Source organism: Danio aesculapii, chromosome 2, assembly GCF_903798145.1.
Source record: "Danio aesculapii chromosome 2, fDanAes4.1, whole genome shotgun sequence".
NCBI classification, from domain to species: domain Eukaryota; kingdom Metazoa; phylum Chordata; class Actinopteri; order Cypriniformes; family Danionidae; genus Danio; species Danio aesculapii.
Genome location: NC_079436.1, coordinates 21,680,984 through 21,887,302, shown reverse-complemented (window position 1 = coordinate 21,887,302; position 206,319 = coordinate 21,680,984). Strand labels below are relative to the sequence as shown.

Here is a 206,319-nt window from a genome sequence, read left to right as displayed (position 1 = left end):
ATAATATAATATAATATAATATAATATAATATAATATAATATAATATAATATAATAAATTGGCAGATGAAAGATGTTATTATGTCATATAAGTTATCTTATGTTATAATAATCAATAATAATAACAATATAATAATAGTATTTTAATAATCATAATATTTGTTATAACATTACAACCCATTTTTAACCTACATTCCATTTTTGTATTAGAAAAAAATATGTAAATACACTGTAAAAATATACATATTTATATACATACAATTTACATATTTATTTTACATTAGGATTGTGTATGTGTATGTATATATATATCTCATATATTTGCTGGCATACAACAGTGAAATAAGTTTAAATCTTAATAATTAATATAATATTACCACAGACATATAGCACTCAGAACAACCCATCATTATATACAATACAGCTATAAAGGAGCTTCTGTTTTTAACATACAGCAACATCAGAGCCCCCCTGCGCTCTCTAACTAGAGCTGAAGTTTGTCACCGGTTCATTAGTTCTTATTAGAGAGTGCACATTATCAGCCATCGCTCTCCCCGGTAGTTCCTTATTCATATACGTGTATTCATAAAAGCCCCGAATATGTCGACACAACCAAGCTAATTTGGAATTCCTGCATGTGATTTATCTTCTATTCTAAAGATATCTGCCAATGAAAAGACAATGAAAGTATGCATGAGGTGTGTGGGTTCAGTATTGATGTATTATGGCCAGTGTTTGAGTTATACGGCGAGGGGGAAGGGAAACGCGAACCCTCATCAGCAGTTTGTTCCACTGGGTTTCATTCCAGTCTCCACACACTGATTTGACCCCATTGTCACAAACACACACACACCAAAAATATCAGACCACAGCTCATACAGCATGCACACACTGAGTGAAATAATTACACATATGTATACACACAAAACATGCTGCACACAAACACAAACACCACAAAATTCAGACCATAGCTCGTACGGCATACACACTGAGTGAAATCATTGTACTACACACATGTAGACACAAATAAATGAACATGCTACACACACACTCAACGCTTGAGCGCTCTAACACAATGACACAATGAGATTGATTCAGCCTCTTAAAGCGGGCACATCATCATTAAATTAAATAATGTCACAGGGACTCATGGAAAATAGATTCTCTCTGGCATCTTCTCTTCATCATTCACAGTCTCAGACCAAACACATTCCTTCTCTCTCCTCTTCTGCACACAGCTCAGATGTGAAAATACATCCAGAAAAGGCCTTTTTTAACTAAGGTGAAGACATTTTAAAACAGATTTCAGCACTCTGTTATTAAAACGTGGCAACGAATTGATTTGTGTCATCTCAAGATAAATATATCCATTGTTATATAAGCTAAGATGATTTTTTTGAAGGTTATATGGCTTGTGGGATGAGGGGAGGATATGTATTGTTTAATTTGACAGGAGAAGCCTTGTGTTTAAACAAAGAGCTAGCCACAAATGAGACCAGTAGTATAAAACTTCAACACTCTTTAACTGTAATCTCAATTGATTGCACATGGTGCATAGATATGTTGGCAATAGACAAAAACAGAGTAAATTTCCTACTTATAAATATCTCAAAATGTAATTTTTGATAAATAATAAGCATTCGACTTGACTTTGACTTTATTAATCCCCAAAGGGAACTTCACATGTCACAGCAGAGCTCTCCATACTAAAAATAAATAAGCCACATATATATAAAAACAATAATAAAATTACATTTCATACTGCACACCTTAGTTCCAGAAACAACGAGTAAACACTTGTCCATATCTAATATCTAATTCAGTTCAGCACAATTTATCTGGTATGACTTTAGTTATACAATCTGATTACTGTTGGAAAAAAAGACTTCCTGTATCTTTCTCTGTAACACCGGGGTTGAATTAATCTTGTACTAAAAGAGCTTGCACACGCTTGGACTGTATCAAAAAGGAGATGACTCTCATGGTTCATTATACTGACAAATTTGTCCAGCATTCGATCATCAGCATTCGATCATGTGCAATCTCTTCTATGGTAGGTATGGTTCGTTGCCTTGTACTTGTACATGTGTAATGACAATAAAATTGAATCTAATCTAATCTAATCTAGTGCACACCCCACAACAGAACCTGCCCTTTTTATAAGCTTATTTAATTTGTTTTTCTCCTTTTCCATTCATTCATTCATTTTCCTACAGCTTAGTCTTTTTATTAATCCGGGGTTGCCACATCGGAATGAACTACCAACTTATCCAGCATATGTTTTACACAACAAATGCCCTTCCAGCTGCAACCTAGTACTGGGAAACATTCATACACTCACACACTCATACAATACGGTCAATTTAGTGTATTCAATGCACCTATAGCACATGTCTTTAGACTGTGGGGGAAACCAAAGCACCCGGAGGAAACCGAAGCACCCGGAGGAAATCCACGCAAACACTGGGAGAACATGCAAACTCCACACAGAAATGCCAACTAATCCAGCCGAGACTTGAACAAGCAACCTTCTTGCTGTGAGGCGACACTGAGCCACTGTGTCGCATAATAGGCATTGCTTAGAACTTAATTTGAAAGCTGATTTTGTCAGTGATTTATATTGTTTTGAATACTCAGATTTCATGTTCAGGTAGTTGCATCTCATCCAAATATTGTCCTTTCCTAATGGACCCTTTATACATTTCTGGGTTTCTCAACAGCGGAAATCACCATAGTAGTGTAAACTAAGTATTAAAAATGTGAATACTAAGTTTACTTACTTAGTTGCTAAGATGGTAAGTATGCTAAATTGTGCACATCCTATTTGTTCAAATAATAATAAAAAACCTCAACCATAAGGTTATCAAATCTTTCCAAAAAAAAAAAAAAAAACGGCAGCCAGAAAAGACAACAACATTAAATTTGCTGATGCAGCAGGGTTCCACATAATTCATTCATGTTGTCCCAACACAAATTGATTAAGTTAACACTTTTAACAACGTTATGTGGATTGAACATAAAAAAACTAAGTTGTCCCAATGAAATCTCAAGAGTTGTGTTGTTTCAGCTCAATTTAAATAAAAAGCTAAAAGTTTTTTTGAGTGCGTAATTATGTTCTATTTAAATGTAGATGCCTATTTAAAAAACTCAATATTAAAAGCTTTTGAAGATTTACTGTAAGATGCTGATGACTGCTAAACGCATCATAACACTTTTGTTAATAAACCACACATCAATGAAAGCTAACTGTTTTCACTTTGAGATAATACATAAAGCTCAATTTCTTTGATTTTTTATTTATTTATTTATTTATTTATTTATTTATTTATTTATTTATTTATTTATTTATTTATTTGTGGTCCAAATATCTGAGATATTTCCATTTGATGCTATCAAGAACTGTACAGTCTGAAAGTTCAGCCATTATCAGTTTCATCTCAGTAACACTTTTAACCCATTCAATCTAACTAATTAGTTAGTTAGTTAGTTAGTTAGTTAGTTAGTTAGTTAGTTAGTTAGTTAGTTAGTTAGTTAGTTAGTTTATTTTCAAATCACCCCTTGCAGAGACTCACTGGCATTTGATTGGATGACAAATGTCCAGTTTCATGAACTGCAGGCATTAAATTGTGTCAAATGCTCCAGAAGCAACGAAACATGGACCGACATGCACAACAACAAAAAGGTAGCAGATTATTAACATTCATTCTAGCATAATTTACCACCAACAATATATTGTTTGAATTTTTTTTTTTATATCCAAAGATGTCATTCTGTTGACCTTCAAAATTAAAAGCTGTCGGAGCAGAGGTCAAGGTCATATAACACAAAATTAAAAGAAGAAATAAACAAAAAAAACATGCACAAATTACAAGGCATAAGAAAATGAAATCATATTATTATTAAAGAGTATTCACACTGATGATTATCTTTTTTAGAAGCAAATATATAAAAATGAGACCATGTGCATGCTCTATATTCTATGTCCTGCTGGTATTTAACAGGGTTTGGTGAAAAACAAGCTTAAATGTAATATATTTGACTGTTTTTTTCATGCACTAGTGTGTGTTCATGGAACTCTATTAGCACTGCAGTTCACTCAAACAAGATTAATAACATGAAACACAATTCCCCTCATAAAAGAGTTCTTGCAGTTCGTTTGCTAAATATCTTGGGCTGTCAGATGACAGTCAGAATGACAGTTGACAGATGAGCACTGTTGAAACGAATAGATCTATTTTCTTCAAAAAAGATCTTGAGTTAGATATCTGTTTATCTTGATCTCTTGGTGAGTTGGAGTGAACGTTCAGGCTAATAAATGCGCAGTCATGCAAACAGTCAAGGTCAGATTTTGTTAAATAATACATTAAGCTTCACTATGTTTTTCCACCAAACCCTAATGTATACCAGAACACTCAGAAAATATGGCATGGATCACTTTGCATAATTCTGTAATATTTTTTTGCATGTACTACCAATAATTCTTCTTTTTATATGAAACATTAGAATATGGCGTGGATACAGAATGACTAAGTTTTCAGTTTTATGTGAAACACCCCTTTAAAAACCTACTTTTTAATTATCTTTGGTTTACTTTTTATTGTCACAATCGCCAGCAATCTAGCCTGTGTAGATCGCTGGAGAACTACACATATGCCACTGATAATAACTACAAATCCCATGATGCACCGTACACACACCAGTTCGAGATCTCTCCCTGACTGCACTCATGGAAGCTCATGATGGACTAATCAGATAGACCATATTAGCAGCACATACACACACACAGACTTTGCTGAGACTTGTTCACCCGTAACTTTACGAAGCGTTATTCCATTCCATTGTCTTGTTTTTATGTTGTTTGCTGTTGTCTGTACTGATCTCTTCGCTTGTGACCCCAACAATTTTTTTTGCATTACCTGCATGCTTCTGTTTGTTCCTTGCCTGCCTGACTAAGCTGAGATTAAACTGTGTTTGAACCCTCAACGCTGTTGTACCCTGACTCATCAGTTACAATTATCATTACCTGGTTTTAATTATCATTGGTTTACACTACATTATTTTAAAGGTCCCGTGAAGTGCTTTGAAATATGCATTTTTATTTGATGTTTAACGTAATCTCAACCGAAACACAAAGAGAAGATGGGACATAGTGTAGCTCCTCCCCTTTAAAAAACAGCCAGTAGCGTTTTGTTTTATCACCACTTTGCCAGTGAGAGTGGTTGAGCTTAAGCGCATCAAATGAAAAGCAAATAAGAAGCCTCTTGAAGGGGGCGGGGCATGTCAGGTACTAGAGAGCATTTGATTGGTTATGATTGGATGAGAAACTGAAGCATGAGGTCACGTGAATAAAACCATAGATCCATTTAAACCAAAGATCCATTTGTCACTGTTTTGGAGCACACGAGCTTATGGATACTTTAAAAACTAACAATACTGATACTAACATTTTAAAAAACTTCATGGGAAAACTTCATGGGACCTTTAGAAGAGTTGGCATTTTACGATCCCCATTAAAAAACATGAAAAAAAGATAAAAGGATTTCTTGTAAATCTACTTCTTGAGACAATGTGATTTCAACAGATAATTTTTTTAACTAATAGATGTAGTTAACTTAAGAGAGAAATGTTTCGTGTGAAATGTTTTGCCTGTACTGCATATGTTAGAGTTTGTATCATTATTCACTGTTTATGTTTTACAGATATGTATATGAATAACACAGATGGCTCCAGTTAGAATTGCCTTCAGAATGAGATCATTCAATGCATCTCAGCATTTCAAAACTACTCCACAAGCCTTTAAGTTGATGTAGAGATCAAATTTTACGTACAGTTGAAGTCAGAATTATTAGCCCCCCTGAATTATTAGCCCCCCAGTTTATTTTTCCCCCAATTTCTGTTTAACAGAGAGATTTTTTCAACACATTTCTAAACATAATAATTTTAATAACTCATTTCTAATAACTGATTTATTTTATGTTTGCCATGATGACAGTAAAGAATTTTTAAGGCTTTACTGGGTTAATTAGTTTAACTAGGCAGATTAGGGTTATTAGGCAAGTTATTGTATAATGATGGTTTGTTCTGTAGACTATTGGAAAAAATAGCTTAAAGGGGCTAATAATTTTGACCTTAAAATGGGTTTCAAAAATTAAAAATTGCTTTTATTCTAGCCGAAATAAAACAAAGTAGACTTTCTCCGGAAGAAAAAATATTATCAGACATACTGTGAACATTTCCTTGCACTGTTAAACATCATTTGGGAAATATTTTAGAAAGAAAAAAAATTAAGGGGGGCTAATAATTCTGACCTCAACTGCACATGTTAGATGGCAGTCATGTAAGGTCATTTTTTTGTAGTGTAGGGCAAATGTTATTTAAAAGACCCACAGTACAGTATTCTAATCTCAGTTCATCAGCTATAGATCTGTAATAAAACAAATAAAGGCATTTCCTAATAAGGTAAAATCCTTTTAGTAATTAGATCCATCAAGCTTTGATAATGGATGATGTGGCCATGGAGACGACAATTAAATAAATAAGTACTTGATTATGATGCCATACACACATCCATCTGGTCTTAAAATAACGCAATGAATGACAGATTGCACCATTTTATGAAATCCAAATATAGGGTGAAATGGGGTATTTCAGTTGAATATCAGCATTTGTAAGATTTGGGTTTTTCAGGTTAATTGATTAAATCTCATGTTTATCCAACAAGGTTTATGTTCATGTGTTAAATATAATTTGTACACTGAAAAAAATGGTTCATTTGACTTAATTTTTTAAGTTAAGTGGTTGTAAACAATTTATTTGGGCTGAATTTAAAAAAACAAACTCAATTTAGTTTGAACAACTTAATTTGTTTGTTTAAATGCAGCTTATATCAATTGTTTGCAACAATATTCAATGAACCATTTTTTTTTCAGTGTATAATTAATGGGTTTACTTTCTAGTATTTCCATGAATTAAACATTTCTGCATTTCATTAAAGCTTGCAGATTATTTGAGATAAATCATCATTTGATTAGTATTCTTAGTAATGCTTTTATTAGAGGTATCTTTAATGAAAAATGAAATGTATAAATATTCCTATTCCTACTGTTTATATACAGTTAAAGTCAGAATTATTCGCCCCCCTGAATTATTAGCCCCCCTGTTTATTTTTTTCCCCAATTTCTGTTTCAGGGAAAGAAGATTTTTCCAACACATTTCTAAACATAATAGTTTTAATAACTCATTTCTTATAACTGATTTATTTTATCTTTGCCATGATGACAGTAAATAATATTTTATTAAATATTTTCAAGACACTTCTATACAGCTTAAAGTGACATTTAAAGGCTGAACTAGGTTAATTAGGTTAACTAGGCAGGTTAGGGTAATTAGGCAAGTTATTGAATAACGATGGTTTGTTCTGTAGACTATTCAAAAATATATAGCTTAAAGGGGCTAATAATTTTGACCTTAAAATGGTTCAGAAAAAAGTTAAAAACTTTTTTATTCAAGCTGAAAAAAACTAAGAAAACTTTCTCCACAAGAAAAAATATTATCAGACATACTGTGTAAATTTCCTTGCTCTGTTAAACATCATTTGGGAAATATTTAAAAAAGAAAAAAAAAACTCAAAGGGGGGCTAATAATTCTGACTTCAACTGTATAAACGGCAGGGGCTTTTTCCCAAGATGTAAAGCCATTTTTTTATATTTTGTCTTTATTATACTACAATGGCTGACTGCAAAATGTATAACTAAATCTGTTACAATTAAATGTACATTTTTCTTAAGGGGGGCATCTTCCCCATTTTACATCAATTGACATAACAAATAATTCTAATTAACATCAAAGTAAAGTAACTCATATCACAGTGCACAGAAATACAATGCAGAATGTGGAATATATGGACAAAACATGATGCTACGAGTAAAGGAAACCTTAAACATGCACATACACAAGATTTCACCAAAAACAAGAGAGTAACAACACCCCGTCCACACAGGGGCATGTTTAGCATACAGTAATCTATATTTCAGATGGAACCAGTGTTTTTGATAGAGTGAAACTGCTTTTTTTTACTAGGTCCCAGAGTGTATAAATCTAAAAATGACACCAGAGCATTTTCATGTAAATACCCAATCTACATTTTGTGAAATGATGATGTCATCGGGGCGGCACTGTGGCTAATTGGTTAGCACTGTCGCCACACAGCAAGACGGTTGCTAGTTCGAGTCCCAGTTGAGCCAGTTGGCATTTCTATGTGGAGTTTGCATGTTCTCCCGTGTTCGTGTGGGTTTCCTCCGTGTGCCCCGGTTTCCCCCACAGTCCAAAGACATGCGATATAGCTGAATTGAAGAAAGTAAATTGGCCGTGGTGAATGAGTGTGTGTGAATGAGTGTGTATGAATGTTTCCCAGTACTGGGTTGCAGCTAGAAGGGCATCCACTGCGTAAAACATGCTGGAATAGTTGCCGGTTCATTCCGCTGTGGTGACCTCTGAAACAGAGACGAAGCCAAAGAAAAATGAATGAATGAATGATGTCATCAGCACATATCCCAAACCTATCTCAGACACCAGGTTTCCATCACCCTGTGTTAAAGTATATTTTGAAGTATAATAAGTGATGGAAACCGAAAGAGATGGTTATGGCAAAGTTACTGCGAATAATTGGAGATAGAACCGCATTTGCCTAATAAACTTTAACAAATATAGTGAACATTACACCCACTTGACGTAATCAGCATTTTCCATTATGCTTTCCTAGTTTACTGTTGGCTAGGTTACCACTACTTTAGTCAGCAACTTGATGGAAACACACGTAATATGCATGTGTGGGGGGGTTTTTTATTTCTTGACAAACCTTAAAAAGATTTGCTTCATGTTAAGATGGAAACCCAGCTAGCGGCAACAACAACAATGATGACAGAGTACATGTGAGTGCTTGTGTTGCAGAGCAATTCTACGCAAATACCAACCTTGAAATTGCAAAAATACAAGTTTTACCAAAATAGTAAACCCTTTTCTAAGTTGTTTTGGCTTGCAAATATACAAAAATGTCTCTATCAAGGTTTTCAAACAACTATTTGATTTTCACATTTGCCACATCCATAACGGAGAGATGTCACATCGATAACAAAGTTTTTTCCTCATAAATGCAAAAATGTAAAATAAAATAAAGATTTTTTTGTTCCATATAGAGCCAACTCTTATCAATTTGATTGGTATTATTTCTTTTATACTGTGCAGTTTAATTCACAGAATTTCGACAAAGTGTTGCATACTGTAAATTTGCATGCTTTTTATGGTCACATCCATAACACACCTTATTTCCCACATTCAAAATATAAAACTCGTTCACAGATTGATATTTTTCTGATCACTTAACTCTGCGGTTAGCTGTTTTGAAAAATACAAATGTTTCAATATACTGTTAACATATACTGCACATTCTCTGTAATTTTATTTTACTGCAGATGTAACATCCATAACACTGAAATTGCTAAGAAGCTCAGTAAGCTTTTACCAACAGCATTCGGCATGTTCATTTTGTGTTGGTTTGTATACAGCGCACAAAGCTGAAAGCTGCGTTCCAAATGGCACACTATACACTATGCACTTGTGCACTATGTACTTATGCACTTACACACTCAACAGATCATGCTACAAGTCCTCTTCTTCTCTGTTTTTGTGCATCTATGTAAAAATTACAGTGCCACATACAGGTCTGGCACCCATAATTCATGGTTTTAGTTAGTAGGGTAAGCTCTGGCTTTGTGTCGATGTAGCCTAAGTAAACGTAACAAGTAACATCTGTAACCAATACCTGAAGCCATCAAGCCATACAGCTCATTGACTTAATGACCTCTGAAGTTGAACTGGAGAATCTGTTGAATTTAGCCCAGGGCTCCAGAAGCCAATCTCTCGCCATAACAAGACCTGCCTGTAGGCCAAAGACAAGCTGGGTGGTCACGAATGATGCTGTTAAAAGTGACTAGAATATCTGGGTCACATGATCTTTACTACTGTGGTCAGTTTGATGTGACATTTCTTGTGTATGGACAAAAATATAGGGTCATGGACAACTGCAGTCAAAGATGTACACTAAATGGAAAGTCCATTTATTAAAAATTTAGACATTTTCAACTAAAATGTAAAACTTTCTATATGTTTCATTCATTTCGACCACAACCCGGTTCATATCCAGCTATGAGGTCAGAGAGGTCTGGACCTCTGTAAAACTTTCATGTTCAAAAAAAAATGGAAAATGGAAAAGTTTTATGAATGGAAAATTGTGTCGCTGAATAAATTCAAGTCCCTGACTTAAGCTCTTATTTGGTACAATTCTTTTCAGGTTGGATGGTTTTATTTCTGTCCTAATAATATCTGGCAACACTGACAAGCCTTACAAAAGAAGAGGAGAGGAAACCACATTCAATAAGACAAATGCAATTTGATATTATCTGTATTAAACTGGGTCAAATGCTTTCAATAACATAATAATCCTTGTGCAACACATCTGTAGAACAACAGAAATTAAAACACTGGCCAGGACATAGGCCATGCTATTTCATTAAGTTTAGCTAACCATTTACAGTTGAAGTAACACTCTGCAGAGTATAAGTTACCACTCATCATTCATATTCTTTTTTAATATCTCACTTGTTTTCATACCTTGGTTATGGCATGACCACAAAAGCATTATTTTTAAAAGGACCAAATATTATGTGCAAGCTGCTTATTGCAATATTAGTTGTTTTAAAGTAAAGTAAGCACCCTCTTAAATGCTGAGAGTGTTGTGATATTCATGTTCTCAAATTACATTTGATCAGCATTACCAATCAAAACGCAGAGTTGTTACAGCAAAATATGCAGTCTTTACCCACTATTTTCTAATTCAGGAAGCTTACTTTTGTCCATTTATGCTCATTGTGTGTGTTTTTCCTTAAAACAAGCTAAATAATCTGTCAGTGGGGTAAGCTAAATAACCTTATGTCAAAATGAAAAACACAATTATTTTGCTTGTTTTAAGGAAAAACAGGCATGTGACGATAAACGGTTTCAAGGGTTACCACAGTTTGGAAAAGTCAAGGTTTTAAAACTGCCAAAGTTTTCTGTTATACCGTTCCTATGGTATGTGTAAGTTGTTGTTTTTTTTTTTACATGTTTTTCACAACTATTTTATTTAGTTTTTTAGGGTAAAAGTATCTGCAACAGAAAATAAACCTCTACTTCAAAAGCTACTGGTCCAAAATATTTTAAATGTTTCTTAAAATAAAGTATATTGTGTTCAATAGGGAAAAAGTTTTTACCCAGACATTTAAAAACAACTTATTTTGCAGCAGAAATCACAATACCGTGATACAGTGATATTTTTATCCAAAGTTATCATACTGTCAGGATCTTATACTGGCACATGCCTACTTACCCCTTGGGTAGATTATTTTGCTTATTTTAAGGAAAAATCATATTTTAGAGTTATTTTGACATATTATTTCTTAAAACAAGACAATTTTTGCTTGTCTAGAAAATGCTTACTGATTTAAGAATTTTACATATTTGGACTACACTAAAAAAAAACACTTTTGCTATTTGTTCAAACTATTTATTTAAAATGAGTTGAAACAACACAATTCTTGCATTTTTTTTGGGACAACTTAATTGTTTTATGTTCAGTCCACTTTGATCGTGTAAAAACAATTAAGTTAACTTAATTTGTGTTGGGACAGCATGAAGGAATTGTGTGGAACGCACCCAGCATTTTTACAGTGTAGAAACCAGACTAAAACTATATGTGAGGAATTTTACAGTGTATGTTCAGGTGCATGCAGTCCAGAGTTAATTACATACCAGGATTAAACCTCCAAGTTGAGAAAGAACATTTATATCAAGCGTTGTGCAAGCAATACAAACTTATTTTAACCAGGTTAAATTGTTTTAGCTATATCAACCAAATCTGCAACCCGGACTTTGTTCAGCTCATTTGTGCTACTGGCCTGGCATGCTTTAGAAATGCTAAGGATGTTTTTGGTAATTGCTTACTTAAAAAAATACACTAAAAATTCAAGTCCACAGCTGGTTTCATAATTCTTGGAGTAAGAATGGAGTGTGCAGATTTTTTGCAATATAGTTGTATTTACAGGTATGAGACTGCTACAATGATCGTAAAAGGAAAAACATTATACCGGATTTGTTTTAAAGAGTTCAAAAGAGTTTTGTTTAGCCACTTATGCAACTCTGTGATACCAAACAATAAGCAGAAACGAGATCAAGGCAAAGTTAAGATAAAAGATGCAATTATGCTTAAAACAAAAAAAAAGGCTCCCTGATGCAGCGATAACACATAAAACAAACAGCGCGAAGACTAAAGCAATAAAGCATAACAAGAAACAGGTGTGGCCAAAACCACAAATAATGGCAATATAACTAATTTCAGTTTAGATGAGCATACTTTTGCCTGCACATGTTTTATTTTCCACTCACCAAAAGTATGTATATAATTATGAAGTAAAATCTCATATTTAAGTGCATAGAATCATATTTCAGCAGACTAGCTACTCTGTTCTTAGTGGTTTCCAAGTCTTGGTGCTAAAACATTATCTTAGTTAAACTCTGAACCATGACTTATTTTAGTCGTACTGCACATAAGGTCTTCATTAAGATCGTTTCACTTTCCTTCTTAAAGAACAAAGTTGAGCGGTTGAGAATTATATTCAGAGCACTACTGTAACTTTAATGAACTTTACAATTTATTTTATTTTACAGCCAGATGAGAGACTTTTTGGTGGAGATTCTTGATAGTCTCTCAAATCCATTTTAGAAATGCATGTCTCAACACTTTTTTTCTTGTATTTTGTCATGAATGTTTAAAGAACTGAGCTTTATCATTCCTTGAGTGTAGAAAAAAACAATTGCCTCATGTCTGAGGAATGCACAAATGCACTCTGTGGCCCCATTGACAATGCAAAGAAAATACGCCATGAAAATTACATCAGCCGAAGCACTGCATTTTCTGCATTGCACATAGAATATAAACACATAGGTGTTAGTTTTTTTGGGGGTGGCTTAATAGTAGATACCGAAGAATCTCATTCTGGTCTCCTAGTGTACAAATGGCACATTTGCATAAGAAAGAAGTCAACTTTTATCTGTGCACCATCAAAACGTTACTCTGGTGTGTGTAAAATCATTACTTGACTCAAAAATGGAAATGCATTGTCCATGCTAGTGTTCATGTGTCACTAACATAACCAATTGTGATACAACAACTTTTGAAAGCAAAATTTCAAAATCTCTGTCCACAATAGCGCATTACACTGCAAAAAAAACAAACAACAAAACATTCTTACTTAGATTTACATAGTTTCTATTCCAAATATCCCCAAAAAAAGTTTACTCAAGAAACATTTTCTAGACATGCAAAACATTGTCAAAATTATTGTTTTGTTTTAAGAAAAAAATGTCAAAATTAAGTGAGTTTTTTCTTAAAATAAGCCAAGAAATCTGCCGATGGGATAATCTTATGTCAAAAGGAAAAAAAATAACATTTTGCTTACCCCGCTGGCAAATAAATTTGCTTATTTTAAGTAAAAATGTAACTTCATTCATTCCTTTATTTTCCTTTGGCTTAGTCCCTGATTTATCAGGGGTTGCCACAGCAGAATGAACCACCAACTATTCCAGCTTATGTTTTACATAGCGGATGCCCTTCCAACCGCAACTAGGTACTAGGAAACACCCACTCTCACATTCACACACACACACACACACACAGACACAGACACACACACACACACACACACACACACACACACACACACACATACATTACGGCCAATTTAGTTTATTAAATTTATCTGTACCACATGTTTTTGGACTGTGTAGGAAACCGGAGCACCCGGGAAACCCTCACCAACACGGGGAGAACATGCAAACTCCACACAGAAATGCCAACTGGCCCAGCCAGGACTCAAACCAACAACCTTCTTGCTGTGAGGCAACAGTGCTAACCACAGAGCCACCGTGCCCCTGTTGAAAACCAAAGTACTTTACTATTTATTTACAATAGCATGCTGTGACATTTATGAAGTAGTGTAAATACTATAATATATACAGTGCAATACACTTTACTATAGTATGGTTCAAAAACACCATAATATTTATCATAAATGATTAATGAGTGTTTAATAATGAGATTTTTTTTCATATGGGTGTGGCTTACTTGCATGGTCACTGTATTGATTTGCATGTAACATGTTACACAACGTATAATTCTACTAAACTGGTGTACATGTAAAACTTGCTCACTCCTGTCATGTAAACAAACCCTTAAAAGTGGACAGGAAGGTCAAAACATACAGAAAAAGCTTGTTTCTTATTGAATCAGCAAATCCGTTATTAAAATCCTCAGTTTCTCGCTGTTCCTCCCCAAAATGGTGTAAGAAGGCTTGAAATGTGCCATATGGGCTACTTTATGGTGCCTGTTATGTTTTTAATTGCCGCATAGCAGCATATGTCCAATGCTCACGTGCTCGTTGAATTATACATTCAATACAAAATTCAAACCCAACCCAAACTGAAGACTTTTTGAGGAAGACGTCTTTCAAATTGGCCTCCATTTAAGGTTTGCTTCTAAAACACAACGAATATATACACAAAAATGACGGTATGATACCGTCATGACACTGAAAGAAGCATCTGCTCTTTTATATCTCAGCTCTCGCACTTCACACAACAAGTGCGTATCTAATTACTGTACGACTCGCAAAGTTCCAGAAGCACACTTACAAATAACTAATTCTAGCATGCCACCACTACGTAACCCTATTTCAAGCTGATCAGATTTTCATTACGGAGAGGAATGGAGTTTTATTGGTGAAGAATAACCGGCTGCTGAATTATTGTCAGAGTAATTGGGTGTCACACTTTTAACATTGTTGGTGAACAAATAGTGGCAACTCATTCTGCGACTGTTATTTTCGTTTCTGCCCAAAAGCCCAATCTCGCTGACATTTATGTGTGACCTGGATGCTAATAGACAGCAAAATTGTTTACCCAGGATGCAACTGGAAAATGTGTTTGAGAAAGATGAATCCATTGATGTTTGTTTTATACCCAAAGAGTATGTAAACAGAAAATGTGGCATGTTATTAAGCAGGAGAACTTGGTTATTTCCTTTGCAACAACATCTCATAAACTATTCTGACAGACTAATAAACTATATGAAGCTGCTGCGGAGACGAAAAAAAAGAGGGGAAAAAAACAGCACAGGCTTTGAATCTTACAGCCATACAAAGGGGAGAACGCAAAAGAAAACATCAATCATGGGGATTATTATTTCAGTTGCCATGGAAACATCCCTCCAAACCCAATATCTCCATGTCTCTGCTGCTTATTATCATCTGGTTTGATTGTACATCATTGAAACTATAGTGATTACACTCTTAGGATGAAAAAATGCGCGCTGTCATGGCAGCACAGTACAGTGTTCTTAATCATTTCACCTCCTCAATCTGAAATGTAATAGGCTGTCAGCCGTAATGGTTTGTGAAGGATGCTTCTGTGAAATGGTTATCTTCTTAACTATCTTGCAAAATTATTCCTCCTGTCCTGGAGACGGCAAAGACACTACAGGGCAGCTTTTATATCTGCCGTGCCTCTCCATATCTCTGACTATTCATTTTATTGCTAATAGTTCTTTATGCTCAGTGTGTTCCAGATGGACTAGATGGTCATGTGTTTTACTTCTAACTAAACCATAATCAGGGATTGTATTCTCTTAAATTAAAATATTAATACAAAAACATTTCCTTACAATTTTATTATTTTTGATTTCTGGGGCATTTTATGTTTTATGTATTTTAATTCAATTCATGTTTATTCTATAGCGCTTTTACAATGTAGATTGTGTCAAAGCTGCTTAACAGAAGTTTTAGTAAAGTTTCAGAGTTGAAATTAAGTTTAGTTCAGTTCAGTGTGGTTTAAATTTCATGGCTGAAGGTTCAAACACTGAAGAGCAAATCCATCGGTGTGCAGCTCCACAAGTTCCAAACCAAGCAAGCCAGTGGCAACAGTGGCAAGGAAAAAACTTCACCAACTGAAGTAAACATAACAAACAAAAATCACACAATGGAAGAAAAAAATCTGGTAAAAACAGTAGAGTAGAGCAGGGACAAAAGTAACGTGGGACAAAAGTAACAAAACGATTTTCTGGAAGCCCTGACAACATTTACTTTCCACGCTACAACAGCACATTCAGCATGCAACCCTTGATGGAGCTGCCAAATATCAGCTGATTTCAGGACAGTGTCCCGCAGTTAGCTCCAAATTTCAGTTTTAAAGTGCAAAAATTTAATTATTGTAGTGGTTCTTTTTTTCTTAACAGAAGTTGTGTTTTTTTTTCCATCAGCACTGAAAAAAGTGTTGCATTTGTGTTGAATTTAAACAAACAAATTAAATTGAGCAATGTTCAACTTAATTTGTTTGTTTAAATTCAGCCCAAATAAATTGTTTACAACAAATTAATGTCAAAAAAATTGAGTAAATACAAGGAATCATCTTTGAATAATATTTTTCAGTGAGTGGTGGAAAGAATACTGAAAAAATCATATTCAAGTAAAAGTACGTGTTGCTATTTTCAGACCAATGCAACCCTAGTTTTCCCATTTTGTGTCAGGTTGTTTAAATAGCAAACCCATTTGTGCCATTTTGTAGACTCACAGTCAACAGACTGTGCAGAGCAAGTTAGTTTCGTGCCTTAAACACTTTGCTTAATACACACAGGATGTACAACAATTCGCAAATATCTTTATATATAAAAAAGAAATAAAGGATTAAAAAAATTACAAAAATTATTAGGAGTTACAAAAATTATTATTTTCTACATAAATATAAAAAGCACTGCCTACATGCCTTCATCATCTCGGGGGGACAACTTGATTTTGTATAAAGTTATTATTAGTAATAGTAGTATTTATTATATGCATATTTATATTTGTTTTATTAAAAACAAGCTTAGATTTGTCCACCTGTCAGGTTTTGGACCATCTGGGGCATAGGACGTTTGTTTGGATATAACTTTTTTTGACCACACTTTGTTATTATTGTTCATTTATTCGTTTGCTGGAAATTAGAACCGAATTTAGAAATCGTTTTGAAAGAGAGAAAGAGAAAGTAAAGAGGCCGATTAGCAGAGGCTCATTCTTTATTCTCGCTGCAGATGGTCTGTTTAACTGTTTTCTCACTAGTGAAGCGTTCCGTTTTTCCACTAACAAAGTCCACCATCTGACTCTTAAAGGGAATGGGAGAAGAGACTCTGAAGCTTAAAATAGCAAAAATCGATTCGGACACACCCTTAATGCTTTTTCACCATGACTTTAGACTTTGCGCCTAGATCGTTAAAATAGAGCCCGCTGTTCTAAATATTACTCAAAGTATGAGTAAAAAGTAGTCCTTTTAAAAGTACTCAAGAATAGCGAGTAGTAAGCATTACACTGTGAAAGGTTGATGTGTTTACAGGCAGTTTGTGAATGTGTGTAGACGTAACATTCTGTAGTGCATTTAGTTATTGTTTAAGGCCATTTCAGTCATCATACAGTAAAGATCTGTCATCTTCTCATGAGTGACATTGAGTCTAAACAGTCTCTGGGTCATTGCGTGTAAAGTATATTCTTGGACTCTTTTAATGCTTCCAAACAGTTTGCTGCATGTCTTAAGGTAGATCAGTATGATGCGATTTCCTTTCTATGTGCAATTTGACAGGCCAGGACAGGAATTGTAGGACTGATTTTTCTAATCCCCATAGACAGGAAGTAATAAAGTAGTGACTGCAGGTTGAAGGAAAGTGGTGGAGTAAAAGTACCAATATAGCACTAAAATTTACTCAAGGGAAAGTAAAAGTACACATTTTTAAAACTACTTAGTAAAGAACAATTCCTGAGAAAAACTCCTCAATTACAGTAATTTGAGTAATTTTAATTTGATACTTTACACCACTGCTTTTCATGTGTCACCACACCAATGATCTACAAGTTATTTAGTGCAATAACACATCCTTGAGTTTGACATGTCTGAGATATTCATTTTAAAAGTAAATCAGGTTTAAATGGCAAGAGTTCCAGTTGGGATGCAAGTAACACTGTTATTTATGTCCCACTGCTATTAGACAAACCTTATATTTCACTTCTACATTAGAGTATTCAGTGTTTGGATTCAGATGTTTAATAAAATTAATGCATATTGCTAATAATAGTAAACAGTATTCAAATATTGTCAAAAAATTTTACATTTTGCATTGTTGGACTGCTTTTGAAACATTTGATGGAAGTGAAATTTTAAATAAAAAATATTAATATTAATATATATTAATAAGGACAAAACATGTTTGAAGTTAACAATAACAAGGTCATGGTCAGATTTGTTGGATGTTTCTACTCAGCCCCCCTAAAACTTTTGCTATTAGCTCATAAACTGTACACTAAATTATCGTGTCAGTCCCCTTTAAATTTGATATGAAAACAGCGGAAGAATTCGGCTCCTCCCTGTCTTTTGTTTATCATTTGATCAGCAAACTACAGCTGTGCAGAGTGAGAGAACAAGGTGTGTGTTTATCGATAGATTCTTATAATATCTGCTTATTTGCAGTTCTTTGCTATAGATACACTTGTATCACTTGTTAATTTAAAAAATTATCTACCAATATAAAACAGGTTTTGTGTTAGTGCATGTGGCATTAACTATACCATATAGTCCTGCACAGAAAGCATTAAAAACAGTGACAGAAACACTTAATGAACTCATTTTAACTGTCAGAGTCACTGACAGAGATAGAAACATCATGTGCTGTCTTGTATTAAAACAAATCATATTTATTGATTCAGATCATGAAATATGTGAATTACTCTGTAGGTTTAAAAATATACATTTAAATTTACCGTTTAATTAGAAAAGTGCAGTTTTATTTATTTAATACATGGAAACAAAAAATGTACTTGAATATAGAAAGTGTTTTTTTACTACGGCAAACAGGTGTGTTCATTCAGAACTCAACTGGCTATCTTTGTTTTTGCAGTACTGTGGAATACAGCTAGTTTAGCATACAACCCTACTATATTAAACATTTTAACTTTTATTAATTTCTTACCATTAAATTACTACTTATAAATGTATTATTAAGCTTATATATATATATATATGTATATACTATTTTTATTTTTTTTTTATTTACCTCAGGAGCTGAACCCCCCTTAAAATGAAAATCCTAAAATCGCCCCTGCCCACATGTGTGTTTTTTTCGGCCCTGGTCACGGGGTCAAAAGTAGCAATGTGCAACTTTTGTTTAAAGTGACGTAATATTGAAGTTGTTCTACATTGATACAAAATAACACCAGATTTTGATACAGCACTCTTATGAATTATTAACCACAGCAAAAATATATTTCTGCTAAAAACTTTGTATTTTAAAATTAGGTTATTAAAAATGTTACTTTCATCCCCGTTCTCCCCTAACATTTTAACAGCGTAACTACTCACACATTACAAAAAGAACAACACATAAAACTAACTGAACTGATACCGTATCTGTATTCAACTATTTAACCCTTTTCAAAAATACTATAAATATTTTATAAACAGCCTTGTCATTTTTAGAGATTTATTTAAATAAATTGTGCTGTTATGAAACTCAAACAATAAAGAATGACACAATTTCAAGATTAAAAATGTATAATTTCCCAGCAAAATGACCATGCTTAAACCAATAAAAACACACACAGTTGGTGCTTTTTGTAATGTATAAATGTAAATAATCTCAGAGGTTATTGCAGAATGTGATATTACACAAGCTTAAGATGTATTATTTTTCATTTTGAGCCTGTGGAGCTGTCAATAAGCATGACACTGCACCCCTAGAACATCATAAACATAACAAATATTTATATTATTTTAGAGGATCAAAACCTTCAGGCATGTTCATGACCCTAAATGAGAAAGAGTCATGAATTTAAGTTACTGAGTCTAACTAAACAGCAACATAAGGGTTTGAATGTGCACTCATATAAAATAATAACATCCAAAATAACAAAATAAGGGCGCAGTGGGTAGCGCTGTTGCCTCACAGCAAGAAGGTCTCTAGTTCGAGCCTTGGCTGGGTCAGTTGGCATTTCTGTGTGGACTTTGAATGTTCTCCTCGTGTTGGCGTAGGTTTCTTCCGGGTGCTCCGGTTTCCCCCACAAGTCCAAAAACATGCCGTAAAGGTAAATTGGGTAAGCTAAATTGTCCGTAGTGTATGTGCGTGAATGAGAGTGTATGGGGGTTTCCCAGTGATGGGTTGCAGCTGAAAGGGCATCCGCTGTGTAAAACATATGCTGGATAAGTTGGCAGTTCATTCCGCTGTGGCAACCCCTGATTAATAAAGGAACTAAGCTGAAAAGAAAATGAATGAACGAATAACAAAATAAATATCTACACCAAGTCCAGTACAAGTTGACATGAACAAAAAAAAAGACATTGTGTACATTAGTGATAAGAGCTCTACTGTACTTGAACATAGTCATGCTTAAGTGTTTTTTAGTAGCCATTTATATTTTATATAGACAATTAAAATATGAACGCAGTGTTTCAAAGCAGTTCATAATTGAAAACAATTAGGTCCGATAATTAGGTCCAAAAAGGGCCTTATTCTGTGTGCTTTTCTCCAAAGTTAACATGTAATTAGCATAGACTGATAAAGCTGTCCGCCATCACTTGCATAAATGCATAAATGTAAATGAAAACAGCATTAGAGGCTAGATAAGCAATTAACATGAGAAAACACATACATTTTTGATGGTCCAATATCCATATATCATATCTATATTAATCCTTAATTAAACTCAAAAGTAATCCACATGACCACAGTCAGAAAAAAGAAACCTCTTAAACAAAAATGAACATAAGTTAAAGTCCTTTACATTTCGGATGACAGGAGCAAGCGGCAACCTCCCGCTCTCCCTCGTGAAGCAAACACGGAAGTAACTGAAACTGCAATTTATCGTAGTTCCACTAGTCCTTGCTCCATAATAGAGTACATTTCTATTGAGCAGCAGAAAAAAAGGTGTTTACAGCCTGGTACAAAGAACGATTTTGGTTCATACAGCTATTATTACCCTTTATGACAACTGTAAGGGGTTTTTTTTATAACTCATTTTTATAACTCATCCGTTTCATTTATATTAAGTTATATTAAGTCTGTATAATTAAGGGTATGGCCACTTGAGTGACAGCTAGGTCTCGCTTGTTGCCGTCACTTCACCTCAGCTGATTAGCTGCTGATCTCGGCATATTCATCGTATTTTTGTTTTGTTTTATGTGGCTTTACACAGTCAGTTGCTTTTTGGAATTATTACAATTATCAGATAATATGGCGTGCAGTGTGCACTTAATTGTGCTCACAAACCATTCACATGGCCTCCATTACCCATTACCATCTCCATAAATGTATTTGTTTTATTTAAGATAATTATCATTTATAATTTTCTTTAGACCTGTAAAACACTCCAGAATCTAACAGATTGATTAGCTGTAGGCTCTAGAACAGTCATCTGAAACGCTGTCATACACTTTTATATCTGGTATTTCATGAATAGCCTTGCATTTACTAACACACACTATATTTGTGAAGTGTTTGGAAGTAATTTGCGTTTTCCTCCTGTAGAAAAACGGCATAAGAACAATTTTTAGTGGCTCAATGTATTACAACAGTGTTTTTAAAAGACTTTTAAACACTTTATTGATATAGTATACAGTCAAGCACACGTGGTCAGAACACAAACAAGTCGCAGGTAATGAAGTATTAAGCGTTTCTCCCAAAGAAAACCGTCTAAGCAAAATGCTAGCAGGCATCTGTAGCATGCATAAACAAAATGGCGAGGGTTGGCCAAGTTAATAACCCATAACTGGGCCGGATATGTTGGTGTGTCACAACTGCAATAATTTTGATTAAGCATTTCGCTTCATGGCCTTTATGGTTGAATTTTTTCTTCACTCAAAAATAATTTAAATGTATTTAAAAAGTGGGTCAGGATCGGCCAAACTTACATGGTCCACATTTAATTTTTTAACATCTCGTCCAAATACTACATTCGATATCTGGCCTGTCTTGTGTGCCGCCTTATAGACGGTGCCACCTCTGCCAATCTCGGGCCATGTGTGGCCTACATGATGTATGCCAGTGCCGGACGAACAGCTTTGTACTAAATCTGGGCCAGAATTCTTTGCTACCTGGTAGTTACTATGTCACGTATTTTAGCACCGAAGAAAAACATGAACATCACAACATTCAGGACTAGAACTTTCCATTTATATGAAAAAAGCAACCTAAAGTGGGCCGAAACTAAGCTTTAACAAATGTCAACACATGCAAGAAACTGCAGTCATACAGTCGCTGGTAACAGAACAACTGGACATTAATAGCCAATATGATGAATTGCAGTCGAGGTGTGCTGAGAACTATTTTCTCATCAATAGGGCAGCCACATGCTCTCGCTTTTATTGACCATCTAAACAAACACACAGGTTCATGTGATGCACTTTGTTTTTATTGCGAGAGGTCGATATTTATTTATATTTCTCATAACAAAAAGAGGCAATTCTGCTTGTATAAATTGTCTAGCTCCGGGCTCCTGAAGTTGAGATGAATCTACTAGAGAAGAGAAGAGAAGAGAAGAGAAGAGAAGAGAAGAGAAGAGAAGAGAAGAGAAGAGAAGAGAAGAGAAGAGAAGAGAAGAGAAGAGAAGAGAAGAGAAGAGACATCAGGAGTTGTGTTTTTAAATAATGAAAGAGCTCCATCACAAACCTGTGCATTATAAATAAATCATTAACACTTAAATTACCATATCGCTGTTTTTGGAGAAGTGTAAAAACAGAAATGCAAGACATTTACAATTTTTAATAAGTTCAGGAGCTATATTTTCATCATTAACAGATCTAGTGAGAAATGTTTCCCTCGGGATACACAGGAGATGTTCTGTTTACTTAGTGACATGCATTAGAAATGAGTTAAACACCATAAAATATATCTCTCTGAAGCTTTTTTCTCCCTCCCTGTAACATTATGAGAGTCTAACTAACACCAACTGATAATGCTTTGTTACGTTGTTGTGCTAGTGTGGTGACAAATACTAAATTTGGTTTGAAACTTGTTTTATGATTATTATAAAAAAACTTGATGATCTGAGTATTTCTTCCCAGTAAGCTTTTTGTGTGTAAACATAGATGTCTTAATAGATGGCTAAATTTGGGTTGTCTGTGAAAATCTACTGGATGGCTAACAACAGTCCAAATATAGACAAGTCATCAAATAAACAGGAATTAATGACTATACTTGTGAAGAGTTCAGATGCAAAATCTTCATTGTGTTGTTTAAAATGTCTTCTAAAATTAGCTTTTTTCTCAGCCCCCAATGTTTATGTTGAGCTATTTCACTTTAAAGGCAATGGAAATAACATATTAACTGCCATGAAGTGAAATTACTGAACCTACACAAAAGGGAAAAATGCTAATCTTACTATTTGATGAATAGTCTATTTTTGGACTATTGTTAGATGTTCATTAAATTTCGGATGACTGCTCAAATTACACCTTGTTTTAGCTAAGATGTCTGTTAAGCTGCTTTGACACATTCTACATTGTAAAAGCACTCTAGAAATACAGATGAATTGAACTGAATGTGTATGTTTATGTCTATTAAACATCAATTGCTTGGAGGGTTGTCAACTGTTTCAAGAATTCAAGCATACAGCTAGTATACATTTCCCAGTGTTGGGTTGCAGCTGGAAGGGCATCCGCTGCGTAAAAACATTTGCTGGATAAGTTAGTGGTTCATGCCGCTGTGGCGACCCCTGATTAATAAAGGGAATAAGCCGAAAAAAAACGAGGTGGGTAAGCTAAATTGTCTGTAGTGTATGTGTGTGAATGGGAATGTATGGGTGCTTGCCGGTGATGGGTTGCAGCTGGAAGGGCATTCGCTGTGTAAAACCTATGCTGGATAAGTTGGCAGTTCATTCCACTCTGGCGACCCCAGATTAATAAAGGGACCAAGCCGAAAAAGAAAATGAATGAATGAATGATTTTGGAGCACTTAGCGTTATGCAGTTTTCATGCACTTATTTCATGCAATCTGATTGGTGGAATGTTCTGTATAGCATCGTGGGTAATGTCGTTTTCCACTATAAAACTTGACAGTTTAAAAAAAAAGTTGTAATACTGCAACAAGATAGTTTTAACTAATGTATATGTTACCAGCAATGTGTGAAATCCTAGTATTGGATAGAATGACTAGGAAATGTATATAGAATGTCTGATGATTTTAGGGAAAGTATAAAATATTAGTTTTTGTAAAGATTTTGCATACTTTTCCTAGGCATTCGACTATACAATTAGGCATTATATAGAATGACAAGTATCATAGGCAAAGTGTCAGAAGATCATTACGTATTGTAAAGTGGAAGCAATACTGATTGAAGCTTTTGTTACAGTAGGTAAGACTGGAATGGCACTTATAATTGTAATTGATTTTCTTCTTTCACACAAAAACACTATATATTTTGGCACTTTGCTCTTGCACATCCATATTTCACAAATTAGTGAAGAACCTCAGCCGGGTAATATACACTGACTTCGTGAGAAGAATTATGGCAATATTGTCTGTGATGTGGTAGTGGAACCTTGTACCGGCAATACAGAATAACGTTCAACACTCACAAGCTTCGATCACCGTCATCAAACAACAACCAAAGCGCCACCGCCAATATCAGTGGTGGGAAAACGGTGGGGGTAGGCCAGTTACATAGATTCTATAGAATGCCTAGGCAATGTGTATAGTAGCAATCATTTCATACTTTTGATGTTTGATTTTAGGCATTCTATACATTTCCTAAGTAGTCTATAGAATGCCAGATAGGGATGTGCATTGCGATTAGCTAATTGCAAGAGGCTGCGATATGGAATATATATGTATTATTTAATTACCCCCGCCCAGAGCAAATGTGTGACTACCATCTCTGTGTGATAGGCTTAGAGGTGAGCGGGGCACAAAGTAACACTTTTTGGTTTTGGGCAAATAATGAACAAAGTAATGGGGTTAGACAAACCATTTTTTTACCAGCAACACAAAAGCCTCTCCTACAAATAAGCACTGAAAGTATGACAGCCGGATCTACGGTTTCTGTGCTGTATTGCCAAAAGTGCCAGGAGTAAAAATGTAACTTTTTACCCCACCTGCGGGGCAAGTTGTAACAGACAGAGGGTTAGTTGTCAGACGCGATTATAAAGGCAGATTGTACACAATTAATTTAAATTCACTTTACTTTAAATAGTACATTTCCTCAGTACTTCACTCATTTTTTTATTCTACATCGCACAGCATGTTTTTTATCTGTTGGATAAACACATTTGGATTTATTTGCAGTATTATCAATTATTATACAATGCATTTATTTGCACTATTAGCAATAAAAAAAAAATTCTTTAAAAAATATTTTCTATTAAAAAACATTTTTTATTTAAAAAGTTGTCAGCACTACACTCAAAATTCAAAAATGATTTTGTTTATTTGGTGTCCAACAGTGTGTGGCTTAATTTTAACACTGTTACAACTAACCCTGCTGTGTCTTGTTTTACCCAAAAGTGGCTAGCAGTAACTGTGTGTTTTTACACCTTTCAAAATGGTTCCATCTTTTAGCCTACAAGACAGTAATCACAACAATATAAGATTTTATTTACATACTAAAATAAAAAATATAGAGTATAATAAAAAATACTTTTATGCTGCAAAAAATGGTTTCTCCAGTGCTTCTCATCCAAATTTCGCCGAACTTTTACAACAATTGGCGGGAAAATGTCTGCCGACACTGTGGTGAAAACCCCGGAAGCATGCCATGGTCAACCCTGAGCAAATACCATAAAGCTCCGTGTTACATTTTACCCCGCGTTACTTTGTGCCCTGCGCTCCCCAACTAGCTAATTGAGTGAGCATCCTTTCGTTCTTTCGTTTGTATAATAAGCTACATTATCTCCCTAAATTGAGTTGAACTTTTTCACAGAAAGGTACTGTATATGTGTATTTACGGTTTGCTCTAGAGAAAAATTTGTTTAATTTCTGAATATTTAAAAACAAATCTGAACAAATGTTGGAGTAAGTTTATATGTTTTCAGTTTCTTTTTTTAATTAACACTCACTGCATTTTAGAAGTAAAAAGCTACAATACAGTTTATTGAGCTGAAGCTTGACTACAAAATTCTATCGCAAATCAAATCACAACATCTGTCAAAAAAATTACAATTAGATTTTGCCCAAATCGCACAGCCCTAATGCCAGAAACATACAGTTGCAGTCAGAATTATTCGCCCCCCTGTTTACTTTTTCCCCCAATTTCTGTTTAACGGAGAGAAGATTTTTGCAACACATTTGTAAACATAATAGTTTTAATAACTCATTTCTAATAACTGATTTATTTTATCTTTGCCATGATGACAGTAAATAATATTTGACTAGATATTTTTCAAGACACTTCTATACAGCTTAAAGTGACATTTAAAGACTTAATTAGGTTAATTAGGTTAACTAGGCAGGTTAGGGTAATTAGGCAAGTTATTGTATAACAATGGTTTGTTCTGTAGACAGTCGGAAAAACAAGTAGCTTGAAGGGGCTAATAATATTAACCTTAAAATGGTTCATAAAAAATTAAAAACTGCTTTTATTCTAACCGAAATAAAACAAAGACTTTCTCCAGAAGAAAAATATTATCAGAGATACTGTGAACATTTCCATGCTCAGTTATACATCATTTGGGAAATAAAATAAGTAAATAAATCAAAGGGGGGCTAATAATTCTGACTTCAACTGTATATACTATTTTGGTCATTACAGCTCTTGGAGAGAATTAGTATGGAAATGAATATGTACATGCCAAAGTTGATGTGTTTGGTCTTCTTTTGAGATCTGCTGTTGCTTTGATTATTAGTGTAGATAAATTACTGACACTTGCTACTGGCAGTATATTCATAGGTATGCAGTCTTAAAATATAACACTGCTTCTGCTAACATTACAAACATTTAACCCCTGTAGCAGATCTACGCAGGTAAAGCTCATTGACTACTGAGGTGACAGCAACCAATCCGCACCATGTTGTTGATGACATACAGTAGTAGAAGGAAATTAGACAGATGTACTGTATAAGCCTGCTGCCCGATAGATTGTCATTACACTTATTTATTTTTATCTTTGTCCCTTTAATATTCATTCATTAATTCATACATTTTCATCCGCTTTTCCGGGGTTGGGTCACAGGGCCAGCAGTCTTAGGAGAGAACCCCAGACTTCCTTCTCCCCAGACACTACCTCCAGCTCCTCCGGGGGGATCCCGAGGCGTTCCCAAGACAGCCAAGAGACATAGTGCCTCCAGCATGTCCTGGGTCTTCCCTGAGGCCTCCTTCCAGTGGGACATGCCTGAAACACCTCCCTAGTTAGGCGTCCAGGAGGCATCCGAAACAGATGCCCGAGCCACCTCAGCTGGCTTCTCTCGATGTGGAGGAGCAGCGACTCTACTCTGAGCTCCTCCCGAGTGACAGAGCTCCTCACCCTGTCTATAAGGGTGCGCCCTGCCGCCATGCGAAGGATACTCATTCCGGCCGCTTGTATCTGAGATCTTGTCCTTTCGGTCATGACTCAAAGCTCATGACCATAGGTGAGAGTATGAACGTAGATTGACCGGTAAATGTTGTCTTAATTTGTATGTAAAATACTTTGAGAAAGTAACTTCTAAAGGCACTATTAGTATTAGTAGTATTTACTATTATTACTATCATTATTATTACTATCATTATTGTTATTATTATTATTATTATTATTATTATTATTATTATTATTATTATTATTATTATTATTATTATTATGAAAATTATCATGACAGAATTTTGTATTGATTAAAAAAACTCAGATTTTTTTTTGTTTGTTTCCCTTTTAAAGATCTATTTTTTCTATAGAGGGGTTCCAGAACCAGACTATTAGCTGCTGAGATCATATGAAAGGTAATGTGATATGAATACCTGCGTCACATTATATATTTATAGGTAATAAAACAGAATTAATGTGGTGAAAATAAGTAGGCAACGAAATTAGCATTAATAATCAATCTGTTGAAGACTTATCTAAACTAAATTCAAACAGTTAAGCTGGATTAGGAGCAGGAAAAACAGCTGATGTTTTCTCCATAATTGGTATTGACGTTATGTGAGGAAATGTCATAAAGTCAAGCTTAAAAAGGACATCGCACTCACACTGCTGTGATCATGTGTGGAAGCTACTTAGTTAATGGCCTTTTACATTTTATCGCTTAATGTGTTTTATTACTGATATATCTCCAGTACTTCCAACACACAAAGTTCCAATACATTTAAAACATTTTGGGTTTCAGCATATTCACTCCGCCAGTAATACTTCCATTAAACACTGCTTTTATTGAAAGAGAACAAATAAAAGACAAGGGGAAAATCTAAAATGGTGACTTCATGTGAATATAATATGTTTAAAGAGGAAGAAGAACATCAGCAGTATAATCAATAGCACATGAATGGAGCGTCCTCATAATCCAAATGGCAATCATCCACATTCCCTCTTCAAAACTCCACCACAAAATTGGATTTGAGAAATTCACGAATGGTCGGTTCATTACTTCAGCAGGATTTATTTTGGCAATGTATTTTGCTTTTTAATTGATTTCTGCCTTGATGGTGTGCTGCGTATAACCATGAAATGGCTTTTTTTCTCTATTTAAATTATTCCGGTAAACATCAAGGAGTTATTTTAAACTCTCCAAGCTCTTGAAAAAGCTACAGGATATGTTTATATCTCTGTGGGTCTCGAGCTCCTGCTTGTTTCACCATTACAAATGTTAAAGGAACCTAGCCTTGATGGTACCAGTCATTTTTTATAGGTTACAGTGGTGGACAGTAAGGCAGAATATTTATTTCACTGCACTTAAGTGCATTTCTGTAATTTATGGGAGCATTTGGTTTTTAAAACCTCCTATTCCTGAACAAAATATGGTCCTTTTTACTCCACAACTGTACATATCACAAAAGCATGGCTGCAAAATTACACAGTGTACTGTTCTGCTATACAGTAGGTGTGACAAAATAATAATGTCTTAATATGAGTGCTGAATATGGTCCAGATCTCATTTATTCTATATATAGAATTCAGGATACTTTTTCTAGTGATTGTGATTTCACTATTTATTCGAAATACATACCTCAAGATTGTCAATTTGGAAACTATAAAAAAAATTTCAGTTAACCTTTATGCTAATTACATCGAACAATTCAATTGTGAAATAAACTAATCTGACTGCATATAGTATGTCAGTAGAGTATATTGAACCACTTTCCCTGAACACAATATTTCAGGCTTATTTTAGCCCCGCAGAACTAGTACCATACTAAAAGGGCACAAAATCAATTGGTGGACATTTACCTTTAATGTTTCATCCTGGTGGAATGACTTGCCTATAAATCTACACAAGCATCTGGGATTCTGGACATTTTTGAGAAACCGATAAAATTGCATTTGTTTCGTCAGCACTTAATTCTTAATAATAATAATAATAATAATAATAATAATAATAATAATAATAATAATACCTTTTATTTATAGGTTTCACAGCACTCAATGACACCTTAAAGTATATAGCGAGAACATTATAAAAACACAAGCAGTGAAAAGCAACAGGGAGCATATTAAGCCAACAAATCAGTAAAGGCTATCCTGAACAAATTTCATCTGAAATTTAAAATTAAAAATAGTGTCCACCTGGATAGTGTCCACCTGTCCAACTGTGCACCTAATTCTTCAACAATAGCACAGCTTATTTATTCTTTATCTATATCTGAATGTCCAGTTTGTTTGTTTGTTTTTTTGTTAAAATATAAGCTAATACAAAATTACACTAACTAATTGTTTCTGCATTTATACATTTTTGTTCTTCCTTCTGGTGATTTGAAGTGCTTCTATTTTAAAACTGGTCAGAACGGGTCTCCATCAAACTATTGACTGCATCTCTCCATTTATCTATTCTCTGATTGAAATAATCCGGTCAGGGTGAGTCTCTAGTTAATGATTCACTGATTCAAATGAAGCGGTCAGAACAAGTCTCCAGTAAACAATTTAATTATTATTATTATCTATTATTATTTAATCATTATTATTATTTTATTGAATCATTTAACTATTCTCTGATTGAAATGATCTGTTCAGAGCAAGTCTCCAGTTACCCATTCACTGATTCAAATGAACCAGTCAGAACGAGTCTCTATTAAACAATTGACTGCAAGTCTCCATTTAAAGATTTACTGATTCAAATGATCCGTTCAGAGCGAGTCTCTAGTAATTAGGCTCGTTTGAGAAGGCCAAAATCTGTGCAGAATCGATCACAGGTGAACCCAAGATGCATGCCGGTTAGAAATGTGTCCGAGTTGCCTTCGCCTAGCTCTGATGTCACGCTGGCGTGCGCCAAAAAACTCTCGCGACGGCTAGGCGGGTACTTCGAATTAAGCCGTCGGCAGCAGTTGCTCTCCAAAGACGGCACTCATCAAAAGCATGATGGGAAACGACTGGCTGACGACACAGCTGAATGCTTATTGGATGAGACTGATAAACTACAATTTATTCTCCATCTTGTTTTTACTAAGGTTTATACCTGGCTTTGTGAATACCTTTTTTGTATTTTCGTTGACAATTAAAAAAAGTCATTACATATGGTTATTTATTTAGATTAACACGCAAACAAAAACAAAAGACATCTTTGAAAAAACATAACGTGACCTAATAAAACTAAATGTTACTAATAAATCATTAGGATGTGCATGTGCTGTATTTTAGTTCTCTCTTAGTTTAAAGTCCTGTTTGTTGTCATTTTCACTTTTTTGTATGTTTGTGTGAATTTTGTATTGTATTTTTTATTTAGCATGTTTCACGATTGTGTGTCAACCCTCATTTACACAAACTCAGTTTTTAGCATTTTTATAATAGCTATGAAGTGGTACATTCTGTTATCCAGTTTAATTATTAGCAGTACTGGCTTAAGTAAGTTTGGTGGTCAAACAAAATCTTTACTTGCAAATAAAACATTGATAGTCAATACTTTTAGCTACTTTATTTTTAACTATTAATAATAGTATGAGAATTTTTGTTTGCCTACTTTCACTTAAGCAAAATTAAAAAGGAGTGCTAATGCTTTTATTGGAGTAATATTGTACTACTTACTTAACTCATGTACTTCATCCACCATTGTTTACATTGTCCACAGCATTTACCTCAACATTCAAGGCCATATTTGCTAATAACCTTCAACAAATCAACAACAATACTCCTGTTTTGTGCTTATTGTTGCCTGTATTGATTGTGATTTAGAAATAAGGTTCATGAGAGACTCACAGTAGCTTCTAAATGCTATTCCTGTGTATCGCCGCTGTTATCTTTCTGCTTTATTCTGGATCAGCCTTACAAGAAGAGAATGAGAAGCTAGGATGAACCGCAAAACTCATCCTCCTCTCAATCTATTCCATCTGTCAGTACCAATGAATTGTAGTTGGAATTTTCATGTTGGCAGCAGTCATGTCATTACAGAGAGCCCTGAATTGCTGAACGCCCTGGGCGAAATTTCACGGCTGTTAAAACGAGTCTGCGTATTAACCCTCATTTACTGAAGTCACCACTTTCAACTTACAGTGAATCTTCAAAGAATTATGAGGAATAACGCAACGCTGAGATCTTACGCTGGCTTCTGCTTTGATTGGGAGAGATGGAGAACAATAAAAACAGAAGAAGCCGAGTGGATCTGTGCTTCTCGACGACCTGTTGTCGACAGGCTAATTTCGGTTTCTCATTCGTTTTTTTTTTTCATCTCTGGTTCTTCCCTCTCAGACAACACATTTAGATAAAAAAAATTGAGATAGATGTTTCCTGTGCGGGGTGTCTGTGCGCTTGAACCCCAGACAGGGATGTTATTTGAACGATCCACCTTCATCAGTGCATATATATTGTTTGCTGAGTCTTGGGTTAAGATTGGGCTCCTCAGTTTGTTGTGTCGTGTTTTTTGGAGAGGAACGGCTGTAATGCAGTCCTTGTCCCTGAAATAGGATACACTGGCTGTACGTGTCAGAGATTTCACATTCACGAATCGGTTTGTTCTTTGATCAATGACGCTAACCTCCCTGTGCAGCCTCCAGGTGTGTTCAAATGAGGTGCATTCCACCCCGCTTCTCTGAATAAAAAAGCAATCCTCCCTGTCACTCTTTTTCATTAGAGTGCATTGTGGCACTAAAAGAGAATATTCTGAGTCTGGTGGAAGATGTAAGGAATAAAGATGACTACATTGCAAAGAGTTGATGTTTTATTAATACCACCCTCTCGATATGATAAAAATTCAGCTTTTTTTTCCTCGCTTGAAAAGGAAGGGTCATGTGAAGTTAGAATCTGCATTGATAAATAATTAATTGCATTTAGAGGTAATGAGGATGCGCACTCACTTCTGCTTTCGCTCTTCCTCTTTGGAAGGGCTAAACTGGCAGCATATTCGGCTTGCACACATGCTACTGCCAGTCATGGTGCAGATTAGCTTTTTAAGCCCATATGAACACAGCTTAACATTAATGTTGTGAAAGCAGTTTTTAGCAACATCTGTTGGCAATGCAAGTCATGAAAGATGCAACCGAAGGAAATATAAAGCTCATTTATATAATATTTATTATAATATAACATTTGGTAACGCTGTGGTGCAGTAGGTAGTGCTTTCGCCTCACAGCAAGAAGGTTGCTGGTTCGAGCCTCGGCTGGGTCAGTTGGCGTTTCTGTGTGGAGTTTGCATGTTCTCCCTGCGTTCGCAGGGGGTGCTCCGGTTTCCCCCTAAAGTCCAAAGAGATGTTGTACAGGTGAATTGGGTAGGCTAAATTGTCCATAGTGTATGAGTGTGTGTGGATGTTATCTAGAGATGGGTTGCAGCTGGAAGGGCATCCGCTGCGTAAAAACATGCTGGATAAGTTGGTGGTTCATTCCCCTGTGGCGACCCCAGGTTAATAAATGGACTAAGCCGAAAAGAAAATGAATGAATAATATAACATTTATGTAATATAATATTTTAAACTAAATTCGTGGCAAGTTTATATTTTAACAATTAAAAATGTGTTAGTAGCTAGGCATGGGACTTTAACCGTTTTCAAGGTATACTGTGGTTTGGAAAAGTTAAGGTTTTAAAACCGTCAAAATGTTCTGCAATACCATTCCTATAGATACGTGTGCGATTTTTATTTATGTTTTTATTTTTAGTTTTTAGGACGACAGTGTCTCCAGCAGAAAAGATGTCGTTTTAAATTGTAAAAAAATCAGTGTTTGTGAAACAGATGAAGACAGCAGAAGTCAATGATTCATTTAGGTTGACATGTTTACTGTTCCAAAATATTTTAAGTTTCTCAAAATAAAATATACTGACTTCAAAAGGGAAAAAAGTTTTAGTTCTTTACCCAGACATTTTAAAAGAATATATTTTAGAGCAGTCATCACAATACCGTGAAACCATGATATTTTTATCCAAGGTTATCATACCGTCAGAATCTTTTACCAGCCCATGCCTATTAGTTGCTATATAGTTATATTGACCAAGCACCATTTGTGACTTTGAGTCTATGACAGCTTAGAACCTTTTTTTTTTGCAGCACGTCTGTTTTGGAGTCTCTGACCCAAACCCTATAGTGCCACCAACTGTCCACATTTACACTCACATTTCTGTTTGTAACTCTTGAACCAGAAAAGCATGAAGCAAAATTACAATTTGACTTTGTGGGAAATCTACATTTTCAAACTTCCAGTAAACTGCCTGATTTTCACGATGAGACTCAATCAGATTAGAAATGAACATCAACCATGTCGGCCATTTTGAATGTTGGCCACTTTTGCAGTACAATCCTAATTTTACAAATGTATTATCCTTTTATTACAAAACTCCATAGATGGCTTTGGCATTATGTCCTAAGTTATTCAAAAAGATCCAAAGCTACAATGAAATTGTTCTAAAAAATACTAATGTATCTGTTTTTAATCATTTTATGATTTGTTTTTTATTTTCCTATACTTGTCTTTTTTATTCTTGTTTATGTAAAGCACTTTGAATTGCCACTGTGTATGAAATATGCCATATAAATAAACTTGCCTTGCAAACTTGCCTAATGGTAATGTGGCTGGTCTTTACAGATATCATAAGCATGCAGAGAAGATTGATGACAATTATTGTAAGCCATAAATGGATAAACTTCTCTTTATTATTATTATTAATTGCACTTAAGATCAAGTTGACAGATGAAAGAGCTTTCATTTACCGCATCTGCAAAACTGAAAAAAACCTGCATCAAAACTATGTATCTTTGTAAAACTATGACTCATTTACAATTATGGTTCAAATTATGTAAATTAAAACTGCGAACAGAAAATATGCCTCATGACAATTCTGAAAAAGCTCTCACATGTTGGAAAACATAGTTCTCCCTTATTTGATCACTACGAGTTTATTTTAAGTTGATCGACTAGGAGATTTGCCAGTTCATCAACTCGACATAAAAATCTCTGTTTTCCTCCTTTGGGGAGCGAGGGTTTTCGTATGTTCGTGTGTACTCAGAAAGTATATTTTGCAATAATTCTTCACATTGACAGCTCAACTCATATACATAAAAGTTATATGATAATTCTTAAAAGAAAAACGGTTCCTTTGTGGAAATCTACTTGGTGTCAGACTATAGATGCCAAATTTTATGCATTTCATGGTCCCACTTTACTGTACATTAAGTGGCCTTAACTAATATATTCTTACACTGAAATTAATCAATTGTTACAATATAAATATTGTGTAAATACATGTTTTTACATTGTACTTTTGATTGATTGAATACCTGCATGTCGAGTCCCCAACCCTGCCTGTATCCCACCTAAAGAGCGCCAAAAGTAATCTGCAAAACATTATGAGCACAGTAAGTACATTGTAATTATTTTTTGATGTAAGTACCTAGTAGTTAAGGCCGCTTAATATAAAGTGGGACCCATTTCACTTGCACCTCAATTTAACATCTTATTTTTATGCGCATTAGGAATATTGCATAAACAATGCTTAATGGAAATGCCAAAAAAATGCATACATTTTGAAAATGTGCATAAAAAACATGACGCACATTTGAGTAGCATAAACCTTTCATTCGTTAAAATAAAAGCAATCAACTACGATGAAATCACATTTGCTGAATAAATTCCAACATTTGCATCAGAGAAAGTCATGTGATTTTTTTTAACAGATCATGTGATAACAAAATAGGTGCAATGGAACAGGATTAATGAACAAACCAGTGCGCTGACCACATTGCACAACATCTGAAATGTTTTGGTCTTTCTAAAATCCCTTAGCCAAAATCCGTCATCAAAACGATCTGGTAGTATTACCAAACATTAATTTGACTCATTAATCATGTGCTCTAAAAGCTGGTTATGACTGAATTCATTGTGTCTCATCTTCTGAAGCACAAATCATTTATTATATAATAAAAAAAGGTCCAAAGTGGCTTCTCCTACCACAGCAAATTCCATTTTTCTTTTTGCTATTTGGCGCTTAAATATCAGGAAGTGATGATTTTATTCTCTTTGACACATTGGATTAAAACAGTTCTTTATTCACAAATGTTTTATGCAATAGTCCAGTTTTTGTGTATAAGTCTGATTTGCATCTTTGGATGGAAACATAGCTAGTGCTATCAGGCTAACGTTAGCATTTTTCAGTCAAAAGTGATAAACCATCAAATTACTAGCATTTACTACACTGTAAAAAAGTATATGTCATGATAACATATATTTTTGTTCATTGTAACTTATTAAACTAAGTTATCATGTTCTAACTTAATTTTATAAGTTAAGCAAGCTGTTTTAGGTCAGTTTAACATGATATAAGTTCAATGGACTCATACAGTTAATTTGATTAAGCTTAAAAATTTAAGGCAACCAGGATTTTTGTACAGTGTGCTTTTACTTAAATCATTGTATGCCTTTATTTTAAACTCATTCTTCTTATGTTGGCCCCTTAACTGTTGCTTAAGACAATAGTATTCAGCATATATTTGTATTGTTATGTTTCCATACTAACAATGTAATTATGTTCGGCTGCAAAATAGCTATAAAAATCCTGTAATACAATACCGTTTAGATAGATTCATGAACTGATTACATTAATTAATCCCATACATCCCATATACTGTATATTTATGCATTCATCTCAGAAATACATAGCCCAGTATGTCTTTTTACAAACAGTCAAAGCACTGGAGAACCAGCACAGGAGGAGAGGAAATATACTGTCCAAACACACTCTTGCAGATCAGCTTGAAATATCTGGGCTCTATATTTATGTTGAAAGGCCTTCACAGTTTTTCAAATACCTTGTACCTTTCCAATCACAGAGTTGTAATCCTAATTCTTTCTCCTTTTAAAACAGACAGAAAGAGAAAGTGTGTGGTTTCGCATTCCTCCAGGATTTCTAATAGCACACTGCTCTGCCAAACCCAAAATTGGTGCTTTACTTACATGCCATTGGGTTCAGCTCAAATGATGTCCAAAGGCTGTCCTATATACCTCACTGTATCCTGCAATTACCAAAGATTAATATATGACTTCATTTTCCTCTTTTCTTTCTGGGTAATTCTGGGACCAGAGCCAGCAGCACAGTTTCCTTTTGACTCAAAGACATCATTCAGTCTCTGTTTACACTTGTTTTATAAGGGGGAAAAAAACCTTCTCAAAGCAGCCATCTCTCTCTCTGCATTTTTCCCTGCTCTCTAACATAATTAATAGAAAATTGCCTCTATCTATCATTTGAATGTAATCGCATTCATGGGGGAATTTTTATGAAGATAAATACAGAAATAATTCACAGTTGATCTCAAGGTCAGTCAAAATGACTTGGAGGAAACTTTGCAGGCAGGTGAAATTGGCCTTAATTTGCTGTTGTGCGTTGAGGGCTTTGTCTCGTGGTCATTTTCAGTAGCCACACATGTGATATTACTACAGTGGACAGAAACATTATGGCCATGGAGACCTGTAATTGTATACGGCAGGGTGTGTTTGTAACACAAGCTTACTTTGCATTAGCCGGAATCAAAGCAGACAGCTAAAGGTGACTCATTTGCAAACAGTGAGACACAGACTGTCACTGACTACTGAATACAACACCTTTTTATGATAATAATTGGGTACATGTGTGTGGGGGATCACAATTTTTTTTCCATTACTAATAATGTACACACACTGACAACTGTTTGAGTAGGCAAAAAGGAAAGATAACTTCAACTGCTAATATTAATGATGCAACAGAAAACAAAAGATTAACCACTAAACAATTGTCCTGTGTCCTTGCTACAGATTCCATATATATATATATATATATATATATATATATATATATATATATATATATATATATATATATATATATATATATATATATATATATATATATACACACACACTCAGTTGAAGTCAGAATTATTAGCCCTCTTGTTTATTTTTTTCCCAATTTCTGTTTAACAGAGAGAAGATTTTTTTCCAACACATTTCTAATCATAATAGTTTTAATAACTCATTTCTAATAACTGATTTATTTTATCTTTGCCATAATGACAGTAAATAATATTTTACTAAATATTTTTCAAGACACTTCTATACAGCTTAAACTGACATTTAAAGGCTTAACTAGATTAATTAGGTTAACTAGGCAGGTTAGGGTAATTAGGCAAGTTACTGTATAACGATGGTTTGTTCTGTAGACTATCCAAAAATATATAGCTTTAAGGGGCTAATAATTTTGACCTTAAAATGCCTTTTAAAAAATAAAAAAATGCTTTTATTCTAGCCGAAATAAAACAAATCAGACTTTCTCCAGAAGAAAAAATATTATTAGACATACTGTGAAAATTTCCTTGCTCTGTTAAACATCATTTGGGAAATATTTAAAAAAGGGGAAAAAAAAAAAATCAAAGAAGGGCTAATAATTCTGACTTCAACTGTATATACTTTCAACTTCAAATTGACTTGCACAGTATTGCCAAAGAAATTATACAATACATAGAACAAGAATACATCAGTAATATGTGCTAAATGTTTTGTCAAGTGCAGCTGTTAATTTTATGTAATTAATATGTTAATATTTATTAAATTTTATGCTTTATATGATTTATTGAATTATATTTATTTAATTATCAGTCCCAAGAATTAAATTAAGCATTTGCCCTACAAGGCTTAATATCAAATTCAAAGACTTTAAAAGAAAACAGACATTAAGTAAATGAGTTTAATAAACACTGAAAAATATTTCACTGACTATATATACACAAATAAAAATATTTCACATTTAATATGTTGTTTTTTTAATAAGTTTTTTTTTCAACACTAAAAATTCAACATTTCATCTCAATGTCAAAAAAATACTTCTAAATCATCACATTTACAAACTTTTTCAGTTTCAGGTTTCTTCTCAATTTTGTGTGATGCTGTATTTATTAGTCGACTCTGATTTTGTGTTTCTTTCTGGTCTTTCCTGCTGTCAATGGAGCAGTCCGGCGGAATGACAAATGAAGCTGGTCCTGATTGGTCCTCGTGCGTGCATTTGAAATGCTAATTAGCTTAAGGAAAGGACCCTATAGAGCCAAACAAGAGTTTGACTTCGTAGATAAAACCTTTTTTGTTTTTTAAATAAAAAGACTTAAAATGTAAAAAACTCATAAAAAACATCACATAATGTAAATAAGTTTTCATTTAATAAGAATGTGAATAACTCAATTTTTGACAAAAAAGTCAGATTATAATTCTAAGGTGACGATGTGGTATTGTTTATTTTTAGTTCATGTAAACTTAACCTATCAAAACTTTTACAAATTTTATTACTTTTATGTTAGTCTATATTGAGAGAAAAATGTATTTATAAAAATATATTAAAAGTCAGTGTTTTCTTGATTTTATCATTTAATATTAATTTTAATACAATAAAAATATATATCTGCGCAAACAACAAACAACCTTTTCTTTGTAAGGCCTTTTTTATGAAGAATATAAAGCTGCCTTTATGTTTTATGAAGGAGCCCGTCCTATGGGGACTAAAACCCCCTGGAGTAACACACTGCAGAGACCACCGTTACCATGGTTTTCCTTCAAAAGGCTGCAACTCTACCTGTACTTCAGAATTAATTGTGCGGTGCAAGAAATCAATTTGCAGATGTGCAGGTTTCATTGTGCTTTCATTTCATCTGTAGTTCATCAGCATCAGCAAAAACACTTAAAGACTCATTCTGATCAAACTTCCAAGGACAAAAAAAGCTAAATGTTGTGTCGCTCTTTCATTAAAGGTAAAATTAGTTTCATAGGACAAGAATAAAAGGCTCTTTTTTATAACATGGGATAGGCAGAATGTATAGTCAAGCAGTTTCTGAATGAGCTGCAGAAAATGAAAGGTCATGTGCATGTCACCGATTCATTCAAAACGTCTATTTTTATTTGCCAGCTCTTATATGGGCCTTTATTAGCTGATCATATTGGGAATTATCTAGAATGATGAAGTGCAAATTATAAATCAGCACTATCTCTGTCACAATAACCAATATATTGGTCCATTGTACATGAGCTCTGCCTGCAGTAAATGATGACTGCGTTTACTGAATCAAATGTAGTTTTACTTTGATGAGTAATAGGCGTCTTCAGACACAATTTTTATTATGCTAGTTTAAATTCTCCTCTCATCCTGATAGCAATCATTAAATAAGTGATCTAAATATATTTCTATGCATGTTTTATACATATATGAACAAATAACGATGATATATTTTTTCGGGCATATATGTGTACATACTGGTAAAGTCAGATTTATTAGCCTCCTGAATTATTAGACCCCCTTCCCCCCCTCTTTCCCCCGTTTTAACGTTTAAAAGGAACATTGCTAAATGTAATAGTTTGTTCTGTATGCAATCAAAAAAAAAATTGCATAAGGATGCTAATAGACTGACCATAAAATGTTTATTATTATTAAAACTGCTTTCATTCTAGCTGAAATAAAACAAATGATGCTTTATCCAGAAGAACAGATATTATAGGAAGTACTGTGGAAAAAAAGTCTTGCTCTGCTAAATATCATTTGGGAAATGTTTGAAAAAGCAAAAAATAAAAATAAAAAATAAATAAATATCACAGGAGGGGTAATAATTTTGACTTCAACTTTGTTTTATACATATATGCAAGTATATGTTTCTGGTATATTCAATTCAATTCACCTTTATTTGTATAGCGCTTCACATAAAAGGTCATAGTTAAACTGGAACAGCGTAGTTCAGTGTTTAGTGTTTAAGTTCAGTTCAGTTTAGCTCAGTTCAGTGTGGTTTAAAAATCACTACTGAGAGTCCAAACACTGAAGAGCAAATCCAACAATGCGCAGCTCTAAAAATCCCAAACCATGCAAGCCAGTAGCGATACACATGTACACATTTTATACTATATGGACATAAACGTTTTATACATATACACTACCTGACAAAAGTCTTGTCGTCGATCCCTAAGAGCAACAAATAATAACTTGACTTTTAGTTGATCATTTAGAAAAGTGGCAGAAGGTAGATTTTTCTAATGAATCATCTGTTGAACTGCATCTTAATCATCACAAATACTGCAGAAGATCTATCGAAACCCGCATGGATTCAAGATTCTGACAGAAATCAGTCAAGTTTGGTAGTGGAAAATCATAGTTTGGGGTTATGTTCAGTATGGGGGTGTGCGAGAGATCTGCAGAGTGGATGGCAACATTAACAGCCTGAGGTATCAAGACATTTGTGCTGCCCATTACATTACAAACCATAGGAGAGGGCAAATTTTTCACCAGGATGGTGCTCCTTCTCATACTTCAGCCTCCACATCAAAGTACTTAAAAACCAAAGCAAAGAAGGTCAAGGTGCTCCAGGATTGGCCATCCCAGTCACCAGACATGAACATTATTGAGCATGTCCAGGGTAAGATGAAGGAGGAGGCATTAAAGACGAATCCAAAGAATCTTTCTTGCCATTCCAGATGACTTTATTAGGTTATTTGAGTCATTGAATATATTTACGGAAGCAGTCCTCCAAGCTATACAGTACATTATTTATATAAGTGACAAGACTTTTGTCTAATCAAAGTCAAACCTTACTGTCCTTATTAAATAATTAAAAATAAAAGCATAATCATATTTTATTTTGGTAAAATAAAATTCTTCTGATACCAACTGAAAAGCTAGAAGTCAAGTTATTATTTGTTGTTCCTAAAACTTGGATAGACGACAAGACTTTTGTCAGATTACCAGCATATATGTGTTCATACATGTTTTATACGCATATATTGCATATGTTTGAACATATATTTTAATGGCATTTATGTGCATATTTTAATATTCTACTCAAGTGTAGAACCAAGAAAAGTTCATTCAATCATAATATTCAGTCTAAATATTACAATAGGCTGTTCTAACTGCCATAACTGTTTTTTATTTTATACCCCATGGACCCTGTTCTTGCAGAAAGGATCATCGGCACGTTCATGGATACGGTTCAGACAGAGAATTGCAGGTAAACATCAATAGCCTACCTTCTTTTTTAAAGTTTGGTATTTTAATTACAAACAGTACTATAAAGTTTTATCTCTGGTGAATGTTACGTGATGTACTGACGGTTTCTAACGCACGTTTATGTGTTCAAGAGACAAGGCTTTGAATAGCAATTTGCAGGATGGGACAGAGGTTTTCATTAGTTCTGTTTCCATCCACTTATTTTTGTAATATTGCATAAACAAATACTTAATTCAAATGCAGAGATGCTAAATGTGCATTAAAAAAATGTATGCACACAACTGAGTAGAATTTCAGATGAGAAAAAATGTGCATAAACTATGATGGAAACAAATTTATTAAATAAATTCCAAACATGCACATCAAAGAAGTCATGTGGTTTAAATAGATCATGTGATAAAAACTGGTATAATGGGATGGCCTTTAAGCACAAACCAGCAGACTTGGCTCATTGTAAAATATATTATATTTTGTTTTGGTCATTCTAAAAATCTCTTTAAAAAAGATAATTCAAGATTATTTTAAAAATGATAAAGCCTACAGTATATCTATTAATTGAAACCAACAGGATTCTCCCCAGTTCTTGGCTTTGGAACTGCTGTGATCAGCCTGATTTAAAATCCTAGATATCAAACATGTTTGATATGATCGGGGAGGCTCTGATACTTGTTCTAGATTAGAAGATAGCAAGGTGCGAGATTCTATCGTTAAATTGCTCACATTACCTGATCATCTGCGCCAAAAATCGTAACTGGTCAAAGTCCTCGACAAGATTTCATCTCCGATTCTCAGGAGGTGAATATCGGGCATAAATCGGGCTTAAACTCCTGTAGTCGGAGCCCAGCTTTAGCCACTTTAAGTCTGTCCTCAAAGTGGTTTGGTTCTGTTACTTTCTTAAGCAGATACGCTAAAGGGCACAAGTCATTTTTTATATAAGAAAAAAAAGCGCCACAATGGCTTCTTCTAGCACAGCAAATTCCCTTTTTTTATTTGGGTCCAGTTTATCAGGATATGATGATTTTATTCTGTTTGACTGGATAGAAAGGTGCTTTATTCACAAAGGTTTTATGCTATATTCCAGTTTTGCACATAAATCGAATTTGAATCTTTGGCTGGAAACATAGCTAGTGCTATCAGGCTAACATTAGCATTTTTCAAGATCTTCTACTGCACTTTTAACAATATACTCAGACTCTGACTCAGTTTGTTTGTTGTTCAGTGAAAAATTAATGAGTTCAGACTGTGATTCCAACTAAAAAATTGTTTTAGCGTTACAAAAATCCAGCATTTATTGCATGCGGTCAAATGTCTTATTTTTACAGTTCTCTTCTCAACCTTTCTGGGAAAAGTACTGCGCACGTACATGCATATATCATCTCAGTGTTTGAATAGACTTAGTCAGAAATGGAAATGAGTGAGTCAGCATTGTGCAAGAAGCTGTTTTTCTGCCAGAGCTTTTTGAATATCAGTGAAGAGCGATATAAAGAAAATTAGCATGTTGAGGGAACATTGCATCTCGTCTGAACAGACTGTATCTCTTGGAAACAGGGAAGGACATGCTGAAATGCGGCTGGGTCATTGCTGTTATAGAGCATATTCTGAGCTCTGCAACTTTTACGAAAATAAATACACTTGTGCTATGATGTAGAGAAGTAGCCGTATATAAAAGACTTAATGTGCCAGACTTTCAAAAGCTCTGGTCAAACTCCATGGCCTAGATTTTATTCATTATAACTTATTTACTCAGTGGCGAGATGGCAAGAAAAGGAGTGGGATGTCTTTCAGGCTGGATGTTAACATGATATAAAGAGCTAAAGTTAGCCATCGCGCACTGGGGGATAAGGCGTTAGCTTACATGAGGATGTCAAGTTCATTTTTGATATTTTTAAACCATCTTTGGAAATGACTGGAAACATTTCATTTGACATTTTTTGTTGAATATTCCATGTACTTATAGTAAGAAGAACTTTAGTACTTAGGTACCAATTGGTGGTATATTACCTGCCTATTAAGATGGTAACACTCTGCAATAACAGTACATGAATAATGATGTATAAATATGTAAAATAAACATTACTTTATTATGAGTTAAGGCACATGCTAATCATGAACTAACTTTAACTACAACATGAGTCACAAGAGTTCATGAGTGAATAAGGGCTACCTTAGCTACTTAGCTAATTGTTTGTTAATTAATGTATTAATTATCACATAAGTTTATGATTAATTTAACCATCATGAACTCATGATATGTTAAAGTATAATTATATCACGTTTTTACTTAGAGGGGCACGTAATCGTTAACCCATTCTTAACTACTTATGAAGTCCTGCACATTCGTCTAGTGGGTCTACACTGAATAACAATAGAAAAGTGTTCTGTCAACATCAGCATGAACAGAAGTTCATGAGTAGTTAAGGATGAGTTATTGGTGATGTGCCCCTTTAAGTGAAATCATGACATAATTATACATTAACAGCTTATGAGCTCATGTTCATGAGTTCAATTAATTTAAATGTTAATTAAAACATTAACATTTGAATAAAAAATTATTCATGTACTGTTATTGTAAAGTGTTACCATTAAGATATTGGCTGTTTATTAGTACTTTAATAAATAAATTAAATATTCTGCATGATCTTATTCTATATCTCTAACCCAATATCTAAACCATTTATGCTTACTACCTTAATAATTATTAATAAGCAGCAAATTAGGAGTTTGAGGCAAAAGTCATAGTTAATAGTTTATTAATAGCGAGAATTGTACCCTAAAATAAATTGTGTACATACAGGAGTTTTCATTCATTCATTCATTCATTCATTTTCTTTTCGGCTTTGTTCCTTTATTAATCTGGGGTCACCACAGCAGAATAAACCGCCAACGTATCCAGCATATGTTTTATGCAGCGGATGCCCTTCCAGCCGCAACCCATCTCTGGGAAACAAACATACACACTCATTCGCACTCATACACTACAGACAATTTAGCCTACCCAATTCACCTGTACCGCATGTCTTTGGACTGTGGGGAAAACCGGAGCACCTGGAAACCCACGTAAACGCAGGGAGAACATGCAAAATCCATACAGAAACGCCAACTGACCCAGCCGAGGCTCGAACCAGCGACCTTCTTGCTGTGAGGTGACAGAATTACCTACTGCGCCACTGCATCGCCTCATTCAGGAGTTTTACTATAGAAAATTTGAAATCCTTATCCTGACTATTACCATACAGCTAGTATATGCAGTTCATTAATATTACTCATTGCTCACATGTATAGTTACAGTGTAATAAGGATTGTTAAACAAATGGTTTACAGTACAGAAGACAATCCTACTAAATCTTACTAAATATCATTAGAGCCATAAAACTACTTACTCATATTTGTGCTGTTTTTAAATAAAACTATGAAATAAAATTTAGATAACCAGAAGGTCAATCAAACATCAAGAGTAACACAAAAATATCAAATTTAGTTAACTTTGTTAACGTTTGTTTTTAAATGGGTTGTCTTTCTATTCCTAAAGATGTTTAATGACAAAACTCTTATTTTACTGGATAAAACTGTTTAATAAACTATTTTGTTTAAATGCACCAAAAACTACAGGCTATATTTGACAGAGAAATGGATCAAAATATACATTTTCAAAACGGGGTGTACTCTTTTATGCTGAGCATTACACTCTCAGAAATAAAGGTAGGCGAGCTGTCACTGGGGCAGTACCTTCTCAGAAGGTACACGTTTGTACTTAAAGTGATCATATTGATACCTCTAAAGTATATATTAGTACCTAACAATTTTAAGAGGAACACATTTGTACTTTTTAGGTACTAATATGTACCCTTGAGGTACCTTTGAGGTACAAATTTGTCCCTTTTGAAAAGGTACCACCCCAGTGACAGCTCGCGTATCTTGATTTCTGAGAGTGTATGTACTTATGCATTGTAAAAGGAATTTAGTAAGGAACAAAACAGAAAGGAACATAGCAAAAAAAAAACAGATTAATTATCTGTCAGCATATGTTACGTTTTTTACTCCTGGCAGTGAGCTAGACAGTAAGAGTGGGCCAAAATTGCCCAGAGGATGTTTGCATGTGCTTGCAAGGAACAGAAACCCGAGCATATGAACAAAAGTAAACAGCGTAGTTAGTTCAGTATGTCTGCTTTCTGTCTGTCAGTAAGGCTCTTAGCTCTCACTGTATTGTGAAGTGCAGGTGCTGCTGGCCATCTTGCAGTATAGCCCATTAGCATGTTGTAGAAATTGGATAATACATAAGAAAAATCGTGCAGTTTTGAAATTTACTAAAGACCATAAATGTTTTGTTATACTGTATATAGAGATCAAAAGCCAGGGAGGTTTAGAGAGTTTTCATTGGAAAACATGTTACCATAACAGTTTTGGTGGAAAGTCTTTGTTTGTTTGTTTGTTTGTAATGAAAAGTGACCTTCCAAATATCATATATATATATGTATAATCATACAAGAGGTTGTGAATGTGTATCATAGATCTGGACCAAAGTCTGCTGGAGCTGTACTTCAAAGCTTCCTAAATTTGGATTTTGAACCATCAAAAAGGGTCTTCATCAATGGTTCTCTAAGCGTGTGGCCAAAAAAATTGCATGACAACAGCATTCCAGAGTATGATTGCTGACTTTTTATGAAGTAGAACACAATGCCAATTCCTCTAACTTCGCTTTATCTGAACAAGTGACATGTAGAAGATTGTCTTACCTAAAAGACTTCTGTTTGGCAGATAATGACAGTGAGTATTAAAACCAATCACAACACATTTTTGTTAAGTCTACAAAACATAGTGACTATGGCTCATCAGATGCATTAAACTTGCTTGGTGGACTCTTTACAACATGTATAGGGTGGGGTTTATGCTAATAGTGTCCATCAACATTCATGGGCAGTGCCAGTTCAATGTGACATCACATTTTGCTGATTGAGCAAACAGCTTGCTCTGAGATAATGTTTGCGATGATGGGGATTTATATGGTGACGAAGAGAGTGCAAAAAAAAAAAAAAAACACATGAAAATTGAAACATTAATTGAGAAAACATTAATTCCTTCATTTTTCTTCGACTGAGTCCCTTATTTATCAGGGGTCACCACAGCGGAATGAACCACCAACTATTCCGGCCTAAGTTTTATGCAGCAGATGCCCTTCCATCCACAACTCAGTACTGGGAAACACTCATACACACTGATATTCACACACACACTCATACACTACAGCCAATTTAGTTCATACAATTCACCTATTCCGCATGTCTTTGGACTGTGGGGGAAACTGGAACACCTGGAGAAAACCCAAGAAGAACAACTCAACACAGAAATGCCAACTGGCCCAGGCAGGACTCGAACCAGCGACCTTCTTGCTGTGAGGCAACATTAGTATCCACTGCCCCACCGTGCAGTCACATTGAGAAAACATTAATTTGATAACACACAATTCACAGAAACACATGCAAATACAGAAATGTGCTGTCATTCCACATCCATGTACAATACAGATGAAATTAGTAATTTAAAGGAAAAAAACTCATGACATACCATTAAAACTCATGACATACCATTAAAGCAATGGGCTAGTCAAGCACTCTTCATAATGCCTCTAAACCACAGCCATAGACAGCGAGAAAACGAGATGTGTGTTTGTTGATAAATTGTTATAACATCTGTTTATTTGCAGTTCTTTGATATAGATAATCTTGAATCACCTGTATTTCAATGTATTTCAAGCAGTCAGGTTTTCTCCTCATCAGCACAGCTGTTTCCTCCAGTGAAAAATGTAACTCTTAACGAACATGTTGCTATTTTTATTTCAAAATGAACTACCAATGATAAACATTTTACAGCTTTCGTGCCATTAACTAAACCATACAGACTTGCACAGAAAGGATTAAACAGTGACAGAACCACTTAGAGAATGTACTCGTTATAACTGTCACTGACAGATAGAAACATCGTGTTGTCTAGTATCAAAAGCCTATAAGTTTAAAAATATATATTTATTTGTATATGCCATTTAATTAGAAAAGTGGCAGTTTATTTATTTAATACATGAAAGAAAAAATGCACTTGAAAATAAAAAGTGGTTTTAACTACAGTAAACAGGTGGGTTGAGCCTGTTTGGCTATGGCTATGCCTGTCAATGTAATACAGTGGAATACTAGTATACAACCCATAATAAACAAACATTTTTAAGTGTGTTGAAGATGGCTGTTATATGGAACTATTATAGTGGAGCTGTTATATTTATAGTGGCTTAGGAATCGTCTGATTGCGGAATCATAAATTGGATAATGCGGGACCAGCCGCAAGCAATCATAAGCGCGTGATCCTCTCGAAATTAGCTTATAAACTTCACTAAAACTGATAAAGACATTTTCACAATGTCTTAACGTTTTTATATTTGCCTATGTTTTCTCAACTTGCAGCTTTTACAGCTTTAGGCCTTGTCCACATGACATGAGTCATTTCAAAGTGTACTGTGGTATTTACAAAATTGCAGCTTCTTCAATGGCAGTTTGGCCATTTGTTCACACATACAGCAATTGCAGAATCAGGTCACTGCAACCAAAACTACTGTATATGTGCAGATGTTCTGAAATTTTGGTGGCAGTTTTGTTGTATAATTGGTGAAACTGAAGATTCCGGCTTGTAAAGTCAGTGTGCACTCTGTTTGATGTCAATGATTGGCCAATGTGGCTTTATGGCAAGGGTTTTATCAGCACTTGCCGGTTTGGTATGCTCTTGGCAGCACTTCACCATTACATGGTTGCATTTTCATGTGGAAACAATAAAAATGAATAATGAGAGGAAAAAGAGTAGATGTGGGTGGATTTTTATCATTATAGAATGGTTGTGTACACAAATTACCACACACATTTTCAGTTATTTACTTGAATGAACCTGGCATTGCTTCAAAAATTATATTTACCTCTAGTTTTAGTTATGTTCATTTTCATTGTTATTTTCTACATCTGTTATTTACTTTTAGTGTTAACATTTTTTTGTTTTGTTCAATACTTAACGTTTTCTATCGTTTAAGTGAAATTGTTTGTCAGTCTGAGGTTGGGGCACTATTTGGGGCACCAGATTTTTCAAAGATTTAGAAGGGGGCACATTCAGAAAAGTCTGTTCTACACTGAGCCGATTGTGTCAGAGTTGATGTTCATGTTCTTCAGCATGATTTGAGAAAGACTCAAAGAGCATCTTGTGCTTCAATAGACTCAAGAACATCTGACCTTTTGAGTTCACATCGGTTGACGTCAGTGTCACAAATTTGCTTAAATTTGCTTATTGACCTAGAAATAAAAACCTTTATCATTTGACGTCATCGTGTTTCTCTCTTTGTTTTGACTATACACATTGTTTGTTTCTCATTTTACATTGGGAAAAAAATCCAACAATGTGCTCTCAAACTACTTTTAAGGGATATTTGTAAATCCATGTCCATGGCTATAGAGCCGTGTCACTAGAACGCTGTGAAATGATGAGATCATGCCAAATGACCTATATTGTGTTGCTGGCTTAGCTTGTACCACATTCGTTTAGCTGATATCCATCCTCTTAAAGCTCTGGGGAATCAAATCCACAGCCTCACCTTATTAGAAGTGTTGCATGCACGGCATCTGTACTGGAATCTGCTTTAAAAAATGAAGTTGGTTGAGTGCTGAGCTGACGGCGCTGCAAATCTGTAAACACCAATGTAAATCAATTACAACAGGAAAAACACAGTCCCATGTATAATTTGATCTGATTATGCTGTTGACAGCAGCGGCGTAATGATTACTTCCACACAACAGAAGCAAGGCACGTTACAGGCTCCGAGATGTGAATGTATTGTATTATCAGGCCAGAAAATCTTTGATTTGATTTGTCAAGTTGTTAGGGCACCACTAGAAATTCAATTTGATATTAATTAAAGGGAAATGGAGAAGGACAATAAAATGAATGTGGTAATAGCCTGTGACGACTTCAGAAAAAGAGTTCAGGTGCGTGTGCTTTTTTTATGTTGGAGATCAATATTAGTGTGCTCGTTTTGATGAGAAGAAACAGTGTGATTTGATCAGTGTAGACCTCAATCTCTTCAGCTCTTTATTGCTTCTGGAGTGATTGCACTCCCACTCCACCTGGGCTCACTCTGCCCATGCATCTGATATCCTCTTTTCAGAATCTTATAGAGCAAACAATGTAAGATGAGTTTTTGGATTTCAATTTTTACCTCTTTTTTCTGTGTGTGTGCGTGTTTGTGATGGATGGGATGGGGTGGGGTGCTGTTGCCATGCAGAGCGCTTGTATAATAGAAAATGAGTAAAGATGACAGGCTAAATTTTGATGAAGGAATGATTAGCTGGGATGGTGTGGTGCTCTACTTTTTATACTTATTAAAAGTGAGAATATTATATAATAGAAAAAAACCTTTGTCGGATAGATATATAATAAATTTATGGGTACAAATATGCAGTATAAATGTTTACTTTTTAAAACAATCTATACGATAAAATAGATATTTATGGTTTGAAGTATGATGTTTTAGACCATATACTTTAAGAAGTCTCTAATTTTATCAGTTATTTTAGTTTTGCTTTATAATTATAATACCTTAAAGGTAGGGCTGGGTGATAATTGGATATTGATAATTATCACGATAATAATTTTTTTCGATAAACCGATAATGACAGTTCGATAATATTTACGCACTATGCATAACGCTGCGTAGCCATTTTGCAGCCTGCCCTTCAGGATGGCGCATGCAGTACAAGTGTACAGCCATACAGTGTTAGTTGCACTTGGAGGGGTAAGAAAAAATAAGGTAAAGAATGTCACAGACAAAGATATTGTTGACAAGAAACGTCACTAAACATCAGTAGTCTGGAGCTACTTATTTTTGCAATCCGACACAAAACAGGGCAACGTGCACTGCAAACTGCGCAGACGACTCGTGTCATCAAAAGCAGGCAACACCACAAACCTGTTTCTTCATTTAAAACAATACCACCCTTATGAAGATGCTAATAAATTTACAGACCCAAACAAGTGTTGGTAAACCAGCGCAACTACTCAGCAGAGTTTTATGTCATCATTTTCTCGTGCCTTACGAGAAAAAAAACCCGAAACGACAGACGAAAGATATGACAGAGAACACAATCTCAAACACATCTCAGTGAACACTAGATGCTTGCTATTAACTATAAGCTGCATTATATAAGGGCATTGTTATGACATTGATAGGATATTGTCAAGCTTATGTATCCTTTTTAATATTAAGATATATTCTTTGGAATTTTTAATACATGTTGTCCCTCATCGAAGGTAAAAGAACCAGCCTTTATGAAGGATATAATCACCGAGGAGAAATGCTCAAGACATAATCTTTAAAATAATGACATATTAAAAATGTAGCAAATATATGACAGACGTTTACAACAACAGTGGATCATTAATTAAATCCTCATTTTCCATGGAGCGAAGCATCATCCACCTGCAGTTGTTTAAGGCGAGCACGAACTAAAAATATACACTTAAAATATTTTTCTTTGAAAATGTATCCTTTTGCAACGAATTTTGTTATGCATAATGTGTAACTTAATTTTAATGTACAAGAATGAATAACATCTGAGGTGAGGTGGAGGTGGACAGTCTTTACAAGCTATTTGCAGCACTGATAGTATTCTTAGGTTACCTCGAAGGAATAAACTCGGTCTGAAGGATGAGAGAGCTCAGAAACCCGTTGAGTGAATGGAGAGGCTACCCGCATGTCTCGCCGGGATGCACGATTTATAAAATGAGAGTCTGCATAGGCCTATTCGTGCCAGACTGTGAGGTAAAACTAAAACACCCCCGGATATAACGGATATTTGCGCATTTTTTATGCGTCCCGCAATATGCGATGTTAAGAGAGTAACTAAGGTGAACTGCACACACTTGATGATGTAATGCATGGACTCGTCTCACAGCGCAAATCATAACTAAACTTTTAAATGTCCGTGCTTAATCAGTCATCATTAACGTCTATCGATTAAGGGATTATCGACAGTCAATCGATCATCAGATAATAGTTAGCATCCCTAAATAAAATATATATTAAAGGATATTTCACCATAAATTCAACACACTCACCGTTTAAAGGACAGTTCATCCAAAACTGAAAATTCTGTGACCTTTAACTCACTTTTACTTGTTCCAAACCTGTTTTATTTATATTTTTTATATTGAACAATAATATGCAATAACTTGTAGGGTAATGTCTTTTGGTTGTTGAACAGTAAATGCTGAATTAAGATTTTTCTTTTGTTTATTATTTTATTATTTATATTGTCAGACAGCTAAAACATTTCACAAAATGTGTTAAATCAGCTGCACAAAGCGATTGGCATGCTAAAAATCCTATAAAATTAATAGATATAAAGATTTGACATTTATCGTGATAATTATCAATATCGACTGATATGAAAAAAATTATCGTGATATTTCTTTTTTTTGCCATATCGCCCAGCCTTACTTAAAGGTCACTATTTTACCCCCTTTTCAAGATTTAAGATAGGTCTTTTGTGTCTCCAGGATGTGTCTGTAAAGTTTCAGCTCAAAAATCCCATCAGAATATTTATTATAGCCTTTATAACATTAAACTTTTCTGTTTTGAACACACTGTAGCTGTTTTTGTTGCCTGTGCCTTTAATACTAGTTCTCCCTGCCCATCATTAGGATTGGGTATCGTTTGGGGTTATTTCGATACCGGTGTTAAATCGATACTTTTAAAACGGTACCTGTGCCAAAACGGTGCCTGAACTGATACGTTTTGAGCCACAAAATTATTTTACAAAAAATATATATTTTAATCATTATAACTGAACAACATACATATATATTTATAATAAGTTTAAAGTAAACATCAAATCATATTTTATATATTTCAATTGCATTGATATATTTCTTTTGATCATTTGTTTGTTAGCATGAATGCAAGATTAATATGCTATTAACATTACATTACATTACATTAGCTTACCTGTGGAAAGGCTGTCATCAAAATCAGGGAACACCTTTTTTTCTGGGTTTGGGGCTTGTGACTACTTTTACATGGACATCAGTCATCTTATGATTTGCCTTAATCTGAATAAGACAATATGATTCAGGTGTTTACATGAGTTGCTTTTTGAATGTTACATTCATAATTCCCAGTTACATGTTATGGCATATAGATTCATTAACGTCATTGCGCCACCAGCCTATAAATGTTTCCGCAGTTTGTGTCTGTGGTCCTTTAAGATAATCAAAAACCATTGTTTACGTGGTAGACTCTTGAGAGTATTGTCTTAATAATATTAAAATCAGAGTACTGGTGTCCATGTAAACGTACTCACTGAAAGTGCCAGATGATGTCACAAGCTGTCAAAGACAGTCCATTCCTCATCCTTTAAGGAATTTTGATTCCATGAGCTCTCAAATTTCATAAATTTGACGTGTTTCCCCCCTTACACGCAACTTTTGTAAAGCATCTTGTTTGTGTGTCAGAATCCTTGCTTGTAAAATATAGCCATACATTTAGAATGCTCAGTTTAAGCAAATTAGATAAATGCAATCATGCGTGTTGATGAAGGTAGTCGCTCACCGCATGTGCCATACTGCAAGCTTTGCCTTCTATAAGCAACAAGAACAAATGCCTGACATCGCTGAAGGGATTGAAGCGCCAAGTACGCAAACATGTACTGTGATTATTGATGATCACAGCGAGCTGACCAGATCTTTTAATCCGGGTTTCTTTGTGCACATCCTGTCTTGTTGATATGATCATATGTGTTACTACCGAGACAATAAATGCAGCTGTCAATCAATTTGGTGGGAGGGGAAACCGCACTATGTTATGTTGCAGTGGACCTCAAAATGGGAGAGATTTGGATCCTATTTTAACATCAGAAATCTTTATTTAGTGTATATGAAATTATGAATGATATAGTTTTTTTGGTCACACAAAAGGACAACAAAACTTATAGTGGTTTCAGAAAAGTAAAATGTGAATAATTCTCTGAGAAAAACGTAACATGTGCATGTCTATGTAATTAGCATATAGTGTCACAGTGAGACTGTCACACCACACAGTTTTTGTAACGAGAAAAAAAAAAAATAATAATATAGTATATATATATATATATACACACACACATACATTTTCCCCCTTAAAATCCCATAGTTTTAACATTTAGATTTTGTTGTTTATTTGCACATTTAAACTAATTTGGAGTGCATTTATCTATTTTGACATCGACAAATTTTAATTGTTTGAAACAATATATTGTCTGGACAGTTTTTGTAAGTTACAGCTGAATATCTGGGTAATGAGCAGCCAGTACATTTTACAGTCTAAGCTTTTATTCTATTATACATACTGGGATTGCCTGCTGAGAGTGAGATATACAAGTCATAACCAACCATTTTTTCCTCCAAATCAACGGATTATAACTCTGAATAGACTACAATCATCTGCCACTTTTTAGGTACACATTACAAGTACAGGGTTGGACCCCTTTAGCCTTTAAAACTGCCTTAATCCTTCGTGGCATAGATTCAACAAGGTTCTGGAAATATTACTCAAAGATTTTGGTCCACATTGTCATGCCACAGCATCACACAGTTGCTGCAGATTTGTCGGCTGCACATCCATGATGTGAATCTTCAGTTTTACCACATACAAAAGGTGCTCTATTGGATTGAGAACTGGTGACTGTGGAGGTCATTTGTGTACAGTGAACTCACTGTCATGTTCAAGAAACCAGTCTGAGATGATTCACACTTTATGACATGGCGTGTTGTCCTGCTGGAAATAGCCATCAGAAGATGGGTACACTGTGGTCATAAAGGGATGGACACGGTCAGCAACAATACTCAGGTAGGCAGTGGCATTGAAATGATGCTCAATTGGTACTAATGGACCCAAAGCCTGCCAAGAAAATATCCCCAACACCATTACACCACCACCACCATCCTGAACCCTTGATACAAGGTAGGATGGATCCATGCATTCATTGCTAAATGCATTGAGTTGCTGTCATGTAACTGGATGATTATAAATTTGCGTTAAAAAGCAGTTGGACAGGTGTACCTAACAAAGTGGCCGGTAAGTGTGTTTCTACAATACAATGATTACTAAACAAGTCAGCATGCAAAACTGCCAATTGTTATTTTCAATAAAATGTTGTTGTTTTTAATCAAGATTTATGACATCTCTGATGATATGCTTTCTTGTGCAGGGGTGTGAAAACGTGTCAGTCCCAATGATTCACTAATAACAATGCAGAATCAGCCATGCAGAATCAAGTCCCGTTCTACATTTTTCTTGTTGGAGAAGCTGTTTGACTCAAACATACTGTATGTCACAGTAGGGAAGAAAAGACCATCACAACTTCCATTTGATGCCAACTCTCGCTGCGTTCCAAATGCGCTAAATCTTCATCTGAAGGGCACTTATGGATATAAGTCTTATTGAAGGGTCATTTTAAACTGAAGTGTTCAGAACTGACAACTACAAAGGGCCCTTTGAAAGTGGGTGAGTTTCATAAAAAATGGATTCAGAGGCAAGAGGCAGTTTCAGAACTATGATCTGAACATAAATCAAGTTGTTTGAATCTAGCAACAGTCTGAAAACTTTAATCATCGTTATTACCACTTTGATGATTCAACATTTAATTCTGTAGCATTCCATACAATTTGCATTTGAATGCAAGCTTACGCTACAGCTTGGAATGCTGAAGGCTGTGTTCCACTTCATTTTTAATGCCCTTCCTTCACTAAATAGCCACTGATAACTTGGCAAATGCTATAGTGGGTAAAATACATATTTTACCTGCTGAATATATTTCTAAAGGAGCTGTTGACATGAAATTGACCCAGATTTTGGTAAAAACAATCATAAATAAACAAAAAAACAATCCAAACTGAAATATTACTTATTTAATAACAATGGAATGACACAAGAAGAACATACTAAACTACTAAAATGTACTTAATAGTGTAAAGGTAGTATAAAGGCTTTTTTGTAATGAAAGCTTCAAGATGCCTCCTGTGGTTGCCCCAGGCATTGCTCAGATGTGATTTTCCCAAAACTTCAAAATCTTGATGGTTCTGTGGGTGTTTTTTACCAAATCTGATCTTTAGTTTCTTTTTCTTATATAGGATTCAGGTCAGATGATTGGCTGGGCCATTATAGCAGCTTTATTTTCTTCTTTTGAAATCAAATAAGAGTTTTCTTGGCTGTGTTTTGGATCATTGCCTTGCTGAAATGCCCACCCTGGATTCATCTTCATCATCTGGTATAATAGGTGTTAAGATTGAATTGGATTGCATTGTAACTACTTCTGTTTCAGTTGCTGTCTGGGCTTTCCATTCTTTTTAACACCTCCCTTTCTTCATGTGTTCAATACTTTTTCCATGTGTCATTTCATTGTATTTATTAGTTATGTTTTCTTTGTATTTAAGAATTACTTTGGTTGTTACTGACATTTTTACTGACAAACTTCAAGTCAACGGCACCATTAGAAATATGTTTTCTAGAGACTTCCGGTTAAGCATGTGAGTGGGTAGACACACTTGAAGTGAGTTCCCAAGCATTTTCATCTTTGATTATAGCTAGCTGGCTGCTTGAATCTTTTAACACACTTGGTGGTTTCTTATTTGTATCTCGCATCAAACGGTTATAGTTTGGAAGGATTTATGGCATCTGAAAGGCATAAAAAACGTAAAATGTCGGCGGCCACGACAGAGAGTCATGGCGACAGGCTGCAGCTGGAACTAGAAAATCTCCGTGCCACTCTGATCACCGAGCTAACTTCTACCATCGCGGAACAGGTGAAAGCAGCAATTGACGCTCCAGTTGTTGCATCTTTTGAGAGTTTTAAATCAAGCATCGAGGCACAAGGTCAACTCATTGGTGAACTTGATCAACACATGAATGGTTACAGCAACCGCATTGTAGCACTGGAACAGACGGTGCTAAAGTTGAATTCAGAAATATGTTTTCTGAGAATTTTTTTTACATGTTCAATATTTTTGTACCCACTGTAAACTCCACCACAGGATATGTCACATTCCATGCTTATATGTACACTTGGGCTATTTTAAAAATTGGCAAAATAATTCATTTATCAATGAACTGTTTTGAGGTGAAAGTAAACTAAACACCACCTGCAATGATGACATAATTGTGTTGTACTCTGGTATTTGGGAGCAGCGTGAAGTGAACATACTGTATGATACACACTGCATCCTATTCCGGTGTCCTAATCTCTTTTGAAGAAGTGACAGCTTGAGAGTGACAGCTTTAAAGGGGTTTGGGAATTGGGATGAGACCTTCCAAATGGAACACAGTGTAAAGGATCCCCGAGCAAAGGATCATGGGGGCCCAAAGTGTCCATCAGTTGTGCCCTTCATTCTGAAGGGCCCTTCCAAGTGGCCGGTTTTGAGCACTTTGACTTGGAACAACACTTCAAAATGGTGGCCTTGATTATTTTCACTCTGAAAGGGCCCCTCTGAGGGTGATATATCCCATCAGGAAGGCACTGATAAACTGACTCCATTTGTCAAAAGAATGAGCTATTCAGAATTGAACAGCTTATGGCTGCTTTTGTTTTCATGTTATTACATACCCACAAACACTAGGTGTCAGTATAAATTCAAGACAATGCCATAATGGTCACCGCGACATAAACAAAAACAATACTGAGGTTACATTTAAGCAAACTTTCTAAGAAATATATAGGCTGAATCCAGAATGGGATTCTAGCATACAGCTATTTCTGACATTTGGTGAAAAAAAATAGTAAGTGCAGTAAGCTAGTATGCTATTACAAATTTAGCCATGTTCTTGAGGCTTCCAAACCCAGACATGCCCATATCTGAACCATCTTTTCAACAGATGGACATCTAATTATGCGTTGTGGTCTTTTAACTTCTTTCAGATTTTCAGACTAAGAAGGAACATTGTTGAGCACACAGTAGTTTGACCAAACAATATAAACATTCCCTGAGCGGATTTGTTTTCATGAACTTCCTGACCTAGATTTTGCCAAATCGTATTTCCATCTCAAATATTTATCTTCGCTCAGTGGAACCGGCTTGTTGTGTTCACCGAAAACTTGCATTCTTGCATATCACTCACTTTTCGAAAGCTTTATGTTATTGTTACTGAAACATCAATGACATTTATAGACCGAGAGCGAGTGGAGAACAAGCAAACAGTGTAATTTTTGATAAATGGGGAACGTCATACGTAACCGTTTTTAATGATCATTATTTACTAGCGAACAGAGAGCCAAGGCTAAATCTAGCCTATGATGAATTGCTGATCAATACATTGATGACAAGCCAGCAGAGCCTCGGACTGTAATGGGAGATTGTGTCTGTTCTGAATATGTTCAATCAAGCTGTTGTCTTGCTGGAAATGTTACTACACAATGCATGTTATTTGACTTGGCGCAGCTAGCTCAGTGTGGCATGTGGTTTGCAAAACACAAGGAGGGTTTTATAAGGGGCAGCTGTGATTACATTCCTCTCTTCCATTCCTTCTCATTATGAATGTGAAACAGAATACAGACCAAGCATAACTTACAGCACTTACAAGAGGTGTGAAACTCCACTAAGGTACAAACCACACCAAATAAAATATACATAATGCTGGTGGAGTTTCATAGTCTGGCTCTCCCGTGTCTAAAGCACTTGTGCTGACTTTTCAAAATGAAAGGAGAGTCTGTTACTGTGAAGCCATGTAAATAAATACGAACATTTCACAAGACTGACTTTTTCGAGAAGCAGAAAGCTCCATGAAGGACATGATAGGATGTAGATACATGTGACCACAATCTATAATGTAAAATCATCATTTTTATAAAGCATGGAAGCCCATTTCCACCACATAAGGAAAAAGCATGCTTTGGCAAATCGTATGATGGTATAGAAAGTTGAAATTATAAGTCATAATTATAATATAAAAAGACGAAATGATGACATGAAAAGTTACGTGGAGAAGCCATAATTATGACATAAAAGGTCATAATTATGGCATAAATGGAAACAAGTCGATTATGTATTTTGGGTTCATACTTTCAACTTTTTTTGTCATAATTAGATTTTTTCTCTATGTGATTATAATGATTTACTATGATTTTTTTCTGATGTGGTTTCATAATAAGGAAATCGCCTGGAAATGGCAGCATTCTCAGCCAAATGACTCCTATGAGTTTTTTTTTTTAGTGAATCAAAAGCACATGAATAAATTTATGTCTCACTTATTTATTCTACCTTATTAATTTGATATACGACTAACATTATTATTGCAGGACTGTGAACAATGTTTACTATCAAAAACTTCAGTCAGTATTGTGGAGACATTTATTCCAGAGCAAGTTAAAGGGCACCTATTTTACCCCTTTTACAAGATGTAAGATAAGCTTTTGGTGTCTCCAGAATGTCTGTAAAGTTTCAGCTCAAAATACTTATCAGATTATTTATTATAGCCTCCAGAATCTGCCCATGTTGGTGTCTGAGTACAATGTGGCTGTTTTTGTAGCCTGTGGTTTTAAATCCAAATGATCTGCTTCTCCCCGCCCATCATTCCCACATGCGTGTCTGCTTCTTATCATCTGTTTCGTCAGATAAACAGCAGTCAGTGATAGAGACAGACTAGGATGAAGCTAAAATACAGCTCATTAGTCAAAAATACCAAGCAAGTTTATTTCATGTACATGTACATTTGTACACACAAATGCTGTTTGCAGTACACACACACACACACTTATTAGCATTTACTGACATTATGCGACATGATTATAGCTATTAAGCATTACATGGCAATTTTACTGTCTTTATTACAAACATAATCTGTTTTTAAAACGTTTTAAACTCATAAAACATTTAAAAAGAGTCGAAATAGATATTTCAATCACAGTTTATTTGCAAAAAAAATGTTCTGTGGATGTGTATCCATGTTATTATAGAAACATGGTGTCTGTCAATCAATTCGTGACTTCTACGTTGCTTTGCGGTGGGCCTCAAAATCATTGGGATTTGGATTTTATTTTAACGTCAGGAATATATAAAAAAAAAAAAAAAAGACTTGTGTACTATCACTCCAGAATGAATGTGGACACGCTATACCTACACACAGTTCTGTCCAAACAGCTTTCAAAAGTTGATGTTCATCATAGGTGCCCTTTAACATATTGAATCAATGCAGTCTATGGCACTTTGTATGGAAGTCATTACCTACGTTTCCATCCACCTATTTTTATGCGTATTTTGGATACGGAAACCGCAAGATGCGCATATATTTTAAAAATGCACAAAAAAAATGCGCATAACCGCTTTGAAAAATTTTCATAAACTATGATGGAAACATATTTACTGAACAAATTCCAGTATATACATTTAAAAAAGTCATGTGATTTTGTTATAAGAGATTATGTGATGATAAAATGTGTGTGAATGGACAAACCAGCAGCACACTGCAAAACATCTGAAATGTTGGTCATTCTAAAACGCTTTAATCCTCTATTAATATGTTATTATATTAATAATTACCTCCAGAATTAGGAGCGTTTGTGCTCCGGATCTCACTCCTTCAAAGACACTGTCATCTGAGGCGCAAGTCATTTATAAAATGAAAAAAAAAAAAAGATTCATGCAGCTTCTCGTACCGCAGCAAATACCATTTTGTACTGTTGATATTTGGTGCCAGGTAGTCAGGAAGTGACGTTTTCATTCTCATTGGATGGAAACGCTGCTTTATTCACGCGTTTTTTATGCAATACTCCAGTTTTCCGCATAAAGTTAATTCGCGTTTTTGGATGGAAACATAGCTAGTGAAATCATTCTGTAGGGATATTTGTTAGGAGCTACTGCTGAGCTAGTGGTTTCCGTGGATGAATGGACTGTTTTTAGGCACAGATCATCATTTGGCTTTAGCACTCTATTTTGTAACTTGAGTCCTGGTGGTCTGACAGTGGACTCCCGATCAGAGGTTGTTATGAGCTAATCAGTGGGTTCAGTGATGCTTGGTCGGTTCCGGAAGCTCAGCTTTAGCAGAAAGAACACGTAGTTCAGGGACGGTGGAGAATCTTATACCACTCTAATAGTCCTTTGATTCCACTGTCACAGCCCACTTGAGGGGCAACAGACCTAGTTTGCTCTGATGATCTCTTTCTGCTGGGTCATTGCCTCTGTTAGAGTACGGTTTGCAGTGACCCCCTTTAGCAGGGTCCTGTCAGGACCCCATCATTTTCCAGCACTCTATGTTCAGACATAAAGCTTTGATCTTCATTTTAAAATTTAATGCAACATATGTCTAGAAACATCAATTATTCCTGAGTGATGTTTAATCAATGCACTTCTAAAACAGTTGAAAAATCAATATTGATTATCCTCCAGTTGTACTTAAATGACCCTCATTGGGTTTAATTACGCCTGACTGTCTTTCAAATGCTCTTCCATAATGAGGTATGTTTGTTACTGCTGTCTTATGCCATTTATGCATAAAGGACTTTAATCTGTATGGGAACATTAGTTAACATGGAAACATGAGCGTAAGTAAGTTTATAGTCTGATGAAATTCCAAACTTGGGAGGCTCCACGGAGCAAATTCCATCGTTTCGAGTCTCTCTCTTTCACATTTCATCATCAACACTTGTGTCACATTCACCAATTGAATGGGACATTGTCCTCCCCTCAGAGCCCAGTCTCAATAACTGCCCATTTTCTGGGTCCCTGCCCTCACACAATCACGTATCAACTCCAATCTGTCCACATAATGCTCTGCTGCCTGCCTGGAATGGCTGCTAAAACCTAGTGCCACTCCATTTGCATCTACTGCTTCTGGCCAGGGTGCGATTCCCTGCAATAATAAACACCCCCTGTCGAGAAGGTGCAGGTTTGATAGATTTTGTCACCAGAAGAAACTTATATATGCAGCATTGCATGTCATTGTCAAACAATGTTTCCAGAGGCAGCAACTCAGAGAGTGACTCAAAAAGGATCATTATTATGGCTTATGTTTAATAATACAATTCTGTGAAATAGTGTTGTTTATAGTTTTGCTAATTAAGTGTGCAGAAGTCAACTCCCATATCTGAGCAACTCGGCATAACATTCTTAACTGCAGTTTTATATTCCAGAGACCTGACATTCTAGACAAGATAGTTAACATGACAAAAAGGCTTCAAATGCAACTTTAGATTTAAAGATTGATTGCAGATTAGTCAGCGATGACAAAAGAGGAAAGAAATCTGATCTGCTATTTGCTTAAAAAGGGTCTTATACTTGGTTTGTACTATATAGCAGTTAGGAATGTTGCTTGAATTTGATTGGTCGGCTATCTATCTGCTATATGCCGGAAAGCTTGAAATTTAAATTTATAATTTTCTTACTTTTATAAAACACATCCCTTTAAGTTGGACGGTAACACCTTATTTTGATAGTCCATTTGAGTATTAGTAGACTGTCTGCTTAATATCTGTTGATACTGCTCCTTCAGCAGACATTTAACTGTCTATAAGAAACTTTGCTATAAGAAAATATGTCAACTTATACTAACCCTAACCCCAACCTAACAGTCTACTTATAATCTAATGATAATGAGTTGGCATGTAGATGCAATGTAACCTAATTAAACAAACGGACCATCTAAATAAAGTGTGACCAGTTGGACTTTTGACCTATAAACTCATTCCTTTTTTTGAAGCATTTTTATCCACAAAGTTGCCTGAAGTGACCATCAGATGTGTGCACTGGCTCTCAGTTCTGAGAACGACAAGTTTGGAAAGCCTGTCCTTGCTCATTGTGGTCAAACAACTTGATTAAATGAATCAAAGTGAAACTAAAATGTAACGACTCATATAAATAATTTTGTCATTAACAAGGAAAACAGTTTAAAGTAGGCAACTGTTTTATTGTTGGTCATAAACATACGAATAAGTCATTATTTGAAAACGAGTATTCATTTTTATTTAACAAAACAACTTGCTTTTATTATGAGAGAGGAAGAGAGAATAAATAGGATGCACTTTGTAGCACAGTTTGTCTCGCAGATCTTGATTTTATTAATGTATGAGTTATTTAAATTAAAGATATTTTGTTTATAGGATTTAATGGATTATAGTAAATTATATTGGTCATTAAATCAAACTGAACAATCTATGTATTCAGTTAATGATCGTTTAATGAGCATCAGTTGTCATTCAAGTAACGAAATGAGCATCTTCAAATTTTTATCGAGGTGTGCACCCTGTGTGTATGCCACTAGATGTAAGATTGACTGGAAATCACTGAGCTCTAAATGTAACATTTCAATAAAATATTCCTATGTCCAACCAGTATTCAATTTGGGATTTGGCCACTGTGTTTATGACAACCATTCACAACAGATTCATTCAAATAAACATTGATTTAAAATAAATAATCACCTTCTGATTATCATTATTATCATTAATATTATTACTTCTACTTTTGTCATTTATTATTATCACTGCTCTGACTTGTCCTTCTCCTGTTATCTCCTCATTATCATCATTATTACTATTTCTACCATTGTCATTATTCAGGTTGTTGTTGTAGTAGTAGTTGTAGCAGTAACAGTAGTAATTGTGGTAATGGTGGTAGCAGTAGTAGTAGTAGACGCCATTGTAGTTGTGGTGACAGTAGTAGTAGTAATCGTGCATTCACATGGGGCTTCAGCGTCAATGCTTGCAAAGGGCGAGTCTGAAGTTGGGGCTGACGTGATCATCATAGCAGCATCAGCCAATGAAGTAAGTCCGCAAACGGCTACTGTCTGAGCTGGGGTATTTGCATAAAGCAATCTGATTGGCTGATGCTTCCATTGGCGCTTGAAAAGTTGAGAAATTCCCAACTTTTGCAGCGAGCAACGCCACTGAAGCAGCGCAAACGGACCCACAATTCTAAAATGGCAACGCTTGACGTCACTCATTCAAAGTGAATGAGAAGCATTGATGCTGACGTCCCGTGTGAATAGTAAGACGCCCCGGGGCGTAATAGTAGAACTAGTTGTTGCTGTAGTAGTCGTAGTAGTAGTAATAGTAGTAGTAGTTGATGCTGAAGTAATTGCTGAAGTAGTAGTAGCCGTTGTAGTTGTGGTGGTAGTAGTAGTTGTTGCTGTAGTAGTCGTAAAAATATAGTAGTAGTTGTTGCTGTAGTCGCTGCTGTAGTAGTCGTAGTAGTTGTAGTGGTCGTAGTAGTAATAGTAGTAGTAGTTGTTGCTGTAGTAGTCGCTGTAGTATTAGCATTAACCATTTTTGTTGTGGAAGTAGTAGTCGTAGTAGTGGTAATAGTAGTAGTAATTGTTGCTGTGGTGGTCACTGTAGTAGTAGTAGTAGCCGTTATAGTTGTGGAGGTAGTAGTAGCTGTTGCTGTAGTAGTCGTAGAAATATAGTAGTAGTTGTTGCTGTAGTAGTCGTAGTAGTTGTTGTGGTCGTAGTAGTAATAGTAGTAGTACTAGTAGTAGTAGCTGTAGTAGTAGCAGTAACCATTTTTGTTGTGGAAGTAGAAGTCGTAGTAGTGGTAAAAGTAGTAGTATTGTTGTTGTAATTGTTGCTGTGGTGGTCACTGTAGTAGTAGTAGTAGTAGCCGTTATAGTTGTGGAGGTAGTAGTCGTAGTAGTAGTATTGGTAGTAGTAGTTGTTGCAGTAGTAGTTGCTGTAGTAGTAGCAGTATTAGTAATTGCTGTAGTAGTTGGTGTAGTACTTGTTGTAATTCTTCTTCTTCTTATTATTATTATTATTGTTGTTGTCGTTATTATTACTGTTGTCCACTTTTGGTGTCATTATAACTATTATTTCATTACTACCATTGTTGTCACTCCTTTCCACAGATTGGTTTCTATCTGTTTTATTAATATCTGTTATTTGCTTCATTTATTGATATGTGCAACCTATAATAATTTTCTACTGTTATGCATGTTTTGTGTGTGCGCGTGGGTGTGTGTGTATATACATATCTTTTTTTTCTCTTATTTATGTACTCTCTCTCTCACTCACACACACACACACACACACACACACACACACACACACTGTTTGTTGTTTTTTCATCTGTTTTTTGTTTTTTCTTTTTCTTCTATTGTATGTGATCCCAAGATCTTAATAATTCACAGCTGCCTTGTTCCAAGGACAGATTTATTCAGTAAAGAATAAAATATCTTTCAAGTTCAGCATTTAATCATTAATTCAAATAATTGGATCAATAGCTACGTTTCCATCCACCTATTTTTATGCTCATTTTGGATATGCGCATAAAAAACGGTTGATGGAAATGCCAAGATGCGCATAAATTTTTAAAACGTGCATAAAAAACATGCACATAATGGAGTAGGAAAAACGTTTTACTCTTTAAGAAAAGATGCGCTTAAACTATGATGGAAACACTTTTACCGAACAAATTCCAGTATGAGCATTTTAAAAAGTCATGTGATTCTGTTATAAGAGATCATGTGATGATAAAATGTGTGTGAATTGACAAACCAGCAGGCTGAGCACACCGTAAAACATCTGAAATGTTGTTTCGGTCATTCTAAAATGCCTTAACCATTTCAGTATTAGTGTTATTATACAGTATTATTAATTACCTCCAGAATCAAGAGCTTCTGTGCTCTGCATCTCACACCTTCAAATGCCACCGCGCTTATTGCGTTTCTGCACTGTCTTCTGAGGCACAAGTTATTTATTAAATAAAGAAAAGATTCACGCAGCTTCCCCTAATGCAGCAAATTACATTTTTACTGTTGAAATTTGCCACCAGGTAGTCAGGAAGTGATGATTACGTTCTCTTTGACTCGTTGGATGGAAACACTGTTTTATTCACACGTCTTTTATATAATAATCCAGTTTTGCGCATAAATTTAATTCGCATTTTTGGATGGAAACATAGCTATTGACACTAATTCAGGAACTGAACAAGTCACTTTTAGAACCATTGAATAAATCACTCAACTACTTCGTTCATTTGGAATTATTTTCACCAATATAGTGAAAAATCAAAGAAGCTGACAAATGCTGCACCTAAAATCGAAGTTAATCCAAGTCATTTCTTAATAAACTACTGTACAAGAGCTGAATCTCAGCAGTAGTGTGAAACATTACACTAATAATTCTTTTATATCTCATCTGCCCAAAAACGCTCACTGATGTTCTCAACAGCCTCATTTGCAAACATATCCAATGGAGCCCGCAACTGTTACAAACATAAAACATTGTGTGAAAACATAACAGCGCTTTGTTTTTGTTTTGCCACGGCTAGATTTTGACAACTGTGCAAACTGCCCACACAATCTAATTGCAGAGCAAACGGCAAAAATGATTTGAATATTCTCTTAAACCCAATGTTGTTCTCTTCGGAGCCTGTGGGCAGAATTACAAGGCCATGTTCTTGTGCTCCCCAGTCCTGTGTTGTCAAGCACACTCAATTCCATTTGGCAGTGAGTGATCAATATCTCTCTCTCTCTCTCTCTCTCTTTCCCATCCCCCTCTCTTCTTCCATACTGCACATTTATATCTCCCTCATTGGCATAAAGATATGGACGTTATAGCAACCCACAGCTCATTGGTTAGAAATGGTAGTTATTTTTAGAGCAGCTTAATGGAACAATAGTCATTCCTCTCTCTCTCTCGCTCGCTCGCTCTCTCACTCTTTCTCTGCACACATTCTCTCTTTTGGGCACAAAGGTCATGGTGAAATGGATTAGATTTTGTTGTTTGATTTATATCTGTTGTTATTATGTCCCTTTCAGAATCCCATTCCAGTAAAATGCTGATCCGCAGCGCATATGAATTCTTTTCTGCTACAGAATGATGTGTCCACAAATAGAGCGCACTATGATTGTGATTTCTCCGTGTAGTCTTCGTTCTCATTAGAATACCCTATCATTAAATTCTTTTTCTGTAATACTTCTCCATCCGAGTGTCTGTGGAGGTGTAGTAGCCTGGGGCATTGGGGACCCTTGGGATTTACTACTCCATCCAAGGAATTTTCTCTCTCAGTTTTTTTTTTTTTTTTTCAACTATGGTCCTTCTCTATTCACATGTGAGAGGAAAAAAAGAAAGAAAGTAGTGATTTGATATCTGTGCTGAGGGAATGTAAAGGGACCCTCTGTCTCCATCGTGGCATACAGTATATTTTTGTTGCTAAAATGAGTAGTAATGCGGATGGGAATTGCACTCGGTTTACAAGGGCGTTGAGTTGTCCCTCGGCCCATGAAGCAACCATCTGTTTGGGCTTTAAGCTCTTTTGTATTAAAGCTGTAATAGCAAAAGGTCATTCCGGGAATGACATCAATAAACTTGTGAATTAATGCAAAACAAAAGGGGGAAGCGATACCTCTGTACTCGAGGGTACATCTGGGTGCACCTAATCTTCTGCTATGGAAACAAATCAATTAGAGCCACTGCAATTACGTCTGATGTGAACAATGCTGAGTTTTACATAGACATGTTTTAATGTTCCAGCACAATTAAAGGGATAGTTCATGCAAAAAAAAAAAAAGAAAATTGTCATCATTAATAAACCTTCACTTGTTCCAAACCTGTTTAAGCTTGATTCTTCTGTTGAACTTACAAAAAAGAGAGATATTTTGAAGGATGTTGGCAAACAGTACTGTTTACCAATAGTATTTTGTTGATACCATGCATGTCGATGGCTAACAAAATGGTAACCAACATACCTAAAGTTTCCAGCATTCTTCAAACTGTATTTTGTGTGTGTTCAGCTTAGGACCACCACTTGTGATGGTGAGTAAATGGAAATCATTTTGTTTTGGGGTGAACTATCCCTTAAACTGAAATAAATATGCATACAGCACGTTCCAAAGATTAAAATATGAATCTACACTATTTGTCTCAATTGTTTTGTCTCAAAACCTACTAAATGAATGAATCTTAATTAACCACATGCGAAATGCTAACTCTAGAGCTTTTGGCAAACAAAAAAACAACAACTAAACTATGCATGTGGATATTGAGAGGAGACTAATAGAAATGTCAAATGGAATAATGCTTTGTCACTGATATTTCCCCCTTGACCGAGAAAGGTCATGGCAGATCACTCAATTAGATGGCCTGTGGCCTGAAACCTTTCGATCTACCGTGCGTACAGAAATAATCGCATACTTAGAGCTCCCCCTGCTGTCTCTTTATCGCAGCTACAAGTGTGCCATCAGCCCCCTGGTGCCAAGATTCATGTCAGTATAAACAGCAAAATAAATTTGGATATTAGTTCTTGCTTAGCATGAAGCTTTTCAAACTGGGGTACTTGGAAATGTTTGAAGACAAAAAATAAGTAACGGATTAAAATAATATAATAATTGTAACGGCTCCAAAGTAATACATGCAAATATTTATAAATAAATAATTAACAAATAAATTATCATGAAATTTAATTTTAATCCATGAATATAAAGTGATACTAATACAAACATACAATCAATTTAAACAAAATACAAATTAGGTTAAAATTAATAATAATTTAAAAATAATAAAACAATGAGTTTTGTATTGGGCGTCATGGTGGCACAGTGGGTAGCACGATTGCGTCACAGCAAGAAGGTCGCTGGTTCGAGCCCTGGTTGGGTCAGTTGGAATTTCTGTGTGGAGTTTGCATGTTCTCCCCGTGTTGGTGTGGGTTTCCTCCGGGTGCTCCATTTTCCCCCAGTCCAAAGACATGCAGTATAGGTGAATTGAATAAGTTAAATTGGCCGTATTTGTATGCGTGTTAATGCAAGAGTGTATGGGTGTTTCCCAGTGATGGATTTCTAATTTCTTGGATTCATCTTAAAATTATAGCAAGTACCCTTGCACAAGTCTGATAAAGGTGACCCATACTGAACCATACGGTAACACCAATAATTGTTGAACAAACAAGGATCAGTTCGATGTTGAGTTTTGTCTGGGTTTTATACGTTTTGTTTTGTTTCCTGGAGTGTCAATGCTCCACCCTCACTCTAGCTCATTTACATTTAAAGAGATCTCGCAAAAACAGCATGAGTTTGCTGACACACAGGCCCCTGTCCACATGGCAATGTTTTAGCTCAATCCACAAAAGTTTAATATAATTTCAGCCTTTCGTCCACATAACGCACAGCGGTGCCCTCAAGCTACAAGTTCATTCATTCATTTTCCTCCTATTTTAGACCTCTCTATTCCTCTCTATTTTAGAGGTCACCACAGCGGAATGAACCACAAACTATTCCAGCATATGTTTTACGTAGCGGATTCCTTTCTAGCTACAACCCAGTATTGGGGAAAAAATTATTACAGAGTGGAAATTTTTGAAAATGCTACTGCTCACATCACTGAACAAAAATGATTCATTGGATTTACTCAATTTAATTTAAAAGTAACTGGTTGCAAACAATTTATATGGGCCAAATTTGAAGTAATTAGATTTAGTAATGTTCAACTTACTGTGTTTGTTTAAATTCAGACCATATAAATTGCAACCAGTTACCTTTAAAAAAATACAAATCCAATGAATCACTTTTTTAGTGTAGCCATATAGATAGACAAATTGCCACTGCCATCACACCATACGACCAGAAGAATTAGGAAGAATCCCACATGTAACAACAACAATGGAGGATTGCAGAGCTGTGTCCTGCAGGTGCTGCTAAGTGAATTAGCATAATTACAACAAAACCCGGTAATGCTATTGTAACCTGATGAACCTGAGAGTTCTCCCATTTCCATCTAGTCACAGCAATAGGGTATATGCCGAAGCATGCTAAAAAGACTTTGAATTTGCCAGTAACCTGGGTTAAGCGCTTCCGGTCAACAGTATGCCAATGCAAAAATCGCTGCATTTAAGGTCAGTTTTCTTTAAAATTCAGCGATCTCCACTGGCTGAGTGATGTCTGATATAAAGTGGGTCTTAGATTGTACAAGAAGCACTGCATTAAATTACATTTCCCTCACCATGTCTTTATAATGGGGTAAAATAAATGCTCATATTATATTCAATGGAGCTTCTACGCTAACCTGCCGATTCTGACAGGCACGTGCGAGTAAACAGCTTTTTGTCTCGTTTTACACTTGAACAACTAAATAAATGCCAAAGTTTACTTAACTGAATGTATTTTAATTACATTACAACATCGATGCTGTAAAAGGAACCGTATAAAATGGGAAAAAATTCACAATAACAGGTCATCAGAAGTTTATCAGTATGGGAAAAACACTAGCTCGGCATATACCCTACTGTATGGATGGTAAACGTTTATAATCTAACAAAGAAAAAAATTATTGAGGAATATTTTAAGCTAAAGCTTCACATTGAGCGGACACACCAGAGATTTACTGTACATCTTATGAAAAGGGGCATAATATATCCCCTTTACTCAACATTAAAAGTTGGTGACTACCTTGAAACTGGTAATGGTGTCACTCTTAACTCTGTTGTCCAGGTTTATTCCTCATGGGTAAAATGGCATAACAGTATCACTAGCTCACAGCGCCCTCTATTAGTGAAAACATTCACTACACAACTGCTCTGCCAGCCAGTAGGAATGTGTTTGCTGTGCACTTTGCAGAGTATTTGCTGGCTGTTTTGAACATGTCGTAAAACTGGAAACTTTTACTGGAGACACATTAACAAAAGCTGGGTCTGTGTCCAGAAAACAGGCACATTTTAAGGTTTTATGCACCATTTAAGGAGAACACATAATAGAGCAAGCAATGTCAAGCATCATTTGAGCTCTAGTTTATATCCGCTATGAGTATATGCTGATAAAAACTATTCAGATATTTGTTTTCCTGGATGGAAGCACAATGTTTGATTAAAACAGGTTTGGGCAGATTTGGGAAAGTGACATTCAGGGTGAAATGCAGTATGTGTGATCTCTTCGCATCCCCCTCTCTCTGTTCACAATCACTCTGTTTACTTACAGGTATATGCTGCACAAAAGAGCCCTGGACTATTCATACAAAGGGCAACTGTACAGAAGTATATTGGCAATCCATGTTTATTTAAAGCACGTCTTTGTGAAGCCACTAGAGTGAGTCAAGATTGTGTAGGATTGGTCAGACAGAGAAGTCTGTGTAAATATGTGTGTGTTGTCTTTAGGGATAAACTAATGGTAGCATTATGTTGTGGCTGATGAGAGATTTTATTGCTATAGTTTGAGGTTGAATATTTTATTATACATGCTCATTTACATTATTTTTACATTTGTATTATCATTGCTGTCTTATTTAAAATGTAATCTTTATAACTATGAATAATTTAACTGTTAAATGTGTGCAAGCATTTGTGATGAACATGAATTCCACACATTATGAATTACTGGTTGATTTGTTTTATTTTACCATTTAGATTATTTAGTTCTTTCATATAAACATATTCATTAAAACAATAGACTATGCAGTAAGGTTTAATTTTTAACAGCATTTATTGCTTAAATTAATATTCATATATTTATGGTTATTAAAAGAATTGTTAAGTGACATTTTGGAAAAAAAACGTATTTTATTTACCAGCTAATAACCTATCATTACATATAAAGTGAAGCTTCCGAACCTAATCAAGGGAGCCTGATGGAAAATGCTCATTTACAAGAAATGAGGTCTGATGGATTTAGAGGGTTTTGCATCTGAACTCTACATATATATATATATATATATATATATATATATATATATATATATATATATATATATATATATATATATATATATATGAAGAGTGTACCAGTAATTAAAAAAATAATCATTAAGCATTTGTTCAAATTTAAAAAACATACATTTTAACATTATTGATAGTTTTGTTAATAACAATGAAAAAATAAACCTGTCTTCAAGCAAAATAGCTTCAGCAGGGATACAAAATAATTAGCTCAATATAAAAACAATAACAAGTCGTGATATCAGGGCAGAAAAAAAACAAATGTGTCTGACGGTGTGTGAATGAATGCATGCTTATTGTTGCTCATGTTTGTTGTTCCATTTTAGATTGATAGGATTTGTGAATGATTGCTATAATCTACCCGTTTCAGGCCCGAGGGAGAGCTATTAACATATTAACATCTGTATCTTGTTTATTTGTCATGCTATAATTTCCCTCTAATCAAGTCTTAATAAGGACAAGAGGATTGAGGAATTAGCTGTCTGATGGGCATTGTGCAAATCTTCTTGCTGATTACCGGAGCGAAACACTTCATTTAGCGTGGCACACTAGGTTGACTAGCTCAATTAACCATTCAACGTGATGTCAGTGCATGAAGGTTTGCTCGTGAGTGTGTTTGAAGATGAAGGTCCCTCTTGTGCACTTTAAATGAGGGGCCCAGATAAATGTGCTCATCATCACAACACACATTTGATGATCCTGCTCTTATGTCGCATTACTATCTCCATCTCATATAATATAGTAATTTTAACATACAAATCACATTTTCTACTGACCTCGCTGGTGTGTTAGGCGTCGCGAACCTCGTGACGCGTTTTAATCGCGCTCATTTGTGTGTTTGCTGTCACTTCTTTCACAGACAGCAGAGGGCGCTATAGCGTCTTTTTATTTCGATACAGACGCCTTTATGGATGTGTTATGATAACAGACATCTAAAAGTCATAAAGTGATTTGATAACTGCATCTCTTTATACAGCCGTTACTATTGACAAAATGCAGCTAATGTGGTTCAAAGTCCAATCTGAATCTTATGGTAAAACACAACCAACAGACAGACATAAACTCAGTCACTCTAAAATGTTATGTTAGCCCCAATCCATGGAGAAAACCAACAGTTGGGTCTACATTTCTATTAAATCTTGACACAACTGTCAAGTTTGTTTATATTTTAATCTTGATTGTGTAAAACAAACTAGTAGTTTTAGAGTGACCCCTTGTAGTAACAGTATACTGTAAGCAAATAATGGTAAAATAAATGTTCTGGGGCCATATTCACAAAATCTTGAGGCTAGAAGTAGCTTGTTGATTTAGGAGAAAATCTTAAAAACTACAGGTGTGTCAGTGCTAAATTCAGGACTCATAAATTTCTGCTCTAAGAGTATGTTTTAGCACTAAAAGCTAAAAGGTAAATCAGTGAAATGTTAGGAGTAGTGAAGAGGACTCTTAAAGGGCACCTATGGTGAAAAATCTACTTTTAAAGCTGTTTGGACAGACATGTGTGTATATATAGCGTATAGACAGTCATATTGGGGTGATATAAACACACCCAATGCTTTTTTTTTTTTAATTTAACAACATAAAAATGGTGGACCAATTGGAGCGGTATTCAGACCAACCGCAACTTGACGTAGGAGTGCGGTCCCCCCCCCCCCCGCCCAAAAATATTGATTGACAGGCTCGCGTTAACATGTCTCCGTAGTAACCATAGCAGCAAACTCCGTAGCACAATCATATCAAGACCAGACGTGCGCAAAGCAACCAGGAATCAAAGGTCTGTTCAGTTTGTAGGATTATCAATCATCATCAAATGTGATCAAGAGTGAGTTTTACAAGTTTAAAATGTTTTTAAAACAGTGCATGTGCGTAATGAATGACAGCGATTTAGCTTAGCTTTACTTCATCAGCACAGCCGCGTGTCAGAACAATTATAAAGGAAGATGCTTCAATCCTGGTTTGTGGATGTTAAATCAGGTTTATTTTGTACATTAACATAACAGATATTCATACAGCAGTGAGGATTAACCTGTATCCTGTTACATATGCGTGCAAACAGAAGGCGAAGCTAAATGCGCGTGCTGTCTCTGTCTCTCTCTCTCTCTCTCTCTGTGTCTGTGCTATGTGTGTGTGCGCGTGAACTTTGTAACGACATTGTGTGTGACTCATGGTTGTAACTCACAAAAAATGCATCAAATACTGATTGGTAAAGTTCTTACTGTAGTATTTCTCACAAACGCAACTTGAGATCAGCTTCCTGAGGCAGCCGAGGGCGGCGATTGAGGCCTGTTGCTGACAGGCAAGTGGGAACGGTGGGCGGGGAGGACTAGCCTTAAAGGCCCAGTGCAAAAAAAAAAGCAACCAGGTTTTACCGGCTATAATACAGACACTTCAGACAGCTATAACAAATACTCTGATGGTTGTTTTGAGCAAAAACTTTACAGACACATTCTGGGGACACAAAAGACTTATCTTAAATCTGGAAAAAGGGGAAACCTAGGTGCCCTTTAAGTCACTAAAATTGTCCTAAAACTGTCCTAAAATAGCTGTTGCTGGCAATGAAAAGAAAACATTTCAAAAACATTTGACTCCAATAAGTGTAAGTAATTGGTCCAATTGCAATGTATAGCCATATGGTTAAATTGTGATTTAATCTTAAATGTACATCAATAGACATAAAAACAAAGCCAAAAATATATTTATGCAAAAAAATAAGCTTTGGACCTTTTTGTGACCTTTTTATAGTCCCATTTGTTAATGGTTGAGCTTTGATTTTTCTTCTTGTGTTGTTTTTTATATTTTATAAATGACCGTAACTGGCTAACTCTCTTGCTTATTTACAATAACTGACCATTTATTAATAAGCATTGTCCCATAAAACAAATAAATCATAGGGCTATCAACTGATGATTTTTTTGTGTTAATAATTACACAATGTTTCAATGAATTAATTGCTAATTAATCTCATATTAAATTTAACTTGTAAATCACCCTTCAATTGTTAATTGAACTAAATCCAAAAGCAATATTCACTAAAAGCTTAAGATATTAATATTTTGATTCTGCATAAAATTTCTTACACCTAAATTTCAACAAGCCAATGCAAAATCACATTCTGCACACATTACAAAGTCCTGGCTCCGGAGGAAAGGGATACAGGTACCTGACTGGCCTGTCTGCAGTCCTGACCTGTCTTGCCTATAATGGCAATATTTCGTTTTTTAATCTTTTCCCCAGAATATTTAATTTTGATAAATTATTATATTGATTTATTTAGATTTATTGCAGTTCCAAGACAGTTTGCAAAGTAAAGAAAGTCATACTGGTTTGAAATGACAAATTGGTGAGCATATTAGTACAATCACTTTATTTTATTTTACTATTAATTTCATTACGTACGCAGTTTTGTGTATGACAAAACGATTATGTCAGTGACAAGAAAAGAAAGGTCCCATTTTGAACTTGAAATTTTCAATGCAGTGACATGCGAAGCTTGTATTTCCAGTCTTTCTTATTCCAATGGGTATAAATGGAAGTGTATGGGCCAAAAAGTGCAGAGTGACCACAGCATTAGGAAACACTGAGAACACAACTGAGACATCTGAACTAAATGTACATACTAAACACTGAGGGAAAACATATAACAACAACACAAGCAACACAGAGAGTGACTCAGAGATCCTGGGAGCTTGGGCGATGCCTGTAGCACTTGGAAAAAAATGTTGACAGCATAAACTACATTTGTTTTTATATATCAAACGTATCATATAGGTTTGACGTGAAAATATTTAAACTTTTGATAAAGTACTTAATAAAACATATAATTCAACAATTCAAAAAAACAACAATATAAAGATGTAAATCACTCAAAAAAATAGTAAACAAGTTTTCATTCAGCAAAATATATAATAAGCTGTAAAATTGAACATAGCAGTCAAATCTATTTGCTCTGAAGCTATAATTACAGATAATTGCAAGCAAATATTGCCTTTAGGTACACCCAAAAGAAGTAACACAGTAGACCAATATGTACTGACTGTATAAATAAAATTCATATTTGCAATCTAAGTAATTAGATTCTCACCTTAAAAAAGACATCCTCTGCTTGGAACAGATAGAGCGATACACGAGTGAAAAGGCTGAAACAGTGCTGATACTAGTAGAATATCACATGGCTGCAAGCCAATCACATTTGAGAACCAAAAAGAACTGTTGTTTAAACACTGTTGTATACACTTATGCACTTATACATTCAACTGGCTTAAGTAGAAAGCTAACTTTTTTTTTACTAACTGAAATCAAAAACTATATACACACAGATGGTTTATTCATTATTATGAAGGGGAAAAAGTGCAATGGTCAATAGGGCCGCCACAACAAAGAAAATCCCAAAGGGGTTCAAGGGGCCTCACATCATTCTCTCATAGCAAACTAATGGTAAGAGTGGCATGGTTAAGGTTATTGATATAGACCTATACAGTTGCTATGAAAGCCCTAGGTTGATGTCAGCAGAAGCACTGCCACACCAAACGCCAAAGAAAATGGTCATGCAGACTTTGATTAAAGATTACCAAAACATTTAATTATTTTTCTTGCAGTTTTATTTTTCAACTGATTAGTTATGCACTTTAAGAATAACAATGAGAGCTAACAAAATAAACATTGTACATTTTGATTTCACATGGACTTGGATGCCAAATTAGTGAAATTAGTAAAATAAATAACCAAATTATCAATAAGTAAACCTTTGATGAGTACAACCGCTTTCACCATTCGGAGGCAGTGAAATCATCTTCATATGATTGCTTGCTCACTCCAAAAGAAATAACTCAAGATAAGTCGTCACTCTAGAATTATAAGGTTTTATCTGACATTTTTGTCAAAATTCAGTTATTGACATATTCTTAATAAATGACAACTTATTTACATTATGGGATGTCTTTTTTTTAATAAGTTGTTTACATTTTAAGATTTTTAATTTAAAAATCAAACGTTACACCCATACTGTTTGCTATATGGAATGCAAAAACTTTGAAGCTCAATATCTCAAAATCATTCAGAACACAGATTGAACCTTATAATTCCAAGGTCACGAAGTGCATGGGATGTTCAACAATCTACACAACATTCTTTTTAACAGTTGAATACGTACATCATCCACTTATTTAAAGTGCAATTGATTGTTGAATTTTCAGTCTGAATGCATAGTTCATAATTATGTAATTTGAGCTACATATGAAAATGTCTAGTAAACATCCAAGTATCATTAAATTAACTTTACCGAGATAAATTTTGAAAGTAGAATCTGAATTCAGAAAATTACGAAAATCTGAAAATTGATTTTATCATTAAACATCATGTTTTGGTACCTTTTATCTAAAAGAAATGAAGAGCCATAAAAAATAACAAAACCACAACATGTAGCCTATGTGTAGATGAATTTGGGCAATTTAATGTTTATTTATTTATTTATTTTTATTATAACTAGTTGCATAGTCATTTTTAATCATAGTCAACAACACAAAAAATGTTTAATCCATTAACAGCCCTAATTAAAAAATGAATGACACATAGCCTTTTAATATAACAAGGTGTAACATAAAATGCATTAAAAGCATTACCTTTAATTAAAATATAAACATAAGCATGTGACAACATGAGTACTGCTGCACAAAATATACAGTGGAAATCCCAGTGAGCAATGACAGTCTGATTTCTGTTGTAAATGCCAGGCTGCAGATCCTTGCCCTTAGATGTCAATCATTATCATGCAAAGGGGATTTCAAGGTACGCAACAGCAGTTCTTTTTATCTGAACGTGGTTTCCCATGAGAACTGCACAATCTGTGGCTCGTCATGTTAAAAAAAAAAGACATACAGACACACATATCTCTCAATGAATCATGTTTCCTTTTTTGCAGCTCTACAAATGGGCAACCTTTCTAAAACGTTGCATAAAGCAAGATAATTACAGAACAAAAGACCAGTGGAAATGCTGTGTGCCACCTTCTTAAATATGCAGATGTGAGCATAATAACTAGTACAGACTATCAGTGCAGATCTAAAGCTAACACTAACAGTGTCTAATACATACATGGTCCTTCATATTCTGTTCATTGTAGCACAGGTAAAGAAAATAAACTCATCAAAACAATGTTTGGAGCTTTAGTAAATCAGTAAATTCAACAGCATTAATTAATTTCAATTATAACATTTAAAAGCGTTCAATGCACAGACATGAAAACATCAGTAAACGGTATCTGTTCATGTAATATTAAGTTTGTCAGTAATGCCAACATCATGTGCCAGTTATTGTATGATATTCCTATAAAGCAGCATTTATAAGATTACACACATGCTACATGTTGTTAAATTCTAGCAACATTCTTCAAGCGTAAGTCCTTCTTCATACAAACGTATCACAGAGTGTTTCTTCATGCTCACTGGCTTTCTCCAGCTTCCAGTTTTAATGTGTTTCAAATGAAATGTAAAAGTAGCTTCTGCACACATTGGGCCGCACTCAGGACACTGAAATAGAAAAGGATGCCCAGCGCTAGAGGAAGTGATGAACTTTCACATAGCCAGGATGTTGTTCAGCCTTTATCTTGATTTCTTTGTCATGTCTAATAGCTGAAAGGTTAAACAAAAAAGTGTTTAGATCAGACTGCATGCATGTTCATTGTAATTGTCTGTTGTTAAAAAAAAAGAGGACACTATAGGCTGGCTATGACATATATGTTAAGAATAATTAGCAATTGTGGCTAAAACTAAACATTGAAAATGAAACATTAAAATTTTCATCGTATAGGCCTAAAAATTGCAGACTCAATCTGAAAATGTAGTCCTATATACAATTCTGGAGATGGCGAATAATGCAGCAGGAGGTACATATGGCTGCATTTCATCTTTAAAATGAATGCTACAGGGCGGTATGATGCTGTTCCTTTCTGTGCTTGCCGGCTTTCCTGTTGTTACCAGTTTGTCAGCTTGCCATGTACGTTGGCAGACTTGAGATGCAAAAAGGAGTTGACCACAATGACAGGGTTTGAGTCTGGTAAAGAACGGTTCCAGAAAGCGGGTAAGATAGAAATAAAATAAACAAGTAACTAACAGGGTGAGAATGTGGTAAAATCTGAAAACATGGTAAAAATCAGACGAGGACTTTTCTTTTTCTGGATTGCTTTTTAAAACTGTCGGCTGGGTTTAAGGAAGTGGGTGGGCAGGTCAATCGGTGCTTTTGACAACACTATCGGTTGGGTTTAGGGAAGGGGTGTGCTCTGGTCAATCAGGGCTTTTGAAAACACTATTGGTTGGGTTTGGGGAAGATGGAGGATGGGTTAGTTGATCGGTCAGTCAGTCAGTCATTCAGTCAGTCGAAAGTGGCCTCTGGTGAATTTACACAAGATCAGCAGGCGCAAATAGCACTCGCGAGATAAATTTGAGATCTGAAAAAGCATAAACAGCGGCCTCTGGTGGATTCGCAAAAATAAAAACTGCAAAATCCTCTCCAGAAATGTATATAGCAGTATATAGAAATGTATATATGTATATAGCAGTACGTCAGATAGAGCCTGGGTTGACAAATTGGCCAATAATGGCACACTTTAAAATAATGAGAACTAAAAGTGTGATATTTCGTTGATAAGTGTTTCATTAACTTACTTTAAACTCCTGTGTAATTTATTGGTGGGTGAGCAAGGATGCAAATGTGATATTGATATTGTTGATTAGTTCATCAAACAACAAGGTAATTATTACATCTGTATTGAGAATTAATGAGATGGAGATCCAAATGCAGTCAAGAGGGTTTATTGTGAAGTGCAGAAAATCCAGAATAAGTATGTTTACATGGATACCAATCAGATTTTAATATGATTAATACAATACTCTGATTAAGAGTCTATCTAGTAAACAGCAAGTTTTGATTAATTTACTCAGATTAAGGTTATAATTGAATTAAACAGAAATCAGATTAAGACATGTGGAGTATGCTGATTTTAGTTGTATTATTGAAGTGCAGTACAGACATGTAAACACCTTAGTCAAAATATTACCGTCTTGTAGGCTTTTCACCGCATTTTGCGACAGAATAGTCTATACACACACGGCTGTTTGACACTATTCTCTGCACCAATCGAGTCAGTGAAGAACCACAGACACCTGCATCGTGAAATGCGGAGTTTTTTTTCCCATACGGCGTGCGGTATCAAATTCCATTAAAACAACACTCTTCCAGCAGTTCATACTCACATCCAGTATCTCATTTGTCACTAGGGCAGGCATGAAAGTAAAAGTGCCAAACTGCAGTTAAAGTCGTCAAATTAAAAACAAAACACCCAAAGCTACATGAAACTCCGGAGTAAATGTGAATAGCGTGCTGACGCAATGACGTTAATCAATCAATGTGCTATAACATGTAAAACGGGATCATGAAAGGAACATTCAAAAAGCAACTCATGTAAACACCTTAATCATATTATTGTCATATTCAGATTAAGGCAAATAATTTGATTACTGATGTCAAGTGACGACAGGGTGAAAAAACATAGCAAACAAATGCAAGCTAAAGGATAACAAAGCCAAACCTGGGCACACACAGACATCACAGGGGTAACTAAGAAAACTACTGACCATGAAGGGCTAACAGAACCCATAAATACACAAAGAAACAATTAACTAAACAAGCTGACGGAGAAGTGAAGATAGTTGATAACTAAGACAACTAATAAAGAAGCCAGGAGAACTAACAAGAAGGGGTGTGACATGAAAAAATCAAACTAAAACAAAAACGCAGACAGAGTTATAATAATGTTGAGTAAGTTACAATCTAAACACAATAAACACAATAATCTAAACACAATAAACAATGCATTTGTGCGACCAAAATACAACCCTCTTAATGCCGCATATTGCTTTTATAAAACATTTTGGGTAGCATTTTACAATAACAGTACATGAATAATGATGTGTCAATATGCAAACTAAACATTACTTTATTATGAACTAATGATGAGTTATGAATGCATGTGCTAATCATGAACTAACTTAAACTACAACATGAGTCACATGAGTTCATGTGTGAATAAGGGCTACCTTAAACACTTTTTAGTAGGCCTACATGATTGTTTGTTATTTAATGAATAATTACCACATTAGTTTATGCTTAATTTAACCATCATTAACTCATGATATGCTAATGATATGCTAATTATTATCATGACTTTACTTGGAGGGACACATCATTATTAACCCTTTCTTAACTACTCGTGAATTCCTTATGCACATCCGTCTAGTGTGTTTACACAATGAATAACAATAGAAAAGTGTTCTCTCATTGTCAACAGTTTAAACACAGGAGTTCATAAGTAGTTAAGGATGAGTTATTGGTGATGTGCCCCTCCAAGTAAAGTCATGGCATAATTATACATAAAAAAAAGCTCATGAGTTAGATTTAGCTTAAACTTAAATGTTAATTAATACATTAATTAACAACATGTACTAACAAGTAATTGCGGTAGCCGCTATTTACACATGAACTCCTGTGACTCATGTTGTAGTTAAAGTTAGGTCATGATTAGCTCATCATTAATTCATAATAAAGCAATGTTTAGATTACATATTATTCATTCATTCATTGTCTTTTCGACTTAGTCCCTTTTTTAATCTGGGGTCGCCAAAGCGGAATGATCTACCAATTTATCCAGCATATGTTTTACATAGCAGCCGCAACCCATCACTGGGAAATAGTTTACATATTAATACATTATTATTCATGTACTGTTATTGTAAAGTGTTACTATATTTTGTCAGTGTCTGAGCAAATTTTTACATTTTATCAAGTTTATAAACGATTAAAATGCAGTAATGTAGATGTATATTACTTTAATTATATTAAAAAACTTTGAAAGCTTACACTTTATTTTGTGGTGTCCTTGTTTCTGTGTTATTACTGTATGTACGAAGTACCGAATGAAAATAATTAGGGTTAGGATGAGTGTTACAATTAACAAAAGGGTTACATTCTACTGTGCGGGATGGTGGGTTCAGCACGGTTTACTTTGCTTTGGTTCGGTTTACATTGTCGATGCAGTTTAGTTGCTGCCGCTTAATGTGGGAGGGGTTATTACTATAGTTTCAGTGTCTCTACTGTCATTGCATCATTGTCAAACATGACATAAACAATTGCGCAACACAAATGGACTCAGAGGCAGAGGTAATGGAGCATGTCATGATTTTGCCAAGTATGATGCGATCCTGGATCAACATCTATGTTGATCCTGGAACATCATTTTTGTTCAAAAATGTAATCCATATCTATTCCCTACTCCTAAACCCAACCATAACTAAATTATTCCCAAAATCATAGGGGAATAATAGATAACAATCATGTTGAAGTGCATAAACCTAACCGTAAGACTAAACTTAACACAAACTGTAAACATATCCCTTCATTTTGATTGGCTGATTGAAAAGTTGTTCCAGGATCAACATAGATGTTAATGCAGGAACATGTCATACTTGGTGAAATCAGGTTGGCAGATAACGGATCCAACAAACAGAGGTATGGAATAGTGTAAAAGCCTCAATAGTGAACCAAACCATAGCATGCACTGGAAAAATGCATTTAGTTTCATGTCATTTTGATAATATATTGTCACTATATGAAGTTAATGGAAAACATGCAACAAAGACACTGTAATATACGGGTAAGCAAGGCATGACTGATAACATGTTTCCATCTGTGTGTTGGTACTGTATTGTATGTGTACATTTGAGGGTGGATGAAGGGGATTATACGCTTTATATAATATAGCATAATTACATGGGGAAAGATAGTTCATACTTTTTTATATTTATATTATTGCTCAGTGTCATTTGTGTATTTTGGGGTATTTTACTGCTGTTGACTGTAAAGACCTAAGAATGAAACATAAAACTAATTTGTGATATGGGATTGTAATGAGGTCAAGACTTGCCTGGAACTACTTTAGCTCTGCATTTACTGGAGAACCTTGGAATGCTCCTCAACCAATCAAAATCAAGCATTTTACAACCCCACAACATAAACTAGAACAAAGATCTTATCTTCAGTATTTTAGCTTGGTTTGTGGTCATAACCACATTCATGGCAGACAATTTCAGGGGTCTTATGATAACAATGATACTTCTCTCATATCACTTCTTTGATCATTTAAACAGCCATCAATACTTAAATGAATAAACCTCATTGGCGCTAATTTTGAGATTTTTGAGAAATGCACTGAAATTGTGCCAAGGGCATCTGAGCAGAAAGTGATTTGATAACATGGTCCTGTTCTCATATAGAACAGTATTATAACGATGTCCTGCCAGATCACTTTTTATTTTTTGATTTTATATTATTTTAGTTTTTTATTATATTATTATTTTTTATTTCATTATTTATATTTGCTTAGACATTTTTAGAGTCGGCTATAAACTTGTAGACTACAACACAACCTCCCACACGTCCACACAGCAAATCCACGCACCGGAAGACTGCTAAAATAGAAAAACATTGTGCAGTGTGTGTGTGATACACAAACAAATGCATTCATAAATGCAACCTATAGGATTTAGTGGCTAACACATGTTGTTCATTACTACTGATATTATTTTAAAGCACTTATCCCTTTTAAAAGAATTACAATTCTTAAATTAATAAAATAAAACATAAATCAATGCAATGTTGTTAGATTATACATTTATAATCACTTTTCAATACTACATGACATGTAGTTAGCATTCATTACATGCTTGTGACATTTTTTTATTTTTTTGAGAGCTGAAAATGTGTTTAAAATGAGACTTGATTCAGTGTTTGGAAGAAGAAGATGGCATGGACCCTCAAATCTGATGCCGACGATACATTTGCAATTTGTGAGGCAGTCATGTGACCGTTGGATATCCATTACACCTGAACAATATCTCACTGTGTCTCCATCAGCCTGTCATGCATGTGCTCTCTGTTGCCTAGCACAGAGGAAGTAGTGTGTTCATTCTATGTGTGTGTGTGTCTGTGTGAGAGAGAGAGAGAGAGAGAGAGAGAGAGAGAGAGAGAGAGAGAGAGAGAGAGAGAGAGAGAGAGAGAGAGGGGGGGGGGGGGGGGGGGAGATGTGGTGTGGGGTTAAAGACAGGTAAGAGTGATGGAAAGTGTGTGTATGTATGATAATAATGTGAGCCAAAAATACATGTGGTGGAAAGGTTAGCAGTTTTAACATCATTAATTTGCTTAGTAATACCTATAGGAAATCCTTAAATTTCAACTAGTGAATAGAATAATTGCCTAATCTGTTGCCCAACATCAGTTTCACTGATTTATAGTGTATAGTACTGATCTAATTTGCATCCTGACTTTATACTGCTTTATTGGCAGTTTATGGTCATGTATGGTTTGAAGACAATTGTTCCTTGACCTAGTTGAGTAGGAAGTGTGAAATGATGCTTACTCCACTTTTGAAGGGGCTTTGTTTATTTTGGTGTTTGTACTTCCCGGCTTCATGTTCTATGAATCAAATCTGCATTCAAAAGTGATCAGTTGTATACAACATTTAACTCCTTATTTGTAGAGCAGATATTGACATTTAAAGGGACACCCAGAATGTAGAGAAAGTGACAAGAGTGGTTTAGATTAGCAATGTTGATTTCCAGCTAATTTAGTAAAATTTTGTCAATATTAATAATCATTTAAATAACTTTACTTAATGATCTGGACTACAAAACTTTGTGAGATTATTTTTGAATGCCTGTTGTGTGAAATTAGCTAAAAAGAAAAATAGATTTTTTAATTATCAGCCTGTATCTTAAAGGGGTGGTCCACAGTGTATTTTAAGGCTTGCTTGTGTGTTTAAGATGCAAAGCAATGTGTGCTCGTGCTTCATTTGTAGAAAATCACGTTATTTTTTCATATATCTTACTTTGATTATATACAGCTACTCAGCTAACAAAGGCCCGCCCTCAGGAGGCTATGATTGGTCAGCTAACATAATGTGCTGTAATTATGAAACGTTCACATATCTTTTGCGAGTTGGTTATTTGTGTTGTAGAACGCATGGATAGCGGTCGCATAGAGAGACACTGCAGCACTGCTGAAGATTGTGTATGTTTACAGCGGTTTGACTGATAAATATGAATTTGTAGCTAAATTGTTAGCAGTGCCAAAGAGCATTTCCTGTTGTTTACAAAACTTGTTTATATCCTCGCTACAACACACCATTAACGCTAGAAACTTTGCATTTAATTGATCAATTTTAACAAATAAAACACTTACAGGTTGTGGCTCACAATCCACAGCTTCCTCGATTGGAAGAGTTTTTGGTCGAATCCAGCACTGAACTGGGAGAGATTCTGGAAGTTCTCCTTTGTCAAATGTTAACTATATATTTATTATAATTCTCTGGAACATAATTAAAATTACATTGTAAGCACTTCTCTCTTGTGTCGTTTCTTTTGGAAGCCCAAATGCAGAAACAGAACAAGCTATGTGAAAGTAGCAGTGTTTGGAGGCATTTTAGCTTCTCTGCTTTAACATAACCGCGCCTCTGGCAGAGCCCCGTTGCTATGTGGAGTATATGTGTGTAGTGAATGCGCGTAACCTGAAGGGTTTATGATCTCATTAACCCGGATGTATTTTTTTGTTGTTGCCTTCAAATTTGTTTGCTGTAGGCTTTGCTAAGCTAACTCTGTAAAAGCCAATGTCTCCCTTTGCATTGAACTTAAAGAGTATTACATTCAGAGATGTTGTTTATGTTCACACAGCTATACATTACATTGCAGCATGATCTGACGAGGAAACGTAAGTATTTTACATTTTTTAAGTTTGATGGCTAATTCGTACGAATTCGTACGAGTTCAGTCGTACAAAAATGTACGATTTTAAAAAGGAGGCATGGCACCTAACCCCACCCCTAACCCCAACCGTCAGTGGGCGATAAGCAAATCGTACTAAATTGTTCGAATTAGATCGTACGAATTCATACGAATTAGCCACTAAATCAAAAAGTTACGAATTGCTGTGAGATTGTGTTAATTTAAGAGTGCATCACTCTTTTCTTTGGTGTTTGTGTGTGTGTGATGAGGCCCTGACATGAGCTGCAGAGCGGAGCTCATTAATATTTATGATCATTCCAAGTATGTTCAAAAAGACCTTTTCATAGGGACAATTTATGTGGTATAAATGAGTACAAAACCATATCTGGAGAATTTTAAACTTACTTAAGCCCCATAACTTCTATGTAGACATCAGAGAATTTAACAAATTGAATCAGTGTACAGTTAACTGAAGTGTAGTACAGAAACAGTAGTGCTAAAGTAACACTATTTAATTGCTCTGATGATGTCATAGGACTCTTTTAGGAGCACTGCATCATCATGGCCCAAATTAGCCAGCTCGAAGTGTCATTTCAAAATGAGTAATATGAAGGCAGACCCAGGTGTCCCCAGGAGAGTCCCTGAAATAGACAGATCTTTACACAATGCTGCCGAAAGTCCTAGATCAGTAGGAATTGGGTTACTGTTTTGCTGGAACCCTTGAGGCAGTCTTTTGTGTATTGATGCTAATGTTGCTAAGAAAGCTTGGCCTATTTCCATTAAGCTCCTACTGCATACTAAGCAAGAGATTTTTGTCAGAATAATGGTCATATAGCGAGGAAGTCTTGAAATTTAGTTCATTTTATGAGTACCGTTTTTAAATCTGGCTGGGCTCTGTACACAGCTCAGACAATGGGACACTCAATCAGCTAATGTGAGAAGCCTAATCTAGCTCCTGCTTCACAGAGATCAGCCAAAGCCAAACATAAGCCATCACATTATGCTCAAATAAGGCTGCTCCGCTTGAGTAAACAAAGACTCCTGTAAATTTACCCATGGCAGATTAAAATGGTCCCGCTGCGGAGGTGTTACTGGAAAGCTGCCCTGACCACCCTGTCGCTCAGTGGTTGGGTCGGTCTAAAGTTGTCCCCCAGCATCCCGTCATTGCCTTCTGGAAGCTCTGCTCCTTTAACATGCGACCTGAGACGACGAAACTCTTCAATCTAGGGCAACAAAAATGTGTTATGCTTTTAGCAGATGCATTCATCCAAAAACAAAGACAAAAGCAATGACAGCAATGAGGGTCTCTTATCAGACTGCATGTTTAAACAGAGCAGTGAGCAGGTTAAACTTTATGAGCATTCAAAATTCTATATTTTTTCCACTGTTGGCACTGACGAGTGAATTAAGTAAATTAACAAGCCATAAATATCACAAATTTGGAATCCATTTATTTAAAAAGAAAGATAACAAATTAAATAAAGGTGCTGTATGTAAGTTTGACACCCAGTCTTTGAACTAGGTATTGCACTCTTGATTCAAAACACATGCAAGCGCAGGTTGCCAGATTGACGACACCAACAGGAGTGTGCCTAACTATCGGGCCAAAAGTCTGATTTAAGGCTGATTTAAACTTAAGTGTTCTAAATAAAAGCAACGGCACACAACAGAAGGAATATTTTCCCTAATAAAAGGAGTCAACACCTGACATATACAATTGAAGTCAGAAATATTAGCCCCCTTGTTTATTTTTTCCCCAATTTCAGAGAAAAAACAGAGAGATTTTTTTTCAACACATTTCTAAACATTATAGTTTTAATAACTCATTTCTAATAACTGATTTATTTTATCTTTGCCATGATGACAGTAAATAATATTTGAATACATATTTTTCAAGACACTTACAGCTTAAAGTGACATTTAAAGGCTTAACTAGGCTAATTAGGTTAACTAGGCAGGTTAGGGTAATTAGGCAAGTTATTGTATAACGATGGTTTGTTCTGTAGACTATTGAAAAAAATATAGCTTAAAGGGGCTAATAATTTTGACCTTAAAATGGCTTTTAAAAAGTAAAAAGTGCTTTTATTCTAGCCGAAATAAAACAAATAAGACTTTCTCCAGAAGAAAAAATATTATCAGACACACTGTGAAAATTCCTTGCTCTGTTAAACATCATTTGGGAAATATTAAAAAAATAAATAAAAATTGAAAGGGGGGCTAATAATTTTGACTTCAACTGTATGTTATAGAAACGGCTTCTATTTCACAGAGGTGAACAACAGGACTAACTGACAATGATCGCCTCAGGTCAACCTCATGTGCTTTATTAAGTGTCAAATGCTATTAATGTGAGTTTGAATGTCATTTTACATTACATTTATTGCCATACTACTGAAAGCAGCATCACCTCAGATCTTGAAAATAAAATAAACCGTTTGAATTTGAAATTGAACTTTAGAACTGTGACTCAGTGCAAACCAACACACTTCAGTGATTCAGCATGTACACTTATTAACGTTAAAGAGGTTTCTTATGTAATAATTTGGTTATAAACCTTACCATTTCATGCAGTAAGTTCACTATTCTGTGTATCACTGCGTATCTCATCATGTTGTGTGTTGTTAGGACACGGGGTAACAATATAAGCTGCTCACCTAATGTTTAAGTTTGTAATATTTATATTATTTGCTAATTAATAACGACCTCGTGTGGAACTCTGAATCTGCGTCTCATTTCGGAGGCTGTTACTCTCTATCGGAGGTTGCATTTCGGTCACGGACGCACACTTTAAGACCCTTTCTCACTGAATGAATGAAATACAGGTTTTCCACAAAGAAAACCCGGGGTGCTGAAATATAACTGGGAATGGCATTCGAAGGGTTAAAGGTACCAAAACAAAGACAGATGATCTGGCACGTAACGCACATTTTCAAAGCAGAATAACTGACCCTAGCATTGTCTTTCAGATTAACAAGAAAATATTAAAATATTAAGAAAATTCTTAAATATCTGCAAACATTTTATGGTATTTTTGTGCTTTAGAAGTGTCAAAAACGTACATACAGCACCTTTAAAATATCAATAATAAATAAAGATATACAGATGTGTTAGTATATCCAACCTTAACTGAAGACTCTAAACTATATTGTCCAGTTTCATTTTTAAAAAAGGCATATAATACTTTGTATGCATATATTCTGCAGTTCAGTATATAAAGTTATATGTATAGACCTATGCTATTATTTACTTATTACACGGCTCTCTGGAATCCTTGATTCTGATAGGCCAATCACGATATTCAAAGATATGTTATTCCCAGATAACAACCGCTGAAACTAATTACAGTCCCACTCGGGTTCTACCAAGCATCTCGACCATTAGTGAATTACATATAGTACATAATGTTTGTTTAAAGAGTTAGTAAATGATAACATCTCAGATCAGGGTGTTGCATACTTGTTTACTTTTGTGGGAAGAAGTCATGTAATAAGTGGAAAAATGTATGATGTATGATAACGCTGTTAGACTCTGCATATGTATTCATATACTTGATAGTTTGATTGATTTTCATTTACAAATTGCTTTGAACAAAAGGGTCTGCCAAATAAATGTAAACTATATTATTGCTCAATATCCATATTATGTCTGTTAAATGGCAATAAAAGGCTTGAAAACATTACTGATATACAATTTTGGTCAAATGTTTGGGATCAGTAAGTTAATAAATAAAAAAATAAATAAATAAAAGAAGCTAATTCTGCTCACCAAAGCTAGAAATATTTGACCTTAAATACTGATAATATTGATAATACTGAAAAATAATATTTGAACATAAAAAAACATTTACATTACATTTAAAATGAATGTTTATTATTGAATGTAAATTATAACGTAATTAATCACAGCGATTCAAAGCTGATTTTTCAGACTCATTTTACTGTCACATGGGTCATATGGTCTCTTACTGTCACTGGTTCCAAATTTTTACAATATATAGGCCGTAACATCAGAGGCTGTCATCAAGAAATTCCTTATGTTTTATTTAGATACTTAAATGTCTATCATCTAAAAGTTTATATTTGTATACAACAAATAATCTGCAATTGTGTCTACATTTTTTATTTAAAAATTTAATAGAAGATGGATTGGTCTAAAATATACATGTCTCTGACATCAGCAAATCTATGACTATGTTTCATACTATTCAATGTAAATGATATATTAGGCATTGAGTAACTCTATTCAGTTTATTGAGCAGCCCTTAAGTTTTTTTTGTTTGTTTTTTCTGGTCAATTTTAGTGCGAGTGTTAAATTTGAACCCTGAGTGTGAGCTTTTCCAGAAACATGAGAAAACAAAATAATTGTATTATCTTTTCTTTCTCTACAATGCTATTATTACTCTGTAGTCTATTATTACAACTTCCTTTTTTTATAATAGTATTTTGATGTACTTGTTTTTAAAATCACAACATAAGCTGAGTCATATCAGTATTCTGGACAAATTCAATCTGGGAAAACCATGTCCATTAATCAAAGAAGGAACAATTTATATAGAAAATGTTATTACAGTCATCGAACACAGTCAAGACCCGGAACGGCTTTCATGTCTGACCTTTCCATAATATTCAATATATGACTGGCCTTTACTTGAAAGTATTGTGCTCTACCAGTCACTGAGATCAAAGATGCAGATAAATGCCATATATTGTTCTTTACCGTTACATTACTGTGGTAAACCCCATTCTGTTTAAGACACGTCAAAGTCGCTGTCTGATTTCCCCTTCTGTGTACTTGAAAGAACTACAGTAGTTTTCTAAGATAGGACTATAGGACCACCATATATATGCAGTGTGTATACTGAGAGAGAGAGAGAGAGAGAGAGAGAGAGAGAGAGAGAGAGAGAGAGAGAGAGAGAGAGAGAGAGAGAGAGAGAGAGAGAGAGAGAGAGAGAGAGAGAGAGAGAGACGTGTCCTCATGCCACAATATGAGAAAAAAAGGCTGAACCCCCTTATTAAAGCTCTCTGTCCTTTTCATTTATTATTATATAGTTTTATTAATCTTTTTAATTAACTTGTTTATTGTGACAACAGATATGTATAATATAACGATATATAAATGTGTTTGTTTATTATTACTTATTTTTCTTTTATCTATATGTATGTTCTGTGTTATGTTATTGCTTTGGCAACATTGTGATTTGTTTTATAGTCATGCCAATAAAGCTCTTTGAATCTGAATCTGATAGAGAGAGAGAGAGAGAGAGAGAGAGAGAGAGAGAGAGAGAGAGAGAGGGAGAGAGAGAGAGAGAGAGAGACAATTTAGCAGAGTCATAGACTTTTGGTGATGTCAGAGACACGTATGTTCAGATTAAACCATCTTCAATTAAGATTTACTAATAGAAAATGTAGACACAGATGCAGAATATTCATTGTATAACATTTAAGTAATATACATTTAACTTCCTGACCTAAAAGGATAAGCAAAATGTTGAGTGCCGACATACTATCATACTATGCATACTACCAGTCAAGTGTTTTGAATCAGTAAAAAGGATCATGTGACAGTGAAGAGTGGAGCAATGATGCTGATAAAATCAGCTTTGAATCTTGGTAATTGTTTAATTCTTAATTTACATTAAATACGATTTAATCATTTTAAATGTAATCATTTTTAAGAGGTTTTGCATTTTTTTCTGTATTTATGATCAAATAAATGCAGCCTTGCTGAGCAGAATAGGCCTGTTTTAAGACATTTTAGTTTTAAAGTACTGATCTGAAAAATTTAATTGACCGTTAATGTATATCATTTTCAGTTGCATTTAGAGAATTCAGTTTTCCCAATAATTTACAGTAGTTTATATTTATTTATTTAGCAGACCTTTTTGGCCAAAGTAATTTACAGATTTACAGCAATCAAAGTATTAAACATCATTGCAAAACACTATATATACATACATACATACATACATACATACATACATACATACATACATACATACATACATACATACATACATACATACATACATACATACATACATACAGTTAAAGTCAGAATTATTAAACCCCCTTTGGTTTTTCCTTTTTTAAATATTTCTTAAATTATGTTTAACAGAGCAAGGAAATTTTCACAGTATGTCTGATAATATTTTTTCTTCTGGAGAAAGTCTTTTTTGTTTTATTTCAGCTAGAATAAAAGCAGTTTTAAATTTTTTAAAAGCCATTTTAAGGTCAAAATTATTAGCCCCTTTAAGCAAATTTTTTCGATAGTCTAAAGAACAAACCATCGTTATACAATAACTTGCCTAATTACCTTAACCTGCCTAGTTAACCTAATTAACCTATTTAAGCCTTTAAATGTCACTTTAAGCTGTATAGAAGTGTCTTGAAAAATATATAGTCAAATATTATTTACTGTCATCATGGCAAAGATAAAATAGATCAGTTAGTAGAGATGAGTTATTAAAACTATTATCTTTAGAAATGTGTTGAGATATATATATATATATATATATATATATATATATATATATATATATATATATATATATATATATATATATATATATATATATATATATGTGTGTGTGTGTGTGTGCACCCAACCCGGTCTGAGCTGGCATCGAACCAGCGATTCTTTGCATGGGAGTCGGTTGCTCTAATATGGAGGCTATCTGTCTGTCGCTAAAGCACCTCTAGAGGTTAGAGGAGTGAGGTTTACCTGCATAGCCCTTCGCTAGCTGGCCTCCGTTACACTCACCCCCTAAACCTCACTCCCATCTCGGACGAGCCCTCACACCATGTGTAACCCACCAGTCCTACAGCTCCCAACCCAGTCTGAGTCACTAACTTCATAACTTTTTTTTTGCTTTATTTGTTACACTTTTACTGAATTGTATCTTAAATATCCGATATGGTGTGACATAGCAAAACTGAAGAAAAACAACTCTTCATAATAGACAAATAGCATGAGCATGACTTATCTTTATTGTTGGACACTTTTCTACATATAGTGCTATTTATTTTACATGAAATTAGCAATAATATTTTTTCTCCGTGACATGATGGACTTGTTAGATTGCTTTTAGTAAAAGTTTTAGTCACACAAAAGGACAAAAAAAACATTTAACTTTTTAAACTATTGTATAGTGGTTCCAAAAAGGTAAACATGTGACAAATTCTGAGACAAACACTTAACATGTGCATGTCATGGGCTTCAAAGGAGGTCACATGATCTTAAATGGGTCCTACAACTAAACGAACAATCTTTTCAGTGAAATCCCTGAGATTTGGCTCAAAAATGTACAAATTAATAACACAGCAGTTTTTATACTAAGAGGTTCATGTCAGAAAATGATGGCAGTACTGATTATATTCTTATATATATATTTTTTTTTTTTTCATGTGTGACAGTGAAAATGCAAAGTCAAGTCAACAACCCGTTAATATTTGTATAGGCATTACCTGCATCTGAGAGATGGTCAGAGGGTAACGGTACAGAATCCAGGTGACGTTCTCACTACAGGGTGGAGTGGTTAAAGAGCCCTCATACACCCAGTAATCTCTTAATAGAGGATCTGAATGTGTAAATATACCAACAGAGGCAGTCAGAGACACACTGATAAACTTTAACTAGTGAGAAAACGTCAAGAATCACGCAAATACCAGTCTCATGGATTATTAATGAAGAAATCATTTACCAGGCAGTAATGTGTTGGGGTTAAAACATGGAATTATTTTTGTCTTCCCCTGTACAGACAAAAGAAACATTTTAGGTCACAGGCGGATGTGTTATGTTTAATAAAGCTGCTCTTCTGCTTGCCTTATACTGCAGGTCCTGCAGGACGTCTGTGATGGCCTTCAGACCAAGATGTTCCTTCCCAACCTGAAAAGAGTAAATTAGAGCAGCAGCGTCAGCAGAGCAGGACATATGGTCTGTTCAGTTTGTCCTAGAAATTCTCAAAAATTCAAACATTCAACCAAATTTTGTAACTTCACATCTACAGAATGATTGATAACAGAGTGCAAAGTGTGTTTTGTTAAAGGTGCTGTATGTAAGTTTTTGACTATTCTAAAGCATAAAAATATTATAATCTGTTTGCAGATATTTAAGAAATATGCTAAGTGAACATTCTTGTTTATATGAAAAACAATGCTAAAGTCAGTTATTCTGTTTTGAAAATGTATGTTATGTGCCGGAACGTCTGTCTTTGTTTTGGTCAGTTAACCCGTCCACTCCCTCTTTAGTTTCTGAAGCTCAATTTCATGTAATGAATGATGATGTAAAATCTGCTTCTACTTTCAGTAGCTTTCAGTGGCAATACATTTCATGTAAAATGGCATTCAAACTCACATTATCAGCATTTAACACTGAATAAAGCACATGAGGTTAACCTGATGTGATCACTTTATCCTGTTGTTCACCTCTGAGAAATAGAAGCCGTTTCTAAAATAGAAATTTCACCATATTGGTTAGGACAAAAACTCTTAGTATGGGAAACATTTCTTCTATTGAAAAACTGTTCAAATCAAGTGAAAATGTGTTTTGATCCAGGAGTACATATCTAGTTCAACTATTGGGTGTCAACCTTACATACTGCACATTTAATGTTTAATGCATAATCACCAACATCATTATCATCATCATCATCATCATCAAACTTTATTTTACAGAACTCAAGGTTCAGAGAAAAATAACAAGGTGCCAGAAAATATATTACAACTAACACAATGAAACAATATATTTCACAAGCAGAGTTATTATCAGGGTTCAAGCACAACCCATTGGTCAATTGACGTTAAAAAGACAATAACTACAAAGCTACATCAAGACTGATGTAAAAAATAAAACATAAAACAAATTAACCTTCATATAAAATTGGCATGTGTTATGGATACATTTATGGTACAATGACAAAGTCTCTTTTTTAAGTAATATAAGTATTTAAAGCCTGCATGAAGTCAAATGTACTATGTTTATTTCCTAATAAATAAAATAAAAATCTGCTTGACTTGGTAGACTTTAATCAAATTATAACCATCTACTCCTGCTCTGGAACTAGTCGTTGATTTTTTGCGAAATATGTTTAAACACATACCTCAAACCATTAGTTTGCTATGAGTGAATTATAAAAGAGGAGCAAAAAGAAATAAAAAAGTCCTCCCCTACTCATTATTCCATTTCAGTTGGAAAATTCATCATCATACTGAAATAGGTGAACGTTCACAGTAACTTCCTGATCACACAGACTTTAAGTCTTTCTATAGAAGCATTATTTTGTTTCCTATACTATACAATAAACAAATGACAATTCAACTGGACTGCAATACAAATATGCAGTCATGTCTGACAACTTGACAAATGTTTTCTAATTTTAAGATGTTTAATTTGAAATTAAAGCACTTTAAAGATCACAGATTTCTTTGTAATCTGTTTACACTTATTAAACTTATGAAAATTATAATGAATTTCATTAATAGTCTCTTGAACAAATTACACAGATTTTACACATATTAAAATTATATCTTTTAAACCAGGAGTGCACAAACGCAGTCCTGAAGAGCCAGCTGTCCTGCAATGTTTAGTTACAACCCCAATCAGATACACCTGGGCTAGCTAATAGTAATCAAGCTCTTATGCTGCAGTCACAGAGTTTGAGCTTGCGAAACTCTGTCGTACGGCGCTGTGAAAAAGGGCGGGATTAAACAAGATGATTAGACATTTTAAAAAGCGAGCGATTGCTCCGTGTTTTAAATTATGCAATCATGTGATGCGATTTCGCAGGTCAGAGTTCACAAAGCTTGAACTTTCCAATGTGGCGAATTGCGAAACTTGTCGCAGGAGCTTGCGTTTCCGGTCTGACGCATTCAAGTGCGTATAAATGGAGGTCTATGGGGAGAAAAGTGCAGTGTGACCGCAGCTTTACTGGGCTTCTAGAAACATCCTTTTGCAGGTGTTTTGAGACAAGTTGGAGCTAAAATCTGCAGGACACCGACCCTCCAGGACCAAGTTTGGGCATCCCTGTTCTAAACCTATGGTCTCAAACTCAATTGCTGGAGGGCCACAGCTCTGCAGAGTTTATCTCCAACCACTTCCAACTCACACCTGCCTAATAGTCTCTATTCTTGAACACCTTGATTAGTTAGATCAGCTGTGTTTGATAATGGTTGGTGTAAAACTGTACAGGCTACAGCCCTCTAGGAATCTAATTTAAGCTCTATATTCCAAACCAATTGATGAACTCAAATTCAAATTTTGCCATACATAACCCTGGATGGCACATACTAAATTTGGTGTGTATGTACACCTGAGTATTGAGGGACATTTAGGACTATCCAACCATATTTGATGTATCTAGGACTTACGGTTTTGGTGAGACACTCACAGGTCAGAAAAAAAATCAAGAATTCGAAAATCAGAACAAATACAATAGGGTTTCAAAAATCAGGTAATCAAAAATCACTGTTTACATGGTAGACTCCTAATCAGAGTATTATCTTAATTGTATTAAAAATCAGATTTTTGTTAACATACTCATTGTATGAACCCCTACATTTTAATTTCATTCGACATGGTTCCTTACCAACATGCCTCAGTTCTGAGACCTGGGGCTAATAGAAAATCTCACTTCCTTCTTTTTGTAATTAAAACTTTGTGCAATCACTCATAAATACAATCTGACATGTTTTTAACACACAAATCAAAAACACCAAAGACCATTATGTCTTTTTATATTTAGACCATGATTGACTCTTTTTTATATACAGTTGACGTCAGAATTATTAGCCCCCCTTTTAATTTTTTTTCTTTTTTAAATATTTCCCAAATTATGCTTAACAGATCAACAAAATTTTGACAGTATGTCTGATAATATTTTTTTCTTCTGGAAAAAGTTTTATTTGTTTTATTTCAACAAGAATGAAAGCAGTTTTACATTTTTTATGGACCATTTTAAGGTCAACATTATTAGCCCCTTTAAGCTATTTTTTTTTTTACTGTCTACAGAACAAACCATGATTATACAATAACTTGCCTAATTACCCTATCCTGCCTAGTTAACCTTATTAACCTACTTAAGCCTTTAAAAAATCCCTTTAAGCTGTATAGAAATGTCTTAAAAATATCTGGTAAAATATTTACTGTCATCATGACAAAAATAAAATAAATCAGTTATTAGAAATGAGTTATTAAAACTATTATGTTTAGAAATGTGTTGAAAAAAAATCTTCTCTCCGTTAAACAGAAATTGGGGGAAAAAAATAAACGGGGCTAAAAATTCAGGGGGGCTAATAATTCTGAATTCAACTGTATCTGCTCAGAACATTCAGTGTGATACCTGCACAAACAGGGCGATGATGAGAATGCCTCTTTTCTTGCCCATGGCCTCCTCCACGCTGTTGAATAATGTAGAGTTCCAGTGTATTAGATGAAGCTGTGAAAGATATAGATAACTCATTGAGAGATGATCTGCACTAAAACTGAACTCTGAATGAAATGAACATATGCAAAATTATGAAGGTATTGATTATCTACATCCTGCTAAAGGACTGGTTTGACTCGTAGTTGTGCCAACAGCTTAAGGAAACGTGACATGGTAACTGGTTGACAAACATGGTAACACATTGAAAACGGGCTCTTATCTTTTTCATTGTGTACAGAAGATCAGGATTAGGAGAACAGGTGCCAGGGGCAGGTGATGTGAATAGATCACTTGATGGCAAATCCCTTATTAGAGTGTGTGCTGTTACTGTTTTTGACAAGGACTGAAGTCCTTCTGTAGCTAAAAGAGCAGACATGCAGCAGCAGACATGCAGTCTAGTTTTGTGGTAACATCCAAATCAGCAAATGAGGCTCATTGTATCAAGGATATCCGATTGTTTATTAATAGTTTTGCAGTGCATTTTCAGTATGTTGACTGCTGTTGGTTTATGCAGTGTGAAAATTGGTGGCATGTTAATAGGGCTCCCTAAATGAATATGTGTTTTGGTGTTTACTGTGAAACTAGATTGTTTTAGAGATCAGGATGGATGAGTGACTGATGATGTGACAGAACTGGACACTGACCTCCATTGGAAAAGCCTTGAAGTTGACAGTGTGTTCGGATCCCCTCTGGTTCTCTTTGCCCCAGTGAAAGCGCACCTCGCTCAGCTCGTACTCATGGTCACTGGGGAGAGGACCTCCAGTCACAACTGACATTACATACAGGGATTAGACAGAAAACAAGCTCTCAATACACAGGCAGCATATATGGTTTCCCACACACAGCAGATGAATGTCTTTTAACCACTCGATGACCTCGATTAATAAAACTTTGTAAGGCTACTATAGTAAAATAAAGTAAAATCATTTAATTTAATAGACTCTTCATTTATGAGAATGAGTGACACTATTTTATAGTTATTGTTTATCTCTAGTATTCTTCAAAGCTGTCATTGGATGCCCATTACAGACAAGATGATATGATACTTTAGGGTTTTAATGGAAAAGTCTATAGCTGCATCTGAAATCGCAAATTTCCATACTATATAGTATGCTATAAACAAGGTACGAGCCGAATAGTATGTCCGAATTCATAGCATTCAAAAAACAGTATGTGAGGAGTACCCGGATGACCTACTTCTGGCAAGATTCTGATGTGTGTATCCGATGGACGCTATGCTATCCCATGATACACTGCGAGAGAATTCGTGAATGGGGGTGAAGCGACGCAACTGTTGCGGGTAGGTCACGTGACAATGACAAAATTGAGGATGTAGTACAACCAAGTTCCATTCATACTACTAAAGTTCCATTCATACTGTATAAAAGAGGGGTGGTGTCCAAACTCCTGCAGATTTTAGCTCCAATTTGCCTTAACACACCTGCAAGGATGTTTCTAGAAAGCCTAGTAAGATAGCCCAGGTGTATCTGATTGAGGTTGGAACTACCCTTTGTGGGACACCAGCCCTCCAGGACCGAGTTTGAGCACCTCTGGTAAAGAACGTACTTTTCTAACGGGCGAGTAGTACATTTAAATTCAAATGCAGTACCTACTGAGTAGTAGGCGATTTCGGACACAGCATAAAACTTACTTTGTTAAATTTATCAGCTGTAGTGTGAATAAACAACATTTTTACCCTGTCAAAAACACCTGTTCATAGCCACCCTTTTCACTTCATGTCTCTTTAAATTAAGTATTTAAAGCTGTTTCCACATTTTAAGGACCAAATCTGAGACTGCAGTCATTTGTCAAGGGTACATATAATGCCTCATTCACACTAGCAGCGACTTTGTAGCTGCCTGTCGCTCTGGGTGGCGACCTGCTACAAACACAGCACAGAGAATACAACAGGCCTCTGAGCGAGCTGGGAGAGGATCATGTGAGCTCAACTGGCGCTCTGATTGGCTGTTGCTCAAGAAAGTCGCTCTTCATTTGCATAAAGTTGAAAGATTCTCAAATTTGTTGTGTCGCTGGACACGCCCACCTGTTCGCCAATGGTCAATGTCGCTCGCATAGACGGAGGTCTCTCACTCTCCATTGACATGAACGATCACTTGTCGCTTTGCCGCTGTAAGTCGCTTGTAGTGTGAATGAGGCATACTTACATATTGCTTGACATTGCAACCTGCCATAATCAATATAAAATATATTCAAACAAACATCTATTCATATGAAAAATCACACTGTGGACTACCAATGTGAAAAACCAGTGGACTACCAGTGTGAAAACCAATAGCACCACAATAACAAACATGGCTTTGAAGGATGATGGTTTGATTCTAAACGTAAGTGAACTGTCGTAACTTGACATTTGTCATCTGTAAGCAAATAAAACAAACACAAAATACATATTTTTAAAAAAATGTATCTTTTAGACAAATTGTATACAATTTGTCTAAAAGATGCAAGTAATTTTTTAATACATATTTTGTATACCTATAGTTATAGCTACATCCTTTAAATTTAAGAGTCCAGCTTCATATTGACGGAGGTTATAAAGCAGCAGCAAAAAAGAAATTGTGCACTTTTTTTCTCTTTCTGGGATATTCCTTTAACATTTAATACTAATAATTTTTGCTGTTGCCTCTTCTGAAACTGCGATTCTGTGAGCATGCTTTACTGTCTATTTACAAAACCTGGTGGGTGGAGTCTAGATAGCTAGTTATTATGGCACATGTATAAATACATGCAGACTGTTTATAAACAAAGTGTTACAGCATAATGACCAAAAAGATCAGCAAAATTGAAAATTTCATATCACCTTTAATAAATAATAACATAACATAATCAAAACATAATAAAAATAAATCTTTTAATTTCTTTTAAAAACCTTTCATGTTTTTTTAATTAAAAAGAACTCATTCCTTTATTTTCCTTCAGATTAGTCTCTGATTATCAGAGGTCGCCACAGAGGAATGAACCGGCAACTATTCCAGTATATGTTTTAGGCAGCCATTTATTCATCAACCCAGTACTGGGAAACACCCATACACTCACATTCACACACACTCATACACTAAGGCCAGTTTTGTTTACCCAATTCACCTATAGCACATGTCTTTGGACTGTGGGGGGAACAAGAGCACCCAAAAGAAACCAACACAGAAAGAACATGCAAACTCCACACAGAAATGCCAACTGGTCCAGCCGGGACTCCAACCAGTGACCTTCTCGCTGTGAGGTGACAGTCCTAAACGCTGAGCTACTATGCCGCCCTTAAAAAGAACGATCTCTGAAAAAATACAATAACAAACTTACTTATTCCTGACCTCTTCTACCTTGTAGTGTATTATAACAAAATCAATCTGAAATCTGAGATTTATACATCTTCTGAAAGCTAAATAAACAAGCCTCAACTGATAAGACTGACAATATGTGGCAGAGAAAAAGCTCTTTTAAAATCTAAAATCTGAGTGTGAAAAAAAATCACATTTAAAATGTCCAAATTTATCAAGGAAATTTATAAAATATCTTAATGGAAGGAACACAATATTACTTAAAATCCTAATGACTTTTTCCATCAAAGAAAAATTGATCAATTTGAACTATACAATCCATAAACATGCACATATATATACATTGAGATATTTTTTTCATGTAACACAAATGCTAAACATGTATTATTTTGTGTGAAATTTTACCTATCAACCTTCAAAAATAAAACAAACTAAACAATAAACTAAACAATAACAACATTTAAGATAATTCTTTGCAATCATTCATCACTACTGTATCTTCCCGAGCTACTTTTATAGTGCTTTTTTCATCTTTCTGATCATGGTCAACTGTTTCTGGCATTCCAATGTAAAACAACTGACACCTAAGAGTGTTGAACAACATGAGGGTGAGAAAATAGTCACTCAAGTGCTCTTTAACTTTCAAAAACACACACATATGTTTCAGCATGTCGTACCAGATTTGGATTTAAGCATGATCCTCACAGTGTGACCATCATTAATGACTTCACAGTCCCGGCAGACCACATAGTTTGGGTTAAGCCCCACCTCCAGCAGCCTCGGGTCATAGCGAGCCTCGCGTGAGTTGAGGTTTATGGGGGACTGGTACTCTCCATTGGCCTCAGGAAACAGAAGACCCCATTCAACACCTGGATTCATTCACAAAACCCAAAAACATGTCAGTCAATCAGCTTTTTTTAATGATGATGATAATACTCGATTCGGATGCAGTAATCCAAGAATGTTTATCTTGCTTGTGAACGTATGATAAGAGTGTCCTTGCTGTGCTGCTCAACCTTGAATCAAACTTTTGAATAGTGATACTGTGTGTCGGTTTAGTTGTGTGTAGCTATATGAAATATCTGGTGTTGCTAACAGTGGTTCATTTTTTCGTCCGTGTTGAAACTAAAAGCAGGCTGCCAGAGCTCCAGTGCCTCAAAGTCATTACTGAGGGTTCCAGCAGGAATAACAGACACAGGGGGATACAGGATGTGCTCTTTTTTTTTCTTCACTGCTTTTCTTTTCCCTCTATCTATATGTATTTCACTGTCTGCCTGTCCTTATTAACAGAAAGCTCACTATGTGAAGAAAACTTTACAGAACTATCAATACTAGAAAGAATACATGAGGCTCAAAAATGTTTTGGTCTTAAAACAAGTCATTTAACTTTTTTATTTAACTGAATTAACTCATTGAAGCTATTTACTTTAGATTTACATCTTCTATTGTTTTCACAGTTTTAAAACAGTTTTATTGGAAAATATGTATTTTTTGGGGGGTGGGGGGTCGGCTGAAAGTAATGGCTTTATATGGTGGTTCATTCTACACTGAAAAAAATTATTCAAAGATGATTCCTCGGGTTTACTCAATTTTTTTATGTTAAGTGGTTGTAAACAATTTATTTGGGCTGAATTTAAACAAACAAATTAAGTTGAACATTACTGAATTTAATTTGTTTATTTAAATTCAACACAAATAAATCGTTTGCAACAGTTTTGCATGCAACACTTTTGATGTCCAATGAAGAAGAAGGGAAAGTATAAGTGATGATTTTTTTTTATTTCACCTTTTTAATCCACATCTGTAATAATCTTCCAAGTGACATATTATATAAATGGAATACAGATTAACTACAAAATAAGTATAATTGATAAAATTAATAATAAAACGCTATACAATAATAATTATAACATAAATTTAAACACAGTAAACTGTTAATTGTGCACTAAATACAGTAAACGAAATATGTGCACTAAAGTATTCAACATTTAAGTTTTATTTTTCAGATCTATGCACAGATAATGGCTAATATATAAATTAATAATTTATGAATAATAATAATGAATAACTAAAGAATAAATATAATTGATAAAATTAATACAAATGCTATGAAATAATAATAATAACAAATTTAAAAACTAAATCTGTGCTCTAAAGTTTTCAACATTTACAACAGTTTTATTTTTCAGATCTATGCTCAGATAATGGTTAATATTATATAAATGGATTACAGAATATCTACAAAACAAATGTAATTGATGTAATTAATAAAAATAATATATAATAATAATAACAAATTTAAATACAGTAAACTTTTATATGTACACTAAATACAGTAAACTTAATATGTGCACTATATAGTATTCATCATTTACAACAGTTTAAGCTTTTATTTTTTCAGATCTGCTCAAAAAGTGGTTGATATTATAAAAATGAATTACAGAATAACCAGAATAAATAAAATGATAAAAAATTATGAAAAATGCTATAAAATAATAATAACATACCTTTAAATACAGTAAACATGTGCACTAAATACAGAACACTAAATCTGTGCACTAAATTATTCAACATTTACAACATTTTAAGCTTTCATTTTTCACATCTGTGTTCAGAAAGTGGTTAATATTATATAAATGGATTACAGAATAGATATAACAATAACATAAATGTAAATACAGTGAACTGTTAAATGCACACTAAATACAGTAGACTAAATCTGCGTGCTAAAGTATTCAACATTTAAGTTTTATTTTTCAGATCTGCTCAGATAATAACATTATATAAATGGATAACGGAATAACTACAGAATAAATATAATTGATCAAATTAATAAAAATGCTATAAAATAATAATAATAACAAATGTAAATACAGTAAACTGTTATATGTGCACTAAATACAGTAAACTAAATATGTGCTAAAGTATTTAACATTTATAACAGTTTAAGTTTTATTTTTCAGATCTATGCTCAGATAATAATATATAAATGATAACAGAATAACTACAGAATAAATATAATTGATCAAATTAATAAAAAATGCTATAAAATAATAATAATAATAATAATAATAATAATAACATAAATGTAAATACAGTAAAAAAAATCTTGTTCCACTAATTTTAGTTGAATTAAATTAACTTTTCTAGTTATCTCAACTTACGTCAATTAAACAAAAAATATTAAGTTAAAATATTTAAAGATTTAAAGTAAAAATACTTTATTTGACAAATCTTTTTTTTAATGTACAATAGTTTCACTTAAACTTTTTTAAAACACTTTTTTTTTTTTTTTTGACGACTACATAAACAGCAACAGAGTTAATCTGGTTACCAAATTTGTAATTATGAAAAGAAGAAAAAATCCCATTTTTTAACATAACAACTGTTTATTAATTAAATGACCATTAGTGTTACCTAATTTGCTTTGTGCATTTAACGATTCAGCAGTGTGCAATATTTAACCACTTATGCCTTTCATTTAAGCCAAACTAAGACAGGTTTGTTTATAGACTAATTCCTGACCATGGGTGTAACAATAAAGTTTCATATTTCACAAAGAGAAGAATTAGCAACTGATTCTTTCACAGAGTCCTTACCTTCTTCATATCCCCAGTCCAGCTCATCCTTTCCAGGGTAATTACCGCTCTCTTCAATAACATTATCAGCCATGGCAACTCAATCTTCTCTCCACAGCTCAAGTTCTGTCCAGATGTCAAAAACTAATTCTTTCTGACCCTTCCTCCTCGTTTGCTCACCTCCCACCCATATAACATGAAGCAACTGATGTATCACAATACAAATGGAAGTGATTGATCTCAATAGCTTCAAAGGCACACCAACCACACTGACTCTGGACAGAAACTAGTAGTCATTCCATTGAAAATGATGAGTTGTCCTCTCCTCTTGTCTGAGTGAAGAGCTCTCTGTCCTCCTCCCTGCAGCAACTCCACAGCAAACCAAAAGTAAGTTCAGCAACTCACTCTCTCAGCCACCACAACCCACATGCTCCCACACGAGCCGTCTGATTGGCTGCTCCTTGGCCTCTGATGTAGCACCATAGAAACAGTTGTGGTTTGCAGTCTGGCCACGGGACGCGCAGTGCAAACGGGCCAGGAATGCAGTGATGTTGCTTTTGGAAAGATCCTCCCACAATGGAGGAAGTGGGTGTGGTTATAAAAAAACACCCACCGGGGAATGGGTGAAGAAGGAGAGAAGGTCTGTTATTGTTTGTTTTGCACATTTACTGATAGGGTTTTGGAGGTAAGGATGCGAGGGGCCCACGCGGTGGCTGATGGTCATTGTGTTGCTCTAGTGTGGTCTTTATTGGGTTTGGAGTGAAAAAAGTTGGCTGAAGGCTTCTCTGACTTTAATCAGAGCTTTGATGGCCTTGTTGTTTGTGGGTGCAGTTAAATCTTCTCAGTGTTAGTTCAACAGCGCTAAAAGCTGTTTTATATCAGCTGGATAGCAGTATCTGGTTATATCAAGAACAATTTGAACTTCTGTTTGATGGATGTATGAAAGTCTGAGGAGGCTTGTTTGGGTCATCCAATAAAAAAAACAACATCTTTTTGATTTTTCACTTTTGAATAGGAAAAAAGGGTAAGAAATGAGATGCAGTGATGACAAAATACCTAAGTATAAACTCAGAGTTGCAAAAAAACAAAGTTGAAGATTTGAGGGGGACAAGACAAAGTTGTAATTTTGAAGATAAACTCACAATTCTGAAGAGGAACGTCAGATTTGTGGTGGAAAAGTGCTTTCTGTACCACAGTTCTGACATTTTCTCACAACCCTGAGTTTCTCTGCCAAATATAAACTAAGCTTCTCACTGCTGTAAGGAAATGTCAAAATTGTGAAGTATAAACTTTAAAAAAGAAAGGCTGAATTGAGGGAACAATGTGAGAACTGTCCAAAGAAAATTGGAATTGTGAAACTATGAGTGAAAAAGTCAAAGAACTTTGAATTCTGCCAAATTAACTCATACATTACAAAGTTAAATTGGTCGTTCACTCATTAATTAAATTAAAACTCACTCACTATTTAGTCGCTCTCAAGTGGTTCCAAACCTTTATGAGTTTCTTTATTCTGTTGAACACAAAATAATGACATTGAAATGAAAGCTGAAAACCTGTAACCACTGACTGCCATAGTAAGAAAAACAAATACTATGAAAGTCAATGATTACAGGTTTCCAGCTTTCTTTAAAATATCTTTTTTGTGCTTAACAGAAAAAAAGACATTAATAAAAGTTTGAAACAAATAATGTGTGTGTAAATGATGACAGAATTATAATTTTTCAGTAAAGCATCTCTCAGTGGCACGTGTCAGAATTGTAAAGAAGCTCAGTATTATTAGGGGAAAAAGTGTAGGAAAAATGGCCATTTCTGACAAAAACAAAACAAAAAAAATTGTGATATTGAATTGTTATGGGCAAAGGTTCTAGGCAAATTTGCAAGAAAAAATATCTGAACTCTGAGTTGTCAAATAAACTTCAAGTCAGGTCAGAATTCTGAGAGGTAAAAAGTCAGAATTGTGAGACAAGCAATTCTGAGAATAATGTTAGAGTTGGAAGAATTGAGAAATATAAACACAGAACTGCTAGAATGAGCCAGAATTCCAGTCAGTAATCAAAGTAAAACAAACTAATTCCTATTTCCTTTTTTGTTTGTTTGTATATTCCATGTTGGAAATAAGCTTTAGCGAGAGTTTCATGAATGCACTGATTGTCCCAGATAAAAAAAAAAAAAAAAAAAAACTAAAGGCACTGAACTCTATTGCGCATTGCCATATATTCTATACTAAGAAACTAATTTGACCCTAATTGTCTAAAATTAAAGACAGCACATTACACAAAAGACCAATCACTACCTAATTAAGTAAAAGTAGGTCGATTTAATCCCCAAAGCTCAAGGATATAACGAGAGTTGTCACATGACCTAAGCATCCTTTCTATATTTTAATCGACGTATTAAGAAATCTGAATTAGCATGCATCATAAACCAGTATCAGACTGGTCTGCACTGTCTAGTGTAATGATTTTAATTATTTTTAAAATTATTATTTTGTTGAAACCTAAAGCTCTTGTATGAGCCCAGGTTCAGCAGATTACAGCACTGTCCTCTAGTGGACTATACAAGACATCACAATGTACTCACAGTGAAAGAATACACGTGGTTTGAAAAAACAAAACAAAATAAAACAAAACTAAGTAGAACAATGTGTTAATTTTTAACTTATCTTTGAACTTGCTTATGGAAGGAGTGGGGACAAATAAATCGACTGTATTCTATTGTATTCATACAAATTAAGAAACAAATAAATGTACAAAAACAACAAAAAAAAAAAAAAAACAGAGAAATAATTGACTAAAAGATCTTTTAAAGGCAGTTCACCCAAAACTGAAAGCTGTCATCATTTACTCACTCTTTTCTTTACCTGTTTGAGTTTCTATCTTCTGTTGAACACAAAAGAAGACCTTTTAAAGAAAGCTGGAAACCTGGCTGTAACTATTGACTAGGAGCATTGAGGGTGGGTAAATAGTCAAAAAAAATGTCCGTAAACCATCCCTTTTGGTCTAGTGGTCTCATTAGCTTGTTGTATAAATTCCTATATTCATTCATTTATTCATTTTCTTTTCGGTTTAGTCCTTTTATTAATCAGGGGTCGCCACAGCGCAATAAACCGCCAACTTATCCAGCATATGTTGTACACAGCGGATGCCTTTCCAGCTGTAACCCATCATTGGGAAACACCTGTAAACGCTCATTCAGACACATACACTAGAGACAATTCACCTATACCGCATAACTTTTGGACTTGTGGGGGAAACCGGAGCACCCAGAGGAAACCCACACGAATGCAAACTCCACACAGAAATGCCAACTGACCCAGCCGAGGCTCGAACCAGTGATCACCTTGGTGTGAGGCGACAGCGCTACACACTGCGCCACTGCGCCGCCCCTTGTTGCATACTCAGTTAAAATAGTTTGGTTAAAAATACCCCAACATATAACCCAACTATTGGTTATTACAGCACCTTCCCAATTATGGGTTGTTTTGATTAAGTGTTATTTTTTCCATTCTGGTATTACTATTGCTATTATTAGTACTACTATGAATTCATAATTATGGCTGTGTAAATAAATAACAAACATGCTTCATTTCCATTACATTTTAAGTTCCAGACACTTAAGCTTTTTCTCCATTTAATATAGATCGGCTGTGAAGCGCGCCTTTGTATCATCAATAATTAAAAGTACTGGTGAAACGGAACAACATGGAGAGGTATTTTCGTAAAAAAAAACAAAAAAAAACATTTTTGCGTTAGAGCTTAAATAAACTTTAAAACGCAAAAATAACATTACGTACGCATATTAATACAGCTGTTTTGTGTCAGTTAAATCAGTTGACTGTTGAAATTCAACATTTTTAACCCAACTGGTTGAGTTATTAAATAAATAACCCAATAAAGGTTAGAAATAACCAAACAAATCACCAAATATTTAACCTAACTTGTTGAGTTATTAATGAATAACCCAATAAAGGTTAGAAATAACCAAACAAATCACCAAATATTTAACACAACTGCTTGAGCTATCAATACATAACACAATAAAGGTTACAAATAACCCAACAAATCACCAAATATTTAACACAACTTGTTGAGTTATTAATGAATAACCCAATAAAGGTTAGAAATAACCAAACAAATCACCAAATATTTAACACAACTGCTTGAGCTATCAATAAATAACCCAATAAAGGTTACAAATAACCCAACAAATCACCAAATATTTAACCTAACTTGTTGAGTTATTAATGAATAACCCAATAAAGGTTAGAAATAACCAAACAAATCACCAAATATTTAACACAACTGCTTGAGCTATCAATAAATAACCCAATAAATGTTACAAATAACCCAACAAATCATCAAATATTTAACTTGTTGAGTTATTAATGAATAACCCAATAAAGGTTAGAAATAACCAAACAAATCACCAAATATTTAACACAACTGCTTGAGCTATCAATAAATAACCCAATAAAGGTTACAAATAACCCAACAAATCACCAAATATTTAACCTAACTTGTTGAGTTATTAATGAATAACCCAATAAAGGTTAGAAATAACCAAACAAATCACCAAATATTTAACACAACTGCTTGAGCTATCAATAAATAACCCAATAAACGTTACAAATAACCCAACAAATCATCAAATATTTAACTTGTTGAGTTATTAATGAATAACCCAATAAAGGTTAAAAATAATCCAACAAAGCACCAAATATTTTAACTAAACCATTAAATAAATAAAGTTAAATAAATAATAGCGTTAATTAAACTCATCTTTTTTTTATAATAAGATCAAAATTAGAGAACAAACTGTAATTTTCTACATTAAGGCTTAATCCTGTTTGAATGGATAAGAGCCCCCCTGAAATCAGTCTATTTTTCATAGGGTGATATTATTAATATTTTAGTCTAAAGGTTATCTCTAAGCAGTCTTGGGGTAGCGCATTACAGTAACACAAGTTACATAATAATATTACTTTTCTAAGCAACAAGTAGCGCACAAAAAAAATTAAGTAATAATATTTAAGTTATTTTTTAGTTTAATTAATTCGCTTTTAAAAAAACAAATTGCTGAATTCAAATTAACATTGAATCTCGCACTCAATGAGAGAATTTTCTCCCTGCAGAAACAAACAGAAACCAAGATGGCAGAGCCTTATATTTCTGCATTGGAAGTATTGTCATTATTCTTAATGCATGGAAGAAAGGTCAAAAGGGATTGTCTCAATGCTCATTTTACTTCACTAATAAGAGAAAAAGTAGGAAAGCATCAAACACATTTATTTAAACTTTCATTAATCTGTATATATAGCATGTAGAGCTCTAAGCTCAGGAAGTTCTCAGAAGATAACATTATCTTAAATTATTAAGGTAAATAAAGGTTATACAGTGTGTTTTTAATTGCAGAAAAAAGGTAAGAAAGAGTAACGTAAAAGTAACATAACGCATTTACTTCCATTAAAAGTTACTAAGTACTTTTTTGGGGAGTAACTCAGTTCATTCATTCATTTTCTTTTCGGCTTAGTCCCTTTATTAATCAGGGGTCGCCACAGCAGAATGAACCGCCAACTTATCCAGCATATGTTTTTACGCAGCGGATGCCCTTTCAGCCACAAGCCAACACTGGGAAACACCCATACACACATTCACATACACTATGGCCAGTTTAGCTAATTGCGCATGGGCACCAAAGGAAACCCACGCGTACATGGGGAGAACATGCAAACTCCACACAGAAATGCCAACTGACCCAGCCGGGGCTCGAACAAGCAACCTTCTAGCTGTGAGGCGATCATGTTACCCAATGCGCCATCATGACGCCAGTAACTCAGTATTGTAATGCATTACTTTCAAAACTAACTTTCCCCAACTCTGTCTATAAGCATGCTCCAAGGCAAAGAGAATTTTTATAATTAAAAGATATATCCATATGCAGCTTCTCATTCAGCTTCAAACCCAGATCAACAGTTTTTATGACATCAGAGTAGCTTCTCATGAGATATTCTAACCAATCATGTCTCTCATGTTTAACACACCTAATTAGGATAACTAGCTCATTAGAAGAGTGCACCAAGAAGAAAAAGTATTAAGCTCAATGTGTTGCCTATATGGGGTCACTGATCTCTACTCCTTGCACACAAGAAACTGGCTGAACTGTTTGCTTCAGTTTGTAATTTTGCAGTGCACTGTTGCAGCGTAGTCAGCCAAAACTTATTACAGAAGCGTGAAGGGTTACTTAACCGCAATCATCAAGCTTGCATACAAATCACGTCTCCCAAGGTTACACTTTGAAAATAAACCATGAAAGAATATCCTGTGGCAGCACGGTGATGCTCTCGCCTCACAGCAAGAAGGCCGCTGGTTCGAGCCTCGGCTGGGTCAGTTGACATTTCTGTGTGGAGTTTGCATGTTTTCCCGGTGTTTGCATGGGTTTCCTCCGGGTGCTCCGGTTTCCCCCACAAGTCCAAAGACATGCGCTGTAGGTGAATTGGGTAAGCTAAATTGTCCGTAGTGTATGTGTGTGAATGAGAGGGTATGGGTGTTTCCCTGTGACAGGTTGCAGCTGGAAGGGCATTCGCTGTGTAAAACATATGCTGGATAAGTTGACGGTTCATTCTTCTGTGACGACCCCTGATTAATAAAGAGAATAAGCCGAAAAGAAAAAGAATGAATGAATGAATAAATGAATGAATGAATGAATGAATGAATGAATATCTTGTGATGTCAGATTTCACAGAGCATATTGTTGAATGGAACAAAACCTCATGGTAAGATAAAAATACTAAATGTGCAGAGCAATGGTACACCAGGACCGGGCTTGGGAATTGCTGATGTACAGGAAACACAGGGCTCTATCATACACACTGCCTGACCCAGTTATCATTTTTATTACATTTGTATAGCTTCCAATTATTGGTATTAATCTGGCACATGGTGGCAAATTCCTGTAATGTCTGACTAACCATTTGTAACTGGCTTCCTGCTGAATCTTGTGATTGCGAGATTACAAACAGTGACTGAAACCCTTCCACAACAGGTTGTCCAGATGAATGCCAAAAGGGATGACCATTTCAGCCAGACAAGTTGGTCAATACAAATGAGGGATTCCTAGACTATATTCACTATAACTCATTGAACTCACACAAAAAAAAATGCTGGTCATCAACGAAAAATAAATGCAGGAGAGAACAGGATAATTCAAAGACTCTCAGTGATCAATCGGTTCAACGCTGCAGCAGGAGTTGAGTCTTTTATTGAGGCACATGACAAAAAAGTTACAGTATTACAAATGTTCATCAGAAGCTCCTTCAGCAAAATGTAGTTCTTTCTCTGAGTTCATCACTCATTTTGTTATGCCTGTCATCCACACCACAGAGACTTGTGGCATCTGTGAAAGAGTAGTCTGTGAGAGACTCTTGATGGTTGTGAGAGAGTAGTGATGTCTGTGGGACCCTTGTGATATCAGTAAGATTTGTGATGCCGTGTGAGAGACTATGCCCTGTGAAAAACTGATGTCCTGTGAGAGAATAGTGAGGTAAGTGCGAAGTTAGTGATGTTTGTGAGAGACTATGTCAGTAAGAGACTAGTGATGCCCTGTGAGAGAATAGGATGTCATGTGAGAGACAAGTGATGCCCTGTGAAAGACTAGTGATGTCTGTGAGAGACTAGTGATTTCAGGTAAAGATTAATGATGTCTGTGGGAGGCTAGGGATGTCCAGTGAAAGACTATTTTCAAATAACACATTTGAATTGAATTTATCTGAATGCATTGCCACTGGAAAAAACATTTTCTTTATTACTCAAAAGGGCTCTGTAATAGGCTTGTCTGTCTCTTGAGCAACAAGACACGCTTGCATGCATCTTTTTACAAAGATCTGCTAAGTTATTAAAACCTTTAAGGATGCAGCAGTGAACCACACATACTGACGTTAAATTGTTCATGTTTAAGTGAAATCTATATGAACTTATTTAGACTGATAAACACAGGCCGGCCACTTTATTAGGCATACCTGTACAACTGCTTGTTAATGGAGATTTCTAATCAGCCAATCACTTGGCAGCAACTCAATGCATTTAGGCATGTAGACATGGACAAGACGATCTGCTGCTGTTCAAACCGAGCATCAGAATGGGGAAGAAATGTGATTTAAGTGAATTTGAACGTGGCATGATTGTTGGTGCCAGACTGGCTGGTCTGAGTATTTCAGAAACTGTTGATCAACTGAGATTTTCATGCATAACCATCTCTATTGTTTACAGAGAATGGTCAAAAAAAAGAAAATATCCAGTGAGCGGCAGTTCTGTGGGCACAAATGCCTTGTTGATGTCAGAGAAGAATAGCCAGACTGGTTCGAGCTGACAGAAAGGCAACAGTTACTCAAATAACCACTCGCTACAACTGAGGTATGCAGAAGAGCATCTCTGAATGCACAACACATCTAACCTTGAGGCAGATGGGCTACAGCACCAGACCACACCAGGTGCCACTCCTGTCAGCTAAAAACAGGAAACCGAGACTATAATTCACACAGGCTCACCAAAATTGGACAATAGAAGATTGGAAAAAAGTTGCCTGGTCTCAATTTCTGCTGACAGAAATCAGGTGACATTCGGATGGTAGGGTCAGAATTTGGCGTCAACACCATGAAAGCTTGGATCCATCCTGCCTTGTATCAGCAGTGGTGGTTGTGTGGGTGATATTTTCTTGGCACACTTTGGGCCCATTAGTACCAATTGAGCATTGTGCCATTGCCACAGCCTACCTGAGTATTGTTGCTGACCATGTCCATCCCTTTATGACCACATTGTACCCATCTTCTGATACTGCTACTTCCAGCAAGATAACGCTCCATGTCATAAAGCGCCAATTATATGAGACTGATTTCTTGAACATGACAATGAGTTCACTATTCTCAAATGGCCTCCACAGTCACCAGTTCTCAATCCAATAGAGCACCATTGGGATGTGGTGGAATGGGAGATTTGCATCATTGATGTTTAACCAACAAATCTGCAGCAACTGTGTGATGCTACCAAGTCAATATGGACCAAAACCTCTGAGGAATATTTCCCATACCATGTTGAATCTATTCTCAAAGGATTAAGGCAGTTCTGATGGCAAAAATAGGTCCAACCCAGTACTAATAAGAAATACCTAATAAAGTGGCCAGTAAATGTTTTTTTTTTTGCTACAAATTAATTTGATTTATTAAAAAAAAATTACAAACTGAAAAAAAACAGTCCTGTTAGAGACCAGTGATACCCTTTGAGACACTTGGGGTGCCTATAAGAGGACTACTACTCATTTATGACTACTCTGGCCTTCAGAAATTGTATTTATAATCTTTATTTGTGATCAAATTGCCATTTTTGTGATCACTGTGTTTTCCACGAAATCAAGGATATTTGTTGAATTGCTTTGGTTATTTAAAAAATAACATACAGTTCTATTAGCATGGTAAACCTGCAATTTAAATCATTTTCACATTGAAAAGTCAAGTGTTTAAAAACTTTCTACTTTTGATCCACTGTATATTCATTACATATCTGTCCACATTGAAGTTCGTTTAAAATGACATTGGTGACGAGAGCTTTGTAGACACAAGTTGGCTGCCCCTTCACCCATGAAATGGTTCTGAGTTGCTCCAGGCCCATGCAGTACTACATCAGCACCAGGGCCCAGAGGAAAGAACTTAATCACAAACAACACTATTGGCACTGGAGTACAGTTAAACATGCACTTTGACTTCTGTGTCTGTCTAAACAAGTACATCCCTTTTCTGTTTGATGGATAGGCTTTGCTGACATTAGGTTTAGTGGTAAACTGTAAGTGATAGAAAGAAAAGAACACGTTATTACTTATGTGATGAAATATGAGGATTTATGCACTGCTATATAAATTCACATCTATCCATTCTGAAATGGAAAAAGAATAAAATCGTGGTTATGATGAATGCAGTACTAAGACCTATTCTAGAGATGACGTGGTCTCAATATTTAGATGTCTAAAAAGGACCCGGGGGACGACCCAGGACATGCTGAAAGGACTATGTCTCATGCCTTGGTTGGGGATGTCTTGGAAGGAGCTGAAGGAAGTGTATAAGAGAGGAGTCTGAGGTTCCATGCTGAAACCGCTGCCCCTGGAACCCATAATTATATTGTGTAACAATATAAATGAGTTTAAATTCATTAGATAAAGCTTTGATAAATTTGCATATGAGTTCAGATTTAGTTTGAGCCTGTATTACTATTATCAACTTTTAAAAAAAAGTTACTTCAGAACTTTAATTTGCACTGATAAAGTAAATTGTTTTATTAGTTGTCATCTTTTTCCTTCATGGATGTGTTAAAATAACTAAATTGTACTCAATCCCTCATGAGATTTCACAGTTTCAAGGCTCTTTAATAATGATGTAACACCTTTATGTGCATGGTTTTCCTGAACTCAGAATCAAAGCCTGAATTGACTTCCACTGGGTCCCAAAGCTGCAGTCACACTGCACTTTTTGCCCCATTGACATGTTTTATCCTGCTGTACAACAGAATTTGGCATGCTCAAAACCCAGTTTGACTGTAGCTTAAGTGGGTTGTAGCAGGGTTGGAATTAAACTCTGTAGGGCTCTAGTTTTCCAGTAACTGAGTTTGACTCCCTGGATTAGAGCATAGGGATGAGCCCTTCTGAAATGAATGCAGTGTGGAACACCAAACAACTTCCCAGCTCAAAGCATCACGGTCCAAAGTGTCTATCAGTTTTATCCTTCAAAATCCTTTAAAGGGTCATTTGAAGTAGCCAATTTTGAGCACATTAATTTGGAACAACACTAAGGCAGCCATGATTGTTTTCACTCTGAAATGCCCTTCGGAGGGTGATATAACTGTTTGGAACACACACAGGAAAGACTGATGATCATCATGGAACCAACAAAGCCTGACCGGATTGGTTCTTTTGTCAAATCAAAACTAATTCTGAGTTTGTTCATAATGACCGACAAGTGTACATTTCATACTGTAAATATACATCAAAACCATTTTTTTTTTTTTGCTTAACGTGCATTAAGAACTACATTTAGACAACTTTATACTTGATTTTCTCAATTTTTAGATATTTTTGAACCCTCAGATTGCAGATTTTCAAATATACTGCAATAAATGCATGTTTTGTTTCTAGTTCAAATATCTAAAAAACAAAATCAAAAAGATTTTTTAGACAAGTAAATAATATCGTCTTGTTTTCAAAAATAATATCTCAAAATTAAGTGAGTTATTGCATTAAATAATCTGGCAATGGGGTGAGCAAAAAATATTGTTTCAAAATGAAAACCCTATTATTTTGGTTACACCACTGGCAGATTATTTTGCTTGTTTTAAGGAAAAACTTTTTTAATGAATGGAACTATTGCAGGTTTGAGGCAGAGAATAAACAAATATGACTGTATTTTAATTTTGGAGTGAGCTTAAGCTTTAAAGGGATCCTATTACCCGTCTTCACGTTTTGAATGTGTTTGTAACGTGCAATGTACACTTACTAGCCACTTTATTAGATACACCTTATTAGTACCAGGTTGGACCCCTTTTGCCTTCAAAACTGCCTTAATCCTTCGTGACATAGATTCAACAAGGTACTGGAAATATTCCTCAGAGACTTTGGTCCACATAGACATGACAGCATAAAGCAGTTGCTGCACATTTATCGACTGCACATCAATGATGCGACTGTGGTCATAAAGGGATGGACATGGTCAGCAACAATCCTCAGCTAGGCTGTGGCGTTGACATGATGCTCAATTAGTACTAATCGTACCAAAGTGTGCCAAAAAAAATCCCCTACACCACCAGCCTAAACCGTTGATACAAGGCAGGATGGATCCAAGAATTCTTGTTGTTGACGCCAAATTCTGACCTTACCATCCGAATGTCGCACCAGAAATCGAGACTCATCAGGCCAGGCAACATTTTTCCAATCTTCTATTGACCAAATTTGGTGAGCCTGTGCAAATTGTAGGCTAAGTTTCATGTTCTTAGCTGACCGAAGTGGCACCTGGTGTGGTCTTCTGCTGCTGTAGCCCATCCACTTCAAGGTTTGATGTGTTGTGTGTTCAGAGATGCTCTTCTGCATACCTCGGTAGGAACGAGTAGTTATTCGAGTTACTGTTGCCTATCTATCAGCTCGAATCAGTCTGACCTCTGGCATCAACAAGGCATTTGCGCCCACAGAACTGCCGCTCACTGGATATTTTGTTTTTTCCACACCATTCTCTGTAAACCCTAGAGATGGTTATGCATGAAAATACCAGTAGATCAGCAGTTTCTGAAATACTCAGACCAGCCCTTCTGGCACATTCAAAATCACTTAAATCATCTTTCTTCCCCATTGTGATGCTCAGTTTGAAATGCAGTAGATCATCTTGACAATGTCCACAAGCCTAAAAGAATTGAGTTGCTGCTATGTGATTGGCTGATTTGAAATTTGGACAGTTGGACAGGTGTACCTAATAAAGTGGCCAGTTTAAAGCAGCATAATAAATATTTTAAGTGTAATTAAAGGGATTGTTCACCCAAAAAGGAAAAACTACTCACCATTTACGTGTCGTAAGTGGTTCCAAATCTTTACGAGTTCCTTTTTCTATTGAACACAAACCATATTGAAAAAGAAACCTTTAATGATTGGAAAAACAAATAGGCTACTATGGAAATTGATGGTTACAGGTTTCCAACATCTTTCAAGGTAACTTATTTTGTGTTCAACAGGAAAAAAGCAACTCAAACAGGTTTGTGTCATGTGAATAACGAGTAAATGATGACAGAATTTTCAGTTTTTTAATTGTCCCATGTCTGAGGGTATATGTGGTTACAAACCTGTTTCCTCAAAGTGGCTGATTTTATTTGCTAACGTTAGTTCTAACATTTACAGGTGTGCTTCAATGTCTTCAATGATGTTGCTCAATATGGTATAACGAATGAGCACTTAGTTCAGTCAGGCTTTCAAGATATCAGTACAAGACTTGAAACTTCTAGAATGCTATCAACTCCTTTAAAAAGTGTCACGACAAAAAATAAGCCCCCTCAAACATCACAACTAAAAACCCAAACCGTCCTGCCCTGAGGGCGAACATTGACCTGACTGACACATCGTCGTGGTGAGGTGAGCGAACTTCCGGTGAGGTCCAGCAGATCCTCTTCTATTCTGCGTGCGTGGCGAAGGCGGGACGTGTGACGTAGGCCGGCTGGAGCTCGAGGTGTTTATTGTTCCTTCCCGTCGAAGAGAGAAAAGGGCTGGCTTAGCGGAGGCATATCTCGCACACACGCTTTCCCAGCGGTTTTAGCTTCACGGAGCCATTTTAGTAAGGCCAAAACAGGTTGATCCGGGAGCGGTTGGCCATGGCGTACGCGTATCTCTTCAAGTACATCATCATCGGAGACACGGGTAAGCAGCGGCCGAGACTCGCTTATTTCCGCAGTGTTGGACTCAATGACGTGGTTCAAGCAGAGGCGCGAGGGGTGGGAGAAACATCTGACAGCCTGTTTTTGTCTCTCCATCTGCCTCATTAGCTTCTGGGCTACGTTTTATCGCACACTTAACGTCGACTTCCAAGCGTGTGCTTCATGTCACGACAGCGGCGTGCAGTTAAAAGGCTGTCACGGTCTTTTGTTTTCCGCTGGGTGGGGGAGTTAGCAGACAGGCTAAACGCTGCTTCATATCAGCTGTCCGCCTCGATAACGACAGCAGCATCTCTGCTTTCTGTTAACGATAGCATGACATGTTGAGCGAAAAAGCAACGTGCTGCGTACCTGTCAGTGCGTCTGACGGTGTGTTTGCTTGCTTTGCTAACATCTTTCTTGAGTCCAGCTAACCTAAAGGCCAAAAGCAGCCAGGTTAGCTATAGCCCACATCGCTAGCAGCTATTTACTCTTTCTGAAAATGGCGTTGATTCTGCTGCGTTTTTTTCTTCTTGAGAGCGTTTAATAAGTAATGACTACTATAAAAGAAATTAGTTTGTATCATTATAAAAGTGACACGTTTATTAGTCAGGGCCATATTATGTCTGTGCATATTTGTGGCCTGCTAGTGTTCTCATCAGATTTCTGTCACTGTAGGCCTTTCCTCAAGACGTACGACAACAACAGTCAATGCATTTCTGCCTTATAAATAGTTTTTTTTCCTCATTACACAGAAGATTCTGATAATTCTCATGAACGTTTTTTGTTATATAGCATAAATATTGCGTTAATTAGATGTCCACATGATTTATGGTATTGGTTGGTTCCAAGTTATTTATTTCTGTTCATTTAATCAAGTACAATGCACATTAATAATACACAAAATAACAGAGTAAAATGTGTCAGTTTTATCTAAACTGGCTTATCTATATATATATATATATATATATATATATATATATATATATATATATATATATATTATTATAAAGCCAATTTAAAATGTGTTAATAATCTTGGTGTATTAAGTATCTTGATTTAATTGCATCTGCGTCAACATGTGTTTTTATTTGTCCTACTGACTTTGGAACTTAACCCACCCTTTAACCTAACCAATAAACACTAAACCTGTCCTTAACTTAACCGTATCCCACCTGTATAGCAGCGGAGGTGTTTCACAATACAATTTGATAGCAGTAAGTAGTACATTGTACAAAATGATCAAATTGTGTAAAGTGGCACTTCGTCAGTTTTTCCAAAGTATTTTTTTCCTCCACTATGAATAGTCCTAAAGTAATCTCATGCTTTTTTTTGCTACATTTATACAGTCTGGGTTAAACTTATGACCGGATGTTAAGGATTTTGTTGTTCTGAAACCCATTGCAACAAAATCAAGTGTGACTATTTTTTTTTCTGGTATTTTAAAAGGTTCTTTTTACCATCTTCTTTGGTTAATTTACTTTGCTCCTTTTATTTTTAAGCATGTTTTCATAGGGTAACATGTACACTGACGGAGAAATGTTCTTACTGTGGAGATGTGGTTATGACTGAACCACCTAGTCTATTTAATTTACATGTCTTTAATTATGACCTGTCACATTATGTACACAACTTGTGTATATACCTAGTTAACATGATCCAGTTTATCCAAAAATGAAATCATGTTATAATAATACCTTGCTTTCATCTGCAGGATGACGCTAAATGTATTTAAAATGTCGATAACCAAACAGTTTAGTAACCGGTGACTTGCATTTCTGAAGTTCAGAACTTCAGAATGAGTAAACAATGACAAACATACTTTTTGTTGGACTATACTTTTATTCCTCATAACTTTGCCTTACTTGAGTTTGTATCAAAACATCTGGTAATCATCAGTTATTTAGAGCTGGCGCTTTCAGTCTTTTAGAAATGACGAACCCCCCAATACGAACATCTTTATGCGATGGACGTCATCCTAAAATGTAAAAAGCAGAATTGTCTTGTTAAAAGACCTTTTCAATTTATTTTGTTTAGATTTTTGTATTTACTATAATACTGATTATTTATATGTTTTTCATTGTTTATTTCAATCTAATTTCCTATTTATTTCTTTTTATATAATTATTAAATCATGGTATTGTTTGTGTTGTTATTTTTTTTAGAACCTTTAGAATATAGTTATCTGTTTTTAATTAGTTGCTTTTATAAAAATGCTTGTTAATTATTTTCTTTTCCATTTTTAATTTATTGCGTTATCTATCTATCTATCTGTCTGTCTGTCTGTCTGTCTGTCTGTCTGTCTGTCTGTCTGTCTGTCTGTGTGTGTGTGTGTTGCCACTTGTGTGACTTTGGTAAATCAAATGTAATTGTTTGTGCACATTGACAGACATTTTTGAGTATTTCCAAAGTACTTTAAAATACAAGCCTACACATAAAACGTAGAAATGGTTTCCATATTTTGGTGAAAACTTAATTTTTTTATATATATATTAGAAAGATAGATAATTTATTTTATTATTAATATTTTTTTGTGCTTTTCTTCAAGTATTTACACAACCCCCCTGGTACGACCTTGTGACCCCCTAAGTTTTTGCCTTTGTGTCAGGATTTAAGCTGTTCATAATTCAAAAGAAGCCATAATAAATTCTAATAATGCATTGCATTTCACAAGATGCTCAACGACGGTAAAGTGGGTTTATCAGACTTGCTCACTTTCTTAAACAGCTGTGTAAAAGTGATATGTAAACAGGCCGTTGCATGTTGCTCAACCCAGGTCAAATGATGCTCATCTGAAACTTAATCTAGCTAGTCATATCTAGGCTAGGCATCATGAGATTGCATGTAGCCTAGTCTGTGTTCACAACTAAGGTGCAATGACAAACCTATGTTTATTCAATTAGCAGATACATTTGTTCATATCACACCCAGCTAATAATAAAATAAATCTAAGTTAAAAAGAGGAGCAACTATACAACTGTGCTACTTGAGATAGATAGATAGATAGATAGATAGATAGATAGATAGATAGGTAATTTTAATTATCTGTATGTAATCAAATAATAAATATTTTTAATAATATATAAGTGATGTGTAGAAAATGCATTTTAACCCACACCTGGCGCTTTCTCATTTGTATGTGTTTGGTATCATCTGCTTACCATGACAATATTAGCATACATATAAAACTACAGCATTATGTTGAATCATAGCTTCCAGCTGTTAGCAGATATATTGTCTATGTTATTCGCTAGAGACTAAACAACAGGCCACAAGGGTTTTATGAAACCTGTTTTTTTCCTCTATACAGTTAAAGGGATAGCTCACCCAAACATGAAAATTGTAACATTTACTCACCTTTTACTCACTATTTGTTTCAGACTGTTGAGCACAAAGGAAGATAATTTGTAAAATGTTGGAAACCTGTCAGCGGTTAAGTTTTCAGCTGTCTTCAAAAAAATATTCTTTAGTGTTTAAAAGAATAAAGAAACTTGGTGAAAGTGAGTACATCTTCAATTGTGTGTGAACTATCCCTTTATTTTTTAAATCAGTTTGTTAAACTTTTACAAAAATAACAAGATTGTTGTGCAAGAAATTTGAAACAAATGTTGTTTTTCCTATAATAATAAAATAGCGATTACGTATAAATGAATAAAATTATAAAACAATAAATAGAAAATTTGTAAATTAATAAATAAAAGACTATCTTAAAATAAAGAATAGTGTTTTGTAATTTGTAAATTGTTCTGTAGGTTGAGTGTAGCGTTTGCTCTAGGTGAGGCTACACACATTACACATTGTAAATTCGTCATTATGTTGTCTCCATACATTTCTCTTGTGAGCCCTCTTTGAATGCTGCTTGCTCGCCTAGCAACGGCTGTTGCTCATGGTAACGCCTCCTCCTAATGTCATAAGCGTTTAACCTGTTTGTGTATCATAGCAGGTCCTCTAATCTGATTTGGGCAAATGAGTTTATTCAGTTACGCCAGTCGTATAAAATCTCTTGAAGTACATTAATTGAGTAAAATCGTCAAGTGACATTTTGTTACTAAAAACAAGTATGTTGTTTGAAGTGCGCAGAAAGCAGAGTGCGGGATTGCTTTTCTCATTTTATTTGATTTGATTCACATTAAACTGAATGTTAGCTGGAAAATTGAATAGAAGATGTTTTTACTATCAATCCATCATGTAATTGATGTGACATGCTGTGGTCTCACTCACCTGCCCTGGTGTGTCCTGTTTAAAGCATCTTTTTCTGTTAATCTGATATTGATCTGTCTACAATTTATTTAATAATGATAGCATAATGAAACGGTCCTTCAGTGGCTTTAATTAAAACATGAATGTTGTATGTCATATTGTTGGAGAATGAGGTGAGAGGGAAGGCCAGCTTATGCTCATGTTACAGAAATTCAAGGGCTTAAAAAAATTAATTAAACCAGGAACAAATGATTTTGATGTAATGGGATACAGCAGATGTATAGACCTGAGGCTAATTCTGACCATTCACGTGTGACCCTCTGTGTTTGCTTTGCAGGTGTGGGAAAGTCGTGCCTATTATTACAGTTCACAGATAAGCGCTTTCAGCCAGTGCACGATCTCACTATTGGTAAGACTCTTTTATTTAACCCAAACACCTATTTATCCTTTAATTAAAACAGCAGGAATGGGGATCATTAGCACAGGAAGCAGGCTGGTGCCAACTTTCATGAAGTGTTTTTGTATTGCGCTGGATATTCGAAAGTGTTGTGTGGATGAACAAGATCTATAGCAGTGGTCAGGAACCAATCGCTCACGAGCCACATGTGGCTATTCCACCAAAAATATGTGGCTCTCCAGCTGTCTCTCTTTAATAATATTTTAAAGTTTAAAAAAAAATTATAAGAGTCTCTAGAAATCAGTATCTTATTGAAACTACTATAACAGTTACTTTTGTTTGTATTTTTTTTTTACTGCAAAATGAATAAACCCGGTTTACAATAAAAGGATTTCTCGACCAATGCACGTGTGTGCGGTCCTGTGGGTAAAATTGAATCGCTACACCAATAAAGGGCAAAGTGTGCGTGTGGTTACCATAGAAACACAAGTTGTTTTGCCCTTTATTTTCTCAATAATAGTACATATTATTTTTGTTCTTAAAAATTTGTGACAGTTAATATAATAACAATAATATATGTTCTTTAAAACTAGCCAAAATGATTGCCGCATACTTTTATTTTGAATCATTTGAAGAAACTCTGTAATTGTTTTAATAGTAAAATTATAATAGTTTCTTTATTTTTAATTTTTTTGCTTTTCAGGAAAAAAGTTTGTTTATTAGAATTCAAATAAATTTGTTCCTCCTTTGTTTGTGGATTTGCTTAACATGTAATGCTTGGTTTTTGTTTATTTTTGGGTTGTGCATGAACATGAATAAATAAATTTGTTTAAACCTGTAATATTTATAGTAGTAGTATATATTGGGGTGCATATATATGTATATTTAGCCCAATGGTTGTTTAAAAAATGCATTTGCCAAAAATATCAGAAATGGCTCTTTGCTGAAAAAGTCACTGACCCCTGATCTACAATTACATTCCACCAAGACTATTAAATAAATTAATTCAATTTCATCCGAGGACATTTGATTACTATATTAAGCTTTATAAAGGAACACTGCACTTGTTTTGGATTTGATCATTTTTCAATCTATTTAGTCAATCTTCGGCTATGGTGAGAGCTCTTTTAGCTTAGCTTAGTAGGCCTGTCATGAAATGTATTTTTTGTTGTACGATATATTGCATCAAAATATATTGCGATGAATAATATTATTATCATATTAAGACCATTTTATGCCACTCATTATATATAATGCCGAATGACAAGATAAAATCATCACAATGCAAGTGCACCCTTCCAAAAAAAACACAATATTTTATTCTTAAGAATATTTAATTATAGTCATTTTAACAATTAGGCATTGGAATCAGAATGTGAACGCCTATCCTAAATAAATAGTAATAAATGCTAACAAAAAATTGCAAGGTAAAAAAAGTAGCAGAGACTGCAATATCTGGTACCAGATCTATTTTCAGTTGTCTGACACCCACTTGAATATATACTAAAGTCATTCATAGTAAATACTATAGTGTTTTTATTAATCATACTTACAATAGTGATAGAGATGTTGCGCATTCAGCCAACACGTTGCTAGAATTATTTTTTTATATATGGGTGAAATTGCTTCAACAAAAATGATTGAGGTCATGTGTAATAAGTTGATATATTATGACAGGTCTATAGCTTAGCATAAATCATTGAATTGAATTAGACCATTAGCATCTTGCTCACAAATTTCCCAAAAAAATATATTTGAAACTTCTTATTTATTAAAAGCCTTTTCTGTAGTTGCATTATGTACATTTACAGACTGAAAATTTAACGTTGTTGTTTTCTAAGCTGATATGGCTAGGAACTATACTCTCATTTCAGCGTAATAATCAAGGAACTTTGCTGCTGTACCATAGCTGCAGCAGGTGCAATGATATCATGCAGCTCTGTTGCCTATGCTGTATCCTAAATCGTCCCCTATACCCTTATTCACTATTCCCTATATTAGTCCAATAATATAGTCCACTTGAAGTAGTGAATGAAACCACTGAGTGAATTTGAGCACTCAGTGCACCGGAAGGAATACGGTTTTTGTGTGCTGCTGGTTGATGAATCCCTCTGACAGATTAGATTTTAAGTCAGACCCTGTGGTATAGTTATTTAACACTTAGTGAGCTGTCTATTAGTAATGGAACAAATGAAATTTTGGAGTCTGTCATACAAACGTTACTTTAATTAAAAAAATATTTTATTTTGAAACTTTCACTAAAAATCATCTTGTGGTCAGATGCAAAAATTGATTTGGCCTGCAAACTCTCACAGTGCATTTTGGGTATTTTCTAGCTGTTCAGTGTGCATCGGTTGTAGACTCATTATTGGAGTTTATTATGGGATTGATTGAGTGCACTTCAGAATGTTCACTATGATTTTGGGCACCACTAGAAATGGCTGCTCCCTCAAATAGTGCACTATTTTAGGATATAGTGGGTATTTTCGAATTTAGCCCTAATTGGCTACCTGAGGAATGTTTTTAGGTGCTGCGTAATATTGTACCTGCTGCAGTCATGGTCAAGTTCCCTTGATTATTACTACAGAAAGAGAGTATACAGTGTTTTCACCAGTCTTAAATGCTATTTTAGAAGGCATTTCATTTTTGATTATACAATGTATAGTTGTATGCTAAAGATTGCTTGCATTTAATTTGCGAATAAGTCAATAAAATCCTGCTAGATTTGACATCAGTTTAGTGTGGTAAGACTATGGTTTCCGTTACATTCATTCTTCCATGGTGGGGCGCCACGCCAAAATTCATCCCGCCACGGCTACATTACAGCTTCTCATTCAAAACATTAAATTTTTTTACCAGCGGGTGATAATCGCACCAAAACATATTAAAGGGTAAGTGAATTATAACCGCGTGAACCTTTCTGTAACTGACCGTAGTAGTGCTGTGCGTCATTTGTTTAACCCTTTAAGGTGACATGCTGACTAACAGGTACGTGAGGCCAGCAAACACGATGTATCGCTGTTTCACTTTACTTCAGGACGCATTAAAACCGCTCGTTAGGTCTATTGGAGACATTCATAAATATTCCTAGCAAATGTTATAAATGTTGGAGACATACTCGTTACATAAATGCACTAAATCGCACTTCAATAGTGTTTATTTGAGAGCCCACAAGAAGATCTGCACTCAGTGTTGCCAGATGATGCTGACTGTTTCCAGCCTAAAAGCTGTCGAGATCACAAGCGTTTATACACTGTTCTCAGGGCCGGAGCAAGCTGAACTGCCGCTCTAGGCAAAAGACTATCACGCCGCCCTCAACCCGAAAGTGAAAACGAAAGTGACCCGTTAGCAAAGTAAGGACTCGGGGTGGGGGGGTCGCGGTTATAACTGAGGATGTGGGTGGTGAGGGAGGTGATGCGGACGCCCCCCTCTCTATTCTGCCACCTAGGTCGCCTCTATGGACGCGCCGGCCCTGACTGTTCTAAGCATATGTATGCGAAGAAGTGGTGCTATGGCATCTCTTTGGGAGATCAAAACTGGTTTATAAGGGCAGCTTGGGGCTGGTGGGCACGCCGTTGCAAAGCCACCCAAATTTTCACTACCCGCCTATGTCACTTTTTACCCGCAAATGTAAATTCAAAATCGCCCAATTGGGCGGGAAACCGCCCAGTCTGGCAACACTGTGCGCTTGAGCAGCGCGTATTTGAGGGCACGCAAGAAGCTTTGCACGCAGAGGAAATCGGCGCACAAGCAAAGACATTCGCATGCTGTAGGCTATTACATAAATGCGATCTTGACTCGTAATATTGCGCTCACGACATTTGTCATTGAAATAACGCCACAGGTAGTTGGTAGATCTGTGTAAAAAAAGTCTGCCGCCATAGCTGGAAAAATCCTAGAGGAAACACTGGGTAAGACTAACAACTAATCAAGACAACACCATTATTTTTGCTGTTCTATAGGCACCACTTGGTGGATTAACATTTATATTCAGTATATGAATAATGTTTAATTCAGGATTAGTTCTTACAATCAGTATTTAGTAAATATACTGCAAGTTAAAATATCGCCAATGTTACTGGTTGAAACCATAAGCAGGGCTTAAAGTATTTCAGCACTGTCCCGGATCTCCGGCGGTCGGCCTTGAGGGAAAAAAAATAAATAAATTTTAACCTGCGCATGCGGTTTAATTAGGGATGCTTAAAATAATCGATTAACCATTAACCAAAAGGATGCATTTGTAACTGATTAATGGTATCAGTTAAACAATTTAAAAATATTATTTTATATATTTTTAAATTTTGGCTGCGTAAGTGGCCGATCACAACGAAAGCACTTTGTGTTGAGAGGGGCATCTTTTGAATGGTTTACTCACAGCCGCGAGTGTTTTACGCATACGTGCTGCTTATGCGCCCTGGGCGCCTCACGTTTTGCCGTTGCAAGCTGTGTGCTTGAGGGGAAAAAGTGTCTTACGTCAGTCGCGTCTTTTTCATTCTTCAATCAAATGAAAGCACTGCAGGGTTTCTGTTAGGGTGACAGCAGGGTTCGTGCTGTCAAGGTGACTACGGCGAACTTTTTAATGATAGCAGAGAGATTTGTGGTCGCTGTTTCAAGTTATCCAGTGCTGTATGACTTTTCAGATCTTGAATATCACAATATTATTAAAAATTACAATTATAACATCGACAGCAACGCAACTCGCGCACAATACGGGTCAGCTGATTCAGTTGTTTCCTAGTGACATAAAAAAAGAGCACCTTGCATCTTTTTTTTTGTTAGTTTTTTTTCTTGTCAACATAAAAGGCAGTGCGATACGCCTCCCGTTTTTGGAAAGGCGTGCTCTTTGTGTTCAGCACCTAAATGTGCAACAAATAGTTGTTAACTCTCGGGACAGAAACACATGCAAACACGCGTGTCTACAGACGAATTTTGCCAGAGAAGCAAAATGAAAAAAAGATATTTCTGGTCACAGTTTGACACCGATGAGTTGAGACAAACCAGCGCAGATGCTGATGGCCTCTGTGCTGCATGGAGTCGCGTCATAAACGTAACAAATAAGCTATTAATGATTTGGTGTACAACCAACAAACCAACCTTTTTTCCATTTGGAAAACTACAGTTATTAATAGTTCTAATATAATATCAGTTTTTAAAATAACTTACATAATCTACAAACCAATCCAAAGATTTTCTTGATTTTTGTAAAATAATAACTTCGCACCAAACTGAGGCTTTAATTTTATAGCTTATAAAACATGTATGCAGATTAAAGCAATAGCATTTGTAAACAACAGAATTGTTATACAAAAAGTCAACAAATGAGCCTTGAGGTTCATTGTCATTTTCTTTCATCACACCCAGCGTGCGCACATGAACCGCGAGTGAGACGGAGGAAATAAGTCATAATTATAAGACATATAATCTAATGACTTTTAAACATGTTGACAGAAGTTTTGTGAAATAATAATAACAGTGGAGCATTAATTAAATACATATTTACTGAAGAGCGATCGATTTAAGGTAGCCTGATATTTTAATTTGATGGAAGAAAAAAACATGATTGGACAAACAGCAGACCCTCAGCCTCCTCCACTGTCCCAGCTCCATCTTCTGGTCTAAATGTCTTAAAAAGAAAGAGTTTGCAGGACTTTGCTTACGACCCAGAAAAAAAGAAAAAATAAGTGGTAATGGCCTTGATTTAACTTATAATCTAAAAAAGTTGTTTTTTTTTACTTTAAGCTCTGCATAATTGTCGATTATGTATTAATGTGTGAAAAGAGTCTTTAAAAAAAAAAAAAGTAAAATTATCAGACCTCTTGGGCTGTGTCCGAAATCACTTGCTACTCAGAAGGTACTGCATTTGAATTTACTACTCGACCGTATAGAAATGTACGTTCTATACAGTATGAATGTCAGTAATATGAATGGAACTCTTATGTACTACATCTGCCATTTTGTCATTATCACAGGACCTACCTGTGCATCGCTTCGCTACCATTCATTAATTCTCTCGCGGTGCATCATGGGATAGCCTAACATCCATCTGATGCGCACTTGAAGCTGGAATTATACTTTCGCCTGGCACCGCATCGCGCACCTCCACTAACTGCTTGTGCACCTCGCGAAATGGATGAGTCTTTTATACTTGCTGCGTTCGCCGTTGTGATATTCTTTAAAACGACAAGGGGCAGTCAAAAGAAACCCACTGTATCAGTGTATCAGACGGATAAACGGAGAAGTAGGAAGTTTCCGGAACTACTTCATATCACAATATCATTCAATATTTTTTAACTAATTTTTTTATTGTTTTTATACATTATTTTATTGATTATACGCATTTTTATAACCATTCAAGATTTTTTTTTAATCAAACTTTGAAGCATCACTTGCTTTTGTTCATATCTCGGACAGTTTTACCATTTAAAGTTTATTACTCACAAGTAATTAATCACAAGAGAACATGAGTTGCTCTGCAAATATTTTTTTATTATGGCAAGAATAAAAGCAGAAAAAAAGTACACTTACTAAAAAAATACTGATGATTTTTTGTATTTTTTTTATTTAGCCCGCTCCACAAACATACACATCAGTGTAAAAGCTATGACTGGTGGAAAAACATATTCTGTAATTGTGTAGCTGGGTCTCCACTTTTGCCATGGCCTCTTTTGGCATAAACAAATGTATCCCCCAGGTTTTTCCAAACTTTTTAACTTAAACATTCCTCCTTTCCCACTGCTGTTGCTATTTCTAGCAAATAATTATTGGTCATCACTTGCTTTTGTTCATATCTCAGACAGTTATACCCATTACAATTTATTAAAATATTAATGACAACAGAACATGGGTTGCTCTATAAATATATGTTTTATTATCGCAAAAAAATCACACTTACTAAAAAATACAGATGTTTTTTAGATTTAGCCCACTCCACAATTCACACATTATTGTCTGGCTAGTTTTTGTCCTACACTTATGCTAAAAGGGCAATAATGGTCCCACGTGATTACACCAATAAAGCCCAGAGAAACTGGGCATCAGTATATTGTAAACCGATAGGTTTAAATATTCCTTTCCAGTTATCAAAGATATAATTATGTGACTTTATTATAGTTTTGTAACTATTAAATTGTTTAAAATTCAAAATTAAACAAAATACATCAGTGTAAAATCTATGACTGGTGAGAAAAACATATTTCTATAATTGTGTACCTGGGTCTCCACTTTTATCATGGCCTCTTTTGGTTTTAATAAACTTATCCTTCAGGTTTTTCCAAACCTTTTAACAAAAACTTTCTCCTTTCCCACTGCTGTTGCAACTTCTTGCCAAGAATTATTGATCATCTGGTTATCTCTCTGATCACAGGTCATAAAGATGTCTGTACAAGTCATACCGTTTCAGACAAAATCTCTTCAAAGTGGTTCATATTCAACCCAAATCAATGCAGCGCACTGTTCGCTCGAGTCTCAAAAAATGCCCTACTCACCGCCAGCCGAAATTATGTCGCGCGCACTAAAAGCGAACATTCGAAAACTCTGTGATGTTGTCACATTCGCCACGTGCACTCAAGCGAACAAGCACACACGTCGAGTATAAACCAGGGTTTAGAATTCCGCCGGAAGTAGTAGGTACTTCTCACATACTGTTTTTTTTCCAATTCTATTAATTCAGTCATATTACTTGGCTCGCATACTGTTTATAGCACACTATATAGTATGGAAGTATGTGATTTCGGAAGCGGCTTTATACTTTTTTTTTAAATTTGATCAAGATGCTAATAATCCAATTTAATGATTTATGCTAAGCTAAAAGTGGGTTGAAAAAATTCTGCAACTTACTCAACTGTTTTAACTGAAGGTGACTTGTAAAGATACATTTTCCAATTTCCCAAAAAAAGTGTAGTGTTCCTTTAACACAGAAATGAAACAAATCTGTTCACAAGTGTTGATGCAAATCTGAGGTGATGTGTTCAGCTTCCTGTGTTGTCGCATGAGTCATGAATCAAGCTCTGCTTTCATTTGTCTTGACAGGTGTTGAATTTGGAGCGCGAATGATCACTATAGATGGCAAACAGATAAAACTTCAGATCTGGGATACGGTAAGTTTAGTCATGCTTTTATTTGGGTTTAGCTGTTTTGCTTGGCTGTTTGTTTATTTTGATATCAGTGTGATCATTCAGATTGGTTTCATTACTTTAGTAGATGATATAGGAGTCTGTGATATGAAACTGAAACAGTAGAGACAGTGTTTGGGGAACAAGGGTTTCCTGATTTGACAGATTTGGTTGTATGAAATGCCAATGCAGCAATATGCTTCGGTCTGCTCACAGAAGCTCAAATCTGCAGTCAGGTTGTTTTGAGGCAGTCACATGACCCTGAATATGTCATGTGACTTAGGTGTTTGGAGAGACAGGAAATAAACACACCACCACAAACACTTTACTAGTGAATATCCGGACCTTTAAAAGCCCTCAAGGAAATATCTACATCAAGTAAATATTTTTTTTTCTTCATAATTTAGTTATAATTTTTATACCGCTGTCAGTTGGTGAAGCTAAATGTTCTATCAGGGGCCTGATGCCGGCATGCAATCATCCACATGCTGTATTTCCAAAGCCTTGCCCAATTGTCAATATTGCAACAGAAACTGAAGATTTAAACTATTTTTTATAATATCAGACAACCATTTTTATCTGGAGAGACTTATTTTTAAGGAGGAACTATTTTTAAATGAGAATCCTTCAAAATGGTACTATTTTTATTAAAGTAAACATTAAACTGTTTTGGATTTTTATATTGTGTATTAATTCTTGCTGGTAATGAGGTCTTTTTATTATTATATTTTTGTTAATTGTAATACAAAAGGGATATTTATAAAATTTTGTAAATTTGACCTGGTTTTGACATGAGACGCTGATATGGCAATAAATTCAAAACTCTCTCCAAAGACATGTCAACAATCATTATATCAGGTGCATAAGCGCTGATGGTGAGAGATTATTATTATTATTTTATCAGAACAAGTTTGGTTTTTCTCTAGACACCCATATCAGCCAATACAGCTAGACACGTAGTACTTGTACTCGTGTTTTAGTTCTGCTTAAATGTATCTTTGAATTTGCACTTTTATTGGTTTGTTCCTATGCTACCATTCAAGAATCTGTAGTCTGTAACATGTTTAAAGGGACAGTTCATCCAAAACTTCAGCCATTTACTCACCCTTGATTTGTTCCAAACCAGTTTTAAGTGGGGACATGTAATTGTTGACTTTCATACTAGTTTATCCTACTATGGATGTCAATGGTTACATTTGTGTTCAACATCATTAAAAACTTCAGGTAGTTTGGAACAAGTCATGGAATAGTACATGATTACAGATTATACGTTTTTGGGTGAACTGTCCCTTTATTTTTCTAAAAGGGAAATTGTCTCGTATTTCACGTTCTCTACATTTATCAAACTAAATTAACTCAAATTACAGGAAATATGGTATTATTATGAATTATTACTTGAACTTAAAATTGCTTATGTGGAAAAGTTAAGAGACTTTTTGGAATTACTGGATTTATTAGGTACGAGTTTAAAGTTTTTTTTTTTTTTTTTTTTTTTGTATAAAGCTAACATGCTTTTAAAGGATTTAAATTAGTTTTAAAGGATATATATATATATATATATATATATATATATATATATATATATATATATATATATATATATATATATATATATATATATATATATATATTTAAGGATCCTCAACCCGAAGACCAGAGTAATGCTAAAAAAGAATACCATATATTTATTTATATTGTATTTTATATTTATTTATATATTTGTTTATGATATTTTATATTTATTTATATTATATGTTATATTTATAACTATTATTTGTTATTCTTATTAATGGTAAAAGTAATAAAAGCAGTAATTACTGGACTGGAGTAATACTTTTATTTGAAACTACACACAAGAAAGCAGTTATTTAAAATTTTAATAAATATTTTACTTTTTTTTGCATTTATTAAATGCCGACTTGATGAACAGAATCATTTTCTTAAACAATTGGAAAAAAAACGTTTGACCGGCAGTGTAAATATGTGTTTATTGTATTATAATCTCACATTCTCACTAGCTTTTCTACATTTTTACATGGTTTAATTTAAAATAAATTTTATTTGCAAATTTAATAAACAACTTGACTTCTTTACCCTTACTGGCCCCAATCATTTAAGTAATTGTATCTATGTTTTTAGTTATATTGTTGATTTTTCAGCTTCAACTCTTTATATTGAAAGACTCAACTTTGTTAAACAACATGCATATAAAATGGGCCATCTTTAATGGAGCCATATTTCTTTTCCCAAGAACTCCTTATTCTAGAATGTATGTTTGTTTAAATGTAGGCTTTTTTTTTATATCCTTGTCTCGTTTGTCTTGGATCGGTGCTTTTGTCAGCATGTAAACGTGTTTTTACAGTACAGCTGTCAATATTTACAGAGAATCATGAGCATGAGCAGAAGAAATGCAGACATTTCAGCCAGCAGAGGGAGACAACGTATCAGCCTTCATCATAATGTTGTCAGCCTCAAGAGTTGGTTTTATATTTCACATCTTTTGTTTTTTTAAGTACTTTTATCTTCTTTTGTTCAGTTTTGTTTTTTTGAAAGTTCTTAAAACATCATTTATGTACATGTGAATGCATCTCATCAAGTTAAATACAGCCACATTAAAAACACAGAACAGTCTGCTTTCCTTTTTATAGGCGGTTTGTGAGGCATGATCTCATGAAAAAAATCTAATGTCTGGATAATTATGGGTAATCATGCAGTGATGGCTCTCTTTGGTTTCTATGCAATGATGTCACCCTTGCGCCGTGCCTTTAAATGCTCCATAAATAATTTACTTCAAGGTTGTTTCATCAAGCTCTGATAAAACTGGAGAGGATGGATGAAGTAACAGGAGAAATCTGCATGTCTGGCCTTCCTGTAACCTTTCACTCCAGCAGATGGCAGGCATAACGGTGTCATTCATCATTTATTCACAATGGGCTCCATTAACTCTAATGTTAACAGCTGCCCCGGGGAACGGCTTATTGAATTCAAATACGGGCTCCTGGCTTATTTGCCTGCTGTCAGAGGGACTGGCTTGACCAGAGGGCCTCTTATACTGTGACATACCGTTGAGCGGCGGCCATGCGCCGGGGGCCCGGTGATCAGACAGGCGTCAGAAAAGCATTGTGGGACCAAGCAGAGGAAATCATTGTGGTCAAACACTCTCCTGGAGGGTTTGAAGTGAAGATGGGTTGCGCGCAGAGAGAAAATGCAATTTATCGAGTGGACACCGCTGGCACCTGACTGTTTTCTGGTAGTGTGATCATTGTGTGTGTGTGTTTCAGGCCGGACAGGAGTCCTTCCGCTCAATCACCAGGTCTTACTACAGAGGTGCAGCTGGAGCTCTGCTAGTTTATGACATCACAAGGTGAGATTAGACTCCTGTTTCTGTTCTCCTGGCTAGTAGGCCACTGTTCTAAAACTTTTATTTTTATTTATTTATTTATTTTTTTATTGGAATGTGAAGTTTAAAGACTACTAGACAAGATTTCTATACTGACAACGCTTTGGATGTTTTTAATAACGTATCCCCAATAAGAATTGCATGTTATTTATCATGCATGGAACCTGGAAAAAATCATATCTAAATGTTTATTTATTGTCATCTCTTATTGTATTATGAAGTTGTTTGTATTATGAAATATGTTTTTATCTAAAATAGTCTTGGCATGAAATAGTTATGATTTGCTGAATTGGCAATAAATAAACGTATTAAAGATTATGTTCTTCGTGTGTGTGTGTGTGTTGCAGAAGGGACACTTTTAATCACTTGACAACCTGGTTAGAAGATGCTCGTCAACATTCCAACTCTAACATGGTCATCATGCTCATCGGAAATAAAAGGTCAGCACGTATTATTGTTTTTGGTAGTTATAGTGTGGAATCATTTTATATATGTACATTTGTTTTGTCTGACAATTTAAGGGCAGATTTATTTGCACATAACATTAATTGTGTGGTATTGAGATGGAACTAATGAGAATAAATGCAATTTGTCATTTTATCTTATCATAATATAAAACATCTGATGTAATAGAACATGTTTGAATGTTGTTGTTTTTTTTATTGTATTTATTATATTTGTATTATTCTAAATACTATATATATATATATATATATATATATATATATATATATATATATATATATACGTGCATGATCTATTTGATTACACATTCAATTATTATTTATTACAAATACAATACAGAAAACCTCTTTACAGATAGCAGATTCATCTGCTATCTGTCAAACATTGAAAATAGCAGATTCATTACAACTTTCAACCAAGCATAATTATTAGCTAATGCTCATTCCGTAATGTTCATTCCAAGTGGCTAATTATTACTAGATTTGTTCTCTTGCATAATATTGGTAGCTATTTAGCATGTGGTTGCTATGTAGGAAATGCTGTTTGATTTCATTTACGTTACCACCTTGCACTACACCACTATCTAACAGAGACTTCCATTCATATGCATGCGAATGCGGCAGACCGGAAACGCAAGCTCGTGTGATAAGTTTTGCAATTTGCTGAATTGGAAAGTTAAAGCTTGGTGAACTCTGACTTGTAAATCGTGTCACATGACTCATGAGACCAATCGAAGTTCAAAACATGACCTCTCTGGACAGAAATCGCTGACTTTTCGAATGTTTAATTATCTTGTTTAATCCCGCCTCTTTTCGCAGTGCCATACGACAGAATTTAAGAAACAAAGAACATTAGAAACAAACTCTAATGTGACTGTGGCATTACCTGTCTGCAGAGTTTAACTACAACCCTGATTAAACACAACTGAACCAAATAATTAGTAAACATCACCTGATAATTATTGACAGGTGTGTTTGATCAGGGTTGCTATTGAAATCTGCAGAAATCTGTCTCCTGGAACAGGGTCGGTGACCCCTGATCTAACGTTATTTGGGATCATGTAATGTTTTTTTTTTTTTTTTTTTTTTTTTTTTTTTTAACTTGATTACAACTTTAAAATGTAAATACTGTTGTAGTGTGGCACAATATATCATTTCAGCATCGATATCGCAACGTGCGTATCTGCAATGGTCTCATCGCAAAGACATGCAATGTTAAGTCTGCATTATAGTTGACCAGGAGTCAAATATTTCATCATTGTATTTATACGATTTATGCAACAACAACAAAAATGTTTTGCTTACTTAGAATTTTTGTCTTTGTTTCTAGTCCAAATATCGGGAACACTTTAGTTTAGGTCACAATTCACACTATTAACAAACATTTAACTAACACTACTAGCTTGATAAACTACTAATTACCCGTTCATTAATAGTTAGTAAGATAGAAGTTTGGTTTGGGCTATAGGTAGGATTAGGCATGCAGAATAAGATCATATTTTAGAACTACTAATGAACAGTTATTATCTTAATAATAGCATGAATTAATAATAATTAAACTAAAGCGTTACCCAAATATCTATATTTCAAAGCAAAAACAACATTATTTACTTATTTAATTATTTACACCACTGGCAGATAATTTTGCTTGTTTTAAATAAAAACTCTTAATTTTGCCTTATTTCATCTGAAATTTACAACAAAACAATATTTTTACTTGATCTGAGATTTTTTTTTAGGTAATTGGACTAGAAATGAGACCAGAATTTTTTGCATTGCGATCATTCAATTTTTTGTACCTGAATACTATTAGCCCCCCCCAAAATATTCTCCGAAAAATAAGTTATTGCAATATAGGGCTGTGCGATATAACAATACAATTTCAATAATTATTTTTCATATTGAACGATAACGATATGAATTTTGATCATTGTTAATGCTTACAGATTTAAGAGTACCCCTACAATGACTGAAGCCACAAAAATAAGAGGGTCCATTAAATGGCATAACACATTTTCGGCCGATAAATTTTGTGTGGCTGAAAATTCCATGCATCTTTAATATCAACACACTTCTAGATTCCCATTGTTGCACATTTCAGCTGTGTGATTGGCAGTTAGGTCAATACAGAGTAAAAAAGTCCAGAGTGTATCATTGATATTGACATTAATTTTATCGCGATTCGATATAATATATACAATATAATGTTTATCGGCCCAGTTCTATCGCAATATCAGATTTTTCTGTTGCTAAATACTTTTGTGGAAACTGTAATACAGTCGTTCATCTTTTGATATGGCAAATTTGTAACAACCATTTTTAAAAAATCCCTCACCCCAATTTTTTAAGGACCAGTTTAATACATTTCAGTGCAGAATAATCTAGCAATTAAAAACCAATCTGCTTTTTTTCCATGCCAGTGATTTGGAGTCACGGAGAGAGGTGAAGAAAGAGGAAGGAGAGGCCTTTGCCAGAGAACATGGCCTGATCTTTATGGAGACTTCTGCAAAGACCGCATCAAACGTAGAAGAGGTAAAACACCACCTGTGTGACTCCCCAGTCTCCAGTGCCTGTGTCGTGATTTATGTTTGGGTTCCCGTGTGAAAACATGTGCACACACACACACACATAGATAACACCCTAGGGACATGCAGACTGGGAAGAAAAACACTGGGATTTCTGCGGCAGAAGCCAAGAAGCTAAAGCAGGGCTTAGGGATGGCTTTAAAAAGATGGGGGGGGGGGTGTTAAATTGAGGAAGTCCCTCCCCCATCCATCCATCTAACCACCCACCCAAAGTCGCCTCAATGATTAATTTGTCTCATTAGTGTCGTGTGAATTCTCCTGACCCTTCCCCCCACCCCTTTATGACGTTTCAATCTCCTATTTAGGGTTCATGCATATTCATAGATTCCCTGCCACACACACACACATCGGAGGGATACAGCTCACACATCTGCAGCGCTTGCTCAGCCATGGCTTTCTCTCCTGGTGGTAATTGAGCCGCAGAGGACTGATTGCTCTGGAGAGCGGAGAGGCAGTTGCACCAAAAAAAGCAAAGCAGCTCCGTTAATTAGGCTACAAAGTGCCAGTGGCAGGTCTTAACACTTTAAAGGTGATCCGCGCACTCGGCCATGTTTATTTTCAACGGGTGACCAGAGTGAGTGTGTTTGATTCGAGGAATAGTAGACCGTCATCATCACTTTCAGCCAGATGGGGGCACCAGCCTTCAGCTGTGAGAAATCCTGACTGTTTGGACATGCAGAGTTTTTCCAATCTATTTTATTTCACTCATTTATTCATGAGCTACATTGATTGTGTGAGGTATTGTTTTGTGTCCAGTGTTTCAGTGAGTTTATCTTGTTTTGTGGATAAAATATCCCTTTTTGTGTGTGTGTGTGTGTGTGTGTGTGTGTGTGTGTTTCAGGCATTTATCAACACAGCCAAGGAGATTTATGAAAAGATCCAGGAGGGAGTCTTTGATATAAACAACGAGGTAACCTATATAACAAGGAAGCGCATTCTTTGTTTGTTATTACGGGTTAAAAATAAATGGGTCAAGAGGACTTCCTGTTGCATTACTGTGAAATCTGTTGTGTATGGTCTTGTGGGTGATTTTTAGAAACTCTCAGCATTTTGACTTTAGTTCTAGATGACCTTTTTTCATTTATAAAATACTATTTAACTGTTTTATTAGACTAAGATAATAGAAAAATGTTCTTCAAAGATTTCTTCAAAAGGTAAAATGAAACGGGTAGACAGTGGTTTTGAGCAGATTAACCAATGGAGTCCATTTGAGGTAAGCATAATGGGCTATAAGCACACAGACTTTTAATTTTCAGACAGGCAGCCCAATGGCTTCCTGTGAACTGTCTTTCCATCACAAAATTGCCACATTTAAGGTCTGATTTCTTTAAAAATCAAAAAATCAGCGATCTTTACTGCCTGTTAGGCATACAATATGAAGTGGGACTCAGTTTGTACAAGAAGCACTGCATTAAATTCAATCCACCCCCCAAGCCATGTCTTTAAAATATGACAGTTTATTTTATCACAGTATTTTCAATGCAGTTTCTACGCTAGCCTGTTGATACTGACTGTGCTAGTGGATACAACCGTTTTTCATCTCGTTTCACACTTGAGCAACTAAGTGAATGCTTAAGTCTATTTAACTGAATGTATTGTATTTACATTACAACATCAATGCTGTAAAAACAACCTTGAAACCCTTGAAAATAGCCACATTATGTTTTTACCAGAAGTTTATCGTCGGCTTTAAAACTCTAGCTGTGCGTGGAGCCTATTGTTGGGTTAAACTTTTTTTTTCCAATTTTTGTATACATTTCTTTCCTTATTTCGTTTGGGACACTAGTGGCATTGAAAATGTGCACACATGTATGTTGTATGTAAGTTTTGTTGCTGTAAGGTTAACAAATTAATTTGTTAAAATGTTCCTCTTGTTGAAGATTAAAGCTGGAGTTATTCTATGTTTATGGATATGACGAGTTACACGGCTACTAGATCTGAAATAATCCCACTAGGGTTGTCGCGATACCATTAATTCTTGTTACTATACCATAGCAGCTGAAGTATCATGATGCCAAGTAGTATTGAGAGACTGTAATTCAAAACTCAAATTATAAAGATAATTGTCAGAAATACTATATTTTATATGTTATAATAGGCCTACTTGAAGTTAATTCATAATTCCCTTATTATTGAAAAATGTATACTTTTTTTTTTTTTTTTTTTTTTTTTTTTTTTTTTTGGTAACACTTAATTTTGATGGTCGATTTGAGTATTAGTTGACTGTCTGCTTAATATCTGCTGTTACTGTTCCTTTAACAGACATTTAACTGACTAAGTACATGGCAACTTACACTAACCCCAACCCGAACCTAACAGTCTACTTATAATCTATTGAGAATTAGTTGGCATGTAGATGCAATGTAAATTAAATTCAACAAATAGACCAACTTTTGTAGATAACTGACCAAAAAATTACATTAAAATAAAGATACAAATTATACCGAATGAAATTTGTTACAAAAAGAGCATTTGTCCAACACAATTAGGGTATATGAAGTGGTCAATTTGTTTCAATGTTTCCTGTTGCTATTTGGGGTTTTTCATCTATTGTTTTTTTTTTTCAGTCTTATCAGGTAACAATCCAAAGTAATTAAAAATTTCACTTTGTGAGTGGTTCTTTTTTTAGAGATAATCGCGGTTGTTGTAGCTACTAAATCATATTGACAGGAGCAGAAATGAACTGATTCAGATGCGAGTTCGAAACATCAGAAAATGTCCAACCTTAAAGGGCTCCAGAGACTATTAAATCAAATCAAAGCAAAGTGATCCATTGTTGCACAAGCGTGAGCATTTTAGTGACTTTTCCACATGCAACGTTATCTATTGTAGATACACCGTTACTGACGATACTACCGTTAACAAACTACAGCAGCAGTACCGCCAGTATTATGGAGCCATCGTATCGCGATACTACCATAGTACCGGTGAACTTTGCAACCCTAAATTCCACTATAGAAGCACTTGACATTACATTCATTAAAAACATTTAATTTCAGACAAAATTACTCAATGCAGCTTTCATTTTATAGTAAACCTCTGCTACTCGTATGTCAAACACTTTAATCTTTAACATCTACAAAGTAGGTTAACACATTAGGTCTCACATTAGATGGTTGATACCCTTTGTACTCTAGTGACGTTTTCTCACAGTAGCCACATTGTAGTCCCTAAATCTATGCAAATTTTCATGTAATAACCAATGGAGTGTAGCTGATATTATTGTACTGGTTTGCATGTGATGCAGGCATTGTAACAGTTGATAAAAAATGTTTAGGATTGTAATAGCGGTGACCGTTTCGACAGCGATTATTAATGTACAACTGAATAGAGAGGTAGCAGAAGGATCATGGACGCAGATGTTCTCCAGAGAAGAAGCTCCACACAAGCCCTCCGGCCCTTCAGTTTCTCTCCACTGGCTGCTGGCCAAGACATAAATTCCTCACATCTTGTAAGTTACAGCCGGTTTGATGGAGGTGAGGCCACTGCAGCTATTTTATTGTGGTAGTAGGAAAAGTCAAAAAAAAAATTTGTTAAGGCACATGGTCCAAACCGCATCAGCTGATACAGATCCTGGCCAAGAACCTGAAGACTCGCATGTGAGCTCACCCCAGATCACTATAAATCAGATTTGGCGCAACGTGGAGTTTCCTGAGAATGTTACAAAAGCACAACCTCGCTAAGACGTGCCGGTTTTGAACGCGAGCCCGCTTAAGGGAAAAGTTGGCTCGGTGGTTGCCTTTTGTGTGATGAATGAAAGTGCCACCAGCTTGGGTGTGTGTGCGTGTGTTTTTAAAGCTCTGGCAGGTTTCCCTGTGTAGCTGCTGGAATAACACTCCAGAGGTTCTCCCGCCTCAGCGCTGACAAAAGCAGCCCACTAATTCAGGCCTACAGGGGCTGGTATTTTCTGCTTAATACAGCGTTATGTGACAGTACTGAATCACCATGCTTTCACATGAGCTCTTTTAACTTTTGTGAGGTCTTGTCTTCTAAAATGAAGCCGAGTGTTGAAGTGTGGTTTTTATTTATTTATTTATTTTTATTTGTGTGCGCAGGCTAACGGCATTAAGATTGGACCCCAGCATGCTGCCACCAACTCCACGATGGGCGGCAGTCAGGGAGGACAGCAAGCCGGAGGGGGCTGTTGCTGAGCTCTGCCCTTTACCCTCCAGTCTCCTCCACGTCTCCCTCCGCCCCTTACGTTTCTACTGGACTGGTCGGGCTCACTAACATTTTCTTAACCTCCCACAGCCCAGGCCCCGGATTCAGATCTTATATTAGATGGCTGTCCAAAAACAAAAACGACAAAAAAAAACAAGTATATTTATAAAGTCCAGGTCCTCTTCAAACCTCCTGACAAACTCCTGAAGCCTGTTTGGGCTGCAGCAGACATTATATGGTTACTAGTAAGGAAAAAGGCAGGAGCTTTGGAGTTATAATGGTAAATCTATTCATGTTTGTTTTGTTTTTTTCAGCAAGTTGTTCGTTTTGTTTGTTTGTTTTTGTTTTTTGCCCGTTTGAACTGTATTAAACACTACAAAGTCATCTATAGTATTTTAATCAGTTGATGTGGGTGAATTCAATGAAAACTGTGGTGAACCCTGAAGTCAAAATAAAAAGGATCGTAGAGCTGGTCTAAAAATAAAATTAAATAAAAAAAGGAACGGCTGTTATTAAAGTGAAGAAAAAGAAGCAGGACTGTTTTAAATCTGTATTTATCATTCACATTCTGTATATATAGTTATCATTTCTTGCTTTGGTGTACGTTGACCGAGCTAGAATTCTGTAATGAATTTGCTTAAATTCTATACTGTATGAATAGAGCTTGAAAAACTGCAACAGTATTGCGATATTTCCAAAAAAACGCTTTGACACCATTTTAAGGTAATCTTTTACTTCATTTATTTTAGTTTGGTCCTGCCATCTGCCTTGACCCCTCGTATCCGTGCCCCTGATACTCCTCTCTGTATAGAAACTATGGCTCTATATACCTATTTTAATGCCAAATTTGTGTTTACCTGTGTTCTAAAAATCATGGCTCCAGTTATGGATCAACTCTCCAGAACTAGATCTGCTGTTTGCCTTAAAAGATTTTGGGACGTCAACAGAAATAACATATTCATGTTCCGCAGGATCATTTCAGTGATTGACGTGCAATCGCATATTGCATATGATAACGCTAGACTCACTTATCCATTAGACAGACACTCACGCATACATACCTATGCCTATACATCCATACAAGTCGTCACGTATGCATGCATCTGTATGCATATAAAGAGTTTTGTTTTTCTTTCCTGTCTTTAAAGTTCATTTTCTCTCCAATTCAGTCCGCAGTGTAAAGTCAGTGCAGATCCACATTAATTTAGGTGTCTGAGTGATTGTGTAAAGACTTGCTTTCTCTTGGCACTATGTTGTTAATAAATATATGGTGAACATCTTGTCTGTTGTGAAAGGGGTGTGATAAAGCCAAACCTGGAGTAACTTTGTGACCCTCAACTTTATTTGCTGTGTTCTCAAAATTAAATGCTATCACGAAAAAAATATAATAAAACCTTCTAAACTCAGCGTGTCTTTGTGTGTTTTTGCTTGCTTGTGTATGTGTGGGAGTTCATTTCTTATAAGGATGACATTTATTCCTAATTTTTTTAACTAAAAATGTAGTTTACAGTATTTTTGTTGCAGAAAATTAAAATAATTTCGGACATGTTCATTTTTAGATGATGAAAAAAAGGCCTGGAACTTAGCGGCAAGTCAATATTTGATGGAATATATCTGATTAAATCATAAATTATTTTAACCAATGATCATTGTCTGAATTTTCTAAAGGAATATGTTTTCTAATCTGTATAGAACAACTAATAGCATTTTACTTAATACACATTATCTAAAGTATTTACTTAATATTTATGTTTAGAAAATGGCGTCAAAGTGAAATAATCTTACTAACACACAACTGTGCAACGTGTTACATTCAATGTCAAAACGTAATGGCGCCAAAGAAATGCAGTGTTTATTACGGGCTGCAGGCAAATAGATCAAGGACAGGCCTGAACATCCGGGCTACATGCGCCAACAGGGATTGGTTGCTTTACGCTTCAGGTAAATTCACCTTGTTTACGTATGGCTGTGAAGTATCAGAAGGTGTAGTTATTTCAACTGTAGAGTAATGAATGTAAATGTAGTAAAGTATTCAGATTCAATTTCAGCATGTTGTACCTAATTCTTTTTTAAATGTGAAACACTCGCTACATTGCAGTAAAAAAGTTTATTTTTCGTGTTTTTACAATACATAAAGATATTTACATGAGTTCTTAAGTCAGTAAACAAACATTCCCCTGAACCTACTACATTTCATCAAGTGTGTATATACACAATGTTGATTTTCCTTAAAGATTATGAAATATAACAGAACGACGTCTAAAAACAAGATCATTAGAAGATGCCCATTTATAAAGTTTATCCGAGATAATTATTTTTACAGAAATGCTAATAAAGACATGGCAAATAAAAGAAAAGGCACTTGCGTCACAGCCCGGCGAGGTCACTCACGCGCACGCATGTTTATCCAGTAAGAGTCATGCACGCGCCCCCTGCCTGTGGAAGGTGAGCGAGCGCGAGTGTCTAGAGGAGAGGACACGAGAACGCGACTGCCCGGATCGATCGGATTAAACTCGAATTGAGCGAAATTAACACAAAGGAGAGAAGCAGAGTCGGCGAGGACGGGACGCTGAGACGCCGACTTCATCGGCACTATTTGAATTTCGACAGTTATTCGCGTATTTAAACGGATTTTCTGGATATACGAAGAGGAGTTAATTGGCGAAAACCCTAAACTGACCCGCGTTGAGTTGGGTAAGGATTTGCCTTTCTTTCTAACGATACGACACGAATCCACAAACTTTATCAATCGCACACAAACTTATTAGATAGTCCCAGGCGTTTCTTACGTTTTTGTACAATTATACCTGTGCTTTCATTGTGAGAAAACTGTTTTTGACTGTACATTTAACTTGTTTTCAGCCATGGTGGTGCCCGCGGTGAAAACGGTGTTTTAAAACGGCAAAAAGTTATTTCACTTCAATGTTTCGCAGGGAGAACATAAACCACACGTTGGCTTTTTCGTTTCTTGGCATTTTAACTTATCGAAAAATCTCAAACTAGCTCGAGCACATGCTAACATTAGCTCATTTAGCTCACGCGCACTGCATTGTATAGAGCCGCACGGATCCCTATAGGAGTGGAAGCGATAAATATATGAGATAAATTGGATACAAGGACTTTTTCCTTTCAAGTTCCGAGACAACACTTATACACTTCATATTATTACGTTAATGGGTAAAACAAATTTTCCAAAAGCGTATAAAGTAAGTGTTCGTTAGCTAGCTAATTGTTGAGACACGAGGTGGTTTGAACGTAACGTTAGAGGTGAGTCATTGGCCGAGCTGAATGAGGGAGATCCCCGACCCCTTCTATCAACAATTACACTTATTAAATAGTTTTCACGCGCACAAAACTGCACGTAAGAATTACGCCAAAGTTGCTGTAATCGTGTTAACCCCTTTTATCGCTCGATGATGCTCGAAATAGCGTGTGGAAACAGCGAAGCGAATCTGTAAGTGCGCTTGTCCGAAGGACAATATAGATACCGGGGAAGGTTGCTTGAGGCCAGATGGTCAACCCCCCTTTTTCTTTTTTATTCGTTTATGAAAGTCAAAACTTCAACATTGTTTGATTAGTACAGTTCACGTGTGCTGCTTGTGCTCTGGATTCGGCAATCGGTGTTGTTTTGATCGAGTGCTCGGCTGAGAGAAGTGCGTTCAGAGGCAGGCGTGCGCTGGGGTAATTAGCTGCTTGGAAGTGGCTGATCTGCTAAGAGACGGACAGCGTCGACTTCATTGTCTCACAACAAGCTAACTAGCTAGCTGGACACAACTCATCTCACGTTTCTTTTGTCCCTTTGGCCTCTCAACAGGTAGACGGTTTAAAGGGAGGGGGGATCGGGCTTCACTACATTTGAAGGGAACTGGGGACAACGCACCTGGTTTATTATTGGACGAGTTTACGTGTTTTGAAAAGTTTCAATTTTGTTTACTATTAAGTCGAAATTGCTTTTGTTAGCTAATCTGTATATTAAATACGCGCAAAATACCCGAAAAGCACCTGCTTGATTTACAGCGTTTAAAAGTCACGAAGAGTGGAAAAAACTATTACTTTTACTCCAATGTAGCATTTGATGCGAGTTTTAACACGGGTCCACATTTTGTTGTTAAAATAAACGTAAATAAAATACTTTGCGTTTTAAAAGTTGATTTAAATGTGATCTAAACCTGAAAATTCAACAAAGAATCTCTTGAAGATCAAATCGTCGTTGTCTCGCTGCCTCAAGTCTTTAACCTAAGATGGCAGCTTTTAATGTGTGTAGGTCCACTCAATGAGCAGATATGAAGCCGGTATGGCGGAGCAGATGTGAGGCTGCTTTGTAGTCGCTTTAGGCTTTTCATCTCGCTTGCCTTTTCTTGTGGTTGCTGGGGCTTGTTCACTAGTTGCATCAAATCGAAAAGGCAAGTGCCGGTTCCTCTTTTGTCTTCAGAGAAAAGTTTGAGTCCAACTCTTTGTTTGAGTACACTTTAGTATCTACACACTTTCACTTAATCAAAAATACTGTAGTGATTAGTGTTAAACATTATTTGTGAGTTACGTTAATTTCTGTTGCAGTTTGTTTGAATACAAATGATCGATTTAGTTAAGCTTTTTAATGAACTAACGTGATTTTTGTGTTTTGGTACTTAAAATGAAGGGGTATACATGCATTGTTAATTGGTCTCTGATCTCTTATAGAGTAATTTCTCAAGTTTTGTGACCCAAATTAAAATATATCGCCTTATAAATTTTGCTAAATGTACTTTTAAAGTTCATTACATCAGATAAACAAACACAATCCAGCCAACCATGTTCACAAACCCATGTGAACTAGTGTCAGTGTTGTTTGGGTAGGGTCATGCTTTACTGTGGTCTTTAAACACCTCAACTCTTCACCTTTAAACCTATTGAAATGTGCATTTTTATCTTTAGTATGTGCCTGAATGAAATTCAGAAAAAAAGTGGCTACCGTGAAACAATACAATGCATATGCAAATCAGTTTTGTGTTGTAGATAGAAACTCTTTTTTTTTTTTTTTTCTTTTTTTTTTTATCCATTATTTGCAACTTCTACAAATCCTACTGATACCAGCTATCCTGGGACTGGCATTCAGTGAGCTGCAGAAGTGGGTCAGGCACCCCCTGCACTGACACATGTGCGCACAAACACTGGTATTGGAGGGTGCTTTCAAAGCTGGTATTCTAGTTATCTGACAACATGCTTTCAATCTACGCCAGGAACCGCACCGCTGTGTCCAGGCCCTTTCCCTCTAACCCCTCCTCTCTAGCCATGGGTTAGCAGGAGGGCTGCAGTGGCCTGTTGTGCTGCAAAACAAGCAGGCTTTTTTTCTCTTTTCGCTGACCATCCCCCTCTTCCCTGCCACATAGAAGATGGAGGAACAGTTTCAGATGAATAGCTTGGAATAGATGAGTCTTATAATATTCAAATGAGAGATGCTGGCCTTTAATGGCTGAATCTGTTTCTCAGTGAGATTCAAGAAATTTTTAATGTATTGGCTTGCTGCGTATAATTCCCTTACTGTTTTTGTCTGCGAGAAGACATTTTTTAGAAAGTTTATATGAACTCTAAGCAGCAAACCTAGTGGTGTTAAATCATGTAGAAATGTTAAATCTGCACTGTACCATGCGACTATCTCTGGCAGCGTGCGTTTTAACAGACATTTCAAAATAGCTTTCAGCACTTTCATAATCACATCCTCTGTTAATGTTGTGAGGCATGCGATTCACTCTTTGTGTTTATGTGCCATTTCCCCATTTTTCTTTTTCTTCTTTTGGTTAAACAGCAGCCTTTTTCCACTCGTACAGCAACTTGCTCATTCTGAATCCTTGGGCACATGCTCTGAATCCTCGAGCTTTTTGATGGTGTATTTAATGTAGTAATTCCCTTCAGGTCATTTTTACATCCCTTGTGGCTATAGGCAGACTTCAGAGCCCCGGGATATACAACCTTTAAATCGTCGGCCCTGAGGGAATGTCAGAATCATTGGTACATACTACCGTTGACATGATGTTATGATGTTTTTTTATTTGATCATTTAACACCCGTTTGGATTACTATTTTCCACATGTCAATGTTGTATTTATAAACCTTTTTGAAGATTATAAATATACTAGCATTAAGAAGTTAAGAGTCTGTCTAAATATTTAAATGATTTTTATATATATATATATATATATATATATATATATATATATATATATATATATATATATATATATATATATATATATATATATATATATATATATATATATATTAGGTCTACACGACATTGAAAAAAACTGACATTGTAATATTTTCATTCACTGTGATTTATATATTGTGATATAAATGCAATTTCACCTGATGACTTGAATGGCTCATAAAGAATTCAAAATTTTAGATCTATTGGGATGATTGTGTAGTTGAGAATATCTGTGTAAAATATAATTAAAAAAAATGACAAGCAAAGTTAAATCTGATGAACAAAAGATGCAAATAAACAATGATTTATGATTTTCTGGCGAGTCAAACAGTATTCAGAAGCAGAACTTAAACAGTCACTGTATAATAATAATTATAATAATAAAATTAACACTATATTGATTTGAGTACAATTAACCTTTAAGCTACAAACGTTTAATTGATTGTGCCTAAACGTTTAGGTTTGCTCAATTCTTACTGTCAGGGCTTAAAAACTTACAAATAATCAACTTTCACTCAAAGGTTCAAATTTGAAATTACTCAACTATGTTGTTAACTAATGTCTGGTCAACTATAATCCAGACTAAATTGCAGATCCCTACGATGTGACTATTGCAGACTTACACATTGCGATATCGATGCTGAAACAATATTTTGTGCAGCCCAGATAGATAGTTGGATGGATGGAAAGTTAATTAGATGGATGGGTAGATTGGCGGATGGATGGATGGATAATCAACCAATGTTTCTTAAAAAAAAAACCATCACTAAAACTTCTGAAAGTGAACCGCCATGTTTTACTGTTGCATAAAACATATGTGTAAATACATATTTAAAAATTTAGTTGTAATTTTTCAGTGTCTCGTAAAATCAGCCTAAAAACATTAAGAACAGTCAGATAAAACTAATAAAAACACTTGAAACAGAGTGGAGTTATTTCTAAACAAGGCTTAAATGCTTTATCATATTTAAACGTTCATACTAAAATTGTTACAGATTTGGGGATTAAACAACAGCATATACACTCTGCTTCATTTTAAAGAGGCAAATTGACGTGTAGCTCTATCGCCTGTTGTGCTGAAATGTCTTCTTTGTGTGTGTGCTTGTGACGGGCACACAGTTATTTCTCTATCAAATAGCTCATTTAATGCAAACCATTGCAATATGCACTCTTGCGATATTTCAATATGCAGCACAGGCCTAATAGTTTATCTAGAAAATTAGGAACAGTATTTATTTAATGTATACATGTTATTATAACATCTTAAAGGTCTTTGCTGTCACTTTAATTTAGCAAGGATAGATTCCATTAACCTAAAGCATTAATTCCAAATACCACCACCAGGGAATGGATCTGGTAAGGCTTCCTCTCTGCAATGAAATGTCATTGTTGTGGTGATTGCTTTTAAATGTTGAACTGTGTTCTGCTAGAGGAACAAGGGAGTTTCATGGCTTTTTGCCCCAGCTGACCCTTCTGCTGGTCCTCAGCTGGTACGCAGACAAGTGCCGGAGGCAGACGTGGTGACAGCAGGTCTGGAAGTGAAGGTCAAAGTTCCCTCTTCCTCTTTTTCCAAATCTGCCATCTCTGACTGTCTGTGACTTTTAGCTCAGCAAGCTCTTGCATTCATCCAAACAACAGAAATGCTGCCGTCTAATTGTTCCTTCATGTTTGAGATGAAATGAGTTGTCTTAGATCAAGGATGGAGCATGTAGCAACAGATTTGTTCCCTGTATGGGTGAGCTTGCACTAAAAAGTGAGGTAAAAAACTCTTCCCTTTATTTACAGCAGTGTTGTGTAAAAGCACCATTTTGTACAAGTGGAACAGATCTGCTGCTCTAACCCCGCTCGCTCACTTGCTCTTCAGCTACCCACCCATCTCATCCTGTGTCACCCTCAAAACGTCTTTGTGCTCAGAGTTACTTGCCACAGATACACCCCCTCCAACCCCCCCGCCCATGCATATAATGTGGAGGAGCACAGATATAAATTATGCCCAGCTGCAGTTAAAGCTTCTGGTGGGGGTTGTTGAAGAGGGGAATAAAATAAAAGGAATTCTGCTGGAGAGCATTTGTGCAAGGATCTTGTTTTGAGTGTGGCCCCTCCTTTTTGCTGTGATGCAAACCTTGTGTATGCTAAGCTTAAACCCAAGAGACAAACCACAGGTGGCCATAGTCCTGCCCTCTCTTAACAGGGTTTTAAAGCTCCCTGTGAAATGGGAAAATTGGGGAGGTAGGATTGGTTAATCAGTGACTTGCTTGCAGAGTGCATTAAAGAGACTGTCGGTGTTAATGACTGCAATCACACGCACTTGGTGGGCTTTTCCTCCCCTGCCTTTTTCCCCCTTGAGTCTTTTTTTTTTCTCCGGTGCTAGCATCACCATGCATTGCTCTTTTGGCAAGGGCACGTTGGTTGATTTGGTTTGAGAGAAGAAAACTATGCAGGTTGGTGCTCTGACACAGATAGCTGGAAACCGGCTCAGACTGCTTTTATGTTTATCACTCGTGTCAAAAGATAATCGTCAAATGAAGAATGAAAGATAGCATGACCTTGTTCACCTTTATAAATGTGAGCTTGTTATCTCAGGTATATTATCGTTTTGTGGCACTCATTATTGATGTATTTTGCGACTTTTTCTTCATTAACTAGATCTCAGACTAGTTTTAATGTAGTGTTCATACCACATGAATAGGACGCCTGTATGACCTATAATGTTCATCAAATATGTATTCATTGTATAAGGCTTTATCAAACTTTAATGGCAGTTTTGTTTATCCCATGAATACCAGGTGCACCTCTATATTTTGTATGTAGAGCAACGACAACCTCAGTTAACTGCTTGTTAGCCATGCCATGTGTCATAGTCAGCTAACAGTGTGACTGATTGGCTCGCACACCTATTGTGTAACTTTACTGTTAGGAAACTGATTTCGAGAAAGATGGTGAGTTGCACAAATTCAATCCGTTCGCAGCAATGTTTGTTTGCAGTAGTGGTCTGAAGTATGTTTATTATCCGCTTGTTAAATGTGACGTCACGCAAAGCTGCTTCTGGGTCTAAGTGCTCTATCAAACTGTATTGGGAGACTTGACAATGATAATAATGAACATTTACAAAGCAATCACAATAAATATATGTATAATTAGGCATGAATATATGTGTGTGTCGCTGTGTGTATGTATCTGTGTATATATGTGTGTGTGTGTGTGTGTGTGTGTGTGTGTGTGTGTGTGTGTGTGTGTGTGTGTGTGTGTGTGTGTGTGTGTGTGTGTATGCACATACACACACACACACACACACACACACACACACACATACACAAATACATGCATGCATGCATGCATACATACATACATACATACATACATACATACATACATACATACATACATACATACATATATGCGCCTAATATCCCATGGCCAGAAAGTGATAATTTTTTTTAATTTTTTATAAATTGTTAAAATATTAATGCCTGTCACTCTGATTTTATATTAAATTTACTTTAATGTGTGATATGACTAAAAAAGGGTCGTATAAACAAATATTTTCTCAATTTAAATGAGTGGCGGCTTGGATCCGGAACCAGTATTTCATACGTCACCTGTACTTAACAAGCAGATAAGTAGGGTTATTACAGTTCACTAAAACCTTAAAACTAAAATCAATTGTTGCTTGAAATAAAGTGAGTAAATTATACATTTATTGCATTTCATGTAGTTGCCAAGAGTTTTTGTTTGTATTTTATGTAAAATAAAAATCAATAATAATAATAATAATTAATAAATGCTTAAAATTATTATTATTATTATTATTATTTAATTTTTTTTATTTGAACTCACAAAATCTTGAATGTTTTTGTATGTCCATATTAATTAGACTACAGTGGGCTTTAGTCTTGGGTACTGTAACTGAGGTTTAACAGTGTGTGCATGACTTTCCAGTATATTTGAAACATGCTTATTGTTTTATAAATTGACTGAGAAGGCCAATAAACTGACCGGCCAATCACATGATCTGTATGGTGACTCTTGAGAATACTCAGGTTTTGCTTTTCCAGCATGAGTTGTTCTCAATGAGGGGTTGGGAATTGTGGCAATAACTTGCCCCTAAGTGGACCTTTATTCAGATTTATTATGCAGCACAGTGATCACACTTCTCGTGCACTGAGCTTTTTAGCCTATGTAACTTGGGCTATGAATCATTGGAAATGCTGAAGGCTGATGTTGTATTTGTTACTCACCAAGTAGGCTACATTGTCTGTCCTTGTGTCATGGAGTACAGTTTTAAAACTGATTTTTTTAATAGTGTTGTTTTTCATATTGATGGAATTGCGTGTTTTTAAAGCCCAATTTGTTTCCTTGTATTATAGATAACACTATTGCACACAAACAAAGATGACTGTTTTATCAATGATGGTATTTCTAAGACTAATGTCAAAAAAATTAATGAAATCCTTATTCTTTATTATAATCTGCTTAATTGTTATTTATTTTTTGTTTGGGTAAGGTACCCATTTAACGCCATTCAGTGTTTGTGGATGTGAATGGCTGTGTTTTCAGTTCTTATGCCCTCTGGTCAGGGGCAAGCCTGGCCACCCACTCGCTTCAGTTATGCTATGAGTAAGTGAGTACGTCACAGTGCTTTTGCTCTATGGCTTGTGCTCCTCCTGAGGGGTGTGGTTCTCCAGAAGGAGCTGTTCTGGCACTCAGCCACATCTGTCACTCTCCAAAGAGAATTGGGTGAACGGTCAGCCTGCCGGCTTAGACGCCAAATCTGATCATAGGGATTCAAATTTGCGGCTTTTGGCATGGCTCTGTAGGATCTCCCACCATCCCCCGCCATTGCAGCAAGAATAGCGTAGTACTCTGGTGAATAGGGACTGATTTATGACTGTGGTGTTGAGACTCCTCTTCCTGCTCTTAACTAGAGCTGTGAAGAGATTAAAGCTGTGGTGCTGTCACCCACAGGCAGACGCATCTCCTCCTTCCGATCACTCCTCTCATTAAGATTAGCTGTGGTTGTAATGGTCAGCCTGTGTCACCACCTTCAGGTCTTCAGGACAACAAAAAGTGGAGTGTTTAGTTTAATCCACTGCGATAGAATTGCATGCTCATTTGATAGGCTTTTTCTGATCTAAGTGAAGGTTGTTTGTGCTGGTCTGTTGGTTTTGGTGAAGTTGTGTGTGTTTGTGTGTAACTTTTTTTTTTTTTTTTTTCGTGTGTGTGGTTTGTAGCCGAGTGTCTGTGCGCTGTGATATTACCTTACAGGAAGTCTTGTCACCTCTTGCCACAGTGCATGACCACTAGCTTATTACAATTGTGAAGTAATCTTGATTTACACATTTACTCGTTTGTCACTCTAGTTTTTGTTGGTTTGTTTTATTTGTTGCCATAGTGCTGTATAACAATTAATTGACAATTTCAGAACATTTGTGGCTATTTATTTCCCCATAAAGAATGTTTAAAATACAACATGCTGAAGCTTGTTTTTCTGTGTGGCTCTTTGATCCTTAGATTAGCTGGGTCAGTGTAGATTTTCACCAGGATAGTTTTAGCAGCCATGTGGAGAGGCCTAGAGAGAAGAGGAAAATTGGGGGTTGGGTGAACGAAGACTAAAGGAGGAACCATGTGGGAGGAGCTTTGTCGGGGGGTGGAAAAATTTCTTGTGGGGTAGTTGGAGTTGAGGCAACGCATTCCTTGCCCACCCATCTCTTCTACATGTTTAAAACCCCCATATGTGCATAACCACAGCTACATCTGGGTATGTGCATTGGTGAGTGAATGAGTAGGACATCTTAGCAGGTTATATTTGCCCCCACCCTTGCCTGGTTTATCTCACATCTACATAATTCCCCCTGCTTATCTGATTACCTTGCACTTGGCGAAGACTGGTTAGTAATGCTCATACTCCAAAATGCTTCAGATACACGCATTCAGGAAGCAACGTGGATGGTTTAAAGACTTGGCTTCAGCAGGTGGGCCGCCTGCTTGTGTTCCTACATCTGCCTGCCTGGTCTGGCAGCTGCTGTTGTTTAACTACCACTGCTTCTACTGCTGCCTCACTCCAAACTCCTTTGTTCTTTCCCACCATCAACGAATTGTAAAGAAAGAATGAATGAATTTAGGCTTGTAGTGTGTGTGTGTGTGTTGGCCCTTTTGTTTGGAAGCAGAAGGAGCGGGGTGGGGGCTGGGATCAAAGGTTGGCAAAGAGTCAGTTACAACTGCTTTAACTGCAAAAAAGCCCCAGTCTCACCACCCTTCAACTGCTATTGTATCCCAAAAGCTCTGACTCACTTGCTAAAAATTTAATAAAGCATGCTTAAAGTGAACAAAATGGAAAAAGCTTGCTCTCACCTAGAGATATTTGTGTTAATTCTCTCTCTCTCTCTCTTTCTCCCCCCCCCCTCTACAGGTCCTGTAACCTGACTTCGCCTGACACTGCGTTCTCTGAGAGAATTAAGGAAATATGGAGTGACATGTTGCAGATTAGTTAGCGGATTAGCGGATTTGAGGACATCCACCTCTGTGTGAGCACACATTCCCTGTCCTGCTTCTGAAGCTTGGCTGCACAGCAGGAGCACTGCAGCCATGGCTGACCCAGGCATGATGAGCCTCTTCGGAGATGATGGGAATCTGTTCTCTGATGAGTTGGAGGGCCTTGGGGACTGTGGCTACCCCCAAGGTCAGGCAAATCCTATGAGTCAACAGATGCCCCATGAGCACCAAGGCTATGGGCAGCTCCCTCCTTCTCTTCACCTCTCCTCGCCTGCAGTCCCTGGACAGGCCAAGCTTGGCCACCATTTTGACCCCTTTAATCAGTACGAGCAGCCCAAGATGCATCCAATGGACCAGCAGGGGGGTCGAATGATGGGGAATGGACCAGTGAATGGCATGTCCTCCCCACATTCCCGATATCATGGTGCTCCACCAGGTGCAGGAGGTGCTGCAGGGCATCATGTTTACCCAAGTGCGCAAGGAGATGGACGGAGCCAGTCATTCCCAGACAGCGGAAATACTTGGGGTGCTCAACCGATGCAGGTGCCTGAACAAACTAGACCCCCCTTTCAGCAGCAACCACCACAAGCCTCGTCTCATCAGCATGGCCCTGCTGGACCACAAGGACACGCCCACCAAATGGGCCCTTTTATTGGCCGTGGTGACTATGCCATACAGGGCCACAACCAAACCCAAACACCTCCCAGAATGAATCACTTTCCACAAGGCCTCCCTCAGGAAGCCAATCATTTTTTGGGTCACGTGGGTATGACGCAGAACCCTGGCATGTCAGGACCCCCCATGCGTCACCCAGCACAACCTCCTCAGCAGCATCAGCAGCCCAATCAGCAGTTTCTTCACAGGCCTGGCCAGGGTCCGGTTCATCCAGATTCTGTTGCGAGCCACAACCCCCAGTTCCCACAAAGCCCTTCACGACAACAGCAGCAGCAACAACAACAACAGCAGCAGCAGCAAGTTATGGGTGGAAGACCCCACCAAAACATGGGATTTAACATGCACAACCAGCAAGTTCCTTCCAACACTGTAAACAGCTCAGGGCAGTACCCTCCCTATCCTTCATATGGCAACCTTAATCAGGGATTAGCCAACACATCAGGGATGAGTCCCAACTTGAGCCTTACCACCAGCAGTAACAGTAACCCTAATGCTCCTGTGACCCAGGTGCAGCGCTACCCTGCTCCGACAGGGCCCCAGCGCTACCCTACACCTGGGGCTCAACAGGGACCATTGCACCAGCAGCCCATTCATGTGAACCAAATCAATACCCAGCCTATGCATCCAGCTCAGAACCAGGCTACAGCCCAGCAGAAGCTGCAGCAACATCTACCACCTCCACCTCAGGGATCATACTCCTCCCCTCCTTCCATGTCACCCATGAGGAACCTGGCCACCCCTGCAGGCACTCCACCTCCCCAGCAGGTACGCCCTCCCAGTGCAGGTTTGGCAACCGATGTGGGTGGTTACGCCGGTGTACCACATCAGCCTCAAGGCCCAATGGCTCACGCCCAGAGGGGAGCTGGCCCAATGAACACTGCACAGCCACTTCCCCACCAACAGCTGCCATCACATTCTACACACCCACATCCTCCAACAACCCAGATGTACGCTGCTTTGTCACCCAATCACAGAGCTACGGGTGCACAAGGAAGATCTTCAGCAACACCGGGTGGAAACCACACGGAACCACCAGGCCCACAGGACCAGAGGCTACTTGCCCAACAAGCACAGTGCCAGCAGCTGCAAAAGCCCCCATTGCCTTTCCAGCAGCAACAGCTGCAGCAGGTGCACACCCCTCCTTCAATTCCTCCATCACAGACACACCTGGCTGCACACCACCAGAGCTCCCCTCCGTCTCAGCAGGCGTGGGCACCTCCTCACCAGTCACCTCCACCCATGCAGAAAGTGCCTCACATGCTGGTGAGTAGTGTAAATTAAGCATACCTTTTATCACCATTAAATGTTTTTTTTTTTTTTAAGTTCCCGTTGTACATATCGGTGGCAGCAGTCCCATTTGAGGGTTTCTCCTGCCGGCCTTGGTGCCGTCTGTGACCCACAAGTGTGGAAATGGATTTTTACAGCTGTTTGTTTCCTCCTCGCTGCATATCCTGGCCCTCCCCAAGACACAGGCGCCACAGTGCTAATCTTCTAACCCCCACCCCTCCCCCCTTCCCACACTGAAGGGGAAATGCTCCCTTCCTGCTCGCAGTAAGCATCACTCTCCTCCCCCGTCTGCACTCCTTCCGTTCCCCTCTCACTCTTGCTTGCTCTGTCTACATCATTTCTCTCTCTCTCTCTCTCTCTCTCTCTCTCTCTCTCTCTCTTTCTTTCTCTCTCTGTTTGCTTTGCCTGTCTCGGAGGACTCATGCGTGAGTTAATGGCGTACAGCAGGATGCGTCCTGTTGGGAGGGTGGAGGAGGGAACCAGTGGGGAAGGGAGGTTAGCAGCTCTCAATAGCTGCATGTGTCACGTGCTTCTGATGCCATTAGCTTGTTTTGCACTGAAAGCCTCTTTCTCTGGTGACCCATTCACACACAATGGCTGCTGTTATTCCAGTATGCACATCCTGCACATAGAATTTTTGTGACTCTTTATCTCACTCATACCGCTGTTGACAGCAGTGGCTTAATGTCAGGGATGGTGTCTCTTTGATTGTGCGTGCTGATATGTAAGTTTTGGGGTTGACGTTTAAGATCAGTCAGTATTCGTTCATTCCCCTTGTGATCCAGATGAAATGCGTGTAACTAAATTGAATACTAAATTGAAACATTTTTGATTTTGCATAGATCATGAGTTGTCGGAAGACATCCGGTCATGTTTTCTTTTGATGGTGTGTTCTGATGTAAAGTTGACGTTAGAGTTGGGTATAGATTTCAGATGGCCTGAAATCGAAGCTTTCGATTTTAAGAATAGAATAACATTTTATTTAAACCATATTGAAATTTCCAAAACTAAATGCGATGAACATAATTTTACAAATGTTAATTAAAATCCATAGAAAAAGCTTTTACTCATTAAACAACAAAACCCACCTCAGTAGCCTAATAATGTAAAAATGTAAAGCTTGAACAAGTGGTCAGATTTGTTTCTTTAGAATAACAGCTCAATTTTACACAACCAAAAAGTCGCTTGTGTCAACAGGGTTAGGTTATTTTATATCGAAGATAAAATGGATCCATTTTATTTACATTTTCACCTCATCATGGCAAATCGTTAGATATGCACTTGTTGTAATTGTCTTGCCCCTTATGGTTTTGGACACCGAGTTGTGACCTGTCGATGCAAACTTTTGCCTATTGTAATTTTATTTAAAAGATTAATAATAATGGTAATAAAAATTGAGAATTAAAAAAATCGTAATAAAAATAAACATCAGTTTCCCCCAAACTTTAACAACACAAAAAATACATGTAGCTCCGGTTTCCCCCACAGTCCAAAGACATGTGCTATAGGTGAATTGAGTGTTGGGTTGCGTCCGGAAGGGCATCCACTACATAAAACATATGTTGGATAAGTTGGTGGTTCATTCTGCTGTGGTAACCACAGATTAATAAAGGGACTAAGCCGTAAAGAAAATGATTAAATGAATAAAGATAGACCTACATTTTTTTCAATTGTTTTATCTTGTTTTTGTCCAGCGTTTGCTGATTTAGATTTTTTCCTCATGCAACAAACATAAGAAAAAGCTTAAGTCAAAGCATAATGTGCCTTAAATTACATTTTAAACCGTTTAACGCAGCATTATTCAGTCAAATTTAGTTTGCCATGCTTTTCACTTCTCTGAGAGGTGAGATTGCTCTGTACCTGCTTACAAGAGCAGTGCAGCCCAAATGCAGCCCTCAATCACCATTGACGAATAATGAACTTGTTCACAAAAGTGTTTTTCAGCCAATGATAAACTTTCGCTAAAACTTAATGTGATTATTTATTTTTGTATGGTTCCTTTTACTGCATCGATGTTGTAATGTAATTACAATACATTCAGTTTAACAGACTTAAGCATTCACTTAGTTGTTCAAGTATAAAATGAGAAGACCGTGTAACTGCTAGCGCCGTCAGGATCAGCAGGTGAGCGCAGAAACTCCATTTGAAAAAACTGAGGTAAAATAATTGTCATATTTTAAAGACAAGGCGGGTGAAAATGGGATTCAATGCAATGCTTCTTGTCCAGTCTGAGACCAACTTTGTCGTGTATCAATGCGGCAGTGAAGATCACTGATTTTTTTAAGAAGTCAGCCTGTAAACATGGCAATTTTAAAATAGACAGTTCACCGGAAGTGCTGAGGCTGCCTGGCTGAAGTTTTTACTAATTTAAGATTGAACAAAACAATTATTGATAATATACCTTTGTCAACATGAATAAGTGCAGTGAGTGTAACTCTACCATTGAGTTGATATTTGATGTGTATTTATGTTATATATTTTGAAGATGATGCTATAATCACACTATTTTGAGCATAATGCTATAAAATTCCTTAAAAAAGCAAATTGTGGACACATTTTAATCATCCCTGATCAAAAATCATCACATCGCACACTACTAATTATATCAGGTTCTTCTGTCACATTTCTAATACCAGCATTGAGTACGTTTACATAGACACAAACAATCAGATTTAATATGATTAAGACAATACTGCAAGTCTACCATGTGTTTTATTTATTTATTTATTTTTAATTTTTTTACCTTAATCTGACTAAAGTCATAATAGAACTTAACAGAAATTAAGACATGGAGTATGTCTACTTTAGTGCAGTACAGACATGTAAACACCTAAATCAAACTATTACCATCATGTAGGACTATTTGCCACGTTTTGGACTGGATATTCCACACACAAATGACTGTTTGACACTATTTTCTCCACCTACCGAGTAAGTAAATGTCCACGCACACTTAGTCCATGCTGAGGGTTTTTTTTTTCCATTTGGCGTGCGGTATCGAATTCCATTAAAAAAACAGTCCTTTATATTCGCATCCAATACCTCAGTTTGTCACGAGGGGCATGAATGAAAAGTACCTGAATGAAAGTGAAAGTGCCGAACTGCTGTAAAATGTCAAAAAATTAAAAATGAAACGCCTGAAATGACTTGAAACTCCAGAGGAAATGTTGATAGCTTGGCATCATAATGACGTTAATCGATCTATGTGCTATAACATGCAAAATGGGATCATGAAAGAAACATTCAAAAAGCAACTCATGTAAAAACCTTAATCATTTTATTGTCTAATTAAGATTAAGGCAAATAACGCTATTACTGATATCCATGTAAACAATGTCAGTGGCATTAAAAAACTTTAAATTGTTCTTAGCCAGTTGCTGAAGTCTTGTTTTGTGAATTTTTTTTTTTTTTTTTTTTTTTTTTTCTCCATATACTAAGTTTTGTTTGAGGTTGCTGTGTTGTTCACTTTCTTGCATACCACTAAGATAACACAGCCTCTTTTTTACTGCTCAAAATACAGCCCTCACCTCTCGCACTATTAAACCCCCATAAGTGTGTCACTTGTGGAATATTGAGAGGTTTCATGAGAAATAAATGAGTGTGACCTTTAAGTAGAGCAGGGCTTCATCTAAGGAACAGACTCTTCATTGTGGCTCCAATCAAACTGGTACCAAGCGCAAGTGCTCACAGCATCACATTAGGCTTTGAGAACTAAGAGAGAAGTGCAGATGGGAATGCATGCATGTTAATGCAAGTACAGCCATGTTAATAATTCTTTATTTGCCAGTTAGTAGTGCATACAAAGTGCTAGCCTGTTGAAAGTCTCTGCTGACATCAGTTGCTTGTCATCTCTCTCTCTCTCTCTCCCTAGGTCAGGTACAAAAGGGACAGTACTCGCACTTGGTGTACTATAATTTGCGCAAACAAAATACTGTAAAAGGAAGTTGCGGAACAGAATGGGTAAAATGGCAGATGTATGAATGTTCTAGTGTTTAAAGTGCATAAATTTAAACCTAAACTTCAGGCTTTTTGGGTGCAGGGATGGAGTAGCTTTTGCTGTTCTTTGGCATCTACAAGTGGTTATTTTGAGGGAGTTTTCTTTGGAGTAGTTAATATCTAGGTGTTTCAGAGACATAAATTTGTAGCTCATTTAGATTTGCTCTCAGCCAGAAGCAGGCTGAAGTTCAGCAGCAGAGAGCAATGAATCTTGAAGATAAAGTTTAGCGAGGGTTAGTTTCTGTGTCTGCGAGCCAGCTTTTCATCAGATGAATTGGGTGTTAACTCAGTGGTTCGCCCTGCAAAAAAAGCCTGCCGTGCTGAGCCGAAGAGCAGTGCTCCTTCAGGGAGTATTTAGCTCACAGAGTGAGCACTTTGCCTGCTAGATTAACTGACACGTCAGTCTCCCCCTCCGAGAGATGAAATCCTATATTGAACATATTGTATTCTGGACTGCTGCTGTCAAATTAGAAATGCAGAGAGCGCGTGCAGTAGGCCTATTGTCATTCATGCAATTGATTATTGGGTATGCTTGGCAAGAGGAGAGACATTTATCCGTTAAAGCAACGACAGAACACTCGCTGTTCCAGCTGCTCTAATGACTATCATTGGGCTGGGTGTTGGGCATTTTCTGTGACCTTGCCACTGTTTGCCATGCACTGTGCACCCTTATTTCTCATGCCGTTGTTTACAGGAAATATGCATTTCATCACCACATTGTAGTTTGCAAAGTCTTTTGTTTTAAAGTAGAGCGCATGTTATGTAATAAAACTCTAGACTAGAATCAACACATGGATTATAGAATCCATGCACCATATTCGTTTCTGTGTTGTCAAGAGGGAAACTGCTTTCACCAGGCCAGTTTTTTTTCTGCATATGTATGCCCTTTGAAAGCTTTAGCATATTGCAGTGAATTTGCTGACATCTAAAACAGAGGCATTCATGAAGTATAGATATAATTTATTAGTGTCAAAATGCCTCAGTCCCATCTGCTGTTGGGACTCTGGGAAGCTGGACGCTTAGCACAGCTGCCAACATGTTTCCTGTCTGTCTGTCTTTGCCATGAATGGAGAGTGAGTGAAATGGAGATAACAGCTATGACAGAGGCAAAAATGTTGCTGCATTAATTCTGCCGAGCTACAGCTAACACTGGCACTAATGGGAGCAAATGGATTCAAACCAAGTAGTAACATGGCACGCCTTGAGGGTCAACAGCAACGGGGATAGCTGTTTGAGTATGTTAAAGATGGTTTTGTTCATTTTCCCCCACTTTATCTGACTTGTCTAGGGAGAAAAAAACATCTACATTTTATTATATTTCTTAGGTATTATTTAAACTTACAATTCCCCTCGTCTCTCTCTCTCTCAATTGCAGCATTCTCCACCAGACCCTTCCCTGGAGATTATAACATCAAGTAAGACACCTGCCACGGGCCCAAACCTCCAACCAGCCAACTGTGACCTACAGCAGAAGGAGAGCGAGCTCAAGCCAAAAAAGAAGAAAAAGAAGAAAGCCAAGGTGAGTGAAGGCCAGGAGTGTAATAACATTAGCAGTGAGGCTGGAGGAGAGGGGACTGCTCTGATGAATGAGGGAGACACCCTTATCACTCCTCTGAAGAAGACAGTTGAAAAAAAGAGTAAAAAGAAACCAAAGGAGAAGGAGCCCAAGGAACCGAAAGAGCCCAAGACTCCCAAAACTCCGAAGACTCCCAAGACACCCAAAGAACCCAAGGAACCTAAGGAGAAAAAAGTGAAGACTGCCACGCCGAAGCCTAAGAGCACCAAAAAGCCCAGGTACGTGTAAAGTATAAATGCGTTATATACATGTTGCAGTTTTGCATAGTGTTATGGATGTTGGTGGATGACCGTTTACAGGACCTTCTAATTGGTATGGTTCTATTTATTTTATGTTTACATAAGTACATGTGCAGTCAGAATCCTCATGCTCATCTGGTTCATTGAACCCTAGATCTGTTTTAGTACAGGTGATTTTTATTTTATTTTTTTCTTGCTTTGGCACAAGCTGGTGGTGCAATATCAGAGTTCATTCAATTAATCAATTCATTCAAAGTGTCAGGGTTGTTTTGTTTTATTGCATTTGAGACACTGGGAACTTGATAATTGTCATCAAATTGTATAGATGTTGAACTTTTTTTTTTTCTTTTTTTTTTTTTTTTTCTTTGAACTGCAAGCGCTAAACCACAAACTTGACGCCTTTCTGAGGAAACCTTTGCTGTTACCTAAACTTGAAGTGGCTTGTCAATGCATCTCATCTTTGCTGGTCACTTGTTTTGCAAAATAGTCGGGAGTCAGTTTCTAAAATAATCCACACAACATCCAACTGACTTCTGAATACATGATGCTTATCGCATGTAAATGTCCTTTTTTTCTGTTCCTATGCCACCCTCAGTCACGTTTCCATTCCCCTCATTATAAGGAAGAAAAAACATCCATCCTGGATATGCAGAGTAGAAGGGCTGCATGGCCATTTTTCTTCTAGCAGAGGTAGTAATATGATCCGGCTGAGGAATGTGTCAGCCTTCCCCCATAACCACCTCCTCCACCCCCACTCAGCCGAAGCCCCATCACTCCATCGCCGCGTCCCTTTCATCCAGAGGAAAGGGCCGGGCCAATGCAAGCACTCAGCAGTGCATCTGCAGCACAGTGCCAGAGCAGTAGGTCATCTGAAGGGGAGGAGGGGACGTATGTGTGTGTTTGGAAAGGAGAAGGGGGATGTCTCCATTCAAAATGGCACCTAATGCAAGTTAGTCCACAATGATGTCTCATTAATCATGCCGGCCTGAATTTGACCAAATCTGCTACAGTGCTGGATGTGGCATTGGTGAGCCCCTGAGTATATTTTTTAAACTGACCCCATTTCTCAAAAAGTGGGCTACAAATAGCATGTTCCTGATTTGATGAGTGTCGTTCATTTCCTTTCCCCTATCTCAAGTTGTTTGTCTCATCAGGTCTTTATGCTTTCCGTGTTTGGTTGCTCATTTTGATCATGCGAGGGGAGTCCAGGAAACTAGGTTGGACATTAAAAGTTTTGGCCTCATATCTGTTTGCGCTCTTATCTGACAAAGAAAGTACAACTATAAATAGTCATTCTCAAGCCGCACCCAGGGTAAAATGTGAGCGTCTGTGTGCCCAGGTTTGTTTTCCATATACACACAGCCATCAAACACTTCAGAAAGATCCCTCCTCAGTGCTGCACTGCATGTGGATCTTTCCCCCCACGAGAAGACTGTTTTGCATTGCAAATGCACACCTCTCACCTTCAGTTTATTGGCAGGTTCCCAAGCAACTATAGCAAAGCCCCCGTTTTAGGCGGTGGGGTTGTTTTCTAACTGCATAACGCCCTAACTTGGGTGGGCAGTTCCATCTGCCCTTTGATTTTCATTTCATGTCGGAGCGGAGTCTTTCACAGATTATCTTAGCTACATCCTGTGCACTCAGATACAAAAACCACAACAGTCGCGGTTGCATAGGAAGTGCTGCAGTGTGTGTACTCAAAGCTCTTTGCTTGCGGGACCAGCATGCCTGTTCGCTTGCGAGTCGTACTACAGCACCTTTATGCCAGACTGCCTGCTTATTTGTCCTCAAACAAACACTGCACCTTGTCTCCCCTCCAGGCTCCAGTAGAAAAAAAGAGAGTTGGATTCTGTGTGACATTGAACCTCAAAGACAAAGTGCAGAGAGGTGGATGGGACAACAGAAGGAAAGGGCCAAGTAGCTCACTTTGTCATCCCCATTTATTTTTTATTTTTTATACTTGCAAGGCTGGCAGGCCTTCAGTTCTTTGGTGATCAGACAGGTCCTGCCTCAAAAGAGTGAGTGTGAAGGTGCAGAGAATGGATTCAAGAAGTGTGCTGAACAGTGAATGCGCAGCCACTGGGGGACAAGCTCACATTGCTGGTGGTACTCTCCTCCATCAAAGCCTCTCTTGCTAAAACAAAGAGCCACCTCCAGTGCTGGGTGCATTAAAGACCTCTGTTTTGACACTGCATTTTAAATGTTTTTATGTTTAAAAAAGTTGTTTAAACTGCCTCTTGAGAGTTGAACCTCCTAAAAAGGATTGTTTCTATGCTGTGCATGGCTGCACTTCAAGTAATCAACCAGCCTTCTTAGTGATTCAGAGTAATTCAATGGGTCCACAGCATGGGTGACATTGCTCTTAGAACACAAGACCTGACACTGTTGCCTTCGCCCTGTCTGTCTTCCTGTGTATCTCCTCAACTAGGCCTCAGCGCTTTCACACGCTATTGCATGCCTACACTGTCCTTTTCCACCTATTATCACATGCTTGCATGCTAGCAATCCTTCTGCCATCCGTCTCTCTCATACTCCACGGCACAGTTTGTGTTCCTTTTCTCATATATCTCAACTCACCCACTCATATCCTCTTTCCACACGTTCTCCCTCACAGTTCGCCACTCAGGCATTTCCCCTCCTCTAGTTTAGGCATGTTTAAGTGCAAATTTAATCACGCCACCTCTTTTGATTCCAGTCACTTTGACTAACAGGGTGTGTTTGGGGGCATGTCCTAATTTAAAAAAAAAAAGATGACCTTGTTTTGTCTTTTTGTTCTTAATTAGCTGGCGCTCTGTAGAGGATGCAGACTCCTGTTTTGTTTGCCTTTTAACTTGTTGTAGCATGTTTGTTCTGTGTTTTATGTCCTTGTTTATGTACGTGTGTTTACGTTTACGCCTGTGTGATGCTGCAAAAGAGCTGTTGAGGGTAAACAGTCATGTGTGTACGTGTGAGCAGCTGCTGTTAGAGCGAGCAACGTAGGGGGGTCCAGCTGAAGATGAGTCATCTCACTGGCGACGGCAGGTGTCCCATTAACCCCCTGGCCCTCTCTCCTCCTCCTGAGTGTCAGCACTGGAGCGCTGTGGCTCATACAAACCTGCAGCGGGGCCTGCGTCCTCCCCCTGCTAATGCCAATTAGCCCCTCTCTCTCTCCCTCTCTGCCAGCTTGTTTCAAAGACTACACACGCCATGGCCCACCCCACTTGCCCGTTCATCTGAATCTACAGTGCATGTCCTGCATCCTATAGCAGCTCTTTGGCTTTTATAATTCGTAAAGGTCAGCCATCTAAAGGAAGACTGTCATCCCTCCCCCTAAACTGAATGTTCTTCCTGCCCTCGTGGCTCCCCCCCCCCCTCCTGTCCCTTTTTTTTTTTTCTTCCTTTTGTATGTGCTTTTTTCCCCCTTTTTTTTCCCTCCCGCTTTCCTTTCTGGCTGTGTTTGCTGAGCAGTGACAGTATGAAATCCAAAGCCATAGAGTGGTGCGACTGCAGGTGCTTGAGGAGTGTGGTAGAGAGAGAGACTCTGACTGAGGCAAGCAGATGGCTTTAGCCAGTGGCGTCCAGCCAGAGGAACAGGTGCGGGTCACGTGACCGCCGGTTACCAGGGCGATTTGATTGCTCTTGGCGTGCGAATGAAAAGAGAGGGGGGCCCCAGAGCGAGAGAGCGCGAGAGCCTCCAGGGCATTGTGTAATCTGTGGCAGGGAGAGAGCGCGCGACTCTGAGCTGGAAGTGGAGTTAACTAGCTCTTCCTGCTCTCATTCCCTCTTTATTTGTTGGTAACCCGACTTAAGAAGGGAAAGACATGAAAGCAAAAACCAGCAGGTAGAATCGAAAACTACAGGAAAGAGTAATTTTATGGTACAAATATCTTGCACGTATAGGTACACATGACATGTGTCTTGTGATTTGTTACATTCCACCAAAATGGCTTAAACTGCAATTTATGACCTCTTAAATGACTTTCAAACTACTTTTAATCTTTTTTTTAATTCTATTTACAAATTAAAAGAACTGTTAAATGTAAAAGTAATTTAATTCTTTATAGAATCAAACATCTAGCAGAATTTGGACAAAAGATCTATTTAAATATAATATAAATTATAAGAACCTAGATTATCTGCATTAAAGATGGATTAGGAGATCTTGGAAAATGCTAATGGTAGCATGATAGCACAAAGACTACATCTCCCGGCTGCAAATCATCACCCAAAGCCATGCGCTAGACAAATCATTACAATTTATCTAAAGGCTGGTTTATACTTCTGCGTCGAGTGATCGGCGTGACCCATGGCGCCTGCCTTGCACGAAGTCATGCATTTATACTTCTGCGTGCTGTTTGTGTTGCTCTGGAATAACACTTATGAAACGCTAGCTGATAGTAGGTTTTTATGTGCCTCTGTGTTAAGTTTCTTCACGTGTGTTTTGTTTTTTCTGATTGCTACCTTAATGTACAAGTAGCTAAAACTTGCTCATTCAGAGACATGAACCGGTGGACATGCATACCTTTAATCATAAGGTAAACCCAAAACAAAAGTTTCCATCTGGAGCTCCTTGACAGGACTCCATACTCGTTAACGCATTCCATTGGGCTCTCAGCACCGCCCACACATGTCACCGTTACAAAGCCGACCAATTACAGAGCTTGCGCTATGCATTGCTGTGAATTTTTTTGAGTGCATGTCAGGGCTGTGCGACCATGCAAAGGCTGCGCCGGAGCATACGCTTGACGCAGAAGTATAAATCAACCTTAACATTCACCAGTAGGGGTGTGCAATTTGATGAATATCATATAGACAGAGCAAAGTTCTGCCACAGCCATATCACCCTGCAGCTCAAGACCGGTTACTCATTGAAGCTATGCAGGGCTGAGCATGGTCAGTACCTGGATGGGAGACCACATGGGAAAACTAGGTTGCTGTTGGAAGTGGTGTTAGTGATTCCAGCAGGGGGCGCTCAACCTGTGGTCTGTGTGGGTCCTAATGCCCCAGTAAAAAGTGAAGGGGACACTATACTGTCAGTGGGTGACGTCTTTCGGATGAGACGTTAAACCGAGTGCCATGGGATTTTTAATGACCAGGACGGTCTCATAAAAAGTAGGGGTGTAACCCTGGTGTCCTGGCCAAATTCCCTCCATTGGCCCTTACAATCATGGCCTCCCAATCATCCCCACCACTGAATTGGCTCTATCACTGTCTCTCCACTTCACCAATAATTAGTGTGTGGTGAGTGCACTGGCGCCGTTGTCCTGTGGCTGCCGTCGCATCATCCAAGTGGATGCTGCACACTGGGGGTGGTGTGGAAAGACCCCCCCCCCTCTCATGGTTGTGAAACGCTTTGGGTGTATGGCCATGGTGTCACTAAATACGTTGTTTACAGTAATAATTTTTTCATAATTGATTAGCGCAGTACTACACACCATTATGGGATGCAGAAAGAAACTTACATAATAGTATCTTGAGAAAGTTGCGATCTTGAAAGTAAAATGCTAACTTGTATTTTAGCAAAATTATGTTGGATCTGTTATCACTAGTTTATGCTTTTTTTTATTAAATAAATTTTACTATTTTTAAATTTCTACATTTTTAATCAAACAAATAAAAAAACTATATGATGTGATCCTTCATAATTTAGTATAATCCTATTTATATCCTTAATAATTACAAATTTTGACAGGCAGGTAGGACAGCCTATCATAAAGTTCAATCAAACATTTTGATTGGATGAACTCCTTTTTGGTCCACAGAACTGAAGAGAACCACAGAATATTCTTGCAAAGAATATTAAAATGCATATAAATATGTTTGGGCCACTGAATTTAATAACTGATATCAGGATTTAGAGACCAGCATAACAAAAAAGACAGTCACCTATTGCACCTTTAAGTTCTTGTGCTTGAATGACATTTATCATTTATTTCTAAACTAATCAGTGTAATGGTTTTACATTTGTACCACACAAATCTGTGGTTTATTGGTGTGACTGTTGCATCAACCAAACGTCCCTGTTCACCCACAGTGCTAAGAAGTCTGACTCTGAGTCCAGTAACGGCGCCAAGAAAGAGGCAAAACGTAAGAGAGAGCCCTCAGTCACCTCTGATGTGGAGAAAACACCACCACAGTCACCAGAAGAGGAAGATGATGATGGTGTTCAGGTAAACTTGCTTGTATTCAGATTCTGACAGTGTAAGCATTTTGATTGTCTTTGTCGATCGACTGATATGAGTTTCTCTGAGGCTAAAGGCGATACCTAGAGATTGACTGATAATACTGATATATTAATGTCTCCCTTTTAGGGCTGCACGATACTGGGAAAATGAGATATTGTTGCTGACTATTGCGATAGGGATATTTCTTGCCATATATCATGTCAGTAGAGAAATTCTATTTTTAAAAGTCATTTGTAATGATTGCATTAAGTACATAGATTTAATTACATGAAGTATTTTAGGCTTAAAAACATTTAGACTTTGTAACACTATTGGCTCGTTTCCACTGACTGTTACCGTACGGTATGGTTCGGGTCGGTTTGGGTCACCTTTATCAGGCTTGCGTTTCCACTACCTAGGGTACACTTTTGGTGGGCGTGGTGTATGACAAAGTTTGTCAATGTCATCTTTGATCGAGAAAATGTCTATAGTAAAGCTGTACGGGTCGCTCACATGCCATATGAGAAGCACTTCTCTCAAAACAGATGCTTTATACACAAATACTTGTGTTATAAATGTTCATTACTAACTTTTCTATGAACATGAGTTGATTATAACTGCAGATCAATGATAGTGCGATATTGCCTACTGTAACATCTGTAATAATATAAAATAAATGCAACATATATGAGCACATACAGCCCCTTACAGTCTCCGATATGATAATAACAACAGAAGAACACACAGCATACATTGTCCTTTTTTTAGGTTCAAAAACAACACAACATATAGCCCACAGTCAGTGCAAACCTCTCATCTTTGTCTTCAGCAGCACATGTAGCCTCTGTTAGAGAGTGATTGCATCATTCTGAGTTCATAATAGTCCAAAAGGAGGTGATAATAGTTAAACATGGCAGTTTGTTCACGTTTGCTGAAAAAATAATGTGCTCTTTTTTTTCGGCTTCTCCTTTGTTCGTTTTTTTTGCGTGTCACTCTCACGTTTGTCAGTTTTTGACAGGATCGGGTTTCAAAAGCACGTCCATAATCAAGCGCACGTTATTATTGTCAGCTCAAGAAGTTTGTTATTTCAGATATAGACACGCGCTGAGCGCAAGCAAAAAAGCGAAACCGCTCACACTTCAGACTAGCTCGTAAAAAATATAAGGGGCACAGGGTAAATCTGCTCTTCTTTTTGTGGCTGTTCATCAAAACAACGGCAAGGTTTGTTTGAGCCCGGATCGACCATGGCTCATTATTGTACGTGTATATATAATTAGGCTGTATCTATCTGTATTTTAAACATGGCGGGTCCTTTGTTTTCATTCTGGCTTGTTGCACTAGCAAATGACGAATCTCTGTAAACCAATAGCGTTCAGCTGTGTGTATAGCTCCGCCTTTTGGTACTCTTTCTCATCTTTGGTACCCTTTCGAAAGGGTGCCAAAAAAGTGGTGCGCCTTTTGACAGTGGAAACGTCCATAAAAGCCTACCGAACCATACCTTACCGTAGTACTCAGTGGAAATTGGCCATATGACTAAGGCCCAATCCCAATTCTATTTTTCGTATTTATCGTATTTTTTGGTATTTATCTTCAGGAAATCGCTGAAGACAATGATAACATTTTACAGGGTGTCTGTGGGGTCTATAAAAAGTATTAAGTTGATAAATCAGTTATGAGAAAATTAAGGCCCTTAATTGCATTTTTAAGAGGTCTTAAATTTTGTTCAAGCGTTGTCCAAAGTGTTAGTTTGAACTCTGAGTTTAAACGGTGGCTGAAACCTGTCGCTAAAAACAACCTGCTAATTTATTCTTTCAAGCTTTTTCTTCCGAGCTTATCTGAGTTCTGTTGCATGGTTGTGCTCCATTTGATTTATTTAACTACAACTGTTTATTAAGTTTGATACTGATTAGAACTTTAAGTGGCGATGAGATCTTAAAATATTCTGAGAATATCTTTAAAAAGTCTTAAAAAGCCTTGAAATGACCTTTTAGGATTCCTGCAAATACCCTGTGTTATCATAAGGATATAATGTGACAATAAGATTGTAATTGGGCTGTGCATTTACACCGTGGCCTTATTCACCTATCTAAACACACGAAAACAACATTAATGTTACCGTACCCCTTCACGTGAACACGCAAAACGGGGTGTGGGGTAAGGTAAAGGGCTAAGGGGGGTAGTATTGGGATTGGGCTTAAAAATCTTGCAGATATTATGATACTTTTTAGAATATGTTGTCATTTCTGTAATTTTGGTTATTTTCCTAGCAATTAGTATAACTACTATAAATTGTCACACCTCTATACGAAACACATTTCATGTAAAAATTATATCACAATTATTTTTCAATATTGTGCAGTCCAATGTCCTTTATCTAGTTGTGCATAATGTACAAAAATGTTGTCATTGCCTTTTTTTATTTATCTCTAAATTGATTGCCTAGTAAGATTTCAGTGAATATAATTCTATATTTTTGCCATTGTGTAATTTGGGTGTGTGTGTGTTCTTGACTACAGAAGAGACGATCTAGTCGGCAGGTGAAGAGGAAGCGATATACTGAAGATCTTGAATTTAGAATTTCGGATGACGACGACAATGGAGATGATTCTGCAGGACCAAAGTCTCCAACTACGTCTGAGCACCAGGTCAATATCACGAGGACTTATGGTTGTGTGTGTGTGTAAAATTGTTTATAATTGTGCTGATGGCTTATTAACAGTCCCCACAGTAGAGCTGGAAAACTGCTGATGTAACCTGCTGTTTGTTATGCATGATGGATGTTCTCACACTGACTCTGTGTCCTTCATTCCCCTGTGTGCTGTAGGAGTTGCCGGATGCGGAAGGTCCTGTGGTGGAGAAGATCATGGGGATGCGCATGGGAAAGAAAGAGGTGAGCTGAGCTGCTGAAAGCCTCTCACACCAGTTTAAACCGCTGCTGTCTGCTGGATCAAGGCAGATTACACCTAACAGCTGTCTCAAATCCTGCCCCAGACCCTGTGATTGCCAGGAAGATGCCTGAGTGGGCTGATATTGTCTTCAGCATGACAGTAGTAGTATTAATCCAGGAAAGGCCATGGCCGGTTCAGAGTAAAGCCGGTGCAAGGTCTTGAGATGAAGCCGTGTAAGAATAAACTGTCTCTCAGCGTGATAAATCTCAGATCCTTAGTTGCAGGCCGTGGTAGCGTACAATGTTACTCCTTTGAAACCGCTCCACAAAACAAAGCCTGGCCAAAAATAATACGCCGTGCATGGCTCTTAGTAGCACAGCTGCAAATGGGCTCCCGCCCGAGGAAATGGTAGGTTTGGCGTCTGCCGTAGCGCTGTGGTTTTGGCAGGATGCCAGGCCCCGGGTCAGCTCCCTGTGAATGGGGCTGTGTGTGGTAGAAGAGCTGAAGTGATTCATGACTCAGCCACACAGCGTACTACTAGCTGGAGAAAGAGAATAGGAGGAGGATTGCTCTTACTTTTTTTTTTTTTTCTTTTTTTTTTTTTTCCTTTTATAATCCCCACCCAGTCTGTCTTGTCATTGCTTTTGTCCTGGGGCATTACATTTCAGAGCAATGACAAAACATAGTTGTTTTTCACAGGAAATGGTTTACACTTGTGATGGATCAAAATTATGCAAACTAGTTATTTTAAGACTCCAAACATGGTATAAACACACCCTTTTCAAACAACTAATTAATGTTCCTGCTAATTTTACAGTTGGCATCTGGAGAAGAGATCGAAGTCGAAGAGTTTTACGTCAAATTCAAGGGCTTGTGAGTATCGCATTAACTAACACTCCTGTCTAATCTGACTGTGTAGCATACAAATGGCAAATAGAAAACGATTTTGTTTGTCAGTTTGCAAACTAAGCCAAGCGTCATTGGGTTTTCTCATGTCAAATGGACATGCTATAATTCATAGCATAGATTAAACTTGCATAAACATGCTTAGTCTTGTTTATCTGGGATATGCTACTCATTTAATAGTACTTTTCTAAGTTTGTTCAGCAAAGTAAATTTAATTGTCTTGTTTTTTTCAGTTCTTACTTGCATTGTCGCTGGGCAGACATTGAAGAGCTAGAGAAGGATAAGAGAATCCAGCAGAAGATCAAGAGGTTCAAGGCCAAACAGGCCCTTAGTACCTTCCTAACTGAGGTTAGAATTGGCCCTCCATTTTCCTTGTCATCCACCATTTTGTCTTTTTTTATTATTCTGTTCTTTCTACTCCCATTTTATGGCTTTCACTGATAATGGTGGCAGTATGTATGCTCAGCAGTGGTGTGTTGTGCTGGTATTATGGTGTCGTTTTGAACAATCTCATCCATGCTAAGGCAATAAAACGCCTCACTTCAAGCCCTTATCTCTTTTACACGCAATCTCACAGCACATGCTGCTCAGTTAACTTCAAGTTAAAGTAATTCAAGCAGCTGCACTGAAATGTATTCCGAGAATTTCATTTGTGCTGTGCAACTCCACACTACATTTGAAAGGGCTTTTCAGTCTATCAAAACCAGGTGGGGTTTTCCCAGAGAGGTATATGCCACCCACATCATAAAAGCTCGGAAAATATTCCACCTGGTAGATTCTCATTTAGAGGCTTGTAGTAGTTGCGGCTCAAGCACCAGTGTAATTGCCATTCTGCAGTGCTCCATCTAACCAATCAATCACACTCTTATTGACAGATGGATGATGAGCCCTTCAACCCAGATTATGTGGAGGTGGACAGGGTTCTGGATATGTCTGAAAGCACAGATGAAAATGGAGAGGTATGACTTCTCTCTATCATCAATCCACTTCAATCGTTCTCAAACCATCTGTCTCTCATAACAACATGGGTTACCTTGATTGAAGCTCTTACTAGATATGTTGCGGCTATGAAGATGTCAGTCACACCGCCCCCAGAAAATTTAGAAAAATTGGGAGAACCATCTTTTGGATAATAGTTGTTTATGTGTGTTCCTACAGCTTGTAACTTTGTACCTGGTGAAGTGGTGCTCCTTGCCTTATGAGGACAGCACGTGGGAGTTAAAAGCTGACATAGACCAAGTGAAGATTGAGGAGTTCGAGAGAGTGATGGCGCGTGAGCCTCAGCCGAAGCGCGTGGTAAGAGCTGGCACTCTTCTAGCCTTCTCTTTATTTTCTCTTTGGAGTGCTGAGCTAGTGAGGGGAGAGGGCCACGCTCTTGCGGTTGCACAGAAACCACTAACGGGAATTGTTTTATTTGAAACAGGAGCGACCTCCCACCAGCGACTGGCAGAAATCCGAGAGTTCCAGAGAATATAAAAACGCCAATGCGCTCAGGGAATACCAGCTGGAGGGAGTCAACTGGCTGCTCTTCAACTGGTACAACACGTATGTATGCAATTACCCAGCTGTCCAGCCGCACTGCTTGCACATATGTGAGCTAAACCATGTTTTTTGATTCCATTTCAATGTTGGGATGCTTTTAATTTGAACTGTGTTGTTGTATTTCTCAGACGAAACTGCATTTTAGCTGATGAAATGGGACTTGGTAAAACAATCCAATCCATCACATTCCTCTATGAGATATACCTGAAGGGAATCCACGGTCCTTTCCTGGTGATTGCACCTCTTTCCACTATTCCCAACTGGGAGAGGGAGTTCAGGACATGGACAGAGCTAAACGTAGTGGTCTATCATGGTAGCCAGGCCAGCCGAAAGACCATTCAGGCTTACGAGATGTACTATAGGGACACACAGGTACATAATTCTTTTGTCACTTTATATGCATCGATTGTTTTATCTCATTTCAGTTGTAGGAGATCATGTTTCACAATATTTCTGCTGGACTATATTCATAAGGATGTTTTCGATGGTCCATCATTATAAATTATAAGAATTCTCTCTTCCTCCAGGGTCGTGTAATAAAGGGAGCCTACAAATTCCATGCCGTCATCACCACATTTGAGATGATCCTGACGGACTGCCCTGAGCTACGGAACGTGCCATGGCGCTGCGTGATCATTGATGAGGCTCATAGGCTCAAGAACAGGAACTGCAAGCTGCTTGAGGGCCTAAAGATGATGGACATGGTTCGTGCCTTTGACGAAAATAATCTGCTATAAACTAGCTCTAGCTTTCTTCAATATTTACTGAATGCAAGGTTCTCACAGTGTTGGAAAAATCCTGGAAATATCTGAAATGATATTTTTCAGGGTTTTACAAATAAGTTAAAATTTGTAAATTCATGAATCATTCAGCATTTGATATTCCAAAATGTATTTACTGGACCTGATGGAAATGGGAATTAAACTGGTAGAAAAGTTTGATGAATTGAGTTTTTTTCATGTTACTTAATGAAACTCTTCTATGTTCTGAAGGAACACAAAGTCCTGCTGACAGGGACTCCACTGCAAAACACAGTAGAGGAGCTTTTCAGTCTTCTCAATTTCCTGGAGCCAGACAGGTTTCCTTCAGAGTCCACCTTCATGCAGGAATTTGGAGATCTTAAGACAGAAGAGCAGGTATGGAATATTAGCTGTTTTTTTTTTTTTTTTTTTTTTTTTCATTGCAATCAGTCTGTGAAGTGTACCTGGATGTAATGATAACACTATGGCTTCAGGTGCAAAAGCTGCAGGGAATTTTGAAGCCTATGATGCTACGCCGACTGAAGGAGGACGTAGAGAAAAATCTTGCACCAAAAGAGGAAACTATCATTGAAGTGGAACTGACCAATGTGCAGAAGAAATACTACCGTGCCATCTTGGAGAAGAACTTTGCCTTCCTGTCCAAGAGTGGGGCAGGTGGCGGTGGTGGAGGTGGAGGAGGATCCAATGTTCCTAACCTGCTGAACACCATGATGGAGCTGAGAAAGTGCTGTAATCACCCCTACCTCATCAATGGTGAGCAAGTGACATAAATGTAAAAAAATGTATAGAAAATTAGCTTTGTTTGCTAAGGTTTTATACTTCAGTACAGCTGATTGTGTATAGCAGCATTTGCAGACTAAAAGTTCTGTCTTTTCTCTGTCTGTAGGAGCTGAAGAGAAGATAATGGAGGAGTTCAGGGAGACTCATCCCTTAGACCAACCGGAGTTCCATCTGCAGGCCATGATCCAGGCTGCAGGAAAACTGGTGCTGATCGACAAGCTGCTCCCCAAACTGAAGGCTGGGGGTCACCGTGTGCTCATCTTTTCCCAGATGGTGCGCTGTCTGGACATCCTGGAGGATTACCTCATCCAGAGACGGTAGGATACTTACAGCCCTGCCAACTATTTTTGATAAATACTTTTAATAATAAGCAGTAGTTTAACAAATACTTGATAAGAACAAGTGTTGTTGTTTTTTTATTGTTTTTATTTTTTGAAACTTTTATATTACTGCAAATCAGTGTTTGAAAGACTTGGACATGACAATCACTGTAAAGGAAATTAGCAAATAGATATTTATAGTTAACCTATGCCCTATTTCCTTCACTGTAGGTATCCATATGAGCGTATAGATGGCAGAGTTCGAGGAAATCTCCGCCAGGCAGCTATTGACCGCTTCTCTCGACCAGACTCTGACCGCTTTGTATTCCTGCTGTGCACAAGGGCTGGTGGCTTGGGTATTAACCTAACTGCAGCTGATACATGTATTATATTTGACTCTGACTGGAACCCTCAAAATGACTTGCAGGTAAGCATGTTAGTTTCACGATCACATTACTGCCTATGGAAGTAAGACTGTGCTGGACTTTCAGTGGAAGTCTTTTTTTTTTTTTTCTTTCACACATAAGCTATCTTATGACTGCACTAGCTAGATTCAATTGGAAGTACTCCGTCACGTTCTGCAACCTTAGTGCTTTATAGTGTTTGAGTGCTCAAAGGGAGTGTATGTGACTGGTTTGTTCTGTTGCCTTCAGGCACAAGCTCGATGCCACAGGATAGGACAGAGCAAATCTGTGAAGATTTACCGCCTGATCACCAGAAACTCCTACGAAAGAGAGATGTTTGACAAGGCCAGCTTGAAGTTAGGACTGGACAAGGCTGTGCTTCAGTCCATGAGCGGGAGGGAGAATGCTGCCAATGGGGTATGAACTGCACACAGCGCCACCATTTTGTGGTGTTTCACTGAAACCGTATTCCAGATGGTTCATTAATCAAACATACTTTGCACATGATGGCAGTCAGTGGAAAGACCTCTAATTCCTGTGCACTGAGACTTATTTTACTTTTTACCATCTGAATTTGCCCACTCTTTAAAATACCTAAGGTGAAAAAGTCTAATTTTATTGAGATCTGTATTTTGTGAAATAAATACATTCCTCTCTTTTTTAGGTTCAGCAGCTCTCTAAAAAGGAAATTGAGGATCTCCTGCGAAAAGGAGCATATGGAGCTCTAATGGAAGAGGAGGATGAGGGATCCAAGTTCTGTGAAGAAGACATTGATCAGATTTTGCAGAGACGCACACAGACCATTACAATTGAATCAGAAGGCAAAGGCTCAACATTTGCTAAGGTGATGGCATTTAAAATCTTTTTTTTTTTTCCTCCATGGCTGAAGTATTGATGATTTTAACCCCAAAAATTTACCCACCCATCAATGTTATTGCATAATTGGCTGTATAGAAGTGAACAATCCATTTAATCTTGCTCTTAAAATAGTGCAACCTAAAGGGTAGGTGTCTCTGATCTAACCATTTATATTTATTTTTTTCCCCTTACCAGGCAAGTTTTGTGTCCGCTGGGAACAGAACCGACATTTCTCTGGAGGACCCAGATTTCTGGCAGAAATGGGCGAAAAAAGCAGAGCTGGACCTGGATGCGATCAATGGCAGGGTAAGCTGTGACTTAACAGAGAAAAAGGAGCTCTCTTGTGCCGTGTCTCGCATGAGATGCTGCATGAATTGAGGCACTAATCTATAGCACTTCTCTCTTGTGTAATTGTGCAGAGCACTTACGGCTGACTATTATTCATTGTTTCATTAATGCCAGGGTCATGCACTAGCAGCTTTTGACAGGTATCATAGTCATAATTCTCTCTGACAATTGATAACTGAAGATGGTGTGAATCTAAATCTGGGTAGTTTCCACCACACTCCGTGGTGTCACTCCTCATAAATATGCTATCTGGGCATAATTAATGAGGCTGATTTCCCCAGGCTAACAGTGCGTGGAATGTAGCCGTAATTGAGCTAAGGCTAAATTGTTTAAACTTGGCCACGGGAAGCATTTTCTGTAATTACCACTGTTCTTTGCACTCTGGAGAATTGGAGGCGCTAAGCAGCTTATATCTGCTTGAAGGGAAGCGTCATGTTATGTCTAAATAAGTGCTTTATCACAGTACTTTCTGCATGTGCCCTTGAACAGAGGTCTTCCGTTCTGCAGTCTAGTGGTCATCTATACCATAATGCTACCATGCAATTGAGCTAAAGGTGCTGAACATGCAGAATTCTGTTCTGCTTGTTTAATTCTTGAGGGAACGTTCTAACCCTTGTGTTACTTGTCAGAATAATCTGGTGATTGACACTCCTCGGGTCCGGAAGCAAACTCGTCACTACAGTTCTATGAAAGAGGATGACTTGATGGAGTATTCAGAGCTTGAGAGTGACTCTGAGGATAAACCCATTCAGAAACCAAGGAGGCCTCAGGACCGAACCCAGGGGTACCCCCGCAGTGAGTGCTTCAGAGTGGAAAAAAACCTGCTGGTATATGGGTGAGTGCAGTCTGGAAATGGAAATATTAAAGTGTTTTGTTGATTTTTATCTGCTATGTGCTCCTTTTAGCTGTCAGTGCTAGCCCAAAAATCTACAGGGATGACAGTTGTGTGCTATATTACCATCTTGCTCTTGAGCAGTCCCGAGGGTCTATCCCTATAATTAGTTGCCATTTAGCAGATGCATTTTGCTCAAAAGCACCTTTGAGTGCACCAACTACACGTGACCCCACAGCATAGCATGGCACCCCACTGAGAAAAAAAAACTAACTAATTTCCAGCAATAGAAAGTACATGTTCAAAGTAGAGTCCTCAAGTAATTCTTTCTGTAAGACGACTTCCACTCCATGTACCTCATCAATAGATTTCCATTTGCCTCAATTGTAGCTTGTCATGGAAACTGGCTTTAGCAGGAAGTCCATCCCAGTGCCATGAGACAGGATATTCAGCTTCCTGCTTTGTTTTAGCGGCATCCAAATTTCCCTTGTCTTGTCTTGTTTTTCATTTGGAATGAGAATATCTGGTAGCTCACAGCCCACCAGTGCAGTGGCCGAGTTTGTCACGCTTGCTTGTCCCGGGGCAGTGGCAGACATGGCGCTATCTAACGCGTACAGTTAATTAAGAGCCAGGCCTCAGTGCACTCAGCACTAATCATGGCTGGCTGCACGCACCGTGTCTGACCAGTATTTTTTTTTTCCTTTTCAGTCAGACGCGTCTAGACCCCTGGGCTATACGGCAAATTAGATCCATCAAGTCTGAGGGCTTTGTCTCTTCTGATGTGTTTTTTTTTTTTTTTCTTTTTTTGGAAAAGCAGTGCAAGGCCGTGAAACCAGAGCAGACCTTCCCCCTCTCTTCTAAAAAAAAAAAAAACGCCCTTTAGGCATGTGCTTAGAGAGTGCTTGAGTAGCCTACTCCATCAAATAACAAGGGCATTGGGTCTCCCCATGGTCATGCACCATGCAAGCAAGGCAGTGGTGCCACCCATCCTTCTCTCTTTTATGAGAACTGGCACAATCATAGAGCAATACTAAGCTTAAAAATTTCTGCCATTGAGCTAGTTTATTTCCCAGACAAATTCGCATTTTGAATTCGTTTAACTGATCTATTATTATTACATTCTAAATAAGTTTATAAATAAGATTTTGAAGAGCTGCAGTTCAAAATGTCTTCAATGCTTAAAAGAAACTATGTTTTTATCTAGCTATATTTGCCCTGGCTAACTCTTCTTCGGTTTTGCGTAGCTGGGGCCGCTGGGGTGACATCCTCTCCCATGGACGCTTTAAGCGCCCGCTGAGGGAGCGAGACGTAGAGACCATCTGCCGTGCACTTCTGGCCTACTGCCTGCTCCACTACCGTGGAGACGAAAACATCAAGGGCTTCATTTGGGACCTCATAACCCCTACTGAGGATGGCCAGAGCCGCACACTGACCAACCACTCTGGTAGGACACTGCACTTGTTTCCTCTGAGCTTTTTTTGCATCTGGCTCTTTACATGCTAAACAATGCCATTTCTGTCTCTTCAGGATTGTCTGCTCCTGTGCCTCGTGGGCGTAAAGGGAAGAAGGGGAAGCTGCCGGTTGCTCAGACACGCATGCCACAGGCAGACTGGCTTGCTGACTGTAATCCTGACTTACTCCTTCAGGAGGACAGTTACAAGAGACACTTGAAACACCACTGCAACAAGTATGTAACATATCTTAAATACTCAACTGTTGCAGCTTTACTGAAGAAACTAATGTTTAAGTCTGTTTGCAGTGTTAAAATGGTTCTACTTTAGCTGGAAAAGTCTATTAAATGCTTTGCTTTTCATTTAACTCTGCTATTAAGGTTTTATTTTTACTTTTTAAAGTATTTGTGGATTAAATGTAGTTGGCTAGTGTTTTAAATTTCTACCCATTGGTTGATGGCATTAGCCTTGTGGTTGTTCAATTCCCCACTTGAGGTCCTTCCTCTCTCTGCTCCAATGCTTTCCAGTCTGTAATCACAACTATCCTATCCTAATAAAGGTTATTTGAAAAATAAATATAATCTACCCATTGAAGGTATTATTTGAGACTAAAGTGCACTTACAACTATAAAGATCTGTGAAAGATCACTGATTAGAATGTTCCATATGAATGGAAATCTTCTCATCAATATTTTTATAATTAAAAGGTCCTTATGCAAGGATTTTCAATGGAAATGGAAATTCCTTAAAGGCATTGTTCACCCAAAAGTGAAAATTCTGCCACAATTTACTGCTCTTTCATTTGTTACATACCTATTTGAGTTTATTTCTCACTTGGAAGTAAATATGTACCAGCAATCAGCTTTTTTCAAAATCTCTTCAACAGAAGGAACGAAACTAATAAACGTTTCAATTACTTTTTTTGGATGAGCTAACACTTAAGTGTTGGACCTGTTTTAAAATCTCACTCTGATAGTTTTGGAAAGCAACCTTTGACTTCCAAGCCTGATATCATGAAAGCAGGTGCATTTAAATACTTGAGGAGCTTTTTAACTTGAACAAAGTAATTGAAGCAAACTTATGAATTTTGTTGAACGTGTCCAAAAGTGAGTTAGCAACATTACCTTGTGGTGCAGATGTTTCATTAAGCTGCTTGGCTCCTCCATAGTTTAGCTTTGACTAATGAATGTCAGTTAAAAAATGGCCAGCTGTAGAGAATCTGGCAAAAGAAAGAGTCCCATCTTTCTGGCAGAGGCTTCTGCCAAGTGACTGAAATAATGAATGACAGGCCATGAGGAATCTTTTTCATTGCTGAAATTAAAGATTTTAAAATCGCTCAATAATTCATCGTTCAGCTCATCAGGCCGCACATGAGGATTTCGCCTCTCGCCCCACACGTCCATTATGGCCCATGTGCCGTCTGTGTGCGTCTTTTTGTTTTTCACAGACTCTCTGGTTTCATTTGATAAATAATTTCTCTTGCCAGGCCAGTATTGTTGTGTCCTGGCTAACACTAGGCGGTGATGGGAGAAAGAGAGAAAGGAAAACAAGGTTTACACTGCTGGCTCTGATGTGCATCCAGAGAAGGGGAACAGAGCAACAGCTGAGGAAACGTTACGAGACGATAAATGTGAGGTGCTTAGACCGCCAACCATCTGCTCGCCGCACTGCAAACTTCTGCCTCTGTACTTTGGAGGCGTCCCGTTAGCACCTCCCCAACTTCCCTAACAGCATTAGGAAGGAAATGAAAATGAGAGGATGAAGGTGCTGAAAGTGTGTGTGCGCACGGAGGTGGGGGGATGAGGGTGGGTACGGGCGGTTCCCCAAGCGCAGCGGCGCGGTGCCAGGCCAGGTGCCAGGCAGACCTGTTGGAAGCGGGTGAAAGGCGGCACACACAGAGGTGATTATGTGCAGCCATCTGTCAGGCGTGGAGGCTGCCGCACAGCGTGGCTAATCAGCCCTGGCAGCATGATGGATGAGCCATGGCACATGCCAAAGAGCTGCTGCTGCCGCTGCTACTGCTGCTGGCACAGCTCGGAGCTGGCCAAACTTAGTCACTCACTCTTTTGTTTCTGCCTTTTCTCCTTCCTTTTGTCCTTTTTTCCTTCCTTTCAATCGGTGTGTCACTCCATTAACCCCCAACTTATCTTTGTTCTTTTTCTGTTGTTTTTCTCCTGCCCTTTTTAATCCTCTCTCTCTATCTCTGACAGAGTGCTGTTGCGGGTCCGCATGCTCTACTATCTGCGACAAGAAGTCATCGGAGACCAGGCAGACAGAATCCTGGAGGGAACCGATTCAAGGTTGGCATCTCCCTCCATTCCCTTCTACTGAATCCTGCCTGCTGTTATCTTTCCTCTCCCTCCATCACTTTCTCCTCCTCCTCCTCCCCCTTTCTGACAACACCCCCACCCAGATGTGCATGCATTTATAATGTGCAAACGTGCTTGCCATATTGATGCTCTCAAGGACTCGACTGAAGTTCTAATGACTGCGAGGGCTCGCGTGTGCGCACAAGTGCAGAGGGTGAGATAAGCGAGCGGCTCAGATCTCTGGCCGTAATCAGGTTGGCCCTGAATAAACAAGATGAGAAAAATGGGCCTAAATGAGATGTGGCTTGCTAATGCTTGCATTTCCTACCAGATGTCTGCAGATAGACATTAATGCTGCGCTCATTAGATTATGTGCCGCTGTGGCCATCTCCTGGTTTTAATCACTCTTTCCTGTGTTTGTTTGTCTTTCGCTTACAGTGAGTTGGATATCTGGATCCCACAACCCTTCCATGCTGACGTTCCCACTGATTGGTGGGACCTTGATGCGGACAAGTCCCTCCTTATCGGCGTCTTCAAGCACGGTGAGCTCCACCTCTTCACAGCTGTCATTGGTGCTTTCATGGTGACAGTAATTGCTAACGTTGACCTATTGTAATATTGCCTAGAGATTGATTGGTGATATTTTCTGAATGGCTGATCTGGGACTAGATGGAGAGGCGGCGGGAGTTGAGATCCTATCCATCAGAGGCAACAGGCACCTCTCAGCACATTTTATTAACATTGACCCACAGTGTTAAGAAGTGTTCTGGGAGAACCTGCTAAATTCCCGGTGTGGGATGTGATTGTTTTCTTTTGTAAAGCTGCGCAGCTGTCCCAATTTATCTTTTGGGGAAAACGGGGCCAAAGCAGTATTAAAAAAAGAGAGTGAGATTGAGAGGGGTTTCTCAGCTGCCGACTTTTAATTGCATTAAGTATAGTAATAGCCGCTTTATTTAATAATGTCTGCTGATCTCGCTACCAATATTAATCTTGGCGAGGGCCTTTTATGCTTCTCTCAGATTGGTCTTTTTCCTGAATGTGTGTACAGAGAGCTCTCTCACTGGTCGCCCCCGGTGCGCTGCGCTACCTCGTTAACTCAGCTGGCCTCCATACACGTGCACGCATACACACACTGGAGCGTGTATATAACACAGGCAGCCTGTTCTTAATCATAATCCCAATTCAGTAGGGAGGTCTGGGGAGGAAAGGTGGCAGGCCTGGACTGCACAGGAAAGAGTGATGGCCTATAAACCCCCTCATGATTACAGTTTGGCTCGGGGCGCGGCAGCAGTTAGGAACAATGTGTCACCGCATAAATCCTAATTGAAATGTGATGTTCTTGCGGGGGAGGGGGTGCTCGAGCCCGTCTGATCAGCGGCTCAGCTGAAGTGGGTCCAGCCTGCCAATCGCCTCCCCTGTTGTGCACTGTAGGGATCCGCAGGCTCAAATCTGTTCTGCTTGGACAGTTTCAACGGGCATTTTCCTCTGGCTCGGCCTTTTGTTTTTCAAAAAAAAATGTCTTTGATTTGATTTAATCTTCGAATAGTTTTTGAAAGGATTTTATTCTGTCAACATAATTTTGACAATGTCAGCTAAGTTTCCAAAATCTGTCTACATAGTGTTTTCCAATGACCTTTTTTATTTTTTTTTAAATTATAATTTTACCTTTTCTTTAATTCCTCAAATGTTTTGGTATTTTTTGAGGACTGCTTCTGCTATATTTGGCATTCAGTATTTTAGCCCATTTTTAGAACTCTTTAAACACATTACATAATTTCATCACATTTAAACCTTTTAATCTTTTTTTTTTCCATTTTCTTTTTCCATTTCACACACCAGTAATACTTTTTTCTGCTTTCACATCACTAGGGGAAATAATAGCTTCCACAGCTCAGCCTGTAATTATGCATATTTTATGTTCGCCACTGCTCTTTTCTTCCGCTAGGCTATGAGAAGTATAACTCTATGCGTGCTGACCCCACCCTGTGTTTCCTGGAGAGGGTGGGCATGCCTGATGCCAAGGCCATCGCTGCTGAGCAGAGGGGAGCGGACATGATGGCAGATGGTGTCGAGGGGTAAGTTTGGCCCAAAATCACAGCCCCAGCAAGAGGGACTCCTGCTCTTTCTATCTCCCTTCTTTTATCCTTCACCCTACTTTTCTTTTGCTGCTATTCTTTGTTTTCTGTTGCACTCAAAGTTTTTTTTTCTTGCCTTTTATAGAGAGGAAGAAGACCCAGAGTACAAGCCACTTCGAATGCCTTTCAAAGATGATTTGGATGTAAGTTTGGAAATGCATTTATCATGAGTGTATCCATTTTTGTTAAAGATCAGATTACATTATTTTCTCTGTCTGCAGGATTTTACAAACTCTCCTTTGGATGATAATAATGACGGGATGGATGGTGAGACAGGAGAAGGTATTTATTTTCCCAGTTCACAGATGTTTTATTTGAGATTTTAATAATCTCTGCTTACCATTACTGTTTGTCCACACTCAGCACCTAAGCTTGGTGAGAACGGGAAGCCAGGCAATCTGTACTGGCCACCAGCCTCTGCTCTGACCGCTCGATTGCGGCGTCTCATCACGGCCTATCAGCGCACTCACAAACGTGAGCAACTAAGACAGGAAGCCATGGCTAAACCTGACAGGCGCCGGCGCCGCCCGCGTGATGACATCCTCGCCATGGTAACAGAAGGAGGAGCTTATGTCCCTGATGGAGCAGTGGCATTCATGGCTGATGGTGGGGCCTTCATGCCTAAGGGATCACCTTTCATTCCAGACAACGCCGCCCTGCTGGCTGATAGTGCAGCTTATTTCAAAGAGCGACGACAGAGGTAGCTTTCTTTTTTTTCTTTTTTTATTACCGAAAAAAAAAATTCCTTTTGGTGATATCACTTCATCTACATTTATCAACGTCTGTTTTCCAGATGGACAAGGCGTGAAGAGGCCGATTTCTACCGTGTGGTATCCACATTCGGTGTAGTTTATGATGTGCACAGACAGTGCTTTGACTGGTCTCAGTTCCGTGCCTTTGCTCGTCTAGACAAGAAGACTGACGAGAGCTTGGAAAAATATTACTGTTCATTTGTGGCCATGTGCAAGCGGGTGTGCCGGATGCCACTTAAATCAGAGACGGGTAAATGTTTTAATATCTGAGATGTGTATATATCTCTTGATACATCATGAACTTGTCTTAGAATTAAGACTTTTCTACCCCTTTTCTGTTTCTTTTTTACTTGTCCAAAGCTCTATTTCCCTTTCATAATTTATAGAAAGCTAATGTAGCATGTACACTATATTAGTGTTTCTAGCTGATGTTAAAAAAAAATCACTGTCGAAATTTCATATTTGTTGTGCAGTTATTTATATTTAGATTATTCAGCACACCAGTAATCTCAAAATGAACACCTATTCTTTATACTGTATGTTACAATATTGAAATGCCTAAATTGATGTCTAAAGTTTCTTTTTTTTTATTGTATAAAAGTCTTATGGATGGATGGATGGATGGATGGATAGATGGTATTTATTTTTATGTTATTTTTTTATGTAACTAGACTTCATCTGTCTGCTTACAGAACTGCCAGACCCCACCATCATCATTGACCCTATTACAGAGGAGCGGGCTTCACGGACACTCTATCGTATCGAGCTGCTGCGGCGGATCAGGGAGCAGGTGTTGCCGCATCCTCTTCTGGAGGAGAGGTTAAGCCTGTGCCAGCCCAGCCCTGACCTCCCAGCCTGGTGGGAGCCTGGACGTCATGACCGAGACCTCCTGCGTGGAGCCGCAAAGCATGGTGTCAGCCGCACCGACTACCACATCCTTAACGACCCGGAGCTAAGCTTCTTGGAGGCCTATCGGAAATTCACACAGGGCAAAGGTGTGGAACTGCCTGTCATGGTGTCTGATCCTCTCACTCCTCTGACCCTCCCCAAAGACGAAGAGGTGAAGGAAGAGCAGGGAGATGTGATGCTACCCAAAGTGGAGAACGGGACGATAGAAGATGTTAAAGAAGAGAAATCTGAAGCCTTGTCTCCTAAAAAGGAAGTCAAGAATGAAGAGGAGGAAAATGATTTGGGTCTTAAGCAAGAACCCAAAGAGGAAAAGATGGAAGTGGAGGAGAAGGATGTAACTGAGTTTAAGACCGATGTGGAGCAGGCTTGTCCTGTGGATGGTATGGTTGAGAAGAAGCCAATGGATCAGGAGCCCACAGACACACTCCTTTCCTCTGAAGACAAGAACGCTCATGATGAGAAAGAGCTACCCACTGGGAATAAATTGTCTACTGAGAAAACCTCAGAGGATGAGGAAGAAAAGATGGATGAGGATGACAAATCAGAAAAATCTTCACAAGCTGAAGGTGAATATTAGACCTCATTACTAAGATTGTTTTTTAAATTACTCCATTTTCATGAAATCCAAAGTAAATAGGATATATTCTGGGAGTGGTTATTTCAAAAGGGAATATGATGGAATATGAACAACACTCTTCACATGATTCTTGGTAGCACCTCATAAACCTTTAGATCAGTGGTCTAAAACTTAATTCCTGGAGGGCCGCAGCTTTGCAAAATTTAGTTCCAACTACTTCCAACTCACACATGCTTAATAGTCTCTAGTAGTCTTGAACACCTTGATTAGTTGGATCAGCTGTGTTAGATTAGGATTGGAGAAAAACTGTGCAGAGCTGCAGCCCTCCAGGAATCGAGTTTGAGATCCATGCTTTAGATTAGGGGTCACCAATCTCCGGAGGGCTAGTGTATCTGCAGGGTTTGGCTCCAACTTGCCTCAACACACCTGCCCGGTTGTTTTAAGTATACCTAGTAAAACCCTAATTAGCTTGTTTAGGTGTGTTTGATTAGGGTTTGCGCTAAAATCTGCTGGACACCGGCCCTCCAGGAACAAGTTTGATGATTCCTGCTTTAGATGGTCAAGTTTGTTTCAGTTTTGTGTTAAAAGATCATTTTAATTTGCAGTTGGAGCTTCGTCTGAGAGGAAGAATTTCGATGAGGAGAGCAATGCCTCCTTGAGCACTGCCCGTGATGAGACCAATGAGACTAGAGACTGCTTTAGTGTTGATGATGTGGAGCCATCGGCCTCTCAGATGTTCAGTGAACGCTCACTCTTCTCTTTCTGGCCCAAGGTTTGACTTTTTTCTTTTTTCCATTTTCAATTAATTTCCCGTCTTTGTGGTCAATTAAATGTCTTTCAGAAGAATGTTTTGTGTAAACATGTGCTTGCATTTCCCATCTTTATCAAAGTAATATTGGTTTGCCACAAAAGTGATTTAAAGATGAATCAAGTCAAGGCTGGAGCTTTGAGGAAACCAAGGAATATAATGCATGCGAAAGGGTTACTGATAGCTGCCACATGTTTTGTGATTAAGAGGACAAAATTGCACTAAGATCCTTGAAACCTTAAACTGGAGCTGAAGTGGAGAAAACGAGTTACCCTCTGTGTACCCTCTAGCTGATTATGCATGCATACATGCGCACACGCCTGCTCACACTCTTCTGTGTTTGTACTTCAGGACAGAGTAATGATCAATCGTATGGACAACATCTGTGAAGCGGTCATGAAGGGCAAGTGGCCTTCCAACAGGAGGCAGTTCTTTGACTTCCCAGGCCTGTTGCCTGGCTACAGTTCCATGGCGACGGACAGCCCCCTGCAGAGGCGGAGTCTGGGTGATCTCTCACTGGTGGGTCAGACCAGCTACAGTGGAAGTGAAGACCTCACCATGTCACCACAGGTCAACAAGGCAAGTCCCACCCTTAATCTAAAGTGCTTTGACCTGATACTCTGAGTGCATGAGCATCACTTTTTGTATTATAATGATCAGTTTTTCACAGAGTTCAAGATTTATCCTTGTTAAACACATCCCTTCATTCTTCAGGATGATGCTTTGAGTCTGTCAGTTCCCCGACAGCGCAGACGCAGGAGAAGGAAAATAGAGATCGAGGCCGAGCGTGCTGCCAAGCGCAGGAACCTGATGGAAATGGTTGCTCAGCTGCGAGAGTCTCATGCTGCAGAAGGCCAGGCTCAGGCCATAGATCTTACCAAGGCTTTGCACAGCGTGTCCTCCTCGTCATCCTCCTCGGCCTTCCCTGGAGCCATGGCCTCCTCAGCAACCCTGAAAGCACAGATGGAGCTGCTACAACCGGGTGCTTCCTCCAGACCCAGGGCCAACGGCTCTCTACTTGACACTGAACTCCCCAACCGGAGAAAGAGAGGTCGCAGGAAAAATGTGGAGGGGTTGGAACTGCTCTTTATGGGGAACAAGAGAGGACAGCTCAGTGCGGTTCGTATCCTGTTCAAATGTGATATTAGTGTTGTGGCATTTTCATTACATTACTTCTCATTTCCTGCTCTTTGTTTTTGAATCAACAGGAGCTTTCTGATGGGACCAAAGCTTTTGTGGATGGACGTGCACATTTAGCCATGCCGTCTCCTGCACAGAAGGCCTCTGGTGAAGGTCTGGATGAGGGAAGTCTTCAAGGAGAAGATGGATCCAGCACTAAGGACCTGCGGGAATGGCTGAGACAACACCCCACATACACCATGGATATGCCTGGATATGTACCAGTGAGTGCAATTCTTTGTGCCATCCAGCCTTTTCTGTTGGCTGTTGTGGGATTGTCCTGTGTCATATGCAAATTATCTAACAGAGTTCTCTTATCTTTCAGAAGAATGAGGACATCCTCCTCTCACAGTTTGCCAAGCCTAAACAAAAGAGGCACAGATGCCGCAATCCCAACAAGATCGACATTAACACGCTGACCGGGGAGGAGAGGGTCCCTGTTGTTAACATAAGGAATGGAAGAAAGGCAAGTCTTAATTAGAAAGGAACACCGTTTTTTCCCACTTTTAATATTGTTTACACTGACTCTAACTTTTATAACATGTTTGACTACAGATGGGTGGAGCCATGGCCCCTCCAATGAAGGATTTACCACGCTGGCTAGTTGAAAATCCAGAGTATGCCATAGCCCCAGACTGGACCGATATTGTGAAGCAGTCGGTGGGTCGTTTTTTTTTTCTTTTTATCTGAATTACATAATGCATTGGTAATGAAATAAATGTGTATATATATTAGCCTTCAAACTCTACTAATACTTTCTTTAATTGTTTCATTTTTGTCTGTAGGGTTTTTTGCCAGAGTCTATGTTTGACCGTCTTCTGACAGGGCCAGTGGTCCGAGAGGAGGGTGTCCGCCGCAGGGGCAGGAGACCCAAAGCAGAGATCGCCAAAGCCACAGCTGCAGCACAGGCAGCAGCAGCGGCGGCAGCAGCCACCACGTCCGGTGTTAATCCTCTGCTGATGAACGGGCTGTTTGGAAGTATGGACCTGACCAGTCTGCAGGGTCTGCAGAACCTCCAGAGCCTCCAGCTGGCAGCTGGCCTTATGGGCTTTCCTACTGCTCTCGGTGGTGGCGCAGACGCCAAACACGCAGCGGCGATGCTACCTCTCATGCTTCCTGGAATGGGTGGCCTCCCTAACATGTTCAGTCTGGGTAGTCTATTTGGAGGAAACCTGGCTGCAGCGGCGACAGCCACCAATGGTGCTTCCAGCACAGAACAGGCAGAATCTGAGGACAATCCCAAGCCGAAGACAGACGAGGAGACAAAGGGGGAAGGAGATGAGAAGGAAGAAAAGCAAGCTGAGAAATCATCTGAAACTGAGTCTGCAGATGCTACTGGTGATGCTGCAGCGCTCAATGCAGCCGCCGCCGCTGCTGCCGCCGGCATGTCTACAGGGACGCTGGCCTTCAACCCTTTCCTGCTGTCCACCATGGCGCCAGGTCTCTTCTACCCATCAATGTTTTTACCTCCCAGCCTCGGTGGCCTGGCCATCCCAGGCTTCCCTCAAGCTTCTCTCGCTGACCTCCAGAGCGCTGTGTCCGGGGCCTTAGGAGCCCCTGGCGAGGACAAGGAGTCCGACAAAGGGCCCCGCACAAATCAGGACCCAAATGCCTCAGTGGCTGATGTGGAAACTGCTGACAACACACTTGAAGACAGTGACTCAGAGGAGAGCCAGAACAAGACTGCTGATTCATCAGTACTGGATGATGACCTGGCAGGGCCAGCAGAGGAAATGGACTCCATGGAGGGTGGAATGGATGATGAGGACGAGGACGACGACGATGACGATGATGATGACCCTGCTGATGAGGATGACAAAAGTGACTAAATAAAACTGAATCAGGCCTTCTAACATTTCCCCAGGGCTGAGGAGATGCTGACTGAACTCTGACAGGACGTTAGTCCAGTTGTTTACATGCCAACACTATCCAAAACACTTTGGTTTTTGTTGACAGGTAACATTAAGAGGAAAGCAAATAAGCTGTCTCTGTAACCATTAGCATAGCCAGGGATGATGCAAACCGACGTAGAGTTGTGCGGCTGTCAAAAGGGTGTTTTATTATTATTTTTTTCATGTTTCTTTTGTCTTGTTTTTTTCTTGAAGTCTTTGGCACTGTGTGGGTGCCTTCTAGATGAGATGGATATTTTCTGAATATTATAGGAATTAATCGTTCCGATAGTGCTATGCTGCTCTTTATTTTATTTTATTTTTTGTCCTCTCTATCTCCCTCTCTCTTGTTGATATTGTAACAATGAGTAGCATCTCGTAATATTCAGTGGTGTACAATTTAACGGCATTAAGACTCTCCGCTGCTGAGGAAGAATCGTGGTTTTCGTTGTACTGTTCTGCTGAGAGGAGCGAGCAAAGTTCTCACATATCATAGTCTACACTCGTACTGTTCCCAGTCTCTCACACTGACAATCCAAACGGGTGAGGAGACCTCTCAACCTGTGGAGACAGCAATAACGAAGGCAGCTTTTGAATGTTCAATTTTACTCTTCTTGACTTAACACCGGAAAGTGTGAAAAAGCGATATGAAATAAATTACTGCAGTCAAATTGTCTCATTGTATCCATGTTAATGCACTGGTGTAAGAATAAAATCAGGTACCTTTATCTATTTGAATGGACTTTTGTTACTTTAGCCACAAAGCTGAACAGCATTACCTCAATTCTAACTAGCCTTGAAGTTTACAAACATAAATGTTGTAAATTGTTTTTTTTTTTCTTTTCTTTTTTTTTCTTTTGTGAGTTTTTTTTTTTTGTTTTTTTGGAAACCATCATGTATGATGAACTGTAAATTGCTGCCAACTGTAGTAATGATGCTTTTAATAAAAGTGACTCACAATATTCGCCTAGGAAACCAAAACCTTGTTTGTGTAGCTCTGTGGGGATATCTGATAGCATTTTTCTGACAATTAAACTTTTACATATTTAACACAATAAATTTTTCACATTTACGCCTGTTTGATCTCTCAAATTATATGAATTGGCTCTCCGAATATGAGAAATACTGTACTTCAGTTTGAAACCTTAAAGCCAAGTACAGTTCTGATCTTTTAAGAACCCAAAATCGTGTGCTAGATGTGTCGTACAGTAGCACTGCATGACCCGGTTGCCAGGGAAAGAGTGGCTCCGACAGGCCTGTTTACTCTAGCCATCATAAACACCATCAGTCCTGTGGAGCGGCTGACATAACGCACTCCGACAGGACGAGAGGACATGGCAGGGGCTCTCTGTCCGCTCCAGTAGCCAGCCATTATGAGCCTAACGCCTGGAACAAGCCTTTTCCCCCCGCCTCTCTCGACAGACATCTTTCATAATTGCACTTTCCGATGAAGTGGCTCGTGAAATCCATAGGTCTCGTGTGCACCCAGCATGCCGCTCTTGGCAGGAGTTGGAGTTTGAGATTTGGACAGGAGGTGCTCGTGCACGGAGTTGTCAAAATGATGCCTTTTATTGTTGCCGAGGAAGTCCTGAGGTGTTAATGTACGATAATTGACTATTTGGATGCTGGAAATTTTGTTTCCTTGTAAATAACAGGCAAACTGCTGTTGAGTAGATTTTTGTAGCTTCCTGCTTTTAATGAAAAGCGAGTTCTGGTGTTGTCAGAGCGGTTTTTTGTGGCAGTACAAATCGTCTGTGGTTCCTAGTCATTACGTGCCATCTTGACACATGGCGCAGTCGCTCGCGAAGGGCTAGTCATCGTGCCTCCTCAAACCACTGACTGCTGGGTGTGAAGTCTGTCATTGGCGAGGAGGTAGGTTGTGGTTCACCACTGAGCGTCAAACATGGCAGCACAGTTCAATAACGCTGGGCCGCTGGGATTAGAGCTGGCAGATTCCCCCTGGGAGAGGCCCTTTTGTGGAAAGGCCAGACTTGACGCTTTCCTTTGCCAATGCTGTACTGTTGTAGACCATCCTAACCACGAAAGTGTAAAGCTGTATATGAGCCGATATCAGAAAATTAACATCTACTGTAGGATTTCCACTGATTCCACTGTTACTTTTTGCAATGTTTGAATGACAGCTTTAAAAAATAGTTTTTGCTTTATATTTCCAAAGACTTTTGAAGGTCATCTCACTAAATAGGGGTATTTGTGTTTTAGCCATTCATCCACATTTCTTACCTTCCCAAGAGCAGTGCTTATTATGCTACAGAAAGTAATACACTGTGCAAATTAATGTTAACATGTGGGGTGACAATTTTAACACTTATGCACTTTGAACCCTTACTAACCATCTATGAATGTCCAGCATTTGGTGCCACAAACCAAGCTTGTGCAGCACTGGTGGAATACATGCAATTTGTATTGAAAACGTAAAATTCTGTAGTTCATTTAGTTATTAAAGTAGGCCATTTGGTGACTTTTCAGACATTTAATTTATTAAAAAAAATTTCATATCATTTTTTTCTGGTTATCTGGGGCCGGGTCACTGGGGCAGCAGTCTCAGGAGAGAACCCCAGAGTTCCCTCTCCCCAGACAGCCGAGAGACACCGTCCCTCCAGCATGTCCTGGGTCTTCCCCGAAGCCTTCTCCCAGTGGGACATGCCTGGAACACACCTCCCTAGGTAGGCATCCAGGAGGCATCCGAAACTGATTCCTGAGCCACCTCAGCTGGTTTCTCTCGATGTGAAGGAGCAGTGACTCAGAGCTCTTCACCTGATCTATAAAGTTGTGCCCTGCCACCCTGTAAAGGAAACTTATTTCAGCCGCTTGTATGTAAGATTTAGTAATTTTGGTCATGACCCAAAGCTCATGACCATAGGTGAGAGTAGGAATGTAGATTGACCGGTAAATCAAGAACTTTGCCTTTTGGCTCTTCTTTTCCTTTACCACAACAGATCAATACTTTGACCACATTACTGCTGCCACTGCACTGATCGGCCTGTCAATCTCATGTTCCACCCTTCCCTCCCTCGTGAACAAACCCCAAGATACCTGAACTCCACCTGGGGTAAGGATGTTTCGCACCATGGCCTCAGACTTGAACGTGCCTTTTCAGGCATCCTTCCTCTTATTAGTGACATACAGTCTTAACAGTGAGCCTGATCTCAATTCTACCCTTTAGCCCTTACCCCAGGGATGTCAAACTTAATTCCTGGAGGGCCGCAGCCCTGCACAGTTTAGTTCCAACCCTAATTAAACACACCTGATCAAACTAACTAAGTCTTTCAGTCTTGTTTGAAACCTACAGGTAAGTGTGTTGATGCAGGGCTGGAACTAAACTGTGCAGGGCTGCGGCCCTCCAGGAATTGAGTTTGACATCCCTGCCTTACCCCTACCCCTCTTTTTGTGCTTTCACCTGAAGGGGTAGGGGTGTACCAATTCTCTTTAGCTAGAAGCGTAGGGCTATCGGGAAGGGCTAGATAGCCCTTGAAACAGATTTTTCAGGACCACACTCGAAACCAAGGGGTACGAAAATTTCCCAAAGCACACCATCTACAACGGCAGTATGGATGCACACGGAAGTCAGGAAATGCACAACTTTGTACTTATTGTTGTAAAAACTCTTAATAATGACAAACAAGCATATGTTTTATTATATTCATAACCACGTTTGTGGTTTGCGTCATGCTTTTAAAAACATGTTTGCTACATTTATAAAACGTGTCTTGAGATTGGCCTGTCTGATGAAATTATTTTTTTTGTAAATCCATTGGATGGGATTCGTAGAGCTGATTATTCTATTTAGCCAATTACTACAGACAAGAAAAAATAAACATATAAAGAGTATTTTAAAAAGTACTAAACATGTACTCAAGTAGAAGTAAAGATTTTTTTACTTCTTAGCAGTGAGCAATTCCTGAGAAGAACTACTTATAGTTATTTGAGTATTTGTAATTCATTACACCATTGATCCTACTTTAGCCTGTGTTCAAAGCATGTGCTGCAAGTTTAAAAACTGGGACTATGGGCTATATGCAGCTTTTCAAAAGTACATATGGCTAAACAAATTAAATTGAAATTTTAAAGCAGGTGTATTGGTATGGAGTTTGTTTTATGCGTATACTGAGATGTTTCAACAAACAAAAACTGTAAAAAAGAAAAAGTTAGTTCTTTTCAGATCATTGAGTTATCAGAGGCCGAAAACCAAAATCTGCTCAGCATTTAGTGAATGGAAAAATAATAGATTTGATTGTGCTTGCTAAAATTGAAAGGGTAAACAAACTAATTTAAAGGATTGGATTCCTCAATAACTATAAAACATTTTTTCATTGGTAGACTAATACTGGTAAATAAATGTCTGTGAAAGCTGTACATTTATAAATATGTCTCATATTTCTTTTGATCTTTTATGTAATTTATTTTTTGTTTGTTTTCCTGACATGGACATTTTTGTTCTCGATCTCGAATGACATTTTTCATTTATATATATATATATATATATATATATATATATATATATATATATATATATATATATATATAGCCTACGCATTGAGAACGTTTTAACTCTAAACTCAAATTATTACTCACATTTTTGGCTGTGTACAATATTAATGTTAAATCGTGAGAAAGAGTCAATGACCTGAGACATCAAGGTGCGACTAATCAAAATTAGCTAATGTTACATAAGCAGCTAATTGGTTGACGCTCCATAATGAGAGCAGTTCATTAGCTATCATGAGTTTTTTTTTTTTTTTTTACTTTTTTTTATGGTTTAACAAGAACAAGCATGTACAGTGTCCTTTTATTTATTTATACACTCACTATCGCTTTATTAGGTACACATTACTAGTACCAGATTGGACCCCTTTTGCCCCAGAACTGCCTTAATCCTTCGTAGCATAAATTCATCAAGGTACTGGAAATATTCCTGAGATTTTGCTCCATATTGACATGATAGCATTACAGAGTTGCTGCAGATTTGTCGGCTGCACATCCATGATGCGAATCTCCCGTTCCACCACATCCCAAAGGTGCTCTATTGAATTGATTTCTGGTGACTGTGTAGGCCATTTTGAGTACAGTGAAATCATTGTCATATTCAAGAACCAGTCTGAGATGATTTGTGCTTTATGACATGGCGTGTTGTCCTGCTGGAAGGACATGGTCAACAACAATACTCAGGTAAGCTGTGGCGTTGACACGATGCTCAATTGGTACTAATGGGTCCAAAGTGTGCCAAGAAAATATCCCTCACACCATTACACCTGAATCGTTGATACAAGGCAAGATGGATCCATGCTTTCATGTTGTTGACACAAAATTCTGACCCCAGATGTCACAGTAGAAATCGAGACCAGGCAACGTTTTTCCAATTTTCTGTTCCAATTTTGGTGAGCCTGTGAGAATTATAACCTCAGTTTCCTGTTCTTAGCTGACAGGAGTGGCACCCTGTGTGGTCTTCTGCTGCTGTAGCCCATCCGCCTCAAGGTGTTCAGAGATGCTCTTCTGCATACCTCGGTTGTAGCGATTGGTTATTTTAGTTACTGTTGCCTTTTTATCAGCTCGAACCAGTCTGGCCATTCTCCACTGACCTCTGGCATCAACAAGGCATTTGCGCCCACAGAACGGCTGCTCAGTGGATATTTTATCTTTTTCTGTAAACCCTAGAGATGGTTGTGTGTGAAAATTCCAGTAGATCAGCAGTTTCTGAAATACTCTGACCAGCCCATCTGGCACCAACAACCATGCCACATTCAAAGTCACTTAAATCACCTTTCCTCACCATTATAATGCTCGGTTTAAACTGCAGCAGATCATCTTGACCATTTTTATATGCCTAAATGCATTGAGTTGCTGCCATGTGATTGGCTGATTAGAAATTTGCATTAAGGAGCAGTCGACATTTGTACCTAATAAAGTGGCCGGTGTGTGTCTATATATATATATTAAATGACTATAATATTTAAAAGTATATCGTGAGTTTGGAAAAATCCTCATATCTTCTCGTACATTTTACTAAGCTCCGTTCAGTTTTGTTTTTTTGTTTTTATATTTTTATATATTTATATAGACCTTATTCTTGGCTGCTGCATAGAGCAGTGGTTCTCAAACTTTTAAACCCGCGACCCCCATTGTAAGATCGTCAAGAACTCGCGACCCCCCACTACCAAAGCATATACAAACAATAAAAACAGCTTTTTTTTAAGCTGTTCACAATATTTTAACTATATTTACTATAGATTACAGGGCTCGAAATTAACATTTTTGCTTGGTAACACTGGTGCTTCTAACTTTAAAAATGTAGACGCACCAGCCAAAATTTAGTGGCTCCCACCAATTATCGCACTGTTACTACAAGTTTTATAAACAGATTTATTGCATTTGAAAATCAACACTAATCAAAACTAACAAGCAAAAAAATAAATATGCATGCGTGAGGAAAACATGTCTTAATGAAATCCCGTTATCACAAGAAAAGACATTTTTATAACATAATTGAGTGACCAAAAGATACACGGACGGATATCCCAAAAGATATCCCTGACTTTACTGTGAATCCTAGTCATTTTCATAGCAGACTTGAAGCCAATGGAGGTCTTTTATCCACTCTTCAATAAGTATAGCTGGTGGATTAACATTCAGCACATTGTCAGTAATCAGATGTGCCAATATTTGTAGCTTTAGGTGTTTCTAAGACAAAATCTGTCAGTGTTGTTTTCATTCTCTCGTCTTCAGCGCTTTACATTTTCGCGGTTGTAGCTCCTGTCATCTGAAGACAGGAGGCGTTGACTGAGTGATTGACAGCTGATTTTAACCAATCATTCGTGTTCAGTTCTTAGAGCAGTGGGCCAATAAGAAGAGCGCGAAGGCGGGGCAAGCGTTGAAGGCTTTGTTTACTGCGGCAAGTTGACATGACAACAGTTTTAAACTGTTCCTGAGCCAGGAACCTGAGCCTGCGTTCCAAGTACAAAGATGCATTCTGCCCGAATGTGTCCTAAATACTTTATGAATCAGTAATATCTTTTTAAAAATCTGAAAATATTAGCTTTCACTTGTAATACTGAAAAATATTTATTATAATCACTGAAAATTACACAATTTTTAAATAACTCTCGCGACCCCTTGAAATTATTCTGCGACCCCCGCAGGGGTCGCGACCCCCAGTTTGGGAACCACTGGCATAGAGGGCGCCATAGCGACCAGCGTCTTCCAATAGAATGCTAAGAACTTCCGTTTACAACCGGTTAATTTGCGCTCCGAAAATGGGTTTCAATGGTGTTTTGAGTGGATTACAGAGTGTTTTTGTGACACACACAACTTTGAAAGGTGTGTGTTGAAGGCGTTATGATCTGTCAGATGTGGTTCAAGCGCGAGAGAAAAACGTTCTCCTAGTTCACGTGTCTGCCATCAGAAATACAGTGTGTGTTTCCCCGGCCTGTCAGCTGTTAGCTCAACGGCTCTTCTATACACACACACACACACAATACTTCTGCAAACCAGATTACTTGCATGAAACTTTACAGGTATGCAAGTCATGCAATTTACAAAAATGACCAATAAAAGTCTGTTACTTATACTCTGCTTGCTAATTTGCATGTTCATTATAATCGCGAGCCGTTCATGTTTCATTTAGTATAGTATTTACAACGGTTTGTGTTTTTCTGTCATTTCAAAATGTCAATTTATTTTCACTTTGTCAGTTATTAAATCAGTGTGCTAGTGGGACAGTACAGGTGACTTTAGCGATGACGAGGCTTCATTTAAACAGCAGAAGATGCCGTCTGACAACGAGGGGAAAATGCCTCAAAGCAGTTGTTTTCCATCCTCTTAGATCACTTTTTTTAAGATGATCAGTCCAGGAGGTGGTGCTGATCGACAACTGTATCAATTTAAAGATGGTAAAATAGATTAAAACTAGATTCAAAGCTGTCCAAACGTGACTGTTTACACGCATCAGCTGCCGACCGGAAGTTATTAGCATTCTCCTTGCTCATACACGCAAAGCATAATGGGTAATTTTGCGTTCCAAGAAAAAGGTCTTATTATAATTTTTATATATAGTGGACAGCCTGCAGGCCTTTAGTAAGCGTGTGGATGTCGTACCGATGACCAACAGTTTCCACTTACACGATTCCAGGAGTTACAGTTACAGATCGTCTCTCCCTCCGGCCTCCCTCGTGGAAACCACCCAGCCAGAGAGTCTAAAAACTACTGTTTCTTCAAATGTCAGCCTCTGGCCAGCTGATCCTTATTCGGAGCCAATAAACATGTCATTTCCAGCTGGAGTTGGCCGGACCGCCTGTCGCTGCTGCTTTCCGATAAAGAGCGATCTGCGGTCGCCTTGACGACCCGGTGCCTCGTTGTCTTGGTTCCGTGATTGATCACAATGTCCCGCGCCGGTGACACCGGCAGGAGGAGGGACGCGGTCAGATGCGGCGTCGATGTCCTTCTCCTCGGCTGAGGGGGTTTAAAACTGTCAGGCGCGCTTACACCTCCTGCTTCCCCCGGAGACGGATGTGTCGTGCGTGACATTGAGGCCGAGAGCAGAGCATCAATCGCGGGCTGGGTGATGAGTGTCATGCCGACTGCGCGCCCCGTCGCCCGGCCTGCTTCTGCGGCACTTGTGCTCGCTCTCACTCACCAGTGCAAACAGATGTCAGCTCAAAACTAGCGATAGCTTCAAGTGGAAACGAGCAAGAAATAAAAATATAAATGTACTTACAGGGGGAGTTCTGCCCCAAATCATACAATTTAGTTTGGTTTCCTTCACGGGCTTCGCCTGCTTGTAGGCTACTGAGGTAAGAACTGCATAAAAACACAGCTGTAAATTTCCATGAATCATTGTCTGTCAGTGGAGATTATTGACCCGAAAATCATTTTTCCTGATAGCATTTTATGTTTTTAATCATCTGTTTAGAGTCAGAACTAAATGCCAGATTTGCGAATGAAGGAATCTATGATCTAATTTGTCAGACGGGTTTGTAGAAATGTCTGGATTCATTTAGGCAGTTTATACTGCACCAAAAATGGCCAATAAATTAGTTACAATTTATTCTGATGTTGCATTTGCATAAAACTGTTTGTGTGTCCACTCTTTAAAACTAATTGTTCCATAAAATAAACCTAGGTTCACCAAATAACCTTAATTAATTTCTTGCAAGAAACATGTTCAAATAAAAATTGCAATCTTAAAGTGATAGTTCATCCAAAAAATACACATGTACTCACCCTCAAGTGGTTCCAAACCTTTAGGGGTTTTGTCAATCTGTAAAACACTAAAGAATATATTTTGACGAAAGGTGAAAACGTGTTACCCTTGATTTTGGGAAAAGAAATACTATGGAGGTCACTGTTTAGAGGTTTCCAGAACTGGTTTGGAAGAAGTAAAGGGGGAGTAAATGATGGCAGAATTTTTATTTTTGAGTGAACTATCCCTTGAACCTTTTGAAGAATGAAAAGATTCCATTTAAAATAAGGGACCTTTATGTTTAAGAGTGTCACTGATGTTCATAGCATTACAATTTCTGAGTAAACAAACAAAAAAAGTGTTGACTTGATACACTTTATTAAGTGTTTGCTATATACAGGGGTTGGACAATGAAACGCCTCATTTTTGACCACAATAATTTAGTATGGTGTAAGGCTTTATGCAGCCAATTTCCTTTTGCAGCCAATACAGCATCAATTCGTCTTGGCAATGAAATAGAAATTCTACACTGTGGCCATAGGGATTTTGACCCATTCTTCTTGCAGAAAAGTAGCCAGGTCACTACATGCTTTTGGTGGAAGTATATGTTTCCTCTAAAACACCCCAAATTGGCTCAATAACATTTAGGTCTGGTGACTGTGCAGGCAATGGCAGATGTTCAACTTTCACTTTCATGTTCATCAAACCACTGTCACCAGTCTTTCTGTGTATGTGTGCGTTCTCATCCTGATATATGGCAACACCTTCAGGATGTCTGAACCATTGGGTGCACATGGTCCTCCAGAATTGTTCAGTAGTCCTTGGCAGTGACATGCTCATCTAGCACAAGTATTGAGCCAGGCCCGTAGTCAGGGCAGGTTCGGGTGATTCAAAAGAATAATTAAAATAGTGCTTAAAATGTCTAAGGGTCTGTGGGCCTAGGGAATGTCATGATATTGCAGCCAAAGCCATCACTGATCTCCCCCACCCCGATGCTTCACTCTGGGCACGGAAGTTTGGGTGGTATGCTTCTTTGGGGCTTCTCCACACTGTAATTTTCCCTGATGTGGGAAAGACAGTGATGGTGGACTCATTAGAAAACAATCCATGTTTCACATTATCCACAGCGCAGGAGTTTCACTGCTAGAACCACTGAAACTGGCGTTTGGCATTGGCATGAGTGACCAAAGGTTTGGTTATAGCGTCCTGGCTATGTATATTGACTCTCTGGAGCTCTTGACTAACAGTTTTGGTGAATACAGGAGAGTAGAGGTGCACATTCAATTCTGCAATGTTTTGGGCAGCTGTGGTTTTATGTTTTTTGAATACAATCTGGGTTAGCACCTGGGCATCCCTTTTAGATTGCTTCCTCATATATTCCTGATGGATGTGGTTTATCCTTCTTGGTGGAATGCTGACTTTACCCTGGAAACAGTGGCTCTTGATAAATCACAAAGACTAACTATCTTGGTCACAGATGCGGCAGCAAGACGCATTCCAACAATTTGTCCCCTTTTGAGCTCTGATATGTCACTCATAATGTTGTGTGCTAGGGCTGGACGATAAAATTGGTGTCTATTTATTGACCGAACACCTTTATCAATAACGCTAAAAAAGTTTGGTATGAAGGCTATAGTTTTATTAAACGTGGCTGCTGAACACGTGCCTTGGAAGAAATGCCGATGAGCTTAGGCTGTGAGTTTGTCAATTGTAATGGAGGTGCGCAACTTGCACAATGCGCACATGGTGTGCAAGCGGCGCACAAGTGATGCATGTGCATTTTCCAGGTACACTTAATTAAAAAACATCTGAACTTTTCAGAATGGCATCAGCGCTCCGTAGAATTAACCAATCTGCTTCACACTTTGTATGGAATATACACAGTTCAGTAATGGCAGACTAAAGGCTCGTACACACCGGGACGCTTTTCGTTTGTGTTTATCGTGAGTGTTATTTGAGATGTTTTTCCGGATTCAAACCCAAGCGATTTTCACTGGCGTCGAGCTGAAGAGTATGCAAAATCACTCCTTGACGTTAGATGGTGCTACACAACTTTAAGCAACTGACACCCGCTTGTAACACAGAAGAAGAAGACAGAAAGTTGACACGCTTGTTGTTAAAGTTACTGGCGATTCAAACAAGCATGGATGGTTCAAGTAGCAGCTCCAGCTCTAGCAATGAAGAAATGATTATTGTTCACCAGTGCAATAAGCAGCTCCACATTCATATCGCCTCTGGGCATTTTCTTCAATGTGCGCTCGCATTGACAGTTTTGCGCTTGAGCGCCTCCAAGTGCTGTTCACTGTAACTTCAGCAGCTCTGTGCACGTGAACAAAAGTACCCATCTGATTGGTGGAGGTTTTCACGTGCGCGTCAAAACCAAAAAATGACCACGAGGCGTTACTTAAAAAATTAGGATTTTACGATCACATTGGCGCCCTTTATTTAGTCACGAGGCGTTAAACGTTGACGGAAAACGCAAGCAAAAAGCGTCTGATCACACCGAATGCAATTTATTTTTTATTTTTATTTTTTTTTTGGCGTTAAGAGGTGCCTTTTTTGAATGATTTACTAACGACTGCAAACGTTTTGCGTGCTGCTTATGCGCCCTGTGCACCTCGTGTTTTAACCACCTGCTGCGCCTCGCATTTTTGCTGTTGCACGCTGTGCCCTCGCAGTTGAAAAAAGTCAACTCTGAGCGGAAAAGGTGCATTACGTCAGTCTCGTCTCTTTCAATCTCCAATCAAATGAAAGCTGAGGCGGGGTTTTCGTTGAGGCGCCAGCACTGTTTGCAGACTTTTAAAGATGGAGGAGAGACTAGTGGTCACTATTTTGAGTTATCCGGAGCTGTATGACATCACAAATCTTGAATATCACAATATTATTATATATCAAAATTATATTAATATCAACAGCAACACTCGCACACAATACGCAGCTGATTCAGTCATTGCCTAGCGACATAAACGGCGCACCACGCTTTTTTTTTTTTCTTGTCAACAAAAAAGGCAGTGCAGTGCACCTTGCATTTTGGACCGTAAAAGCAAGTTTGGTGTGATCGGCCCCTAAATACGGCAGACAATAACAGCGCATCCAAAGACTACATTTTTACTTTTCTCCATAAACTTCTCCGGAGCTGTAGCAATGGTTTGTCTGTTTGTCATGCTCTGAGAAAACGGTTGATGGACGTCTAGTTACGAGAGATGGTGTAGAAAATGGCGAAGGAATCCACGTGCTCCCGCTTGTCACTTCAGATCAGAATAACAACACGTGAAAATGAGTGCCGTACAGCATGAAGTGAGGAGATTGTAAATAAAAAAAGATGTAAGGATGTCTCCAGAGTGCCTTTTTGGTTTCTTGTGCATCCCAGCCACTAGCTCCACATCTGAAAGAGTTTTTAGCATGGGGGAAATGTAGTAATTAAACTTCGCAATTTGTAATGTTGCAGTATGTATTTGAATAAGGATGGTTGGTTCCTTTACTTGAAAGCTCAGATTTGATTATCATAATTTGTTTTGTTTACAGAGTTTGAGGTTTACTTTATCATTATTTGTATCATTATGGCCACCAGGCTGCTCAAATGTAGCCATGAAACCAACAGCACTTTCAGTTTCTTTCACAGATACGTGTAAACAGAGGTTGTTTTGACAATGTTGTCTTCTGCAAGCGAAAATATTCAAATATGCAAAACCAAAATGCTTCAGTAAACTTAAATGGACTGACAGTGAAAACAGTAAGGCCTAAAAATGCTATTTTAAATGGGTTTCATAGTCTTCATAGTTCATAAGTCTTTGGAAGCAATACTGTTATTATTGCCTTAAAAGCTGCAAAAATGAAAACAGTGATGCCATAACCATGTGTTTTTATGTGCTCAGTCGCCATCGGCAAGTATTTGACAACAAAAACAACAGTGATGGACTACGGAAGTGTGTGGTGCTATTTTACACTATATACAAAATGGAGAAAATTGTACTTGTAATAATAAATGACACTCAGGCCCCAGACCTATTTTACACTTGTGCATTTAGAAAATAGGCATTTTCAGTGGAGGTGTCTTGATCCTCGTTGCTGCTTTGTGCTTGTCACACACTTGAGATGAAGACGGATTGCTCTGCTCAGTTATGACTCATCAGAAGCCATGTTGACCAAAGCCAGTGTCTGTGAGCTGTGTGGCCCCAGAGACGGGCTGTATTTCACTGTGAAATTAAATGCTCCTGCGCTAAACAAACACCCTCATTATGCCTCGTTCACCCAAGAAGATTTGCTGCAGAATGTTTTGCCCAATTTCGACTAAAATGGGGGTGGAGGAGAGGAATAAACTACCGAATACATGATCTCTCATCTCTGAGAGAAATTTGATAAAGGGGTCGTCCAGAGTGTTTTTTTTAAGGCTTGATTGTGTTTATAGGATACAAAACAATGTGTGTTCATGCTTTATTTGTAAAAAAAAAAAAAAAAAAACATTATAAATTTTACAATTTTCTATTGCTACTCTGCTAACATGAAAATGGCTATCATATTTCATGGTTTCTCCGAAGGCCCGCTCTCAGTGGGCTCTGATTGGTCAGCTAACCTAATATTTTTGATTCGCAGATTAGCTCCTCGTCACCAGGAAATGTCATGCCTCTTACTAGCAATTCATCTAGTGTAAACATTTGGTTTCTAAAATAAATTTTGGTGAGTATTTTTCATATATATTTGGGTAATAAACATGGAAGTAATATGATACATGCCTTTTGTGATTTTAAGTTTATTATTTCAAATGTAGAACGCGCGGAAAGCGGCTGCATAGAGAGACATTGTACGCACTGGTAAATATTGTGGGTGTTTACAGCGGTTTGATGGAGACACATGAATTTGTTTGTAGCTAAATTGTTAACCGTGCCAAACCATTGTTTACGTCCTTACTAGGGATGTAACAATTCATCGTGAGCGTTGAAAATTTATTCAAATATGTGACAATTCAAACCTGTAGAAATGTTAAACGAATCGCGATACATGTTTTGGACAGAGGGGGTGCTGTGTTTACAGGCTCAAACTCTTTACCTGCACATCAGCGGCGGCAGAGTAAAATAACAGCGGTGAGGTGCGCCAGACAAAACACAAACTGTGTGCAAATACTGCGAAAAGTCGTTTACGTACACTAACAAAAGATCCTGATGCACATAAACCATCAGCACGGTGAAAAACTACTGTCACAGACATCTATACGAAAAAAAACTGTTAATAAGCCAAACCGCACGGACCGGATGATTTGCAGCTCTGCTTGCTCCGACAAGTGCTACGGAGATCACACGGTGCTTCAGTGTTTTCATAGCGAAAGTGTGAAGATGTTTTTCAGACTGAAAGAGAAAGTTGTTTTGTTACAGAAGCAGGGATTAGATTATTTTTACTCTCTCCTTTTCAAATTAATATTGAATATTTAAAAAATGTTCAAGATAATCTCTTAAGTGTATCACAATGAAACTTTTAATTAATCATACAAGCAATATTAATTATTCACCTTCGTAATCATGTTCAGCTTCTGGCTCTGTCCTACTATATAGTTAGTCATTTTTATAATCAGTAATTTGTGCCAGTGGTCAGTCCCCTGGATCAGAGGGCCTGTTGACCACCTCTGCTTTCAGTTTTAGGAAAGGCTTTCCTTTCCACACCAGCCATCTCAGTCCCCAGGGAAAGAGTTTTTTTCAGCAGGGAACATTGTAAATGTGCAAAGACCTTAGCTTATACCAGAAAACATAGATATGCTGATATATTTTTTTTAATCCCAGCACAGTCACAGTTTTAGTTTGTTTATATTAAGAGTCTTTAGTTTTTTATTATTATTATTATTATTATTATTATTATTATTTGGAATTAGTTTTTAAAATAGCAAAAAATGTAAGAGCTCTTCACCTTAAATTTGTTCAAAATGATTTTGTTAAAACATCATAACTAAATTGTTAATCGTGAGATTAGTATCGTGAAGCGTATCGAATCGTGAGTCAGGTGACAAGTTACATCCCTAGTCCTTACTACAACATACAGATAATGCAAGAAAGTATGAATGTAAGATATCAATTTTAACAAATAAAAATACTTACAGGCTGTGGCTCACAAGCCACAGCTTTTTCGTTTATGGTTGGAACAGCTCCTTCTGTGAGGAGAAGTTTTTGGCCGAATCCAGCACTGAACTGGGAGAGATTCTACCTAAGGGTTTATGACATCATTAACCCAGATATATTTTTGTGTAGTCCCCAAACTTCATTCACTGTAGGCTTTGCTAAGCTAACTCTGTTAAAGCCAATGTCTCGCTTTGCATTGAACTTTGAGCATATTACATTCAGAGATGTTGTTTATGTTCACACAGCTACATTACACATCAACTAAAGTTTCGAATATGATATCGTAGTGGACCACCCATTTAAATCTCATAGCAGAAAGTGTCTGTCCGTAACAAGACCCTAAAGTTCATGGTTCTGTTGTGTTGGCTATTCCTAAATACTTAGAGGGTGTCATTCTAAATGTGAATAATCAAATAAACAATAAAAGAATTATCTTTAGTGCCTTGCAAATGAGCAGAAATACTGTAGATTTAGCATAGTGTTAATGCTGATGTGACAGTCTAGCTTTGCTGTATTTGGGTGGATTTAATTGTTATTTATTTTAAAGAATCTAGGGAAATGCTCATATGAAATGGTTATTGACAAGCCAACGCTCCTAAAATCCATTAACAAAAAAATGAAACCTTACTTTTCCCAAAAAATGAAAATTCTGTCCTAATTGGCACAACCTTATTGAGTTTCAAACCTGTATGACTTGTTTATCTTTGAAAGGCAAAAGATGAAATTTTAACCTCCTAAAAAGGTTTGTGTTGATTCCGATAAGGCTGAGTTTCTGTTCACCGTATTTGCTGTACTCAACGTTTGCATGTTGATTAATGTTTGTATGTATGTCAAATGTAAATGTTTTCATATAATGCAATCATGTCTCGTCAAAAGATTTAGATTAATCTGCTCTATCCCATATTTGTTTTACAATCTCTTTATAAGCTTTTTTTTTAAAGCATTAGAGTTTGTTTTGGTTTGGATGAACATAATTTTATTTATGAAATATACACTCATCGGCCACTTTATTAGGTGTGATCCAACTCCTTGTTAACGCAAATTTCTAATCAGTCAATCACATGGCAGCAACTCAATGCATTTAGGCATGTAGACATGGTAAAGACGATCTGCTGCAGTTCAAACCGAGCATCAGAATGGGAAAGAAGGGTGATTTAAATGACTTTGAACGTGGCATGGTTGTTAGTGCCAGACGTGCTGGTCTTATTATTTTAGGAACTTCTGATCTACTGGGACTTTCATGCACAACCATATTTAGGGTTTACAGAGAATGGTCTGAAAAGAGAAAATATCCAGTGATCTGCAGTTCTGTGGGCGCAAATGTAATGTTGATGCCAGAGGTCACAAGAGAATGGCCAGACTGGTTCGAGCTGATAGAAAGGCAACAGTAACTCAAATAACCACTCGCTACAACCGAGGTATGCAGAAGAGCGTCTCTGAATACACAACATGTCCAACCTTGAGGCGGATGGGCTACAGCAGGAGAAGACCACACCGGGTGCCACTACTGTAAAACTGAGGCTACAATTTGCAACGGCTCACCGAAATTGGACAATAGAAGATTGTAAAAACATTGCCTGGTTTGAGTCTCAATTTCTGCTGCGACATTCGATGGTAGGGTTAGAATTTGGTGTCAACATGAAAGCATGGATCCATCCTGCCTTGTATCAACGGTTCAGGCTGCTAGTGGTGGTGTAATAGTGTGCGGATATTTTCTTGGCACACTTTGGGCCCATTAGTACCACTTAAGCATTGTGTCAATGCCACAGCCTACCTGAGTATTGTTGCTGACCATGTCCATCCCTTTATGACCACAGTGTACCCATCTTCTGATGGCTACTTCCAGCAGGATAACGTGCCATGTCATAAAGCACGAATCATCTGGTTCTTGAACATAACAATGAGTTCACTATGCTCAAATGACCTCCACAGTCACCAGATCTCAATCCAATAAAGCACCTTTGGGATGTGGTGGAACGGGAGATTCACATCATGGATGTGCAGCTGACAAATCTGCAGCAACTGCGTGATGCTATCATGTTAATATGGAGCAAAATCTCTGAGGAATATTTCCAGTACCTTGATGATAAATGGTTTCTTAGAATGGCACGAGGGTTATTATATTTAGACAGTTTAATTTTTTGGGTGAACTAACCTAATACCAGTTGAAGAGCAATAATTCTAAACCTGATTTGTGTTATTATGAAAAATATTCTGTGAATAATTGGCAGCTGAGAGCAAAACAATCCATCTTGAACCCAGGATATGTTCACAAACAGTCAACTATAAAAGATAACATAAAATCGAGAATGCTGTTTATTTTAACTTTAATTACACCTGTTAAACTGCTAGTTTTCAAAAATACGTAATCCACCAATGATATGGCCGCAACTCATGTAGACTCGGTCAAGAAGTTCTGCTAAGGAAAGTGGAATTAAGTGACTTTGTACTGAAACAGAATCTCGCTATGCACATTATAATGCAACCCTTCAAATAAAACATACTAGTTTTTTTTACTACTTCTCTCTTGACTGCGTTCATCTGTTCCTGTGTTCTGGCGTCGT

General features: G+C 37.2%; 3 protein-coding genes and 1 long non-coding RNA gene across 5 annotated transcripts; 2 read left to right on the top strand and 2 right to left on the bottom strand.

The window, feature by feature from the left end:
• Window positions 1-76,879: 76,879 nt before the first annotated feature.
• ca8 (carbonic anhydrase VIII) lies at window positions 76,880-104,009 on the bottom strand. Of its 2 annotated transcripts, XR_008839092.1 has the most exons (10): window positions 103,498-104,009; window positions 100,576-100,767; window positions 97,247-97,371; window positions 96,519-96,614; window positions 93,005-93,067; window positions 92,883-92,931; window positions 92,647-92,759; window positions 86,237-86,406; window positions 79,607-79,626; window positions 76,880-77,986 (listed from the first exon to the last, which is right to left on the bottom strand). XR_008839092.1 is itself a non-coding variant. In XM_056474716.1 (9 exons), exons 1-8 carry the CDS (start codon window positions 103,568-103,570, stop codon window positions 86,272-86,274), a joined length of 846 nt encoding a protein of 281 aa, XP_056330691.1. In that variant the 5' UTR covers window positions 103,571-104,009; the 3' UTR covers window positions 76,880-77,986; window positions 86,237-86,271. The 2 variants fall into 2 exon arrangements, 1 of the variants encoding a protein (XP_056330691.1); XM_056474716.1 differs by lacking the exon at window positions 79,607-79,626.
• Window positions 104,010-110,746: 6,737 nt separating this feature from the next.
• LOC130242793 (uncharacterized) lies at window positions 110,747-116,615 on the bottom strand. Its single transcript, XR_008839091.1, has 3 exons — window positions 116,337-116,615; window positions 116,058-116,103; window positions 110,747-110,997 (listed from the first exon to the last, which is right to left on the bottom strand). It is a non-coding gene; the product is annotated as an uncharacterized LOC130242793 (long non-coding RNA).
• A 106-nt stretch (window positions 116,616-116,721) lies between these two features.
• On the top strand, window positions 116,722-141,621 carry rab2a (RAB2A, member RAS oncogene family). The gene is made up of 8 exons (XM_056474700.1): window positions 116,722-116,904; window positions 121,435-121,506; window positions 129,523-129,590; window positions 132,887-132,969; window positions 133,353-133,445; window positions 135,890-136,001; window positions 136,896-136,964; window positions 140,110-141,621. Exons 1-8 carry the CDS (start codon window positions 116,859-116,861, stop codon window positions 140,203-140,205), a joined length of 639 nt encoding a protein of 212 aa, XP_056330675.1. The 5' UTR covers window positions 116,722-116,858; the 3' UTR covers window positions 140,206-141,621.
• A 1,038-nt stretch (window positions 141,622-142,659) lies between these two features.
• On the top strand, window positions 142,660-189,439 carry chd7 (chromodomain helicase DNA binding protein 7). The gene is made up of 38 exons (XM_056474688.1): window positions 142,660-142,909; window positions 152,812-154,832; window positions 160,228-160,646; window positions 166,681-166,816; window positions 169,327-169,455; window positions 169,635-169,700; window positions 170,516-170,571; window positions 170,838-170,952; window positions 171,480-171,563; window positions 171,763-171,900; window positions 172,028-172,149; window positions 172,275-172,518; window positions 172,674-172,850; window positions 173,139-173,282; window positions 173,381-173,660; window positions 173,794-174,004; window positions 174,239-174,434; window positions 174,661-174,828; window positions 175,076-175,255; window positions 175,465-175,575; window positions 176,247-176,452; window positions 177,694-177,893; window positions 177,977-178,136; window positions 180,111-180,200; window positions 180,648-180,751; window positions 182,155-182,284; window positions 182,430-182,487; window positions 182,566-182,626; window positions 182,708-183,044; window positions 183,138-183,346; window positions 183,789-184,571; window positions 185,188-185,354; window positions 185,742-185,969; window positions 186,105-186,509; window positions 186,599-186,793; window positions 186,895-187,035; window positions 187,125-187,229; window positions 187,355-189,439. Exons 2-38 carry the CDS (start codon window positions 152,988-152,990, stop codon window positions 188,396-188,398), a joined length of 9,444 nt encoding a protein of 3,147 aa, XP_056330663.1. The 5' UTR covers window positions 142,660-142,909; window positions 152,812-152,987; the 3' UTR covers window positions 188,399-189,439.
• Window positions 189,440-206,319: the final 16,880 nt, after the last annotated feature.

Excerpts from the sequence above, each read along its gene's own strand:
- chd7 (XM_056474688.1), top strand. The coding sequence starts at position 152,988 with ATGGCTGACCCAGGCATGATGAGCCTCTTCGGAGATGATGGGAATCTG. Across the intron at positions 176,453-177,693 it reads AAAAACCTGCTGGTATATGG|CTGGGGCCGCTGGGGTGACA; the intron begins GTGAGTGCAGTC and ends GGTTTTGCGTAG. Across the intron at positions 183,045-183,137 it reads TTCAAAGAGCGACGACAGAG|ATGGACAAGGCGTGAAGAGG; the intron begins GTAGCTTTCTTT and ends TCTGTTTTCCAG.
- ca8 (XM_056474716.1), bottom strand. The coding sequence starts at position 103,570 with ATGGCTGATAATGTTATTGAAGAGAGCGGTAATTACCCTGGAAAGGAT. Across the intron at positions 100,768-103,497 it reads GGACTGGGGATATGAAGAAG|GTGTTGAATGGGGTCTTCTG; the intron begins GTAAGGACTCTG and ends GAATGAATCCAG. Across the intron at positions 96,615-97,246 it reads TCAAGGCTTTTCCAATGGAG|CTTCATCTAATACACTGGAA; the intron begins GTCAGTGTCCAG and ends TATCTTTCACAG.
- rab2a (XM_056474700.1), top strand. The coding sequence starts at position 116,859 with ATGGCGTACGCGTATCTCTTCAAGTACATCATCATCGGAGACACGG. Across the intron at positions 132,970-133,352 it reads CTAGTTTATGACATCACAAG|AAGGGACACTTTTAATCACT; the intron begins GTGAGATTAGAC and ends TGTGTGTTGCAG. Across the intron at positions 133,446-135,889 it reads ATGCTCATCGGAAATAAAAG|TGATTTGGAGTCACGGAGAG; the intron begins GTCAGCACGTAT and ends TTTCCATGCCAG.